Source organism: Chroicocephalus ridibundus, chromosome 8 (genome assembly GCF_963924245.1).
Source record: "Chroicocephalus ridibundus chromosome 8, bChrRid1.1, whole genome shotgun sequence".
Lineage (NCBI taxonomy): Eukaryota > Metazoa > Chordata > Aves > Charadriiformes > Laridae > Chroicocephalus > Chroicocephalus ridibundus.
In genome coordinates, this window is record NC_086291.1 from 19,093,383 (window position 1) to 19,335,069 (window position 241,687).

Genomic DNA, 241,687 nt, shown 5'->3' on the forward strand with positions numbered 1-241,687 from the left:
TTTTTATTCTATTCTATTCCCTCCTATTATTTTTTCTCCATCTGAATTGTTGTAATGCAATTAATGCATGTACATATTAGACATATTCCAAAATACGAATTCAGATACACTTTAGTGTTATAAATCAAGTATAACCACAACAAACCAGTTCTTACTCTCTAGTGCTGGGATCTCTAGCACTGAAACACAAATTCATTCATAGTGTACATGTATTCAAACCTCTTGTCAGCAAACGTCAGTGGGATCATTGATCCTCATTATAAAACTGCCTTATTATTTTATAATTGTATTTTAAAATAATTCCATTCTTAACTAACTCCCTGATTTTTGTATGCAGTCAGAGCAAGTGGCTCCACTGTGTTACACGAAACAGCTTCACAGTTTGTTGGTCCTGTCACAGCTCTCCAGAACACTGCAGACAGGATACCTCACACACCTGTTATTTTCCTTTAATTTGCTCCACATAAATTTAAAAATTCAGTAGTAGAAATATTTGACTTACTATCAAAAGTAGCATGGCATTTCCATACCCTTGCAGTGACGTGCAACTGTAACTCGGGTGCATTTAACCAACAGAAATTGGAGATCAGATGTGAATCCACTTCTTATTTGTCTGAAACAAAAAGAAGAGTTATCTTTAAATCACTAAAACGTCTAATTATTTCCAAGTGAGCCAGACAATTTGGTATTTAAACGTATCATTTTGAATATATAAATGAGGTCACTTTCTTCTATTTTAAAATGCTCTAAAGAGAGTTTAAAAAGGAAAAGCTTTTACTACAATCTCAGATTTTCAGTAAAAATACCAGTTTCAGTAAATAGGCATGAGTCTAGATTCACATACTGTGTGAAGAGCAGAGCTGGAAATCAATGCTCTTTTTCAGTACTTTTAATGACTCTCCAGCTCTTCTTTACCATATAAAAGAAGTACTGTTTCCTCTTATATGACAAAAAAAGAAGCTCCCACATTCTCAGTATTTTTCTTTCACTGAAAGTGGTGCCATTTCTTGCTTTCGCCTTTTTGTACCGTGTAACTTCTATATTTATAACATCATAGAAAACAATTTGGAGTATTCTGCCCCAGAAATAGCAGCAGAATTAGCTGTTCATTAAAAACACTCCCTCAATATTTTTTCCAATGCAAAAGTAGACTTATTACCATTCTTGTTTACTATACCCACTTGTTCTGCCTGATGCCCTTCCACATTTTTTGTCCTTTTAATCATCTGAAAATGCAACACCATCTACACTTGTACAGCAGCAGTCTCTCAGGCCAACACCAAAGTTTCTGGATGACTTTTATGGGGACACTTACAAGTAGATACGGCTTTCAGCAGCATCCCAGCAGAAGCCAGTCCCCATACGCTCCAGGGCAACACGGAGCAGCAGACGGGTGCTTCCTCGCTTTCCGCCAAGGCCTGAGTTATTTTCTTAGCAGTGATGTGCAATTCATTTGGGTGTTGGGAGCTTTTGTTTGCCGTCTCTTAATTCCTCAGACCTGTGGGGCAAGGTTGGTGAGGAGCAGCCATGGTTCCTCCTGAGGTCTGCAGGAAGAAGACGGAGGCCCCCGGAGAGTCCGCAGCCACCAGCCGTGCCTAGGATGGACCCACCCCGTCCTCTGCGGTGCTGCTTGATGCCGGAGGGCTCCAGGCCCAGCTGCCAGGCTGTCCTGGTGTAAGCGACGTAGGATTAATTTCTTTCAGTAATTTTACTTTTCAGCAAGATCTCTTCTAACGCTAGAGAAAACTGCACTCTCAGAAGACTCTAGTGTCTGAATTTGTGAAAATATTGACTTCAGAGCCAGCTATCATACGCGGGTTTCAAGGTCTCAGTGTTTTTGAGCCTTGCCAGGTGCGGGGATAAGGAGGAGTGAGACCCAGGCACTTGACCCACGCTGGCCCACAGGATTATTTCATACCACGAACATCACATTCAATATAAATTATAAAATTTGCTTAGGAGTTCTCTCTCTTCCTTGATGGCTGCGATCCAGAGAACTTCTTGCTGCTACCGGACCCCCGAGGCCTCCCCTTCCTCCCGAAGCCGCAGCGCTCGTTGTGGGCTCCTCACACCGCACCACAGGCTGAAAGACACGGCGGCACCGCCGGTGGCCGCCGGGCGGGAAGCGCGGGGCGGGCGCTCGCTGCCCGCCGCTGCCAGCGCCGCGGCTGCCCCGCCTTGCGGCCGGTCCTGCAAAGCCATCGGGATTTCACTGTAGCGCCTTCCCAGGTTTTTAAAATGAGGAGAAGACAGATTAAAATTTACATTGGGAACCAGCTGGCACGCGGGTTTGGCGGAGCCCAGCTCTCCCGCCTCCCCGGCGAGGCCAGCGGGCGCCTCAGGGACGTGAGGCGAGGCCCGGCCCGGCCCAGCCTCCTGCCCACCCCGCGCTCTTGCCAGGAAGCTTCAGTGTCCCCAGCTGCACCACATGAGCCTTACTGAAATAGAAACGCCTGCCAAGCTGGATATCCAGGAATATTTTCAGAAAAGTGAAAGGCAAACGTAGATGAAAAGAGCTAGTGCTCAGGCCTGCGGCATGGTGGGCTGCTCCGGGCTGGGCAGGAGGCCCAGGGCAGTCTTCCTAAAAGGATCTGAGTGTAAAAAGTGCACAGTGACAAGCGTGCCCTTTGAAAACAGGGCAAATGCTCTTTAGTCGTTTTAAGCACTTTTAGGAATGTTTTTCTGAAGTCATTTGTTCATTATGCTGCTCTGTTACGCCTCTCAGATGCAGATTCTTTAAAGCCATTTAGGCATCTAATTGCTATCTTAAATTAGTTCAGTTGTAGTGGGCACCTGTATACATTTTGGAGAATCGGGTAGTGCCCTGGGTTTTAATCAGATCTTTAATGGATCTGTGTGCCTTAAACATTTCACCTCTTTAATTGGCAGGTATTATTTGTCGTCTTTCCAAGCTTTTCAGAAGGTGGCAGCTGAGATTTCACTGCGGAGCCGTTAAAGCCTTGAAAAAAATGACAGCAAATGGTGGGCAGGAACAGTCAAGATGGATAACAACAGTTATTATGAGTGCGGCTCTGCAAGTACAATATCTCTTGTTAAGAGCAGTATCTGACTCATTAAGAAACACTGAAACAAGCATTTCCTGTATTCTATATCTAGAAATATTTTATGCAATGCCAATGAATATAGTCTTTTGAGGACAAAACAGTGACATTAGTCTGAAGTTGTTTCTACTATAGTCCTGTTCTTTTTGTGTGTGTGTGTGTGTGTGGTTTTTCCCCTAGCAACTTCTGTATCTATTTAGTATTCTTGCCACTTGCTATTCTGAGTTATACTGCTTTAGGATTGTCTTCCTGACTCATCATTTTTGCACTGCATTGATGCTGCTTTCAAATTAGCACTATGAATAATTCCATCAGAAATGTTTTTAATTTTCTGAGTGTCTCCCTGAACACTTTATTTTCTACTATACTGTATCAACATTGAGGTAGATTATTACTCAGTAAGTGTGCAATTTGTTTTAAAATACTGAGTTTTACAGATATTGATGTATATTTATATCGTTAATATCAGAAGCCTGGACTGTTCCTCAGTAAAGTGAAAGGGTATGTCAAGGAGCTGGTAGTTAGTTCTTGCAGCTGAGACCAATTTCATGCCAGCTGGAGAGAATTTAGAGGCAAGAGGGCTTTGATTCATAAGCAAGGGTATCTCCTGCTAGCTTGGCTGACAATGTTATCACCCCATCTCTGCTGTATAAATGGGTGAACAGGGTTGAAGTAATTCCTGAATCACCTCAGTTTAAAGCCTGTTCTTATTTGCCTGCTTGTCTTGGAATGGGACCTGTAAACTGTTCCAGTTTGGGAACTGCTTCAAGAGCAATTTAATCCATAATATGGTGAGAGGTATCGGAGGTCAGTGATCTCATCAGCTGTGCCAGCAAAACTCACTCCTACTAATAAGAGCCCCAGCTCTACTCAAAACTACTGCCGTTGGTACGGACACCCAGTGAGCAGAGATATGGAAACAGCTGAATACAAATCTAAGGTGGCTTTTCTGTTACAAAGGCATTGCTTTGTATCAATTTTGGTTATGAGCTTTCTCTGTTCCCTGTGCAGCTATCCTTTTCTTATAGCTGTTATTTATATTTGTGCATTAAATAATTCACTGTCAGCAGTGGCTTTGAAGCAGAGAATTTTTCCAAAATTGCATTTGTGCCTCATAAGCAGCTGTCATTGAGCGTTCCCTTTCCAGACCAATTGAAAGCATAACATTTCTGGTTACTGTCTCCTTCAGGGTTCACTTGCTATCCTGACTTTATTTTGTACTCTTCCACTAAATCATACTTCCCTATGTAGGCAAGTTGGCTACGTTTTAAGTGGGCAGGTTAAAGAACATGTTAGTAGCTAAAAAGGATTCAGTGATTTAATCTTTAAAATGTGTTTGAGCAGTTTCTGTAGAAATGCTGCAGAAAGGCTTTTTGCAGGCTGAAAAATATATCCAAACCCACTTCATTCTGTAGATGATTGCGTTGCCATGTTCTAATTTTCCTGAGTGAATTGCATTCTGTCAAAAAGCTTTAAATAAAATCATGTCCCACACAGATTTTCTGAACTATCTTCCAAATGAAATGCTGACATCTGTGAAAATAATGCAGTTTCATTAGCCAGAGTCACAAAAACACACTACTGTATGTTCTTCACTCCTGCAAATCCTCCTTTAGCACATCGTACAAAAATAGACTGTAAAATGTTTGAGCTTCTTTATGTATTATGCAAGAGTTTCCTGTGGCAAACTGAATGTATCCATACAAAATTGTCATTCAATGTTTGATAAATTCCAATGCAAATATTTCAAATTTCATTAACTCAAAAAGTTTAATTAACATTTTACTACTTCTTTATTGCAAGTGGAATAAAAAATATTTTTTAAACAACGATGCTAAAGTTCTATCTATAATGGTTAAGACAATGCTTTAAGAATATTTCTATCACCTAACTTGTTGGCCGAAAACATATTTTAAAAATAACTTTTAAAAATTTTTTTAGAATCACGAAATTTCTACAATTCTACAGAGGCAACAACACCGAGTTCGATATTCAGAATCAGTGGAAATTGGATCCGTGATTTTTTCTCTTTCTGGTACAGTACTTTGACGTTTACGTTTTTAAACGCATAAGCTGTAATGAGATACAAGATCAAGCCCTGTTGTAGGCTATGCTAAACTGAATAAAAGCTGCCTTGTTGTAAGGTCGTATAACGGTGGAAGGAGCTGTGCTGTGATTGCACGTAAATCTGAGGATGGAGCAGAGAACTTTGAGGATGACACATTTTCATCGGTTTTTACTTTTTTTTTTTAGCGTATTGTAGAACAGCTACATGAGATCTGGTGATCGTCAGCTGAACTGCTTAGTAACTTCTTGTTATAACTGAGCAACGTTATAACGTTGTTATAACATTGAGTGCCACTAACATGTAAGACAGCCACCAAGATTTTTAGTATTCATGGCTGTAAACACAAAAGCAAACCAAGACCCTTGGCTTTCATCTTCCAAGTTGAGTTTGCAGACCTGGTGGTAGCAGAGGGGTTAGGGAAAGCATTTGTGAGCAGGTTTGATTAGGAAGTCACTGAAACTGCAAACATGAAATATCTGTCCTTCCTTTTTAGAGCAGAAGATGCTTTAGACAGGTAGATGAGATCCTTAAGCTGAAGCATTCCTGAACTATAAGGATTAATGAGGCCTAGTCTTTTGTATCCTCCATTGTTAGACCTTCTGAACATCAGCCTTCTTAACTTTCCCTTTCAGAATAACTTAGTTGACAGGGTTATGATTTCATTTGTCATGGTAGACAGTTTTGCTTACTTTTAAGACGTTGCAGGTGTGTTTGTTTATCGCATTTAGAAAGGGGACTTGCTGAGCCTTTCAATCAGTCTTTGCATTTGCCCTAAATTCATTCCATTAGAGCAGTTGCTTGTTCCTGAAGCATGTGCTTTCAAAGGCACTCAGATGCCTGTACTTTGAGTGGATTGAACAGTTGCGTTTTTTTGATGTTATGGTCTAAAATAACCTCTGAGTTATTCATAGTTTTATCTTAAAAATACTAGTCATCACTGGCCAAAGCTCACGATTACATTTCACTGTCAAGATGTGTAAATTCATTCATGTGTTTTGTTCCATCGCCTTTTACACTAATGTTTGGATAAGAATTCTGCTTCCTGGTTTGTGGTGAGAATTTAATCGTGTTCCTGCCATCACATATACATTTATATCCATTTCTTCAATAGGTGTTGCATTTATACTGGCAGACACTCAAGACTTGCTTATGACAAGGGAAGAGTCGTTTTTCAAAAGAATTCAGAAGTTCATAAACATTCATCGGAACAGTTTTTTGGTTTTGTCAGCTGCTCTTCATGGACCAGAAGAATGGAATGTCATGTTTAGGATTCAGAGAAGGTATCATTTCAACATCAAACCAAAATTTTTATTGCTAGGAAGAAATGAACTAGCAATCTTAGATTTGGGAATGTTATTTTAGGAATTAGTTTCAGGAATATGAATTTTCTTTTGCTAACGCACTGAAAAATTATTTAAAGCCTATGTTTTTTAATGGCAAATGAAAAGTGAATCAATCTATCTGACACGCTTTTGTTAATCTTTTGTTACAAATAGGTAACAAAAGGGGACGTTCCTCAAAACATAGCAAACAACATCCCTTTCAATCACTTTAGGGTTATGTAATATAATTTTCTCTTGAACTGGAAAATTAGGCAGTTTTCTTAGCTCTGTCAGCATCTTTTCATGGTCATTTTGAAAACAGAACAGGCAAGTTTCCTTCATGAGAAAAGGCTTTGTTGTAAAGTACAGATTCTTTACCAGCTTTTAAAATCTGTTTACTTGGAACAGTGTCTATTATACAGAGCTAGAGCAACTGAAATAATCAATGTTATTTTACACCAAAAGGATGAAACTGGCCATCAAAACTGGTTTGTTTAAAACTTTATCTGTGATTTCTAATGAAGCCTGAAAATTTGCATGTTTCATTACATACCTGCTGACAACAGTTATCAGGTAATTTTCCTGATCCGGTATATTTTCCGGTAAGTACAGTAGGCCTAAATGCAGTTGATTTTTCACTCTTGACATCAAAGAAGTGACTATTCTAATGGAGTCTTTGATCTTTACCTCCATGAAACTTGCACCAGTTTCGTTAAATTCTGGGCACGCTGCCAAATGCTGATGAGTAGCAGAGTGTATGGGATGAAATGTAGGAAATCTATTACCCATTTATGAAAATTCCATAAATTTTCATGAGAGGTCGCAAAAGTTCTGCCACCATTCAGCAAGAACATGTTATTTAGCTGATGGCAATGCTAATTCTCAGTCTGCCTTGTGGTTATGCACAAGGGATTTTGTGTACGTGTTGATCACTAACAAATGTGATGTTTTGAAACTATATTCCATTTGCTAAGACAGTAATTTTATTAAAATAAAAATAATAGTTTTGTCATTGCAGGCCATACCAAGTTGATGTTGACAAAGCATGATTATATTTTAGATTCATGTGCTTTGTTACTACCTGGCAGCTTGGAGTTCTGCTATTGTATGTAAATCACTGACTGAGCTTTTGCATTGATGTGGTTGAAACTTGTGCCACGTTCTCTCAAACTACAAGTCACCTGTTGGATCTGTTAAAAAACAAAGTCCCCATATATTTTCAGGTCTTCCTGTATTAGTTTCTTCCTGCTTATCTATGGTTTTGTTGCAAGTGGGAAGGATTATTTTTTTTAATTATTAAGAATAATATTACAAGATTGCTGTTCAACACCATGAACGCTTTGGATAAGGTTGTGTATATCATGGGGGAAGGAGGAGAAAAGCAATCTTTATCATCACAGCTCAAAGGAGCATTCCACTAATATCCTCAGTAAATCCATATGCTAATTTTTAAACACCTTGGAGCAAAGACCAGCATTGTGTTCTAATGGCCAGTGTTCTGCCCATTGCCCAAATTAGTAAAATACAAACTAAATTTAGACTTTCTGTAATTGGAAGCAAAACTATTGATAGAAATAGATTTTCAGGGATCTAAATAAGTTCATGCAGTTGTTTCTTTGTTGCACTTCGTTCATTCACCCTTTGCTTAGGCCATTGCTAGTATTAACAAAGTTGCATCTATTTATTTCCCTAATCCCTAAACGTAAAACAAACCACAGTTTCTGCATCAGATTTTAGCAAAACTCAACAGTGATCCGAGTACCTAGTCTTAAGGAGGGGCACTGCCTATAACATTTATTTTTGCTAATTAGAAGAACAGGCAGCCAAGTTGAGATCAGGCATCTAACCAGCATGGGTCTTAATGTGAACGAGTCCAACTCATCCAACAGATTGCAGGGAAGAACAGGTGGTAGTCACAAGGGGAGGTCACAGGGGAGTACACAACTGAGCAGCTGGGCACCTTTTGTGGATTAAATCTTTGATTATTTAAAATTCCTCATTCTTTGTTGTTAAGTCCCCATCATGTTTTAGCTCCACAACAGAAAACAGCAGCGATGCTAACTTTGTTGTCATTGTTACAACACACTTAAGATACAAGTCTTAAGGAGAGGCTCTGTGCTTGCCTAAGCTTTCATCTCTCTCTCTCTTCTGTGACTGCACTGAACAACTGATGCTCATATTTTAAATCTTGATTCCATTCCCAAGAATTAATGCATATGAATAACATTATTTATAGAAAGAGAATGAATTTTAGTTTAAATTATTTGCATGAACAAGTCTTTACATGAAATTCTTAGCAGAATTGTCACATTATCTTAATCATCTCTGACGTACAGATTGCTATATTTAGATAGTATACACTACAAAGACTTAGTTCAAATTCTGAAGTATTTTTAGCACAGTGTTTTTAGATAATTTCCTGTGTTTTTCCAAAGCCATAAAAAAAAAAAACCCAAACATTTTTTTACTGGCACTGAGAACAGTCAGTCTTCAACAATATAGCAGAAGAGGGTTTAGTTCTCTCTGAATGTACACATGCTTAAGAAGTGTCGACTGACTGATTGTCAAAGAGCCCTAGAGAAACCAAAGAGTCTTTCCAAATCCCACCTAAACAAGTGGTGCAGACATGGGACAGATGGCTGTACAAACAGCATGAACTCTCCAGTTGCCTTTAAAGATAAAAGCAATCTTCCATGTACTTGTGGTGAAGACACGGTAAGAAGTTGTTTACATCATGTGAAAATGCTTTTTGAGTTTGTGGCATAACAAATTAAATGTGCATTCTAAAAGTAACCTTAACCTTTATTTTGATGTGCAGATTCCTGGGCAGTAATTTACGTATAATACCAGTTCATAATACTGCTGAAACTGTTAAGTTAATGCTAACTATAGCCAAGGTAAGTCTGGTTGCATATACTTTAAAAATTTAGTTCTTCGGAAGTATATTAGCCAGGAACTATAAAATACTTATTTTTCTTTAATGGATCATTTTGGGTCATATTGACCATAATCCATCTAATACTGTTACTCTGATGCTTTAGCCGAGTCTTTAAAATATTGTTGAAGTTAACTTGAAAAGCTCTTAATAGCATCTATGAAGAAAATTACATATGTAAGAACTAATTCCTCTGGAGTCCTCAGCACAAGACAGACATGGACCTCTTGAAGTGGGTCCAGAGGAGGGCCACAAAGATGATGAGAGGGCTGAAGCACCTCTGCTAGGAGGACAGGCTGAGAGAGTTGGGGTTGTTCAGCCTGGAGAAAAGAAGGCTCCACGGAGACCTCATAGCAGCCTCCCAGTACCTAAAGGGAGGCCTACAGGGAAGATGGGGACAAACTTTTTAGCAGGGCCTGTTGCAATAGAACAAGGGGTAACGGCTTCAAATTAAAAGAGGGAAGATTAAGACTAGCTATAAGGAAGAATTTTTTTTTACAGTGGTGTGGTGAAACAGTGGAACAGGTTGCCCAGAGAGGTGGTAGATGCTCCATCCCCAGAAACATTCAAGGTTGGGTCAGATGGGGCTCTGAGCAACCTGATCTAGTTGAAGATGTCCCTGCTTACTGCAGGGGGGTTGGACTAGATGACCTTTAAAGGTCCCTTTCCAACCCAAAATATTCTATGATTCTAATGTGGCTCTTTTTTATCACTTCACTTCATTTAGTAGCGCAGAACCAGCATTGGATCTAAATGTGTAATGACTTCTACTTAAAGTAAAAAAGCCAATGTGAAAACTCTAGTTACTTGTGGATTTTTAATGACGCACATACAGCTTAACGAGTGTAATTTATCTGTGTATCTGCAACATATTCTGTATGCATCGACACATTATTAATTAAATCTATTTACTGAACCTCTTTACAGAACGTTTTTTCTATGAAAATTCTAACTTAGATATTAACTATAACAGTACTAGCAGCATCCCACATACCAAAAATAAAAAGAGCAGGGTGAATGATATATTAGAAATAAAATCTAAATTTACGTTTTATCCTTTCCTGAAGGGGGCATCTCAAAATAATAAGCATTAACCTATTCCAAGTATTCATCATTTTGAAAGTGTGTAAGCTAGATCTCGCTTATTATATGGCAAAAGCTGTTAAATACTTACTACAATGTTGAACATTGTACTTAAACTTTTTATGGAATCTACTGATGTCTGGTCCAGTCTCCTAATACAGCATTAACCCAAAAAAACTTTTAAGATTACTGCTGATCCTATAAACTTGAATTTGCTTTTCTACTTGTTCAGAATGTTCACACCAAATTTCAACAGGAGAGCCCCATAAGAAGTGATGATAGTAAATACCACAAATCTGTCAGTTGCCATCACATTATTTCTTATTGATGCAGTGTAAACCCAGTTTAATGAGCTCATCTTTTGTCAGAGAATCCCTAACTGGTACAGGGCCTAAAAACCAACACTTTTTGCCCCAGTTAAACAGACACAGCCAAGGGTGCAATACATCCAACTAATCCTGAGCTACCCATACACAACACCTGTTGAAATACTACCCAGATAATCAGCTGCAATGCTGGCAGGACTCGTTATTTAAGGACTGGTCTTTGCACCTAAAAAGATACATCCCATCACCTCTTTGTCATCATTCCTGAATATCAGAAAACAATTCAAATTTCACTGCTGAATAATTTTACATTTGTACTATTTGAAAAATAAGATGTTGAATATTCTATTACCTAAGAATTACTGTGTCCGACTCATAATATTTTTTTTTCTCTAAGATAACTTCCAAGCCACGAGCAGATGATATTCGTAACCAAGTGGCAACGACAAAAGCCCAAATAGTAGAAAACAGTCCAGTTTGGAAGATGCTTCAGGAGTACCAGTTGCATTGCAATTAATTTAGTATTTGGGTTTTTATTCATAAATAGAATGGCTACATTTTAAATAAAGTACAGCACGTTTTTAAAAATATAATTACATTTCAAAAGACTGTATATACAACTTATGCATTTGGAATGAAAATTTGTATTAAATAACTATACAGTGAAAAATAGCATACATTATGCCAAATGTGCATTCTAAGAAAAAACCAAAAGCCATCCTTGTCTTAACTTGATTCTGAACTTAAAAGCTCATCTGTTTATAATAATTTCCCAAACTATTTAAAATATCTTAAGAAAAACTTTATCATTAAAGATAAGGATGATCAAAATAATGCCAAAATACAGGTTTCCCATGCATAAACAGGTGTAGGTATGAAATCTTACAGTGTGTTTTTTAAACATAAGTGTTATCTGCTGGTTTATTAACATCTTATTTGGCTCCAAGTTGATGTGTTTTTCTTTAAACCTGGTTTCATTTGCTATAGCGTTTCTACTATTTGCTATCTATAGCTTACAGTCCTGTCTGTTAATATAGAATCTTGTTTGTCAACATTAAAAAGTCCTAATAAAAAATACCTTGTGCTTAAATGGTTCTTTTTAATTAATGGTTCTCCAGTCACTTTATAAAAATCCTTGTAATTCACAACACCCATCAGCAACTATTATCTAACAAATTTTGAAGATGAACAGAAAAATAAATGCGGAACCCTACCTCCTTGCTACAGAAAAAAGAAAAACCTTACCCTTGGTTTTAATTTCTAAACTTAAGAAAAAGCATCAAATTCTGGAGAGGAGTACTTTAGCAAATAGGCCATCTCTGTGAATCGCACATAACAATAGCAAAAGAAAATAAAAAAAGAAGAGCAACAAGACATGAAGAGTAACATTTGCAATTCTAGAGGCCACTCTAAATCGCTCTTCTTTAAAGGCTCGTAGCCTCCTTTTCAACTAGACTCTCATAGTCAAAATGGTCTTACAAGAAGTGTATTAATTCAAATACTTCAGCTGACCTAACTATTTTCATCCATTCCACCTTTTATTTTCACTTCAATGAGTTCCTCTACTCGAGATAGAACACTTTCTATTAAATCAAATGTGAAGAGCGCTGAGTGTAAAACCTGAAATGACAAAAGAGATTAGTGTTATTTCTATTAGAAGAAATTTTTATTTTTTTCCCCCCCACTGTAAATGTACATTTGTCTCCAGATTGAAAAGAAAATTTCAATACTTCTGAATAACTCTGAAGGAAATGCAAACTCACCTGAAGCTGCATTTCAGTAGTCATTGCAGGCATCTTTTCCCCACTAACAGTTAGAGAGCAAACTGTGTTAGAACTGTGTGCCTCTGTAGAAGAAAATAACCAACCAGAGATCAGGCTGCTGTTTCACACAACTTTTAGAATGAAAATAATATTTAATCTATTAGCGTTTCTAGCCAGTAATTGTTAAAAACCGCAAACCTAGGGATTGACCAAACACAGGACAGAAGGTGCTGAACGTTAAGACGACAACAGTTTGAGCTGGATGCTATTGCCAGGCTTTCCATATCCCGTTATGACTACATTACTAAACAGGCAATATCTGCTACTCAAAAAAAAAATTTATATAGCTAAAATGCTCCTTAAAAGGAAAAAAATAATTATTAAATCTGATTGATTGATTTGTGATACATTTTTAATATTTCCACATCCAGAGAAATTGTAGAAGGTTCTTTAGCTTGACTTAATAAATCCAGACATGAAATACATATTTAATTAAGAAAAGGCTGCAGGCTTCTCTGTTTACTTGCAGCAGGCAAAACTACAAGGACAAGTCTGAAAACTAAGGGGAAAAACTCTTACATTCAGATCACATATTTGAAATTCAACATAATGCTTACAAAGATTATACACTGGGGAAAAAGGCTAAACCATTTACTATTACGAGTTAGATGTTGTCTCCTGAACTCAAATCTTTTTATGCTTTGTCAAAGGCTGGAGAAATATAAGAAGAACTTAAAGAAAAAGAGAAAGCTTCCCGATTCGTTTTAAAGGATGCCCTTTAGAAAGACATCCACAGGTTGCCTTTAGAAAAATTCGCCTTCTCTGCCTCATATAGTTTACAATAACAGAAGAGGATAAGACCAGGGGCCAAAAGCCACACTGACATTTTTGGTAGCAGAAGCAAGCTCCTTGGGCTGTCTTAATTATACTGGAGACCACAAAGGAGCAGAGGATCTGACATACACAGAGATGGCCTACAGCAGCTACAGCTCTTACGCCCTGTGGAATGTGTCTGTTTAACGCACAGCAGAATCTGATTCTGTGTGTCAGATTAAAAAAAATAAAAGTAAAATAATCAAGAATGTAATCCTTCAGGCTCTACGAGAGTACCTATTTGCTGTGTGAATTATTTCTTTTCTTGTCAACCTCCCCACACCTAGTATGAAACCCAAGGGCTATATATTCACAGAGAGATTCAGATGCTCCTATCTAACCTTAAAATCAAAAGTATAAATGCATAACAAGCTTTGAAGATCTTCATGTGACACTGTCATCAGGTTTCCATAAGGTTTACACACGTGATGAGAGATAAACAAGTTCAGATTTTTCTCACCAATTATGAAAATTATTAATATCAAATATAGCAACTACTGAATTATTATTTTAAATATGGAATAGTGTGAACAGTTAAATAAAACATGATCTATACAGCACTCACCAATTATTTGTTTCCAAAGTTTTTAAATATGAACAAAGCTAAGAAAAAACCCAAACAACTAACCTCTTCTGTTTTCTTTCTTATTCTTTATTTCTGCTTCATAGTGTGCTTTTGACATATTGAGTCCTACATGCAGTGGTTTTAAAAAATTTTGCTCAATCTTGGGAAGTATGGTCCACACACCGGTCTATTCAAACAGAACAGAGAAGGTTACAAATAAGTTTTGGTGGAGCATTGCAATGCTAAGTTTTTGAGCATAAGTTTTTTAGACTAGTCTTTGTAACATACATTTCTGTGCTGGGAGAAAAAAAGAATAAAAGACTCATCCATTTAAGCATGAATAGCAGCATGATGGACACGTACACTCCTCTCCCTCTCTCTTACATTTTCAACATTATTTGTTGAAAGTTGGCAGGATGAAGCAGTCAAAAACAAAACAAAACAAAACAAAATAAAGCAGGGTTTGGGGGCGAACTTAGTATGTAGGCTGATAACTACAGCAATGGAAACACACATTTTCAACTTGTCGTAAGCAAAGGTGAAGGGATCTTGGTGTGTTGGAGGGGGTGTACCAGCCACTTTCTCAGGCTGGAATCTCTACAGTGAGTAAACAGCACTTGTAGATTCCCTTAAGATATTCAGCAGCAAAATGGCACAACTATTTAAATTCAAGTTCCCAAATTAACACTGTATTGCAATGCCAAATGAAACCTCTGATAAATGTCACGCTCCCCATACATATAAGGGTCTTGTCTATATTGCATTCAATTTAAAAAGCACTGTAGGAATGTTACTGGATATGCTACTACCCCATCCCTAGGCACAGTAGCCCAAGTGACACATCAACTTCTCCCCAATTTGGCATAGGGTGAAAGGAGGAGTTTACAGTAATGGCACTCAGGAAGCAAGAAGTACAAGGAAAAGATGTTCAAAAGCAAGGTTGTTCAAGGTTACACCGCCCAAGAGGAAAACTTCTCTGCCTTGGCACCTTATAAGTTTGTAGTTACAAAACTGCTGTAGAAGGAAACAAATATAAATCAGTCTTTGTGTCTTCGGATATAGGAGCCATTTATATGACTCCTTTCTTCAGGCAGTGTCCTCAAAGGGCAGAGTACGGAAAAATAAGAATTCTCAATGTTAAATAGTATTGTTGATTACAGCAGAAAATTCACCAAATTTTGATGCTAAATGACACACAGTTAACTGGTCAAATAAGAAAACCGGTAATTACTTCCGCCAGAATGGGGCTAAAAATGAAGAAATCTTTCCAGAAAAATACTGGTTTTCAAACTTGATTAATGAAAGTGCTTGTTACACAGCAATCAAAAAATCTGAACTGACATGAAAGGAAGCATTTTCTTTCTGCCTCACTTGCATGATATGAAGGGATACAGGGAGGAAGTCAAGAACTGGCATGGCTTAAATATAAGGGAAAACTTCAGAAGACGTGATGCTATTTTCTCCTCAAACTGTACGGACATGTTTTATGCCAGGTACCAGACCAGCAATGTTACAGCAATTGTGTGCTACCATCTATAAAAGTTTTTAATAATAATCAAAGAGGAATACTCTCTTTTCTTGCAAAGCTATGCATTTACATGAAACTGAGTGGACCGTAATGAGCACTTGAATAGTAATCACTCTGGAAAACTGAGAAACGGATATAGTCTATCAATACTAACTAATTACATAAAAAGTAAAATAGAAATGCACCAACTGAAAACTATTTTTACTATTCATTTTCATTACAGTTTGGGTAATCAGTGCAAGCTATATTATTATTATTCTACTTAGACTAATAACATCATTAGGCACTTATAATACTTGTATTCATAGATCTCAATGTGCTCTAAAAGTAGATCAGAATTTTTTTGTGTATTTTAGCAAACAGAAAATGATATGCTGAAGTCTATTACTCCAAATCATAAAGTCAAGGAACTAGGGGAGAACAACAAAACACCTCACGATACTTATTGCAGGTTAGAATGTTCCTCTGGCCACGATACTGCGTATTCAAGTCAGGAAAGGCTTTACTGTACTTTGAAACTGACAAGCAATTTTTCTTTAAACTGTCACTAATTTAAACAAATATTTTAATGCAAAAATCAAAACATTTAGTACTAAGGAGAACAGTTTGGGTTGGAAGGGACCTTTAAAGGTCATCTAGTCCAAACCCCCTGCAATGAGCTGAGGCATCTTCAACTAGATCAGCTGATGCTTGTTCGCTACATGATACAGTGGATAAAAAGCTACAGAGTTGCATAAATTAGAGGAATGGTGGAACACAATGATTTGAAAGAGTCATCAGCTGCATTTACAATTAGAATAAGTAGCACTCGGTAGTGGAATGTAATTGGAAAACTAAACACAAATAATTCCACTGGCTCTTCCATACTGGAGTGGCACAATGCAAGTCAGAGCACTTCTAAATCAGCTGCTAGAATATGGAATCCATATATTGACCCCGCTGTGAAATTCAAACAAGTTTCCCCTTCAGTATTCAGGAACACACTTCCATCAACTGCAGGTGGACAGGACTGACTGTACACAAAACCAGCAGATCCATCATCATATACTACACTGAAAAGCCAAAGAGCAGTTGAGTAACAAATACAGTTTGCACTGATGTACCAGTAACAAGTGCTGCTGACTGCTTCAGACAGAAAAGAGCTAAGGAAAACAGAGAAGAAACAGGTGGGGATTATGACTAAAGCTATAAAATCCTGCTTTAAACTGAGGTAGCGTAATATTATATGGGTAAAATACATAAGGGCAGCTTCCATTTTTTAATATACTTCAAAGTTTAAATATTCATGGTGTTTCTGAAATAGCTCCATTCAAACATCCACACACAGAAGAAATGAAGGTAAAGAGGTATACCTGTAACAACGACCTAGGTAAGCTGCAGTGGTGGGCAGTTTAGGCTGGCAAATTTCCTTTGCGCATAAAACACTCTAAGCTATATCCAGTAAAGCAATGTAGCAGAAAATTGGATAGGCCTGGCCATTCCTTTTGTTACTTCAGCAGATGGATCTTACAGACAAGAATTTTTTTGATGCTGATACCTAGAGAAGCTTTTAACATGTACCTATCATGCAGCTGCACAGGTACTGCAAATATAGAATACCGTTTTGCACAGCTAAAAGCTATTTAAATACGATTATTAAATACTTTCTGAGAAATCTTAACACGATTAAGATTCTAGCGTGTCAGACAAAAAATATTTTGCCTAAGGATGAATAAAATGGATCTCAAACTGCAAAGGTTTGTATTATTAAGAAATCCACTTAGAGGCTTGAGGGATACCACCAAATAAATAAGCAACATTAACAAATATAACACATCACATATCTTCTGACATAGTTAATAAAAACATCACTTCTGGATTACTGACCATTGCAAAGAAAAATGCAAAAAACGTGTTTTTGAATCAAGGATAACAGTGTTCACATGAATCCATCTCTTATGTAATCAATCATTTTCAAATCAATTAGTACTTACTTGATTATCACTTTCACAGTCCTTAATGATTAAGTATCTCAGTAGATTTAGTGATGCCATAATCCTGTGAATTAAAAATACACTACTATTTAGAACACAGATTTATATTACAGGGATAATAATTTAAATAGTCCATTAGCCAGACATCCTAAAAACATCCATTTGTACAAAACGTGACCACTGATCTGTTGTGCGTTATAGCTCAGCCTAGAGCCCAGTCTGCAGTAACGTCCAGGTTACAATAGTTGACACTTTGCAAGTAAGATTACAACTGTCAGCAGATTGGAGACGGCTGGTGATTGTGAGGGAGAGAGTTCTCTGAAGAGATAGAACCTCATTACAGAATTTGTAATATGCGTCACTCGTGATCCAAAGTTGACAAGAAACTAGTGGGACAGTTTTCTTTATTACAGTATTGAATTTTTACTTTTGAGTACCTTTTAAAAATATGGGGTTTGCTTTTGTTTTACCATACTTTTTAGCAGAAACTCTTTATTGCTTTTTCCAGATAAACGGTACAATTACCTGGACACTATCACCTTACTGACTTAGAAGCCCAACCTTTACTCATCACACAGGAAGAGACTTGTCCTATACAGGAGACTTTCAGAGACATTTCCAGTAATTTTTGTATTACTTAATGCAAGTATTTGCTGTTCAAGTGGCTCTGTATTCCCACTCATGAGATACTGGATTCCCAGCAGCAATCTGCAGAAAGCTGACAAACCATACAGTCCTGAAGAAATAATGCTGTGCCAGTTATTTCTGTAATCTGATATCTGAGGCCTTATATCCTCAGGGAATGGAGGACGAATTCCTTTCTTGTTGTTAGAAATCAATGTAATAGCACTGTGACCTTCTATACAGTCAGTTGAATGGTTGAAATAAGTGCTCATTTCCATTTCTAGTTCCAAGAATTTAAAATACATTGACGCTGTCACCTCATTAATTATGTGACAGAATACCTCCCATTGTGGTAAGGTAATTTGAAGTCTTTTTTAAATGATTAAAAAAGGAGAAAAGCCTCTAACTGTGATTAAAACTCACCTATCTGAGTTTTGCAGAAGATCTGTCTCAGCACCTTCTGGAAGCAAAAGCACTAAATCCAGAAGGGAGATCAGGTGCTGTCCTGTAAACCAAGTGTTGTCACATGCCTTCTGAAAAAATAACACAAGAAGTATAGCTGAGTGCAAAATTTAAATCTTAAATAATTTAACAAATATTTGGGGAAAACAGAAAAGCAAAAAAAAATTAATCAAACACTAGAAGTATTTTTTAATTACTACATGTGATTGAAGTATACAAACTAGTCTTTTCATAATCCTCCCCACTTTGTCTCTTTATGCCAAGCTGTTCTTTTCAGTTTCATCAGAATAGATTCTCCACCTCTTCACCATACCACCATCAATATAGTTAATATTTATTTACATAAACTTTGCAAATCATACTAGGCACTCTTTATTTATACTGAGAGTATGGAACAATTAGCTATCTTTACCAGAGACTGCATTCATTTCATAGTAGTAATGTCACAATTTTTTTAAAATATGATCAGGTGTTTTAAGTTTTCTTTCCATATTTCTAAACCCACAACTCCTAGCAATGCTCGCAATTAAAGTACACCTTCACGTCTACGGTTCTTTGACCGTGGAAGGGCATTCAGTTACTTTCCTTTGAAAGAGGGAGGGCAGAGAGGACAGATGGGAGAACCATTTAAGCATAAGATGGAGAGTACTAGCTTTTGAAGCGGCAAAACATAGTTATTCTTATGCCCTCTGCATCACAGACAGACCACTCGCTATTTTCACAAAAATTCCCCTGAATTACAACAAATTATGAAGCGAGGAGGGACAAAACAACAAAAAACCCCACCTCTCACTTGCTTAGCGGAAGTTTTTTTTTAAAGCCTTGCAGCTAAGACCCCTGAAAATTCCCCATCATTCCCGAAGAGCAACCGACCACACTTCCCTCTGACAGTGTCACGGCCTCTTCAAAAGGCTATTTCACATCAGTACAACAAAGCTGGGAGCATGGAGTTGCAAAGATCCCATGTTGTCAAAATCCTTATCTCAGGTAAAGGTGTGGAAGGGAAGAGCTATCACACACAGGGCAGAAACTAGACAAGAGAGGAAACTGGGATAAAGCCAGAAATGGACTGGAAGGAATACTGATATTAGGTAAGCAGATAAGAAGGGTAACTGTATGTTCAAAGTCACCAGATGAGGGACCTGGAAAGGTTAAGACTAGCAGGGCGCAAAAACTAAGATGAAATAAATGGATAGTAATTGGAAATTGTTATCGTTATGTCTATAGCAGAATTCTTTGCAACAATCCCAGAATATTCAAATTCATACAATAAAATTTTAAAATTACTTGTCTTTTTGACAGCCAGGGAACTCTACACAGAAGAAGTGTGTACTAAGAGAATTCTGAAGCTACATAGTCAAAAAAATTAATTAGTAAGGAAATTTCAGAATATACTTTTACTTATTCAATTCTAAATAGTGCAAGCCCCTTTTGGAACAGTTTTCATATTATCATCTTCTTCATCCCTGCTGATTCAATATACAAGACAGACTATGATCTAATAAATAGTAATTAACTTTTTCAAACATAACTATGCTAGCATAAAATATGCTTAAATTTACTATATTGTCCTATTTGACAAAAGGCAGCATCCTTGAGAATCAAAATTTGGTTTGAAAAGGCCTTAAGCGGTTTAAAAAAAAAAAGAAAGAGAGAGAGAGAGGAAAAAGAAGACTAATTTATTTTTAATTAGTTTTTCCAACTTCCTGGTATAAGTGATTATAAAATATGAGATTTAAATGGCTTCGAGCTAGCTCAACCCTTTTTGATGAATTTAACGTTTGTGAAGCACTCATAATATAATGCTGACTGTCATAATAAAAACCTAGAAAAAACTAATAATTCTGTCTGGACAGTAGCATTTAAATTATATTCAAGAAATGAGGAACTATGAGGATAAAATAAAATAATAAATAGTTCCTCTTTAAGCAAGAAGCGTGTATTTTGAAGCACAGAAAAGGTAATAACAACTTCTTAGAAAAATACAATAAGATTCTGCAATTAAGAAATATGTTTGTAAAATTATAATGTAAAAATGCACATGCAGAAAAAAGCCAAATTAATATTTTTAATTACATAATTTCCCAATCTTATGTTTCTTTTCAAAGTGGATTTTTTCACTCAAAGCTTAAGCTGTACACATTTTTTCAACATAATACTAATAGAATTCTGAGATGGCAACTTGGTTTGTAGTGGTAATAGCCTCACCATTAACGACAAGTGAATCTGATCTTTTATATTTTTAATAACGTATCCTTCCACACCAGCATGGTTGCTTGTCTTCAGTAAACACCTTCAAACAACAAAAAAAAAGATATTATCTCTTCAAACCTGCCTATATAGTTAGGTCAAAACTTAGATGACATTATGGCCTTAGTCACTAATTGGGAGTTTTACCATAGAAAAATAAGATGACTATGTAACCTTTAAAGACTAGCTTACGTAAGACAGGTGATTTTATGTGAGACAATTGGAATTCATTATTTATCCAAAAACTAACATAGTAAAATTAATGTGGTTTACCAGATACTCTGTCAGAAATCATAGTATCTATGCAATTAAGCTGCAATAAGGCTGATATTACACAATCTGCAGTAATTTGGATGCATACCTGAATAACGTGTATTTTCCCTCTGCATCAAACTTGTCTATGAACAACTGCAAAATATTTAAACTCTTCTTTCTCTAAAGAAAAAGAAAGTTGTTATCAGATTAATTCTAATTAAATAAATTCATCACTTAACTGATTCTGTAGGTCCTATTACATACCAGATGCTCTATGGGACAAAGGGTCATAACTTTCACCAAAACCTGCAGTTGGACAACAAAGAAAACATAATTTCTAATTACATATATTACATCACACTGACTAAAATCTACGCAAGACATTCCGAAAAGAATCCCAACCAAAACCAAGAACCCACAAAATCACGCCAATGAGAAGATTCTCATCAGAGAAATTCACATTAGCTTCAGTGGTTGAAATCCCAGGGCTGATACACAAGACTTCTCATACTGTTGGGTCCAAATAAAAATGTAGCCAAGCAGCAGATTTGCAAGGAAGAGGCAAAAAATGAGCAAGCATCACCTTTCAGCTAAGATCAGTGCCCACCTGCCTCAGTGGCCTGTACATACACTACGTATATTTTAGTCGTCACTGAAACTTCATGCTGTAGCGGGTAGAAAAGACAATCAATTCTGTATAGCAAGACACTGAAGGTTTCAAGTTAATGACAAAAGTGCATCAAGGTGCAATAGTATGTCCTCTCTCAAACACCTAGAAGACAGCTAGATATTATTTATAATCAAATTTTGAAGACTTCTGTACATTGCTTCTTATTACCTGAGGTACATTAATAAAACCTTTGAATTCTAAATATTGATGGAGAAGGCTATTGTTTTCCATTCTCAATAAACAGCTCTCAAACAGATCCTGCAGGTGGAGAAACAAAAAAAAAAAAAAAAAGAAAAAAGCTGCCAACATTTTGCACATATATAAGACATTAATCTATATGCTTAACATTACTTGGCTAAAACCGCCTTCACTATAAAAGCTCTTTCGCATATCCAAAGTTCCTAGGAGGTACAAATGTAAGTGATAATGGCAATTTAAACATTTATGAATGTGTGTAAAGTTCAATAAATATAAGCGGTTTTAAGACTGAAGAATACCTAATTAAGCCTCAAAATATTTCTGCTACTATTATCTGAACTATTATTTGTACCTTTCTTAGAAAGGGAAAATAAAGTTCCACCACTACTTTAAACTGGAAAAAATAAACATTCTAACATTGGAAAATTGATTACAAGAAACTTACAAGTCCTTTAGATAACATAGATTCTTCTGTTCTAGAAAAAAAGAAACATTATCATATTTAAGTTCTTAATTAAAAACACAGTGTTGATAATTCAAAAGAAATACTAGGACAGAGATCAAAAAGAACTTTTCCTTCAACGATATTCATTCTATTTTTCAAATATAGTATTTTTGTCATTCTTCTCAAAGATTTTTTGGAATAAACTGGATGGTGAAAAGTTGAAAATTAGACTCCCCTCTTCAGGGTCAAAACCGGCTTTTTTTCCCCTCAATATTTATAAATGCTTAAAAGCAACATCTCGTATCTCACAGGTACCAAGACACTGATTAACAAAGAAAATTAAACTTTTCCCAGACGATTCCATTTGCATAGTTCTGCAAGCTTAAGAAAAACACAGCAGATCCTAAACTGAAGAGACCAGAAAGTCTTGTTTAAATTTTACCAGGAAATGGTAAGCAGTCATAAAGGGAAATTTCCCTTTTATAGCAGTGTTAGAAACTATTTGGTCAACACTGCTGCTCTTGGAAGGTGAGATAATCACAATATATAGAAAAGTCTGGTTTCCTTTAGAAAGCCTGACCTTTAATCAGAGTGCATATAGTACCAGAATACATTCAAATAAATACTATCACGATAGTCTTCTCTAGTAATAAACTAATTGTTACAGAAGTACAATATCCACTCTGATTATTCCGCATGTGTTTAAAAGACTTTAATTTTGCATTTTCAGAATAAAGTTTCTAAAAATGATATCACAATAGAAGCTGAAAACAATAAATAAATGTTTTAGACAACTTTTTATACTTCTTCGTAAAAGAAGCCATCCTGTTGTGGAACTTGCCATTTTAACTCTCAGGTTTAAAAATCTCCTCTGAACTTACCTGGTATATTCAAAATTTGATTCTATGAATGACTATAAAAGATCACACCTCCTATCTAGAACCCCAAATACCATAAACCCTACCTTATCAGTAGCACTTCAATATGTGTCATATTACATTGGAGAAGGTATGATGGACTAAAAGAGAAAAATTAGGTTTACATTAAACTGCATAAGCCACATACATTTACACATAGTTAATATAGGACAGGATTAGTCTTTTTAAAAAAAATTTTTTTAAAACGTCTTTATAAAACTAATTTTGAAACAGACACAAATTAGTAAGTCAAACTGCTGTTAATAACTCTTATGTGGAAACTGTCTATAAATATGCAATTGAAAATTTAATACATGTTAATTTTTGGCATGTAACTAATTCTACCAGTTTCTATAAAAGCACAGCTCATCTAAAATTAAACCATTCTAGAGTAAACTGTAGGAGGACTGGAGTATGTTCTCCTGTATGTAATATAAGCTACATAAAATATAAATGCATCAATGTTGACATAAAACAAATACTAGTGAAATACACAGTTTTCATTCATAACCATTCACACAGCTTTCTTCTGCTCAGAAAGAATCTTCAAAGTTCAGGCTTATGATAAGTGAGGAAGAATAGTTCTTACCTAAATACCATTGGAAAGCAATCAATACCAAAACGCTGAACAAACATCAGATATGACAGACATGCCAAAGACTCCGCAGAATTCTTTTGCTCTATGTCCGCAAACTCCTGATTCTCCCAGTGCGGACTTTTGCCTTTACGATGTAAAAACACTAATGGTATCAATTCTCTTATATTCCACAAAATGTCCTAAAAGAGAAAGATGGATATCCTATAGTTGCCTTTAAAAGATCTGTATACCAAGTAAGTTTCAAAGCTTTAATTAACAGTAAATTCTTGTACATAGCATATATATAAATTAATATAAATATTTTGTGAGTCTTTATGATATATACACATACACAAAAGAGACCCTGCAGGAAAAATAATTACTGTTAGAAGAATGTTACTAAGATAGCAGAGTCAAGCACTCAAAAGTTAGCAAAAGACTAAATAAAGCCACCCTGCAAAACCCTAGTTTGGCTCCCTTATCCACAATGCCATGAATAACGATAGCTTCATGATCACGTTGTGCCACAGGACCCCTGTGTTTTCAGATCAGAGAATACCCAGTATTTTGTTTTCTGCTCACTAATCAATATGCAACACAATGTTTATCTGCTAAGGACAAACCCTGCTTTGAAGTTAGCATTACCCTGTATGGCCTTTCTTTCCAGTGATGTACAACACAATGACACCAGAGTATTTCACAAATACTAGTGTGGTTCCCCCCCCCCGGCCCCACACACGCTCATGTGAATTGGGAGGTAGCGTAACTCCTATTGTACTATATGCACAATGTACTATTGTACCTATTGTTCCTATGAAGGAACAGCAAGACCAAGGTTAACTCACTATTCCAGACTTGTCCAAATTGAACATCTGGCGTCTCACTTTTTTGAAAATTAGGATTATACAAGATGTCATATAGTCAAAGTATGACTTTACTGACCTTAGCTGCAGCTCTCACTACCCAATTCCACAAACAGCAGAAGTGAATTTCTTGAGAAAGTGAAGAAAAAGGTAATTCATAATTAGCATAAAAAAATGTGCTTTCAGACTGTGCCCAACAGGAGAGGCAGGATAAAAAGCCAGCTTTTCAGAGCACACTTCAACTATCTTAACCATGAGATCATCTTCTGGTAATCCCTGCCTCCTTCACTGCACACCCTATAAGTCCTGCAATAAATGAAGTAAAGGTCTCAGAGACAAGATTCTCTTTCATTGCATGAACCTGACTGATCCCTTAATATTTGGATATAGAATTTTGTGTGCAAAAATACTTAAGATTTTTAAACACAAATTGGAGAAGAAACAGAGTTGCATCACATGGCAACTTCCAGACTCCCTCTGCATGCATGCACATTTGCACACGCTTATATATAGTATATCTCTGTGTGCTTTCCTCAACGCACCTGGCTCCAAGTCTCCCTTTTGAAACTTGTAAGTCTTGGTGTGCCATTCCCTCCACAAAAATGACACCTTCAGACAGTTTCTCTGCTCTTCTAGGACTAATTCCTCCACTGTATCATATAAAAAACTGTCTTTCTTCTAACTCCAGTTAGAATTCAATGTTACCCAACTAATGGCCCATTGGCTATCCTGAGGGATGACTCCATTTAGTACTGTGAATATTTTCTACCCTTATGTTACATTATAATATTTACCAGCCTGCTTCTGAATAAAGTGTTATAAAATAATTCAGCAGCTGGCTGTTAAGAAGATTCTTTCATTTCATCAGCACAACACAAATCACTGTATAACCACGCATGTGAAAATTAGAGACAACTGATATTTACAAATATTTTAAATTTGGGTCTGGCTGCCATGGAATTGATTTTCTTCATGGTGGCCTGTATGGTGCTATGTTTTAGATCTGTAACCAAAACAGTGTTGATAACAGAACAGCGTTTTAGCTATTGTTGAGCAGTGACTGCACAGCACCAAGGCCTTCTGTTTCTTCCTCTGCCCCTCAGTGCGTGCAGGCAGAGGGTGGGTGAGAAGCCAGGGGGGGACACAGCTGGGACGGCTGACCAGAACTGATCAGAGAGATACTCCATACCACGTAACATCATGTTCAGAGACAAACTGCGGGGTTGGGGACGTCATATTTTTCAGATTAACTTGTTCAGAGACTGGCCGGGCATTGGTCAGCTGGTAGGAGGTGGTGAGTGACCTCATCACTTATACGCATCAATTGTGGGGTTTTTTTCCTTCACTGATTAAATTGTCTTTTTCTCAACACATGAGTTTTTCTTGCTTTTGCCGTTCAAATTCTCTTCCCCATTCCGCTGGGGGAGGCTAAGTGAGTGACTGCGTGGGGGCTTAGCTGCCAGCTAGGGTCAAGGCACTACATTTGGATTTGTGCAAGAGAGGAAATATTCTTTACCACATTAAAAACACAAACAAAGCACAGCTCTACTTGCTGTAACTTTATTAATCACACCTAGTCCTATTTATGAAAACATACATTTATTGTGTGTTCCAACATACGCACGGACTGTAGTACCTGACTATCTCATTATAAGGCTTGGTTTTGCTGCAAATCTAAATAAAATTATCTATATTCACAATAATCTCGCTCTAATAAAACACAACTGCTATGTAAAACATCACCAGAGTAACTGCATTGGTAACATGGAGTGGACATGTTCCCACTGAATTTCTAGCATCAGCAGCAGTCAAGCACTAATTTATATTCTTTAACAGTCAGCTGGCACTACACTAGGCACATTAGAGATTTCTCTCTGTGCAACACTTTGACTAAAAGTAACATGTAGATTTTGCCTTGATGTAATACTGCAGCAAAGACAATCCTTTAGATATTCTAATAAATTCATACATCGCCAAGAAAAAGAAGAAGTTACAGCAAAGTAGCAGCTGCTGATTTACTGAGCAGTCCAAACTGGTTTATAAGGAGCAAATCTATGTCTGCGCAATTTGTAATTTCCAGAGATGGGACACGGAACCATTCTAGACCTTTATCTGCCTGCATTATCTTACAAGGCCTAGTAAGTCATCCCACTAACCAATAAAGGAAGCAAAATGAGCTCTAGAATGAATTATAGGTGATTCTGAAACAGACCACTGGTTTTGCAAACACTGTAATTAATTTTGACTGCACTTACTATAATTTCAGTTGCAAAACGGCGAAAGGGATGTTCTTCAATGCCTTCAAGTTGCTCAAGCTGAGCTGTCAATAATGGGTATTTCAGGCTTTTCATACAGCTGAAATAAAAACGAGTGAAACTAAATCACCAATAAGGTCACAAATATGTCACTGATGACCAACAATAAAGTCTATACTCTTATTAGCTGCTGCTATTCCTGATATTCCAAGGAGAACAAAAAAAAAAAACAAAAAACAACAAAACTGTAGAAGCATCACCTCCAGAATATGATTACCCTCACTGTTGTAAATTTTAGAAGAATACCAAAACAGCTCCACAGCACAGAGACTAATATTTCTTTACCATTTTCCTGTGCTAAAAAAATATAATTATTTTGACCTTTCTTTTCTCACTTCATAAATACATAAGGCATATTCAGGGTTTTTCTTCCTCAAAATATCACATTAGTTAAGTTGACAGCATTATAAAACACTAATAAGATGATTTATGTATTGCCTATGTCATAAATGCCTACTGTTCTTTTTGTTAAGTTATAGGAATATATAACACTGACATAAGACGCTCACAATTTTAATAATTCTTCTTTCAGCTCCATGTCATTGTATTCTGATGACTTTTCCATGTTTTTAACAACTTCACTCACAAAAGGTTTAGCAAAGTCCACCACTGCATTACAACATTGACAGAGACCAAGTTTATCTTCTTGTATTTGTTGTTTCGTATAAGGTACAGGTAAGGGAGTAAGCTGATTCATAATCATGGCCAAAGATAAACCCACTGAGTAGGCCTTCTTGTTCTGAAGTTTCAAAAGCACTGAGGGAAAGGAAAAAAGAGAGAGAGAAGATTTTGAGACAATGTTACTACTTACTTAGTAGAGGAAAATGTGAAGAAAAACAATATGACTACATATGAAAGCCTTTAGTTTCAGTGAAGGAGGGACTGATACCTGAAATCACATGAGCAAATCCAGGAAGACTAAACATCATCACCTAGCTTAATATGCTGTAGTTAAGATGACCGTATATTTGAATGACAAATATTAAAGCAGTCATGCATTTCGACACATTCTTCCTTTCTCTGTAGCACCATGATGAGGACTGAAAAACTGTCTGTCTAGAATTAGTCTAAGTGCAATAATATTCATTTATCTGATCTGGAGGACTGATTTATTCTCACTTTATTGCTTGGCAAAACCAGAGGCCCAACCTTTCTGCTGAGATCTGACTCTACCTAAAGCAGCTCAGAACTATTCTGTACTGCACAGCAGAACCAACAGAGGGGGCTCCCAGACTGAGAAAGTAGCACAAGTGGCTCTCCACTTAAACTGCATTCAGTGCAGGTTGACTCCGGATGGGCTATCCAAAAAAGCCACCTACTTCCAATTACCAAAATGCTTCTCTTGTTAAATTTTAACGTAATTCAATAACTCGCCTCAGAGAGTGCTACAATCAGTGCCTACGATACAAGGCACTTGATTTCATCTCACATATCAAAACAGAAACTACTGCTTTTTACCTACTTAGTGGGTGTCCAAACCCAACATTTTTAGATTTTATATGTAAGCCAGAAGAATGCTCCCACCCGCCCAATCAAGTATTTCAACCTGCTTCAAGCTGAAATAAAAGTTTCATACTACGAAAATATGGAATTGTATGTTTTAAATGTTAGATAATGAAGAATTTCACAAATCCATGCAATTCTCCATTTCTGTAACAGCTGTATGAATGGTTTACACCTCTAAATTTAACTGTCACAGGACCACATTCTTGTAAATGATGAAAAATAGCTTTTAGCTATTGCATAATATGAAAAATATTGCTTTTTCAACTGATGCTATTAATCCCATATAAAATCTTTTTCTAACAGGCCAATGTAAGCATGAAAATTATACCTTGTGTTACTTTGCAAATAGAGTAGACTGTAAAGCCTGTCAGGACAGACATATTCTGAAACTATTCCAGCAAAGGCTAAACTAATTTGCTAAATAAATGGGAAAATAATTTAATTCAGAAATCACACAAGAAAGTGCATCTTACCTGTCTGCAAAGGTTGAAGCAATAACATGACAGTTTGGCATACTTGCTCCCCAGAAGTCTGCTCAATCTGCTCAAGTAAACCCAAAAAAAGTTCCTTTGGATTGCATAGCTGCAGAAGAGGAACAATGCATAATTTTTTAATCGTCTTGGTCATAAGCTAAAAAATTCATCACTAGCAAACTTCAATACAGAAGTTCCTGAACGTGAAGAAAGCAGATCTGACCATCCAAGATAATACTTAAGAAAACAAATGTGAAACAATAAGTATTTCCCTACAATTAATGTCTTCTGTAGAGTATATATGTGTGTAGACTTTCATATAAGCTGAAAACATATCATAATAAATAATGACACTAAACTTGATTTCTGCAGTCTATAAAAAACTCACAGTACCTTAGGAAAGTAATCCTTAGGAGTAGAGAGAAAAGAAAAACTTCATTGTGAATGTAACTCAAGCTATAGAGTTTGCAAGGTGTTTTTTAAGTACATGAATGAAATGAAAATAGTTTCCTATAGATTAAAACTTTTTTCCCCCTACTGTTCCATCAGAATCATCAGGTATTCATTTTCATTCTGCATCTGCAGTAGACAAGAGGCGGTATTGCTGTGGCTGCTCTAACTGCAGCAGCTGGCTGTCAAAAACTTTATGAGTTCTGTATGCCTTTTTCTTCTGGGTAATGTCTCTTTGTTTTGCCCAGTTACTAACTTCACATGATTTGTAAAAGGTTAATTATCTCTAAGAACACTAAGCAGGTGTCTACTTCAGATGAAACTGGCCGATGAGGAGTTTAAAATTTTAAAAGGTATGGGAAATGGACAGAAGAACCCAGAAGTATTCATGCCTTGTTTCCTTTGGAAATCAGAGGAAAAATTAGGATCTCTCCCTTCCCTACAATTATTGTATTATAACCATATATTTCACAAACATACCTGTGCCAACTGATCTAGTATCTTCAGGCAGTGTTCTCGCTTATCATCTTCCTGTTTGTACATGAAAATACATCTAACAAGAGGAGAGATGAGATTCCAACCCATATTCTTGATGATAACCTAAAAAACAGATTTTTCAGAGAAGAAACCAAAGCGGGACATTTTCTAAACCCAGAAAGATTGTATACATGAAGGCCAAAAAAGACAACAGATCGATGTCCTGGTTGTAACCAAAACCATAATAATATAATTGAAAATTTAACATCTATTGCCATAAAGGTCTGTACTTGACGTACATTGTCTTCTCTCCCCATACCTATAAACACTTATTTTATACAGTTTTCTTCAATGTACTAATTCTAGCATGTCAACATATATTTCTAAGAGTTTATATGACAATACCTTTAAAACAAGACGGAGTAGAAGAGCTTTGCTGAAAGAAAGACTGCTTAGACAAATTATGTTTAACCTGAGGGGATCAAGAGCTTCAGTCCAAGCTCACAAAATTCAAAACCAGACTGTGACCCCCACGTAACATTGCCAAAACATTCTATCCTTCACTTTCTTTCTGAACTTATTTATCTTTGTACAATTTAGTATGTTCTCCCAGCTCCCCAAAGCACCTACAGACATTAGCATCAGCTGAGTTGGCTCCTATAATTTTGGCCAATATTATTATAACCATCTGTGGTGGGTTGACCCCAGACAGCAACTAAGCACCCACCAGTTGGTTGCTCGCTCTCCTCCCCCCGTGGGATGGGGGAGAGAATCAGAAAAGCAAACCAGAATAACTCGTGAGTTGATAAGGACAATTTAATAAGTGAGGACAAAAGGTGGGGGGGAATATGACAAAAAACAACTCCCACTAGCAAATCAATGGCAAGCCAGTCTTCAAGCAACAGCTACTTAGTAATGAGTCCCCCTATGTTTTTATTGCTGACCATGATGTTATATGGTATGGAATATCTCTTTCAGCAGTTCAGGTCAGCTGTCCCAGCTGATTCCCCTCCCAACTTCCCTTGTTACTGAGATGGCAGACTGAGAAACAGAGAAGGCCCCAACAGTGTACAAGCGCTGATCAGCAATAGCTGAAACACTGACATGTTATCAATGCTGTTTTGGTTACAAATCTAAAACACAGCACTGTACAGGCCGCTATAAAGAAAATGCCAGCCAGACCCAGTACACCATCTGAAATCCTGTCCTGCAAAAGAGGGACATTGACACTTTCTCTTAGTTATGGTTTTGTTGTCTCTTTTCTCTTTACTTAACTCACTGAAAAACAGTTACTATGGATTTTGTTAAGATTATCATGACTTGGTTTATGTGAGCTACCTAAAGTTACACAAGAATGTGCACCTGACACAGAGCAACTTATCTATTCATATGTACAGCCTTGCTCCACAGCAGAAATAGCTTTCCCTTTTTAACAAGCAGTTTTATCTACTTAACAGTGTGTTCATGCACAACTAATATATAGTGCAAACTTAAACTCACCTTATTTTTCTCATTTTGAATTACTTCTAATAACTGAGATGCATACCCATCTTCTAAACATTTCTGACCTGCTACCTGAAACAGATTAAAATCTTCTCCTTTGAAATCAGCTTCTTCCAGAACTTGCTAGAAAAAAAAATGCATGCTTAAATCTATACTTATGAAAGGCAAATAAAAAATAAGAAATTCCAAGCTGTCATTTCAAAATTAAATGTAATGTCATTGTAACTTATCTTTTCTTATATAACATCTTTCACATATTAAAAATGCAACCAAGAGCTACTACAGAAGACAAAGCAGTATTTCAATAGGACTTTCTAATCTAGATTACGGCATGTTGCTTGGAAGATGTATTTTCTACATTAATCTGATAGGCTTTTGTTACTTCAGACAGGTACTGTTGAGCACAAGAACACTTCTTTCTCCAAGATGCAGATGTTATCAAGCATCTCATCTTGGAATAAGCACCACAGAAAAGTCAATGAAACCTGGAGGCTGAACTTCGCTGCCCAGTGAGGAGTTCTGCTAACAACTATCTTGTGTTTTGGTGTCATTTTGGTTTTAATTATAATGTATGAAGAGAAATGCACACTGCTCACACATGTTACTTTTATGGAAAGAAAACTACTTACGCATCTTTGTATTATGGCCTGAAGTTCGTCAACCGCCATTATAGTTTGACTTTGTTCTTCTGGCATTGAAAACTATTATAAATTAAAGAGTGCAATATTAAAACACATGAAGTAAAACCAGAGACTGAAAAATAATCACATTACCAAAAAAATGCCAATAGAGGAATAAGAACAAGCTAAACAGACAGCTATTATGAAGACCACATGATAAAAAAACACAGAAAAATTCATTTTTAAGAAGTGTACACTGTATTATTCTACTCCCCATGCTTACAGGAGACAGTATTACAGACAGGAAACAACCTGCATTCTGTGAATAAGGAAGCAATTTTTCAAGTCGTATTGGGGTCATCTTAAGAAGACAGGAGGCCTCAGCTACTCTCTTGGGTACATACATTGAAAACTGCAGCTGATGCAAAGCAAGTCTGGACTCACTGTGTAGCAAGCACAGGTGCCCATGATACACTACATTTGCTGCAACTATTCTCACCAGAGGAGCTCCTGCTCAGCTGTTACCAGAACTCTCTAATCCAATCCCTGGGATATGCGGAGCTGATCCAACCACCATGCCCATTTATATCAACAGTCCCATCAAGATTAAGCACACAGTATAATTTATTTCTTACTAATGTCTAAGTTGGGCTGGTTCAGTAGCATTTTACCTCTGTAATTTAAAGCTTTCTTGCTAAAAACAATTAAGTTAAACATTTGAGTAATGTTAAGTACATACAAAGTTCTACATAGTCAGGACCATGAATTACAAATAAAATTAAGCTTAGTTATACATGTGATATATCACAGCAGCCGTCATAATCTTTATAACTTTAAGTAATTTCATGTGCCTAAACCTGGTTATATGACCACTATGAGTGTCAATTACTTCTATGCCCAGATAATTAGCTAACTATTCTTCAAAAGCCCAAGTTCCATATTTATACAGACATCTCAATGTAAAGCCCTCAATCTTTCCTCTAATGATTGACCTCAGCTACATCACACAATATCTAGACAATTAACCTATCTGGATATTTACAAAAAGCAGGCATCTCACAAAAGCTGAAAAAGCACCTATGTGTGAATTTTATTATTTAAAGAATAAACAACTCACTTCCTATTCTCAACGACCTATTTTAAGATACTTATGTCACTACAATCTAGCAGCGTACCTAGCCCGTCGTTTTGTCATTAACATATACTTTATTACCACACATTGTATTACTTGAGCTCTTAATTGTACTGGATGCTACTAATCCTCCCAAAGCAACTTAAATATACTTTTGAATGCTAATATTCTTGCATTTTTCAGCCCTCAGTAACTTTACAATGTACTTACAGCCTGGAAACATGCCCTGAGCAGCCACTGCTCCAAGGATTTACCAGCTGAGCTCGCAGACGGTCTCAGGCCTTAATACTTAATCCAGTTTCTTAATAAATCTTTATGGAGGTTTCAGCGGCAAGCAGAGACCACCCGAATCGTGTGAAACTTTCTATTTTTAGTACCCGCCAAACCCCCTCCTCTCTAATAAACACAAGCCTCAGCCCCTTCCCCAGGCGGGTCCAACGCGCAGGCCGGTACAAAGAGGCGGCCAAAGCCTTTAACTCGCGTCTCAATTTAAAAAAATCACAAGGCCACCCGCCCCTCACCTCAGCAGGCCGCCGGTGGAGCCGGGCCCTGCTCCGCTGCCCCTCAGCCCCAATCGGCCGTACCGCGCCGCTGCCGGTCCCGCGGCACGCCGCCACGGTGGCTCCGCCTCCCGGGTGAGAGGTCGGAGGGAGGGGACGGACCGGGCAGCCGCGATGATGGCGGCCGGGAAGCCGCAGGGCGGCGCGAAGGGGAAGTCCAGCCGGCGGCGCGCAGGTAGGCTCCACGCGCGGGTAGGCTCCGCGCGCCGCTCCCCCCGCTCGGCGCTGTGGGCTTTCCCTGTGCCCTGCGGCTGGCACAGCGGACTCGCCCAACTCGCTGTGCCTGGGGGGAGCGCCGGGACGGCCGCGGTCGGTGGTGCGCGCTCGGTGGGCCTCGGCCGGGCCAGGCCGGCTGCCCGGTCGGGGCCGGCGAGCGGCGTCTGTCGGCGGCGGCCGGGTCCGTCGCCTCTGGGCGGTGGCCCGGACGAGGCGGGGCCGGGCGCCCCGCCGTCCTCTCAGGCTGCGCGGGGGGTGCGCGCCTGGCTCCTGCCGTGCCGGCGGCCCGCCCCGCTCCAAACCTCAGGCTTGACAGCGATCGTGTAGCTGGTCGGAAAACTGCGTTGTAGTGTTCTAAGCATAACAGTGCGTTATTTTTCCTCCTGTTGCTTAAGGGACCCGCTGCCCGAGTGCTGCATGCTGGTAGCCGGGGCAGGGCGGGCAGGACCCCGGGGCAGCGCGGTGAGGAGAGCGGGAGGCGGGGGTGGCGGCAGAGGCCGCTCTGTGGTGAGCGGGGGTGCCGGCGTGCCGGGTCCTGCCCGGAGCAAACCCAGTGGTGGGAGCAGTTGGAAAGGACGGCGTTCCCCAGCAGTGGGGTGCAGGGGTGAAGCCGGGATGGAGAGCCAGGGTGAGCGTGGTTAGCACAAAGTTATTGTCAGAAGTATTTTTCCTTTAGCTTTCTGACTGTACAGAACACGATGAAAGAGAATATGAAGAGAGTTGGGCCTGTCTGCCCTCGCACTTACAAAAAGCATGTCTAACTAGTTGCTGAATGATTGCTAGCTTACTGAAGTCACTCTTGGCCACCAAAAGCAAGTTTCTAAGCAATTCTGTTGATTGTCCTTATAGTTTAGAGGTTTCACTATTTTTCAGGTTCCAGTATTGTTCACGTAAAGAAAGAAAGTACACTAATTTCTATATTTCTCCATTTGTATATTTGATTTCTAGGAAATAAACATTTAGCTGCTCAGAAGAATGAAGATGCTGCTCAAAGGTATAGTTTCTAACAAACAACATGTGACATTCATGTTTTTTTGCCTCACTTCGAAATCGCATTCTCTGCCTTGTGTGGTTTTTTTGCTTTCTCAGAGTACAGTGACTAACTTCAGGAGATTGCCAACATCAACATCATACAGGCTTGTTTGGAGTGATGCTGTGTAACTTCTAACAGCATGCACATATGTGCATTGTGTAATATGCTAGAAGTTTATGAATGTAACCTCCACAGTTGTATTTACATAGTCTGTAGTGCTTGCTTTTTGCCATCTTAACTTCTTTGCATACCTGCCATTTTTCTTTATTTACTTCAAAAAACAAACTTGAGAGGAAAGAACACTTTCTGCCACGGACAATTACCTAAATATTCATTTGACACAGTAGTAGACCTAGACTTCCAGGTGAATAGCGTAGACCTCTGTTGGTTAAGACAACAGAATCACTGTACGTTGACAACCTCTGTGGCAAGCACTGCCAAATGGAGATTAGAGACACCTAAATGGTTGCTCTGTGGGTATTTGCTGACAGTAGAATAGTGGCAAGACTCAGGAACACTCAGGAAATCTACTGTAGTGGTATTTTCTTGATTTATTCCTTCCTTTACTTTGTATTCTCACACTCAGTCTTGTCCCAGTCCTTTTTTCTTCCCGCTCTTCCGTGTCTCATCCAGCTCCCATTCTCCTAGCAACACTCCATAAATTGTTTGTCCAGGGCTCTTTGTCCAGCTGGTTCTGGGCTTCCCTCTCTTGCAAGTTGGGTAACCTTGTATGAAAGTATGGCAATGCAGTAAGAGTCAATACTTTTCCTGACTGGGGTGGAAACAGAGGAAACCAAGATTGGAAACTCCTCTGTAGTTATTACAGAATTACTAGTCCAGTTTACTTGTTGCTTTTTTTGGCCAACATAGTGTGATGCATAAAAATAGAAGCTACTTATTTCAGAAAATAGATAAAGATAAAATTGGAGAATTCTTTATGGAAATCTGCCCTGTGTGTCATTCAGTGTCTGTTCTGTTACAGAAAAGCAGCTCTGGAAGCTGCTATGAGAAAGAAGATTGAATTTGAGAAAAAAGCATTGTATATTGTTGAACAACTACTGGAAGAGAACATTACTGAAGACTTCCTTCTGAATTCTGTAGGTGTTGCAAGTTTTTACAGTATTTTGTATCTTAGTGTTCAACTTCTTTTTTTAAAGTTTTTGGAACAATTTGCTACGGTTTAAAGTAGACAAATGATTTATTCTCTCTCTCAGCAGCGCTGATGATGATTGCCTTATTGTCAAGGGTTCTGCAATGAAAACATGCCCTAGTTTTGCAGGACTGTATACATTTGGGAATCCTCACTTTATTACCACAGCCTTTGTTTATGCCTCTATGGTTCTGGACTGATAGGTGAAGTATAAAAATTTAGGTCCACATCACATCATCTGTGAATTTAGACAATGTCTCAGTAATGCCCCACAGTTTATCTATCAGTACAGTTTTGCTGGAACAGTATGATGATTGTTCCTGTTGAAGTTGTAAATAGGCTGGTAAATAGGTGTACAAAACATGTAAATAGAGGAAAATTATGAAAATAGGTGCATATAGGAGCAAAATTATGAGGCTTTTCTATATGTGAAAGGAAGTTGCCCATGTCTGTCATCTTTCCCTGTTTACCCTTTTACTGTTTTTACTCTGTAGGTTCTAAATGTTGTTTATTAAACTTATTAAATAACTGTTATCAAATTAAAAATATGTATTTATTTATGAGATGTTTTGAGTACAAAAAATGACAGATTTTCCAGTATCTGTTGTTGAACTGTTTTCTTGTCATTTTAGGGAAAATTTATTACTCCATCTCACTATAAAGACGTTGTTGATGAACGGTCTATCATCAAACTATGTGGTTATCCTCTATGTCAAAATAAACTGGAAAATGTAAGTTACTTTTTATTAATGCTGTTATCATAAGAATCTCTTCAAAATCTTGATTCTCTCACATTTTTAAACTTGCAATATTAAATATAGATTAAAATACTGCCAAGTAATGCGCCAGGCATCATATCATTCCGTTTCAGTATAATCCTTCTGAAGTAAAAGGTAAAATTTGCTCCATTGACAACCATTACTGTATGACAGAATTTGTTAGCGTCTACTTTGACCGTAATAAAGATGAATGAGGTATGGCGTTATGGCCTTCCTTTGTGCACGCGGAGATTTTCTGATGTTGTTCGTTCTTCAGTGTAACCATATATTTCTGAGAAGGATCGAAGTGAAAAAATAATACAGTGCAGGGATATCACTATGTGAATGTGTATACATCTGCTCTAAAAATGTATGTTGCCTGTGTCAAAATCGTAGTCACACTTATTTAAGTATGGTACGTCAGAATTTAAGCAGAACTCAGTTCAGTTGGATAACCTGTAATACTAGTTGTGGCACACCTGATTATCTGAAAAAAAAAAATCTACTCAAGTGCAAAAAGTTTTACTGTTTCAGACTTTATATATCCCCACAGAAATTAACTTGGAAACTGTAATATATTTTACATAAGTTCCTCTCTGGGTTTGTCTGGGTAGTGGTGGGCGTCCCTGACTGCACAGTCTCACGTGCATATAAGTAGATGCAGATTAAAGAAGGACCTGTCTGTAATTGCCCAACACTTACACATGAATAAAGCTTCTGCCATGGCAGCTCAATTGTTTTACATTCAGTGGTGGCTTTCTTGTGGATCTGAAGTGCGCTTCTACTGATAGTGAGATGTGAATGATTAGAGATAAATTGCCATTCTTACATCCGAGAAGGTACAATATCAAAAGAATTGAGAGAAAAGGCGGTTGTAGTATGCAATTCAGTTAGAACATATTACAGATATTAAAATACGTGAATTTAAAATCAAGTTTTCTGTCACGATGGAAGTAAGTTTTGCTGATGAAAGCATATTGTTTTAGGTGCCAAAACAGAAGTACAGGATTTCAACAAAAACAAACAGAGTTTATGATATCACTGAAAGAAAGGTATGGTAACAAGTCTATTTCTAAAATGTATTTAATATTGTCTCACCATCAGAAATGTATTTTGTAACAGCATTCATGAAGTGGCTTGATTCAGAGCCAATGCGTTTGGTTCTTACAAAAATAATTTTCCTGAACTGTTAGAATATGAAGTTTTTCCATGCATTTTAGTTTCTAGATGCTCTCTTTGGAAAGACAAAAACCTTCTTATTTTCTTTTCTAAATTTAAACATAACATGGAAAGTTTGGATAGCAGTTTGAATGTGGTACAGCTGATCTGTTAAAAGACATTTGTGAAGAAGTGTTCTGTTTTGCTCTGGTACAATCAATGAGCTTTAGTAGGCTCAAAGTGCACATCCTTTTCATTCATTGAAGTTTGTGGTAGCGTAATAGGAGTTGCATCTTATGCATTCCTTAGTGTGACTACCTTTAGGGTTCTTTTTTGAGGACTTTTCAATGTAAAAGCTGTCTCTTCCCAAAGTCTTTTTCTTTCTTTAAGCATATTCATGCATGTGGTTGAGTAAAAGTCATCTTTGCCTGCTCACAGGATACGCAATCACCTAGAGGTGCTTATACACTAAATTATAGGATAAATGTTTCTAGTTCCAGAACCACTGTTGCTAATATACATTCCTTTCTTCTGGTTACAACTCTGGGATACACAAAATTCTGGGAATTGCATTCTCAAGCTACTTAGCAAGACTCTGAGAAGTGGGATGTTTTGTCTTGTTCACTGATGTAAGCGTGCAAGATAATTTTTCAAAAATACTGCAGAATTTTAGGTGTTGTTCTGAGTATTGCAAAATATCCAAGTTCTGTTGCCAACCAAAATTTTTGTTATTAAAAACCTGAATTTTATTGCATGTCTTTATGACTGTCTTGTTGGATTAGGGATGGCTCTTTGAGCAGTTTTGGATTTTTTTTTTTAAATTACTGTTATGTAGAATCCAACACTGGTTTGCTTTTCGGTATGTAATCAAAGTGCAAAAAGCAGAAAAGTGGTGAAAAAAGAAGCAGCTTCAAGTGTCTTGTGGGGAATGGGATAGACCTATTTGATAGGTTTGGTTTCTCAGGTGAATTAGAAACCTGGTCATAGGCTTAAAAAGAAATATGAATTGGTACTTAAATTTTACAGGCATATATGCCTGTAAACAACTTCTAACAACTTTATATGAGTATTAAATTTGTCTTTAGTCATATTTTCTTGCTTTCTCTCTCATTTCCAGTGCTTTTGCAGCAACTTTTGCTATAGAGCATCTAAATATTTTGAAGCTCAGATTTCCAAGAGTCCAGTATGGATGCGAGAAGAAGAAAAGTAAGTATAACCTTATAAGCTCATTGCTCCTTTTGAGAATATAGTTTTCTCTGTCCAAGCCGCAATGCGAATTAATTAGCTGCAGTTCATCAAAATGATGAGGCTGACAGAGGGGTAACTGATGTTAACATGTTAGCTTAGCATGGTGTCAATTTTAAAAGTGTTGTTACAATATTTATCTCAATAATTAACATCACTCAGTACTACTCAGTAGACATGACCATGTTAGTTAGAGGGCAGACTAGTCATAAATAATAGTCAACTGCTATTAACTTTAAATGCACTTATTAGGATTGGATTTTTACAAACCATGTAGTGTTTTCACCACAGGATGAATTAATCTTATCCTGTTATAGGAGACTTTCTAGCACAGCACTTGGCATTGGTCTTAAGGTTAGACTGTGAATGCTTGCACCTGAAAGCAGACTATAACATGAAGAGGCTCTTCATCCTGGCTAAAACTCTAATTTCACATTGCCCATTTCCTGCTGTTACTGCAACACGCATTTTGGAATGGTGTGATGCAGTTCGTGTTCCTAGCTTGGGAAACGTAGGCTTGCAAATAATGAATTGAGCCAATGGGTGTCACTGTTTAACCATAAATACTTGCCTAGAGAACGTTTAGGTGAATTTATTCAGCTTTGGTTCTCCAAGACACTACTTTTCATAGTCTCCTGGTTTTCAACAAAAGAAACTAACTGAAATTACAGGTGTGAGCTTGGTTTCACAGTTCAGATCAGTCATATGAAATATCTGATCAACGAAAGAGGAGGTTTAGAGCAGCCTGATCTGATCTGAGGGATTCTATTAGGTGAAACTAGTCTCTTCATTAAATGTCTAAGTAAACTTACCAGTATTTTTGTGCTCTTGCTTTGCTGTCTTTAAAGAAAGTAGTTATAAAACCTCCCTTTATTCTTAATGTTGAAAGTGTATAGTTCTGATATACCTGACATAGTTAATTATTTATGCTGGGTGGTGGTGGGGAGGCGGTATTTTCAAAAAAAAAAACCCAAACAAACAAAACCCCAGATAGTTCATGGCTAGGTATGCCTGTTTGCACAACCACATACATGTGCACACACTGATAAACGCTTACACATTAGGATATCTGAAATTCTTTTGACAGAAATGCCTACAACCTCCACTTAAAACTCTGAAGAAGAGTTATGTGGAGTTAATAATTTAAATCGTTGTATGTTATCACCTTTAGTTTCCAAACTCAATTCATTCATATGAGCAGTGCAGCTCTCATCTTTTTAAACGTGGTGGGTTTTGTCTACTGTCTGAGAGGTGTTAGTGCATGCTTAAAAGGTTTTCTTTCATTCATAGCACAGGTGGGTGAGGATTTCAACATTTAGTGTTTAATAAAATGAATAGCATTGTGATGCTGCCTTATAACTGAATTGAAGTAGATTAACTGCAAGCAAAGCTTTGGAAAGAAACGCATCAGAATTTGTTTAGTTATGGTTCTTAGAGTTTCTGGAAACCTTCAAACTCCATTTTCTTAAAACAGTATAACTTGATAGCCTAATTTTTAACAAAGTAAAATTTTAAATAAATAAAGATAACCTAATGTTCATATTTTTTGCATTAATTTGGAGCATTTCTCTATAAATGGCCCAAGGTTGGTTTTACTATAGGAGCTTTGTGACCTGTGAGGATCTTGGCGTGTATACTTTGTTGAAGAGGAGACCAAAGGGTGATCTGAAAGCAGCCTACAACTGTTTGAAAAAAAGTTACAAAGATTACAGAGCCACCACACTACTCTTGATTGATGGCAGAAAACTTAACAAGGAGTGATGGCCACAAATTATTGCATGGATGGTTCAGTTTGGACATTGGGAAAAAAATTGCACTAAGGTTATGGTGGAGTGAAACAGGACAGTCATCAATGTTTTGAAATCTCCATGTTTGGAGGTTTTCAAGATTTAAACTTCATTGAATTTGTGGCTGACCTAATCTAGCGCTGGTGACAATTGCATTACAAGCAGGAGGCCAGACTAGGGATCTCCAGAGGTCCTTTCTGACTAACAGTTGTGTGACTTGCTGGTTCTGTTGAATGTTGTTCAACATAACAGCATCATGCTGCAGGCACGTGAGTCATGCACTGTGAACACGTATGTATAAACTTGCTCTCACTAACCCTGCATTGAACAGAGAGTGTTGGACTAGAAGATCCTCAGACATCCCTTCCAGCCTCAACTATGTATTTTATGTATTGATGTTTATTTCAAGAGCATTGATTTAGCAGGAAAATCTTCATTCTGAATCTTCTTTTTGCAGACCACCAGATATAGAGCTGCTGAAGGAGGGACAGAGGTACATAGAACAATAATTTTTTTTTCGTTATATGCACTTATAGTTAGACGTTTTAGCATCATATCAGGTGAAAGGGCAATCTGATTTCCTGTGTTACAGACAAAACCTTATTAGAACCTACACAAAGGATTATTTGTCTTGTTTAGCTTTTTCCTTTGTGATTCTAAACGAGCATGTTTGATCTGCGTGATTTAGTGTACAGCTGTTCTTGGCCTGTACGTCTTAATTGAGCCTGTTGAAACCTGAGACAAATACACTGTTTGTACTTCGCATGTTTTATAACATCTATTCTTTATAAAGAAAATAGTACCAATTATATGTGATGAAAGCTTCTGTACTTCTTAATCTAAAACATCTATATCAGCTAAAATGAAATGCTATTCTGTCATCTCTCTGTACCTTGCTGTGTATTGTGACTTTTTGTTTGTTTTCTTTTGCAACACGTGGCCATTAGGTGGCAAACTTACATATGCTAAAAACCAGCTCTGCTGTCCCCCTGATTTTAGGGTATTATATTCATATACATGTTAAGATGCCTGTCTTTGTTTTAAAATTGCACTATCCATCAGGCTAAGTCTGGCATTATTCTGCTGTCTTTAATAATACTTCGTTTACTATCCTTTTCTAACTTTCAGTAAGCAACTGAGAATTCATTTACCTAATAGTGTCTATACTTGTCATCTTGATTGGAGAACATTACAATTCTTTGAGTTCAATAAGACTTCTAGAAGAGCAGCCATGATTCTTAAAGCAAAAAAGCATATTTTATATGGGAATATTATAAGGGAATTATAAGGGAATTATAAGTTATAAGGGAAAAATGCTTTGTTTATCTTTCTTATACAAGAATGAAAAGCTATTACGAGTAACACCCATTTCTTATTACATTGATAGCTTGTGTTTTCTGTTACAGTGGACACTCTGGAGAAGAGGTGAAACTATGTGATGAAGTAATTAAAGCTTCTGACATTGAAAATCCTAGGATATCTTCAAATCCATGTGAATCTGGTTCTTATGACACAGCCAGTGACAGCAGTAGTGATACTGAACAAGAATTTGTTTCTTCTGTCCTACCAGGAAGTCAGTTAAGTTCAGCCAATTTTGCACAACGATTGCACAGGAACAGCATCCTCAAAAAGAAGCATGCTCAGAAAGTCTATTCCAGCCCTAAAACTGAAGACTCAGATGTGGTAGAAGCCACTGAACAGCTATCTAATTGTAAATTAGATGCTCCAGAAGAAACATATGCTCGCTCTGTTCATAATAAAATAACTGCAATGCCTTCAAAAAATACTACTCTAGGAAAATCAAGTGCTTCAGAAAACTATGAAAACACCTGTAGTGGTTCACAGATAGTTTTTCTAGGTGTGAGCAAAAGAGGGGCAGAACATCTTAAAAGAACACTAGCTAACTCAAAAGAACATAAAAAACCTGGACTGAGGGATCCAGTTGGTTCCAAAGGCAGTTTATTGGAAGTGCTTAAGCAAACACTTACAGAATGGAGAACTGAGGAAACTTTAAAATTTCTCTATGGCCCAAACTACACTTCTTTATGCTCATCAGAATGTGCGTCGTCTGCCAACCAGGAGAATGAAGAACTTGATGAGGATGACTTAGATGCAGCTGATGATCTTAACACTGCTGCTGTAGGAGAGTCTGAAAACAGTTTGAACTATTCTTTACCTTTCACGAGCCCAGATGGAATAGTTAAGCCTGTGCCTAGTTACGAGAAGTTAAAAGAAGAAACAGAGTTCCTAGAACTACGAGTAAAAGAGTTCTATAAAGGAAAGTGCATCTTGGCTGAGGAAGCGTTGACACATGCACAAGCAGAGGAACATCCAAACAAAGACAAAGTAAGTTTCCAGTGGAATAGTGTCAAGGCTGTATAAAGCCTGCCTTCAAAGAATCATTACAAGCTTTTTGCTTCTGTCATCCCAAGTGGATGTGGCCAAGGTAACATCAAGCTATTAATGTAAAATAGTAAAAGGAAGGTTGGATAGATTCACAACAGTCACATAAGGCTGAGGAATTGTATTTTAGGTTGGTAAGAATGAATTTGTATGACTGTTGGGGACACATTCAATTCTGTTAGCTCTCTTTCAGTTTGTGAAGCATAAAGGTAAGGAAGGTTTACTTAGGTGAAAATCTGTCGTAAGTCAAAGTAGGCTTTGGGTGAAGAGGGAACGTTTCGCGTATTTTTCTCTCCCCCTTTGATTCATTAAATAAAATTTTTATTTAATGATTTTTTGCCTTTTATTCATGACAGGGCATACTTGAGATTGGATTTCTTTCTCCTCTTGAGTAAAACTAGGTCTCTGGCATTAGTTAGTGTTAAAATTCTCTGAGTTGGAACATGCTGATTTGTTTGGAAAAGTTGCCACAATCTAGACAATTGGGAAAAAGACCTCTGGAGAATTTGCAGACTGCAAGAAACAGAGTGGTCTGAGGTTTTACCCCTTTCAGGTCAGGCTAAACCAGCTGACAGTGACTGGGTCTTCTTGCCACTACTGTAAAAACAGTATTGCTGACTAGGCTAGGTGGGTTGCATAGTTTGTAATGGCATGTGAAATTGCTTTTGCTTTTGAAGTTCAGGTGTGATGTTAGCATTAGAGGGTATAATTTTCATAATACTGCTTCTTGCAAAACAAAGCTATTACATTGCTTCTTGGAAAAAGTTTGCTCTGACTTAAGTTTTGAAGGAATTTACCATTAGTTGAATTAAAGTATCTCGCAGAGGGAAGGGGAAAAATAGGTTAGCTGCACACTGTATGTTGGGTCAGATTAAACAAACTTCTGTCCATTAAGAAATTACTGTGATCGTGGTTTTTTTCCTATTCAGAGATAAGAGTTTTCTTATGTTTAAACATTTATTGATAAGCTGTGACTATTTTGATGCATTTTTGATGCATGACTTTTTAAATTAAATACTAGATTATAGCTGTTTAAGTTTTTTGTCTAATACAGGATGATCAACAGGAAGATCTCACCTTCCCACTTGTTGATTCAAATGCACAAATGCAGATTAGAAAGCGAATCGTCCTTGAAAAACTGAGAAAAGCGTAAGTATACTTTTCTTTGGTAAATATTATGCTGAAGTTGGTGCTCATTCATCATCATTTTAAGAAACAAACACACTGTATAAGGACGTTCTGGGTTTTTCTAGGTGGCCTTAGTCAGAACTTAAAACCTGTTATTGCCCTAAAAAACTTATTTATCTCTGAGACAGTCATCTGCGGTACAGTTGCAGGTGTCGTTTTGCACAGCTTGCTGAGGTAGGTGTCAGAATCTCACTACTAAGGTGTTCTCTAGAAGAAACCTGTCCCTTCCTATAAGTATTGGAGCTTGTAGTTGACAGCATTTCAGGAAGTCAACGTAATTGTGTCATTACATTGAAAATTTCTGTGGTTTTTGGATCTAAGTGTTGGTATAACATATTGAGCTTAAAATGAGAACATGTTTCAAAAAAACAACCCACCAAATTCCACAGCAAGCCCTTTATTTATCATCCTTCTTTCCCTTGATTATCCAGAAATAATCTAAATTATTTAGATTCTTGTAGGTTGTTTAAAAGCAGAATCTGATTGACATAAAATATGAAATATTTAAATAGCTGTATGTACCAACTCTTCGAGTCTAAACTGAAAAACTTGATTGGGAGGAGTGCAAATATTTGTCCTGTACATTAAGCATCCTGTCACTGGTAAACAAATATATACAGAAAGAAGTGGTGTTTTCAAACCTCTTAATAGTTTAAGCAAAGGTCTTGCTAAAAGAGTTTCTAGTTGATGTTTGGATGGCTGGTATCAGTATGCCGCTAGCTGCAACCATTAAAGGCCCTCAGAGTTGAATCTTAAAACTTTCCAAACACCAGACCTTTTTCATATACATAAAAGGGCTTTGGAGTCCCAGAAAAGAGATTAAGGGATCTCTGCTATACCTGTTAAAATTATTAAATTGTCAAAGTTGAGAGGACCTCGAAAATACTCCTGTTGTCAATGCGATGCAGATAAATGAGTGTTTGAAAGCTGTGATTGTGGTGGTTTTGTTAGGGGTGTTTTGCTTTTCTATGGTTGTAGTTTGTGTTAGCTAGCCAAGCTAGATTTTGCAGAAGCATTTTTTTTAATCAAAAAAAAAAACACAACCAAAACTCCCCCCAAAACCCCAGAAAACTCCATTCTGTTTCTCTCTACCTGCAACAAGTATGGATAGGCTACAAACGTGGAGTCAAACCATGCTGCAAGAAAGGTGGCTGTCTCTGATCTTTCTGTAAGTGTCAATCTCGCATAGATTCCAAGGACTACCACTGTATGGTAAAGCAGTTTCTCTGCTTCTTCATATTTTTCCACAAGTTTGTCAGTCATTTTCAGCTTGTAGGAAAATTTCTGTTGAACTTAAAAGTCTGATGCTCCATGAATAGAGGGTAAGAAAGACAGAATGTGGGATTTTTTTCTTAGTTTCTTCAAAGGTTTTTTTTCATGAGGTGATGCAGTAGTCCTGTCACACTCAAGTAAGAGAGACAATTTTCATTGTGATAAAGCAATGATTTCTGGTGTGTTTAGATGAAGCTACTGGGAATATGAATATGCCCAGCATCATAAGAATCCTGTGTGCAGTTTTTGTACATGTAGTGATGTAAAGGAGAATAGAAATCTTGATTCTTCCAGCAATATTGATGCACCATGCGCATATAAATATAAATAACAGGATATTCAAATGCAAGAGGATAGTAACTATTAAACGGGTAAAAAAAGGCAAAAGTTGCATCCTAAATGTGAAAACCAATGCATGTTATTTCCAGCATGTGGGGATACTGACAGCTAGTTAAAACAGCATGTGTGGTTTGTTGTATGCTCTATCAGTTTTTATGCAGTGTCAAGTAGGGAGGCAATCTGTCTTTTTCTTTCGTTTGAAATTTTCTGGTTACAACTGATTCCAACTATCAGGCGTACAGTGGAATGTTATTTCTGTTGCATCTACCTGAGTCTGATGTTAGTAGATTTCTCTGTGCAGACCTCATTTAGACATGTAGTTTCCTTTTGTATTGTTATTTTTGAACCAAGCAAATATAAATATTTGAAACACTTATGAGGCCTGGAATTCTAATCCTCATAATGTAAACACTTTGATTTTTTGGTAAGAATGTCTTGTCAGAACTGAAATGTCAAGTGAATAAGAGTACGCATGTAAAACTATATTGAATTTCTTCTTCATGTTCACACTGAACTAGAGCTGCTTATTTTTAAAAACAAGCTGTTGTAAAGTGAAGGTGTTGCCCAAACACCACTCAGAGGACTCTGAAAAGTAAACTACAGGCCTGATCTGCTGCACAAAAGGCAATCTCTTTTTATTAACTTTCATGAGATCTGGTGGAAGTCCTACTTGAGAAGAAACGAGAAAGAGGAAAAGGTGTACTGACGGGTATCTTTTGCCTTCTAGATTACCTGCAGTTTTGGGCCCCCTTCAGATTACTCCAGGTGATGTTTACACGGAGCTAAAAAATCTTGTCAAAACTTTCAGGTCAGTATTAGTCTTTATTTAGAGATTCTTCTTGGTTGATTAATTAAACATGCTGTTCAATGATTTGCGGTTTGGGCACGGAGAGGGCCCCATTGCAGATTTGCGCTTTTCTAGCTGTGTGTTCATGTAGGTAATGTCACATTCCCTGTGGACTAACAAGTCAACCCCTTCCCTGCTCCTGACAGTGGCTAGGTCACCAGGAGTATTTGTAGATTTTTAAAAACTAGGCCAGTGGTCTCTGGAGGATGATGGTGAGTCTTTTAAAGGTTCTGCTACTTCGTCACCTCCTATTAAGCGTGGGTTTCTGAGATCTGTCGCTTTCCTTTGCTCTGGCTCCCTACAGCCAGGCTAAATGGTTTTAATGTGCTTAATATTGGTTACCACTAACTTCTAGAGCCAGGAAGAAGGTCCGCTTTGACCTGTCTTGTTTTTGATTTCAAGGGGAAGTAGATCTAGTGGACGCTTTATGACCACGGATCTAGTGGACACTTTATCACAGTCAGAAGCACTAATGACAGTATTTGGAAACACTGGGATAAATAATGGAGGGAGAACAGAATGGTGGTAACTTCTGTGAACATTTTAAGGTTTTCTTTGGGATGTGACTCTCATAACTTGGACCAACATCATGTCCTGCATCTTGAAGTGTTGTCAGGAAAAGGAGCAACAACAGTTGCTAACTCTGTGTACGTTGTCAATCTTGAAACTTCCCCCCCACATCCCCACCCTGTAGGAGGTTTACATGTACGTTTTCCAAAACTCATTCATGTGGCATTCTCCACAAGGAGTCTAGGCTTTGGGGAAGAGAAACACAACTCTACCTGATTCCCTGTGATTTATCTGACATCTGGAAGGACACCACTAAAACACAGATCTCTATATGCAGGTTTTCTTGCTACAGAAGTTATTCTTTTCCTTAATGGTGACTCTGTGCGTGATCTCTTTTATTAAAAAGAATTGTTAGTATTGGAACTTGATTCTGTAATTGCGGTCTTTTAACTTGTGATTAACCTTTTATTTTAACACCACCACTGAAACAGGGGGAGATATGTTTGGTTATATTGTAGCAGCCAATACCTGGCTCATGTAGCAATAATTCATCGTATTTTAAAATTCTCCCCTGATCTATTTCTGGTCGTCCTTTTTGTTAGGAAGTAAGTTGAAGGTAATGGCAGCAAGTTCTTGTGGTTCTCTTGCTGTGAAGATTCCAGGTAAATTGCTTAGAAATTCAGCATTTGGGGCAGGGGCTGGTTGAAGACACAAGAATGTGTAAGTGTCTTTATATAGATATATGTGATTTTTATTGTCACTGATAGTAAAATAATACAAAAATACAGGAAATAGGGAAGCAATAAAAACTTTTGGGCCCCTTCTCTTTCTTGCATATCTGATATGGAAGGGTCTGTTGATACACAAAAGCTAGCTCATGGATATTAAGATGAAGGGATAGGTTTGAATCTCCGATTCTGTATGTAGCTTTAAATTTGCTTAGTATGAGCGGTCTCTCTGACTTTAGGTTGAGTGCTTTGGCAGGGGGACCAGGCATAAATTTTAAACTGTATTTATGTTTGCAGCATATAGAAATTTAAACGTTACTCTCTTTGTTGATGTGGTTAAAATGCTTGATGACTATGGAGGGAGCAACGACAAATGCTAGTGCTCTTTCCTGCTTTTTGTACCGGAAATATTTCAAGCTGAAGAACTTGCCAAAGATGGTAGGAAATAAAACGCATGGCTGTAGCAGAGCTTAGCTGAAGAAGGGTAAAAGAGCATGTGGTGAACTAAGCAACAACAATTTTCTGCTCCATTGGTTTTTAAAGGAACACTTGCAGTTCAGCCTCCTTTGGGCAGCATTTTATTCAATCACCACTGCTGGGAAATGCACTAGAGGCATCTCAAGAGACATTTTAGAATGGTTAGAGCTCTTCCCAAATGAAGTCCCTCAGTGCCTGTAAGCTTTTGTTACGAAAACTGAGATGTCAAATTATTCTCCAGAGTGTGTAAGGGCACTTTGTTAAAAGATCAAGAGAAAATTAGCTATTTATATATAGATCGAGGCTAAATGATTGTATTTGTGAATGTGTGGTTGTTTTCTTTTTTTCAAGCATAATATTTCATATTGAAAATATAATTTTGTCCTTATCTTATGGTTGCAAGTATTTTAATTCCTTTTTTGGAGCTTATCATTGACATTGAACTTTGTCAATGAATACGATACAGTTGTTTCCTAAAGATGTGTTCAAGGCTTTTTACTACAGTTTTGTCTTATCTTGTTTACAGGACAATATTTTAGCTTTTAAATATGTATTGTGAGTGTATGTTATCTAGTGCATACACTCACTAATAGGCTTTTACCTATTACCCTTGTTAAGTGGAATTTTAGGTCAAGTCAATCAGCAATACTTTGTCATAGACAAGGTTCTGAATGTAAATGTGAAAGTACCAGAATATTAGTGACCTTTTCTCAACCGAACGGGCTTCTCTTGAAGACAGCCTAAAGTTACAATAGTAGCTCATTTTTGCTGGTTGTCATCAAACTAAATTATACTACAGTACGTAAATATGTTGCTCTTTTTCAGGGGATAGAGGAGCTGTCTTTTATAGTTAAATCGGTCTAGTTGAAGCCTAAAGAAAAACAATCTGTGCCTTAGTATTTGCCTGTGCTGACCTGGGTTAGTTAAACTTTGCTCATCTTAGTGCAAGTTTTGGAAAAGTTACAGATAGCTGAGGTCCCGTTAAGTTACAACTTTATGTCCTAATCCCACGAAGTCAGCTTGCTGCCTCACAGAATAAGTGAACTGCCAAACTAACAGGTCAGATTCTTGAACATCTGGGAATCTGGATGTGTGAACAAAAAGGCTGCTTCATTTGCAAAGATGATGATGACTTCACTTTGCAACAAAGATGAATTGTAAAATGAAAGAAAGAAAGAAAGAAAGAAAGAAAGAAAGAAAGAATCTTCTCCATTTGGGGCACATTTTTTTTTCTTTTCTCCCAGTGTAAGAACACAGGCATACTGGGTAAAACTGAAAGACAGCAAACATAGAACTGTTCAAAGAAATGTTTTTTCAACAAATGTACATTTAGTACTCATGGCTACTATCTATTAGGCAAATTTATAGTAACATGTTAAAAATTGAGTTCATAGATTCATAGATGACAAGTATATTCTCATTGTAAACAAACTTCTAGAAAAGGAAATAACACTCAAGACTATAATTTATAAACTGGTAGAAAGAAAAATATACTTTAAAAAGATTTTTTTTAATATTAACCAGCTACATTTTCTTGCATCTTGTTCATAGTACCTGATGCTAGAGGCCTGCTAGGGGATAACTATTTAGCGTAATAAGCCTGGTGTTCATCTGCCATTCCCCATTGGACAGTGTTCCTGTTACCAAATTGTTTCCTAGAAATCCCAGGAAATGTAATCCTGCTGAGGAAAGGGCGGTGAGCTCCTGCATTGCTAAGTTTCTTTCCTATAACTTCAAGTTTGTTGCAGTCCCTGTTAAGGTTCTTGCACAAGGTACTTAGCGATGTGCCTAAATCTGCTGCCGCTGTTTACAAATCAGGCCATCATTTGCTGATGGAGTACTGCTAGCAAAATTTGCAGCTGACAGTAATTAAATGGGAAGACAACTAAAGGAAAAGAGTAGAACCAACTGTGTATGCTCTTTTTCTGTCATTTTTGGGTTTACTTTTTTATTTATTCGTTACTTTAACCTTGGACTCCTCTGTATTCCTACAATTTCCATATCGGAGTTCACTTTCTTTTCAGGCTGGGCATTGGTTAATTATTGGGAGGTCACTTGGGATGGAATTTTTATGCATCTTACTCTTTAGTCCTTTATCCTGTCAGCCACTTGGATCCATCTGCTCAGTCTGAGCTTGTTCATAGAGTATTAAAACTGCTGCATGAGTCCTGCTGCCTACTGGATGGTGGAAGCAGTCAAGCCCAGCTGCAGTGCATCTTGCTGGGGTGAACCACAACACCCACAAACTAGCAACTAAGGAACCCACACAGCTATTTGGGATCATCCAACCTTCTTGGCTTATTTTTCCTGCCCTACAGAGGCTAGGAAAGTAGAGACATTCTGGTTTGAAAATTTGCATGTTGTTTTCTTTCTTTGGGTAGGTGAGGGAGAATTTAGCCAAACTCTAACGAAAATATTTCGCTGCAAAACTCAAATCATGTACACAAAGTTCTGTAGAGCTGTAACATTTCCACGTTTTGTTATTATGACAGAAATCTAGTGACCTCTCTTTCCTGGATTGTTCTGAAGTAACAGTTTTGGCTAAAGGCAAGACAAAGAATTAATGAACCACTTTTACAGAGGACTTGCACTTCCCTGTTTTCTGACAGCTTTGCTCTTCAGAGGCCTTGGTGTTGACACACTGCTTGTTTTTGAAAGTGACTGCCCTTCCACTGCTCCTTATTATTTAAGGCTTCACACCTGTAGGTTGCTAGCTTTAGTCTGATCTGCCTGAAATGTTTTTTTTTCAGCCGTACAAGTGCTTTAGGACAGGTGTTGTACTGAAAGGTTACTCATTGTGAAGCCTGACTTGACTGCTCATCCAGTCCAGTGACAGTAGTACATCAGCAGGTCCATACTGCCGTATCCTGCTGGTTATCTGTGTCTTTTGACTACCTCCTTCATAAATAACATATTGATGGCAATGACTAGTGTTCAGACCTTGCCAATCAATACTAACATTGAATAAGAGTTAATTGACACAAATAACTGCATCTCTCAGTTTGTGTACAAGAATGACACCTTCCTGTGCTCTAATCAATAATAACTCCTTGTAGAGCATTGAAATAAAGCTGCTTTCTCTATTTGACAGAGTTTTCCCAGGTGGCTTGGAGCTGTCTCTTCCATTGTGTGTCATCATAGCAGATTAACTGGAATGTTACATATGAATTGCTTGTCAAGATGATTCCATCAGGCATTTCTTGGTAGTGTTTATCACTGTCATCAGTATTGAGTCAAGACATTCAGGCTTTGTTTTGTCTCTTGTTCTATAGCCAGAAAAACGTAATCGTTTACCAGGTACAAGCTTTGTTGCTAGCTAACACCATTAGCTATTTCCAATAGTAACTGGGAAACATGAATCTTTTAATAACAAAAATAATCTGTATTTGCCAGATCTATTGGTTGTAGTTTGATGTGACAATTCCTATACACGTGGCACAAAACATTGCTTTTCCTTTCATCATTTAACAAAACTCAGGCTGTTGAGACACTACTTGAGTACTCGCTGCTTCAAAATCTTATTTTGCTTGGAAGACTTGAAGATTTAGGAGAAAAATATAATAATATTGCTTTAATCATTCCTATCCTTAAATAAAAATTTATTTTATTAATTTTTAATATCTTTCTGAAATAGGGAAATGCAAAATGATCCCATAAAACATCTTATTCATAACTGCATTTTTAATGACCATTTTGAATATAATTTTGAGGAATTAGTTAACAGAACTTGAATTTTAACAATGGCAAGTACAAATGCTTTTATTTTTCCATTTTTTACCGCTTTTTTGGGGGGTAGCTATATACTTGTGCAAAGAGATTAATATTTTTTTTAAAAAAAAAACCCAACTTACTGGGGAAGAAAACTCTGGATTTGAATTTGTTGCCAGATATTTCATTTTCAGCAACCTCCCATCTTCACCAGTGATGGCAGAAGTGGCTATGAATGACATGGTAGCTTCCTTCTGGGTTTGAATTTATACAAGGCTGCATAGAAGGAAGCTGAGAGCGAGAAGTAAGCAAATACAGGGAGGCACTCGCCCCTCGGTATTTCTGTTGGATGGCATCATCTGTCTGAATAAAATTAATTCTGCTAGCCTTTTTGGGTGCCCGCATAGCCACAGCTTTGTTTTTAGCTGTGGACTTTTGCGTGAAATTGCTTGTCTTGAACACCATGGGTCATGCCTAAATTCAGCCATAGCAATTCACATGTGATAATTTTTTTTTAAGTCAGATCAACATTTGACTTAAAGCAGATCTGTTTTGTTATGAAGTTCAGCCAAATGGGTCAGCAGGTATAAAATGCAGCAGCACTTCTGTTGAGCACCCATGTGGTTCTTGACTTACACCTCATTTTCTTGCTCTTATATCTGCACTGGGTCCCATTGCATAAGTTAGAATTCTGAGTTTCCATTTTAAAAACAAGAATCATCAGAGGATTGTCTCCAGTATCTTATAAAACCCAGTCTGTTTCCGCAACAGTAGCTTTTACAGCAAATCTGGATCTGAAGCCAACAGGGGGGAAACTAAGTGTAGGAAAGCCCGTCTTTTCAGAAACACGTGTGCAGTTCCTGAGAATTTCCCAGTGGGTATGAGTGCGAGCTGAGCCTGCAGAGCAGCCAGGCCTAATTCAAAGGATTAGCTTCTATTCAGTCTTCCCCATCCCACTTTCATGTAGAAAAAAGATACATATGTGGAATTGTGTAATTCTTCCATTGCAGGATAAGATGAGAGAGAAGCCTGGAAGTTGGTGAATTGCTCAGATACGGCTGTAATTGCTACATTGCAACTCAGTATTAAGTCTTTTAATGGTAGACTTACATCAAAATTCAGCAGTTAAAATCTGTTTACTTTCACTCTGAAATGTTCTGATTTTTTTTTTCAGGTTAACAAACAGAAATATTATTCACAAAATGCCTGAATGGACTCTAATTGCTATTGTTTTATTATCTGTGTAAGTACCCTTTAATGTCAAATATTCTTATACACAATGGTCTTAACTAACCTATTGAGACAAGATTTAATTTTCCAATAAATGGAGGGAAAGATTTCTTTAAATTAACTGGGGAATCAACCAGATTAATTTTTTCATGCAAATGAACTAAATTCTCTTGACAAAGCAGGATTGTCCCACTTGCAACAACATGTTAACAACTTAATGTTATGTTAAAAAAACAAAAGTTAAGCTTTAGGGATTTTTAAAGAGGGCTGGTGGGGTGAAGGAGGAGTATATTTCACTCTCTTCCATTTGCTGCTGACAGACATTCTTCCCCTCTTTGAGAGTAGGACAATATGTCATGTATTGCATTACTTGGATTTGGCAGAACTGTTACACTTTTCATTTCTCACTTTACTTCTGTTTTTTTTTTTTTTTAAATTCACTTTCACAATTAAAGTCAAATTATTTCTATAAAGATATGGTGTGCTTCTAATTATGCTTGTTTGAATATTCTAGCAAACTTCTTTGAGAGGGGAAAGCTTTTTTACCAACTCCTGAATTTCTGAAAGGAATACTGGGACCCAGTATTTTATTCTTATAAGGGTTAGCTTTACTGATTAAGATTATGATACTACAGTGCCTACAGTTCTCCTTAGCTTTGTTCTACTTACTGTAGAATTAAATTCTTTCTAAGGGCTTCCCTAATGGGAAACCTGATTTTATTATAGTGTCTTTCAGTAAACTTCTACACAGAGGCTTGATCTATAAAAGCTGTAGTCATATGCATCAAGAAACTTCCTTGATTTATATTTTCCAAATTCATGTACATTTCTGAAGTTAAAGATGCAAACTTTGCAGTGTGTAAAACAGACCGTTCTCTCACAAATTTATATTAAACATTTAACATTAGTTCACCTTTTAAGAAATCACTGGTGGTTTCACAGTGTCAGGCCCTGCCTTTCAGTAGGGTTAAACCATCAAGCAATCTTTGTATGTCCTTCAGCTTGAATTACAAGATTGCAAAAATCTTATTCCAGAGACTGTTTATTACCGCACTGCTGCTGCTTCTTTTGGGCTTCCTGGGTCACTGGAGCCCGTAGGACAGAGAAATTCTTACAGACATTCACAGGTCAAGAAGTGTTGTGGGCCAACCTTGTAGCATCCCCAGCACTGCACTTACTTTCCTTGATATTACCTCAGTCTGACACATTGTTCTGGCGTTGCTGTCCCAAGGAAGGCTATACCAGCAGGCATTAGAGTAAGCCTCAGCGAGCCTTACATCTGTGTCACCCAGCCAGATACCGCTCAAATGATTCATTAAATCAGAACACAGAAAGTAACTTTACTTGAATGCCTTGGCATAAATTTTTTATCAACTATAAGAACAAATCTTTTGTCATTTTTACTATATATTCTTATGGTTGAATTGGTAATTTGTGAAACAGATCTTATGAATTTTTCAAGTAGTTTCTGTACATTTAAGGAAATGGCGACTCGTTTGATCAGAAGTTAAAATATGTTGCTGCTCTCTCTGTGTATGATGAGCTCTGAATGTTTACATACTTAATGATTGTTTTACAGTTGCTTTAAAATGTTGTACAAGTAGCAGACAGTCTTGGTAGCAATCAGTAGAAGCAGAGAACCAAGTCTCTTTTTACTTTTGCTTTCTAACGGTCCACCCCCAAACAAATGAATTATATTTGATGCTAAAAAAGAGTAGATTTTATTTCTAATATTATTCTAGTGAAATCATGAATAAAATTTGTGTAGAGTTCAGCTTATTGTAAGGTTCTTGCAAGCTCGTGATCTTTAGATTTTGAACAATTTCTCTCAGCCCCCTCTTAGGAGAGGATGTGGAAGGATGTAGATGGGGCAGAATGAATGTTAGGATTGCTCTAAGATGATGATGAGTGTTGCATCATTTCCAGAAAGATTAAAACAGAACATTTAGTTGTTTGGGAATTATAATCAAACTTAACTATTTAGTGGAAGACAGAAGTGTGCAGGGAAAAGCTACTGAGGATCTGGGCAACCCTTCACAGACAGGTCCTCAGATTGTGGCCCTTTCTCACCTCCTGCAGTCTGCCAAGGAATCTTTCATATTGCTCATAAAAAGAATTACACTCTATTCTTAGCTATACTGAGAGGTGATGCATGTTGCAGCACACGTAATGTCATTTAGATTGCTGAGTTGTATGGGGCCTGAGTCAAAGTGGCTCTTTACTAGCTTCTGTCACTGAAAGAGGTGAACATTTTCACAATATGTATTCACGGGTCTTGACTTGATCCCAGACATAGGATGGACATTTTAGTCCTAATGCTAAACAGTGAAGTAGCATAAGCAACACCTCAGAAGAGGATAATACTTCCTTTTTCCAGGAGGATGAAAGTCCATATTACAGGTACCCTGAGGTGCAGGAGGTATAAGAACAGAGACTACAGAAGGCAGAGTGAGCATGGGATTTCAGGGTATACCTCAAAAGAAACTAGTTAGACCTCAAGTATTTTTTGGTTTGTTTGGAAGGGCACAGGGTTGTTTTGTTTAAAGTAGCAACTGTTGGACTTTGCTTGCACCCCATTTTGTGCATAGATATTGTGGCTCACCACTTCCTTCTCATACATGGCTAGCGTGTGCTAGGAGTCAGTATACTTAACTTCACAGTGCACTTTCAGAGTGCCCCAACCCTTTTTGTGATACACTACTACTGGGCAGAATGACTATTATCATTGCTGCTGTATTGAATTCAAGTGTCATCACTGCTTAATACTTTGTACTATGTTATGAAAATGCTATCCTCTCTTCATGGGAGTGTGCATATTAACTCTTTGTAGGATACAGCATGTTGGGTAGTCATAACACCTAATTTTGGTGCTTAAGTTGGACCTAGTCTCCCTTTATAGTCTGGTGGTCCTCAAGAAGCTATTAAAAGTACTTATGTGCCCTTGAGTCTACTGACTACTAAAGAAACCTGGGCTTCTAATTCATTGCTTTGAAATAAAGTGCCTGAAACTGGACAATGTGACTGTCTTTCTCAAAGTATAAAATATTAGGGATTGCAACAGTGGAGCATTGCCTGTTCCTAGTGAACAGCTGGATTTATTCAATCAAATTATCATATAAAATATGAACAGCCAGTCTCAGCCTTTATTGAAAATCTAGCCTGAGGCACTCCTATCTTTATGACCAGCCCATTCAGCAATGCTGTATCGACCTTCTTAGACTACACTTTCACAGCCAGAGAATTATGTTCAAATAATTGCATTCGTGCCTATCGTGGAATGGGTGACTCTTTAAAATGATCTGTAGGTCAAATTTCTTATTTATCTGTCACTTGTAATAATTTTGGCAGTGGTAGATTTCTGTGTCTTCCTGTTGCCATGTTTAGTATGTTAAGCAGAATATTTTTATAGTAATAGCTGCTTTATAATGTAATGTAAACTAGAATACAGAAGTTGCATCTTTTTCCCCCAAAGAACTTTGCAAGATACCAAATGAAGCAGATAAATAGATACAAATACAGTAGTGCAAGAAAGAATGGAGAAAGCAGGGGGAAGATTGGTTGCTATACAAGCATGGGCACTTGCTGTTTTTAGTGTATACCCCTGGTACAGTCTAATGGAAAGCTTTCAAGATATTTTCAGGAAATGTCTGCTTTCATCTTACTTATCTGAGCTGGCTGGTTCCAGTGAACTGTGGTCAGCTTCATCTACAAAGCCTATGCAAGAGGTTTCCCCACTAAAAGCTTTGAAGCATTTCAAAATGTTCTGGGATTAGTTTATAAGCATTTGGCTGCAGTATTTAAACAAACTCAAAATGACCATGATCACTAAACAAAAGCCATCATTATATGCGTGCAGCCACTTTAGATAAATGTGTCATGTGGAGATGTACTCTAGAGGTTTACTCTCTTGGAGATAACAGTTCAGGAACTGGAGAATCTTGGGTTCAAGTACGCGTTTTTACTTCTTTGTGCACAAGAGCACATCTATTGCTCAACACTGACATTTCTAAATTATTTTAAGAGGAATTCAGATGTTTGTGATATCACTACTGTGTTCTTGTCTGAAAATGTCTGAATGTTTGAAATGTACAAATGTAATAGACAAATACATATTGGATTTGAATCAGACTTGCAGAGTGACTCTTTTTCCTACAGAAACCACATGCAAGTCAGCTGGATGATCTTTTGTTTAGCAAGTCTGATGTTAGGAGATTGGTTTCAGCTGAGAAAAATCATTTATCATTAAGCTAGAAATATAATTATTTCCCATTTTGAAACAGAGTTTGCAGGACCAAAAATCAAAAAAATCTTTCTTTTTATAAAAGTGTTTGAATGTGGCCATAGTATTGTCTCTAGTCTTGATCTCTATCGGTAGAGTTATATTCTTGTGTGACATAGAGAAAAGGCAAGTTTGTCTTAACACATTAAAAAATTAAGAAGTATATTCTTCCCTTTTGCTCTCTTAATAATTTTATGTTGTCATTTGGTGAGTGTGAACTCAAATAGGTTTTCTGTTAAGCAGTTCTTACTTATCAGCACTTTCCAAACAAATCAAATCTGCTTATTTGGCATAATGTGGAGGAGATCAGTATTACTTTACTTCCTCCTAACATGTTCCAGTATTACTTAGGAAACATATATAGAACAGTATTTTGAGGAATTTGTAGTGTTGTTAATTGGGACATGAATCAGTGCCAGCTTTAAAATTAATTCAGTATCTTCATCATTCGTAAGGGAGAAGACAGAAGAAGAAGCCTTAGTTTCAAAGAAGGTATTTCTCCTTGCACAAAAAGCCCCCACTGTGTTGGGTAGTGCTGTTAGGCAGGAAAGCGACTACTGTGGATTTCAGTGCAGCACACCCAGATGCAGTCTTTTTACATTCTAGTATTTCTCATGGATGGCCTTCTGAACAGGAGATTTGGATGTGCTGTGTAACTTTCATGCATGCCCAGCACAAACTCCCCGAGATGAGTCCAGGGTAATTAGTTCCCCTTCGCAGTTCTGGTCCTTGACCTCATCAGCAGGAGCAGAGCCTCAGCACACGCTGTCTCCTGGACTTCTGTTGCATGGGACCGGGGGGGGGGTTGGCTCAGGAAGCTGTCTTCTCTGCACCTGCCAGTTTTGCTGCCTATTGCAAGGGAAGAGCAGGGTCATGGCTTTCTGCCAAGTGTCTTGGAAATCCCTCCAGGAGATAGAAATCTATGTGTTCTCAGCAGCTGTAGGTGTGGGCATTCAGACTGAAGTCATGCCCAACTGTGCAGAGCTGGTGTGCAAAGTGCATCACCAGCTATAAATTGTCCTTCATGGTGGTGGTGTTCTGACTAATTTTGGAGCTTCTGCTTTAGTCACCCTTGGGAATTTTATATTCCAAATGTACTTGTGAATTAAGAATATGGTAGTAGGGAAAGTACTTTCCTCTGCCACTTCATTTTTGCCTTTTGCGTGAGTAAACGAGATTTTTGTTGCAACTTCAGTTTCAACCCTCTGGAAGATAGCATGCTAGATTTCAGAAGACTGCTTTATCATGTCTCTTTGGGGAGCTAACTCGGTCAGTGAAGTTCATGTCCTGTTGAACTCTGTGCCACAACTATGTGCTGATCAAGCAGATGGAAAAATTGCCCAGAGAGAGAACTGTTTTAAATTTATATTTCTTGAAAAGGTATATATTTAGATTTCTTTTGTAGCGTCGTATTTTTCCTCTTGCCATAATTGCTGCAAACAGCTTTGCTTATTGGAAGTCATGTCATAGCGCAGAATAAGTTGTACAGTTACACGGTAATATAGACAGTTCTGAACTAATGCTGCGAGACATGAGTAATCCATACTGTTAACAGCTACCCTAAACTTAGTTTTAAACTAAATGTATTTTAACTTCCACTGAGTAAACGGAACTGTTAATTTTGCAACTGAATCCTGAAACTGTAGCTCTATCAAAATATACTTGCTTCCTTATTAATAATTAATCTTAATACAGTCAGTGCAAACATTTTTTTTATCATGAAACATTACCCATCTGTTAAAAGGAAAACATGACTTTGACACACACTTGCATCTCTTATATTCAGAGTTTTAACTTTATCTTAGTAAACTTTCTAAAGAACAGCCTACATTAATGGGGACATGACACAGAGGCAGTGGTTTTGACTTACAGTAAATTTCATCGTAAGATGGAAATCAGTGTTGATTTGGCTTGTTGTTTCTGAACCAAGAAAAATTTGAAGGTACTCATCATTGGAAAGGTTACGATGGCTTTCCAGCACGTGATCCCCAGGTATTTTGTGCCAGCAGAATTTTTAGCATGAGTTCTGGATTAATTTGTTTGGTTCTATGAATGGAGTCATAATAGTACCTCTACTAGGCTAAGTGGTGTGTCTTACTCTTCGTTAGCACTGAAATAAATTGTGCCCAAAGTACAAGTATTATATTCCTTATCTCTTCTGGAACCACTGTAACAGAAAAACTTTGTAGAAAATCCATGAAAGACCAGTATCTTTTGAAGATCTAATCATTCCTCTCCTTATGATGCTTGATGCAGATTATGGAATGTAAAACCTTATAATGCCAGACAGTAAAACAGACTGTCTAGAAAGACGGTACTTCATTCAGGAGAGTCTACCTGCCTTTGTCATATTGCTGTTGAAAGTGTCAGACCTGACACGGCAGACAATATTTTTGCTATGAAGTGTATAATGGTTTTTAAGGGGGAGGAATCCTGAAAGTGATTAAAAAGATCTTAAAAATCTCGCTTTATAAATGAATAATGTCTTAGGAAACAAAATCAGTTGACTAATTGAGTTGTTATAATGTGCTTGGATCAGAACGGTGGTCCACAGACCTACTTAAAGACCCGTGCGCCAAAGATCTATATCTAGGGGGAAATGGACATGGGCATTTGATTAGCTTTCAATATCAGTAATGTTATGTTGGAGAGTGTTGGTGTTCCTGTAATTTTCTACAGTGACTAGGGACAAACTAAATTACTCAGAGGCATGAAGAATTTGGAGGGGAGAGGGGAAGATTGCAACTAATTAATTCAGAGAAGACACAAATTGTTTTCTATGTAATAACTGGTAGTGAGCAGTACACTAATGAACTGGAGACTTGTTTTCATTTCCTAATGCTGTAGGAATTGAGTGCAAAGGAATTTTGGACTCAAACTCATTAGTTTTTTACTTCTTGAGATATAAAAATATTTTGACACCCAGTGATCTCATTCAGTCTGGCAATTAAGTTCTGATCCTCATGTGGGATGTTAACAGTAAAGGCAGAAAATGTACAGGAGGAAGGAAGGAAATACATGTCACTGACAAGAAGATGATGTATCTGTAGGCGATGGGCTATGATGAAGCCCTCAGAATTTATAGACGATCCAAGCTAGCACTTTTAGAATCAGGGTGCAAGTGTCTCTTTTGACACAAAGTGTGTAATTAAACTACATACTTGGGATAAGACAACAACCATCAGTTAACCAGGATGTTGTATAACTAAACATAAAATAACTATATAGTCATAAAATTATGCATGGCATAATACAAAGAAACTAGAAAAATCATGTCCATAACAGTAGATGTTCTTCTCTTCCCATTCCTTCCCAAAAGTAAAAGTGTGCTTTAATTGGCTGGTAGCAAAAGAGCTAACCAGTTTATGGGAGCTTAGTCCAGAAATTGCAAAGTGTAGATGTATAATTACATACCATTTGGTGCAGAACCAGTATTGGTGCAAAAACTGAGCAGATGCTTGGTTGTTTAGAGCCTTGGGATTTCAGTATGTTTCATTTCATTTTGATGTATACAACGCCTGTACCCTGTGTTCCACAGAAATGCATCTATCGCTCTATTTCTTCCGCCCTCTCTATCCATCTGAAAATTTTAAGATGACACTGAATAGATCCAACTAATTCATCATAAAACCGAGTATTTCTGAGATGAGATGTTCAGTTTTTTAGAATCATAAAGAATAGCTGAAATTCACGTGGCTCTTCATTTTTGTTTCAAACCTCATCATGTATTCTGGATTTTTTTAGGTATACGTTAAGGTCAGTGTACTTTCAGAAATGAGTGTTAATAGCATTCTTCTGTTATAGAGATGGTAAAATTGAGATTAAGAAACAAAAAGTGATTTACTGGAGATCATAAAGTCAGTAACAGATACTGAAATAAAACAATTAAACAGGGAAAGTGTTTGGGGCTTTTTTTGGTTTCCTTTTTTAAACGTACTGTGAGCTGGCGTGTCTGGGAAAAAGGTGCTTAAGAATCCTTAACTTTTGGGCATTTTTAAGAACCTCATTTTGAGAGGTCCAAAACTGCACTGGCATTTGTTTTCAAAACTGGGAACAGCAGGTAGAAAAATATTGAGGTCCTTATGTTTAACTTCTGAAGAAAAAAAATTTGAACACAGTGGAAGCAAGTCTATTCCTAGCATGTCTCTTATACCCAGCTGCGTTATTCCAGGTGTTTGATCTGTGTATTGGACTGAAAGGCAGATATTCAAGTTACAATGTTAGAAAGTTGTGAAACTAAACTATGACCAATTTTATGGTCATTGTTTCCATAGTAACTGAGTACTGGTGAGTACATTTTATGAAGTCAAGTATCGACAAATTATTTACCTAAGGGTATTGCATTATAGCTGTTTTAACTGTAAACCAGTATGTTTTATTTAATCTTTATTGAATTTTTTTTTTGCGTATCACTGAGATAATGAATTGATAGGAGTAGATTACCAGTATGTGGCAGCAAAAAAGTACAGCAATTGCAAAAATGGATGTATATGAAACAATGTTTAATTCATAAAAATGTACCAGGTTTGTATATAAAGGCATCTTTTAGGTATTAAATTCTCCTACTGTATGTGCACAATAATTTATACAACAGTGTATATTTTACAAGGTACTTACAGGGTTCAGACTCTAAAAAGCTTACATCTTAGCATTTTTTAATCTTACAGAGACTTATACCTGTGCTTAATTTCATGCAGCAAAGTAACCCAAAGACTTCAACGGCATAGATTCCAGTATTTGAGAGATGTCACAGGAAAACTTTGTGGAACATAAAAAGTAAGAAATAGAGGACTAAAAAGGATGAAAGGTTCAATTTTAAAATACATTTTAAATTTATTAAATCTAAAGTTTTGACTACATTGAAAAAGAAGGAAAAATGGGAACAAATGGTAGGACTGAGAAGTACCTTTGATCTGTCAGCTGGTTAGCAGGAAACAGGCTTCAGATAAAAGGAGCTCTTTAAATAAGGCCTGTCCTTGAAATGTGTACGTAAGAAACTTAGATTTGTTAGAGAGAAACAGCTGATAGTGATTTCTTCTGGGTTTATATTGTGAACTTTTTTTGCCTTGGTTTTATGCAGGTAAGTAAGCTAAATCAAAACCTTTTGGAACAAATCCCTGTACAAACGTAAGTGCTTTAAATGGCTACAATACAAATGTATTGTAGATGTTCTCATACTTCATGTTTGGGAACTAACGGTGTAGTAATAGCATGGAATATGGTAATGTAGAGGTGGGTACCATACAAATACCATTTGTTGGTTTGGTTTTTATTTCTTTTTTTAAACCATCCTGCAATCATATTTATTAATACAAAACGGTGAAATACAATCTCTGATCCTGCTAAACTTTGTATGAAGAGTACTGTGGATCAGAAACCATAGATGGCGTTTATCTGGTTTTGATGCTTCCTTAGTCGTCTTGTCTGGCTAGAGGTTTTTCCAAACCACTGTTAAAGAAACCTGGAAACTCTGTTTTGCATATGATTGCCCAAGTAATTGGGTTTTTTTTGCCAGACCTCTATGACATTTGTGTTGATGGCAGTCTTGGTAGCCATTTTAAAATAAATAAGTGTTTGAAAATAGAGTTCCTAAATATCACTATAACAGGAGGCAAACAGAACCATTACGAATTATTGCTATGGCTTTAAAGGAGTCACGGGTCCCTGAATTTTTGTCACTGGCATTGTAACATCAAAGCATTTCCAGGGTGTCTTTCTCATTAGACAGGCTAAGCCTCGGTTAAATCCAGTGATCCCCGAGTACTTAATGAAGGCAACTGCTTAGTATTACAGGATCAGCATAACGCTACTAAATGCTTGTAGTGAAGTGTGATGTCATTTTCCACCTGCTGAACGTTCTGAAATGTGTAGTTCCTTTCCTGGACAATTGCCGAGGGAACTGGCTTTATTTTATGTGTGCATATATAAGGTCAGGAAACGTGCTCAGAGAAACGTTATAGGAGTGATACTGTGTGAGAAGAAAGAGTGTTGGTGCTTGTATTGCAAAGGTGAAAATAATTGTATAAAACAATAGACTTGTAAATTTTCTGTCAGCTGAGTATAAATTGTCACTATCATGTTCATGTGCTCACAGGGAACTGAAATATGGGGACAGTGAGAAATGCTGTTTTCTCGTTACTTTCTGAGAAGAATTATATAATTAATTATGTTGTGCTAAAATAGTATGAGTTACATGAACTGAGAGTTTCAGATGATTATCTAATTTTTGAGGCATTTTAAATTTAATTTTTTCAGTTATTTGTATATACAGTGTACCTTCTAAGGCATGTCGTCTTCAAGTATACAATGTACAGAAGTGACACAAATAGCACTAAATGGCTATACTAAATTGTTATACCATTTGATGAAATGTCTCACTGTAGGTTCTTTGAACACTATGTATTTTCAGACTTATTTTGGGTGTTCCTTTGCATTAGAATTTTGGTTTGCCTGTAAAATTAATTACTGACCTAATGATGTAAATAGAATTTTTTTTATATATAAGAAAGTGTTTTACTTGTCCTTCATTAAAAGTCAAAGGTCTTCTATCTTACAGGGTTAATACTTTGAGGACAGCCTGAATTTACTTGAGATTTTTCCTTTTCTGTATCTTGTTTCAGTGCAACATTATTATAAAATCTTTTCACTGCAGGATCTTTGAAGTTATACAGCTGTCTAAGTAACAGCTGGCAGGTGTTGGAGTGATCCTTAACTTTCAGGGGAGAGGAAAAAACTGGCATAAACAATACATCCTGCTATTCATGTAAATAGTTTGTTTGTTAGGTTAAAAAAAAAATTACAAAGATCCAGAACGTCTGCATTTTATTAAATCCATTTGAAATAAACAGTTTCTGTACCTGATCAGGTAGCTATAGGTCTGTTTCCTCAACACGTCTCCCCTGCATAGTACAATTAAACATTGGAGTGCCTTTCAAAAAAATTCCCTAATGCAACTTAACAGAAAACAAAAAATGAACACTCATATGGTATGTTAGAGTAGAACCAGCAAAGTATTTTGCAAATGTTGGCTCGGCTCCAAAGCCAGTGTGAGGAGAGCATGATGTGACAGGGGGGAACTCTGCTGCGCAGCCTGGTCCCATGGGCCTGACCCGACTCCTTGACCACCATCCAAGAAGGCAGGGGGTTTGGAGCTGGCACAGCTTTAGGTGTGCCTCAGGATGAGTTCTGAATTGCCGGTTGCCTATTTGGATACAAATAACTGTTTGGGGGCAGGAGGGGAGAGGAAGAAAGCAAGGCGGGGTGGGGGGTGGGGGGGAAGGCAAATCTGTTGTCTCAGTTGTTAGTAAGCGCTTTTATCAAATAGTTAGATAAACCCTTGTTACTGTAGGTACACTTTCTTTTTACTGTTAGTTGTATCCATCCGGCTGCACCACAAGTAGATTTTGGCCCCGTTAAAAGGGAATGGAAGTTGACTTATGTCTGGACACCAACTATATGAAAAGTGTGTAGAAGGTGAACTTTAAAAGAAGAAAAATACATATTTTGTGTAAGTATATACATAAACATGTATCAAAGAACATTTTTTTGTGAACAGACTTGTAGAAGCTGCATAGGAAAAAATTAAGGCAGTGGAAATAATTAAGAAAGTTAACTTTTGAATGAACCTTAAGTTTTGCCACATACTTGGATTATGTAGGAATTCCAGTCGTTGATTTTGAATCAGTGTTTGTTGCATTGATTTAAATGCAGTGGACAAAAATTTTAAACTATGAATAATTTAGTTTCTGTTGCCATCAGAGGATTAAAGTGTCTGTGCTGGATTCTGTGGACAAGTCGGTACACAATAATGAAAGGAAGTTAAATAATAAATAAAATATAAGTTGCACTTTAGCTACAAAATTCTTGTCTTTATGATGAGAATAGGATCTTCAGGCTATATTACAACTAGACCAGAAGTAGCATTTTTCCTCAATAAGAAAATTGCCTGTTTATTTCTGTCAGTTGTTATCATTCAACCGTAGGCTTTAGAGTGTTTTATTTTTCATTAAGAAAATAGAATATAAGAATAAATTTGGGGAGATTAAAGAAAACTGCCCCTGAGTACTGACTTCTCTCTTTGACCAATGGGATATGCTAACAAAGGGCCCCAAATTAGAGGTTGCTTTAATTGCAGAGCTGCAAATAACATTGATCATAATTACTTTTTTTTCAGAACTAGTATAGTTTAATTTAAAAGAAGACTTAATTCCAGAGATATATTTAAATACTTCCACATCTTGTTTGCAAGTTAGGTGCTTCCAGTTCAAGATTGTCTGTCAAATATTAATGTGTTCTAATGGAAAATGTTCACTCTAGAGACAATCTTGCTTTTAAGGGCTTTTTTTAAATGTTGAGCTTTTTAAATCGTGCTCAAACTAAAGTTATAAGAAACAAGTGGGGTTTTTTTAACTGAAACTGTGAGCTAAATTACATAAGTTGAGGCTGTAAAGTGTTCTAATTTCTGGGTGTATGTTAAGATAGTATGATTGTGCAACCACTTAATCATACCAAAGATTATAATTTTTTTAAGCTCCCTGCTGTTGCATCTTTAACTTACAACTATGTTCACGTTGTGCTTCAGATCAGCTTCCTGTCTGATACTAACTGCTGCCTGCTGAATACATTATACGTTAAGGTCTGTGGAAATCCCTGCTGTGATTTAAGATACTTAACTAACAAAATCACTGTCCCTAGACAAGTGTGCTGTGTCCAGCGATACAGTGGTATGTGAGGGACTCTACCTCAAATTAAGCAAGCGGCCAATATATTGTGAAGAACATTCAGAATTGCAGCGATGCTTTGACTTACTCTGTCAAAATGTCCAAGCACCTTTCGGTAGGGGATCATGAAATGGATAAACACGGCAAGTGTTTCAGTTCACCCCCTCAACTGAAGCACTGTTATTAAGTGATTGATACATTGGCGACATTCCAGTTATATGTACTGGCAGACAGTCTACGGGCTGCAATGCACATCTATTTCAATGAGGTTTGTTGCTGATTTGTAACACTTGTTGTATTGACTCAGTCTAGCCATTTGTCTTAAAACAGTTACTTTTGTTTAATCAGTTGTGTTGGGCACTTCCTTCATAGGAGCATAATTAAAATGGAATCTAAGACTGCATTCTATAAAACTGCTATATTAAAAGAATGGCATTTCAGATTAATAATATTTTTATTGCATTGCTATTGCATTGCCCATCAAATCTGTAATATAACAGTAGTGCAAATATATTTGAAGTATTCAAAAAAAACAAAACAAAACAAAAAAAAAACACAAACATGAAACCAAAACACTCCAGTCGTTTGACACAACAGAACAAGTTATAATGGCATAGTAGTCCCCATCCACTCATTTAACATGGCTTTATCTGCTTCTAGAGGATTTTTAATATTAAATGAGGTGAACTGTTACTTAGAGTGACCTGGAGTATCATACTGATACTTAGTTTTTATAAATCTGCTCAAAAGTTTATTTAAATCTGTAGATGAGGTTTTGTGCTCTCTTCTACTTGCAGTGCAGGGAGTAGGAAATTTACTGTAGACAGCTGCTGAAGGAGTCTTGAGCTGTTGATGAAATTGAAGTACCTTGTATTACTGAAACAACCTTAGGGGGTCCTGCCCAAGTAATGGGGTCCTCTTTGGTACTGTCCTATAACCCGCCTTTGGTCCAAGAAGTGGTACAGTGTGCTCAGCTCGGCCGTCCACATGTCTAGTGCAGAAGGGCTTGTTCTGGGCTCCTCGGTGGCGCACCTTTTCACCAGTCTTCCACAGGATCAGTTTGAAAAACGATTCCTCTCCTACCACTTGCCAGCTGACATTGCTGCATACAGCTTGTTTTGATCCATGTGCTACCATTCCAGTCCTTTATACCTTGTAGAAGCAATCAGAGATGATTTCCCTCATGATTTTAGCTCAAAATGGTAGGTACAGAGCTGGGAAGAAGAGTATGTTACTACTCCTTGTAAATCTCAAAAGCAATTGATGTTTAGCTAATGCTGTCCCAGATGTTTACCAAAAAAAAAATATGTGGAGGGGGTAAAGGTGGAAATCTTGTATTTTTGTGGCCTTGTAACTTAATTCTTCTAAGTAGCAATTCATTATTCGTAAAGATGGGCTGTCCTATATTCACGACTTCATTTTTCCACGTCTGGAATTGACTTGTAGTAGTCTTGCAAGTGTGAGTTTTGAATGGAAATTTGACAGACTTCCAAATTAATTTCCATTATCTGTGACTCACATGATGGTGGTATTCCCTGCTTTTGAATTAAAGACTTAAACTTTTACAAGCTGCTCTGCTTTCAGAGCCATTTATCACACACACAAAAAGAGCACTGGATGGCTAACCACCAGTCCTTGCCAAATCCCAGCAACACACTTTGATGTAGAGTTTCCATTAATATTATTCAGTTGTCTGAATATCGGCAATACCCTGGAAGACTTTTAGTATAAAGTATTTTTCTGTTCAGGTAGGGTTGTGTTTAATGCTTTATTGTAGTAGTTGACAGGTAATGATCAATGTCACTTCTCTGAGTGTCTCCTGCACGGTTATGTTTCTTCATATTTTTTAGCATTGTTTCTCCTAAATCAGTCCTTGTTACCAATGTGACATGACTTTATGTCATAGCAATGGAGCAAATATGTTTTAGTGTAGTGCTGACGGCACGTCGCTGGAATGGCTGATTGATTTCTCAGAACCGTTAATGTTAAATCACCCAAACTGATGTTAGAGGCTTGTAAGCACTTTCACTCTTTGTTAAGTGTACATAGTGCGTGTTCCCAGACCTTCAGCTGAAACACTTGTGGGATGAGAGGACCAGACTTGCTCATAGCCGTGGTCCAATTTGAAGCTGTCCAAAACCAGCAAAAAACGCATTGGACTTCCTTGCAGGCAGGGACCCTTAACAAGAGTCTATTGATGGCACCTTGACCAGAGGCTCGCTGGCACCCTCCCTGTAGCACACATGCAGTAGTCTGTGTGGTTTTGTTGGGGAAGGGGAAAAAACAAGTGCTGCCTATAGTTGCTGCCAGCTCTTGCTTCGTTTCCACGTTCTGAAATGAGTGTTCAAGAAACTTTTGTGATCATTAGTGCAACTCTGTCATTCTGATAGAAGAATAGTTACCAGTCATCCTGGTTATGATGATCTTAAAAAATTAAGTCTTAAGTGCCTAAAACAAAAAGTGGAAAGAAACTGAGAGAATTAAAAAGAAATACTTCTGTGTTGTGATGATCATGTTAACAGTCTTATTCCCGGTGCTGAAATGCCTATAACTGGCAAAAATGTTTATATCCTATTTTTCAAAGCTTTCTATGGAAGGACAGGCAGTACTTGCCTGTTCTGTCATTCTGCTGTATAAAGAACTGAAATAATTGTGTTCAGATCCATGGCTTCTGCCACTATCAGTGGCTTTTATTTTTTTTTAAGCTTCTGCCATTAGAAAAAGTTAGGAAGAGTGGCAATACTTATCTTTTTCTAGGAGGAGCTTATTATTATTCTTTTCAGAATAAGCATATGGCTTTTTTTTCATGAGTATACAAGTGCTTTGCATGATATTGAGTAAATTTATGTGCACTCAAATTCTCAACACTTCATGTAATTTTAAGTGACCGATTTTGGGGAACGGAAAGGAACCCAGCTCTTAGGTGGTTGTGTTCTTAGCCCCGTTTTCAGGCATCTCTATTTCAGAGAGCTCTAACTGGCTGATACCACAGTGGTGGCATTGAAAATTTAACGTTTTTCAAAGGGGATCACAGAATTCAACTTAAACAAGAAGTCCAGAAAGGTTTCTTTGAGGTCCAGTATCCCAAGGGGAGGATGCTACTGTACAATTACTTTTTTTTCCTTTTTTTTTTTTTTTTTTTTTTAGAAGGGATATTCATACCTTTAGATAGGAAGTGCTGATTAGAGCTTTTAACTACATAAAAATATTACTCCACCATCATCTTTTCTGAATGGATTCAGCTGTCTTGGTTAAGGTATGCATAGATCTAAAAATTACTTGCACATGCTGCCATATCAAGTAATGAAATTTACTCCATATGATGTGACTGACTTGTAAAAATATTTTAATTTTGGCTAAACTCCTAAATATGCTTGTCAATTGTTTTTGTAAGGTGACTAATTCATAGAAAACTTGGGTCTTGAGTTGAAGCACTGAAACTATGTAAACATTTTGTGGTAGCCAGATGTCATTTAATAGCTTGATAATAATAGCTTGGTCTTAACATGAATTTCACTTTTTTTTTTTCTTGAACATGTAACATATGTGGAATAGCCAGCAAATACGAATTTTATCAATCAGATATAGTTTGACATTTTTAACACTTTTTAAACTTTACAAAAGACCTGTTTACCATATGGTGTAAGTGGGTGTGCAGGAAACGACACTGTTTCATGAAGTCTGATATATACTGTACTACTTTTCCATGAACTGAGCATGAATGTTTCCTTTTAACGGGTGTGCTGAAGGCAAGCCTTTGAAGCACAGGCGTATAATTTTGGAGAGTAACGTTTATGTTTGGGTGCTTCTGTAGCTGATAGTTATAAAATGTCTTCATCCTTTGGCTTTTCTTATTTTTATTTGACTTTATTCACAAAAGTTTCTTCCACACTGATGTTGCAACATGTGAAAGAAGTAACGGAAAAGCAAAATTTACATTTTTCTTGTTGCAGTAGCCAGTTGTTACTATTGTAGTCCCAAGTATCCTATTTCCTGTTTATATTCTGCATCTTTTGAAGGTGCTGCAGAGTTTTGAGGCAATTCCTTGATCCTTGAACTGAAATCCTGTATATCATGAAATTGAATTGTCATGATAGTTTCTTCAGAGATAAAGTCACTGCAGCTTTCAGTGACTTGAAGATATTGATTCCAAATACTGTTCTGGCTTATTTGCATACAATTATGGTTTAACTCAGTTAGCATTTCGTGCAACCATGAGAGCACAGCCCGTAATGGCCTGTTGTGCGGTACCTCAAACATTCATTGGACCTGCGTTACTTAGAGCATGGAATTTACCACTCAGTGCAAACTAGCAACTTGTGCTTACTGCTTTTGCAGACAAAAGCTGCTGCTTCTGTTCCAACGGACACTTGAAAGTAGAAAAATACTGGACAATAGTTGCTTTTCAAATAAACGAGTTAAAGCATCATTTAAATGCCAAAATGACAGTTTTCCAAGATTAAAGTGTTTGTGTATATATTCATAAATGTTTAACACGTCCCATCTAGCTGCAATTTTTAACTAATTGCTAGGAACTTACACAGGCCTCTCTGAAATTACTTTTTTATTTAGTCTCCTGCTTATCAGATAATTAGGAGCCTAATTAGTTTTTAAACAAAGTTCAGATAAGGGAAAAAAAAATTGATCCACAGCTAAAACATAATGTTTTCATGAACTTTGAATGAGTTTTCATAAAACTATGTAATATCACAGACTGCAGTTCCAAAAAAAAAAAAAAATTTAAAAAAAAATAGACTGCTTAGCACGTGAGCTTCATGGCGTAAAGATTTCAGTTTTAGAATATTACTTAAAACTGCACAAGTTTTCTGCTCTTTTTGAAAAATAATGTCTTTATTAACATCCTCTTAAGGCTTACGCAGAAGGAAGAATTTCAGCTAAAAATGCATGTAAATCTCCAACATTGTGAAGAGTGTTTTGCAATGTTACAGCCGCCTGGCACCAGCACTCAGGAAGTCATGACTGTTTTTGTGCCACCAGCCACTTTTCATATATAATCTACTTAATCCTGAGAAGGCGAATTGAAGACTAGTAATAATGCATCTCCAGGTCTTTCTGCCACTATCCTTGTCTCCAGACTAACGCTCTGAAATGGTCACTCTGATCTTCTATCAGCACTTCCTCTGCTCCCCTGCTGATAAAGCGTCGTAATGCAAAAACCAACCGCCAGATTGTCAGCCCCGGGCAGAGGCACTCTGTTTTACAGGTTTAAATAGTAACCACTATACTTCTCACCAGTAAAGAAACAACTCAGTCCTGTCTGTCACGACATACGTTACAAAACCTAGTGGCCTCAGTCCAAAAATCACAAATCCAACTGTGAATACCTCTCTCTGGCAGGAGGGTTTATATAGCAGAGTTTGTGCATAAGTCTGTTCCTTTCCACACCATGTCCTTACTTTGAGCATCTCTTAAAGTCCTCCTCACCAAGTGTCAGTGCTTGACAGCTGAAATATTTAGCTACATGTACATACTGAAATGGAATCCTGGATGGGGCTGTGAGCAGCCTGGTCTAGTGGGAGGTGTCCCTGCCCAGGGCAGGGGGGTTGGAACAAGATGATCTTTAAGGTCCCTTCTAACTGGAACCATTCTATGATTCTAAGAAATGGAAAGTAATTTAACTCATTAAAAGTCTATTTATCTAAATCAAATATCCATTTATCATCTACATCAAATTTATTTTGTAAATTTCTTTTTTTTTTTTTTTTTAAGGGACTCTATTTACTCTGTCTTGGAAGATGCTTTGTATTCTATCACTATTTTTGCTTAATTTAAAAGAAAGTTCTTTTATATGCAGCTTTCTTTAAGTGGAGATGGTCTTAAGACCAATGACTGCAGGGGGATCGCCCTCAGTTGTTACTCGCTTAAAGGCTCTCTGAGCTGTGAAGATTTTAGGAAGCTGTAGACTACCTTGAGTTGATTTTCTTACTAAAAGTATATAATTTCATTATTAAAAGTATATCATTTCACAAACATATTCTGAAATAACTTTCCTATGTGGTGTCAACAGCACTATTTATCTAAATACCGTATTTGAGATGAGTAACTGTTGCTGGGATACGAGTTCTTGTTAAGTGATCTTGTCAGTAATGTTTGGTGTTGAAGTTACTTAACATTCAGTATAAGCTTTAATACTTGATTTTGTTCATTAAAGATTTTTTTAAAAAATATTTGTGCTTAGGAAGTAGATTCAGATATTACTATATTGCAAAAAATATATTGCTGTATTATTATATTGCAGTATTTTGCAATAGAATTATGAGAAAACAAAAAACTTTAGGATAAAAACAGATTCAGAGAAAATTAAAGCACAAATGAAAACCAACAGCTCAACGTTTCACTTATCTCCCTACAGATACTATGTGTGTAGATGGCGTGTGTGGTGATAGCTCCTTCCAAACGGAGGAATGTGTTTTAGCAGCACTATGTGTGTTTGGGTTTGGATCCTTTGAAGATGATGCCTTCTGTTGCTGTTATTGTTGATTCTGGAACTCAGTGCAATATACAGTAATGCGTGCCTTGCAATTTCCATGATTTCAGAGGACGAGTAACACTCTCTTTGGGGATGTGCACTAATGCCCTATTTATTTCCATTGTCTGTTCTCATGCAAATACTTTATTCTCTTGGTTGGCAACTACTTTCAGCTTCCAGTAATTGTAATTCTTAAAATTGGTGGAAACTAGATGAACTCCATCTAGTCACTTCAGAAAATCAGGACGAAATGAAAGATCTGTAAAATGTTGCTAAACATTAAATTTTGAAAAGCCAGGTACTGTTTGAATTTTAAAACTAAACTTCATGAGCTGAATTCAGAACTATAATTTCCTCCTCCCTCGCCCTGCTTTTGATTCTCTTATTTTTCTGAAGCACTCTGACTGCAGGCACTTTGAGACTTTAAGCACTTAATTTTGCTACCAAAACAGAAAACAGTTTCACTTTAGCAAATCTTAGCGTATAGTATCAGCTTTAAAACTGAAGTTTAGTATCCCATATTAAAAGTTTTCAAGATTAAATTAGCTTTGTTCTTGTGTTGTCTGGCCTTCTTAAAGCCTATTTGTTAAACAGTTCACTGTGTAAGAAGTATAATTTGAACTGCTTTAACGTATAGACTGTCAAAACTAAGGAATCACCTCGCTCTGATTACTCACATTGTGCCTCAGTTTGAGAATTTAATTGGTGTCACATGTGTCCATGTGCGTCAAGTAAAATTAATAATAAAATTAATAAAAATGCCTCTATGAGAGGCTTCTACGTGTTTGAAGAATTCTCAGCTTAAAGCAAAACGCATTTGCTGTTTTGACCTACTGTGGGTTTTATGGCACACAGAACTGGGGGGAGAGTCATCCAAGTGACCCTCTTGAATGTCTTTATGAAGTTTGGCAGCGTGTGACTTGCCAGAAGCACTGTTAATAATTTGTAGTTAAAATATTCTTCTTGGTTACGTTAAGATAGAATTTTATAGCTCTCATGGTTTACTCATACAAAGAACTGGACAACTTTTACAGTATGAATGTTTAGGAGCTTTTTGATAAAGAAGAAAATAATGACTGATATCTTTCCTTTTTTATGTATAATTATATAACATTTTGTTCTGAATTTTGTTGTCTACATTATACAACATCAATATACAACTGATTAGAGGCATACAAACTACTAGCCCATTTTTTTTTAATTAGATTTTTTTTAGTTTCACTACATCTGAATAAAAATTCGTATTTCAGTACAGGTCATATTATATATAATACATACAATCTTGTATACTGTAATGAATCAAGTGTAATGAATCAAGTGTGACATTATAATCTGACTTTCAGTACAGTTGTTCAAACTCACAAGCTTTGCTTTTTTACATCTGATGCTGAAAAGTTTCTTTTCTGTATCAAATATGTTTGGGTTGGGTTTTTTTTTCCAGATTGTCAGAAACTACTCCACTTTTCAAGAATACTCAGACAAGCCCAATGTATACACAGTTCCTGACTACGTTGCTGGAAGAACTGCATTTCAAAAATGAAGATCTAGAAAGTTTAACAAAAATATTTGGAATGAACTGCATATTTGAATGGTCAGTCAATTTTAAGCTATTTTGCACGTCATAAAACTAAGCCAGTTAACAACGGTTTTAATTTTCAGCATTTTGTAAGTATGCACAGCAACTACAGATTGTATCAGGCAGAGTAGAAAATGTGTAAAGTACATTTTAAAGTAAAGAAATATATATGGTATGGAAATGAGTGTCATCATTTTTTCACTTACAGTAAATGCCAGCTGCTTACTTATCACTTTAATCTTTTGAGAATATATGGTTGGTTCATATATAGTTGGTTTACTGCAGTTTTGGTAGGAATTTTTACTCAAGTTCTACTACAATTTGTAAAAAATATATATCTATGTGGCTAAGTCTCAGCAGAGTTTTTTTATTATTAAAATTAAATTGTTATGTTCAATCTTTGTGATATAAAACTGAGCTAAAAGCCATGTATTTTTTTGCATGATACTGAGATTACATTTTGCATTCTGGGTAGGCTGAAAAATTTAAGAGCAAATACCTTAATTGTGCTGATGATATTCAACTGATCCGATATATAGCGTTATAGTATTTAATTAAGTAATTAGTGTATTAACATCACTGATCATACTTCTTTGTTCCCCACAGAATAAGGTGATCATCTTAACATCTACTATCTGAAGTAGTGGCACAGAGAACAAAAGAACACCTTCAATTGTTGGAACTTTTTTTTTAAATGAAAAATGAAATTTAGTATTCATTGTACTACTTGCACTTCTGCCTTTTCATTTCCTTCCAATGAATAAGAATTACGGAGAAGCTGACTATAGTAGCAGTTGTTCAAGGTATGCATGAAGACTACTTAAAATGTGGATTATCTGAAAGCTGTCTATTTAAAAGCAGTAGAAAGACATTTGGATTGGTTTTGGTTTTTTCTTGCTTTGGAAATTTTCAGCCTAAATTTGTCTACAGGAATTGGGGAATGAGAGGGGAAACAAAAAAAGCGTATTAGCCTGGAGTGTTAAGAACACTGCTACTGATATTTTTCCAGTTGACCCACTGCATGGAGCAGTACCCATTAAGAATGATGACGACAGTACACAAAGATGTGTGATCTATAGCCTGTTTATCTTGCTACTTCTAAGAAAAGGGGGGGTGTCTTTGAACTTGTGTAAAAGTTATTTTTAAACAGCTTTTCATTGTTACTAATTTGGACTTCTAAATGTATTTTAATAACTAAAAAATTAAATTTTGGCTTTTAGTAGTAATTTCATTTAAGAGAGTTGTGTTGTTTAGACTGAGTGTGTTTAGACTTGCTTTTGTCACCAACTGATTATAAAATGCTATTTAAAACTAATCCACTAGTAATTCTTAATGATTCCATAATATGGTTTATTGCATAGTTCTCAGGTCATAGGACACTGTCCTTTGAGAAATTTGAGAAGAAAGTTGTAACTGACGGTGCTTAGTCTGCAGCAAGTGCCAGCACTAGTTAAGGCTGAAGCAAAACTTACCAGGGCTGCTATGTAGCAATTACATTTAAACAACAGAGTTATTCCTTTGTCTTGTTTCTGTAATTGGACACCAAAAGGAAACTCTGCACTTAATTAGTTTATTGCTGTGTAGTTCCTTCATGGTAATCAGGATAAATATGTTGATTGCCCCCGACACACAGAAGCTCGTGCAGCTTTTCCCTGGAAGCATCATTGTGTGGTAGAGTTTATTTAGGTTGATGCTTGACTTTTCCTGCCTTACCTTGTAATGGGAAGTTACGTTCAGTATAACTTGTAAAAGCAACAATTTCAAATGAGGAAAACCTTTAATGCAGAGTTAAAGCTATGCATTTTTCTAAGTGTGCAATAGGAAAAAAATACCCATCGCAATCAGACAGTGTCTCGTGTCAAATTCATAAGAATGCATGATGTAATCTGGATAGGAAGTGCATTGGTTTTGTACCATGATGGAAAACTTTTTATGTGATAACTATGCAAAGAAGGGACAAGACCTCACCAAAAGATAAGTTTATAAAAGACTGATACTCTGAGCAAAACTTAAACCTTGAATTTATATTGATCCACTTCTGACTTTGGAAGTTAAATATATTTTTATTTTTAGGTAGTACTTCACTGTAGATTCTGAGCGAGAGACCTTTTTCTGTTCCATGTACGTTTACCTTGGGACGTAAATGTTACAGCTACCCCATAACAATGCTGCTATGCTGAGTATGCTTAGAAGGCGTTACCAATGTACATCATACCAGGAATATGACTGTTTCATCAGGTTCGATGGCTCTCATTTGCAAAGTTTTTATACTTCCTGTCAGTTTAGTGGTGTGATTTTGTTAGTTATTTTTAGGCTTGGTCTTCAGCACTTACTGTGTATGAAACGTAGAATTTGTAATAAGAGTGAATAGGTCACAGGCCCGCAGACCTCTTTATCAGGGTTCACTGTAGCTGCTTTTACTGTCTGCCTTAGCAGCTCAAAAAAGTATGTTTTGAGGATTTTTACATCTCGTCCTTGGCTGCTGTGCAGTAAGCTCACTCATTCTTTTCCTTGCCTTAAAAATAACCTTTGTCCTTCCATGACCATCTTCACCAGTCCAGAAGAGAGACTTCTGTAATGGTTTGGAAATGCCCTGAAGGGATATTCTTCACTTACCATTAATGATTTAATTTCCCTTAGATGTGAGTAAAGCACACATCAATAAATGCAGAAAGTATACATATACCCATTACCTTTGAGTAGGAGAAAGGCCGTAGACTCATCTCAAAAGGATCTTTCATACTACCAGCCTTAACTGGTTGTACAAAGAGCAGAACTCAGGTACCAAAAATTAAGTTCATTTATGTAGTTTTCTTATGAGCATGCTTTGTAACAGCTTAACTGCTTAGAAATGTTCAAACTAGACCTCATTTATGGGCTTAAAGCTAATTTCTGCCACAATTATCTGTCCTTTAACAGAGTACTCAGCTCACTTTTCCGCCCCCCCCCCCTTCTCATTTTGGTTGTGTTTGCAGGCAGATTGTTGCCTTGTGGCCTTGCTGTTGTGCTTACTGTTTTTCCTTCCTATGTTATTTAAGTAGATGAGAACAGTTGACACTCGGTTCAGTGGTGGGTTTAAGCCTTAACTCAAGTATGCTAAAATTTAGTGACTTAGTCATGAGCTGCAGGCCTGTAAGGTCATTATAGATCTGGGGCTTAGGGTAGGTGGTACATAAGCCTCTGTGTCTGAACAGCGCCATGAAAGGGGCATGAGCTTGGTAAAGCCATCAGCTGCTTGGATCATAAAATCATAGAAGTCCACTCCTTTGACAGTGTAAAGCGGCCAAGCCTGTCTGGCAGTGGACATGTAGCAGGGCAAATATGGTATGATGTGTTTCTTTTAATAGCAGGGGGGCAGGAGGGAAACTAGACTTCTACAGTGATATTCTTTATTTCTGACTTATATAACTGATACAGTAAAGAAAAGAAGAACACTTTAGTTTAAAGCTTAAAGCAAAGCCTGCTTCATGGTGCTGCAGCTTCTCAACATCAAAGGAGGAATGTGTGATATATACCTGCATAGTGCCGATATGGATTTCTTACGGAGTTTTCTATAGATGTAATAAAGTAATCTCAGGAAGAGAACAGTGTTAATAAAACCACATATATAGAGAAAGTCAAATTGTTCAAAGTTATTCAAAGCAGTCTTTGTGCTGGCCAAAGAGGATGAAGGAAAAGCTTTTGTGTCTGTTTTCACACCAAAGTTCAGTTCACTGTCCTGTAAATACTGTCAGTGTAAGCACTGCACTCTCTAATGCTGAATTTCCTAGTGCAGGGCCATTCACTGCTGCGGTTCAATTCTTTGTGCCCATTGAGCAAGCTTGCTGATTTTTCTTGGGTTTTGGAGGGAAGAAGGGGATTCAGAGTGGTTCTCTTGATAGTTACTATTTCAGGAAAGTGGGCAGGTCATAACATAACCTCTAAATTATCAGGTAGTCAAAGAGATTACCCTGCATTTTTGTAAAGTTTGCAAATCATGTTGTGCTTGTATATGGTAATGCAAAATTCTACATTAAAACAAGCAGAAGAGAGCTTGATTTATTTCATTGAAGACTATGAAAACAAAGTGCCTTAGTAAGTCTAGAGCAGTGTAACTGACATGGCTGTGCTGCTGGCTAAACCCAAGACTAGAAAGTTACATCTGCCCTGTCTTTAAAGAGTGATGCACGGAGCAACATAGAGCGTTGTACATACATGAGATACATCTGAGGCCTCAAAGGCTGTGTCCACAGAACACATAGAAGTTTGACCTGTATTTTTGCTGTTCAGTCTCAGTGAGTAGTTTAAGTGAGGCATCTGTTGTGGTTTTGGGGAGGAAATACCAGTCCTGTGAATCTTGGTGTTGAACCTGCATGTCCTGCCCTTCTCTCCCTACTCTGAGAGAAACTGGACTCTACAAAATGCAAGAGGGGATGCACAGCTCAGCTGGACATTAAGTCTCAGCTGACCTTTAACTGCTGGAGAGAAAAGGACTAACGCATCAGTGAGAAGAAAAAGGAAGAGAGAAGGGGAAAGCGGTATTCACACCTTCTAAATTTAGGCATCCAACCTTAAGTACCTGCATGTCTCCATTTACTTCAGAGAGAACTGATGCTCTTAAATGTAGGTTTTCCAAATCATATCTTAGTGCAGTGTTTGAAGTGGGTGGTGTTAATGCCTCTGCCCTTGCTCCCTGGTGGCAGAAAGCAAGCAGATAACTTTGGGCTGAGAACTTTGACCATAGTAGACTGGCTCTCCCTGGAGCAATTTATTTAGTAATAAAGTGTGTCACAAAACTGAATGGGGACCTGCCCCTGCAAAGTGGGAAGTTTCTTAGCAATCTGATCCTATTATTGGTTATTTTGATGGCTACTACTTCACACTGAATTTTTTGTTAACCTCTAAGAGTTAAACCAAAAGAATTAAAGTGAGTGGCAGTCTTTAGGAAAAAAAATGTCAATATGTTGAAAGTACATCCAGGAGGTTACACTCCAATTCTACAATTTGCCTCTAAGCTTTCCATACCTACTGTTTGTTTGTGCAATTGCTTATGAACATGCAGTACTGTGGGTGGGGTTTAGCTTGATCTCACTGGAGTAGCAGGTAGTGCTGGACCGTCATTTCCAATGAGCATTAAATATTGAAAACACAGAATCAGCCTCTCTTTGGCAAGTCTTACGTTTGCAGAAGCAGCAGATGGTATACAAGGCAGGGCTAGGGACCTATAAAGACCTCTGTTTCTCAACTGCATATCTCTGCCACCTGACAGCCAGTTGTCTGATTAGAGTCAGAGGAAGTGGGTGTGCCTTCCATTAGCAAAGACAGAAAGTAATACTGATAGAGACTTTTCCTCTTATGAGCTTTCTTTTTGTGACTCTTCGTCTTAGAACCACTTCTCTGCAAAGACTGCAGGCAGTGCTTTGGGAGATAGGCTGCCTGAACGACACAATAGAACGTGAACTGTGGCATTTGTGGTGCTAAACAGGATTTGGTGAGGTGGGGGAAGAGAGCTGGAAACCTATGTCTTCAAGTAGCTCTCATTTGAGCACTGTGGTTTCAAAAAGCAAGTGAAAGCATATGTTGCCTCAGTGGCTGATCTGGACATGTGTGATAAATGTTAGTCGTTCACCCTTTGTTACTTGCAGCTGTAGAGCAAGGAGCAAGGCAACCTTGAGATCTGAAAAAATAGACAAGACTAGCCAAAAAGAGTAATAATTAGCAAGAGGAAAGGTGAGAAACAAGCAGAAGCCTTTTTAAGCTGTTCTTGCCCTGGAAAATGGGCAATATGGTGAGATACCTTTTGGGCATCCTACTCAAAATAGTCTCCTCAGTACAGCATCAAATTTGGGGCCACATTAACAGTATTATCAGGGCTGGAAAGGCCAGGAAGAAAGGCCACCAACTTTCTGACCAGAGTTTCTGACATCTGTGAGCCAGGTTTATCTTCCCACTGACTTTGCCACCATAGTTGAATGTGCAGACTTAAGTCCTAGACTTAAGAAGGCTTATCAATCAGAATAATGCAGTAAGTGTGGCCCCTGTAGCACTTCAGATGTCCATCTGTGTTGGTTTTACTGTGTTATCCTGCAGTAACCCCAAGACAGCAGCTCCCTAAGGAGTCCCTTCTCCAAGAACAGACTAGAGCTGACACATTGGTGATTGTAAGGCAGTCGTATCTTGCCACTATGAAAACTCCCCCATAGAAGTCAGTCCCCAGGATGCTTTTGGTAGCCTATACTTTAAAGACAAAGTTTTTACTACATTTTTGCACGCTGTGATTACCTGCAGGAGCTGCATACAAAGATCAAAGAAAGCCAGTGGGGCTACTGACTGTGGTACATCCTGCATCATTGCAAGCCACATCAAATCAATGCCATTTCTGACACTTCTCAGCCTCTTATATTTTGTGGGGTATGAAACTGAATTGAACGCATAGTGGGAAAGTGGCAGCTTCCTGGAGAGTCCTGAAATTTGGTTAGAATTAGTCGTCACTACAGGGAGTTTGAAGGACTTCGGATACAGCTTTAATAAGCTGCAAACACTTAGATCAGGATTTACATCATAAATCTTTGCTTTTTGTCTACTCAAATGGGAGTGTCTACAAAACAGGTTAATAAAATTTAACAGTACAGTAGTTAAGTAACAAAAACATCATAACTGGTAGTATTATCTAAGAAGCCAGAACAACCCTGCTTACAGGTGCCAGCTAAGATCTGACTCATCTAAGGTATTTTATAGCAAGCATATGTTAGGCACGTCTATCTCACCTATTAGGCAAAAAAAGGATAACGTTTCCTAATCAGGATTTGCCACTGAGCAGGATTTTCCGCAAACATCTCAGTATTGCAAGTGCTATCCACGGTTAGGAGAAAGCCTTTTGCAGACACTTCTGATTTGTTAATTTAACAAATAGAATAAATGGCTACAAATCTGTGGCTAATACCGATTCAGCAAAGCTGGCTGTAGTTCAACGTATGGCTATGTTACTTTGGCAGTTGACATGTTAAAACATCACTTAGGAATTCTGTGTTAGAAGGTAACTTAAGAATACCTGCAGTTCTTGTGCAAAAAAAAAAAAAAACCCTGGGTGTTTCAGATTGAAGACGGGGTCTCAAAGCAGGAACTCGCATGCAATACATTAAAAATACTTCACTGAGACAGCGCAAGCAAAGTTGTATTGGTGTAGTGTATTTACCTGCATAGCCAGAAGAGAGAGGATGAATTCATGTTAGTGCAGGAGAGAAAGATGAAAAATTAAGTTTGAAAATATTAAGGTCTTTGAGAACAATGCAGTTGGTTAAGCTAGAATAATCATTGTGTTTTCACAAAGGCAGACACAGCTGTAAAGCCCATTGCCTGTTGATTTTTGAGCAAGTTTTACATTCAGTTCACTTTTACGCAGAAACATGCCTAAGCCTACGCCTCTCTGCAGTCTGACTTCAGTCCTTCTTGCACAAAGACCGGTTAAATGTCCATCTGCCTTAACTATTCCTGGGCTTTTGCTGCAGTATCCAAGTAGTCTAAAGAAATAATATGGGGGATGAAGCTGCAGTACCGACACTCCCTTCTGTTCTCAAAAGGGCAGTATTTTTATTTCTTAAAGCTCTGATGACAAAGCTCCTGTTGATGCAAATGAGAGCAAACTGTTGTCTTGGTAATTTTACACCTTCTTTAGGAATCACAATCTCTCATTTTTTTAAGAGAAGCCCTTCACTTAAAAAGCTTTTTTGAATACATTTTTTTTTTCCTGAACTGTGGGCTCTCACTAAATTAAAAACAAAAGTAAAGTAGATATTTTTGCTGCTTAAGATCTTTGGCTTATTATAAAATTTCACAACTAAAGATGTACTTAAAGTGTTTCTTTCTTATTTAGATAATTTCTCCAGAGGGCATTTGAAAACTTGGAAAATAAGTGATTTTACAGATACTACATTAGTCCTCAACAGCTCTGGGTCAAATACGTGTCATCTCTGCTAACTATTCATTTCTAAGATCCTCCCAAGCTCTGCTTTTTTATACACTGAACATCTGATGCTTCTTGTTTTTCTTCTATAACCACAGATGTGCCCTCTTCAAAAAACTCACAATCTCAAAATACTAAACTGACAAGCTGAGTGTCAAACCACACACCCCAAGCAGCAAGCAGTGCTGAAGAAAAACAGAATCACGCTTGAAGAAAAACAGAAGAAATCACACAAATTGTTTCCAAAGAATGAATCGGAAACGTTTTCAACTTGGTGCAGGCATTTCTTCTTAAGAATGCAAATGCCATTTCAAGCTTTTAGTTTTTATGCTTGCTTACTGTATAAGCAGAGGCTGCTCTCAGAAAGAAGAGATTAATTTGAACAACAGTTTATATTTTCTTGTTACGATGAGTTTTATCTCTCTTTGAGGTGAACTGGAGCCTTGCTATGGGACCAAGATTGTCTGCCGAAAAGCAGCACGGGTGTTCCTGTGCTAGTCGAGTTACACACTAGGGTAAGCGAGGCCTCTTCACTGGGAACATGTGTGGTTTGCGTGCGCTGCGGAGGCTCTCTGTGTCGGAGCCCCCATGTGTTGGTTGCTGAGAGCACACCAGAGAGCTGGACAGGAGCCGAGCAAAGCTCCCACCGTGAGCGAGCAGGCCCACAGCTACCAGTTTGCTGTAGCTGGTCCCTACATCACAGAAGGCTATTTGAGCACAGGGGAGTAAAGTGATTTGTCCAGATCTTCATGGACAAGCTCTTTCAGCTGTAGTGCCTATCTGCAGGCCATTACTTCTACTGCAGGAGCTGACGTGAGAAAAGATTTGGTCCACAATGCTCTGGTGCTAAGGTGCCAAATACTTACAATTCAGCTTGGCAGTAATGCTATGAGTTATCTAAAAGGCCTCGTGATACTGTCCTGCAGAGAATGACATGTAGAAGCAGTAGAAGGGGTCATTTTCTTGCTGAAAAAATATGTGAGACTAGCTAGCTGGTTTCTTAATTAAACCGTCAAGCACACTTCACACTGCAGCATGCATCTCTGCAGTTCAAAATTTGTCATAGCATTAAAAAAAGTTAAAATTTAAAAGCATAGCTACAAAAATGTATTTAACTGCCTTGAAGGTTCTCTGTCAATATGCAACTGTAAGATAATGCTGTTTTGTGCAGGTTTCACTAAAAGAAACATCCTTTTTTAAATCCGGTGATTCAAAGGTAAAACACTGACCTGCAGTTTTGGTACATGACTGCTAATCTTCTGTAGAGATCTCTGTAAGAGTAATGCTGGATTCTGTGTTACGTCATTTAATCGTTTGAGTCAAAAGCTGGATTATTTTTTTTTTCCCTAGTTCATCTCTATCTGATAACCTTGAATACAAGAGAGATGATGCCTGAGGCAAAGCTGATAAAGTCACCAGTACTAAGAAGCATGTGTGTTGGGGGGAAGCACAACAGCATAGATACATATCTTCACATCCCTATTTCCTTCATAAACGGAGGAAGGAAGTTCCCTGCAGGTTAGCCTGAGAGTATCTGCTCTTACAGCCTGAGAGCCAGCAAAGTACAATTTCCAAGGGCTACAGGCTTTTTAAAATATTGACCTCAGCATTTCACACATAATACTCTATCAAGTTTTTTCTATACCTAGTGCTACTGACAACCTTTTACTAAAAATTCACAACTGGGTATCGCAACCACCAGAGTTACAGCCACCCCACCCTCTTTCCTCTCTCTGCTCTGTTGCTGTCTCTTCCCTCTTCTTCAAATCTTTCCTATTCTTCCCATCCCAGTGCCTAGCCGTTCCTTTCCACTTTACCCCTTCACTAATTCCAACAGCCAGTGCGCATCCTCCTGCCTGCTCCCTGTCCACCACCTGTAAAGATCCCACCCAACAGCCAGTTTCCACGGCAGGAGAGCCCTGGGCTTCCCACCCCTCGCGCTGGCTCCCTGCATCCCACAAGGGGAAGGAACAGCACTGCCTGGCAAGGGCTACCTTGTGCCTCCCACCCTCCTGTCCACACACCAGCCTACTGCAGTGAACCTGCTGCAGGGCTCATTTGTTCAGCACAGGATGGTGAACTGGCCATCTCTCCCCTTGCTCCTTGAAAGGGGCTCAAGCATGATTTGGTTTGGCACCCAGTTACTCAGGTGGCCTCTCTAAAGTGGGGAGGACACTGCCCCGGGGCCATACGACTGTTGCTGAAAGGACAAAGATACTCATATTATGATTCTTATAACAGCATCTATAGATTATTATGAAACTTGTCTCTAAAACAGATATGAATCACCCAACAGCTACAGCAGTGCTCCTGTGCAGAGATGATTAAGAATTTTTATGCAACTTCTTTAATCAGAAGAGGCCTACTTGGTTGAAAATGAAACCTCTTCAGGAAAAGGTTGGTTTTGATTAATTTCTCAACTTGAAAAAGTGTCCAAATTTTCAATGTGTTTCACTTCAACATTTCTGAACACAGAGAAAAAGGGGGAGGGGGAACATAATCAAGTTTAAAGTCACTTTTCATTTTAAGATGGGTTAAATTTCATTATGATCAACTGGTATCCTGCCATTTTAACACACTTTACACCATTAATTTTTTGTTTGCAAAAATTTACATTTTCACTTGTCTTCCCAAATTGTTTGTTGTAGGTTAGACAATGTGTACACTCAAATGTATTTTGCCTTAGTAGAAGTACAGTATTTATTTTTAAAACTAATGTGATGAGGAGCAGTAACTGCTTTGGTCAGAATTTCTTGCTGTGTTGGAATCCCCAAATAATAGTCCCTGTATCTCTATAGGCTGTTACCTATCAAAAGCCATTATCGTTCATAATGCAACCTCAGGGAAGACTTTATTGCTGAAAGAAGAGATGCATTCCTACTTTTAACTAATTGTTGTAAGAAATTGTCTAGTTTCAGAACTTTGACCAAGATTACAAATTCACCACTGAAGATGGATCAAACTGATCCATTACACAGGATTGTGCTTATTTTTAATTGCTAATTTTTTGGACTGAGCTAATGGTCTTCTTATGTCACATTTAAATATATTGAGGTGGGCTTTGTACCATTTGAGGACTCTTAAGAGGATTATCTATTAGCACTTTTGTCATCAATTTAAAAGCATTTTCTAAAGGTAGGTAAGCCCTTTTCACAGAAAAGGAAAGTGAAAGGGGAGCAAAAAGTGACTCATCCAGGCACGTGGACTATGTCAGATGCAGAGCCAGAAATAGACTCTGAGCTCCTGGTACCCACACTCATGGCCTGGGGACTAATGTGGCTTCCGCCAAAATTGTTAGCTGTAATCCCACCATTCTGCAAAAGAACATCCCTTTCTGGTAGAACATGCATTTGAAATTCAAAATATATTCGCTTTCTTCTTGGCGATACATGCTGTAATACCTCCCTTACTCTTTTGCCTAACCCTACCCAGAGCTGAAAGAAAAAAGTTCATTGAGCGTATTTTTCTGTATCAGTTGCTTTGCCTTGATGTTGCTGATACTATAAGCTTGGCTCCAAACCAAACAGAAATGCTACAGCTGAACTGGGTCAGATTTTCATAAGTATTCACCATCAGATTTGGATCATATCTGTAGATATACCCACTGCAACCTTTAGACTCCATTTTGACCATGGTGAAGTATGCTGAGACCAGTTGCTTTAAAATAAAAAGAGACTAAAAGCAGGCCATTTGCTCTGGCCTCAATTGTGAGTGCTGAGGTCTTTGAGGAATCTGGGCCACTTTGTCTATCTTCTTGTCTATTTATAACCTTCCTGCCCATTGAAGAAGACAAGATGGGGCTACAGATGTAAGGGGGAGCGCATGATTGGGACAGAGATACATGGGAGATGTTTGGATAGCATGGGAGAGGAGAGCTGAGGGGATGGAGAGTTCGAGATCTTTTGGCTCAGCGTTGCTCATTGCAGACGAACAATGAACTCAGTGGGTTTGCCCAGGAGCTTGAAACTGACCTCGGGGAGAAGATAACGTGGTCAGTCTGGTACAGTGGACTATTCTAGGCTATATGAGAAAGAAACCAGACAGATGTTGTCCTTTCCTGTGACACTGGATGGAATACACCAACTAATGTTAGTTTTAATTTAAGAGTCTTGTCAGATAGGAGTACGTTTGAAAGCAGCAATGAACTTCAGTATGTTTCCAGTAGTAAAACATGAAAGAGGATATGAAAGACGGTCCAAGTAAGCTTAAGCCAAGCAGTCCAACCTATAGTTCTGGGTTAATTTGGGACCGCAAAGGAAGAAATAGATGCACGGGGGTTGGATGTGAGTGGAAACTGTTCTTACAAATTAGTAAGATTGCAAATCTTGAGTTTCTTCTACAAGGTATACTTATTAAAAATAAACCCTTCTATTAGAGAGAAAAAAATCAGATACGCATTAAGTGTATCGAAAACCAGCTGGCTGGTGAATCTCAGAGTGGTATCCAGTAGTAAATGGGTCTGACTATTAACAAAGATTGTAAGTACTAGTTCTTGGTGAAAATGCTTCTCGGTAGGTTGGTTTGGGGGGGTTGTCAGGGGGTTTTTAATTTTTCTTTTTTTTTAAATCCAGACCATCAGTGTGGAGGCATTTTTCATCCAGGCAAGGTACATGCAGTGAGTGACAGCAGACCAACAGCTTTTGCTGAACTTGCCAGCTTAAAGCCCCTTACTAGCACTTACTCAGAGAGAGGGATAAGGAAGTGCCAGCACCAGGTGCTGTGTGGAAGCTGCAGCAGCACCAGCATAAGAGGGGAGAAAACATCAGCAGAGCTTTAGGGAAGAGAAGGAAGATGACAACAGAGGTTTGGTAGGCAAGGAGGGAGCAGCAGATGAGCTCACAGTGAGGAGAAGAAAGGGGTGTGGGGAGCAAGCTGCAATGCTTGAAATCTGTAACAGTAGAACTGTCAGAGAACATTAGAGCATGTGGAGCCGTAGGGTGATGAGAAGAGTAGGTCAATGTAACAGCGTGATCTGAATCGCACAGTCACAAAATGTGTTTTAACACAACCAGATGCAAAAGAACCCACCTGGGAGAAAAGAAAGCAAGCTCCTGTGGTAGGATGAGAATCGACCTCTGAAAGCAGCAATGGATCCTAGGGTATGAAGTCAGCCTGGACAACTAAATCCTCAGCACAAAAGCCTAATTATTTTTTTAGCATCTGCATCTATGTATCAATGTTATGTACTACTTATCTCCATACATATGTTTCTTTAAGTATAGTTGTAATTATAAACAGGAGAACCACCACAAAATCAGCACAAGCGTCATAGACCTGTGAAACCATCGCAGAGCTAAGCAATGTTGCAGGTGGTGACATACACTGTTGTGTGGGAGTTGACTATTTCCACATTAACATTATTCAATCACAGTGGCCCATTTTCACATAGCTTGCTGAACTTCAGAAAGTTTGCACAAAGGTTAAGGTTTGACATTTTGAGACAGAATAGCTTAGTCCTCTATCCTCTAGTGAGAACTACAATAAATAATCAAGAACAGAAGAGAAACACAGACTCTTACTTCATCCCTTTCCAGGGCAGAAGCACTGAAAACATGCTGTTTTTGACACAAATGCTTATTCTGAGGTCTTCATTACCAGGATTTCCAGTAAAATAGCCATAGGCAAGAAAGCACTTAATCTGACTGTTACATTAGGCTTCCCGAAACCACATGTAGGTGCAATTGTGAGCGCAGGCGTAAGAAAATGTCCTCAAACTTCTCACGGACTAACAGAATGATATTTCTATCAATATGTAAGAATGTGATGAGGTCCTACATAAAGGGTAGTCATTTAGTGCTTTAGGATTTCTTTTATTTTTTAAGTGGTGTGACTTCTGTGTTAGTTTATGCAAAGCATGTGTCTAAGAATGAAACAGATTGAGACAGGGCATAACGCCTTGTTCACAACAGCATAATTCATGACTGCACTCAGAAATCACTTCTCTGTAGATTTAGGTATTAGTTCAGAAATGCTTACTTCTAGAAAACGGTACTCTCTCTGAAACAGTTCTACAGATCGCTAATCATGCGTTTAGCTAATTTACTGCTGCTGGACATCCGTTATTTCTGCAGTACAGGGTAGATGCAGCACATCATCTCCCATGTTACTACCATCACAGAAACACCATATGTGTAGGTGTTTGCACCACTTCTTAATCAGAACTTTCCAGTTCTAACAGTTCTGGTGCAATAATTCACTCCTAACACTTAAAATATACATCCTTCAACTGGAAAATTTTCCCACCAAAAGCTATGCATCCTTCATCAAAATATGCTTAGAAGTAAACTGTTGTCTTCTGAAATGGTTTCCACCACATTTCACTGCAAGTTTTTGTGTCCTCGCTTAATGCTCACAACCCATTGGGTGTCACGTATCTGGCTGTTAGGGATATTCTCAGTTTTCAGAGCTGGGGGCACAGAGCACACATTGCCCATAGCGGCGACACCGTCAGTCTGTGACAGAGCAGAAGTCCAGCCTGACCACAACAAAACACACAGTCCCTCCGAACCCAGAGTCAGACCAGGCTCTGCATCACACCAGCTGCTATGAAGCCTCCATGACTTGGCGCTGCTCATTAGCAGTTTGACTGCTACTTAAGCCTCCCACTGCGCACGTGAAGGAAGTGGTACCCTGTAAAGTTTCCTACCTTTCCCACTTACATACCCATCAGCCTTTGCAGCCAATGGGACAGGGATCATACAGAAACCACCTTCTTTGTTATCCAGTCTCGAGTCTTCCCAAAGCAGGTCAGCCCAGAGTGTATCCTCTGGATAGAGACCAGCCTGTTGTCCTGCAGTCAGAGCTCATACAGTGATGGGTGTGCACAAGCATCACTGAAAATGATGGCATTTCCACAAGACACCTGCCTTTGCAACCATAAGAATTTTCATTTATTAAGTGTTGGCTGAATTTTGCTTGGGGGGAAACCCCAAAGCCCATTAGTAGAAAAGCTACTGTGTGGCAATGAGGCTTCTCTTACAGCATGATTGTAGCTTCCAAGCTCCAGCTCCCTCAGTCGTGCGCACGTCCTGTCCCTTCTCATTTCCAATTCTGGGGTCCTTGTCCCAGATTTCAGTCTCCTCATTTTAACTTGTCCTCACTCCCCTATGTTTCAGGAGTCCTCCACCTTAGGTAATTTGTCCTACCCTTCTCACCCTGGCGCTCGGTGTCCTGAGGCTGTGGGAGGAGGGGAACTCTGGAGGTAGCCTGCCTGCTCTCACCTCTGCCTCCTGGATGCAAGAAACCATCTTAAGGAAATTTAGCTGCAGAGACCTTGAAAGCCTCCACCAAACCTGTATGAACTGTGGGTTCACAGCTTGCAGTAGGTCGTGCAGGTTGTACAGAGGTAGAACCCTGGTACCAAACCCAAGGTCTTTGCTACAGCCTTGATGTCAGTGTCCTGGAGCAACGAAAGAGCAGCAGAGGTACCAAACTGTTACCAATCACCAACACAGCAGGAGTCAAAACACCTCTGGTCTGTGTGCCAGTGTCAAGTCAGTAGCCGAAGCCAGCTGCACAGCAATCCCCTGGTACATAGCTGAGAGTCACTCCTTTGCTCTAGGAGGGGACTGCAGCAAACCCAGTGATGTCATCCAGACACCACTCACAGGCATGCAGGTACAAGCATGACATAGAGATAATTGGCAGGGTCATTAAGGAAAGTCCATACTCCCTAGTTTCCCTAGGTATAGGTGCCATTTCCCTGTCACACACCTTGAGGTGAAGGAATAAAGTGCCCAGCTCAGAACAGCAGCTTGAGAGGGATGAACTCTTTCAGGTCCTTTTCCCCCCTCAGGACAACGGAGTTCTGCGGGGACCCTCCAAACAGGAGCGGGGAGAGAAGGGAAGACATCCCACCCAGTGTGCCACGAGAGGGAACCGCAGCTTCATAAAGAGAAGGGCACAGAGCCAGAGTGACATTTCCCAAAGATCTCGTTCTCAGAGATCGCTGAACCACCGTGACTGCCTGTAACCCAAGCAAACAGCAACATAAAAAGTTCAAGCACTGACATGACAGAGTTCAACCTACTTTGTTAGTCTGACAATTATAGGCAAATGAGAACGGGGACCATAACAACAACTGTTAGGCAGCTTTTAAACACGTGGTGTTTCCTATAGTCAGAAAATACAGCAATCACCAGGAATAACTTTTCTTGGCATGTAATGACTGCTAAACCACCCGCAAGAAAAAAAAGAACAGCACTGAACAATTCTGCTATTTTAAATGCAACGAAGAGATCCAAACAAGGCATTTGAAATAAAAACCTGCTACAAAATAGGAGAGGACTTACCAAGCCCTGCTCTGTGCATTCTGCTAATTGGACCAACCCACAGCCCAAACCATGGAGCATTTAGGCAGAGTGTAATACCACAGCAAGGAGGCTCCTGTCACACAGTAACCTCCCCCCTCCGCTGAGGTCTGTTTCTGACCAGGAGTGGGTTCATCCTTTGGCCTGGTTTCTGGGGACTAACTGTTTTGTGAAAGCATTGGATATGCCACTTCCAGTTTAATGCAATCAGTTTCAGGCTGACCGCAGTCTGGTGCACAGCTACTGAGTGCAAGTTCTTTCTCCAGGAAGGTTTGAGAGTAGCCCTTAGTGTTATGTTAGTTCCCAGCCTTGAGGAAGAGCAGAGTGAAAAACAGATGCTGCCATAAGCACAAACCTAAAATGTGCTGAGACACGCAGAATTGCAGCGGAAGTACTGGAGATAAGAGTAACGTCTACTGACCTGGCACTTCCAATAGTCAGCAGTGACCAGGAAACAACCGTTTTCCCCCCAGTAGACCAACCATTTCCGAGTTTAGCCTGCAGAAACACCCCACCAGCACCAGTGAGACTCTTACTGTATCATTGAGATGCAGTCCATATATTATATTGACAGTGTTATGGAGCTACAAACAGGTTCAGTTCAGTTCAGTTTACAGCACAGACCACTGAGATTTGCCCTAAATATGCAGATTAGATGTAGGTCATCCTACAGTCAGGTTCTTGCTCTTGATTTCAGTTAAACTAAGATAAATCTGTGAAATGTGAGTCAGCTCCTAAATGTTCTTGGGGCAATGGGAGTCTGCCTATATAAAGACTATGTACATACCAAAAAAGAAACTAAAGATTTGACCTTTATTTACCCAAGCGAGTCTCAATTGACCAAAAGGCAAGTCAGATTTTAATACCATTTCTAGGATTGATTCAGCTCTGAATTAGGCCAACTTCCACAAGTCAACTGCAAGTACAGCACATCTCTTGGCTGGAAGCCTACACAGAGACTGCAGTGGCACCAGAAACCCTCAAGTCACACAAAATATACAGTTTGGTGCAAAAGTCTGGAACAGGAGCACAACCAGCACGACAGATTGCACTGATTTATTCACCACCTTCGCTCCAGCAAGGAGCCCTCTGCTGCAAATGTCTCCAGCAGGTCTGGCTGTCCCAGGGGAACACCCAGCAGGTCAGAGAAGGTGCACCAGCAGTACCAGCGATGAGTCAGGCTCTGTCTGCACAAGCCATCAAGGACGCCATCTGAAACTATCACTAGCAGCAGCAGTGCATGACCGGCGGTGTCAGAGATGCCCTGTTGCAAAGCTCTGGGTCCCTTTGCCCACATGTAAATCCAAGATCAATCCTCAATGAGGGCACTTTTCCCTTTAGTCAGAACTTCATGACCATCTTTGTTATACCTTGGGCAAATATTGACTTGGATTCAACAAACTGAAAATATTTGGTTTGCACCAGATGTGATGCGTATATATCTTTGAAACATTAGCTAAAGGAGTGATTTGGGAAAATAAAAATTCTAGGTGGATGTGTTTACTTTGCAAGGTTGTTTGCCTTGTGCTCAGATCCCAAGAAGTGTGCGTGAAGGTTTTAACCACAGGAAGAAAGCCAGCTGTAAGTGCCGCAACGCACAGTAAAACTGTGTGCATGCACGTGCATCTGCAACTCACCCACATGATAGTGAAGGGCTGAGGATCACTGGTGAGTACGTTAACGAGTCCGTACATTCCTGCCCTGAAGAGACCTGAGGAGGTCTGTCAGGTGAAGAAGAAATTACTGAGCTTATTGTTTCAGGACAGGTCCTCTGCAGTACTTGGCATCTAATGCTGGCCCTGCTTTTTCCAAGAATTTGGGCACCATTTCCCTGGCTCCCAGCTGACAGCAGCTTTTGGAAACGCTGACACGGTTTCAAGGGAAGGGAAGGTAACTGCCCCTCCTCTCCCATTTCTCTTGCCCCTGCGGATTAGAAAGAATTCTAGTAAAAAGCACATATCTAAGCAGAGAAACAGCTTTTGTCAGAAGGCTGAAAGAAACAGAGAGGTAGTTTGAGTGGTTCAAGTTGCTTCAGTTTCCCCATGTGTGTCTACTTTCTCCAGCCAAAAATCATCAGTCAGGTGTGGCTTTGGCAGTTGCAGAGCTTGAGTTATGGGAACCAGGGAAGGGAGGGAAAGCAACATGGGAATTAGAGCAAAAGCACTTCAGCACCATTCAGTAACCTATGGATATTCCTTTTGTCCAATAGTTTCAATTTGGGAGTCAATGGGCATTCATTTTAGGGGCCTTTCAGAAGGAACAGGAATGTGAAAAGAGGTGCTTTTCCACATTTACCAAATAAGCATAGAAGAAAATAAAAACCCTAGACTTATGTTCAGTATATTCACAGAAAGAATTCTAGTAAATATTTGTCTTCTGGACAATTTAGGGCCAAACTCAATAAGTAGAAGTTTGTACATAACAGAATTATTGTTTGGGACTGGTGGACTGTAAATTTATAGCAAAGCTCTTTGACCACCTCTCTTAAAATAACCCTCTTTAAGTCTGCAACACATCCCAGGCAGCACTGAGAAGCACAACATTTTGCTGAGACTTTTTCCACAAGTGAATCTCTTCATCAGATATGCAACACCTGACACCTGGGGCTCTCGTCCCCTCTGAACAGTCAACAGATATTGCCCAGAGCAACAAAAATGTGCAAGCCACACGCTGATCTGCATGTACACCTACCTCTAATGAACTGCCTCCCCACCCCATTGGGAATTCAGGGGTGTTGGATCTTTCCTGGTCATGAAAGCCAACCCATCCCTCCAGACAGCTTACCTACAGGCTCGCTCTGAATCCCTGCAGGAAACTAACCCTGAAAACTTTACTCAGCCACTAAGCTTGCATTGAAATCAGATAACACTTGGGAGTTGCAGGAACATCGCACCCCCCAAAAGGGGAGTTACAGATTGGTTTCAACATGAGAATCGGTTAAACCAGCACTAGAGAAGAGACTGAAACTTTGGCCATATGTTTCCTTGAAAATATTCCCTTGTGCCACAAGTTGACTATCAGAGGCCAGGACTCTTCACAGTAATATACCACGGGTTCAGGAATAAAGATTATTTTAGAGGAGCCCCTAGAAAGACAGTTTTCTGTACTCATGGTAAGGTAGTTAAGCTGAGGCCACAGTGTCACAGCAGCACGCAGAGCCTTCTAACGCAGCTGTAAATCTATAAAGGCCACTTTGAGGTTTCCCCCTGCCAAGGAAACTCTTTAGATATCTTACAGTCAATATGCCTCATACCTGGAGATTTCTGAGCCATCATCCCCACCAGCAAGGCTTTCCACACACCCCTCCCCAGCTAATAATTGATGGTCCAGCACGCTCTTATCTCTGTGTGGCAGAGTGAGTTCAGCTAGGTTTTCCTTCCTCAGGATTGCAGAATGGATTGGAGTACTCCATCTCCCAAGTTCAGGTCATATTCCCCTTTCAAGGTATATGAGGCATTCCGGTGAAGGAATCAAATCGCTCCAGCACCACCTCACAAATCCTTAGCCTGACCTTTCTGGCTACAGCTGCCCACAGCCTGGACATGCCGGAGGCACTTGCCGCACACACATTTTCTCTCAAGTATTGTGGTGGAGTTTCCTCCACCTCTTTGTCAACCACTGTTACAACATACAACCGAGCACCACCGTTAGCAAGATGTGCAATTACCCTATTTGAAATTTCTCTTTCAAATTTATAGGACTGCAAGCGCACAAGGAGTCCTTAGCAGGTCTCTGTTGCTGTGGATGGGTAGAGCTAAACACGATCTCCCCTGGCCCACAGCTTTTTCCTACTGATGGCATCTTCCCGACTCCCCCTGCTCCTCTGCCCTGACCAGCCTTTACACAAAGCGGCATTTTAGTTTTGTTTCGTCTGAGTGAAGAAGTCCTCAGGGCATCATATAAAGCTGTTAAGTCAGATTCTCAGTCACACGAAGACAGCTTTGTACAGATCTTTGAAAAGCCCTTTTACTGCTGGACAAGGAATCAGGCCCATTTCACACTTGTTTAAATTGACAAAATACTTTGTTATGCTGTGAACAACATGAAACCTCCCAGAAGCATGGCTGGGGCAGCTGCGGTGTCAATGCGATCTGAGATTATGCCATGTCCCCTGCTGGGGACCGTACTTTAGCTCCTTTAGCCCATATATACCCGATCTCAGTCACCACCCTTTAGTCACAATAAACTTAAGAGCACCTCTTCAGAGTAAAGGGACTGAAAGAATAGGAACAGAGCACCCCAAACACGGGCCAGATGTGTGGCACGGCAGGAGCAGGGCTGTGCGGTCACAGACCTGTCCCTGCCATACACTGGGCTGGCTTGAAGCTGACGTGTGGGAGCCAGCTCTTGGCAAGGGCACTTGCCACCAGCTCTCACATAGATGTGACCCCCGTCTCTCACAGCGTGGAGGGTCAGGGAACACAGCATTGAATCACCCCACAGCAGCAGCAGAGAACAGGCACAGCAACGTTCTCAGCCCACCTAGGAGAACAATAAGAAGCAGTTTTTTGGGTAGGAAGCAAGGCCCGGTATTTGTTGGCTTCTACAGCATGCAGGAAAATAAAGCACAAGGAAACAAGGGTTTATTTTGTTGTTGGAATTTTTTTACCTTTTATCCCCCCCTGCAAAACAAAGCCCACCAGACCTCCAGCATTGCCAGGCCACTCTGGTCAAGAGGCAGTGGTACCACCATCGGTGACTTGATTCACCCACCAATACTTGTGCCCTCAGGGAGCTTCACTGATTATCAGCTGAATTCCCACCACGCAGCTAACCAGGAGAGGGATCGGACAGAGGGCAATAACATTTCCCCGGGAGACTCTCACTACCAGCAACGACAGAGACCCTCACTGTAACAAATGCTACACATCTAGTCATGCTGCTTAATTGTAGCATTTCCCCCAGTTTGGAAAAACAGCGGCAGAACCCAACCCAGCCGGTGCAGTTGTCCCTCTGTGTTACTCTTTACTGTATGGGATCCCTAGGATCCAATACACTTTCTGGGTTGAGAGACATGTCTTCTTATGCCTGCATTTTGCAGAGAGCTCCTTGGCTCTCCAACCACTACTGAGATCTAAAACAACAGCAAAGAGAATGAGATCCTTAACCTTGCCAGAGCATCAGTACAAAGGCTGCAGCAGTCTTCTCCATCATGCGGAGCCCACAGAAAAAATTGCTCAAACATGAGATTTCAGCAATCCAACATGCAGCGGAACAAAACGGACATCCAAATGGCAAGTGGAAAGAGCCACAGTTAAAACCAAACCACAACAGTCTCAAAAGAGAGAAGTAACAGTCAAATATCTCCCCCTCTGAAATTATTTGATGCAGTTTGAGGCACTTCACACTTAGGCAGGCACGTGCTCCTCCATGGCCCCACATCTGGCTGGAGTCTCAGTGTGAGCAACGTGAAAGGCTTCAGACAGAGGTATTTAGAATTTAGGGAGGAGTAAGAGAGGACACTGCTCACTCCACTTGCATAAAACCCCTTCCTTCCATCAGTGCAACCGTTCTTTTCCATCCCTGCAAGGGTCTGTGACGCAACTGGGGCTGGGGAAACCAGGACGGAAGCGCCCGCTGGAACATCGCCCCCCTGGCCTGGAATGAAGGGAGAGGTGTCAAACAGCCTTGCCACCTCAACTGGCCACAGAAATCAGTCCAGAGATTGCCAAACCCCTGTAGGAAACAACGGCAGCAAGCCCTGCCAGAGCCAGGTCCGGCTTGACAAACACGGGAGGAGCGAGGTTCCCCAGCTCCTGGGGCAGTGGAGCTCACAAGCAAAACACCTCAGCTGTGGTGGAAATATCACACAGGAAGGAATCTCTTCTCGATTGCCATTAATGTTAATTTACAGTACTGAAAACACAAATAATTCCAAAACTGACCGACAGCAGATACATAAGAGTACGCGGCAGGGCTGAGCAAAGGTCAGGCCCCTGCAGTGAGCTCAAAGCCCAGCACAGACGCACAGGAAGACCCAGCTCTTTGCTCTCAGAGCTTGGGGCGCCAGCGCCCTGACTCACACCTGCTGTTACTCAGTGCGAGCAAGAGAATCCTGGTCCAGTGGGTCTGAGCTACCTGACTGCCAGGTGTGCAATATAAGGGATGTCTGCACCCACAACCACTGCTCCTGCAGCAGCTCAAAGAGATGGAAGGAACATCTACCTAAAGATGATCAAGACCATTTTTTACCTATTCCCTTTCAGGAGCTCTCGCCCTCCTGCCCGCCTGTCCGTGTTGCCGTGTTTCAGAGAGGCAAAAGGCAACAGTAGAGGCAGAGCTGACAGTTTGTGAAATTGGGAATTTAGTAGGTTTAACAGATAACAAGATCCCTTGGCTTAAATCAGGGTAAATTAATCACTAGGTGTGGCCGCTGCAAGCAATTTAGACCAGGTAAATGTCTAATCTCTTCTGGCTGATCACTTAATGAAATACAATTAATTTGTTTTGGCTCTTCACTGCGATACTTAAACTTTCCTACACAAAACACTGAAAACATCTGTTTTGCCCCTTTCCTTGTCAGATGAGTGTACTCTTTTGAAGTCCGAGAGTTCAGCTTCCTGTCTCTTGCACTGATACCTCTTTTTCCCCTTTGAACTCACCTGTTGAGTCTATCAGTGAGTTTTGGGAATGTATTATTCATAGGGAAAAAAAGAAAGAAAGAAATTGTAAAACATAGGCAGTATATCATACTGAACTGTCTTTCACCTTAGAGGATTACAATTTCCCTTTAATGCTAGCTGGCTACATTACAGTAACTAAATCAATGGAATATATTGGCCATTTTAAACGCGTGCCTGCCAGTGCCCTTGGCTGACAAGCCACCTCCGTCCCCTACGCTAGGGAGGGAGCTGGCGGGATGAGCCAGTGGCCGAGGTAGCTTCTGGGCTGCTTGAGCAGAGGATTCCAGCGTTGCTGCAGCTGCTGCTGCCTTGGCAAGCTGGGCCTGGGCGAGCTGGGGGTGGACGTGCCCCATGCACGGTAGTATCCGGCTGGCTGGGAGATCACACACATGTCAGCAAGTTGGCCAGATGGTATTAGAAGGTGGAAACAATTTCATTAGCTGTCACATTATTTTCTTTCTAGGTTTGTCTTATTCAGTACTCTTTTGTTATGTCATCCCTACTGAAAAAAAAAAAAAATCCAGATGAGAAGCAGCATGTTGGAACAAGCACACAAAAGTGGTTTGCTTTCATCTTATTTGAAAGATTTATCACATGCTGCAGGTTAATCCGTTAGGCAACATTATTCTAACAAGGTGTGTCCAGCATTTTTATAATGTATGAAACATTTTCTTCCAGATTTACGTGCTCCCTCTATTTATAGTCCATATGTTGTGTATATTACAAACTGATGTGAGAAAGACTCAAGAAATTTTCTGAGACTCATGTGTTGGGTTTTGTTGGGTTTTTTTCTTCCCCCAGTAGGGAAGTCCAAGACACAAGGAGATACCCGTACCCAATGCATATTCAGACGTGTCTGCAGCTTTAGTTGCGCAAATATCTTCTCAAATCTGGTTCCATCACTTTGCATGCCTTATAATGCATTACAGACGTTTACATGCCTTAAATATATTTAGATTGCTTCATCACTCAGAGGAAAAAATACTGGAAACCACTACTATCCTACTGACAGTTAAAAAAAAAAAAAAGAAAGAATTACCCTTAGCATTCTCAGCAGGTGAAAACAGACAGACAGACAGAATGTGGCCTGGCAATCGAGTAAGCTCTAGGATTCAGCAGGGAAAATCTCTGGAATTTTAACTCTGAGCAGGCATCTCATAAGATCCCTGCTAGAGAAGCACTTCATTGACTTACATGCATATTTCAGTGGTTTTCTAAATCAGAATTCCCTCAAAGGGCTGTATGCTGAGCTATATTTCACTATTAAGTTTAGAGTAAGCCCCAAATCATAAATAAAGGCAAAATCCATTCCTGATGTGAACTGGAGTTATGCTGGAGATGACTTTGACACAACTGACCTGTTTGATTTTTCTCTCTTAAGGAAGGAAAATGCAGAGACTTGAGGAGCACTCCTTTGTCAACGCGCAACAGCAGCACAGCTTGCAAATACAGTTGCATGAGTCTTGCAATCTTTCACCCAGGGCTTATTCTAGAAACCTCTTCCTCCCTCCCCCCCATCAACTGCAACAAAAGTTTTGCTTGAGGAAGGAGCAAGACCAGAAAGAGCTGCTCTCTCCCTTGTGTTGCAATATTCAATCTGAGTGTTACTGTCACCTTTTGGAAACTGACTATAGAAAACACAGATGATGTTTGCATATTTTAATTTTAAACATCTCTGCTCGGCATAAGGATGGAACCTAATAAGTTGCTTTGTTTCTGCCTCATGAATTAATTCACGCTGCTAACTGGTTTGGATAAGGCATTTTGATTCCAACTAATAAATTTGTTTTCTGCACAGGCAAAACAACTTTTGGAGGCAAAGTAACAAGTTCATTAGCTTGCCAGGAGAAGTGCTTCTATAATATCTATAAGGTATAGACTCTTTCTTTTTTTAACCCACTTGTTCCACCCATGTCTTGAATCAATCAGATAAATTCACCTTGTTTTTCAATGCCCTGAATCCTGATAGCTCTGCACACCTGATAGGTAATTTAATCATCATTGGTGTGGATGAACACAAGCTCAAATTAGCTTCTGAAAGACTTAGTCGTCCTGTAGATAGCTCTGCCTTTCCACTTTTATGCAGGAACTGAGCTTCACCAACTGGTTAGCTAGAGGTGTCATTAAAAATTTACAGAAAGAAACAAAGGTGTGCTCCAGCGTCTCTCCTTACCCTTTCTACAGTTACTCTGGCAGACAAAAGGTATGGAACCTGCTTCATGAATAATGAGTCATGTAATATGCATAATGCATTTTTAATGGCACACAGTAATAACACTGAGAGAGATATTTCCAATCTTCAGACTTGCACCGCGGCCTCTCAGTAGCCTGTTCTGATTCTCCCCAGATAGATCTTCTTTTCCTCCTCTTCATTTCAAATTCTCCACCTTAAAGCCAAGAGTTTTTTCCCAGAGGTAGCCGGATTTCACCCAAATCCGCAGCTGAGCTGGCAGGGCTGGCAAGGCAGAGAACACCCTCTTGTGCAGCCACGCACCGCCATTTTAAAGGGGTTCAGGCCTCAGCAATGGCTCAACACCAGTGCTCTGAGGGTATATCAGTAAGTTGCGAGACAATCTGGGCGAAGATGTGCTTAAACCAATAAAAACACCTGCAGAGTCTCTTCCCTTGAAGAACAGTCTCGCCACCCAGGCTGTGTCCATGCTGGGGAGCCCTTGACCCCCACCACGAGCTGCCTCCCCCGGCTGCCCAACCCCAGCCAGCAGGGCAGCACTGGGCTCCCACCACACCAGTTGTCCTGTTTGAAAATAAGACACTCTGCGGGGGCAGGCGTATGTTGATTATTGTATTTTTAAAGGTAAATGCCAGTAACTGAGCCCGCTCATGGCCTGCTGGGGTAAGGCCTGCCTGCAGGGAGGGAGGCCAAGGCCGTGCCCAGCAGGAAATAGCCCTCCTGAGGGGAGAGGGGCTGGGGACGGCTGCTGCGCCCTGGCCACCCCGTGTCCAGTACCCCCGGCCAGCACTCGCTCCGTCCACAACAGCGGCTTCCCTGTGCAGTAAATATTGAGGATCACCCCAGGGACAGCCCCAAGCTGTGCCACTGGCTGAGCTGCTCCTCGGAGCCTCCCCTGGCCTGGGCAAGGCCTTCCCTGTTACCTCTTAGTCTCCTACTGACTTCTGCATTAATTAACCCAGCATAATGGGCCTAATGTGGTCTTCAGAGCACCTGGCAGATCCTGTGGTGCCTATGCTGCAGCCTCTTACCCTGACTGCTGTCGTTGCATGCCATGCTTGTGTTTAATAAAAGCCCCATCTGTGAAGTCTTGGTGTGGGCAACTGTGTGTGGAAGAGCTGATGTGCTGGGTTAGTCCTGCAGAGATACACCCCAGCCCCAGCCTGCAAGGGCAGCCCCGCGAGGATGGGGCTGCAGATGAAGTTCTTGGAGGTGGCTGAAAGCAGAAGTATAGAGGGACCTGGGTGGCACCATGGCAGGTGGAGTGCCATGGCCCTCAGGTGGGCAGGGTGCCCTGAGAGATGAGCCAGCCCAGCAGGGGCCTCTCCTCACTGGTTTCATCCAGAATAAAAGTACAAAGCTGGAAACAAGAGTATATATCCACACAAGGCTATGTGCACATGTAAAAGCCCAGGCTGCCATGCTGTGCCCTGCTGGGAAAAGAACAAGGGTCCCCTCTGTCATCCTCCTGCTTCCCTTTTGTATGGGCTGCAACTGCCAGATGGAGCAAGCCCCGCTGACAAGGCAGGTAAAAGGCACTTCTCTGAGTCCCAACAGGCTTAAGTATAAACGATGCACCTGCTGCTCAGGTGTCCCTGCAAACTCCCAGGCACAGACATTTAATCTTGGGGGAGGACATACAAGTTCCTCCTGGGCTGAGCAGAGACTTCTGGCAGTCTACGTTTCCAAAGCAGACACTTAAAACTTCTGTTTCCTCTCTAAACCCTTTTATGGTGGTAGTCCCAAGCACAGTATACCCCAGTCTTCAGAAGTGTGAACTGTTTAACTGAAATCAGTGGGAGTTGGACAGATAAATATGGCAGTGGTGTTCTTTAATCACCAGAGACCTCGTGCAAATTCTGCTGTGCCTACATTACCTCCTCCAATGCCATAGCCCTGACAATCACCATGCTGTACCATTGTAACAGCTGACGTTCTGAAGATGTGTGAAGATTTAAATCAAAATCACTCTGGACCATTCTCAATACTTTATTAACTTAAAACATTGTTCCAATAAATATGTACCAATAAACATAAGACACTCCATAAAATCTAAATAAGAACATTTACAAACCTGTCAACAAAGTAAAAACAACGTTTTTCTAACTGAGGTACATGCAGGGTCATTTAAGGCAAATTCAGTCAATTATACTTTTATAATGATTCCTGCCCACCTCAGCTGAGTTTCCCTTTAAAAAATAAAAAAAAACAAAAACAAATATACAAATGATGCTATTGAGTAGCTATTTTCCAGTTACTAGAACAAGCCCAGAGTGCATAAGCCAGTAATGGTTCTGGACAGAAAGTCTGTGCTCCTGCCCTCCTCAGTCACTTGTTGGACAGGTTTCTAGTTATAAGGCGTAACTCTGTGCTTTGGCTTTTCCTCTTGTCCTTCACAAGCTTCCTTCTCCCCAGCGGATGTAGCAAGAAGTAACCCCCCCATGCCTCGATCACACACGCACACAGCCAGGCCTTGCACAGACAGAGAGATGGCTCTGGGAGGATAAAAAGGGCCTTTCTATAACTGGTGATGCAGTTCCCGATTTGCACCAGAACAAGCGAGAGCAGGATCAGGCCCAAGCTGGTACCTTTGCTTAAAAAACAGCAAGATGTCAAACTGCACAGCTCAGTCATGACCCTCCAGGTTTTCCTGAGAGGAAACCAAGAGTGAAGCCATTCAGCACTGAAACTCAACCAAGGCAAGCACTCCCTACACCACATGCTGATGGCTCTCTGTCATTACCATGTAAACACCATTATACCCATGTTTCCCTGCAAGGTGACTCAAGCTACTGAAAACTTCAGGGGGTTCATCTTGGCCATGGGAGAAATATTTTCCAGCTTAGAGATATTTGGTAGCTTATCCATCTTTGGAGTATCAGGCTTCGTATCTAAAAGGCTTATTTTCCAGTGTTATTTCAGAAACAGAGAGGGGAAGAGAAAGAGAGAAACCCCAGCCTTTAATTTCCGCTTTCACAGTCATTCAGGTTGAGCTGTCAATGTATGGCCCTGTCCTCCTCTTTCCTCTCCAAGCTCCTGGTCAGAAAGGTAACACCAGGGTCTGTGCTCAGGACAGGGCTTGGGTTCAGCGGGGAAGCCAAGGGAGTCTGTTCTCATAGTGTTGTAGATGCTTTCCGTATTGCAGCTGGGACTCATTTCAGGCCGTGCTGTGTCTCCCGGTGTCTCCGTAAATCCACTTTCCGTTGGAAGCCTTTGCCACAGAGATCGCAGCCAAAGGGCTTGAAGCCTGTGTGCTTCCGACTGTGGGTGATGAGGTTGGAGCTCTGACTAAAGGCTTTTCCACACACCTGGCACTTGTGAGGCTTCTCACCTGCAAGCAGAAGGTGGGAGAGAAAGAGTGTGAAAGAGGCAACATGCTGCTTGCGCAGGACCAGAGCAAACAGGAAATGCACACCAGGCCTTAGAGCTACTCAAAGGGATTCCTGTGAGATTACCAAAGAAGTCATTCTTATAAAAAACATGCAATTTGGAACCCTGAAGCATTAGCTGAGCCTGCACTGCAGCTGAGCAGGCCTGGACTTGGCTGCACCTCCATCAGTCCAGTTATAGTCCTGGGAGCAGCCTGAAGCACAGAACGCTCTCAGGAACCCATAATTTGTGAATACATTTGGTTGCGTGAGGTCTGTGTGATTTAAACTCGCTTTGTGTCCTGGAAACATCAGGAACTCCTGGAAAGACCACCAGGTCATGCTGAACGTCTGACATCAATTATTATAGCATCAGCATGGGGGCAGGTAGAATACATAGATGGAGCCAAACCCAGTGAGCTGTAGTCTGTCCCCAAAGGAGGTATGAGGGCCCTTAAGTGAACCCTGAAGGACAAGGTTCATCCAGAGATTTGCTCTTCTCTCCATTCCCCACACTGAAATGCTAGCAGTCCCCTTGAGCCAACCCTGAAGTTCTCCTGCGGGCAAAAGGCATAAATGGGAATAAATCCAGTCTCCAGAACTTCTCCTGTGGAAGGGTCAGTGGCAAAACTCCATTGGCCTCCATGGGAGCAGGATCTCAGTGCATTTTCCGCATTATCAAATAACGGATAAAACCAAGAACCCAACCACAAAACCAAGCTTGATTTTCAGAATGGCTTTGCACCTGCAGAGCCCACTGACTTCAGCTGGAGCAACAAACTCTTTGCACGTTTGAAGACCAGATTCTTCAAAACATAAAATAATACAAAACCTGTTGGAGGCTCGGTTCACAACTGTATGCTGCATATGAAAGGGATCCCTGATTCTGTTAAGGACCGGTTTTTATATTAGCAACTTAAAAGCCCAGGCAGTTTCTTATCTCACAACAAAATAATGGTTTTGACTGACTCAGAATTTGTCTGAAGTTCTACTTAATCAAGACTTATTTGAAAAAATTACTATGGAAATACTTTTTGTATTACTTCCTAAATAGTTCATTTTCATCCAGTAAACATCTGGTGGAAAATCTTTATAAGTAACATTTATTGTTCACTGTTTGTCACCTAGAAAAGTCACAACCAAGCAGCACTACATATAATGCCATCTTTCTACACATTCGCCATTTTTAGCCCTCACCCTCGATACCTGCTAGTGGTCACTATCAAGAAACAGGATTTTGGTCATCTGAACCTTGGGTTTGGCCAGTACAGCTGTTAATTCGTGTCTACAACTGCTTCTGTATCTCACACGTAATTTATTTCCCTCTAATTAAATGAATGGTGCAGGTCTGAAAGGCAAGCTTTTCTGTTCTGATAAACCTGCCTTCTCACTGCATGATATGTTAAAAACAAGTTCCTTCAGTGATTCACCTGCACTTTATTAGTTTCCATGTTTATTACTAACAGTGAAACTTGAGAACTCTGCACCTCTCCTTCCATTCTGTACCAAACTGCAGACATTTCTCAGAAAGTCCAGGTGGAAGTGCAGACAACCTCTGAACAAATATTTAGACTAAGAGCTGGACCCTAGGCCCTCCAGCTTAGTGTTTGATCTAGAGGAGGAGACGACTCCTGCTGTTCCTATTGTAAATTGGTAGATGCTGCAAAAAGAAATGCTGCAATCAAATTCACCTGTCATTTTCCAGGGAACTCAGCTGTAAATCAAGGTTACACGAATATAATACTCTACAAATCATCTTACACAAAAGCCCTTTGAATAAACATTGGTGGATCCTATTAAGGGAACACCGATTGGATTGTGAGGATTTGGGTTATTTTGCAGCTGCTGTTCATGAAACCACATTCAAATCACCCTCCTTTGCACGAGTAGAGCTCAGATAGCATGAAGAGCAGCAGGGCAGTGAGAAGCACGGGGAGGTGCATGTACTGTCACAGCATGGACTGCTGCAGAGAGACCCCTTCAGCAAGCTGCCCCCGCAGTTGTAGCTAACACCAGCAGCTCCAGGGCTGACCTGTGTGAATGAAGGTGTGTTTCTTCATATCAGATTTCTGGTGGAACCGCTTCCCACAGTACTGGCACGGATAGGGCCGGGTGTCCGAGTGGATGAGCAGGTGGGTGGACAGAGTAGAAGACCTCTTAAAACTCTTGCCGCAAATCTTACAATCAAAGCTGCGTTCCTGCAGAGAGAGGAGCCCAAACACACAAATGTTATATCACAGCAGTGATCGCACCAGCAACAAACTGCCCAGCAGCATATCAGTGTTGCCCTTTCTGCCTTAGCAAGCACTTCCACTTCTCCAGAGAGCTGGGCTGGCCTGAGGAGACACTAACACTGGCATGATAGTGCCACATGATAAAAAAAGATAATGCACCCTCTCCCAGTACTGTGCACTGCTCCTCACAAAAATGTAATTGAACAGCAGGAAGGGGCAGGTGGGAGCAGCCCCGACCAACCAGACAGAGTCTGCCTGTACATTGCAAGCGGGGCCCAAGACATGATCACTCCACTGGGAAGCCCAACAGCTGCAGTGCTATTCAGAGGCCAGCTCTCCACTGTACACAGAAAGTGGGTGCTGAGGTCTGCTGGGGTCTCCTGGGAAATCTCTGTGGCAGGCTGACTTCTGCTGGCAGGGTAACAACTAACTGCTTATTTGTAGTTCCATTAAAATTCAAGCGGAAGGTACCTAGAGCACCTGGGGAAAACAGCTTTTTGGCTTACTAGTTTAACATATCAAAATAAATGCATGAAGACCTTGCTGTCTCCTCTCCTTCACAGACTTCTCTCCACCACAAATCATCTCTTCTTTTCATCCCTTAACTACCATCACACCTTCCTCTTCCCGATATGTTTTCATACAACCACCTTAGTTTATTGGGCTTTTAATGCACCCTCCCTAAAATGTTGTTCCCTCCATGGACACAATATGCAGTGCTGCTCTTTTCGTCATTATTTAATGGGTGATGAGATATTTCCCCTCATTGTGTGCTTTGCTGTTGCACACTCATGAAATTGTAAATAAAACAGCTAGAAAGGAAAAACCATTGCTGTAACTCTATCCTCCAAAAGCCAATCTGAAGAAGGAAGATTCGCCAGGTCAAGTGGGTGGGTGAAGGGGAAATGTGGCACAATATCAGCAGGTGGAAAATGTTACAAGTCCTCCTACCAAAATTAACTACCATATTCTTTTGGTGTGTGACTCAGAGTGTGTCGAGACGGGTGAAGTCTGTGTTCTATACCTGACTGGTCGTTCAGATGTTCCCTGCATAGACACAATGACTACAAACAAGGGAAGACTCACTTCTTTGGGGGAGGGGAGGAGAAAGAATGAGGAGAGCTGCATCGAAAGAAAGCACAGTGAGTTGCTTAAGCTGTTAAAAAAGGTCGACATCCGCATTACAATTTCCATCTCTGAGCGTGAAAATTTATTATTTATTATCTGTTACTTCTGGAGTGCCAAAAGTGCCCTTTGCTTAATAGAGATGCACGCAGGGTCTGGGGAATGGAAACAAAGCCTGTGTTCTTGAATTTGTTTATATGCTCCTTTGCTCACTAAGCTGCCCACCCCTTCCTCTGCCTGCCACCATATTCTTCACCCACAACTGCCCACTGCAGCCCTACCATGTTCTCTTCCTCTCCTCAGTTTAGATGCCCACCTACTGCCTGTGATTGCCTTCACGGCCTCCCCAGAGTCATCTGAAGCAAGCAGCTGGCCCTGGCCCTCAGACCTTCATCCTGGCAGTCTGCCCCGCTCTCACCTGCGAGTGCACGGCCTTGTGCTGCTCCAGGCTGACTGCATGGCCGAAGGTCTTGCCACACATGTCACAGGCAAAGGGCCTCGTGCCACTGTGTGAGCGGCGCACGTGTACCTCAAGGCCATGTGGCGTAGAGAAGACCTGAGGGGAGAGAGCACACAGGGTCAGGCTTGCCAGTGAGAAGGGGCCGGGGAAGAGTCATAGCCAGTGTGGAAGAAGGGATCCCTACCTTGCTGCACTTGACACACTTGTAAGAGCCAGTGCTGATGAGCAAAGGGCGGCACAAGAGGTCCGACTCCACTTTGATGCCACCTGGCCCCTTCTCTTGCTGCAGCCCAGGTGGCGTCTCAGCATAGAGTCCAGGTGCTGCTGCCGGTGGCCGCTCAAACAGCCCTGGGCCCGGGGAGCCGAAGTCACTGTAAAGTCCAAGGGAAGAGCTACACTCTGCACCATAGAGGGCAGGCTCGGAGCTTCGCTCGCAGAAGAGCCCCAGGGCTGAGGTTCGCTCCAGTGTCGGGCAGGGCCTGTAGCTTTGCACAAGGTGCCTCAGCTCGGAGCGACCCACGCTGTTCCACATGTATGGTTTGAAGGGCACCGAGAAGGGGGATGCTTCGTCTAGGGACGGACACACAGATCGCTCTGAGGCTGCAGAAACACAAGGGCATGGGAATTAGTGCACTTCACTATCATGTGTGCCTCCGCGCTATCATGGGCCAGAATCGTCTCAACACCCAGATTTGTGCCCAGAGCCAGACCCCTGTACTGCACATTAAGGCTGCCCTTTCATCTCTAGTGGGAGGACATTTCATATTGCATAGTAGGGATTGAGCATGCAGTACTACCTACTTACCTGCTCTCCCAGGCAAATCATTTCAAGAAGCCACCAATTCTGCCTACGTCCATCTCTGGGTGCCCAGGTGTGTACACATTGATCTGACTATGGAGACACTGAACAACTCAGTCTGCAATTTCCTTTGGTTTTATCTGCAGCTTCTCCGAAAAGTATATCTACTATGTCCCAAGATGGGCATCAGAGCTGACAGTCCACATATTTAAGCTGTGATGTAGATCCCACACATCCATATAGCAAATATGACATTACGGAGGTGCCAGAAGGCACAAGTCTGCCGAGATTTACCTGTTCAGCAAACTAAAAACTGCTTGTTGCACAATTTAATGCCCAAATATAGTGTCTCAACTTCATGCCACAACTCTCCATAACTATATTACAGCATAATTGAAATAAAGAACAGCTTCTGAGGTGGTTGCATGTCATGCCTCACTTTTTCAGAAAAAAATAAACTAAAATCAGTCCTCATCTGAAATAAAATCGTGGTTGTTTCAAATTGGTCTGAGTTTCTCCAAGTAAAGAAACTGAGTCCATCCAACACATAGAGCTTCACAAAATCATCACCTTTGGCAATAGCATCTGACCAAGGCAGTGTGCACCAGAAGATGAATCACACTTGGAGGGCTCATAGCAATCTGATGCAATGGCACGAACACAACCTTTGAGATCGGTGTCTAAAGGCACAAATTCTCAGGGAGCCTTGCATAGAGGAAAGCAGAGTTGGGCAGGGAAGATGAGGCAGCAGACCCCAACTGTGTGCCACAGATGTTGATTAATGCCCAAGGTGCTCAGCTTTCACTCTTCACCACAACAGGCAGCAGCACTGGGAGAGTCAAATCTCCCCACTGGACAAATGTTTTAGTGAACCAAGGAAAAGATTAATCAATTAACTGATGAACTGCTAATGCCTTCACAGAAACACTGGCATCCCTTACAACTTAGGCTTCCAGAATAACCTGCCTTACTCAAAAATTTGTCCACCCACAATTGCCCTCTTGCTTTTTGTCATTCCTGTCAGCTTCACAGCTCCCATGGCTTTCTCAACCTTCAACAAACCAAGAGAGCCCGGGGTGGGCTAGGGAAGGAGGGCATGATGTGTTAGTCTATCCATTTGGATAGGCTGATGGTCACTGAGGATTACAGAGGGGAGTGGGAAATGAGGTGGAGATAGAGCTTTGAATTACCTGACTGTTTGCTACCTTTTACATAATTTCAGATGTTAACAGTCTCAAATTCTTCCATTCAAATTAGCAGTCTTTTGGTTGGAAATATATGCGCACATACCAACTGGGACATTTGAACATAGCGATGAAATCAAATTAGCTGACATGGTGCTGAGCATGATTTTTCCTGTTCTGCACTGACTGCAAAGTTGTGGTCAGTGTCACATCATCTATCTTGTGTCTCTGCAACCAGTTTCAGTGTTGCCATCTCTCACGATTTTATCACAAGATTCAAAACTATCTTAAAGCCCCAGCTCCTGAAACTGCATGATTTCATCAGGCCCTCAGCTTTCCTTTTGTTTGCTTGTTCTTGTTTTAACTTTTTTTTTCCTCTTAAAGTCAACTTCTAGCCCAGACTGTAAAGAAAAGCAAGAAAACATAAACCCTCAATATTTCAACACTAGAACTGAATATCCATAAGGTATTACTTACAATCTTGATTTCTAAGCCAGTTCATGGAGAGGGAAAGCTGACCTGATTTTTGAGCCCTTGGAATTGGCAACACAGGACACGGAAAACACTGCACCACAGATCAGTTTGCGTGCAATGTTCCTTCCATCGCCTCACATGCATTGGAGACCTCTCAAGCACAAGTGCAGGGGAGCCACTCACGCTATACTTCTCAGGGGCAAGCTCAAGCCACCTAAGACATGTACCCAAAGCGACCTGCAAACCCTGTTCTGCCACACTGCAGGGCACTTCTGTGCCTGCCTGTCCTCCACTCCACAGCATCCAGGCCTCCGAGGGGTGAACAGGAAGGGACAGATTCTCCCTCTTCTTCCTAGCAATTCTGTGCAGCCTTTGTATATACCAGTTCTGAGAGACAAAAACATTAATACTCTTTTTTGAAGGCAAGGCAAATTCAACCCGAAATGGTTGGGAACAGATTGATATGCACAGCAAAGATTCAAGTGTCCTCCTCTAAAGACCACAAAATACCACGCTCTCTGCATAACTCCATTATACCCAGTAAAAGCCTCCCTCCAAGACTGCAGCTTCAACAGGCTCATCAGGACATACTAATATTCTGCTATCAGGCACCTTCTGTATATGCAAACACATGTGATTACAGACACACTTAGAAAGTGAGGTTAAATAACAAAGTGATTTGCACTGATGGAGTCAACAATGTATTAGAGCGTTAACAGGTATTGTGTCTGTGCAAGCCCACCTGGCTCGGCAGCACAGCACTCGAACACAAACCTGAAATCTGGCTTTCACTGCCTATTGAAGTGCAACCTGCACCTATGTTCACTTCTAGGGATAAGGGGTTGATAGTGCTACTCACTGCACCTGCCCTGAGCATGATTTAGAAACATCATTTCTCCTCTGCCCTGCCTGTCAAAGCACAGAAACTGTGCCCCACCCAGACAAACACAATCACAGAAATCCAGTCTCTGGCCAGTGTGTCTTGCAGAAGTGACCTAGGCACAAATTCCAGCTTCACGCTTAATCTGACAAAGCAGCTGGAAGGCAGAGGGGCTGGAGGGAGCTGCTGCAGGAGGAAGCCCGACTATCTAATCTTGCTGACACTGCCTTCATCATTAACGTAAGAGCACCTTTCTCGATGCACTGAGGTTCATTTAGTAAAGCACTTTCCTTACAGTACTTGGGAGTCCCTTTACCTTCCCGTTCATCCTGTGAATGGGATGGAAAGTGGGGGTGGGGTGGGTGGGAGATGGAATCAGCCCTCCCCCACTGTCCCCGAAAAATCTTGATCTGGAGATGTCACCCTCATTTTGCAAAGACACCTCCCCTTAGTAGCTGGATGGTTGGCTGGGAGCTAATGAATTCCACAACGGGGGAAGAAATGAGTGGGGAGGAGGAAAAGGCAGAGCAGCCCTGGTAAATACCTGCTCCATTTTACATCTGTCTTTTAGACACCTCGTGAAAACAGTCTGTTTCCCCTGCAGAAATTGTAATTACTTGGGGAAGGAGGAACAGGACAAATTCGTTAGAACAAAAATTACACACGTTGCTACACTTTGTGCAGAAATATTAGCAAAAAACAGACTGCTGCATTTGGTCCGGTCTGTCATTTTCAGGCTGAAACTGTCCCGTGGCTGGCTGTGATGATACTGCGCAGCATTTTGAATGTCTCCTCAAAGGGCTTTAAGACTCTTAAAAGAGGGGGAGGCTTTAAAAATGCAAACCCACATCATTACAATCAGCCATTGATATGCAAGGACACTATAAAGACGCAGTGGGAAAATCGGTGGGGAAAGGGGACTGTGTATTCATTTGCTGGCGCCTGCTGTCAGTTGGTAAAGCTGAGACAATTTTTCCTTCCGTAAGACAGAAATTGGTTGTTTTTTTTTTCCAGCTGTCACTTTTTAACCGAGGCAATAAAAAGTGTTTTTTATATATCCATATTTTTGTTATAAAATGACACCATTGTATTTTTAAACGAGATAAGTATTCGCGCCAGGCTGGGGACAGCATCTCCCACTGCTCCAACCACATCAAAGGCAGGACGAGGGAGCTAGAGACAGGCGCTGCAGCCATAAGTGTGAGTTTCCTGGATTTGGGGTGTTTAAATCTGACCGTCATTATTTTCATCTGGTTTTTACGAATGCGTTTTTAGAAAAGCAAAACAACAAAAAGAGAGAGAAGGGGGGGAGGGAGGGAGAGGGAGAGATCCTTTTTATAGGCAAGAGGCAAGAAATAACCTGAAAGGGAGTTAGGGAAAATGTCTAGCAGGTAGTACAAAACACAAAGTCAACGCAGTTTACCACAGGTATATAGATAGCCTAGTAGACGTTTTTACTGTCTTAAAAAACATCTAAACTCCGGGTAGCACGACCCTGTAGGATAATGCCGGGACCTTTAAAACATAACTAGCTTGCCTCTAGCAATTAATCAGAAACCAAAAAATCACACCCGATGGCAACACAACTTTCCTACAGCCTGTCACTCACTGCTCTCTCAGCAGTGGTAGACGGGCTGCAAAAGCAACCCGAAAGAGATAACCCGAAAACGAGTGGAAGGGACAGATTTGCCTTTTCCCACACGGTGGGAAAAGGCAAATCTGTCCCTTCCACTCGTTTTAGACGGCGGCACCCAGCCGTGAGATACTGCCCCACGGCACCGACACAGACACGCAGCCGGCGATGGTCGCCCCGGTCCTACCTGGCGAGACGGAGGGTGAGGGAGGTCTCCAGAAATCCTCAAACTCGGACACCCTGTCGCAGACGCTGCCCTCGCAGCTGGGCGCTGACTCGGAGGTGCCATCGGCAGCCTCGGTAAGGTGGGATTCCGGGGAGAAGCGCCCCTGGGAAGGCTCCGGATCGGGCAGGACGGTGCGGCACAGCCCCGTGTCCTCGGGGATCTTGCTGTCTGCAGGGCAAAGGGAGCGAGGGGGGCTCCTCAGTGCGGGTCCTTGGTGTGAGCCAGCCACCTCCCGCGGCGGCCCAGCTCCCACCAGGGTTTGCTGGCGGACTCTCTCCGACCCCGCATCAGCCCCTCCGGCGTCCCGCGGGGGCTGCGATGCCGTGGGGGGCTGCACAGCTACCGGCCGCTGCTGGTGTCGCCGGCAGCGGGGTGATGCGGGGCGGGGGGGCTGTGTCCGCCGCAAGCGAGGCTGGGACCGAAGATCTCCTACCTGCACAGATCTGGGCTAGCACCGTCTCCAGCCGCAGGCTGTAGTCCTCGTCGGCGGAGCGGGGCTGGTGGTAGCTGTGCGCTTTCTTGCTCTTCACTAGGAAGGACCTCGGCATGGTGGGGTGCTGCCACGGCCGACGCGGCCGCACTCCCTCTCCAAACGCCGGGCACGGCGGCGGCGAGCGTCACCCCCGAGTCTCCCGCGGGGCGGCGGCGGGGAGGCAACCTGCGGGGAGGCGCCGAGCCCGCCGGTGAGGGCCGGGGGCGCCGTCCGGGAGGGGCCGCTCGCCGGGGGCGGCGCGCCAGGTGGCGGCGCGCAGGTGGCTCCGGCCGCCGCCCCCGGCCTCGCTTGCCTCCCCCCCCCCTTCCCGGAGCGCACCTACTCAGCCCTCCGTCCCCCTCCCTGGTGCCCTTGGGGCCACCCTGGCCGCGCTCCGACGGCACGACGGCAAACGGTGCCCGGCCCGTCGGAGGAGGGATGCCGGCCCAACGGCGGCAGCCGGATCGCGGGGAACAGGCGGGCCGGACGAGCGGGAGCTGAGGGGGCTGGGGGCGGCGGGGGGGGGCGGTCATGTGCAGCCCTGTCCCTCCGCGGGAGCGCGGCCGCGCTGGGCGGAGTGGGCGCACCGCGCTTCCACGTTTGCGTTCGCGCCGGCAGCCGCGGCGCCAACAAAACGCACCCCCGAAATGGCTCACCGGTCCCCGCCACCCAGAACGGGCCGGACGGCGCAGGGCTGCTGCCGCGGCGGGCGGGAGAGTCGTTATAAACCCGACAGCCTAAACCCGGCGCCTGAGAGGCTGTTGCTGTCGGAGGGACTGATTCACCCAGCCAGCGCGAACCACGATAACGCGAAAACGAACAAAACGGAATCTCTCCGGCAGCCCGCAGCTGTTGGCGCCGCGGCACCTTGCAGCTGCGGGCACCGAAAGCCGGGGCGGGGAGAGAGAGACGAGGTGGGAAACCTCCTGGGGGGGCCTTGCGGGGAGTCGGGGGCTCGAGGGGGACAGGTTAGCCAGGGCTGCCCCGAGCCCGCTCCTCGGGGGAAGGCGGGAAAGGTTCACGGCAACCTGTCCAGCGCCGGGCCGCCTCTGTCGTTACACTTGACGCGGCGCAAAAAAAAGGGAGTTCAAAGCACGTTTATGTGGGTCTTTTGGGGACATCGGGGAGTTGCTGCCTTTTTCCCCCCCACCTTCCCGTCAGTGGCCTCAGATTTGCAAACGGGGAGAGGAGGGAAGGGGCCCGGCGCCGCACGGAGTTCGTCGACGGGGCCGCGGGAGCTGTCCCTCAAGTGGCAACCTTGTCCGTGCCGCGAAGCACCGGCCTCTCCGCGTCCGGCGGGGGCAGGGCCGCTCCCCGCCGCCGGGCAGGCACCGCCCCCGGGCACAGCGCCGGACGGGCGGGTGGGAGCGCTGCTGCCCAGGCCCACCTGCGCCTGACTTCATCCTTGAGCGGGGACTGGCAGCGAGCGGGCCGGCGCGGAGGAGGGAGGTGGGGGCCCGAGAAATCAAAGCGGTCCGATAACGCGTCGCCCTCCCCGACAGCAACGGACAGCCGCAGCCGTTGGGGGGCTGCGGGCGCCGTTTCTGCCGCGTGTTTTCCTCCAAAAGCCACGCCGCCGAGGCGCCGCCGGCCTCCCCCGCCCCGCCGCCGGCCTCCCCCGCCCCGCCGCCCAAGGCCGGTGGCTGCCAGGCTAGGTCTAGGCCTGTGGGAAGGCGAGTCCCGCACCCACCTGGCCGCCGCTCCGCTGCGGGCACCGGCCCCCGCGCTCTGACACCCCCCGACACCTCCCGCTAGCCGTTGGCCCGAGGGCCGCGCGGGCGGCCGCTGCTGGCGCCTGGCGGCACGCGGGGCCCGCGCGCCCGCCAACGGCCGCCGCTGTGGGGGCGCGAGGCCGGCGCCTCCTCGAGCCGGCAGGGGTGAGGGAGAGCCGGAGCCGTGAAGAGAGGAGCGGTGAGGTGAGGTGAGGAGAAGGGTCGGTACCACCCCGGCCCGCCCGCCCGCCGGCAGCTGCCCACGCGAGGCGAGAGAAGCGAGAGCTCTTACCCATTTGGAGGGGCGAAGGAAGCTGGGCTGCAGACGGGATTTGCGCCGCAGCCTTGCTAGTTTGGGTGACTTTAAATTTAGCCTCCCTTTAAGGAGCAATGGTGCTTGAGTTGGCCTTTTTTTTTTTTTTTTTTCTTGTCTCTCTCAACTCCTTCAGAGCTCGGCCCCCTAAACCACAAATTCCACTTCCTGAGCGTTAGGAGCTTCTGCAAAAAAGAAAAAAAGCTTTTAAAAAAAAAAGCTAAAGCCTCACAAAATCAGCCCTGTTCCCCCTCCTCTCTTTCTCTCTCATTTTTCCTTAAATGAAAATGTCTTACCGTATTCCACCTCACAGGGCTCGCTGAAGTGACATCAAAGTGTCATTCTGGAATCGGGCGTTTCATTTCTCTCGGGGTTCTGCTCTAGAAATTACACACATCTATCTGAACTATTCTTGGATCCCCTTCAACTTCCGCAACGAGAACAAGTCACAGATTCAAAACACAGATTGACGCGAGGCGGGCAGAGGCTGAGGGCAGGGGACGGAGGAGCCGGCGCCGGCTCCTCGCCGCATCCCTGCCCCCGGCCCGGGAACGGGGGGGGGCCCGCAGCCATCGAGCCGTGCGCGGCCTTGTTAATCGGGGCTAAGGCAGGGCCCTGGGCGACGGAGACCTCCCCTAGACTAGAAATAACTTGTTGTGGAAAACTCTTTTGGGATAAATACGCCCAACGGCGCTGAAAATACCTTAAGACCCAAGCCTAGAGGTTTGCTCATTTCCCTTCGGATTTAGGTAATGGTTAAATATGGAAGAGGTAGGCGAGATCCCCCACCCCCCCTCCTCCCCGGCGCACGGTGGCTAGTGTAGCTTGAGAGCAATTCGAACACGAAGGCGAAAGAGGAGCGCAGCCAGGCGAGAGGGAAGCGGTTGCCTTCCTCGCCTGTGTGCCGGTGGTCAGGCTGCTAATTACGGGAAGATCGGTGGGGCAGGCACCGGCGGCGAGTACGGTAGCAGGGGTCCGCGGCAGGCAGCGCCCCGCACCGCTCTGCACCTGCGGGGACTCCCGCGCTGCGCAGCCGGGAAGCCTGCTCCCTTCTGCAAAGAGGAAAAGGCTGGCCTCTTTTACACACGCTCCCCGACCCCAAAACACAGTTTTCCAGGTCTAGCCTCGGATTCCTGATGCAGCCGGGAAATCCGGCACGGGGCTTCGGCATCTTGCTGAGGTGGTTCTGGGCTTCGCTCTCACGCATCCCAGGCCACCAGCAACTTCGTTTCGATGACTGGAAGGGCTCTGAAGTGAGCGAATCGAGGTCTAATACCATTTCCCTTGCGGTAAAGACCTGTCGGATAAGGCAGGAGCAAACTTCAGCCTCCCTCACGCCTAGGAGCAGGATGGCTTTGAGGAATAGGTGTTTTTTCCTTCCCCCCCCCCCCCCCCCCCCCCCCGAAGTATTCACAGAAAAATTAGTCACTACGCGCCTGTGAGCGCGTGTGGAACACAGGATTAACCCGATTTCCCAAAATCTAAGCAAGCAAATATCACCACCAGAAAAACTGTCCAACCTTTTGCGTGATTCTTTAGTAGTGACACAAAAGGAAGTTGAAGAACACGACTGACACATCGCCCTTAACACCTTCGTTATTGCCGGAAAGTTCCTGGTGCTGGGCACAGCAGTTTTACTTACGGCATCCGTGTACCGTGATCTCCTTGCTGCGCCTTTGGTTGATTACTCTGAAAATCATTCACGCCGTCAGCTTCAAAAATAACGGAATCAGTAGAAATGGAATCAGTAGAAATTACCAGATCAGGCCAGCTCGGAGTAATTTCATGTATGCGTCTTCGTTGACTCACTGTGACTTTTTGCAAAACAATCTTTCTCGTTTGCCTCTGAAACGGGACGGTAAACTAACAACCTTTCGGTTGCTGTGCCCAACAGCGCTTCGACTGCGTGTAGCGAAAGCAACAGAAAACATTAAATTACCATTAGCGCTCATGAACAATTATGACCTGGTCACAATAAAATACACGTACGTCTTTATACATCTAAGTGCAAAATGTGTACGGGTGCTTGTGCGCGTTTTGAAGCGCGGCCACTGCCGCGCGGAGGACGCTCTCCGCGGCACGCACCGGCAACAGACACAGGAGTCGCGGGGCGTCAGCTCTCCCAAACGACTACAGGAGAAAGTGTAGGAAAACGGATTTGTTTCGTAATTTCCAAAACCCGCTCGCGCCTGCAACGCACGCTGTCCCCCCAGGTTTTCGTCAGACGGACGGTTTGCTTCACGCCGCCGGTGGAGACGGGGCAAGCGGAAGGCGAGCGCTGCCCGCCGAGTCGTGCCCAGGGCGGCCCGCCGCTCCCGCAGGAGCCTTGTGCCGGCTCCGCTCTGTTTTCGCAGGGTGCGCGGCCGGCAGCCTCCCGCCGCCCCCGGCAAGCTGCGGGTGTTGAGCGCAGGCTGCCGTTACCGGCAGCTCCGCGCCGCTGCGCCACGTGCCAGCGGGCGGCGGCGCGAGGCCGGGCGAGGCGGGAAGCGGCCCCTCATCTCTCGCCCCGCTGAGGGGAGCCGTCGGGGCAGCCCGGCGGCCCGCGGAGGCTCTTTGCCGGCTGCTCCCCACAACGCGAGTGCCTCGGCGCGGGGAGCTGGCGGGCGGTGCCGCCTCCTCTCCCGCGTTCCCGGGGCTTTGCCGGCCCCGGCTTACGCTGTAACGCATGAGGGTTTTTTTCATCTCGTGGACTTCCAGCTCTTTTTATCTGGAAATCGGCCCTCACGCATTTTACCTTGCAGCCCAGAAATATCGCTGGGTTGCTATCTCTGTGGAACAAGGGACAGAAAGACAAGTGCTGCAGCTCCTACAATCTGTAGGTAGGCCCTGAAGCTGGTTTCCACTCCTTTGCTTCCAACAGCCATCGTCCCAGGGCTCTTTCCACCCCAAGAGGAGCTTGCTATCTGTAGTAACAGCATGCAGAACAGAGGTGAAGGGACTAAGCTCTTATTTGTGGTTTATGGTGTGACCTGTGTGCCGCAGTTCAGTAACCTTTAAGATGGTCTTGTGTATGCAGTAGTTATCATGCGACACTGCAAGAGCGGTGTGACAATACCAAATATTCTGTGTCCTGGTGTGAAAAAGCCAAAAGCCAACGGTCCTGAGTTGGCAGAGGGATGTAATTCATGTGAAGTGTAGGTGATAGGAGCTGGAGATGGGTTTTAACAGAGCTGCTCTAATGCCTCCCCCAGAGGGAGTGTGATATTCAAAGTGAAACATAAAAACTTGGTAAGTTACAGTTGAATGCAATGGTAAGTACATGATCATTACCCCATAGTGTCAAAAGAGGGGAAGAAATAAATAAAAGGACAGGTTTAAAGGATGGGATTATGTTATAGTCGTGCTTAAGACTGAAGAACTACTCAATGTCATTTACTGCACTATTCACAGCAGCTGCCTGATGTCACCATTAGAGCTAAGAAGACACCAGATAAGGCAGCAAAGGCAATGGGATGCAGATGAAATCTTCACGTTCAGAAGTGATGAGACACTTTATAACAGGAGGAAGGATTTGAAGACCAGGATTTGACAGGTTAGCTGCTTGGTACATAGGGGAGGAGAAGCAACTGTTTACTCATGGAAGTCAGGATTGGGAAAAGGCAGCGAAGAGGGTGATTCTGTGGGGGACTTGTGTAACATACACACTTTAAAGTAATAAAACCCAAGATCACAGTTATCCGGAACACTTTCACTATGAGAAGCTACTAGAACTTGTAGCATTGTGCGTTCTGTTGGGAAATATGTCTTTATTGTTTTAATAACTTTTTTGTAAATATTTAATTATTTTTAACATGTCCTGCTTATTGTTTATTTTTTCCCACACTGTCTTGTCACTACCTTCTTTATGTTTCTCCTTGTGGCATAAACATGTGCCGTAAATATGCGAGACTGATTTTTGACAGCAATTTTTTGGATCACTGAGGAAACCAAAGTAAATTCTGCTGCACTCAGAGCAAATTAGAAAATTGCGCTCAGCGCAAACTAGAGAGGTGACAGTAGGCTGTGGTGTTTAAGGCTGGGATGAAAAGAGGGCTTCCAGCTTTGGGAAGCAAGGCGTTTGACACGGTCTCCCACAGCATCCTCATAGGGAAGCTTAGGAAGTGTGGGTTAGATGAATGGACAGTGGGGTGGATAGAAAACTGGTTGAAAGATAGAGCTCAGAGGGTTGTGATTAGGGGCACAGAGTCTAGTTGGAGACCAGTGACGAGTGGTGTTCCCCAGGGGTCAGTACTGGGTCCAGTCCTGTTCAACATATTCATCAATGACCTGGATGAGGGGATAGAGTGCACCCTCAGCAAGTTTGCTGATGACACCAAGCTGGGTGGGGTGGCTGACACACTGGAAGGCTGTGCCGCCATACAGAGAGACCTGGACAGGTTGGAGATCTGGGCAGAGAGAAACCTTATGAAGTTCAACAAGGGCAAGTGTAGGGTGCTGCACCTGGGGAGGAACAACCCCATGCACCAGTACAGGTTGGGGCTGACCTGCTGGAGAGCAGCTCTGTGGAAAGAGACCTGGGAGTCCTGGTGGACAACAGGATGACCGTGAGCCAGCAATGTGCCCTTGTGGCCAAGAAGGCCAATGGCATCCTGGGGTGCATCAAGAGGAGCGTGGCCAGCAGGTCAAGGGAGGTCATCCTCCCCCTCTCCTCTGCCTTGGTGAGGCCGCACCTGGAGTACTGTGTCCAGTTCTGGGCTCCCCGGTTCAAGAGGGACAGGGAACTGCTGGAAAGGGTGCAGCGGAGGGCTACGAGGATGATTAGGGGACTGGAACACCTCTCTTATGAGGAAAGGCTGAGGGATTTGGGTCTCTTCAGTCTGGAAAAAAGACGTCTGAGGGGTGACCTTATCAACGCTTATAAATACTTAAAGGGTGGGTGTCAGGACGATGGGGCGAGGCTCTTTTCAGTGGTGCCCGGGGACAGGACAAGAGGCAATGGGCACAAACTGGAACATAGGAAGTTCCACCTAAACATGAGGAGGAACTTCTTTACCCTGAGGGTGGCAGAGCACTGGAACAGGCTGCCCAGAGAGGTGGTGGAGTCTCCATCTCTAGAGACATTCAAAACCCACCTGGACGTGTTCCTGTGTAACCTGCTCTAGGTGACCCTGCTCTGGCAGGGGGGTTGGACTAGATGATCTCCAGAGGTCCCTTCCAACCCTATGATTCTATGATGATTCTAAGGAGTGGACCCAGAACCTTGCCTCTGCTGTGAATAGAAGAAAGTTGAATCAATGGGTTACAAAATGTAGACTATGCAAAATGGACACAGGAATTTTAGTTCTCATAGTGGGACGCTAGAAATTTCAGTCATGCAACATCCTAAGAGTATGCCACATTGCTTTTGTTTTTCGTAATTGTGCAATGAAGTATTATTCCTGGAAAGGGAGAGTGTTAAGGTGTTGTATCTTGGATCTAGCAGTTGTATCTTAGTCAATCCATGTCCGTATGTTTAGGCGTGCATACGTTAGCACGTTTTCTCCACTCTGAAGCTGAAACTTCGTTGTATATAGAGGTTATTTTTAAAGTCAATTTACCATGTACTTTTCATTCCATCATTCAGAATCTCTGGTTCTACGGGCTACTACGTAAATGTATTTCACTGATTTTTCATATGTCTTGAGCTAGTTTGTAAAAAAAAACCCCAAAGCAACCAATCAAAACCCTCAGAGAATTACAAAAAATGTATTACACTGATAAAAGTATTTCACAAAACAAAAATTAACTTCATTAAATCCAGAAATCCATTTGTTGATACACAGCTTTCCTCTTCCCACTCAATACACATAGAGTCAGTAGCTGGTGCATAATTAAATATAACACTGTAGTTTCCACTTAGGTTGTACTAACCCTTATTTTATAGGTTGTTTTTTTATTTTAGTTCCTATGACTAGCCTAATGCCTTTCCTAGTGAGTTACATTATTTGGAGCCTCTACAGGTAGGGGAATTAGCAGCACATAGACTCTAAAATACAGATATTTTTATGCTAACATATCTTTACATCATTCTAGCTTAAAATATAAATGTTGTATGAGCATCAAGTTTCACTAAGTCACTAGCACAGTCTCTGATATAAAACACTGATTACATTAAAAACCCTAGAGAAACACGCTATTCCTTCTGTGTTGCAGTTCCACAAAAGGGCCAAGTATTGATTAAGTTCAACAGTATGAGATATACAAAGTGGTTTTGTTAAATTTATGCAACCCCCTATGTGGGTACTTCGTTTAATCACTTTCATAGCAATTTATTTTGGTTAAAATAATATAGGAAATTTCACATACAGTTGAAAACTGATTTCAGTGGAAAATACTTTGTGAATGTGTGTGTAAGTGAGGCCTGCATTTTGCCAAAAAACACGACCAACATGAACAAATAGTTGTTGAGCTGTGAACATAACACATGCTTCTTAACTTCACAGATGTACTTTTTCCCAACTGGTCACGTTCATGATTTTTCACAAATGTTAAAAATTTCTAATACGTGAAATGAAAGGACTTAAGTAAAAAGAGGTCTAGTCATAAATGCTATTAGGACCTAAAATACTAATTTCCTTAGCCTGGAAAAAGAAGAAAATTTGAGGCTTCAATAAGAAAATAAGAAAAATTGAGGCTTCTCTAGCTAGTGAAGACATTTGATTAGCAGATAGGGAAAGCAGAACCATTTTCACTACCAAACATAAAGTGTAATTTACCCGGAAACTCTGTGTATAGAAGGGCACCCTGCTTCCCAATTTCACCTGTCTTCTCAGTGCAGCACTTCCACATTCAAGAATTTTAAGTTTTCATGTTTACGTGCTTTTTTTACCGTATGCTTTTAGCATTCACATTGAGCTCTGACAGCCTGCACGTAAAACAAATCTAAGAGAAGGGCAATATTTGTTAGGTCATGCAAGCAAAGGCACAGTGTGTAGCATAATTAGTCTGCTTTATTTATTGACATGTTAGTAAGTATATTATCTATACTGTTGATGATTTGACATTATTCTAGTGCATGTTCAAATGATAATACACGTAAGTAAAGAGATTAGTGTAATTTTTTCGGCAGAACAGTTGCAGAAAAAGCAGGATCTTCCTTGCATATTCTGTGCGTAACTAAGTCTTCTAAAATTGCAGCATGTCCAGTGATTCGCCTTCATGACTAGAAGAGATACAGTTAGTTGGATAAGGACTTTTGGTCTTCCCTTAATATTTTTATTTATGCTGTTATTCAGTATCAGTATTTATTCTATTAGTATACTTTAAACCCACAAAAGTTGAGGAAATAACCCTTGCCAGCTAATCTCATTTGCTATCACTTGAACAGTAAGGCAGTTATTGCAAAATCATAACACTTCACTGTTCAAACAGACAGGATTTTTATGGCTCTCCAACTGAATTTTCCTCCTGCCGCTTACTACAGAACATTACCTTTAAGAGAGACTTGCAGCTGGTATTGATGACAGGCAACAAGACATTTGTCACCTATCCTCTTGGGCAACAATTATCCAGGTGCAAACACAAGTTACCAGGTGCTCATTGGGAGGAAAAAGGCAACTGTTACTTCTAGTGAACAAAAGTGCTTCTGATTTGGTTTTGCATCAAAATCAGGTTTTTGGGATCAAAATCAGGCAGCTCATCTACCTCAGAGATAGCAATTTCCACAGGCTATACTAGGATCTATGTATTCAGTGGTAGGATGTGGGTAAATTTTGCAGAAATACAAAAGCAAGTTAGGAGCTGTAGAAATTAGCAAATTGGCAATTATCACCCACCTGCTTTAAGATTTAAATTAGATTGCACCTGTGCAAATGATACTGTTGAGAGGCCCAGAACATGCTCCTTCCACGCAACTTTCCCTATCATTCTTTGAACATTTGTTATCTCCTGAGTTGTGCTGTTTCTTTCTGAGGATACATTCAAAATAACAGTAAAGGAAATGCCTAACAGGACTAGCAGATGCATTCAGTAGTATGCTTCCACACTTTCACAATTTTAAACAGCTACACTGTTTCTCATGGATAGGTAGTTAACACCTGTGCTGATTATGAGTACCAACTTGTGCATGGCTTTTTTTTTTCTTTATTAATAGTTGCAAACATTGGTAGAAAGGAAGTCTTAAAGGTTGTTTAATTATTTAAGATGGCAATAATAGCTGCCCTTAAGAATAATCTTGACTAGAATGCGTCTGAGAGGGCAAGTGAGTGTTCATCTGACAACAGTAGAATAATATCTTGTTCTGTTCAAGAAGCTAGGGCCATCTTACTGGATCTCAGTTTTCAAGAGTGTGAAAGTAGAATGCTTAGCTCATCTCTTACTGCTTTGGTGAATCACAGCTATTTGGTGACAGGACCAATAGCTTATTTCCTAGATAAAACTGTAAGAAAAACCAACTTATGTATTTTTACTACACTGACTATACCTTCATTAGAACTAACTGCAAGACATGAATAATTTTTCACCTTATTTGAACTACCACTGTAGTCTAGAGCCAGCAAGTAACTGTGTGGTAACCAAGGACTGTAGCTTAGAAGTGACTAAACAGTAAATGCTGCAACCTTGTTAAATCATGAAAAATTTATTTTCATTACATATATATGAAGGTAAAAGATTTCAGTCAATAGTGTTTTGAACAAGCATTTCCAACATGAACCTGTTAGCGTAGCTACGCTGAAACTTAATGTAGAGTTAGTGTTTTGCCTTTATTTAGTAATTCATTGCTAGTGTGTATATACAGAATTCATTTTCCTGTTAGAATACCAGAGACAGTAATATTGCAACATTTACATTCCTCATATAAAATGGTGTAATGTACATTTTCAGCTTGGTGTAGATACATAAATATGTACAAAATAAACATTATTGTAATTAACATATTCAGACCAGGTATTATTTAGCAACATCAAAAGCAGACGCACATAGATTTAAGTGAATATGGTGAAAAACACTTTTATGACATTAGTGACCATTATTTGCATATATGAAGTAGTACAGATAAAGGCTCCTCTCTCAAGCTTTCTGTGGGCATCCAATAACTTTAGTAAAAACAAAAGTAATGGAGAAATATAAGATAATTTTTTATATATATATATATAAAATGTGTCGTGATCAGATGGTTTACTAGGGTCCATCTTGATCACAAACGGATAACAATGTAAAACATACATGTTTGTTCAGAGCATAAAATATTGCACAAGAGCAATTTCTTTTGAGGAAAATAATTCCTGTGCTTGTGAACAGCAAAAATGGTTCTTAGGCATCAAAGAAATGATATATTTGCAGTTTCTAAACCAAGGAACATCCAGTAATACTGTCAGAACTGTCATCCATCAGCTTCTTCCCAGCCTGTTTTATGGCAAAGGTATGTCATTAGCAAGATTTGGCAAAGAGAGAAGGCAGATAGACAGTACACGTATGTATTTTCACAGGCCAGACCAGATCCAATAGTTACCTAAACCAACTGCTGGACAGTTTCAGTTATCTGACAATTTCACCCTTAAAGAAATATGAAAGTCTTCAATGCTAGTCAAAGTGATAATCACACAGTAGTAGAATAAGATTCCATTCTTCTCTGCTTGGAAACCATCTTGTCTGAATTCCCACTCTGAAGGGCACTTTCCTCAGTATCACTGTCACTGCTGTCTACAACTGTGTGATCTAAAGCCATCTGACCAGTTCTCCTGTGTAGATGAAAGTTCACCCCACTCTCCTGTATGGAGTTAGTTATAAAATCTTCATCAGAAGAATGAAATGATTCATCGTCTCCTGTGAAATGGTTGACAATGTGAATCCCATCAAAAGTGGGTTGGTCTGAGAAGTCTCTCTGGCCTTTTAGACATTTGATCTGTTAGAAAAAGCAGAAGTTAACAGTTAATCAGAGCTGAAGAGTCCAGCAAGTAAAAATAAACCAAAAAACCAAAGCCACCACATTTCCAAGAAGTGTCTCATTGAACTCTTACTGGATTATTAAATTAAATACTAGATCTAGAAGTAGCGTATTTGATGATCACTTTGAAACTCAGATGGAATCAGAGTGAAGTGACTTCTCACTTCTGTCTGCCCAAGCAGAGACCTTGAAAGACTATCTTAAATAACACTTGGAATTTTTCAAAATTCTCCTTCTATCCCCAGAGCATTTCAGTTTTAAGGCTTAATAATCAAGGTACCTAGAATCACTAATGACAGCTTCCTCCAGGCTATTTACTGCATCTTTAATATCCCCACGAGGATGGTTTATAGTTAGTTTTCTAGTGGCCTGTTTGTTTTGACAGCACTTTTGGCCTTCACATCTTACTTTTATAGCTCCATTCTTTCCCTTAATCACCTAACTTCTCACTTGAGCAAAGCCCTCCTCCAGTCCCAAAGAGCAGGGTCCCAAGTGAATATTGCCAGTTTCACACACCCACAGGAAAAAAAAAAAAAGAAAAAACCCAGAAAATATATTTATTTCTGTCTATACTGCAAGATTGGGTGTCTTTTCATTATCTAGTTCAGACTCAATGAAATTTCAGATCAAGAAATACAAGAGAAACTTCTCTTTGTATTGCATTAATAGATTGTAGTTTCAATTTTAAGAGAATATCAAACATGACAAAAATCATTGTCAGACCATGGACAGATATGATAACATTTAAATTCAAAATGCACTGTGGAGTATTACAATTATTACAACCATGGATTCAAGCTATTCAAAAGCAAAACCTAAAGCTCTGAAGCTTGGTAAGTCCCCTGTTAATTTAGTGAAAATAACTGCAACTCATGGAAGTCATTCCTGAGGTTATTTTTTCTGGAATTTAATTGTTAGCTTTCAGTAGCAACTACCTCAGGGTCAGTTTGACAGTCTAAGAGTATTAAGATAAAAAAATCCTAAGGATACAAAACAAGCATTAAAAATGCATTACAGAAACTTCCTAATGTCACTCTGGAAGCTTAAAAAGGAAGATGCACGAAGTGCTATTTTGTAAGCAACTTTTCACAGTAACAGAGACCTGGAAAATAGGAAGAAGAAAAAGCCTGAAGAGCTTCTTTACACAAATCTATTTTATGTTTCAGAAATCTGATGCAATATTCACTTTGATAAATAAAAAGTGCATGTAGGTCCTTGCTACTGACACTAATAGAAGATTTTACCTGTCCATTTGGGGAACCAGGAATATCTGTACTTACCATGGGCTTGTGCAAAAGATGAGAATAAAAAAGGGGTTGAAAAAAAGATCACAAGAGTCATAATCATGCTAGAAGCCATCAAATTGTACGTTAACAGCATGTAAAAGCTCCAGCTTTTAACAGGTATCAAAACATCCCTGTTAGGAATATGGGTACGTGCTGTAGATCTAAACCTTGCTTGTAACTACATGTACTAGTATTAGTTTTTTGCATTTTCTTCATGTACATATAGGCTGCAATTGTCTCATAAGGAACTTGCTTGTGTAAAGGCAAGCAACACAGAGTTCCACACTTGTACAGCATAATTCATGATGTAAGCAAAATCAGCTTATGTCAAATATTAGGTACTGGACAGTAACATGTATCTGGAATAATGTTTACTAGCTTATATACAGAAAACCTGATACAGAGATTCTTGTGTTATTTAGAAATATTATCCCTAAAAATATCCTGCAGTACGATCAGATTAGCTGCCACATGAAGTTTCCAAAACAGCTATCAATTTTAGTCACTAAGAAAATAAAAACACAGAAAAACAAAACGAAACCCAACAATTTCTCTCCACCCTCACCACAGAAAAAAAGCCCCGCTGTACAAGTGACTACGAATTTTATATTAGAGTAAGAAATTATATGCTTTTAGGTCTGCACAATTAAGCCATTGGTTCACCTGAAATTATAAAGCTGATATGCAATGTCAGTTGTTTTGAACATTCAGAAAGCCAAGCCAATGACCTCAACTGTTTTCCTGAAGACTTCAACACATGATACCTTTAGATGAATATATTTAGGTAACATGACAAAATCATGGCTTCATGGTTTTAGGCAGCTGCCTTTCCAAACACCAAGTGAGAGTCTGTGGAAAATGCTGCTGGTGAAAAAAAATCATGAAGAGACACAGCCTTTGCCAATTCCTAAAGTGAGTCTGGGAAAACAGTGTGTTGTTATCTTTTGTTATTCTAATGAAAGGATGCACAATCTCTGACCTTCCAGAAATACTTCTTTTCACCTGCAGCTTTACACTTGCTTGCCCTTTTTCTCAAGTACTTCTCACATCCAAGGAGAATCAGACTGCTAGGCAGAAACATGAACGTACTGTAGAGAATATATGCAACAAGTCTATCTGTGGTCATATAGTTCCAAAAGTTCTCTGCTTGAAAAATGGCCATCTCAGCCAGAAGCACAGACAAACACTGTAGCATAAAATTTGTTTGTATTATGGGGATCTACAGGCTGGATAACAACACTGCTGAAGACGACATGGGTGTTCCGACATACAGGATGCTGAACAGGGATCAGCAGTGTCCCTGAGCAGGGACAAAGGCTAACAGCATACAAGGCTTTGTTGATAAGGGCATAGCCAGTACATCATGGTAACCAGTTCTTATTAGCACTTGTTAGACTGCATCTGTCCTATTCTGCACTTGCTACCTCACTCAGTAAAAGACATTCATGAGTAGATTCAGTGGGGAGGCACCAAGACAGTCAAGGGGCAGGAGCTTATGCCTTAAGATAACTAACTGGTTCTTTACTGAAATGCATGGTGGGAGAAGAGATACTGATCATAACACAAAACACAAGGTTGTCTTTGAACATGAAGGGAAAGTAATTGCTACAAGGCTAGTTAAGAATTAGAACAGGTTATTCAGAGGCTGTGGACTCTCCATCCTCAGTGAGCTTTAAGACCCAACTGACAAAGCCCTAAGGAACCTGCTTTGAATTCAGTGTCGATCCTGTTTTGAGCAGGCAGTTGGACTAGAGGCCTCCCAGGGTCCCTTCCAACCTGAAAGATAGATTACAAGTCAGTGAGATGCCTGAAAAGCATGGGGGATGCATATTACTGTTCTTATGGCAGCCATTTTGAGTTTGAGAAATTGAAATACTTCATACCTGCCAAAATTATTGCACTTAAGAATGTAAATGCTGTCATTTGAACCCAAATGTATCAGTTAACACATTTTTGTTACATTAAGTGTCAGTACATGAACTTATCACAAAACCTAGTCTGCAATAGAATGTTACTTTTATTTTACAATTAGAAATATGTCACTTTAATCTTGAAAATACTTAAAACGAGTTGGTTTTCAGTGGAAGGTAGAACGTGGTTTGCATCTTATTTTTTTTTTTAATGTGAATGTTGATGAAAGCAACTAACCTTCAAGAAATTAAAAATACCTAACAGAATAGGTTGTGAAGAGCTGCGCACTATTTTCAGTTTTGTGTAGTTTCAGAGTTGAAGATGCTTCAGGGGCACCTCACTCTAACATTTGTTCAGGAGCATTTCTGAAGGAGCCTAATTATCTGCAATTTCTGTTGTAGCAGAAAAGCTTTGTAAAGCCTCTCAAAGCATTTGGAACAACTCATAGACAGCATGCACTCCAATGCAATTAGATACCAGTGGCTATACCACCTTAAGGCTTTAAAATAAAAACAGTTTCTTAAAATGAAAGGTTTTGTACTCTCTCATAACTTTGCAATCTAGCAAGTGAGGCTCTGCACTTCTTAGAGAAAAAGCATAATCTTTTTTCAAGATGGGAATGTAAGAAGTGTCCTACTGGCTCAGGGCAATAGTCCATCAGCCTAATAGTCTGTCTCCAACAGTGACAACAGCACTTTCATATTGTTTTGTTTTTAAGGGAAAGTATGTAAATATAAACAAATTTTTGCAATCCATTCCCTTCATATTCCCAAGCCCCCACTCACTTGTCCAGAAACTGTTATAGCAGATATGAGAGTGCATCTCTTCCTAGTTGTTTCAGCATTCATTTATAGACCAGTTGCCCATGACTGATATTTTTTTTTTTATTATTTGCTGTCCACCTCCACAGCTTCCTGTGGCAGTAAGTTCCAGAAATTCTGTTGTTTTAACCTACTCTTACTTGTCTCAGGAATTGCCTCTGAATTCTAGTAATGCAGGAACAAGTGGTGAAAAGCAGGTCCCAGTCATGATTCTGAAACTTACATCGTAATGCCTCCCTCAGCCTTCTCTCTAAAACAGAAGAGTCCCAAGCCTTTTTAGCCTCTCACAACAGGTAGTGCTCAAGATCACTGATCATTTTAGTTGCCCTTTAACTTCGCTACAGACGTTTTTTAAACTCTCTACATCCATCCTGAGGTACAGAGACCAGCCCGGCATCGAGGTTTTGTAGTGGCAATATAAACCCCTTTATTTTCTTTTAAAAATACTTTCTACTGATGCCCAACATTGTCTTGGCTGCTGCTGCACACTGAGCCAATGATGTCAGAGGACTCTCAGCAGCAACTCAAATATCTTCCCTGATTTGTAACTACCAATTCTGTGTTTGCCATTGTGTAGATATGTCTTAGATTTTGCAACTGATGAATTACCTTATTCACATTGAAGCTCATCTGTCACCTTTTTAAGAGAGATTTCTTGAGATTCTTGCTATCAGTGTTTTATTTTAACATAGAAAAAGAGCTTTAAGTAGGAAGTAAAGCATTACACCAAGATCTTGTCGTTTGTGTAGCCAAGCATATCAAGATAATGGGAAATCCAACTAAGGACTTGGGGGAGAAGGTGGGGGTGGCAACAACCCAACCCAAACACCATACCACCACCAACTCCCCCCAAACCCTAGTTTTACTCTATCCTTATCATTCTACCTGAAGGAAAAAGAACAGCCCTTTTTCTTGCAGCAATGTTGAAGAGTATGGACTTCTATCCCAACGTCCATCAATTCTGTTCTCTTTTGTACAAAGAGCCAATATTGGTTAAAGCCTCTCAGTTTTGCGTCTGGCCCTCCATCATGTGAAGAGAATTAGACCTCTGTCACCCCAACAAGTGACATTCAAATGAACCTTGGCTGTTTCTTACTGCTTCAGTTTCGCAAGAATGTCAATCTGATCACATCTGTAAAAAAAACAGGTCTGGTAAACCCACATGTTTTGCTTTTAAGCCTCAAATCCAGGTCGTATTGTCTAGATGACTGCAGCTTCAACCCAGTTTTCACTACTGCACATTCACGTGATCTTTAGGACATTTCAAAGGGTTAATAACATTACGCGACCAAAATGTATATCATTATCCCTTCAAAACCCAGCCAAATCAAGAACAGAATCTTAATAATACTTGCACTTATATATCTTCTTGTGCCTAAAGAGTTCAGCATTTTAAAGACAAACTGTATGTCCTACTGGTCAACATATGAAAAGACTTTAATTGTACATACTCTTAGCAGGGAACAGTATACTTTCACAAACTCAGTAGAGCTGAAAAAAGGATAACAATCAGATCCTAGAACCTCAGAAGAAACCTTCTTACCTGATGCTGACTGCCTCATCAAGCCAGGCATGAAGGAGAGACAGTAAAGAGAAATTTAGAAGTTTTAGTACAATTCAAAAGTTTTTCCTTGTTAAATCATAGAATAATTTCAAAGGTGCTAGTCTGTTGCAAGCAAGTTATATTTCTAAGCCCCTTTGTTTTTTAAAATAGAGAACATACGTCAAATTTTCAAGTGGGACTTTTTCATATATGAAAGAGTTCTACTTAAGCTCTGGGTGACATTTTTATGTTGTAACCTGTGAGGTTTTTGTAAAGCTAGGAATTCAGTGGTGGAAAGAAGTCAAATTGAAAAGTTACTTTCTGCTCCCTTTAAAAGGCCTCAGTAACTAATTCTTGAAACTTACTTGATTATGAAGTAGTAAAGAAGAGTTTTAACATAGCTTGCCAATAAATATTCAATCTACCCACAGTAGGATAAGTAAGTGAGATCAGAATATGGTAAAAATATGACCACTGCCTTGGGTGAATTAAATTGTTTTTGGCAGAAGGCAGCATGTTAAAATTTTATTTAAAGAATAAAGGTACTGAATTCTTAGTGGTTTTACTTAGAGCAAGAGGAATCTAAAAATCAGAGTTCCCTCTTTATTTGTCTCCACCTTAGTAACAGTAGGAAGTCTTAGTAGGATTTCCTGCTTAAAAACCAAACATGATTCAAAAGAAAACTAGAATGTTGCTGAAAGCATGATCTAACCACGTTTAGCTGAAGAGAAACAAGCCATAAGCATTTTCAAATACCTCTCCTGTAATTCAGAAAAAGCATTGTCAATTTGGCAACATAAAAAGAGAGATTTAAAAGTAAAAATCTAATTACAAGCCAATTTAAAATATCAGTTACAATCTATTAAATTACAATCACATTTAACACGAATAAAAGCAATTTAATTTGAGTTCTTAAAATTTTCTAGGATTAATGGTCCACAGCATCTAATGGGATCCCTTATAATACTTAACATCTGACTGCTACTTACTGCTGACCCTTTCCCACTGTGATGAGATCACTCCAGTTTAAGGCATACACTACCACTTCTTTAAGAAAACTACCAGTAACTTCTTTTGGAAAAGTCCTTATCTCATAAAATAAAGCAGCTGCAGCATCTCAGACTGAATTCATGGAAAAATACATTGTCATTTGGGAGACAAATATCAGCCCAGACAAATACTATGTCCAGTAGGTACTGCAATGCAGAAGCATTTCTGCATATGCACACAAAAAGAGCGAACAACATTAGGGCTGGAGGCCTTTTTGTGCTACTTTTTCAATTCCATGAACACAAGCAACTCCTTAAATATCTGAAGCTCTCTGAAGCCCATTTTTAAATATACAGTTATACTTCCACAGTGAGCCACACTCATACTGAAACCATCACAGCATGAACACTGCACAAATGCAGACATGAGCTAAACGAATAGTTGCAGAAACTAATATTAGCAATCCATCATCTAAAACAATTCTTCGCAAGTGTAATGACTGTAGAGCTACAATGCAAATAGGGTTTCTAGACTTCCCCAATAGAATCAGCTTCCTTATATGAAAGAGACTGCTAGGCATGCATTGTGACAGAACTGTATCAGAGCATTTTAATGAAAGCCATTGCTTATTCATCTTTGAAAAGTCTGAGATTTAAAAAAGCTTAAGTATGGTTTAATAGATCCTGCAATAAGGAAAAAGTTTAATGCAAAACCAAACCAACTTTAAAGATATTCTTAATTTTCCGCAAGCATGAGACAGTTTTTACCCAAACATGTGGATCATATGCAGAGGATAGTCTTTTGAGAGCTTCCTCACAACTTGTATAGCTCTCAAGATCATGTGTAAAATAAGTCAACACCACATATTGCACATAATACAACAATGTTCTTTGTTTCAAAACAGCGACACATTCTCTAACAAATTTAAAAATATGCTAAATTAGAAGTGTGTTATCATTGTAACTGTATTAGGACAAAGCTCAAAGTTGTGGCTTTTTTTTTACAGTGTCAGTGAATTTCCCATTTCACTTCAGTTAACATTAAAGTTCTTTTTTTAAAGCCATAGCTATAAATGCAGCCATAATTAGGATCATGAACTTGTAAATAACCACCATGAGCAATGCCAGACAAGGGTCATTCTTGGAAATTACTGATGATTCAAGAAGCCTAAACCAGCCAGACCAAACAGATACTGAATCCAGGAATTCACGTTTACTCTGCTTGCTCCCATTACCCAGTCACTGTTGTGCCTTCTGAGGAAGAGGCCCCTAATACCACGGACTCACTGTTTGAAAGATAACAGCTAAGAGGGACTGTATGGGCTTCTCGTCTCTGAAATCCATATGAAAAGCTGCATAGATGGCCACCCCCACATCTTTTACTGAAGCCATTTTGGATTCTCCAATGCCCTATCTACCTCTAGGGATTTAAAAACTGAATTAGAATACCTTTTGTAGACCTATGAAGGTATGCAAGGAATATGTAAAAAAAAAAAAAAAGAAAGGAAACAATTAATCATCTTTTCCTTTCACCATGAGGCAGACATGGAAAATATCTTCAACCAGAGGTATCCTTCAGGAAATAGGTTACATCTTCATTTATTGATTCCATGCAGTTGTTTTTTTTTTTCTTTTTAATTTAAAATATTAAGATTAAAACTCTTCCAGAACAACTTTGAGTTTTCTCAGATTTCCTAAAGGTGTTCTGCTTCAGCTTAATATCTAACTAATTTTGAAATTGATAAAATAGACCATTACATTCTCAAACAGGAAGTGCTCTTTACTGCTTTCCTTTCCCCAAGATCTAATTTTGTGTCAAAATTTAAAAAAAAAATCTCAGAAAAATTAGCTACATTTTGTTGAAATCAAGTTGTTTAACACATTCTAATAGGGTGTTGAAGACTCATGGACATAAGGAAGAAAGCGAATACTTTCTGTGATTCTGTGAAGAGTGCATTAAAACACTCTGGAAAACTATTTTAGAGAAGTTTTACTACAACACTAACATTGAAAAAAAATATTACTTTTTCTCCCTTGTAGTTCGCCTAAACTACAAATATTAAAGTTAGCCTGAAGTGTTCAGGGTGGGGGCTTAACATGAATTTGTAGTTTAGCAGATTGGAATCACCATTACATAGCTTTATGACTTGTCTTTGCTTTTGCCTTACCTCCCACCCCCAAAAGTGATGTTTGTAAGGTAGCACTCAAGATACTAATCGGAGTCTAATTTAACAAATTTCACTAGTTAAGCAAAGTCAAGCAAACTGAAATTGCTGGTACTGTGACTTAAGAAAGCAGGAAATGTCTTGATCATGCTTACAAATAACATGCACCGAGAGCATTTCAAGATCTGTTTGCAAAATTGCTTCCTTTGCTTAGTAGTTAATAAATCACTATTAAACATTTCATTTATCATGGAGGCTTTTTTTCCCCCCCTAAGATACAGTTTTGTCTTTGATATCCTTTAAATGTGGAAATTCATTTCCTCATCTAAAAGTTTTCACCCAGCAGAAGTTTCAGTCAGATAAACAAAATACTGGTTTCTAGGGTCTAGCAATGACCTTTGAAATGAAGTTGTTAGCCAGTCCCTGTAGGAAGAGCCAAGCTGCACTGCAGCATACTCAAGACTGTCTGGAATCCACCTGAGGATGTTTGGCCATTTATTTGGGACTGAGTTTTAGCATGACTATAACAGGAAACCTGCACAATCATCAACAAACCCTGATAAGAGTTAATGATTCTAGAACAGTGCAAGTTCAATTGTTCCTGTAAAACAGTATTTCTAAAGAATATAAATTATAAAATAGTTTCCTAAAGAAAATTACCTCTGCTTTGTATGGATGAAATCTATGAAATAGCTGTCCTGCTATTTATTTCACATTGCTCTGAATTTATTGTTACATTTCCTGACCTAAGTTTTTATAAAAAGTGTCTTTTCAACATTATCAGTTAAAGAGCACTTGAGCCAAAAGGAAATATGATGTTAAATGTATGTTGTATATCAGTTTTGCCATAGATGAGTCTGCTGTATTGTAAACGTGACAAAGACTAAAACTAGCAACAAGTGTTCAGACCAGAAGGTTTCCAGTGAATCAGAACAGGAAACCAATAAAGCGATCAATGGGAGGTCATGACTTTTTGATCACTGAACTATATGGTTAAAGAATCTGGTTTTGATCTAGTGTCATGTAATCAAATTAAACTTTGAAGTTCTGTATCAAATATGCAATTGAAATAGCAACAGTGTTAAGGAAGTACACAACTTTTAAACTATTTTCAAAAGAAATCAGTCTTTGGTAACTAAGTCAGATTTTATCTATTAAGGGAATTTTTCAAAGATCTGAGAAGTTTGTCCTTGTGAGATTGTATGCAATTCCAAAAAAAAGTTCTGAGCTGACTTAGCCCTGAGAAGTTTCTATAAATAGCTAGTTGGTAGATGGAAGGGTAGTTCCCAGAAACTCTCCCTACAAGAAGTTCTAATGAAAGTGTTCATTTGGAGTGAGGACATGGCAACAAAAATATTTTAAAAGAGCAGCATGATCACACTGAATGTACTACAATTACTATGTCCAAGAATTACCTAAATCTCCATGCTCCTCCTCCCTAGAGCATGCATCTATAAATACAGAAGTTACTGAAACCTTAAGCATTAACTAGAATGTACTGGCTGATACAGAGACTGAAAAAACCCATTAAGGGCAACAGTTACAGGAAATGATCATTTTGCACTTTTACTCTGTCCTTTTAAAGCAGGAGTTAAACTCAGCATTTTTAAATGGACTAAGTAACATTTATTTTTGCCTCTGATTGCAGAAATTACTTCCACCTGTGCTAGCTGCCATTCTGAGAGTGATAAAAGAATTTTAGGAGGGGTTTCCACCACATCTCCACTGTTTGCCCTGCTTATATTCAGATAAATTTACAGAGACATATTAGAAGCATATTAGGTAGCATTCCTCTTCTGAGCTTTTTTCCTCATACAGCAACCATACACAGGTGCCATCTACACAAAATTTTTTTGCAAGGAACAACTACTCGGATAAATTCAAACCAGTAGAACCTCAATCCCTCCAACTTTTCAATTCCCAAAACTTGACTTATAGGCAGAAACATAGGATAGACCCTGAGATAGCTCTAATGAGTACAGCAGACAGGTCATGCAGCTTCAACACTCATGAGAAGAGCATTATTGCCACGATAATGAAATAACTTTATCTATAATCAGATTACTTGCTTTGGCAATCCAGACAAACTCTAAACAGGGACTTAGTATAGTTAAGTATAGCTAGCTATATTAATCCAGTGCTGCAATCAAGAACTAGTATATTGCTCAGCAAGACAGATCTGGAGCTTTGATGCAGTAGGATAGTTAGGAAAAAAAAAACGGGGGGCAGGGAGTGTTTGTAAAGAGAACAATCACCAATCTTCATTTATTTTTATCACTGAATCTAATCTGTCAGTCGTGGCAGTGAAACAGTTAAGATTCATACCTAAAACTGTTGCCCTCATCAAAATGAACAAAGTCATATCTATTCCGTTTGAGGACAGACTACATCACTGTCCTGGTTAGACTGTTCACATTTAGAGGTTTCCTTCATTCTCAAGAGAGACGGAAGATATTTTGTTGATGGTGGTGTTACTGGGGGGAAGGGAGAGGAATCGACCTTACCTGATGCAAAGATGGAGTTTGTGGCCAAAGACTTGTGGAATGGAGTATCATCATTATGGAATCAACTGTACCTTTTTGGGCAAGTGTAGTATTGTCTGTGTTAATTACAGTATCAACACCCATTCAAATTTAATTGAATTGAACAACTGATGTTCATAAAATATACTGTGATTCCACTGTGCAATAATGCTTCTGCCTGTTGATTGCTTAGTTAAGCCAGTTTCTAAGCTTAGTTGTTTTATTAAGGGCAGGGTAACTAAATTGGAGAAAGTTATTGGAGAATTAAGACTCCCAATCTGTTCAGCCTCACACTTCTCTAACAATCTTGGTATTAAAGCCAGTAGAACATCTCTTGACTCTCAAGGACAAGCTGAATTAAAGGAATAAAGCAATTCACTTTTCTAAAGCATACAGTATATATTTAACTACCCTGTTGTAGACAAAAGCTGCTACATTAGATTGGGTGTTTGCAAACCACATGACCTCACAAACGCTATCTTATCACATCACAGGTTCCTCAGACTGACCACAACCACTTAAATCAGGCTCTGGCAGCACAGAGGCTCTGTACCTTTGACACGTACTAGTAAAGCAACTACATTTTTAGCTGTCCAGCAGCCTTGCAAGAACTTTACTTGTGGGGAGGGAAAAATCTGATGGTCTCTTGTCCAACTGTGCTTGCAAGATACGGTAAAAGAAAAGCACATGATTTATTGTGCTATAAACTTCCACCACAAGTTGAAATACTTACTTTGTAAATCTGAGGGCTAACATATTTCCTTTCAGGGACAACACTTCTTATCAAGTAAGAAAACATTTATAGAGCACCGCATATTTTGAAAGCATTTGTCTAGTAAAATTATTAGAAGGCGTTAATGTGATTCTAGTCAGTATTGAGAAACAAGTGCTTTGCAAGAGTTAATACAATACCTTTAACAAACATTACAGTTTTAGTGATAACTATGAAGTGAGAACAATGTAAAAATTGATTTAAATAAATCCCACAAAGATTAGTTGGTTTTATGACAGCAAGTAAGTAAAATGACAATTGCGCAGAGACAAATATACATCTGCCTATGCTACACAGAAAGCAAATAGTGCACTCCTTCCAGAAGAAAGAGGGAAAAATAAGTTGGCAATTGATTGAGTGGAAGAACATCATACCTAATTATAAATTTTACAGGAAGAGTACTAGGTCTTTTTGGACTTGCTGTTCTCTCCTTAGTTCTGATGAAAGAAACGTTACCTGTTTCTGTTTCCAAGATATCTAAATGTTGATAAATCTGATCTTCTTTCATTCTCATTTGCCCATATTATCTGATCCGCTGCTAGGCGTCACCCTATAAATATGTCTTCTGAGGAGAACTTTGAAAAAAGTTATAGTAGGTTGAACTTTAAATAGAATTCAATTTCCCCAGTTAATTTGCCTATCTTCATTATGCAGCAAAGCTACGTACAACTCATTCACAGCTTTAAAAGTTACTTAAAGATGTACCCACACTGCAGTCTTGACTGCAACACAGCACAGGCACATCCAAACCAAATAGGTGGACAACAGCTCAGTTATTTACCCTGCTTGTGAATGTAGTCTAGTGGTGTTTCATATAAGAGGACATGTGATTTGGTAAGCATTAAATTTGACTCAGAGGAAGCCTAGTAACAAAATTAACAGAGGAATGGAATAACGCTTCCTGCCTGTAACCAACTATCATGCCCAGATGCTATAATTGTGAGAGAAAGAGGAGTGAGGAATGCTGCTAGAAGCAGCCAATCTGTCTTGTGCTAGTCCAGTGGGCCACAAGCAGTGTCATCATTTTGTGCTCATCTATGTCTGATGCAAGAGTCATCATTTAGCTGCTTGTAAAGATACTCCCTCATCTCCTCAGGGGACAGCCTGGACTAAACTCTGCTGGGGACCAGAACCACCCACTGTACCGTAATGATTTAAGATTATTAAATAATAATAAAAAAACAAACAAAAGAGGAAATAACTTGACAGCTTTTAAACACAGCTCACCTACCATAACCAGTTTATGGTATTTAAGACCAAAGGAAATGTTAACATGGTTTAAACTTTCCTCCTGTATACTATAGTGCATTGAATTTTATTTAGGCGTTGTATTATGTGGCCTATATAGGTGGGTTGTTTGTGGGTTTTTTTTGATCCTTCACACTTGATGGCTACAATTTACTTTCCCTTCTCCGTTTTAGTTTCAGCAGTGAAAGCCTAGAAAGCTAACCTAGGTTGAAAAATGTATCTTTAATTCAACCATATTATCAATTACTCCTTTGGTCATAACTTATGCATTATTTATCCTCAAGGTAATTACTTAAAGTGTCTTGAATTTTATTTACACAAGCAAAATCTTTTAAAAGCATAGTATTTAATCTCTAACTTTTATATCTCTTCTCATTAAGCCAATCTTAAAATGTTAGTACACCAGGAGCAAGATCAGACCATGAGATAACACCTATATCAGAATCTTACTGACTGCATTAGGTTCTTAAAACATAATATCAGGTCCACCCCTAGATAAACTATATGTATGTGGGAATGGAAGAGTTGTAATCTAGTGGCCACTACTTCTTTGAATAGCCATCAAGTTTTCAGATACTGAAAATGGGAGATACTTAAAAAATCCCCTCTTCTGCATTGTCAATAAGAATTCAATCACCATAATTTCACTTGAAGTTACTATTATAGCCTTTTAAAAGCCTCCAAAAATTATTTCTGTGAAATAATAATGCCCCAGTCGTCTGTCATCTTGTTCTTTTCCATCAGCCATGCTGAAATATTGTTAACATAGGCAGTTTGCAGAGGGTTTTCTATCGGTTGAAACAGTGTGCCACACTAACATCAGGATTTTATTTTCATTCAAATACCAAAACCAATCTCGTTAGCAAACAGTCTCATCCTTGCTTACTTCTCAGAGTATTTCAAGTAATTATTTAAGAGTATATCTCATTACAGAGGAATAGCTAGGAGAAAACTAGCTTCGTATTCTGTCCCTGACATTGGTCAATGCCTGAGAAGGAATGTAACAATAGGCAAATATGTAGTTGTACTTTCCCAGAATGTTGTTCTCAAACTCCAGCAAGTAGCCCATTTTTAACTATATGTGCGATATCTGTGCATCTCCAGGTTGTGGGTTGTTTTTTTTCCCCCATGAATTTAGGCAGTTATTTTTTCCAATCTGTATTAACATGGATTTTAGTATGTGGAACAATTTTGGATCTAAAGGAATTTAATCTCTTAAATTTGCAAAATTCATATCCTCTAGTGCTTTTTCAATATACCTCCAGTTTCATTTGAAGATTCTAATTCTTGCACTGGAAGAGACGTGAACAAACTTCTTCATCCCACTTACAGTTTGAATATTTTATATCCCACTCCCCCCCCTTTCAAAATTCTTTGTATAAAAAAAACCCACAACCATTTCAATTTACTAATGTTATTAGACACCAAGAAGTAGGTGAGTAGGAATTAGGTGATCCTCCTCTTTTAGGGACACAAATTGCACTGGCTGCTGAAGGTGACTAGACAACAGTTAGAACAGTACGAGAAGCAAAAGCAAAGGCACAAAGAAACAAGTCTGTTTATTTCAAAAGTTGCTATTTTGCTTCTTTATCTTCCTTGGTCACTTTATGTTTATTATGCTTTTAGCATTAGTTCAGTCAAGTCCTAATTCAGTCAGTTTTTTGTATCTCCTGGGAATGGCAAGAGATAGGAAAGAAACATCACAGTATCTTTTGAAAGCTCTACTCAAATCTAAGACAAAAATTGCAGACAAATTCCCAGAAACCACCTTCTCTCCTCCACAAATCTCCTTGATTCTACAGAGTCCATTCTTATATCTGGATTATTTTTTTTTAAATCTAAGAATATAGATCAAGACCAAGAGGTGCCAGAATTATAAGGAATAATGTATATGTCAAAAACACCAAATAATTAGTTAAAAAAAAAAAGACATCACTAACCTCTGAGAACTACTGAATCCCTCAGGTATAGGAAAGCATTGTTAAAAATGGATTTTAAAGAGCTATCTTCAACATCCATATTCCTGCTTTCTAAGGAAAAAATACATGCTAAGTGAAGGAAGCACTAAGTTTCTGCATGTTGCTTCTCCCCGTCATAAAGCCGTCCCCTAATGCAGACAGCCAATACACAGTAGAATCATAGCCTTATGGAATAACGCTCCGCAATCCCAAATTGTGGAGGCTACTTGTTTTTGTGGACTTGAATGCATATTAGGCAGAATTTAGCTTTTAGTATGAAAGTTGTCAAGATTACAACAAACCTACATTTGAAATGCTGTAGTAATATACATAAGAACCTGCAATTTAACAGCAAACCAAACTCATTAAAGCATTCCAAGAGACACAAAAATCAGCTACCAGTACAACAAAGACAAACTTTACAATGTTTCATTTGAAATACAATTTAAACTTAAGCACTTCAGTCCTAAATCACAAAGTCTGTAAGACTAGAAACCACTTGCTTTTGTCTCCAAAGGTGTCTTGTGGTCTGCCAGTGTAGTTTGTGGGTAAGCATGTCAATTCTAATCTTTTGTACCACTCCTGTAATCTAGGTAACACATACAAGCCTTGCAACATCCAACAGGAAGCAGAGACAGCTGCTGTGTAATATATATAAAGTGATTGCATGTACAGTGGGGTAGTGCATGAAATGCAGAACTTAGCAGTTTATAAATCATTTAATTCCATTCAGTTTGAATTAAAAGTAAAGAGTGGCAAGCTACAAAGAACCTCCTTCTTTTTTCCCCAGCATGTGATTTATGTTGAAATGAGTAACTAGTTCAAGATTTATCTTAGTCAGTTTTTCTTAAACCTTCAACTTTACTTAATGGGAAATTGTAACAGTCCAAACCTTCTACATACTCTTTTCCAAATGCAAAAACTGTTTTACTTCAGGACCATCTCCTGACACGGGATACTCTCTTGAATAGTAAAAATGTTTCACAAAAATTGCTTTCATTTCACACTTCAGTGTGTAGTCAAAGGCAACTTCCATGAAGTACTAGCACTCCTTGTGCAGCCTGAGCGGTATGTAACCCACACTACAAATCTTGCAGTGCCTGTACACTCATGCCATTTATGTTAACAGCAGTTAAAGTACATTAACTGTAAGGTCAAGTGACAGAGTGCAGTGCTCACCAGACCTTATTTCTCTCGTGCCAGACGCAGGACAACCAAGCTTGTGTACCTACTGACAAGAGAAACAGAAGTTGCTGCACAAAAGCTGCAGCCTGTCGGGGCTGCACAACTGAAAAGCATTTTAGGTTAAATTCCTACTAAGCTAGAAGTTAAGAATGTGGTAGAGATAGCTTTAAGAATGGAAGGAAAATGGTGGAAGAAAGATAGGTGGAAAGATTTCAATTAATTAAAAGAACAAATGGTCATGGGACACATATTTCTGAAGAGGCAAGCGAGTGCCTAGGTCCAGTGCATATTAAAAGCTCTGAAAGTTTACGTCATGACTTCCTGTTTGAATCTGTGACAATCCTCAAAATTACAGGTTTTCACACTAGTTTCAGACTTCAACAGTAAAGCCATAAGCACCTAACAACTCTGCACCCAATAAAGCAACTCAGCCAATAAGGCCAATCACAGGATTAGCTATTGGCTAACTAGAAATACTGCAGTCTGAGTCTCCCCTTCTTTACATGCCAGCTGTTCTTCAAATGTTGATAGGTTGTGTAAAAGATTAAAGGATAACTGTCTAACTTTCTAGGGAATGACCATAAAAATGACTGACATATTTACTAAAGTTAAAACTGCAAGTTAATAATAATTGATTTAGATGTATGTGAACTCTGAGTGAAGTTATGGCTAGCACTGAGGAATTTAAGTATGAATTCAGCATTTTACGTAATAATGTAAATTATGTTAAATATTCTGATTTTAAGTGATATTTTGCTACTCAAGTCTGTGCACAGAGCTGCATGCTAGTAGATCTAAAATGGTGTGCACAGAGCAGAAGTCTACAACACAAGTCTTGTCACCGTGTTCTTAAAGTTCCAGCTTTTGTCTGTTTGCTCTCCTGAAGTGTTAATCAAAATACAAGTTTAAGACCTACTGTGAAGTAGTCAATATACAATTCAGCTTATCATACTACAGAAATCCACTGGTTAGGTATTAGAAGAATCAGGCAGGTATCTTATTAGAACAGGCCAAAAATCCAGTATAGTAATTCCATTTATAGTTATTTTACTTCATTTGAAAGGTAAGAAAAAAGGCATAATCTTTTTCTATGTAATTTGCCTTGTAATTTTATAGCAATGTGCCTAATTGGTTCAGTTCTGGATGCCATACTACCGGTTCCCAGTACATGCAGTTTTACTCAGTAACAGGAACACAACAACTTGGATTTACTATGAATAAGCCTTCTTATAATATGATTTGAAGGCTGACTGTAACATTACTGTTCCCAAATGAGTAATAAAGCAGCTGAATTTTATCCTTTAGGCTGCAAGCTGCACCGTTTCTAAGATGCATGCAAAATCTGAGCTCAGAAAAGGCAGATCAAAATTAATTAATGGACTCAGATTACAACAAAGGGCAATTGGCTGGAAGTTCTTAAGAGTACAAACAAAACTTCTTAAAAATAAAATTCATCATCTTAAGTTATATGCATAGTTCTAAGTATCTGAAATCTGAGTGTCAAACCTGCCTCCACTACAAAGTCAAGAGGTGTCACAGCAGCAGCCTGTGTCACAGTAACCGCCTTTTAGTGGAAAGGATTCAGTTTTAGACCTCGAGCAGCAACAGTGACCTCTCTTTGCGTTCTCTGGTGTTCCTGGTTTACCCTGTCCCTGGCTATTTGCCTGGCTTGCAAACACTGATGGAACAGATCTTTCACTGGAACTCTGCAATTAGGATGGATTGTGCTGTTGCCACATCTTGGTACCATCACCATATGATGGATCATATCACACCATAGAATTAAAGTCTCTAGCTCCTCCAGGTTCCACTGATACAGAAACCCATGCATTCAGATTGCTGGCCAAACACATGAAATAGTGTTTATCAGAAGGCCAGAATAAGGACTTAGTTTGCAGTTACTTATATTCAGTATAGGATTGACTTATTATTTTGTTCCATCCTTCAGATGGCGAACCTGCAATTCTTTTGATGTAAACTTGTGTAAAAAAGTAGTACTGGAGACCAAAAAAAAGTTCAATAAGCAGAATCAACATTGATAGCCATGCAAAGACATTTAATCATGTTTCACACACACCCATCCCACCCCTACCTTAAACTGTAACTTCTGCATTAATTTATGTCCAGTTTAAAGTTCTGTAGTTACAATTTACTAGATGGCAACCATGCAGTCACACCAAGAACTCTGTTCCTTTACCAGTGACTTTTACATGTTAACCAGTTGGGAGGTTGTGGTCAGCATGTCACAGACACCAGCACACTATCTTCAGGAAGATGAATTTGCAAATTGTAACGTTTCTTTTAACTTTTGCAGAAGTTGACTCAAAAAGCAGCTAGCCAAAAAGCAAAGAGCATGGTCATTAATGGATCTACACAAGACACTTCAGTGAAGATGTAAAAATTTGGTTTATTTAATTGGTATTGACTGAAGTATATTAATCCTAACATTTATCAGTTGAGGGCAAACATTTATGCCTGTTGCCATTTTATTCAGATTTTGCTGTTTCGTGGAACACTGGAAGCAGAGTTCTTTACTTCACAGCTATGTTAATCCAAGACTTTTTTATTAGCACCAACTTACCTATAAATAGTACATACATTTCAAACTTAACCTTACATTATCTCAAAATCAGCCCAGTGGGTTACGCTCAAAATAAAGGATTGTGCATGAAGTATTACTTTACCTCCAAAGTTTATTTAAAAACTAGACATATAGATACATAACAATAAAGAGAAAAAAAGTCATTAGCAATCAAGGATTTAAGAAACTCTGTGTAAGGAATCATTCAGAAATGCTGCCAAGGTAGAATTTATCTACTACATACAGACTTTATTCCTACTGGTTCTATCTATCCTAGAATGAGATACTTTGTTCCTATAGTGTTTACCTAGTTTAGAAATTAAACATTAACCTACAAAGCAGCACACATCTGGAAGAGGAGTGCTTTTCTACGTGGAATTACACAAACTCTACTGTTGTTGAAATTCATGTTCTTCCTAGCTGATATTTTCTTTCAGTGAAATTGAAATGCTAGTAAAGATTTGTCCAGACTTAACTGTTAGGAATCACTGGTATTACTCAGAATTACCATTGTTCTGTGAGCTACCGAACCTCATTTTCATTCAAACCTTTTCAAATACACTTATATACATTAAACACATACACAATTGCATGCCCTCATGACAACTGAGTTGCTCAGTCAGGCATATGACAAATGCTTGTATAGAGAAAATTATGCAACAGCTTTCCAACAGTAATTCTACTTTTCCTCCAAAGCAGTGTTTTTTTAGCTTTTAAACCTACACTCAGCAGAGGAAAAAGTCAGTACAGTGCCTTATTTATTCATAATGCAAAATATGTGAATTCTACAAGCCACTTACTTTCTCATAAGGAACAAAGCAAGCTAGTTTTTGTCCTCTAATGGGAATTGCCAGGTTATTGATTTTTATACTTAAGTGAGCTTAATGATTGGTAAAGGTGCTGGACTGTTGGCCCTAGAGACTACCCTCAATCTATAGCGTAGACAGCAATCCAAGATCCTCCACTATGTTATAATAACTCTCAAGGGATTGATCCTAGAAGGTTTAATCCACTAAGATTGTTATGAAAACACTACCTACGCTTAAATAAAGGATGTGTTCATTTAACAAAAGCAAAAAGTCAACAAACAAATAATTAGGTTGTATTGCTCTATGATACTACACTTCTAAGCAACGCTATCAGAGCTGTGTATTAGAACGTGTATGGAAACAGAAGCAGAGTACAATGCAAAGATGACTGAGCATTTTGCACACAGTGTAGTATTAGGTAAAGATATTTCTTCACAATGCAGGATGAACTGAAATGAGCCAGTGAGCACAGAAGTTACATAAGCCATTTTGATTTCAGGACCTTCTATCTTTTTAACTAACAGAAAGTTACTACAACTATTAGACCAAGGAAGTTTGAAGACAGAAATTTCATAGGTTGAAGGTTTTGGCAGTTTAAAACTTAAAAATCTGTTAACTGATATTAAGCAAGCATCCTTTTTCTTTTTAAGCAATCTCAGTATACTGCCACGTAAAATTCATCCTCACAGCGGCAAGAAGCAAAAAAAAAAAATCTACACACTGACTCTTAGACTTGTACAAATGCAGTTTAGTTTCTAACTAAAATAGCCTTAAAAGTAGTACCAAATAAAGACATAAAGGGGCTTATTTTCATGCACACAGCTCCAAATGCATTAAATGCACCACAGTGAAATACGATCAACTCGTAAAATTAAGGAAAAAACAAGATGGAAAAGAAATGCTTATCTCATTTAACATCAAATCATGTAACTAAGTAATTTTTTGTTCTTTTACATCGCAGGATAAGGGCAAGATTAATGTATAGGAGTTAGTTGTATTGCATCCATTTAAAGTAACGTATGTTGGCAAAATCAGGTACTGAAGCCATAATAGCTACACAAAACCTGCTGCAAATGAAAGATAGGACAAAAGGTGCAAGTGATCAAAGACAGTAGTATTTTATCACTTACCTCATGATGCAGCTCAGCTATCTGATCTTTCAGTTCTCTGATGTACTGGTTAGAATCAGATTTATTAAGCTGCCCTTGAATTTTTCCTTCTTCTTTCTGTTTTGGTTAAAAAGAGAATCTTACTCAAATTATTAATGGATATACTATATTAAAAAAATATTTTAAGTGTCTGCATATTTTTGTTGTGAACAGAAGCTATTTACAGGCACCACCCAGCACTTATCATCTGACTGAAGTTACAGCAGGTATCTAGGGGCATCAGTAGCTCAGACCAAGCTGACCCTCTCAATACTAACCATAATACAGGCAGGATTCTGTGCAGCAGCATGAAAAATTAACAAAGCTTCACAGGTGGAATTCGCATCCAATGTACATGAGGTTGCATATGCAATTTAGTAAAGCATCCCTACAGAATACTATAAATATATGTAACATATTTTAGTATACATTATTTTCACCAATGTAAAGTTTTCATTTAGTAACAAGGAATTTCACTTTGTCTTCAAGTGACAAGTAAACAAGATGTTTTCCTTGCATCGTAGAACATGCACTGGGAAACAGTACATATGACAAGCTTTTCCTCCCCTAAAAAGAAGAAACTGTAACACCTAAAATATTGTGGAATTTATTGTATGGAAGTTCCAGAGACCATAAGTGAAGAGAGGTATGTCCCCTAGCACCAATACTGTGAGAGGTACAGAGAAAAACTGGCAAGTAAAAAAAGCCAGAGATGAAGAGGAACGTGAGATTTCCCTCACAACCAAATGCAGCTCCTAAATTTCAAAATGCTCAAGAAGGTGTCATCTGCACTTGAACGCCTGCTACACTAACTTTCAGCTTGTCTCTAAAGGGAATCCTAGTGTGACTGAACATAATTTGGCAGATCTGAGATAAATAACTACCCTTGATGGAGAAGGTAGCCCACATCTTCAGTTTGGTACTAGTAAGTCAAGAGCAGTGTTGGGTTTTTTTTGTTTTGGTTTTTGTTTGTTTGTTTTTTTCACAGCTGAGTAATTTCTGAAGCAGCCACCAGATTTAGAGGACAGAGCACCTTGATTTTATATAAATCTTTACCTTGACTGTAAGTCACATACAACCAATGTATTACAGAAATACTAATATAATGGGAATATCTGTTTTTAATACCTGTAGCTCATTTTGCAGAAGTTTTACTTATACTTGAAGAAAGCAAACAGTTAATGTCAACAACAGGCAAGTTCAAAGTCATTTGCAAACTGAATTTAAATACCTTTTAGAATGAAAGGTGTTAACTATTCCTCAAAATACAAGACAAAAAGCTTTACCAGAGAGGTTCTTTTAAAACACTGGGGGGAGGGACAATATACCACCTTCCAAACACTTTTGCTGCATGAAGAGAACAACCTTGAGCACTGTCAAGTGTTGGCAATCTCAAAGCAATTTCTCTAATTTCAGACTTTGTTTTTCTTGCAGCAAGATATGCATTACAATATTACTCGAAAAATAACTTTGACATATTCACTATTAATTCACAGAATCTGCAACATGAGCAGCACAAGATCCTTTAGTGCATAATTCTATATTGAACCTAGTTTCCAAGGCAACCTATGGCTGAAATTAACACAAAATTAACAACATTACTAGTTGTTCCTGTCCTAAATAGGTTAAACTGCCCCCCCAGCCATCATCTCTCTTTACAAGGATGACTGTTGGTATTGGAGAAGCCAAAACAGAAGCAACATAACCTGAAGACCAAAAATAATGCTGTCTATATCTGCATATAAAAAAAACTTAATTGCTGTAAGAACCTACGATTCCAGACAATGAGAATGACCCGATCTCTTGTGGTAGCAGGAATATATGTTAGAAATGCTTGTCTATGTCCTTTCCCTTTGTTTGAAACCCTGACTTTTCCATTTAAGTCTCTTGTTCTATGCACTCCAAATTACTGTGTAATCATACACTATAGTATCAAAAACAAGAGTAAGGCAAGGTTTTACTATAAATGGAAGATAAGTGCTATATCCCTTTTGAAATGAAAGTGTAATAAATATCTGAGCTTACATTCAAACTGGGTGCACAAGATGACACAAAACAGGCATTCCCACGTTAAGTCAGTAAAAACGAACAGCAGAAGCAGTAACATTTGCTAGCTTAAGTTTGGCACTGCACAAATAGCTGAAAGCTGTTAGCGTATACCATACAGAGTATACCATATTGGGAGTTACGCACTATCATTATATTTAAGTGTTTTTATTGATTTTTTTATTCCATAAATAACACTGGAAAGTTAATGCACAGAATGATTTGACATTTAAATTTACTCATGAAGAACTGATTTGAGCTCCAACAAGCTGGAGCTGACTGTAAAGCATAAGCCTGGCTTGTAAGATCCTCATTATTAGTAAAGAACAAATAGATTTCAGTTTTCCTTCCAGAACTAACAGATTTTGCAAAGCTAAAAATTCACAAAAAATGCATTTAGCACAAAAAAGGAACCCTGCAATGTCATTTTCTACAAACATACTTTTCAAAGAAAAATCATGCTGTAACTTCCTCTTGCAACACACAAAACACTAGAGCAAACTAGAGCAAAACACAAGCTGATCCTTTTAACTGGCTGCAACAGAAATCAAATATTTCTAGCTAACTAAATAAGCCCATGTTCTATAAGCTACAAAGTCTGTCTACAGTGGGTATTGGAAGGATGACATCAGAGAAATTTTAGGACAAGGTATCAGCCTTCTTCATAGCTGCTGTTCATCTCTGAGTGACAGCAAAGATATATTCTACTTTTTTTTTTTTTAGTAAGCTAAGTTGATTGTGACATTAATTTAGTTATTTAAAAGACACTCATGCAGGTGCAGTAGCAAACCACTGGAAAATATGCAGGTGTCAGACACTATAGCATTAAAATATTTTTTAATTCTTAGCAAAATCATCTAATTTCTAGAATAAATATGTATACATCTAAAAGTTTATATTTTTCAAATGAACAAAAACATTTTATAAAAAGTAGTTTTATCTGCCAGGATATGATCTTTAAGTTGCCCAACATTCTTTAAAACTGTGAGAAGATATTGATATTTCTCATGAATACGTATATTTATTTTCATACAAGTACAAAATAATACCATGATCTGCAAAAGTGTTTCATTTTCCAGTCACATTCTGTATTTGCATCAAGTTCAGATTACTTTCTAGCCATTTCCCGCTTCTGAGAAGCATTTGTTAATCAAAGGCGAATTTTAATGTAAGCATGTTAAATTTGTTAATAGTATTCTTTAACACTAGTTTTTCTTTAGGGCAGCTGGACAGAAGTCAAAAAGAAAAATTGTTGACAGGAAAAACTTCGACATGGCAGTTCCTTTTACTGTTACAGGAATCAATATAAACAGCTTTCCCTACTATCTGTTGGTATTTTCTCCAAAAAAATTCTGTAGTTCTAGATTTGCTTCTCAATCTACACTAGATTGTATGACACATTAGCTATTACTTCCTGATTACCATAAAAACCTATTTCTTACTGTTTTTATCAAGTGATCTTAATATGATCCTAGGGTCTCTTTTAAGGAGTAGTGTCAGTGTGTGTGTGTGCACGTATCTTGAGATGGTGAAAACGTCCATCACTGCAAAATAAACCCTATATTCTGCCCCCATGCAGGTTAGATTCCCACTTGCACATCATAATTCTAGATTACATTAATCTGTGCTTTGGCACTAATCTGTATGCCTCAGAGACAGCAAGCACACTCATGCTCCAAACATTTATCGACACACATGGAAACCGCACAAAATATTTTATGTTCATGTTTCATTTAGTAGCTTAGTTAAGAAAGCTTGAGCAGCTTCAGCTTGAATGTTTCAGTTTCAAATATAATACCATGTTATATAGATATAATTTCTAACTCTTGAGGCTGACCTAGTCATGAGGCAACTGAGATTGTTATCAGAGTTACCATTTGTTCTTAGTTCAGCATCTGAATTAAACTTGGCCAAGAAAGAGGGACAGGGAATTAGCTAGATTGCGAGTGACATGGAAGTGGGGCAGAAATTGAAAAATGAAGATAGAAGAGGTACTGAATAGAACTGAAACAAAAGGTAAAGACCTTAGACAATAACACTGATGGATTCTTGCAGATTTCATCTTCAGCCCACTATCTGCAGGATATGGCTGTTGCATTTATTTAGTTAGTTGATGTACTGCAAGGCAATTGAAGATGATAATCTTCCAGGAATAACTACTAGCCCTCCATCATTCATTTTCTTCTCTGGGGATGCATGTTTTTCATTCTTCCTGTTCTACTGCTGCCATCCTTCATTTTGCTTCCAGGTATCATGACCCTCTAAAGAACAGATTAATTCATTTCTCCTCCTGAGTGTCCAACAGTATATATTGAAAAGGTTTCTAGGCTCAGGCAGGAAGAAATCACTATTGTATGGATTAAGTCTCGTCGGCCTCAGACACCTCAGCCTAAGAACAAGCTAGGGCAGATGGAAGCTCAAGTACTGAGATTAAGGTTTCTACTTCCATTATATTACATTTTTACATGCTCTGGCTGCAAACTGCTCTAGCTTCCTCATAAGTTACTAGACAGCCCCACTGACATAACAAAAAATTAAATTACTTTAATATAGCTTGAGTTAATTTATTGAATGCTTTCTATTGTAGCATTTACTTCAGTAGGAACTGGGCATTTCACTCTGCATTGGTTTTATACTATGCTTGAATAGTTTTGTACTACTGTGCTTGAGTAGTTTTGTACTTCTGAAGAAAACACTCAGATCAACTGTACTGGTTCAAAAGTCAATGTTAAGACTCCACTTATAATTTAAAAGTCTTTAAGGTATGAACATCACATCTTTTAAAAGGAATAGCATAAGCAAGTATTAATCTCTCTTCATGTTGTTTGTTTTTTTTTTTTTAAATCTAAGATTATATACATAGGATGTGGGTTGTTGGTTTGGTTTTTTTTTGAGGGGGAGCACTATTACAGAAAATCTGTGGTATTGGGGGAGGTCACGACACAAAGAATAGCTCATCTCTAGGCAAATACTAGCTTTAAGTTTAAAATAAATATACAGTGAAAAAGCCAGATAACATATCAATAAGCAAAGCGTGAGTATGAATCAGAACAGCAAAATAATGAAAGCTAGCCAAATTATGAAATCTAGGAATTTTTTTTTTTAAAAAAACAGCACCAAAAACAACTCGCAGTCATATGTGAATGAATCTCTACATCAGTTTCCCTGGGGTACTGCTTCTGCATATTGGCACCACTGCAGTACCTACCTCCTGTTCCCAGAAGGGTTTTTAGAAGAATAATGTCAGTTGGTGTTACATTGTAATTAAAGAGCCATCCTCTTGATTTTGCTGCTGTTGAAGATTAATAACTTCCCCCCAGTCTTATTGTCTCTTCCAAGAGACCAGCTCCATCAGCACTAACAGGGTTAGAAAACCCTGTATCAGGGAAACAAACACCCTGCCAGGCAGGTATCACCTCTGCTCAAGGAAAAGGTACTTTTGACAACAGTGTAAGCAGCCGGTTCGCAATCCAACCTCCTACCTCCGAGGTTATGTATAGAGAGGGAGTAGCACAGGCAGTGAAGCAGGAAATGAGCCCTACAGATCAAAAAATCAGCTGCTAAAACAGAACTCACTTAGGCTCCTTCAGTTTGGGAAGCTCTCATCTCTCTCGTCCTGCTCTAAAGTACTAGAGTGACTATACTTGCATGCATACTACACTGAGTGCACCTGAGAAGAAAAATCTGTTCCCCAAAAATTTGCTTCTTAGAATAAGGAAACATTCTGCCCACCAAAAAGTATCAGTTGAGATTCATGGTTGTAATATCATACTTAAATCCTCCTCTGTTTGGCTTTCTAAGAGAAAAAAAAACTCTTCTCTGTACCTTCCAAAGAAGGAGCAGCCAGTCTCAAGAAACACACCCGATGCCTACTGAGAACTGCTGAGCACGTGGAGACCTCCCAAACTCAATCAGCATAGGACCAGGATGCACAGCTGGTAACACAAGAGTGCAGGAACAGACTGCTTCAAAGAATGCTGATCTTAAATACCTGAAAGCATTACTGTATCTTAAACTGCACACCCCCACACCCCCCCCCCCCAAAAAAATTCAAATGTATAGTCATGATAAAACCACGTTTAAATAATAAATAAATCACTGGAAACCACCTGGAACACACTGGAGGCCTGAAGCCTGCTTTTGCTGCTCAACCAAGAAAGGTCTAAGACACAGAAGATCCATGTAATCAAATTTGAGTTGCAGGTGTTTCATCCCAAGAGAAGCACAAGCAAAGTTTTCTGAAACACTCTTGATGATCACATCAGAGTAGGAAAAGAAACACATGTCAACAAGAAAATAGGCCATTTTAAATAATAAGAAAGCATCTAGGGTTGTCTTCACTTTAATAACTGCAAAATTAAAAACACAGAAAACCAAAACCTATGGTTTTGCTGTTCCTCAGATAACAGCATATCATCTCTACTAGAAACATCTAGAGGGTAGGACATTTCCCTAACACCCTTAGTTGATTTCTTCTGACTTAGAAATATTTACTTGGTAACAATCTGTCTCAGCCTCTTTTCAGGGGAGGCTTTTAAATTCTTACTCTGTGGCAAAAGACACTGCATTAAAAATGTAAATGAAGTTTATTCAGAAGGGTAAATGTGGTAACTAGTGTCCTTTCAGTGACTTTACAGTGACTCATTCTAGACTTTCAAAAAACACATCACTAACATCACACACCACTATTGATAAGAGTAAAAAAAAGTTTCCTGTAATTTGAAAAGATGGAAACAATTTCTTTACTTAACAGTCAGTACTTGGAAAAGTTATTAAACAGAGGTCATAGAAAGGCTTCATTCTAACGAAACAGTGCTAAAAGTTTAAACTGTGGGGGAGAGAACTAGCACAATCATGGATTTCCTTTACAGTTGTTCTCAAAGCAGTTTTGACATGGTTAGAGATAGGGTAAATGTGACAAAATTCTCGGAATCTGCCAGGAAACACATCAAAAGGAAGTGATGTTACCCCCCATCCAGATCAACCTAACGAAGAATTAATTCTTATAGATAGGTTGAGTAAGTTTAAAGCAAAAACTAAGAACAGTTTTCTACATTACAAGCACACTCAACCCCAACTCAAACCAGACACAGATAATTTTAAGAGGATGCTACAAGTCACCAGCCTGAACAGAAATGGAGGGCGAGGGATTAACCTGGAAACCAAAACAAAACAAAACGAAACACCACCAAGGGACCAACAGATTTGCTCATATGCCATTAGAAGGAGCTCTTGCTATTAGGCTAGAAGTGTAGTGAAGCTTGGTAGACTTTTCTTGGCAGCTTTAGGAAAGCACACACAAGCTAAAAGCAATAGGGTTTTAAAGGCTTATATTAAGAAGTTAAAAGCATTTGCTTGTTGCAGTTTGAAGCTATCAGACCAGTTCAGCTAAAACAAGAAAGACTGATTCCCTGAGGAAACAAACCCAAGGTTTTGCTGATTGACTATAGACATAACGAGAGACAATATCCATTCCTTAGTCCTGGCCTGCTATATCTTACAAAACAATGGGACAAAAGGGGTCAGACTGTGCATGTTGATTGGCCAAAACAAGTCATTTAGTTATAGCATGCGAACCTCTAGCCTTTGTGAGAAAGTAGAATGTATCATATTGAAGAGAACAGCTTCTCCCCAGCGTGGAGCTACAAAAAAATAGAAGCCCAGCCATCCAAAATCCATCCTTCATTTTTTAGTAATTTGATCAAATGTCCTGCTCAAAGCCCAGAAGCCTGCTAAATACTTCCAAGCCATGTTCACTTCTCAAGGGTTTTATAAGCTGAACTGGCAAGTGAGAGAAAAATAAGAAGATAGAAGAGGAAGAGAAAGCTGACAAAACTAAACCTTTGTTTATACATGACTTCATGATTTTTCTTTGTCACTTCTGGGGCTTCGGTATATGCACCGTAAGTTAAACTTCAGTTACACTTCAGTTTAGTGTTATTTTTGGTAAGGAACAGACTCATACATTTCTTTTGTTTAAGAATATCCATCATGTATTCGACTATTCTTTGTACTTCAATATGCTTACACAAAAGTTAAAAAGCTTAGCATCAGGAACTGAATGCCTGACCAAGATAAGATGGCATTCAGAATATATAAAAAAAACTTCCTATCACCATAATACAATGACATCTTGCTGCAGAATTACATCTACTATTAAATGATAGAACTATCTTCTCCTCCTCCCTCTCTGTCATTACTAACCAAAACTAAGAGTGACCCAGAAACCGTGATTTAAATCTAGCATTTGTGCGTGCAACGTCAGAGCAGTTCTTATGTGGGAGTAGTGATACTCTGCGTTACAAATTTAACAACAGTGTCTTGCACCTACACCTACACGAACATTTAAAAGAAAACTGCACAATTTAGGTTAAGCATTGCTATGGACCATGTGGACCTAGCACTGAATCCCTAGAGCTTCTTAGAAAAGCACCATGCCCCTCAAAAAAAGGAAGGTTATGTGGTAAGTTAACTTCCTCCCTTCATCTTTATCAGCTTTGAAACAGTATGACAAGCAGACCTATTTGTGATGCTCTGTGTTAATAGCACAATTACTTTGAGACTGACACCTACGCTCCAAGACTGGCTAAGTGTATTTATCATAAATATTGCATTTCAAGTCATGAAGGCAAGTCCAGATTAAAAGGCACTCTGCTCCCCACATCAGGTCACAGCAATTCCTGTGACAAGCTGAATGGAACAGAATAGGAAGCAGCTCTTTCTCCAATGAGGAAGAAGTTATATAGTTTTAAAATTTCCTTAAAAAGTGGCTTTTGTTTAAGCTCTATTATCAGTTGCATGTTTTATAGTTTACAGGCTTTGGGAGTTAAGGCTTTCCGACTCCATTATTACTTTTTTTTGGTGCAGGTGTTTCAGAGGCCTTTGAGCATGAGTACCCAAAAAGGAAGTTTTGATCGTAAGTTTCATATTTGCTGGCAAAACACACTGGTCAAAAATATCTGTTTGCTTACAAAAATCTTACAAAAAATAAATCTGTCACAGTCCAATAAAAGCATTTTAAGTCAGATCTAGCGTGTCAAAAATAAGTAAATTGACATTAGAGGTACTTATTTCTATTAAATCACTTTTGTTTAGATGTCTTTATACAGTTAACGCTCAAAACCTGTATGTCACAACTGAAGAAGTTGTATTTCAGGCTAGCGTAAGTTTGAGATCAATAGTTCAGCAAAAGCCTAACAGGCAAACACATTAAATTAGAAACATGAAACACAGCCACAGAATGACTTCAGACTGTATACAAAGAAAGTACAGCCATTCTCATTTGTGCAGAAAAATCAAGAATCTTACTAAGAGACTACAGATCAAGAAGTCATTAACAGGTGATCATCTGAGAACACCAAAAGGATTGGAACTTGAAATGCAGTTTATTAGGAAACAAGAAACAAGGCCACCTAGCACATGAGAAAAACGGAAAAACATAACTAAAGATTGCATCATGCAAAGTAGTAATTGTGAAAAGGAAGGAGAGATGATGTGGATAAACAACCAAACATAAGACAGTGCAATACATGACAAAACAGGGACAGAGTAATTTTTGGTGGTATTAGCCAGAGTCATGAAACAGATTACCTTCCTGCACTTAACTTTTTACCTATCTCATGACAAGGTAGCACAAAAATCTTCATGCAATTCTGGCACCCATAGCTTAAGCAGAAATATGGAAAGGGAACAGGAGATCACTATAAAATGATTGAGCACTGATGATTTGATCAGTCAAGCAACAGAAAACCAACTCAGATGTATTTACATTAAAAATGAACACAGTTCTAACTGGGTGAAAGCTATCAGAAAAAAAACCTGATCATTATGGGATTCACCATTTCTTCATTTCATAAAATCAAGACCGGAGCACTTTTTAGAGACCCCTATCAGTCAATCAATTATGGCATTTAAAGTCTGTGCTAAAGTAAAAATAATGCAAAATGAGTACTGGCTCCTAACGTACAAAAATCACATTGTTTGAAGTAACCCTTAAAATATTACAATTTTTTTTAGTAAAACGCTAACGCACGAGTTGAAGATTGACCTAAACTCAGCTATTCTATTATTATCTTACTAGATAAACAATTCATATGCAATGCTTACTGTACTTATCTAAGTATTTCTGATGTACTGATCACAGCATTATCTAAGCATTACATTATTAAAAGAAATGATTGCTTTATCTTTTAATAAATTTAGTGCCTGCTGCACTAGAGGAAAAATATTCAAAATGAAAATTCTTTATGCAAGCTCCATTGAATTTATTTGTACATTCCATATACGAAGAGATTAAAAAGATGCAAGTAGTTGAGAAATCATAGGGAAAAGAAGGCTTTGACACAATACAGTAAAGTCATCACCTTGAAGGAAAGATTTCAGAGGGAAGACAGACACTAGCAATACCAGTTTAAAAGGGAAAAAAGGTAAACTAGAGAAATCACTAGCCTGTAACTTAGCAGTAATAATCAAGAAAGTCTTTGCAGATGGGCGCAGCAGAATTCAGACTGGACAACAGTATATGAGTATAGGAAGGACAGACTACAGTAAGACATCGTGATTTCTCAAAGCCAAGCAAATATAAAGAACAGTCATTTATGGTTCTCTCAAAGGAGTAGTGAGTTCATGAGACAGTGAAAGCTCTAAAAGGAACTGAGAGCATAAGGAACAACACAAAGGCCAAAGGATGCATTTTCAGATCCTACAGTCACATGGTAGCAGTAAATAACATTTATGTTTTCAAGATTTACGTGAAGGGAGTAAGAGTTTTACGACAAATCCTCCAATACTGGTCATAGCAGAAGAGTAAGCACAGACAAGAATGGGTGCTGGAATCAAAATGTGTGCATTTTTTCTGGACAGAGGATGTTTTCAATCTTACCTATTAATTGGCAATTTTTACTAATTACAAGACAAAAAATAAATACAAAAGGCAGAGTTTAGAAGAGTGTTGCCTGTAGCATGGTTATTGTACAAAAGCAATTATTTACAGCTCTGTACAGAAGCAGTTATTTACAGCTCCTAAGTATGCCCATAATATAGATTTAAGGCCTTTGCTTATAGAGGAGGCATGTACAGCCATATAGCATTATCCCACTTTCCAAAGCAGTGCCTTGTAGTCACAATAGGTTAATAAGGAAAGGACGTGGAGGAAAAGAAAAAAAACAAACACAAAGTACAAAGAGTAATCAGTATCAAGTTACACATTTAATGCCATCACTTGTTACCTGGATTTCTAATTCAGCAATATGCTGTTGGAGTTCAGCTACAGCTGCAATGCGGTCTGCCTCGCGGAGCCGTACTGCCATCACTTCTTCTTTACTCTGAAAAAAGTAACAGATTGAAGCTAAGAAATAATGTTTCAGTTGATTAAAGACTATGAATTGCTTTTACCCAAAATCATGTAAGTAAGGAAAAGTTAATACACTGCTGTGTGAAATATACCTATTGATAAGGCATATTCTACAGAACACAAATTTAATTTTAACCCATAGAATTGTGGAATCATCTAATATAAATTCTTAACTATAATAATCTAAAAAAACCAACTGTGTAGTTTTGAAAATGTGCTGTTATCAATTTCCATGTCCAGAAAACAGCTGTCTTGTATTCCAAAAGTGTTATATTATAAACTAAGAAAAAGTATCAACGTAACAAAAAAACAGCTCGTGCTTCAACTTTTGACTTTGTATATAAACAGCAAAGCTACACAAGGGTTAATTATTTCACCATTCTGTCTAAAAAAAATAAATTTAAAACCACAAAAGCACAGATATTCTCAACCTCATTTAAGTCTAGCTATTTTAGTCACAGTACACAACAAAAATTTGCAAGACAGTTTAAAATAAAATTCTAATGCCCGTAACCTACAATCAGATTCCTGGTGTAAGTTTAACCTTTAAGTTTGCCTATAAATGATAGACAATTTGAGTCTGGAGAAGAAATAAGGACATTTCCCTATTTTTGTTTCATGAGGCAAGTCCTCAAGACTTCAGGGAACAAAATATATTGTCAGCAGCTTGGTACAACCACAGAGAGAAAACAGTGACAGATATTGAGTGAGCAATACTTTCAGATGGAGTACAAATAGTTCTGGGGAAGAGACAGACTGGGCTCAGGTACACCTACTTTTATGGTAGACTGATGTAACACTGCAAACTGTAGTTACTGTAAATCAGTTTCAATATTTCAGTTATTTTAATATGTACTTCAAACTAACATTATTTAACCATCCTTCATTAGACAGTTCAGTTGAGACTGACTTGAACATGCCAAAGCTCATCTACAGTAGCTACTTGAAAACATGCTGTTTGTTTTTAAAAATGATTCTTGTAATGAAGGTACATCATCTACAGGATCCAATTAACAGCATCTATAATCAGTGGAGTCCATTTCAGAGGAAGCCATCATGTGGCAGCCAAAGTTTAGCCATAATTGCTAAATTCTGCCGCACAATTGCTCGAATGAAGCCAAACCCACAGGATTACATGTATTTAACTGAAAGCTAAGGACAAACTGGCTTCGTTTGACTTTGGTATCTGAGATGAGTCAATAGTGTCGCTGTAGATGGCACTGATGCTTTACCTCTGAAACAGACCATGTTCTCAATAATTACCACAGAAGCCAATATGGTAGGAAAGACGTGACTGGGGTGGGGGCACAAATCTTATGTTGTAAGTTCTTTAGCAAAACTGATTAGAAAGATCAGTGCTGTGTTTCAAGAAACAATTTTAAATTAAATCCTTGCTGCAGAAGCAGTAGTCACATAAAATAAGGAAAAAACGTAATGGTAACGCACCAGTGACGGAAAACAGTTGCCATATAGGTGATAAGAGATGCAACTTGCTACAAAAATTTTAATTTCTGCTTACGTACTTTAAGCTAACCTTCACAGAAAAATACAAGCTCCAGAAATAATGTACCAGTTCTTTCTGCATAGAAAAAAAAAATAATCGGGGAGTTGAAAATCCAAATACTTTTTTTTTTTATACACCTCTTCAAGTAGAAATATTGCTACCTCGCCAGATGCAGTAACAGAAATAAAACTAGAGCATGATTTCAGTTTTCAGGAAGAAGAAAAAAAACCAACAAAAAACCAAACATCAGTTTCTAATGGAATCCCGAACAACAAACTTGCGAGATTTAAGGAGACGCAAGGTGGAATTTTTAGAAGTATTTAGCGCTAGAAAAACTTTACATTTGTCTGTATTGCTCCATGACATTACCTGAAAGATTACTGAAAAATTTTCTTCATCAGTTTTGAATACAAAGTTGTTATATCAGTAACATCTTAAATAGCTTTATTTCATGTATTTACACAGCAGTACTGTCTTTTCAATTCAACCTACCTGCTCTTATCTGCATTTCAAGCCAAATCTAAGTTGGTAGCACCCCTATATAGTAAAATTAGATACTGAACCTACTTCTAGAAGGACTGTAGGTATGCCAAGTCTGCTGCTCTGCTGGAGGCTAGCCCTTCACACTTGTAACATATGCCTTACATAGTAATCATAGGACACCCTGGTTTCTTGTACACCCAGTTAGTATTAAAAAAAAAAGCCAGTAACATTGCAAGGTTTTGGCTTAACAAGCATAACAATGTTTCTCTTTCTACTTTAAATTTTTATTTTCTTTCAATTCACTTTAAAATTAAAATATCGTTTTTCTTACACAATGAAATAACCTTAAAGAATCTCAAGCAGGAATTTCCTTCATTTATTGCCCTACAGAGGTGGGGAGACAAGAACCTAAAACAGTCTCTTCTATAACAAGAAAAAGTGAAAGCATTTGGCATGAATCTTAGATTAAGCTAAAAATCATGCTTCCTGTAGTTTGAATGTGGAGAGCAAGGGACAGGAAACTAAATGACAATCCGTACAAATCAACTATCAATGGAAAATGGCTTTTTATTTCCTCTCATTTTTCACTTAACTGTATATTATCATATAGTTAGAGTTTGAAATTGAACGTTTTTCATAAGTTTGAAACAGCAATAGGAAGCTCAATACCAAGTTATGTCCCATTTAAGGAGTGGGAGAACACTGAAACTTGCATATATTTTTTACTCTTTTTATAGTCAACATAAAAACTTCAGAGTATTGACTACACCCTCTGAGTCTCCTCAGGATTAATGAGGACATTCAGTATCAAAAAACAATCAAACAAACCAGTTATGGGTTATATGAAAAGACATGCCACCAAGATAGTGAATATTTAGAAAAAAAAATCAATAAGAATAATCTCAGCATTAAAAAAATAGCACTTAGGAAACCAGTGATTATGGTAAACAAAAACTAGTCAGTAGAAGCAATTTCTTCTAGTTAAAATTCAGTGGCTTGTTTTCTAAAAGCTTGTGATGGACTTTGATGAGTCAATGGAAGTTGTCTTTACAGTGCTTTAGGTTCAGGTTCCATTGGAAACAAATGGAACTGGCAAGACAGCAAGAAAAATGAAAATCTGAAAATACCCCAGGTATTTCATGGGTTATCTCGGTTATTTGAAGTTCTTAAGTTTCTTTAAAAACCAACAACAAAAATCAGTTTTGTTTTGCAGAAAGAACTGTAACTAAAGCAAAACTAGCAAGAAACTGCCAATTACAAATTACCATTATGGCTTTGAGTAATGAACACAAGATCAGAGTTTACTACACAAGTAAATTGCCTAGATTTATGCATTACTTTGGGGGAAAAAAAAGAAATTACAAGAAGAAATGAAAATCTGTAAAACTGAGAATTGTGATATTATAGCAAAAGTATGCGTATTAATAAGGATGTCATCTAATCTCCAGGCTAAGTGAGAATGATAAACCACTCAGACTACACTCTTGATTCATACTGTCTACAGAATCCTTTGATGAAATTGCAGCTAATGCAGTCTTCAGGGTATGTTACAAACAAAATGTATGTATATTGGATAAAATTGAAAAACAAACACTCAACCAGTAACAGTGTTCTGCATGAATGAGAACAGAAACAAGTCGTGCACATAAAAAAGGTTCAGCTACATTAAAGGCAAAACGAAGATGTGATCACGAACAACAAATTATATAACACCATCTGCTCTCAGGTTTCCAATTCACAGCCACAGTTTAAGAAATAGTATTCTGATTATTCATCTCATATTACAGTACTATTTTTAACATACTAAGTATCCTATTTAGAAATTACTGACTGTTCAGCACTAGCTGATTTCATTAAAGAGTATTCATACATCTTTTGGACACAAGATTTTAAGTAAAAAGTTGTTTTCATGTCTGTCAAATAATATCTTAACTATAGCAGTTTGTCAACTAATACCACCCTTTTTTGAAGTAAATAGCAGTAGCAATTTCAGGAAAGTTTTAATCCAGTTGAAGAGAAAAAAGCTTGTAAGACTTATCCTTTATTTCTTATCCATATTATGCGCGCACAAATTAAAGACATAAGTTATTAGTAAATGGTTATGGAGTTAGTTACAAAATTAACTAATTAAATCTGAGATTCAAACATCTGATTGGGCTCTCTTGTACATTGACAGTAATAAAAATTACTCTTTTGCCCAATGCTTTCGGGCTGTCCCCTTAAAGTCTGGTTACTATTAGGCAATGACTACTGTAATGCTCCCTTCTGTAGGCCTCCATTCAAATGCTACTTTTACTCCCTTTTTTTGAACCTAAACTAATTCTGCAGTAACAGTGAGTGTCAAAGTAATGAACCTCTTCTATCACTAAAGACAGTCAGAGTACACAGTGATCAGGATCTGTTGTGTAAGAGTGTCTTTTTATATTACACACAGACACTTTTCTGAGTGGAACCACATTTTAAAGTAAAAGTTTGTCTTTGTGGGACCACAAAGAAGCAGCTCTATCAAAACCTGAAGTGATTTTTGTGAAACGGTAAATTCAAGATGATATTGTCAAATCAGTAAAAGAAAGTTTTAGTTTTGTGATTTCTGCTTCTCAATGATGACACAATTCTATGCAACAATAGCGGACAAGACTAAGAAGTACACATATGTTAGCACACGAGTAGTCTATGCACCATGCATACCTTGCATTCAATTTCTGCTTGTCTACGCTTTGCTTCATTCAACTGAGCAAGAAGTCCTTTGTTCTGTGCAGAAAGATACTGTACCTTCCCCTGCAAGTTGGTAACCTCTTGCTCTGCCCTTCGTAAATGGTTATAATTGATCTGATTCTGAAGTTTATGAAAAAAAAGAAAAAAGAAAATGCATGTTAAGGAAAGATCTTTGATATTAATTTAACTCCCCAAAGCGTGACAAGAAACACTTGTAGATCATTTACTATAAAAACTTTTGATGAAAAAGCATTCAGAATTTTGCAAGTTTAATCAGAAAAGTTTGCATGACATTTGGTTTACAACCAGGATATTCAAATTGTTCTTAAACAACAGATGACTCATTTTAAGAATATTATTGCAAAGTTCCTGTACATCTGTTTTTCCCAATCTTTTGCTTAGGTAAGGCAAGGATCTTAAGAACTTGTATACCAACAACAGCAACAAGCTGATGCATCCAAGAAACATCAGGTATGTCAGAAATATTATGTGTACATTTCTGTCCAGTGAATTCCTGAAAGGAACATGGGACCTTAATTAAGATCAGTGCATTAGTTCAAGTCACACCATTTTTATATGAAGCTGTACATAGACTAGTACATAACACAAGAACAACTGCATTTCTGTCAAATGATAGCTAAACAGCATAAGCATATTAAAAAAATCCATGCGTGACACTGAAGCGACTACCTAAAGGTCTTGTGATCTGTAATCCAGACAGCAGGATACCTATGCCCCCTACTGACTAAAATAAATACACAGATGGGGAAAAAGCAACAAAACAAAAGCATATGTTAATTGTAGTGAAACAGCGTTAATACTTCAATGAACAGTTGAAAAGTTATGGCAAGAGGAAGCTTTTATTCAGTTGGTATAAAAAAGTGGTGCCTCTGTCAGCAAAAAGCCATGTGCCTTGCAGTTAGCTCATCTCTCTTCAGTAGCACATCCTTATGCGCTCTCCTGGTTTCTGGGATTGCTGAAGCTTGTCAAGTAGAGCGTTTGTTTGTTTAGCCTTCTGGATGCACAGGTCTCCTTCAAGTAACAGTTACAATTAGCGGGTATTTCATGGGAAGATTTCTCAACTTACAAATCCTTCTCAATCAACAGCACATTGTGCTTATTGATTCAGTCAAGAGTTCACTAATATATGAACTCACCAACTTTAGTGCACTTTCATTTCAGATCTGTTTGCTCAATAACAACTTATTCCCTAGTTACACAAAAAAGATCTTGGCAGTTATTTTTGTCTTTTCTGCACTAATCTCAGCAATGGTGAATCATGGATTTCTTTTCTGACACATGAAACTTAAAGCTTTTGCTAAAAAAACCAAAAACCAACACCCTGACAACATGAAGCTGTTTTGCTGAGAGTCCAGTTTAGTAACGAGTTCATGACCTCAGTAGATAACCTAGTATAGGCAATTTCACCAGAAGAAAGAATTAGAATTATTACCAGAATCATCAATAAGGGTTGTGAAATTTAAAACACCTTAAATGTATTTTTGTTGTTACACGAGTTACAGTTTAATGAATTAAGTGTCACACACATTCACAGAGTCTACCAATTAGTCCAAATGAGAAATTCAGAAAGCTTAGTCCTGGAAAAGACTAAAGAAGAGACGTTAAAGTAAGTTGGACTATATGCACTACATTCTCCTAGTCTAACAGCATTTAAAAAGCACATTTTGGAACTAAAGTCATGCCTGTAGATGGTAAAGATCATCATCGGATATCTACCATTTGACATCAGTTTGCCAGCATTCAGCTCAATTCACACGTGCTAGTGTTCAGTAACATACCTGTGTTTCCATCTCCATCATTCTTTGTTTGGTCTCCTTCAGTTCAGCCTGAGTTTCTGCTTCTCTCAATCGCACTGTCATCAGCTCATCCTGTAGTTCATTCACTGTGTTTTTTCTGGGAGGATCTTTCCATCTTCCACTAGTACGAGCTAAGTGACGCTAAAAAAATAGCATGCCATTGCTGATAATACCTGATCTTTCCTGCTGTTCTCTTATTTCATTTAAGGTCTCAGAGTTATACGGAGACAAGTTGCTATAGTGCTCCTATTTGTCCTAAAAACTAGAAACCCATGCAAACTTACTAGTTTTAGCAACAGCCAATTAAAAAGCTGAAGACAGTCATTCCCAACTACAGTAAGTTAGTGAACTGCAAGCGAGACTTTTGCCTATTTCTAGCCCTTGTTAACATTTAGTGAAGTAGGACTGATCAGGTACTTCCTTTCTATCAGAATGGCTAGTTAGTAGCACAGGCTCTGTCATCTATAACAACTAGGGACCAATTTTTAACATACTTTTGAAGTAAAGTTTCTTGTGACAGCTGCATTTAAAGATTTTCTCACCTCAGCAGCTTGATCTACCATCACTAGTTTTTACTTGATCTCTACATCTCAAAATTTTGTAGTCTCTTGCTTTATCATCGTTCATTGAAAATATAAATGGTTAAGTGTATTGTTTCCCATACCTGCCAGTGTTCCTCCAGATCTTTGACTTGCTGCCTTAGTTCTTTGAGACCCATCAGAGCTTCTGCTTCTCTTAATTTTACTGCAATCAGTTCTTCTTGTAGTCTAGCAACATTTTCCTCATCAGGGAGAGAGCTGTTCCTCTGCAACAAGGACCATCCTCTTAAATATGTATTTGAATAAAATTGTGCTTAGAGAGACCCACTCCAAGAATATAAGCACAGAATGATAACTCTTATTACTAACCAGACTTTCTTAATTACACATCCCTTGCAAAATAAAGTGATGCAAAAAACCTAAATTCCTGGATATAGCGAGTATAAATAAAGTATCTTCCAACTGCGAACTACCAAAAAAATTGACAAGGTAGTTTTGGGTATTCTGACTTCCAGATTTCCCTGGATGGTATCCCTAACAAAGCATTATTTACACTATTTTGCACACATCATCAAAAATATCGACAGAAGTCTGAGAGATTTTGAGCTAGTTGATAGAATTAAAGCAAATGAGGAACTGAAATTACACCTTTAGAGTTATAACTTACAGGAAAAATAATAAATGGAAAATTATTTTTTGGGAAGTAGGTCATCTACCTTCGAAAAGGAGAAAAGATAAATCGGCAAAAGGAACCACCATTAATATTTATAAACAACCACCAATCAATAACAGGTCTTCCAGATGAAAGTGCATGGGTGTTTACAAAAACACATGAGGAAAAAGTAGAAAGACTAGAGAAAGCTAAACAGAAAACAGGAAAACACATGGGAGGAGTGACCTGGGGAAAGTGAAACAGTGATGAAAGCAGAATAATGGAAGTCTGGGAAGAAAACAGAGGGGAAGAAAAAGAATATAGTCTGCCTAACTACAATATCCCTAAATCAAATCACTGGTCATCGAATACTCTAAGTCAAACTGTCCTTCATCACTTCCTACTGTATTTCTCAGTAAAATTGAGTATTTCTGTAGATGTGTAGTACTGTGACAGCTGTCAGTTTTTCTTGAGTCAAGATTGAAGTAATTAACTAACTACAGAACACAGCACAATTAACTAACAGAACAGAGCACAACATCCATTTATTAGCATCTCAGTGTTTCAGAATCATGGTATCTGAGTATTGGCAAATATATAAAGCGATAGGGTGTGTTTCTGAATGTTTACATCACTGTCAGTATAGCCATGCAAGTCTTGGGTTACTGAGCAGAATCTTCCCAGATTACATGACACATCACTAATTAACAGCAGTAAAGAACTGTATTTGTAGGAATTTGAGGGAATTAACTTCAGTCGCTTTCTCACGTGCCTAAGTTCATTATGACAGACTGAAACACTACTATACATCTGAGTTGTCTGGTACACTCAACTTTCTCCCACTGCTCCAGTTTTTCTTCACATTTAAGTTTTCAGTGTATGCTATCTTCATGCTGATGAAGGTTAAGTAGTAGTCTCTTTTTGAACCTTGAAAAATACCATGCTGAATTCTTACCCATGTTCAGTACAGTAAAAACTACCACACTACTTGCCTGTCAGACTCCCATGAAGCCCCTCAGACAACTAAAAAAATGAAAATCTTAACTCTAGTGGTTTAATCCAATTAGCTAGCAAGTTCTGTCAGCATTGCTGAGTGTATAGCTCTTTAAAATTTCCATGAGGAAACAATTTCCAAAGCCAATACACCAGGATCAGAAAAGCATGCTTTATATTAGGTCAACTAGTAGGGCTTTTTTCTTTCCTTTTTAAAATTTTATTTTGCAGTTAAGTTTTTCTTCAAAGAAAGGTAAACTTTTGACAGTTGGTTTGAATACAGCTCGAACTGTGGCATCAGTAAGTTACAAGTTGGGATGGCACCCAAAAAAGCAGTAGAGATTTTGATACTCAACAGTGGAAGTATTCTTTCCCTGCCCATAATGGGATGAAGTGGGAGACACTCAAGAACTCAAGACCTGGGAATGGTAACATTGAACTCTTTCCTCCTCCCCTCCCAACCTATTTACTTTCACATCACCTCAACGCTCACCCTAAGCTGACTGCTCTTGTTGCAGGATATCATTTGGAAACAATTCACATTCACTGTAAAGACCACCAGATTCCAAGTTTTCCACTGCAGTGGGTGTCAGGAACAGGAGAAAAGTGATCCGTTCTTCACAAACCTTTCCCAGTGCAAAAAGCTCTTAGGGTTTTTTTTGCTATATTAACCACAGGTTTCTGTAGGATATAAAGATTGCAAGAAGTGAAAACAGAAGAGAAGGTTCTAGAGCACAGTTATGCAAAGAATTACAGGGACCTGTAGTCTGTTTCTACTGCTATTTTATACAGAGGGTCCTGGTTTGATTTACCTTTTCCATCTCTAGAACTTTATCTTGCATCTCCTTCAGGGCACAATGGGATTCTGCTTCACTCAGCCTGGCTTGGACCAGCTCTTTTTCCAGCTGTAGCACAAAGTCTTCACTGTATCGTGAACTGCATTTATGCTACAAAGTTTGCAGAAATATGTTTAGTATGAAGCACAGACGGTTTGAAAGGGGTTTTATATGCCAGATTTGGAGTGCAAAGTGCATTCAAATGCTTAACATTAGGAATACTAGCTTAGGATCGACAGAAGCGCATACCTCACACAAGTCTACTAACATGTCCATCCAGACTGCTAACAATAAGAACCCTAACACTACACACCTTGAACACCGCCACAAGCCAAATGCGTAAGACCAAACTGAGACCCCTACTAGTACTGATGAGCAACAACTCAGTTTTCTCTAATTGTTACCTACACCAAAAAATTCTCAAAGGATCTGTGATTATTTTGTGATATGCTGAAAGAGATGCTTAGGAAAGACTAGCTTATTACTAGATTAACAGAACTATCTCTCTTGATCCCTACTCACTTAAAGTCTGATTCAACAGAAGCATTCGATAATCTTGGATTTATGAGAAAAAGCCAGGTACAAGTAGCAGTACAGCCCCTTCTAGACAGACAGCACAGGCCCAAGCTACAAAGAAATTTGGTTCTTTCTATATAGGACTTACTCCAAGACTACTCCCAGCCAGTTTTGCACACTGAAGCACATTCCCTCAGTAACAGAACAGCAGTTCAAAATTTAAGGTCACCCTTTCCAAACTTCACAGCGGAGGGGGAAGGGGGGAGACCCCCACGGTTCTGCTCAAGTAAGGTAATTCACCATTAATTTAGTTCTTGACTGTTGATTACCTGGAATTAAAAGTGAGATAATCCTTTCACTTGCTAAAGCACAATTTCATGAAACTGCATCTGTCAACAGATACATCCAACTGAAGTCATAGTAAGCATTTGTATTCAGAAGCCCTACTTAATTTCTCCCTCCAGCTAAGAGTTACAAAATACATTATATTTCTTTCTTGGGTCACTTCAAAATTACTTGAAATTCATCAGGGATAGTGAGACTTGCTTGACAGGCCATGCCATTCCAAATCAACATTCAAATTTCTGGTTTAGGAAAAAAATGGTTGTTGAAATCCCCAAAGTATAGCTGCCTAGTTACTGGGTATGCTTAGCTACCCTGAAAATTAAATATAAAGGGAAGTCATTTAATCCATCTTTGGTGCCATTAACTACATTGTGAAGAATAAATACTATACTTGGATTCATAGATGAAGTTTTATTCAATTAACAATGCAACTTTAAAATCCATAGAGTATTCGTTATACTAGAGATACAACTATTTCTTCCTTTATTTTATGTTTGCATCAAACAATTTAGTTTTCTGCATCTCAAAACAGTTGACAAAATTCACAGAAAAGTCTTCAGTTCCATTTGCTTCTGTATGACATTCTGTGACCTTTAATGCACAAACCAAAGGCAAGCAGGACTAAACAAGGATTTACAACATCTAACTACATGGTAAAGAAATGGGTTTTCATTTATTTTTATACTTCTGCATGCCAATTAAGCCTTTCATCGTGATTTACAGCACAATCCAAATTCAAAATCTACAGTAACCTTAGTGTTACAGTTTATTGTATTTCTTATAAATACGTGTCTACAGGGAGCTATAATGGAAGACATATACGCAAAGCATTAAAAGGCAAATACAGCTCACACAGGTAGTCTTTAGTGTCACGGAGACTATGCATTTAAGTGCTCATCCTACCTAACTGTACAGCTGAAGACAAATGTACAAAGATTATAGTATATTTAATATTAATTTTCCCTTATACAATACTAATTAAATTCATATTCTTTTCAACCCACATAGCGTCTTTGCCTCAGCAAGCAGTGGAGTGTACACCCTGATGCAAGTGTAAGGAGAGACTGGGTGGACAACACTGACGCATTTCTACAATTGCTTTACCTGATATGGGAGCACAAGCAGCATACATACATAACAACATGCAGACACTGAGGATAGGCAACAGCTCTTTCTTACTCCCTGGCTGTTTGTACACGTTCATCAGATGATATAGATACTTAAATGGTCTCTACGTTTCTTGTTCCAGATTCTGTTTATGATACATATGGAAAAAGAATGAATGCACTGTGCTTTCCTCAAGTAAGAAGGCCTCTTGTACTTTCCAGGAAATTGAGAAAAAACAGCAGATTTGAAGAGCTGAATATATCCTGATTTTGCAACAATATGTAAGTGTACCCTAAATAGTTTTCGACTACAAAAATCTAACTGATGTTTGTCAAATAAGTAATGGAGAGTGTAAAAAAAAAAAGTTACTTTATTCAGTTTCAGGCACAAGTCATGCCACCTTTAAATCTGTCTTTAGATTTCACCTGCCTAAGGAATACGTTAGGAGTACTTCTCTATTTACCCACAATAAACTTTACATCAAGTCTTGACAGGCTGGCAAAAAAACCACAGCCAAGATCAAAACAGATTTTAAAAACAATATTCACAAGTTCAAAATTGTGATTTTTTTTTTTCCTTAAAAAACCAACACACAATTTCAATAATGTAGAATATAAAGGTAGCACAAGTTTATAGTCAAAACAATGTTTGAAGACTACTTTAAGACTGACTTCTTTAACAAAAAAACTGCTTTTATATATTTGCCTTGAGCCCTAGAATTTATGACAAAAAACACAATGTGAATACACATTTCCAGGCACCAGCCAAATGTTTTAACCACAGTAACACTGTTTTTCTTGGCTGTGTTTAAAATATGTTTGTAATATAAAGCACTAAAAATGTAATTCTATAACCATTTATGTCTGGAAGAAACAAGTCCTTGCTTGGCTTCACAAAACTGTATTTCTTTTCCCCAAACTTTTCTTAAAATCTCAGAAATAGTAAAATCTCAGAGACTGACACAACCATTCCTAATATTATTTCGGCTGATGACAGGATCATTACAGATTATTATCTATACTGAAGGGCAACTAACAGATTGTCCAGCAGGTACCCAGTTAACTTTGGTTACGCATTTAAGCACTAACTGTAGTAAAGTGTTTTGGTTTTTTTTTTTTAATTTCTGCTTTTTGGTTGCAAATCAGAACATATCATAAAAAAAGTATATTGTAAAATAAAGTTCCATAAGGTTGCAACACTCATTTACATGCATACGTTCCCTATATCAGTTATTACGCTTTTAATTATTATCAGTCATTTTAGCATGAGCTCCTGAACAGAAACTATCCATTATGGAGTTGCTGTAACAATAACCAAATACATGGCTATAAATTACTTTGCAAAACACACATGCTTCTATCTGAATGTTTAGTCAATTAAAATTCTATCTTCACGTAATACACTTGAAGAGCCTTCTTAAAAATAAGATGTGAAGCAATTCTAGCTTGAACTGCCTCTCATTTCTCAGATTCGTTTTTCAAGCGTTCAGACTGATGAACTGGGTAACCATTGAAAGTTAAGAGTATCACTGGGAAAGACTGAGGTTTGTGTTCTGGAGGTGTATTAAATGGAGTTAATTCTGGAGGTGTATTTCTGAAGGCAGAAATTGTTAGATTATCATTTTTATACATGCTGCGGAACCTACCTTTTTCATTTAGAAACAATAGGAGAAAGAGAACAGAGAAAAAAACCTTCAGCACATGATTATCATCAGTAGGTGAGAATAGGCTGATTACCCTCACCCCTAACTCCTCAAATACCATCACTCTTAGTATGCCTCAAGAGAAAACCTCCTGTATTCTGTTGAAGTCAGGCACAACTTCCTCCACGCAGCTCTTGATTTAGTGTCAGTATGAAGAAGAAACCACCTTCCTCTTAATCTTTTGGTTACCCACCACATCTAGAAGCCTTTGGCAAGTTTCTGTATTTAAAGATCAGACACGCCAAAGACAGATTAGTAGCATTCTCTTCGAAACCATTCGGGTAAATGTTTAGGTAGCTGAAGCACCTAAATATAAAGAATGTACAGGTCATAACACTGTTTTTAAAAACCTTACACTGACAGAGCTGCTCTCTACTAAGATGTAAAAGTTTGCATCTAAAGTAAAATTAAGCACAAAGACTCCATCTCAAGTCTTATTATTTTCCACTTCCTTTTCCCCTTCCAAATGACTTCAAATACAATCAGAAATATGTGGAATACATTTGATGACACTTAATATATGATTTATTATATGATCACTAGTATTATTTTCATGTTGTCTGGGAGAAGCACTAAAGCAGAACTTCCCTTCCTTTCACTAAGAAACAATGGTAAGAACAACCTCTCTAAGTAGATGCAACACTTTGTAATAAAGTCATTCTAGTTTAATTAAAAACTCCCTATAAATACTTCAGCACAAGAAAAATTAAAGTTGCATGTAATTCGGTCTTCTAGTGTTGGACTTAAGTCAAAAGAATACTCCTCTCCCCATCTCTGTATTCAGCCTTACAAAGAAGTGCTGCAAGAGAATTTCTTCATATACACACACGTCCTGTAGGCACCTTCAATACTTACCCTTTCAGCCACCCCAACTTGTGCTATCAAGTCTCACAGAACGAACCCTAGATTATACTTAAATACAAATGCATAACCTTTTTACAAAGGTTATGTTATCCTTCTTAAATACTGTTGTTTAGATAATATTTTTGCTACCAACAAAACAGAAAAAGAAGCCCAGTCTTATTTCTCCTGCCTCATGATTTACAAGTGGGTTGTGTTTTGCTTTCTTTTTTTTAAATCCCATAGCATTGTTCAGAAGAGGCAAACACGAGTATCCTCAGGCAGTTCTTTTCATACATTCCTATTCAGAAATTCACACCTGAACTGTACAGTTTCTATCATGCTGAAACAGACAACTCAACTTTGGAAAAGATGTAGACTATAAAATATGTAGGATAGATGCTATACCTTTAAATAACTACAGATAAACTATGTAGCCATTTATAAGTACACTGTGCAATCCTTTTTGCTAATCATAAACAAAACTGAAATAATTGGAAGAAAAAAACCCAACGACATTGAAGCAAATATTCATAAGACAATACTGAAGAGAAGCATTGCCAAGAGCAGAGCTACTGGCACTAGGAAGCAGCAAAAAAATGTATCAGTGTACTCTACTTAAAATGCCAGAATTCAAAAGAAATTGATGGATTTCCACTAGGTGGTGCCCTCAGTGCATGCAGCTGTTTACCTTTGTTGCTCCTATTTCCGTGCTTGCAAACAAAATTAGAAGCCCGTTCAATTACAAATGTTACTAATGCAGCAGAATCTAGGGAACTACTAATTGAAACCATCTTCACACTTTCAGCACGTTGTCTAAGTTAATTCAGACAGCCCTCAAAGCCACAATACTATTCCTTACGCTTCAAAATTAGTCAGCTACTAGGCACAAATCCCCCTATAACCACATGGCTTTAGAGCCTCAGTTCCAAGCACAGTCAAACTATTTCCTATCGTTGCAGTTACACATAAGTGTAGGAAAAGGCGGCTGCAAGCATGCAGGGTAGGAAGTGTGGCTCTTAAATTAACTGTCCATCCTCACATTTTACTTGCTCTCCACCCCTGCAGTACCTGTCCAATCTCCTGCCCCCACAGCTCAAATCAAATCAATTTTGCAATCCAGTTATCTATAGCTCTGCTCAGGACCTCCATCCTTGCCCAGCCAACCTGCCAGGCTTCCCTACCATTGCTACTTAATAAGGTCCCCAGCATATTTAAAAGCGTTAGCTTTAAAATTCATATTACCCATCAATTAAGAAATAGATAAATACAGCATTTTAGTATCTTTTAGTAACTTTTAATTGAATACAGGTATGTGACATGAATGCCTCCAAAAACACATTCCAAAAGCATCTGTACTATTGTAATCAGACAGCAAACATCTGGCTAATCAAGTCTATAAACATTTCCCATTTCATTTCCACTTGAAAGATTACAACAATACTTAAAATTTTGGTAAGCATTGCTAGAACATCCCTATCTTCCCAATTATAATTTCTTCATTTTTTTCCCCTAAAGAAATTGCTGAATTAAATGAAAAAACAGCATTACACATTGCAGAGTAACAGCTCAATAATTCCTTGCAACTATTCTAAAATATGTACCTTTTTTTACACTTAAATGCATTAAACAGACATAATAAACTATTTATGTAATGTTGCATTTAAGTTCTGATTTCTTTTCAGTCTAACGGTAAGTCTCATCTCCACCTTCCAAGAAGAGATCCAAGTATTTCCAGAGCTTTGGTGGAAGATGTATAAAACAAACTCGGTTTTTGCCTGTAAGGGATCTGGTAAGTAGCTGCAGTTCTAAAAAAGTTGTATTTCGTACACCTGAAAACACCCAGGGCTTCAGATAAGTACTTGGATACCACTTACTTAAAAAACAATATGAGCATATTCACATCAATACTGCTAGTGCACAATTTATTCAGCATGTGAAGACTCCTGAAAATGCTTCCCTCCCTCTCAAGAGAGGACACTGAGCACTTTGTAAATGGCTTGGAGAAAGTAACTTCAGTCTCACAGTAAGAGTCTGAAGTCTTGCGCGTTATACTACCCAAAACACATAGTACATACAAACACAGTACTACATAGAGCTGCTAGTTATTTTTCTGCTCTATCTGCACATAAACCAACACCTTTAGTAAAGCCCTGCAGCCCTAAACTCAGCGACAATACCCTTGTATTTTTGCAAGCAGCAAATTTAAGCATGCCAGGAAAAAAAAAAAAAGGTACACAGGAGAAACAATATGGAAAGAATTGACTTAAATAAGAAGCTAGATAAAGGCATTATGAATCAACTCTCAAATCTGAGTATTCAGAGTGACACAATATGCAATGGCTAGATTCAGATCACTAGGAACTACCAAAGGTTTTGTGGGTGGTTTTTTGTTAGTATTTCTTTGGTGGTGATGGCTTTTTTTGCTGTTGTTGGGGTTTTGGCTTGGTACATTTTATTATGGTTTTTTGTTTGGGGTTTTTTTTGTGTTTTTTTTTTTTTTGTTTCTCTAAACTAATAACTTGCATCTATCCAGGGTTATGGATCTCATCTATCAGTAAGAACAGACCAAAATATCACTTAGTCCAGTTTGTGTAATTTTAAGAATGCAAATCACAATGAACAAGCATTTACAAGGACAGCACAGAGACCATGTCGTGATGAGGTAAAACAAACACGAGTGAAAAAGATGAGATGATGTGCTGCCAGGCTCCTTACCCATTGCTGCTGCTGTTGGAGCTCCCTGATGGTATTCTCAGCTTGCTCCAGTTTAGTATTGGCCTCATCACTCTGCTGTTTGATGGTGGCCAGCTCCCGTTTTATGAGGTAGTTTTCCTCAGCCTCCTGAGCCCTTGTCACTTGTCCCTTAGGACATAATTTATTTTTTTTAAGCAATTGAGGACAAATCCAAGAAAGATTGTCTTTGTGATGCTTAGCTGCTTATTTCATCAGATTGGTTTTGCATACAGCATAGAGTACAATTGGTAGAAGTTTTAGGACAAGGTAGTACTGAACAGCTGCTTTAGTACTTTATTACTAAGTTCAGCATACGTGTAGCAAGCACAATTGCGTACTTGCATTCAATAAAATTCCTCCCATGCAGTATTACTCAGTTGTACATGCACAGATTTAAGCTCGCAATATTCAATTTCAGTGTTAATAGTGTCATAGAATCCATTCGTCGTAGGAATTTGTACCAAAAATTACATTAGACTATGAAAAATATTATAGCGTGCAGGTATTGGGTTTAGACATTTTTAGTAAACAAAATTAAACAAGCATCTAGCAAGATATTAGCTCTATATTTATTACAAATCAGCAAGGCAGGGATAGAGTACAGCATGCTAATATGCATGCATTAAAGCAGTTTGGGGGTTTTATGAGAGTAGGAAGAGAGTCATACAGAAAAAGACTAAAAAGACTATACCTGTATCAATCTATCTGCCAAGGAAGCACTTTCCTACAAAGGAAAAATTCAGATAGGAATAAGGAAAAGAAAAAACAAAACACAAAGGGGTGATAATAGTTACAAAAAAGACAAGAGCTGAGAGAAAGAAAATGCCCAAATTCTACCCATTTTCTGTACAAATTCGTTTTGCAAAGTTAACAACTCTTCATATAAATTAAGACAACTCAGCCTGAAAGTCCCAGGAAGCAGCCTCCTCTGCAGTAGATTTGACACAGTCTGTGACACAAGAAGATCTCAAAGCCAGATTTCTGTAACACTTAAAATTCGCCTACAGGAGACTGGATATTTTTTTATCTGAATGGCTTGCTTCCTTAATTAACAAGAGTTACTGGTACATTATCTGATATGATCTAGTAGATAGATGCAAGATGTGGTCTATGGTCTATCCACAACATCAAAGGAAGGCACAATTTGAGCACAAAGGGAACTCCACTAAGCACCAAGGCATTCATGCAGAACTAAAGCTTCCAAAAAGATGAAGCAGGAAAGTTAAATGGTGCAAACTGACAGACACAAGTAGAAAAATTAAACTATGACAGGTAGTATTTTATTTTACTGAACTCTTGCAGTAAACCCAATTGAGCAGTTCGTAGATTCTCTTTCCTTGCCAAAGTTTTGCAAGAAAGAAATTTTCATTTATGTACACTGACAAGCACTACATTTCCCCCCACCCAAGTTGCACATTTAATTAATTTCTCCTCTATCACCCTTGAAAGTACTCAATTCTTGCAGATTCTACAACAGAGAACACATCTATTCGCAGACCATCTTTGTCCTTGGAACTTTTAATAAAATTAAAGTTTCAAACTGGTTGATAATAGCTATGACTCAGAAGTTAAGGCCAGATGTTTATCATTGAGGTACACTAAGGAAATCGCAACTAAATCATATAGGTTAGGATGAAAAAAATACTTTAAAATAAAAATAGATTTCCAACACAATGTGTTTGTTCACACTTTATGATCTGTTTCAGATGCTGTGATGGATCTTCAGAAATTCTTATTAGTAGATAATATTTTCCCATTTTGAAATGTTCTAATTCCAGTCAGAATAGGATACTCTGAAAGTGAATTCTGAAGTTTTAAGTATAGAATTTGCAAAAGCAGTAGCATCTGGCGCTTCATCATGGAATTCCTAATAATAAAAATAATAATCTGATTTCAAACCTCTGCAAGTTAAGTATAAAACAGGGATATTTACTATTAGAAATTTGCCAACAGCATTGAAGTGATTCACTACAGCTTCAAACTTCTTGTAAAGAGTCTGCTCTTTTCAGTTAATTTTATCAGCACTTCAGCGTTAGAAACAAAGATGTTTATAAAATTGTATTTTTGGTAACAACTTTCACAATATGTCCTCATTATGTGCATTTTTCCAAACTAAATTCAGAAATCAATTCAAATTTGACATAGATTGACCGTTTTTCCAAGAAACTGTAATGGATTTAACATCTGAAGTGTGATATCTTTCAATTTTGTGACTCTAAGTTGAATCTTTACCATTTTCTTCCCCGTGAAACAAGAACAACTGTTTGCAACAGCAAACAGCATTCGATTTCATTTGTTGAAAGACAGTTGCTGTTTGTGGTTAAGATGGACAAGAATGTTCATTCTAGAGCAGACAAGCTCAGATGCAATCCATCACAGGAAACATGATACCAGAATATAGGAGAGGCCATTGGAGAACATTGTCCATGGGTTGGCAATGTATCAACAACAGCTATAATGCATACTTTTAAAATTACATCCAGTTACAAAGAAGCCTAACAAAACTCTATTCCAGATTAAATCTGTGATAAGTAAGTCTTAAAAGTTATTCTCCCCCCCACATACCCATAATTGCTACAAATATTCAAAACATATTAATGGCAGCAGACTTTCTGTACTGAATGCGAATGCTGCAGCAACACCCCTCTACTGCTGTATTCGCTACCAATGGAATAATCTGCTTTCATCTTCATCTCCCTCTGGTCATTGGTAGGTCTGTCATTTTGCTCCTACATAAAAACACCCAGCAACTTCAGATTTTCAAAACTGAGGATTCTCTCACAACAACCTCTTTTCCACCCAAGCAGTCCACTATTTCATGTAGTCTTCTGGACTTTGAACATATGCTTCTAATTTAGAAAGAAAACAGTACAACAAAAGTTGTGTATGTCAAAATGCTTGATTTCATATTCACCAAGAGCCAGACATAACAATCTTAAACATTTGCAAGCACCAACCCTAATTGCTTTGTCATTGCCATGCTATTTGGCTAAGGAATGTTAGTAAACACCACAGATCAACAGGAAAAACAGTAAGCTATAATTCTGAGATTCCCATTTCATATAGTACAATTGCTGTCAATTTAAGTATAAATTAACACAGATTAAATCTAATCACCAACATACTTACTTTTTCTAATGTTTCAATGCGCTGTTTTAGGAGTCTATTCTCAGTCCGTAACCTCTGAAAGGTAAATGGTTCAGAATTGTATTTCTCAAGTTATGAATTGAAAGTCTGATAAAAGCCAAGCAAACTAACGTTTTTATCTCATCACATCTATGAAAATCAATATAAATACAAAAATAATTAGTGACCTTTTTAACATCTTTTTATATTATGTACTAACCCAGAAGATGAGTTTAAACAGCTTGATACAGCAAAGATGAGAAGAAGCCTCGTGTTATACAAAAGCATCTGTGTTGCATTAGATGAAAAGCAGCATGTCTGCAGGTCAACCACAGGGCTTAACCACGCATTAGACTTGACAGTCTCCTCCTCAAACAGAGACAGACACAGTCTTCATGGTTAAGGGACATGAAAGTACACTCCCTGCGCTAGGACAGGTTAATGAGATAGCTGCAAGGTTTCCTTCCTTTTTTCCCCCCAATAATTTACATTAAAATATAGAATAATATTTTTTTAATCTGTAAGGTTATACTGAGTTATTTACCTCAGATACCCCAGAAGTGAGAAAGAGTTGTACTGAATTGCATATTTTACCTGCATTTCCTATAAATTTTAGCAGTCAGCATTCAGATAGAAGAGATCTGTATCCATAAGAATAGGGCCATGGATATCAGTTCAGTAATGCTTTATTCTGCCAAGGCTAAGAGACAGACTCCGTGTGCTTGTTTTCCATCTCCCTGAAACAGCAGAGCTTCTTAGCAGAAGCAAGTATGTTAGAAGTGGTTTATATAAGGTCCCAAAGCAGGGCCTAGAAACAGACAGCTTTGGGTTGCTGGGTTTGGTTGGTTGGGGGTTTTTTGTTGGATTTTTTTGTTTGTTTGTTTGATTTTGTTAGGGTGTTGGTTTTTTGGGGGAGGGAAGGGGGAGCAGGGAAGGATTTGGAGTTAAAATACTAAAATCTAAAATTATAGTTGTCTTTCAAATGATTTTATTCTGTCCTATTCTGTAGAGAGCTGTCATTTGAGTCCTGCAAATTTTCTCATTTGAGATGCCATTACAGCAGTTCCTAATGCTGCTGCCTGCCTCGCTGCCTGTTACAACAATTACAAATGGCCTGAAAAAGCTCAGAGCACCTTTGTGCTCCCGGAATTTTTCTGAAGAGCCAATGCCTTAGAAACTGATACTGAAAGGCAAAACGACTAGCAGTGGAACAGGAAGAAGGGAGGCTGTCCTCACTCCCTCTACTAAGCTTTATATCCTACACTTGCCCATCATTTCTCCCATTGGCTTTTCTCATGGAACTGGCTAAAAACATGGCACAAGGAAGCAAATCCATATCAAACACCATGCTGTGAAAAAAATGCAAAAAGGGAAAAAAACAGCAAAAGCCTACTTATGTCACAAAAGCAAAGAGATACAGTGATTAAGTACATACAGGAAGTAGGTCAGTTAATGAAAGGGAAACAAACTGCACTCGCAGGGTGGTTTTTTTCCCTCATTATGTATCAATTGCAGAAGCTCCAAAAGAAAAAGTGACTGCAGACAGAAAACCCTCAATCTTGGGTCCAATGCATAAGAAAAATCAAGAACTCAAAATCAATGATAAACTACTCAAACACATTCTGACAAACTCTATCTTAACACGTGTCTCACAAACCTCCTGTCTGGGACACCTACATCTAAACCGACACACTTGGAACCTCTGGTAAATAAGGCCATATGTAATCAAGCTTTAGTCAGCAGAAAATAATGAAAACTAAGTACAGCAGGCGTCCAAAGATTTTTCTTTAGATGTCCACCAGAAGTCTCAATAATTTCACCGTAAGTGTCCTTTATGAACAGACAGCTCAAATACAAATGCTGAAAGAAAAGAATTTGGGGACCTCAGTTATGTGTCCTGATACACATACAGATCAAATACATAACCCCACGCCTAGGAATTAAACTGATCCATAAATATATCTGTTGAGGCTCTCTTACTTTAATTTCAACTTGTTCTTCCATTTCTTTTGTCTTTATAGTAGTGTATTCCTTTTCTAACCTAAAAATTAGAAATAGTAAGTTATGATTAGAAAAATTGCAGATAACTTACTTGTTGGTGTAACACCTAACAAACAACCGTAGAATAGAGATACAGATTACTGATATTTCCTCTAAGTGGCCACTTGAAATGCACTCCTGTAAATATTTAGACTGGACATGAAATTTAAACACACAGACTTTTGTAGGTATGAACCTGCACTCTGAAGTGCAGGTTCTTGCTTGTATACATTTACAGTGGCAATGATTTGGACCTATTCTGTAGTAACCACTCAATGTAATTATACAATAATCAATTCAATAGATTCAGCCGAAAGAAAACACAGCTTGTAAAGCCTGGAAGACAAAAGATGCAAAGAGATTTCAGACAAAGATCTGAAACATATAAAACAATTTTGTCCCCTCTCCAGCATGCTACAAAATTGTCCCAATTGAAAAAGCTGGCAACAAGAAAAAAAACAAGCAGAGATAAACAATGCCTCTGCAGAAGGCAACCAAGGAAGTTTAGACGCGGAATGCTAGGATTTTAAACTACATATGCTTTTATGGGCTTTCAGAGAAAATGTTTTTCCTGAAAGCTTTGTTACTACTTGTTTTAGAGAAGACTGCTCACTTTACAGCATTCGTCACAGGCTGCTGACAGAAGGGTCAACAAATGCAAACTGAAAGACCCTAGCACAATCTACAAGAACAGCGGAAGTACAATACATTACAACCAATTGGAGAATCTCTGAACTTAATCCTGGAGAAGCACAATACGTGCAGCTTGGCTTATCAAAACATAATTTACCAAAGGCAGAAAAGAGAAGACATACAACTAATGTTTAAAAAAAAAAGTAGCATTATGCTTGGGATTTCAAAAGTTATTTTACAATTACTAATGGTCTTAAAGTTTCATCAATTTATATTTTGAACAGCACTAGTCTTGACCATACACATACTCTTTAGCACTGTGAATACTTTTCTAGTTTCTGAGAACTAAAGTCTTAAGAATTTAGGCCAGATCATAAAGTTTAATCTCCTTTACCTGCTTCACCCTCCCTCAAAAAAAAAAAAAATCAAAACAATCCCTCCCCCCCGCCCAAAGCTACTCCCCCCATACACACTGAATTTTCTATTCAGATCCTGTTTACGGAAGTGTTGTGATTCCCCATAACTTGCAGGTTTCTTTAAAAGCTTTTCAGGTTATTTTTATAAATGAGATATAGCTTTATTCTAGTTAAGAAAAAACTGCAAATACTGCTTCAGAAGAATTTTCTTGCAGACAGAACTTCAGTTTTAACTGTTTATAGTATAAAACAACAAAAAATTTAAATATGGAAAAATCAAAATGAAATACCAAATAACTAGTTTTAAAGATAAACAAACAGTAGCTCTCAGCAACAGTATAATCCATTTTCTCAAAATATGTTATACCTACTTTTTCATCTTTTTTGCATTGTATTTGACTTGGTAAGATGCTTGGATTAATTTGTCTGGACCACTGTCAAACTGATGTGGAATGACCTTTTGAAAGTGCTAAAAGCAATCAGAGCACAAGATTACATATAATTAATAGCTGCAAAGAAATACACATACACACACACTACACATTTCAGACATCTGTTACAATTATTATAACCTTAATTTACCTGTAACATTCCTTCCATGTCAAGTTGCAGTAATTCTGCTTGGTTCATCTGAAGTACTGCTAAACCTACTCGAAATACTATTTCTAAACCCTGAAAACAGAAGTTAAGAAATAGCCAATAATTATTTATGGCATTGTCAACAGTACAGAATGATTCTGCTATTTACTAATAATGGAAATCTCACCCTAGTTTCTCAAAGAAACAAAAAGTTTCTGAAAAACCTCTTGACAAATTGATTCTGGGTTTCTTATTTTGTCCCAGGACAAGTGGTCCGGCTATTTGTCCTGATGCCAGACCCCCTCCTCAGAGAGACTAGGGCTGAGGTAAAAAAAGTCTTGAGTGACAGGTGTTTCCTATGTCAGCTTTATCAAACATTTTAAATATATCTCATTCAAAAAACCCCAGGTACATCTCAAAAAAAGCCATTTTAATTTCAGACATGGTAAAATGCAGTTAAACTATTTAAACAGACAGAAGGGAATGTCTCACTCAGCATATACTATCTCAGACATTCTTGAGTGTAAGCTGAAAGGATCCACCTTTGACTTACTATTTTCCAAGAGATGACTGCAGAGAAAAAGCATAAATGGACCATAAGATTTGGTTTGTTACCAGTTACAATCCCACACAGCTCTAATTCTAAACACAACTGAGGCGTCTTCATGATAGCGACCCTGAATAATTCCATAAATTTCTTTGGCTACTGTTCATCATCTGGACAATAAAAGTAGCAACACTCCCTCCTCTTGGCCTGCATATCCCCATAGACCTTCAACTTTGCCTGAAAGCAGCATTACTTTCCACCCCAAACTTATTATAATACTGAGAAACTGATGTCCCTGTTGTATGCAATGCTTTTGCATTGCGTCCAGAACTGACAGATTTGGTAACTCTTCAACAGGCTTAGAGTACAAAGTTGCATACAGCGTCTACATGCAAAGATGTAGTTGCTCTTCCTTGACAAACTACATACACAGACATCTTCCCCTACAAAATAATCTGAAAAGCGTAAGGACTAAAGAGCAAGACTATTTGAGATTTGCCCATCATAATGGGATTTATACCACTACCTAAATAACTGCTTTTAACAGCTACTCTTGAAATGGATCATATGAGTATTGAGTAGTTACCTCAGACATAAAGATATCAAATATTCTTGTTGCAACTGGTAGTGGAAAAGTTGTAAGGAATATAGTTAAAAACCATGACGATGCATACATAGAAGTGTGGAAACTCTGAGACTGAAAGTGCACATAAAGCTCCGGAAGATGCTCCTGGAAAATAAGAGGAAGGGAAAAAATAGATTAAGCTTCTGCTAGTAATTTTAGTGTGTCCATGTTTTGGACAAATTTTGCATAAAAAAATAATTGATATTTAGTACAGACAGCAGCTTCGTAACGCAGGACTAGGGAAGATATTGCCCATCATTATCAAGAACCATGCAACAGAAGTCCCAGTACAGAAAGCCCTATGCCACTACTACCCTGCAACGCACAGATTACAAAAACACTTCCTGATCCCAGTAGGAAGTCACAAGTTTGTAAATCCCCAAATCAAATCTAGAGTGGGCTTATTAATAGTTACTGAAGAGAAAGTTGATAGATTTTGTGTGTACCTGTATCATGCATTCAAACTGGTACATACAAAGGCCCAGTTCAGCCATGCTTGGTTTAAAGAGTTCTCGTAGTCTGTAATCTTGCATTAATTTAACAAACACACAGAATGCCTCTTCTTCTGGCATCTATATTAAAAATAAAAAAGCACAGTGAAACCTCCAGACAAACGTACGGATAGATCAGAGTAAGTGCCTGGGAAGGTTTGGGGGTTTCTTCTGCATGCGTGTGTGCGTGTAGTAGGGGTGTTTTGGGTTTTTTTGGTTGGTTGGTTTTGTTGGGTTTTGGTTGGTTTGTTGGGTTTTTTTAAACAGGATTTATAACCAATTACTGTAAAAAACTTCTGTATATGGGGAATTCTATCAAGTGATTTCTAAACTGAAATGGAGGTCTGCTTTGTCATAAAACAAAAGGCAATAATACAAAGGCAGCTTTAAGATTATCAAATTAACTGTGAAGTTCCATTTGAACTCTGAGGAGATTCAGTGCAATAGAATTTAAACAAGAAGTTCGTTAATAGTTGAAACAACATTCACCAAAATAGCTTGCAAGTCTGCAATCCTATCTTTGCTCTGAGACATAAATGTATTCTCCCACTCAAAGACAGTATCTTCTTGGCAAATAGAAGCACAGAGAGTAAGTCTCATTTGATTTGCAGAGTAAACAGGTGCCCTTGACAATTCCATTGTAACAAAATGACGAAGGAAAACCTTTATAGAAATTCCCAATAAACCACCATGATATATTATGCATTCTAGCAGGTATTTTAAAGGTTCACATATTTTTAACATCATGTTTACCTGCATAAGCAGTAATCCAACAATAAAAGCACTTCCTTGACAGTATCCAACCTCACGATCCACCAAAGAATAAGCCTGGGAAATAAAGTTTTAAGACTCTCAACAATTAAAGCCTCATTAGCCATAAAAAGTAATCATAGTTCATGCCATTATTTTGATAATAACTTACTCTTCCTCTCTCAAATCCAGTGAGGACAGACATTCTATTCAGAAGTTTTAGTCAGATAATCTAGTTGCTACCTGCTGCTACAAAGTGGTATGAACTCTGCTCTCTGTTAGCCTACAAAGCTAAAACTAAGCATACGAAAAAAAATACGTGCACTTTTCAACTACAGGAATTTGACAAAAGATAAGAGAGACAGCTGGCATACAAACTGCACAAGGTCACTACTTTTATAGGAGACAAACCAGACAAAGAAACAACAGTTCTTTTCAGAAAAATTATATGCTGCAGGTTTATTTACAGGTGGAGGAAGTGCAGTGATCCCCATGCATATTACATCTTCATTTTAGAGTTATGGAAGTTACTGTGATTTGGAAGCCTGACAACTTAGTGTTGAAACTACATTGTATGGAAAAGACTGTCTTTGAAAATTTAAGCTCTAATAAAATGAAGACAAAATAATGCAAAACTTAATTTTATGGTGGGATTCTAATTTTCTGCTTGGGTACTGTAACAACTGCACATCAGCTTCTACCTGCCATTTGCTGCTACCTCTTGCAGGTTCAGAAACACTTGAAAACTGAATGGAGTTCTGATTTATAGTGTTCTTGCCTTGGTCAGCATTGTTTTGTTTACTTCATGGCACACTTTATTCCATTATACTACCAGCATTGAGCATGTGACTGTTTTAATGCAAACTTACTAAGTTTTTTTTAATCTCTTATGAAGTAAAACCATCAACTATAGGAATACCACATTTGAAAGCTGTATCTGTAACTGGAGTGTAATTTGTTAAACCATTTGTGTCAAGTGGAGTAAGTTTAAAAAAAACTTGAACACATGAAACTGATGCAAGTTCACCATATACAAGGCAAATTATTTTCCAAAATTTTTTGCACATTCTTCCTAATGTATTTTCAAGGTCTGAAATACTGACTTACCTTCATTACATTGAACAAGACCTCCTGTCCAAGGCTGTCTTTTTCTTTAAAAAAATCGTGTTCAGGGTATGTCCTAGCAATGTCCCTTCTTATTAATTTCTCACAAGGAGATGTCATTTTCAAAAGCTCTGAATACTGATCCTTAATTGGCATGCTTTGAGCACTGCACAAGAGTTGCCACACAATTGCTCTGAAATGATGAGGTATCCCTTTTCGAACAAGCTCCTGAAGCACAAAGAGACACAAATTCATCTTATTTCCTGAAATTATAAAAATAAGCCTAGAGAATAAAACGCTTCAACATATTAAAGTTCCTCACAACTTCAGAGAATGTTTACATCATGTCACAAACCAATCATATAGTTTATGATGTGTAAACCTCAGTTTTAGTCTAATAGATTGTCAGCTAACAAAAGCAAGAAGAATCAGAATCATTTTTAGTGGCTAAATTAGCTAATGAAAGTAGACCCCTATTCATAGTAAGCTACTCAAAACCAGAATATTCAAGTAATTTTAAACAAGAACTCCCATGAGCCAGATTTTAATACAGTTATTTTTATATTCACAAAAGATTACCTGAAGATAACACCCTTAATTATATTTGTAGTGACGGAGATATAAGAAATCACCAATTAAAAATTGTTTCCAAGACAGGCAAATGATAAGAAGTGAAACTAACTGCAGCACAGACAACTGGAACAAAAAGTACTGCACAGTACTACTATCAGAAGTCATCTGACAAACTTGACAAGTTGTGTCTAATTTCTCTGGTGTGCCAGTATTTCCCAGTTCTCTTTTAAAAAAGTATTTAAATGTAGTTTCAGACACTGGATGAAGAAAACCTTAAGTTTACATCTACTGAATTAACTAAATTTACTTTATCTTCCCTAATAAAAAAATAAAAGAGATCAGCTAGGTATTACACAATTCAAACCTTTCCAGATCAATAGATCTAAGAATCTGGTACTTTTCAGAAAGCACAAGCAGAAAGTAGCCTTGTTGCTTGATCTGAAAAGTGAGAAAAAAAGCACGAGTCAGGAAGTACACAGATTGTCTTAGTGGTACTTTCTGCAATTAGGATCAGTCTGACCTAGAAGATTGTCACTTCAAGGCAAGAGAGTTCCTTTAATAATTTTTGTGCCTTAAGAACTGTTATCAAGTATTCTGTCTCCTAAAGGATAGCTTCTTTCACTAGTATTTATTCTGAAGCCAGAGGTATCTCCTATTTTGCAAAGCTTCCTCTTTTTCCTGCTTGCTCCAAATATTTCTCCTACTTCTCCAAACTAAGATTAATTAATGCAACAGTTACAACTTCTAAACAGACTCCTGCTTTCAAGTTTTGTTTTTGTTAAGCTTGAACTCTACTGCAGGAGTTTTGCATCACTGACCTCAATTTTCTCATATCCCTAAGATCTCCAGCCTTCTTCAGGATCATGCTAGTAATGCCACCCCAACTATTTGTCCTGTCTATAACACAACCATGACACCTGTGTTATTCCCTAAAAGATTTCCAACTCTGACAACCACCCCAACACATCAGCTTTCCACATCTGTCTCTAGATGAGCTATCATTTGTCAACAACACACTACCAGACTGCACATCAGTCATCCTAAAGCCTCCATGGCTACTAACAACATTGGCAAGTGGTTTCTTGCTTAAAGATACCACGCATTTGCTTGACAAAATAACAAGGTTAATGCCTCCAAGAATCCTGAAGGAACAGCAGGAAAACACACCTTAGCAGCACTACAATGGTGCTATTCTACACAATATTATGCACACTGGAAAGCGGGACTTACGTCATCCTTCAGAATCCCTCCATAACCAGGAAGGATGTTCTGAAGTGTATCAAAAGACATAAGGATGAAGCATATCACCTATGCAGGAAGGTATATACACCTAGGTCTAAAACTTAAAAAACTTACTAGGTATCTAATAACTTAAGACCAGCTTTTACAGCCAAGACAAAAAGATACCTATGCTGCCAAAGTCATACCTCCTGGCACAGGCAGGAAATAGGTACGCATGTTCTGGTATTCCATCGTAAATGCAGAATGACAGTTTAGGCTGACTTTCCACAAACAAAACAAAAACAAACAAAAAAATTGAGGATTACTTAACCAGCAAAGGAAAACTCACTAGCAATATAATTAAATATTTACTGAAAGTTAGCCAAATACTCCCCAAATTATACTTGGCCAGCTGTAAAAACAAGTGATACTCATGATGTTTAAAATATTCAAATACTGGCAGTTCAAATGAACTCTGTCTACTTATTACCATCTCACTTCTGCTTTCTCTTGCCAGGTTCACGTGGCCTTCTTTTCACAGCCTTTTGGGAACACCTTTCCAAAAACTGTTTTCCCTATGCAAGCAGGAAGTCTTGAATTCATTTTCTTCCCTTGTTTCCTCTCTCAAGTCATGTTCTCTTCACAACTGCTTCACATAAAAGATACTTTACTTTACCCCATTGTTCTGCCTTCCCACAACCTATTCATACACGCACATTTCAAACTTGCTCAAAAGACCCTGAAATTTGTATTCTGCACATAAAACTACAGACTAGAGTCAATAAAGAACCAAAGCAGAACAGACTTGCCTACAAAAAAAATCCCACGCTGCTGTACTTGCTGGCTCTGAAACATGGCAAATGCCATGTTCAAATGCCCTAGATACTTTTTAGTTTGAATTTAAAGTGTAATTGAATTCCACTTCTGTACACGCCCACGGCTAACCCAGACTGGATACACACTAGTCAAAGTCTGTCCCATCAACTCCGAATTTAGAAAGTACGTGTTCTTCTGCTTAAGGTCATCCCTGGGGTCAGCACACTTGGCATGCACAAAAAAACTAAACTCATCAGAGCCTCATACAGTCGAATTATTAGCTCTTCTAATAAGAATGCTTTAAAGAGACAGCTGCTCAGTGGGAAAGAATCATAGCATCCAGCTATCAGATGGCCTTAAATGGGTTTTCGGTAATTCCATTTTGGAATCGTGAAGCAAGTGTTCCCTATATTTGTGGGAATCTCTCACTAGAGGTAGACTGAAAGCTTTAGTATTCAAGATACAATAAATGCATCTTGTTTTCAATAAGAGACTTCCTGGGCAAAACCATTACCAGAGTCTGGTAACAGATACATAGAAAGCACTAAGACTTAAGGATGGAAGCAGATTCAACTGGAAGCTTCTGTTGCATATTTATCTTAAAAAAAAACCAAGACCAACAGGAAGATAAAACAGTATCACTTATATCACATTACAAATATATCCTAAAAAATAGTGTCCAACTACTACCTTAACTTGCTTTTCTTTCTTTTTCCGTACATCTTCCCATTCATTCACAATCCTCCCCCACAGAATCCATGAGTCTTCTTCAAGATGGCTGAGATTGCTAGAAGCTGATGAACTAGATACAAGAGAAGATCCACTATTTCTTCTTGACCCATTTACTGATCGCAAGGATTTGCTATCTGTTTCCAAGAGTCTGCAAAGAAAGCACACAAAAAACAAATTCAAGTTCTTCTAATCACGGGACCACACTATTAATTGTTTGTTTAGAAATCAGTTCTTCCAACCTCTTTACAAAGAATGCACCCAAAGGTTCAGTGGAACGGTTTCCAACATCCATTTGTACTAAATTTGAAAAGAAAAACTGGTCTACTTTACTGTTTCTTCTTAAGATCTCAAGTGATTCTGCAGACAAAAGAACAGCTCACATTGCAGCCTTTTAAGAAACAGATAAAAATGCCACATCATGCATCAACAGCATTAAGAAATGTAAGATACAAGTGTTTTATGGTCTCATGATTTTAGTAGCAAAAAAACCCCACAGCTGGTGTGCATCAGCCTGACAGAGAACATAAGAAAGTTAAAATATTCTCAATTACAGTACTGCAAAAGAGACAGTAATTTTAAAGAAAAGACAAAGAATTAGCCTCCTTAAAGATGACCTGATTGCACTTTTTTTTTTAAATTGAAAGTGTAAATACAGACAGAATAATTATAACCTGGAGCAATTTTAAAACACCTGACATTTGCTGACAACTACTCACAAATCAGCATGGTGTTTTTTAAATGCACGAGAAAAATCTCAGACCTAAGAAATAAGGACCAGGCAACAAAAATGGTTAGTATAGCTAATGAATGTGTAATTAAAGCCTGGTGGTCAGATGTGACAACTTTGGGGGTTATCAGGGAACAACGTATACATAAAGATGTACCAAGTGCTGGGCAAGTCGCTGACGAGACCTCCCTGTTAGCTGGTTGCTATGGCCATCAATATTGCAAGCAGCTGAGAATTCTGGGCAAGAAGGCATGATTTGTTTATCATCAACAAATACTGAGCCTCACAAGCAGGGGGAAATTTTTTTTAGACCACATGTTAGGTAAGACCAAGAATTAAGACTAACTTGAAAAAGTGTTTTGCCGTATTAAGAGTTTCATTTGTGTTTTAACTTGCAAGAATTCCAACATCAGAGTGACCTAGTTGAATAATTTCTCAATGCACCTGCACAAAAGCCAACACCCCCCCCAGCATCTCAGCAAGGTCAGGTTCAGTTTTAGATATTTAGTAAATTATAACCTGAGTTATATTGTTCCTGAGATTGTACACGAATCTCAGCATACCGACAATTTTTAAGATGTCTGCTACGATAGAGATATTTATACTAGCTTCCCCTATTCCCAGCTTTCACCTACTGGTGCTTATGGAAGTTAGGGGGGAAAAAAAGAAATTTAACTCACGAAAACAAGAACAGGCTCTGAAGCAGTATTTTGTTTGGAAAAGGGTTAAATAGTAGTGCTTTTGAAAAAGAAAAGCAGCTTTTCCAAGACCAGTTTTAATTTAGTCCATATTAAGGGAATGAAGAAAATCTTGCTTTGAGGAAAAAATTTTAAAAAAAGATCATTTTTAATGTTTAGAAACCTAGCCTATACTGATCCATAATGAAAATTCATGGTTTCGAACTCCTCCTCTCAATCTGAGACAGTGCCTAAAGATCAAATTCAAAGTAAACAAGCACAGAATAAACATTACAATTATAAAAAAAAAGGCTCTAACTAGTCACTTTCCATTTTCACAGCTTTCTATAGAAGCTATGCTAAGTTTCTGTAATTTGACCTTACCTGAATAAACTCATTGTCCTTAGATTTGAAAACGGGAAGTTCTTTTTACAGTAAGTAGCAAGTTCTGTGGCATTTGGTCACTGTTTTCTTTCACCTAAAACTTTAATAAATGATTTACTAATGCCAAACAGCTCCACCAGGACTCTGGACCAAGCTGCCTTGTTATTCTGAGGGGACTTCCAGTATAATTGGATTACAGAATGCTACAAGACATAGCTTGATACAAATTGAGTTCTTTCTACTTCTAGCTGTTTAACTAATTCATATTCTCCTTAAGATAAAAGCCAGCAATGAAAAGGAAACCTTTAAAAACATCCATCACCAGCAATTCTTCCAGCAAGCAGAAAGAAGAACAGTTCCCTGTGTTCAGAATACAATTCCTTGTCAACAAAGTGCCACTGTGCTAAAATGCAGATTCAAACTGTTCTGAAACTACAGCGCACCCAGAGCATCAAATTTCTGTATTAAAGTGTAGTATCTCATGAGAAAAGGTAGACTCGATAAGATAGCCTCTAATTAGAATTCACACAGAAGACTACTGTGGGATTGAGAAACAGGTCTGGCTAAAACTAAAGCCAGACAGGATTTGCTAACTTATTTACTAAACGAAGAAAGCTGACTCGAAAAAGAAAGGCTAGCAAGCCCAAGCTCACATTCTTCCTTCAACAAGTAAACTAGTCTAACTGCGGGGCTTAGTGAGATCACTCTAGCCGTAAAGACGTTGCACTCCAACACAGATAAGCAGTCCAAAGAACAGCTATTACTGCTTTTCAAATAAAAGCTAGTCATTTAGTCATGAACAGAGCAGAATGCCTCAGATTAAATGCAAATTAACTTTCTTAAAAGCATTCTCTTTTTTTTCTTCTTTTGATAAATTTAGATTTGCTACTAGCACAGCAAAAATTAAATATATAATTAATCTTTGAAGGAGAGACAATTCCATAAACCAGAAGGAAAAGAGGATGAGGTGGTTCTAGAAGCTGCCTTCCATTCTTGGTCAAGAACCAGACTAACAAATTCCCTGTAAGTTGTTTTGCTGTCAGGCTGTAGAATACAAACACAAGACATGCCAGGTGACACAATGGCATTAGCCCCACCTCCTCCCAGTGACTCTTCTCTACTGAAAGTTCCTACCCCCATAACTAAATCAGCAGGGTAAAAAAGCCCCGAGTACCTCAACTGCCTCAGTGCAAAGTCCAGCACGCTAGCAGAAGCTGGAACAGAAGCTAGTTTGAGCTAAACAATCAAACTCTGCACTTCGCTACCGCACAAGGGACTGCCATCTTCAGCAGGCAAAGCCCTGCAGCTATCTGCTAAGTCTAAAACCTATTTGGAGCTCAAGTTCTCCTTTGCAGTCTGAAACAGCCTTGTCAAATACAACCAAATTCTGCAAGAAGTCCTGCCTCAAGACTGCAAGTAACTATAGGTTCTGGAAATTCAACATTAAGAAATCATACAGTCCAATTTTATTTCTTAGTAACACTGTTGCAATCACTGTGCACATCAAGAGCAACGGATCCAACTGAAAGTTTCATCCTGAATGGTAGATGGAACAGATAAATTTATACTCATGGAAAGGCTGCCAAGAAAACGGTTGCTCACTGTATTAAAAAAAACACAAACAAACAGGATTAACAGAAAAGACTAATTAGGAATTTACTTTTCATTAAATTAAGACATTATGTATCAGCCACCTTGCAGTAACAGCAGGATGCATCTACTATTTCTTGCAAATAAAGATTGGTGAACACTGTTCCATCTCTAAACAGAGCAGGTTATAGAGCAGAAAGACAGACCTTAGTAAAAGTGGGGAATGGAATTCAGAAATCTTTAACATTTCAAATAGCTAATGGAAATAACAATTTTGATGTAAGAACGTAAGGTTATATGAAAGTTTGTTCCCTGAGATTCTCTATTTTAAATACGGTTGGACTCAATGATCTTGGTCTTTTCCAACCTGAACAATTCTATGAAATTGGACACTGAAAACCACATGGCTGCAGTGTACATTCTTAGGATTAGAGGCAGCTATAAACAATCCTGTAAAAGCAGGAGAGAAACACATCTTTTACAGTTCCACAAAAAAAAAAAATCTTTTAAAAACACAGAACAAGAACACAGGTTCTTAAGCCTTGGAGCCTTGAAATTGAAATGTTGTGCCATGAAGTTTTACCTAACCCTCCTCTAAGAGCCTCTATGGTGAAATTGCAATAAACCAATTCTAGTCTCATTACTATACTTTGAAGACCAAAAACTTTTCCATTCACCTGTTCTGTTCCTCAAGTTTAGCAAGTAATTCTAAGTCGTCAGGACTCAGCTGTGTTGGTGAGGACGGTGATAACGCGGGTGTAGACAGAGTGGTAGAGGAGGATGTAGTGTGTAATGAGGCAGATGGACTTGCCACCTGACTGGCCATTTGACTGACGGTGTGCGATACAGTGTTCTTCACCCATGAGAGAGTAGAGCTCAGCTTTCCTGCAACCTTGTCTGTCGCCACCTGTGATGACAAAAAGAAGAGGATGCAATAATTATCTTTTTTTAATAACTTTTCTTCCAGTAAACCTGCTGCACTGAACAAAGGAGAAAAAAAATATACAATATGCATATAAACGACATTGAGATTATTTATTTCTCCAGAACACCCAAAGTTGTCAGAAGCAACACAAGCATCAACAGCTAAACAATATTATAAAAGAAGTAACATGCAAGTATTCTGCTAATTCACAAAGACAGACATGGAGAAATTCCTGATGTATACTCACAGAGCTCATTTCTGCAGTACAGAAATACCACAGGATCCAGGATCAGCTCAGACTCCCCATTACAAAAATAAATAGAAGTAAAAGCTTATTTTAAAACATCTTGATAAACTAATAATGGCACACAAGCTATAGAAAAATAGATGTAGAAACAGTCAACTACTTGACTGATGGACACTGGAGCAGTACATCAATGTAAACACTCCAGACCATCCACTGCTCACTTTCATTAATCCCTGTGGTGACAGGACAGAGGAGCAGGGGTACCACATTTCTAATCTACACCAAAGCAAAAGATCCTCTAATATCTGCCAGCATGCAGAAAACTGCCACAAAGAATTTACACCTGTGAATTTACAACAGGTCCTGAACATCTTACATTAAATGCCTCATGCTGCCAACTCTTCTGTCCCTTTCTCTTCTGGTCACTCCTACACCAAGTGTCCTTCACCCCTGATCCCACCACCAGTGCCTGGGGTTGAGAGGCATCCTGGAGGAAAAGCAAGAGATCCTACTAGAGCAGAAGGGACCTCTGAGCAGAGTTGGGGAAATGGTGGGTCCAGGAACGAGGAGGTTAACTGGGACCGATCATAAACTGCCACTGCTTCTTGACCAGCGTTACGGGGTAATCCAGCCTAACAGATTCACGGATCACTAGAGAAGAACGAACAGCAGCCCCTGGAGGTATTTTCTAATGAACCCCTCACAAGAGCTTCCTTCAGCAAATGAAAATGTAAGAGGCTTTGACCTACAGTAATTCACAGAGTTCAATTCTTCCCTGGCCCAACTCAGGGAAAATGCACCTTAAAGGAAGAGATAGCTGCCCAGCAAAACCAAGGTTGAAGAGGAACTCGCTTTGAAGCGGTGCTGCTGGCAACTATTTATTTTCACCTTTGCTGACTTCCTCAAAACACTGAATTGCTCAATGGTTGTCACAAACAATTCTGCAGTACAGTGTATACAATAATTGCTATGATACTAAAGACACTGAGCTACAGGAAAAAAATCCCTTCCCAAGATCCTCTAATAGAATCTAAATAAGCACAATTTCAACTGGAAAAAGTAACTCCATTTCAGCACACCATGCAATTACTTGAAGCACAGTATATAGACTGAATAACTGGTTCCTAAAGCAGAAGCTTTTATTTACATACAATGCTACAATGAACTTCTTTGCGAATCAAATCCAGCAGTATTTTATTTTCATGTCTCATCGAAAGGAATACACACTGAATGCCTTCAGAAAACAAGAGGAAAGGCCAAACAGAACAGTGGCACCCCATTTCCCCACTTCCTCTCCACCAGCAACGTGACACAAGAGTTCTCCTAGAGGACTGCAAAGAGGTTTCTGATGTCCATATGCTTAACATTCATTCTGAAAACGGTAACAGATATTGCTAGAAAACCTCAGATGCAGGGATACAAGCCACAGGTGGGAACAGTAAGGTCCCAACACAAGCATCAGAAAGGTTCCAGTTGGTTCTTATGTCACTGTTGGACAGGAAAGCTCAGGTGTATCAATACAGTTCTTTTAAAAAATACACAACACGTGATCTTTTAAAGATGATCTTTGAAAAAAATCACTTCCAATACTAACATTTGACATCATCTTTTATACAAGAAAGGAATAAAAATCACTAGAGGTTTCAAAATCTTAAGATTAATACATGCATTAATATTTCACTCAGTCAATATCCTTTATTCTCTGTTGCTATGAAAGAACAAGTTATTGCTGTTTCACTTTGAATAAAATAGCATCAGGATAGAGGTAACTCATACATCTCACTTAAGACCGATTATTTTCTCAAAGGCTTTAAACTGCTTAAAAATATGACATGTAATGCAACTATTGCAAAGATAAATGTTGACAGAAACAGGGCCAATCTGAACACCACATCAAACATGACTGCCATACACAGCAGATTTTAAGTCATCCACCTTCTAAGAATCTCACATATAATGTTAGAAAAGCAGCGATTTTAAGTATTACCCTGTGTAACAGAAACAGGAAGAGAAAGTTTACAATCAATTTTTCTCTCTTGACAAAGTAAAGCAACTAGGAAGACTTAAGGTGAAAAAGTAAATCCAAGCTGAGTCTGGCTTATACATTATGAGGCTCACACTCCACATGAAAACAGCTGAAGCAGGTGGTGGGGGACAGAAGTCAAGAATCTTACTAACATTTGTTCACCAACACATCACTCAGCATTAAAAAAAATAATTGGTTTCTACAAACCTTTCCATTATGTGAAGAATACTAAGAAAAAGTATGGTCAAGAAAGCCATGCAAGACAGCAGTTAAGTGAGAATGTTTCTAATAACACTCCTGTCTCTAAAAGTAGTTCAGAGTTTCATTAGAATGTATTTAGAGAATTAGTACCAAAAAAATTCCTAGTCTGAAAGCATACATATAACAAGCAAAATATGCACAGTTGCAAAAAGCAAATGTTTGAAGATCAAAAGGCTCACAGTGAAGTTTGTATCAAAAACACATGAAGAATTTGTTTGGAGAAAACAGCTATGGCAGTCACCCAGGGACAAGCTAAACTAAGAAAAAAATATTCTCGTCTAATAGCTAACTAGTTGAGCCTACTTCCCTTTTGCCAGGCTTTTCCAGGGTTTCCTAAAAATCTAAAGCCAGTTCTCAAATTGTCAGCATCAACATAGACTCACGGACCTAAACATGAAGGTATTTACTATCAGCTTTGTTATCCCTTTCCCTAAATAGGATGGCGTAACAGGATTTTCATATTTCATCATTTCAACTATGTTAATTTCATAATTTCTATTCAGTGACAGATTTCATAGAGTTATTCTTTGACAAGTGACTTAAGGCCTTCCAGAAACCAGGTCACTGGAATTTGAAAATAAGAAAGCCTTTCTTGGAGCAACACACCAGTATTCCTACAAACACGCACACAGGGCTCCTACACTTGCCCTTCCAACTCTTCATCCTTCTCTTAACAGAAAATGAAAATCCCTGCTACGTGTCTTAAGCTTTTCAACCCTATGTAGACCGCTGCATCTAACAGGGTAGCTGCATTTAGCTGCCGCTAAACGACAGACCACTGCTACTTTCCACCTTTCCACTGATAATCCCTGCAACAAGAAATCTGCGTCCCACTACTAAGACGATATATACATATAGTACAGAAATTAATCCTACTGACTCATTATCATTAAACCTTTCATCTTTTCTTTGTATTTGTGTCTTCTCAAGGCTTTCTTAAACAGTGTTTCTTTTCAAAAATGGTTATTATTTAACCAGTGATATTTCTGCAGGCCTACAGCAGTGTTTCCCTTTTGGCTACAACAATGCTCTGCAGTCATGAAGTGTCCTTCCCTTTCCTACTCTTCATTATGGTGGAAAAGAGATCATAGCCATGTGCTCAGCTGTTTGTAGCAGTAACAAGGACAGCCAGATACACCACAGTGCTCATTCCAAAATCTTAGCTAGGTCACAGCGACAAATCTAACTACACATGAGATAGGACTTTTGCCTTTGCCATCATCCTCCCACTAAGCGTATCCACCTCTGCTACTTCCACGCTGTTCTGCCTTATCTCACCGCTGAAGCGCTCACACTTGCAAAGCTGCTCTACTTGGCGCCCTCCTGCGCTACACCGTGTATCGCAGACACCTCAGCCCCAGACTCTGCCTTGGAAGTCCCAGCGCTCACCAGATCTATGCAAGACCCCATCCCCTCAGCTAACCAGCTCAGGCCAGAAACCCTCAGTTAACAGCATTCTTTGCTCACCTCACCTCAGCCAGTTTTCAACTATGCAAAGAGAACTGGTTTCCTTTTTATTCCCAGCATTTTTCAGATGCTGAAATTCAAGTTACATTTGAAGAGTATAAAAGGTAACCTACATTGCCTGGGAAGCATGCCAACTCATCAAAAGCATCATCAGGATGATCAAGCCATTATTAATTATTATTAATGCGTGATCAAAAACAGAGTCAACCCATTTCAAAAAACATGCTTTTCCCCCAGAGGGGTCTCACTCAAGAACCTGCCAATTCATCAGACTTTGAACACAAATGCTGCTCCTGGCCCATTCCCAGGGACACCAACACTTTCCACTGAAGATAGCCACATCTGGGGACAAGCAGGCAGGGGTACGCCTTCTTTACCCTTTGCAGGAGGACACAGGGGAACTGGGCAGGCTCAGTCCCAAACCAGGTGTATTCACTCAGGCTCCAAGCCGTATTAACAGCTTCACTGTTCCCAGTTTGCCAACAGACCAAGAGCACTGGCAGAGTTCATTTGCATCTGCCTGCCATGTAGATACCTCCTAAATAAATGTGTGAATTTTGAGTCTGAAAATATTGATCTTTAAAAAGATATGGGGGAGAACACTTAACTACTAATGACTTTCTACTCCGCTGCAGTTTCCAGTGAGCAAAACAGAACTACCAGCAATTTTCACCCATCTGGTCAGTCATCAGGCAAGGCACAGACCTGTCTGCTACGCACTTTAAGCTACTGCAAAAAATAATGAATGCTTATATTGATATTATACATAGATATATATGATGTGCAGTTTATATATGCCAATTAAAATACATAAAATTCAGTATCTCAACTTTGTTTAGTATCTTTAATTAGCTGCTGATTACAGCGCTTTATTACCAAAAGGAAGTACAACACTGTGTTTTGATTTTTGAGTTACTCAAAGGAATACTGCAGCAGAGCAGCATAAGAAATACTATAAGTAAGGCAAGCTGAAGGTAGACTGCAGCATCCCACATTACATACCATTATATAAATCCCTTGCCCTGAGAATCCCAAGGTTTTGTGCAGCACCTTACAGTAAGCCCAAAAAGGTTACCACCACATATTTTTGCATTTGCCAGACTGACAATATTTGTTTTTCTAAAAAAGTCTGTTTAGATTTCTTTAAAAAAAGAAAAAGGTATTTCCCTATATGCATTGAATTAGCTTAATACCTATATTCTGCATTTTCCTGAGGAAAATCTGTAATAAAGTTACAGGTATGCTGATTACCTGAAATACTGTCTCAGCTATTCTTGTCATATGACAAAGTAAAAATAACTGCAAGCCTTACACAGACACTACTCTATATATTTATGCTCTCTTTTTTCTCTTCCTGAAAAGAGAAAGAAATGGGAACTTCCAGCATACAAGAAGTAATTCTCATACTATTCTACATATAAAAAGAAGTCTCACATAATTGGTGCTGAAATTGTTGTCATGGTTTCAGTTGGGATAGAGTTAACTTTTTTTACTAGCAGCTGGTGTAGTGCTATGTTTTGGATTTGGGATAAGAAACTGTGATGATGGCGCACTAATGTTTTCGGTTGTTGCTAAGCACTCAAGGCCTTTTCTGCTCCTCACACCGCCCTGCCAGCGAGGGCTGGGGGTGCACAAGAAGCTGTGAGGGGACACAGCTGAGACAGCTGATCCCAACTGGATATTCCATGACATGTGAAGTCATGCTCAGTACATAAAGCTGGGGGAAGAAGGAGGAAGGGAAGGACATTCAGAGTGATGGTGTTTTGTCTTCCCAAGTAACCATTACACACGATGGAGCCCTGCTTTCCTGGAGATGGCTGAACACCTGCCTGCTAGTGGGAAGCAGTGAATTAATTTCTGGTTTTGCTTGTGTGCGCAGCTTTTGCTCTACCTATTAAACTGCCTCTATCTCAACCCATGATTTTTTCCTCACTTTTACTCTTCCGATTCTCTCCCCAATTACGGTGGAGGGGAGGGAGTGAGCAAGCAGTTGCATGGTTCTAGCTGCTGGCTGGGGTTAAATGACAATTGTATATATGGTTTTCAAGCCAGTTATAAAGCATTCATGGACCCAGTCCCCTGCTCGCTTCAAAAAAGCAAATAGCATTCTAATATCTGAAGAATAAATTAAACTGACTCAGTCAATGACATATGCAGGAGAGGTAGCTGGTGAATCAGCCTGTTATCATGCTTCCTGACAAGCTAAAATCCTAATTTAGGGCTCAAACATGGTTTCACTATAAGGTTCAGCCACATTTTTTGCACTAACCAATTTCTGCTGAAGTCTGAAGAAAAAGCCCTGATTTACTCTCATATTTGTGATTTTTCTTGTAATAGCACCTAACAATTGTCAGGAATACCCTAGTTAGGATTCACCAGCTTCCATTTCACTTGATATTCACTAGCTCTCTAAGCCTTTCTGATATAAAGAATAAAGCAGTCTAACATTTTATATTGTGTAAAAGTTAAGCAATCAGAAAGCCTTCTGTAGTATCATTTAGTAAATACAAGTTCTTTAAAAGTCATCTTCAGACTCTAACAGGGTGGGGTTTTCATGGTCCTAAAGTATCTAAAAGGAAGCTTGAAGCTCCAAGTTCACACACACAACATAGCAATCTAGTACATAAGGTGTTTTAATGAGGTACTTCATTAGAAATGCTGTAGTGATCCACTAGAGGTTGAAACCATTGCTCAAAGTCACGTTAATAGCATTTCAACCATTGACCAAATTGCACTGAATTCTGTTTATTTCCAAGAACAATTCCAGGTTTCTAATTACCTCTGAAGTCCAGTGAGATGTACAATCTATTAAGCATTGCCCTGTCCGTCTAAAAGTGATCCTCTATCAAACAAGTTTCCTGTCTGATACCGGTATGTGACAACCTTCAGAATACCATAGACACGTTCTTTCAAGGGGAAAAGAACCACATATAGTGCTTTTGTACAAAAGATGGCTGAGAGCTCCTCAGAGCTACAAGAGAAAATACTGAAGGACTACAGCGAAAGCCTTTAACAGGGAAAATTCCTTTGTTTCTTTGTTGTCTTAGACCTCGCTTTGGAAAACGTCTTTCTATTGGAGGCTCGGCATGCCAAGTTACACACACAGATACTTGGAGGACTAAAAAAAAAAAGGCTAAAAAAAGAAAAGGAAGAATCAGATTTATCAGCTAAAATAAAGAACAACTCCTGCAAAGTCAGTTTGTTTATGAACTAGATTGGAAGATTTTTTTTCTTTTTCAATAAAATGGAACTCAATCTGTTTCACTGAAGTTCAAGTAAGTATTATCAGGCATTTACCAAAAAGTAACACACACTGAAGGACACACATGTTTATCATTAAAGTTCCTTCCTACCAATTTTACTTTCCTATTCCTTCCCGAAAGCCTGGCTTCCTTAATGTTGCTTTTAGCCAGCTTCCTCCTGGAAAGAAGCCAGGACTAGCATCTAAAATACATTAGAAAAAAAATAAACAAACAAAAGTATATAAATGCAGTTAAATTTACTAAAAGCCTTAGGTCTATATTTTGGAAGTGAGAAACAACTAAGTCATATTTTTAAATGTTCACTGAGCCTTAATTAAAATCATTGTCTTTAACACAACTCTTCATTAAAAACGTATACAAAATTTGCAAGGAGTTAAATTGGTAAGTTTAAAAGGATCCAGTATATAACAACATAAAAACATACCATTTCATACAACATTTGCGTTACGTACTGGTAGCCCAAGTATCTTCTGGGTGTAATTCTCCTTTTTTATAGGGATTAGATAAACTCATGCCACAATCTACAGGCTAGAACAAAAATGCTTATCTCCTGTTTACCAAGTTGCATGTGGTCCCTTTCCAGAGAGTTATATGAAAAGAGACTTGATGGAGAAACAGAAGACCATAATCATGGCCTTATGGAATATGGTAACACTTGAAACTTTATTACTTACTAGAATTTTAACAAATCAGGGGACAGAGGTTGGTGATACCCTGCCTTCAGGACATTACTCTTCTTTCCTTTAAACGATCAGCTAGAAGGTCAACTTTCTATCACTTACACTCAAATGCAAAAGAGTAAACCAGTTTCTAAATGACTGACTGATAACCATCTTTACTTGTGAGCTACAAATTCAATACAGCCCACAGATGCTGACAGAGAACAAGAAATAAAAAGTTTTAAAAGTGAGAAGTGTAACCAATTTAGTAATTTCCACATAGGAAAGTTGTCTAAATCTGCTACATTTACTGAATAGCTTAGACACAGGTGCATACTTCAACAGTCAATTCTTTTAACATAGTCCACACCAACACCTGTGGTCTTACAGTAATATTTAATTTTACCCACCAATTTACTTAGTATATCCATGACTCGTCTTCACAAGCACTTACAGTGTAAGTTGAAGTAAGTACATTTTTGTGGCTATAGAAGGGTCTTCCTCCATGCTACTGAAGTCTGTAACAGTGCTCCTACAGCCTTTTCTGAGCACAGCACTTAGAAAAAGCTAATTTTCCTCAGCTATTGACTAAAGAAAAGGGAGAGGCTCTTCAGAGAAATTACATAACTACTCATCAAATGAAATCAGTTATTTTCCAATTATTTGACTACTGAGTTTTACACTTTCATTTGGAAAGAAGGGCCTATTGACTTCTTTCAAAAAGGCCCACTAGTGGAAAAATGCAAGGAAGATCAATGAAACACAGGCAATTTTTAGTGCCAGTCTGACACCAAAAAGATTATGTAAGAATCCCAAGCCCATTCTATCATGGTCTGCAAGTGTCTTATTATGGAATTCAAACTTGCCTTTGTCATTTTGTCTTTGGAAAGACCAATCACAATTCTTTTTCCAAAGGGCTGAGAAATACTAAAGCTTCAGCCAAACCCATAAAGTTCCACCACTTACACGTTCCAAGGCGGAAGCAGGGGGGAATCACTTTGCTTAATGAATATTGGGTTTTAGCTCTGCTGTGTCAGAGAGCATGGAACTGGAATTTCTTTTTACTATGCCTGAAGGTAGTTCACTGTTTGAACTATACACAATCAAGAAGAACACCTGAAAAACAAGAGATGTAAAACTAACTTCTTCTATACAATGTCACTCTATATAGTGGTGTGGGCAGTACATGTCCAAAACATTAGGTTTTGGGTAGCTACTAGTTTTTAACACTCATTTTAAGCCACATTTGATAGTTCTACCCTTCTATAACAAAAGTAACAGTAAGCTTTTCTCCTAACATCCTCTTAGTTAGAAGTGCATGGTCAACTTGTGGCAACAACAATCTACTACTAAAAGACTGGCCCCATCCGCCAGTCTGATGAAACCAAAGAAAAAAATGCATAGTTAATACAGTGTAAGATACTGGTGAGTCAGAATTCAGTATCATCACAACATAATTTACTTTTTTAATTTAAAAAAGGATCAAGAACATGTTATGGTGTCATCAAGCAGGTATTTAATGCTATGCTAAGAATCACTAAGATTTTGTCCTGACAATAGGGCATAAGAAAACTCAGGAGTTTGAGAAGTTCAATAGCTTACCAAGTAGCAGAACACACTATAAGAACTTATTACCAAAACATAAGTTTGGGTTGGTTCGTTTGTTTTTTTTAAAGGATTCAACTATGGAAGTAAAAATAAATCAGAAGTTACTTAGAAAACAATACAGATCAGACAAGATGACAGATTTTGGTAACAAAAACCACGAGAGACCGGTAAAATTTGTTCAGACAGAAGAAAATAAAGGTATTTGGTGGTGGCTTTTAGCTGCTTCCCAAGTTGGAAAATAGTACAAAAAGGTTATGTGTCCACAGTCATTCTATCACAACACCTTACTTTTTGTCCAGAATAAAGCCCAACCCTCGTATTGTACTTCAACCCCAAATATACAATAACTGCCTCCCTGTGACTCAGAAGGATTACTTTTACACACAATTAGCAAACAAAGTTGCCAGTTACACAGCCTGAAATAACAGGACGGCCACAGCGTGATCCCTGTCAGCACAACCAAAAGGAGATCCCATTCCTCGTTGCCTGAATCCTACAGCAGGCTCCACAATCCCTAGGCTCTCCCCAAAACACCACTTCTTCACGGCTAACTGAATAGTTTCCAGAAGTCACAGGAAGGTAAACAACATTAAGAGTAATTAAAGAAAAGCTATGATTCACTAAATCGCATCTACCACTACCTTGTGAGAATATAGTTTTCTGTGTACGTGCATACAGCAAAAACACATCACAACTGCAAATAAAATGAGCAAAGCAGGACAAGAACACCTGCACCACTAATAAGCTACCATCCGTTTATTCCAACCGCCACTTGCTGGAGAAGGAAAGGACACACCTCAACTACAGATGCTTAAGCAGACAAGACTACAGTGAAAGCAAGGCAGTATTCCCAATTTAAAGGAATAAAAAACTTGCCAACAGATGATGTTGGTTGTTACAAATACAGAAGACGCATGGCTTTAATTGAGCATGCTATCTACAAACTTAAGTGACATATTCAAGAGCTTCAGAAAGCATATCTAACAACTCAAAATTACATACTCCTAGAATATTTATTATTTGCCTTTTTTTTTTTAATGATAACTATTTTAACAGGGTCTTGGAAAAAGAGTGAATCAAGGCAATTATAGGTTGTTTGAGAAAACAGCATTCATAAAGTGAGGATTTGTTTTCTTTATTGTTCCTCTTCTCAGGCTACCAGAAAAGATTTTTCTTTTAAACTATGCATTTGACACTTAAAACAATACCTAAAGTATTAAATTCTACTAGGTCTCCTCCTTAAGCATTAGAAATATATTTTTTTTCCTTCTACAAGTTCAGAAAACAAACCAGGAGGAGTAAGAAAATGTAAACATAATGTTAAGTATGCATACCCCAACTTAGCTGCTTTCCCCCCTTCTAAATCATGACATTGGAACCTTGAATTAGCAAGGTAAACAATTTTATTTTTGAAAATTCACTGAGAAAGGACTACTCTTCCAGTTTTTATTACTTCTCCATTTCTTGCTCTTATCAATCCTACCCAGAGAACAAACTGACAGTTTGTCAGGCGAGGCACTGCCCCCACCCCTTCTCTCGTAAATTTCAAAATGCTTTTCTCCCATCTCTTCCTTTCTATGAACCCCATTTCAACCATTCCACTCTCCAGCCATCTCCCTGCTTACTTGTTCAAAAACAATAACACAAGTCCACAGAAGACAAACATATGGAGAGCAATACAAAAAAAACAAAACCCAAAAATTCCAAGCCACCAGGCTATAGCTCAGGAAATCCCTAAACCTCAGCCTGTGGGAGGTTAGGAAGAGATACCGGGAGGAAGTCAGGCTGTTCTGCTGAAGCTTTCTTCCCCAAACATCTGCTGCTCTCAGAGGTACTGTTGAACTGGACAGACATTCAGTGACAGTCACTACAGCTGCGCTCATCCCAGTTTATCAAATTCAGGCAGTGCTGATTCATAATGCTGATTCCTCTTGATCATGCCCCTCTTCTTCACTGGCCATCTCTATTTTTTCTCCTAATTCTTACTTGAAAAACAATTCATATCTATGTATTTAAAAATAAGCCTTAAATCCTTGTAAATGTAAATATAGAGCTGTACAATCATGAGCAAAGCAGAAACTGCACACTGAAAGAAGGGAAGAGAAATAAACAGGCACATTTATGCAAAGCACTTTTTAATACCGTCTACCAGGAAAAAAAAAAGATCCAGTTACCTCCTCCTTTAGGCACATGAAGTAAAACAAATAAAAAAAAAAGGAAAAAAGTTTTGAATTTTTTGACAAATATTTTTGGAGAGAAGTAAAACATATTGAATATTGTCAGATCTTCCCTGTACGAAGCTGACTCCTCTCTACATCTCTTGTATGCTATCTTTAACAAAAAAAAAAAAAATTGTCCCAGGGTGACGTGAAACACTGTTTTGATACAGTCAGTGTTAATGCTAGCTCATACTGGAAATCCAAAGTGGTATGCCAACTTCATGTTTGCTATAAAATTGCTCAGATCAGCAATGCTGAAAATTAGCAGGAGTTACATGGAACTACAGAAAAACGACACTAGGAATTAAAGCTGGGATATATAACAAGTAGCCAGAACCTTAACATCGACTTTTTACCCTCATTATGTAAGCACGCCTATGCAGATGCGGCAGGAGGTGCCAGCAAAGGAGATCTCCGAAACACCATTTGAGAATTATCCCTCTCTGACGAACGACCGACCCATAGGTTCCTGGTTTAGCGTTACTTCCATAAAGCCGAGGAAGACATCACCCTCTGCAGACAGACCCTCTGCAGCCCCCCGGGGCCCGGAGCCCCCCGCCGCCACCCCCAGGCGCTTCCATCACTGAGCTGCCAACTGCCCACCCGCGTCCCCGCCGCCTGAGGCGCTGAGGAACGCCGGCCCCGCAGCCCCCGAGCCGGCGGCAGGGCCGCACACCGCGGCCTCCCCTCACCCCCGCCCCGCCGCCGGGGAGCGGGCTTTCCTTTGCCCGGCAGCAACGTGACGCCCTCCGCTCCACCGCGGCGGCAGGGCCGCGGGTGCTGGGCGGGGGCGGCCGGCAGTGCCCGCGGGGGGGCGACGCCCCGCCGCTGCCCGGCCCGACGGGAGGGGGACGAGACGAGCGCGGCCGGGGTCGCCGCGCCCCACCTAGGCCCGGCCGCGCACTGCCCCCGGCCCCCCTCAGCGGCGGTGGCGCGGGCCCGGCCGCGCCTCACCTTGGAAGCGTTGCCCGCGGCCGGGAGGTGCGAGCATCGGCGTCCCCCGCAGCGCCGCCGAGCTCCCCCCCTCCCCAGCGCCTCGCCGCCCTCCGCCGGCCCCGGCAGCCGGGCCACGTCCCTGCCCGCGCCGCGCGCAGGCGCACTCCGCGCGCAGCCGCCGCCGCGAGGGGCAGCTCCGCACCCGCCACCGCCTCGAGACCCGTGCGGGGGCGCGGGCGGCCGCCAGTAACGGGCCCGGTAGGTGGGGGCCGGGCCGGCCGGCGGGAGAGCCGCGCCTCCCCAGGCTCCTGGGGGGGTCCCGGGCGCGGTGTCGGACAGCCGGGCGGCGAGCCGCCCAGCCGGGACGCTTCCCTGCGCCCTCCTGGCTGGGCCCCGTGTTGTGCCGTTGCCGCCGTAGCGGTGACAAACACCCCACAGCCGCGAATAAGGCCCCACCGTGCCGCGAGCCACCCCCAGCCCGGCCCTCCCCAGCCACAGAGAAGCTGCTGCATCGCCTCGACGTAAAGCCGAGATGCATCGCATTTGCTCTACCAGGAACATGGGGTTTGGGGTTTTTTTTTTTGCCTGCCTATGAATTTCCCTAATGCCATCTGTGTTTGGGAGTAGCCCATAACAAGCAGCTGGACGGGCCTTTCCTCGCCAGCATTTTTTGGATACATTTTGGCCGGACGCAGATGAGGTCACACAGACAAGCTGAGACTGCGCCCTGAAGGGCTCCCCATCGCACCATCAGCCCATCTGCCATCAAGCGTCTGCAATGGGGAATAGGGACTCCTCTACAAAACCATTCAGAACTTCTCATTTGTAAGGATTCTAAGAAAAGCTTTATTTAAAAAAAAATATATCCAACACTACCAGGACACATATACTATTCTATGTACTGCTTTACAGACAAACATGCAAAGAATATCCTCTTAAAAACAAGTAAGTAGCAATAGGCTATAGGTAGGCCTCCAGCATAACATTTTTTTGCTTCACTAAGGCTATTTGTTACAAACAACAGCAGAAAAAGCACAGTTGCTACGGATGACCGCGTAGGTCACTCCAGTCCCAACCAGCAGCCTCATCACCCTGGGTCCTCCCCAGACAAAGCGGGAGACGGGCCTCTCTCACAGGAGCGGTTTCACCAGCCTAAGAGTTGTTTTCCAAATACAAGACACTGCTCTAAGAGACATCTCCCAAGCACAAGATGCTGCTCTAGAAGACCTGTGCAATGCCTTGCTCACCAGAAAATACACAAGCAAAACCACCATGTATAATACAACAGAAATTGGGAAATAGCCTCAAAGGAAAAAACATGGAAATATACTTTGTTTCCCACCAATAAGTGTTATCGCTAAAAAGTATTTCATTAAAGCATTGAAAATCTTAGCTTTTACCTCAACAATTCCAGCACCCCTGTGAATAGCAGTCACCCTTTTAACAAACATTGTTGCTAAAGAAGAAAGGGGAGATTTGCCCTGAATTTGTAAGTGATCCCGGGGTGGGGCTGATAAGCTCAGCTGGAGCCTCCCCGTTTTGCAGAGTGACAACAAGCAAGAAAGCAGGTGGAGGTGCGATGGGATAACGGTCTGATTTGGACTTGGGTACGATCAATACGGCTTCACCAAGGGCAAATCATGCCTGACAAACCCGGAGGCCTTCTATGAGAAGGTCACAACATCAATAGACAAGGGGAGAGCAACTGACATCATTTACCTGGACCTGAGCAAAGCCTTTGACACTGTCCTGCATGACATCCTGGTCTCCAAGCTGATAAAATACGGGTTTGATGGACTGACAATTCAGTGGATAAAGAACTGGCTTGATGGCCGCACCCAAAGAGTGGCTGTCAATGGGTCCATGTCCAAGTAGAGGCCAGTGACAAGTGGAGTCCCTCAAGGATCAGTACTGGGACCAGTCTTGTTTAACATCTTCATCAGTGACATGGACAGTGGCATAGAGCGCACCCTCAGCAAGTTTGCCAACAACACCAAGCTGTGTGGGGCGGCTGACATGCTGGAGGGAAGGGATGCCATCCAGAGGGACCTTGACAGGCTGGAGAGGTGGGCCCGTGCCAACCTCATGAAGTTCAACAAGGCCAAGTGCAAGGTCCTCCATCTGGGTCGGGGCAATCCCAAGCACCGATAGAGGCTGGGCAGCGACTGGCTTGAGAGCAGCCCTGAAGAAAAGGACTTGGGGGTGCTGGTGGATGAGAGGCTCAACATGAGCCGTCAGTGTGCACTAGCAGCCCAGAAAGCCCATCGTGTCCTGGGCTGCATCAGGAGAAGCGTGGCCAGCAGGTCGAGGGAGGTGATTCTCCCCCTCTACTCCACTCTCGTGAGACCCCACCAGGAGTATCGCGTCCAATTCTGGAGCCCCTACTACAAGACAGATATGGACATGCTGGAACATGTCCAGAGAAGGGCCATGAGAATGATGAGAGGGCTGGAGCACCTCTCCTGTGAGGACAGACTGAGAGAGTTGGGGTTGTTCAGCCTGGAGAAGAGAAGGCTCTGAAGAGACCTTATAGTGGCCTACCAGTATCTTAAGGGGGCCTACAAGAAAGCTGATGAGGGACTTTTTAGGATGTCAGGTAATGGTAGGACTAGAAGGAATAGATTAAAACTAGAGATGGGACGATTCAGACTGGACGTTAGGAAGAAGTTCTTCACCATGAGGGTGGTGAGACACTGGAACAGGTTGCCCAGAGGGGTGGTGGAAGCTCCATCCCTGGAAGTTTTTAAGGCCAGGCTGGATGGGGCTCTGAGAAACCTGGTCTAGTGGGAGGTGTCCCTGCCCATGGCAGAGGGGTTGGAACTAGATGATCTTTAAGGTCCCTTCCAACTCTAACAATTCTACGATTCTATGATTTTTGTGATGGTGAGCTAGTTTAGGAGCAAGAAGTCTTCTTACCGAGCAGAACAATAAATTGATTTATTTTTCCTCTTGTTTAACAACAAGACTAATGGAGCCTTGCTTATGATACCATTGATGGTGAGGTGTTTCTCATCAAAGTGAGTAATTGCTCAGCAGTTGCCAGCAGACCCTTATTAGAGAGCGTGCATTCTTACGTTAAGGAAGCAGCTAAGACAATGTGCCCCCCTAGAACTACTTTATGTAAAAATTGAAAAGCATGTAGAATTCTGAACTTTCTAAAATTCCGACTTAGTTAAATAATTTCTGAAGCTAGCAGGTACCCACCTACTAGAAACTACACTGGTACTTGCCTGATGTAGGAAATGTTTGTAATTTCCTTCATTATTTATTTCAAATTAATAGCTTTTTAATTATTGGACTATGTATAACAATTAGTGTGGTGGTTTGGTTTTTTGTTGTTGGGTTTTTTTTATGTAAATCAAATGAGGATAACCAGATAAATACATCAGGAACCTTTAAACATGGTGGCTTTCTGCCCTTTCCTCTGATGTCAAGAAATCTGATGCCACTTGACCTGTTTGTCCCAGTTATGTGTATATATATATGCAAGTATATATTCTTGCTTTATTTCATTAGATATCGGTTATGCTAAGCATCTATAATTTAAGAACAGCATTCGATTGGGTTTTGGTTGGCGTAATGTTTCAATTATTTGCTGTTCAATCCACCATGAGAATTTTCCCTAGAAAATGAAAGGGGCTAAAATCCTATAACATTTCCATAATTGGTGATTTTTAAGACCAAAACTATAGATTTTTCTGCTGTAAGAATCCCTTTGCTGTGACCTACCCCTCGCTAACAACCGCTTAGGCAGTTAATGAAGGAAGAGGGGGAAGCGACGACACGCGTAACGCTTGGGCGTTAGACGAACGCGGCCTGTGTCGCTCCGCCGGGCCGCCAGGGGGCAGCAGGGCGGGCGGCGGCGACAGTCTGTCCGGCGGCGCCCCGCCTCGCCGGCCAGGCGAGGAACTGCGGCTGCGCAGTGGGCGCGGCCTTTTCCCCCCTGCTGCCGAGCGCAGTCGTTGTGCGGAGCGGGCCCCGGCCTAGGCCTAGACCGGACAGTACCTGGCACGATGGTCAGTACCGGCACCCGCGGGACCCGCCCGGCGGGGGGAGGCTCTGCCCGACGCTCCGCGCCCGCCGCGCTGCTCTGTCCGCCCGGATGGAGCCCGATTGGCGCCGGCCCGCGGCCGGCAGCGGCGGCTCCAGCGTGGCAATGGCTGCCATTAGCGCCGGGGCCGCGCCGCTGGGTGGTTCGGGACGGCTCGGCGGTGGCCCCAGCGGGGCCCGACGCGTCCCCGCTACTGTCGGTGCTGCTGCCCTGGGCCGTGGCCTACCGGGCCGGTGCGGCGGCGGGCTGGGCCGGGGCCGGGCCGCAGACGCGTGGCGGCGGGAGCGGGTGTGAGAGCCCCTCGTGCTCGCTGGCGGGGCAGGGAGGGCGGGGGACCGACGGGCCGCCCGCCGTTTTGCGGCGGGGCTGCGCCTCGTAAAGGCTGGCGGGTGTCGGTGGGCGCCGGCGTCGGCGCTGAGCGGCGGCGGCTGCGGGAGAGGCCGGCCCCGGGGCGGAACTCGCCGGAGAGATGACTGGCCGCGGGGGAGCGAGTGGACATGAGCACGGTCACTGCTGCGGTCTGTGCAAACAGGCGGTCAAAGCAGACAAATAGAAGAAATAAAACTTACGGTTTTCTCCTAAAACTGTGTAAAGTTCTGGAGAGAAGAGTGCATTAGTTCCTGTCGGAAGGATGGAGATGCTGGGGTCTGGGTGGGGCCTTTTTTTCCATTTTATTGTGCATTTTTTTTAAATCTAAATGCATAAGTTTAAACCTGTTATTTTATTCCTGACTTCACCGCGGTTTTATTTATAGCAGGTGTAATATAGTTAGAATGGTCTTGGCTTACATGGTTATATGTTAATAACACCTAGTTGTACTTCTTATTCAAGGGGTTTGTGAAAGTTGTCAAGAATAAGGCGTACTTCAAGAGATATCAAGTGAAATTCAGGAGAAGGAGAGGTACAGTTAAATTTCCTGAAACATACAACTAAATGTCATTGGTGAATATTCCTACTTCTTTCCACGTGTGTTTTCCACACTATAACTGTTGTTTTTCAGAGGGAAAAACTGATTACTATGCTCGCAAGCGTCTGGTAATTCAAGATAAAAACAAGTACAACACCCCTAAATACAGGATGATTGTGCGTGTTACCAACAGAGACATCATTTGCCAGGTAGGGTCTGTGGTGTTTCCTATTTACTTCCCAGTCTTCGCAGAGTAAAATGAGCAGAAAGGGGGATAGTTGAAGCAGCTCGGCTTTTTTAGGCTCGATCTGAGCAGGTTCTATATTCTAAAATAGTTTCTTAGAGGAGAACAATCTTTAACGTTGACACAACTTCAGTAATAAACTGTATTTGTGATTAAAAAATAAGTTCTAGTGGTGTTAATGTTCTTCAGCAAGGTCCTTCATAAAATAAGATTGTACTGTTTTAATTATGCTGAGATAAATAGATTTTAGGGACAGGGAAGATTTCTGCTGTATTTAAAATGCTTTGAGAAGAGGGCCTTTTTTGCTTGACAGAAGACAAGCAGGTTGACAGGTCATGTAGTCAACTTTGATTATTGCACAGTATCTAAAGGTGCCTTTCTCTTTTGAGAGTTTTCTTTTTGATGATGATGAGTGGATCATACGCAGCAGGTAGGCCTCATGATGGCTTTCCTGTGAGATTAAAGGAGACTGGCAACTATGAACAGTAGGCATTTTTTCATGCTTACTAAGTATGCAGTTGTGTGTTGCATCATATGCAGCTTCACTGTGGTTCACTTTCTTATTTCATTTTCTGAATGTTTTGACTAATTTTGAATTAAAAACTTTTTTTTTTCTATCATAAATACATGTTGTTAAGCTCGAAAAAAACTAGAAAAGTTTAACTGTCGTTTCTTCATAGAAAAATTATCTGTTGAGAAGAGTGGAAAGTGCTATTTTTACAGTCAGTTCAGATGAAACCACATGACCTTGATGAGGTTATTTTATCTTTGAAGCTCAAAACAAAAATCAGTGGTGGTGGGTGCTTACATCAGACTGATAGTGCCTCTCCAGCATGTAGGAATCCTGCAAAAAGGGGACAGCTTTTGGATGTAGAAAGGAGGATGTAGAAAGGGAGTCAAAAGGAGAAGGTTCTGTATGTGAAAGGAACAGTAGAAACATACCTGATGATAGTACTGCTGACTCACAGGAGACCCCTGAGATTATGAAAATCTCAGACCCTTTAATAAAATCATTCCATAAGGTGAGTAACAATGTTATCACAAACTCTGTATCAGATGCTTTTACGTTTTTCTGAGGTGTGTTATATGAGCACTACATGCAGAAAGTGGGACAGAATCCATCCACGTCTATAATTGTTCTTTGAAAGGCTGCTTTTTTTAGGCAGTTTCCTGGTGTCTTGATGCATGTGAAGAAGTAAATAAAAGTTGTCGCTGACATACGCTTTCTCTGGCCTAATACAGATTTTAATTCTTTGTGTCTCTGTACCTGAGGAGTTAATTATGCCTCTAAAAAAAAGAAAAACGCAACCCATTAAGCTTGCCTGCAAAGGTTGGCAGTTTGCTGGACGCTTCTGTACAGAGTTCCTGTTGGCTTAAGTTGATGTCAAAGAAACAACAAATCTAGCCCAGAATTATTGTGAGAACACTAACAGTTGTTTTGTTTGTTGTCAGATTGCCTATGCCAGAATTGAAGGTGACATGATTGTCTGTGCTGCTTATGCCCATGAGCTGCCGAAGTACGGTGTGAAGGTTGGCCTGACCAATTACGCGGCAGCGTACTGTACAGGTCTGCTCTTGGCACGCAGGGTAGGTATCTGCCACGTTCTCTGGAAGCTGCTGCTCTATTTTTTTTCTGGTTTCCTTACAAAAGGGAAAGCCCAATTTCTTAAGTGGCATGCTAGTATAGATGCCTAACTCCATGGTCTTCTCTAAATACTAACTTTTGCTCTTTACCATATAGATTTGATGGTCTCTTGTGACAGTCAAATCACAGTGAGAAGTATGACAGCATGCAGTTTCAGCTCCAGCAGCCTACTTTTAAGTATCAGCAGTTAAGTTTGATGGAGGGAGGGAGTCAGGATAAAAATGTAAGAAATGTACCTCCAAGAGTTTGAAAACATGTAAACAGCATCCATCCATCCATTTTCCATACGAGCTCATGAATAAGTCTTAAGTTCACTGGTATACCTGTTGGAACAAAAAGTTGAAACTTGACAGACATGCTTACCGTGGTGGTTGTTAAAAGCTTTGTTATTAGTATGCGGTGCATAATTTTAGTAAAGGAAGTTGTTAAAAACATGAAGATTTTACTGCAAATTTGTGTTTTAAAGTGGTGGTGATTCTTCATTTTGCCATTAAATGGAAAGAATTTCAGAAGTGTGCTTTTTTTTTTTTCCCCCCTTCTTCACAGCTTCTGAATAAATTTGGTCTTGATAAAATCTATGAAGGCCAAGTTGAAGTGACTGGTGATGAATACAATGTGGAAAGCGTGGATGGAAAGCCTGGTGCTTTCACATGCTACCTAGATGCAGGTCTTGCCAGAACTACCACTGGAAACAAAGTCTTCGGTGCTCTGAAGGGTGCAGTGGATGGTGGTCTGTCAATCCCTCATAGGTAACCTAATGTGTTTGGAATAATTCCTTTAGAATTAACCTGAGATGCTTCTGTATGTGACAGTCTACTCATACTGTCACTTTATGTTGAAATAATCTTGTTATGACCTGGTAATGATTATGTAGCCTCGGTTGTGGGGTGGAGGATTTTTTGCTTCGTTTGTTTGTTGTTTTTTAATCCAGGAGTGCAATTCTGATGGGGCTGCTGGGAATCTTGCAACTATCAAGAGTTGCTATTGAATGTTTAGAAACTAAAGAGGCATCTTGTTGCTTTTACTTGAAATCATCAATTAGTATTCTGTTGTTTTACATCTTTAGCAAATTGTGTATGTGTTAATTTCACTGTGAAAAGCTGTACCTACCAGGTACAAAACCGTTGACATTTACTACAACTGTCAATACAATAGTAGGTCTGAGCAGTCCACCTGCACTTAAAATTTCCACACGGAAGTTTTGAGAATTCCTGTCATAGGCTACAAATGGCTGAATCAAGATTTTTGGCAGAGTTATCTAATACTGGTATTATGGTTCACTGCTGCTTTTTGCTAGCAGTAGCGGGGGGGGGAAATCTGAGATCTGTTTGGTATTTTCCTACCCTCTTCCATGCTGTCCTAGTCATTCTTGACTAATTGTCCAGTTTTTCTGACTTGGCTGCTACATGATGATACTCCCAATGACTGAACACTCTGTAGTTGGTCCATGGTGTGTATATGATGAACTGCAGTGTTTCAAGACGGGACTGATGGCAGCTGAGATGAACTTAACTTCTATTTCTTAATGTTCTGTACCCCTTAATAATGTTCTGTGCCTCTTAATTTTTAGAGGGTCCTGTCCCTTAGTTGTCTGTAGGAAAATGTGATGTATCAATCACTTCTTTGTGGAATCTAACCTCTGAACTAGAGGATTTGGCAATATGTCTTAACCTGACTGTAACTGCTGTTTCACAGTACCAAACGTTTCCCTGGTTATGACTCGGAAAGTAAAGAATTCAATGCAGAAGTTCACCGCAAGCATATCATGGGCCAAAATGTTGCAGATTATATGCGTTACCTGATGGAGGAGGATGAAGATGCTTACAAAAAACAGTTCTCCCAATATATAAAGAACAATGTAACACCTGATGGGGTAAGATTTATCTGGCTGGTTCTTCTCTTCTGCATTAATAGAGATGATGACAAGTTTTGTGTAGGGCCTTCTCTAGTAATGCAGGTAAGCTTGATATGTAAAATAATGTGATTCACGTTTTATGTTACCCATGCAAAGGAAATTTTTTTTTCCTTCATTAAGTGCTTTGTAGTGTATTGTAGATCTTCTGAGATAGAGATCTTTTTTTCCCCTTTTTAAATCTAAGCTTACAGGACTGCATTCTAAGATAGACCACTTTTTTTTTTTTTTTTTTTCTGATACAGAAATTAACTTGAAGTTTCTATACATGCTACTCACTCATTCCTAATCCTGCACCACAGCTTGTCATTTCTGAAGCTGTGATGGTTGCAACTGTGAGGAAGAGCTCTAGGTCAAATCTGCCTTATGATTTGTGTGACCCTGTAGGTAGTTCTAGGTCCCAGGTGAATACGGAATAGCCCAAGCTAGCTCTGTTGTAGAAGGCAGTGTCTCATGGAACTAGAGAGTGTGTAATACATCTTATTTTAGTACTACTTTAAATTTTAGAATATTTAGTACAAAACACTGGAAGATATGTAAGATTACCAAGATGCTTCTTTCAAGTGTAACTTAGTTTTTACTAAAAAATAAGTAATGTTGTATCGTAAATACCAACTTCATTTATGTTACTAAATAAAAATATTTATAGCTTGTATTGCAATGAAGTGGGTCCAGGACTTAAGTCAATAGCTAGATAGTTGTTCTTTGTACCTCTAGAAGATTTGTCACAGCTGGAGTCTGTTGGTTTTAATTAACCACCAGCAAAGGTATTCTTAAAACTGGTGCCATTATGGAGTCATAGTTCTCTTTAGGACATAGCAGCAGAGAGATGGGGATCCTCTGGTACCTTCTGCTATTGATCTATGTAGCTGAACAGATCACTTCCATTTTCCTGTCTTGCATGTTAAAAGAATAGTCACTCAAGTACAATGATGCGCTATATGAGCCATCAGAAATTGCTGTTTGGGTGTAGCCTCTGCTAATGTATTTCTGCATCCTTCGGGATGATGCAGGGACTGTCAGGGTTCTTGCAAGATTTGTTAATCTGTAGCTGCTTTCACAGCAACTTCTACTCTCTCCCTCTTAATAAGCAGCTTTGTAATGTGTACTACGGTAGAGTCTGGAAAGTGGTAAGATTACATGTCTGATGACAGTTTTTGTGGAGTAATTTTGGTTTAATAAGTAAACATGAAGTATTTTATTCTAGGCAGAAGTAGAGTAACGTTCTAGACTCTTTTAATTTAAATGTAGGGAAGCTATGGCACTGAAAGTAGTCTTCAGAGGAAAACGTATTTCAACTGCAAGATGCTAGCCTGTATTTATGAAACTTGTAAATAGTCTGTAGTTACTCTATGTCCTTGGTTCCCTAACTGCAAAGTAAGGATAAAATTACTTCCTCCCTTCTGTGTCTAAATTGTGGGTTTGGATATTTAAATTATATTGCAGTGATAGTAGGAATTTCAGTATGCTGCAGCAGTGATCTTCTGTTTGGAGGAAGCGTTTTAAAAGCAACCACACAAATTACAAGCTGTATTGTGATGAAACCTGTTTCTAGTGCACGTTTGGTAAGGGTATCTTGGATTTTTGATGTGATCCCACAACTGGACTACTATGGAGAACTTAACCTTTTTTCTTTTTAAGATGGAAGAAATGTACAAAAAAGCCCATGCTGCTATACGGGATAATCCAGTCCATGAAAAGAAACCCAAGAGAGAGGTTAAGAAAAAGAGGTAAAATTTCCATCCTCTTTAACACGAGCGTGACTTCTCTGTTGAAGATATTTTAGTTACATTAAAACAAGTAATGCAGTTCATGTTGCAGTTGTGTCAGAACTGTGTCAGATTAACATGCAAATATTTCTGCATAACTTTGTCAGGAGTTAAGATTAGCAGTAGAAATTTAAAATTTAAGAGCCCTCAACTATGTTAAAAATATTTAAAAGTGGAGCATACTTGTGGCCTGAGTAGCTGGAACTCTTAAAGTGTGTGTGTGTGTGTGTTCAGGTCTTAGTGTTTTCAGTGTCAAAGCTGCTTCTCTTCAGGAGGGGGTAGGCTGACTAATTTGTCAGTACTAAACTATTTTGATTTTTTGGGTGTCTGGGAGAAAAGAAATAAAGGCACAGCTATTGCATTGGGCTTGATACTCTCTGTGTTCTAATCATAAGAGTGCTGAGCTTACCTCTTGAGGAATTAAACTGCTGCAGTCTAACACTAACTTTTTGTGGTGCCCTAACTACAGCCCTAAATTATTATGAGGAAATAAAGCGTGTTACAGTAGTGAGAATACATTCTAGTATAGCACTCTTACTCATAGTTCTCATGCATTGCAGCTTTCTTAACCATGTTTTTGCTTATGTCTGCCTTTGTTATATCATATACTGTGCTTACATTGCAGATGGAACTGTCCCAAGATGTCCCTCGCCCAGAAGAAAGATCGTGTTGCTCAGAAGAAGGCTAGCTTTCTTAGGGCCCAGGAGCGTGCAGCTGATAGTTAAGACAACTTCCACAATTTTCTATGAAGCTTTGGAGAAAGTGGCAATAAATTTATTGAGTAAGCAACTGTGTAAGACTGGCTTATTAATATATCTTCAAAAAAATTTCTGCATCTTTATATGATTCAGATATTCTGTAGCCTTAAGGGGTTTTTTTTCCCCCTTCAAAGTACTGTATGAATTGAACTCCTTCACAGGGGAGAAGACTTCAAAACTAAGGCTGCCACATTAGAATTATTCCTGCAAGAAGGGGAAATCAATTTGATTAATGTTTGGCATGACTAGTATCAAAGACTAGATATAAGAACTCGCTGCTTCTAACTACAAAAATATTTTAAATTTTTAAAAAGGGCTTTACATGTCCTTCACCATTTTTCTTCCAGCATACTTAATGTTATGGGGGAAGCTGTAGCTTAAGAAAAAAGCAGGAGTAGTCACAGTAGGTTCTAAAGCCTCTGCCCAAAGGCAGCCTTAGGCTTTCAGGAACACAAATAGCAACACTTTCACTACTGTGACTTAACTGTAGCTGATACAGGAATATGTGTCTAATTGAAGTATTTCAGCTTTCTCCAGTAACTGAAGTAAGCACTTCCACACACTTACCTCCAGTTCTGGCTGCTACCGAAACAGGTACTGTGTTAAGCTAAATATTTCACATTACTTAGTGATTAGAAAAGAGAATTCACTTTTAAGTTGCATATACATGCTTAGTTACACAGGCCTTGACTTGCCCCTAGCCCTTATTTTCTCCTACATCCCAGTTTCTTTCTCCTACATCCCAGTTTCATAGACACTTTGTATTTAGACTTACTGAAGTTGCTTGCACAGTTAAAACATGAGTGAAGTAGGCTACAGACATGAGCGTTTTGCTTTAAGATACTGATAGATACGTACTGCTATTGAAAGAGAGAGACCTGTGATTTATTGTAAACAAAAGCATTTTTTTCCCAATGAAAGCGCCAACTTGATGCAACATCAGTGAAACTGAAGGTTCTGTACAACAAACTGCACTATTAAACATGTTTTCCAGTTGTTTAAAATACCCAACATCATTTTGGATTCAATAATCTTCTCTGCCCAAAACCTAGTAGCAATTACAGTCAGATTTTTCCACCAAGAACATGACCACTTTATATTTGAGTGTAATAGCTTATAATTGGAGGACATTATCAACTTAGAGATAATAATTACCGTAGTAATTTTTAAACTAAAAAGCTGATGTTTACAAAACAGTGCACTCTTAACCCAAGCTGCATACTATTACATATGGTATGGAGAAATTACTGTCTTTGTCCTGTACTTCGGTTTAATCATTCAAGGAATGCATTTAATACAGCATACTTAAAGCAGTTAACAACCTTTCAAATATTTAAATAAAGCTTGTCCTTTTTGCCTATGTTGAAAATGAATTAAGGGACCAGGACAAGGGGGATGCAGATTAAAGGTGCTACAGTGGTCATGCCCTGTGGAGTGCCAGGATCAGATGGTGCTTATTTTAAAGATGTAACAATGATTCATAGATGCTACTAGAAAAAAGGAATACTAACAGTACAGCTCACTTACGTTCTACTTTGTTACTAGCTGTCACTATCTCAGCGGCTCTGATATAAGCAATATTCCATGATCCTGAACAATCCAGCTTCCGTCCTACAGTTCTGGTCTAGCTCTGGCTAACATACTTCCTGCAATAGTTCAAGAGGATTTACGTACAAGGCTAAATTTGGAGGGACAGTAAAGAGTTAAGACTTTATCCACAATAAGTTGTTTCACTTGTCATACAGCAGATGCCTACACTATGCAAGGGGTTTTTTTGTTTTGTTTTTTTACTGTTAGCACATTTCTGCTATCAGTATTTTTAAAAATTAACTTAAGTTCTCATAAAATAGCTTAGTCCATAACCTCCTTACTTTTCAATATTTGCAACAGCTTAATTTGGGTTAAAGGTTTCAACTGAAGTACAATAATCTACGGGTTTTGAAACAAATGGTGATATTGCTGCTAGACTATATGCATGATTCTAAGAAGTAGCATATTCTAAAGTTCTTGGCTCCCAACATGGTTCACTGTATAAGGACTTCATTAAAAAATGTTGAACTACTTAAACATTCAAGATGTAAGCATGAGGTAACAAGGTATAAACAATCTGATTTAAGTCTCATATTACAACCTGTCAGTTCTACAGTAAAATTCTAATTTTTCCACAGTTTAAAAACTATTAATGTGCAAATTCTGCCATGCCAAGGTATTAGTAAACTTCAACCTCACAGTTCAGTTTATTCACAACAGCAGCTTGGACTCAGACACATCATTTGCAGTAGTGGTGGTTCATCATAAAACTACTTAGGATAAAAATCTTTTGCAGGTATTTCACATGTGAGCAATGATTTTCACGGAATTGTAAGATGTTCCATCAGTTGATGTGGTGGCACAGTGAATACTTTCATCCTGGTCAAGATCTGACAAAGTGCACAGAACAGTCAAGCATGCAGGGTTTTTTGTTTCCATAACACAGCACTGGAACACCAGAAGTGCTTCTGGCCTCTGCCCGATCACCCAGTGGCATGTTCATTCTTTGCAAAGGCCCGTCACTGAAGGGCAAGAGTTAAAGAGCCATTCATAAAATCTGAGTAAAGAAACGTCTTTAAAAAATGCTGCAGATAATCTTTAACAAATGTGGTAGGCCACCTCTAGTGGCAGGCATCAATATTATCTTCTGCTGGTGGAGAAGCTAAGAATCATTTGTATGGGAAATCTTCTTCCACAGTAAAGTTTTCAAGTTATTGAGTATTAAAGAATGCTCCATTTCCATCTGATTTGCTGTGACTTTAAGGGCAATACACAAGTACAGTTGTTTTTCTAGTTCTTCATGGATATCAGAAGGAGCACCACGAAGCAGATAGTCTTTAAGTAGCTGACAGGCTTTTGCCAAGTTTGGCTGAATTACTTCTGTGGTACATCTCATTTTGCTTTGGTCACACAGAGTTCTACAGTCTGTACCATAAATACAGTCCGAATCTGATTCACATTGACGATCTTTAATTATTTCCTTCAAATTCATTTCTGGCACAATTTTTTTCATGTCCATCATTTTCAAATCATATTTATCATTATATCCCAAGTTTTTGGCACTTGTATCACACATCAGAAAGTTTCCATAAGGTCCATGGAAAATATCTTCCACAAATTCTAAAAGCCCTATAGCTATTTTTGCCTTTCTTGGCCATGATGGAGTAAACCATTGGTCCATGCTCCTTCTGAAGCCAGAGGGAATGAAAAGTTCTATAATCCATGGAAGGCTGATTCCATAGAGAGAGGTATATTCAACTCTTTCGGTCACATAGAGATCACCACAAAATCCCATCAACTTGGGAGTATGTTCTTTATCCTGCAAGATCACCATTAACAGAAACTCTTCTAGCTGCAGAAGTGCCCATGCAGATTTCGCCTCTGGCAAAGAAACTCTACCATCTTTGTTTCCATCAGCAAAAGACAGGATGAGATTAACCAGTTCTGAAAGATTTCCTTGTTCACCCAATTTTGCCTAAAAACAACAAATGAAAAAGATTAAGTATGATTCCATTAACTACCACCAATCCACTACCACCATGGATAGTATGGTTAGGGTATGTTATGTTCTAGCTTTCATTGGTTATAGATGTCACAGGGCTTGCTACCAGATGCCTGAAGAGCTTCCTTTTTATTCTGTTTTCAAAGGCACCAAGTATAAAATATTCTGAAAGTACTAGTATGTAGAATTCAAATGTTTAGATCAGGTTTAGTTTTCATCTGATTAAACCTTACAGGTGCAGAGAAATTACAGTATCAACTACATTTTGGCCAACTATAAAAAGTACCAAGACACTGGGTACAAATCCCATACAGTAAGTGTACTGAAATACTTAATTTTGTTATTTGATACAACAGCCTCCACTGTATCAATACAGGAAAAAAGCCTTTGCTGGAATTTGAACTGTTGCATTTTCAACTACCACCAACACACACAGAAAGTCACATAAACTTTTCCCAAATTCTCCTAAAAACTACTCTAAAACACCTGCTGCTCACCCATTCCTAGAGACAAAGCTATTGTAATGCATGACAACCATCATCAGCTTTACATAATTATGTTATATGTGTGCACATATGCTCACTCAGCTAGACCAGAATTGTTTCTATCACTAGAGACACAGGAGCTATGACAATATCAAGAAAATTTTAAGAAAGAAAACTCAAAAAATCAGTATTGACACAGCATTGAAGTGACGACTCTATATTATGAAAACTCTGGGAGAGCATTAAAGCAACAGAAATAAGTATCACATTAATATAACACAGAAAGAACTGGGAGAAGTATGGCTGGTCATTCTAGTTAGAGAGATTCCTGCTGCTCAGTTAACATAGTAACTCTTCCCAAGCATGAAGTTTCCAAATTGTGCTTCAGTCCTTGTACCTGGTTACAATAACCCCAGCAAAAAACAACAACAACAAAAAGTATTTTTACCATATTTTCTATACAAATACAAGTGAAAGCTGTAGACATGCAAGATGCATACTAGCTGGCATCTGTTAAAAAGCAAGGAAAAGTCCTGATAATTAGTTACTTAAAACTTTGAGATAAGCACCTCTGAGAAAAACTATGTGTTTTTCTAACATGCGCTTGAACAATGCTCATACAATAGGACATTCTCTCCAGCTGCAGGAAAATAAGCCTTTCTATCAAAGTAGAATAAATAAGCGTATACTTACTTTAAAAAGACCATATACCATTTCTTTGAATTTCTCAACAGTGGTTCCTCTTGTTGGTTTATCAAATAGGACTATTTCCTTCCTTGGTTCTGGGTCAGTACCAAAATCAGGTTGGGCGGCTTCTTCCATCTGGCATTTTATAACACCTTGCAGATTTCCCCAGATTCCTAAATACATCTATGCAGGAAAAGAGGGGGAAAAGGTAAAAAACACTAGAAGTCCATCAGCTAAAGACCACCTGTACTCCAACCACTGCTTCAAGAGTCAAGTAACAACACAGATTAGAAAACAGTCCTACGTACAGACAATGCACAGAGCACATTCAAACAATGGCAACTTCAAATACAATATACTACTGCAGGTACTTAAGAGACACTACACTGTCAAAATACAAAGATGGCTTGATAAACAGTATATTGGCATTACTACCATCTTCGCATAGGTTGTTAAGAGGCTGCTGCTTCTGTTTGGGAAGCAGGACAGCAGAGAAGTATGCTGTACAAAAGTATAGGTATTCTGTCAAAATGTGGAAGGATTGGTATATTTTATATATATGTTTACAAAATATATGTATTATAAAATAGTAATGTACCCCTCTGCATAGAGGAATAATATATAATATTATATACAGGTATATTATATATAGGTGCCTATTGTATATAGTATACTTAGATATTCTCTCTATGTAGGTATATTATATACATATATAGACATGCTCTGCATGTCACAGCAAATAGTTGGAAATAATCCATATCAAACAGATACAGCTTACTGACACTAAAGTCTACTTGATGTTCTAGACAATGACATTTCAGTGGGAAACAATAAAACTAGGTTGGATGAGTAAAGCCTTACCTGGTTATTTGGCTTTGTTGACAAACATTTTCCAAAATACAATGTTTCTTTAGCACAAAGACTGCTACATGCTGACCCATCAATAACTCCAGTCTTGTATTTATCACACTGAAACAAACAGGGAGAAAAATATTTAATAAATTTCCCAAGAAAGGAGGCAACAACTGTATCTCTCCCAACACCTGACCCTTGAAAGAAAAATGCAAGAAAACAATTTTAATAACTCTATACCAAAACAATGTTTAGAAACATATATGGTTTTGTCTGTAATTGAAGATGTAATCTTACTTCAACATGATGGAATACCAGAATTTGATTAATTTACATGTGGCACTGACTGAACTGGCTGTGGAATTAGTCAGGACAAACACTTAAGAAAGTTATGCTAAATATACTTACTATTATTTTCCTACATTCATGTCCTCTGCATAGTTCTGTGTAGGTGGAGTACTGAACATACATAACCCAGCTGCCAATAAATACTACTAACCAAGAGATGAAGAGATACTTCATCCGCATATATGAGAAACGTACCTAAAGGAAACAAAGAGAAAATATTCTCTGTAATTCATTCAGCAGGAGTCAGAATGATAGAAACAAACATGATTTACTATTTCCCCTTTAAGAATTTGACTTCCACAGTGATAAAATAAGCAGACTGCATTACACAGAACATTCACTTCCTTCAGTGAGCAAAACTGACAGGGGAGGTCAGTTTGACTTATGTATGTGGAAGGAAAGTTAAAATATAAATAAATAAAATAAACCAAAACATGACAAACCCTCATAGGGCAAGCCAGATTGCAAGAACCTATTTGATCAAAATCATAAACTGTCAGAACTCAACTACTTCCATTTTTCTCTAAAACCAGTTACTTATGTTCCACTCCTGCTAAACCAAATCCAACAGACCAGGAATCTGGTCAAAAAATAATCTATGTTGATGTAAAAATATGCAAGACAGATACACAATGAGCAGGGTGGGTATCAGGGACAGGTTCCATGTGCTGAAGTCTTCCACTCCTTCCTTGAAATGACACCATTTAATTATGCAAGTAAAATTCCTTTCTACTAGCCTCAGTGATCTCTCTCATAACTGCATGCAAGGCTTTCCTGTTGATTCTGTGGCCTTACATTTACATTTTTCACTAGGACAGAGGAATAAAGCATTTATAAATTAAGAATTAAGGGAGAGCAAAGTGCCTTGTAAGGGAGGAGGCACATTTTGATCTTTTTCTTTTTTCCCCTCCTCTGAGTCTGGTGTGCTAACGGTTTGATTTTCATGCTCACATCGGGATTAGAAAAGAATTAGAAAGTCAGAATCAGCCTTAGCAACAGGATATAAGGAAAGTGCATGACAGCAGCTATATTGGCTCAGTATAAGATCCATTTCTGCTAGTATCCTGATCTTCAGCAATAGCTATAAATAGATGCCATCGAAGAGTGAGAACATATAATATATATCCCAAATGTGCTCCCATTTTCCTCTAGAAGAACCTGCTAAGCCAGATGTGATTTTCTATATTTAGTAAATCTCCAACCATTTATCCTTCATGAACTCACCCAGACTCCTTAAAATCCACATAAGCTTTTAGCATCCAGAACACTCTTTAGAAATTAATTCCACAGGCCTACTATCCACTGTACTGGGGTCAGGGACTGGACTTAATTTTGCTTAAATCTGGTTCATATTAGCTTTGTTTGAGATCCCCTCGTTCATGTATTGGAAGAGATGAGTTACCAATTTCTGTCCACTCTCTCCACATCTGTCATGATTTGGTGAGCTTCCATCACATGCCTCCCTACCATGTCATCTGTTTTCCAGATTAACAGGTAATAATTTAGCTGTTCCTCCTAGAGAAACCATTCCATGTGTTTGGAAACGGTTCCAAGAAAGGCAGTAATGATGAGCAGTTTTGCCATCATGTATATATAGGCATACCACGTTAACTAACCCATCTCACACATACTAGTTTCAGATGGCTCTGTCTGCATGGGAGAAAAAGCACTGAAATAATTCCAAATTACTACAATTTGATAGTAGTTATCTTAAATCACACTAAATTGAATAAGGCTTCATCTTTTAAGTATTTTATATTTTAGAAAAAAATAATGTTACTAAAGAAAATAACCTTCCGCAAATATAGGAAGATCTTCAAAGATGCATTTCCCTTTCTAAATACGTAATTTATTTATTTTTAAGGAAAGTAAGATTAAAGAAAAAGTTCTGATCAGTTGAATGGTAGCTTGGTTTAACACCTATAACAAGAAGTGACTTTTTCAGACCTCAACAAAAGAAGTGTAATCCCTAGGTATAGAAGTCCTACTCTCCATCTAGCATGGTTCCGACCCTTCCACCATAACTCAATTCATGCTTCAGGGTATAAGTTTCACACAGGCACTGACTTCATCCAAAGACTAAAGAGGAAGCGTATCTTGACCCCATATAGTTCTGTAAGGAACATAAAGTCTCAAAGAGAAGCAGGAATCCAAGAAACAACACAGAAAAATTGCTAGGAAAGATGATGCTATATGGCTCAGCCCTTAATTTTATATCCTATTATCATTCCATTTTATAGCATAACAATTTTTTAAAAATGGGTAATTGTGAATCAAGGGAAAGGTACATGCAAAGTGTTTTAACACTTTCAAATGTAGAAGAGCAGTCACAAATTCATGTGACTCATTCTATGAGAAAGACTGAGAGCCTTTCGGATATATTTTGAGAGAACTGAGTAGACACCCCTTATGCCCAAATGACCATGAGATACAATGCTGCCAAAGTCAAAGGCCTCAGCACAAGGAAATCTTAATCCCCAACCTCCTCACCGCCCCCTACACTCCCCAACCAAAAAGCCAAACTGAATAATGCAAGAAGTTAACCCAACAGAAAAGCAGGAGCATGCTGGTATGGCCTTTGAACAGTTATAGCATCAATATTTCTCATGATGCTTTATGTCCCTTAAAAACATATAGTACCGTGAAATTCCGCATCAAAATACTGTTTGTGGTTCCAAGATGTTCATAAATATGTATCCACAATCTCTGCAAGAATGAAAATTTAGATACAAAATGGGTGAACACTTCTCCTGAGGACAAGCAGAAACAGATCAACCCACCCAAAGCCTCACAGGTGATGACTCACACCTAAATCTAGATCTCAAAAGTCACAGTCCACTGCTCTAACCACAATTGCATATTTCTCACCTTCTACAGTAGAACATAAATGTTTTAATGTTGTCTTTATGTGATCTACTGAAGCTTCTTCAAATTTGCACATTCTTCACTTTGCTCAGCACAAGAATTCAAAGCTTCAGTAAAAAATTAGCAGCATTACTAAAGTATATTTGGGAACAACCTTAAGCTCAGACATCTTATTGAAGTAACTGAGAGTTGTAACATGCTTGTATACAAGTCTAACACAGGAGGCCTGACATGAAAGTGGATGTTTTCTTTCCATAGGATCATATACGCACACTTGTCCACTTTATCATCTCAAAATTTCTTTCCTTGCTTCAAGACCAGTTCCTCTGCCTTTGAGTAAATACTGTAGTTAGAGTGCAGCATCTGGAGATTGAAGAAAGTGATTTCTATTTTCTTTAATACACTAAGCTATCATTTTCTGTATTTCAGCTGAAATACCACAAGATGATCTGGTCATAACAGCCACAGGAACTTCACTGGTAAGTAAATAGTTACAGTCAAAAAATCTTTAGTGTCATATTCTAAGTTTTTATGCTTTTGAAAATAAGAACTGAAACAGAACAATCACACCTGTGGACTTGCGTAGACTGCAGTTTTACTATATAAATTGTTCAGGGCAGTACAAATTGCTTTGCCCCTGCTTCTTTGCACCTCTACACTGAAGCCCATTTTTTTCGTAATTATACCCAAAGAACTGTTTGTGAGTCTATACCACAGATGAAATCAGGGAGTTCATCTGATTTACAGCACAAGCCTGCAAATCGCTGTGTCAGCAGAACTGCAGGATAGTGCACCTTGGCAAAACCACTAGAAATATTACGAAGTAATTTTACTAACAACATTTTAAACCTATTTGCCTCATTTTTAGGTTTTGTTCCTCCACTGCCAGTGCTGCAAGTTAAACCAGTTTAAAGAAGACCATGTACTACAAGCATTTATTTTTTTAAAATCATTCATGTTTTAGATTGTGAAGAGAGCAAAATGAATATTCCTTTCTGTAATACACATAACATGTTCATGTACCAAAAAGTCACTTAAAAACCAAATCACTGCACCCACCCACAGTAAACCCTGTTTATAGAATCCTTAGTCTTCTCTAAACATCCACAAGACTAAATATTAAGGTTTATCATTAAATAACGTAAAGGTTTTGTTTACACTGTTTAAGAAGTATTATCAGAATTTTGAAAGGTTGATTGTGGCAGGGTAGATGTCTAATAGTTGAATGAAACTACACATCTTAGATATAAATATAGGTTAAGAGAAACATGGAATACAAATACGTAAACCCACACTTACTAAAATAAAAATTACTTTGAAAGATTTGGGCCACTTTAATAAAGGAAGTGCTTGAGTACCCTCTTACCTATCTGTAGCGAGAGAAGGAAAGGTAGGAGAGAGCTGTACAGGAACACAGGATTGTCATGCTAGACTATATCAGTGGTCCACCAATAAAGATGCTTTGAAGAAAATGACAAAAAAGAAAAACCCATGAAGGAATTATCAATGCAAATCTAGAAACCAAATAATCAAATACTTCATCATAAGTTGTTGATTCAGATCGTGTTTTCTTCAAAGGTATAAAAACTTTCATTATTTTACTGCTAGAAGTCTCTGACAGACTCACCTAAGAGAAGTGAACTTTCTGTAACCAGGAGCTTGAAATGCCTCATACCCTTGGTCCCTCCAAATCAGGGTTGAGGTTATCAAGGGGCCAGTGCTAAATAGATAAATAAATAAATTTGTATCTGATCTACGTTTAAGCAAAGCACAGCTAACTCCTCAACTGATTAAAAATTTCAAACTGTTTTTAAACTTTTATGAAACTAAGCAAATGTTTTATTTTGAAAAATCAAGAATTAATCTGATTTAAAAAAAAAAAAGAAAAAAAAGAAAAAAGGAAAACCTGATACTGCTTCAAAGTGAACTCTCAGCCATGAGCTAAAAGCTTGGAAAGCTTACAGAGGGGGACCTGGGAGGGGTGAGAGGAAGCGGGTTCCAGAAGATGACAAGAGGATGAACAGTATTACCTGGCTTTAAAATGGAGGGAAAACACAGAACTGCAGCAGATATAAATAAGTCAAGTGTTCGGTGTTTTTATTTTAACCAGAAAGACTACAATAATTTATGAGTACTTATAAAAATATGATGAACAACCAGCATGCATTATATCCTTTCCTCTTGGAAGAAATAATCTGAGAAAGGTCAGTTCCAAAAGACTCAAAGGTGATTCCAATCCATACAGCTGTGGTCCTGCCGCATGCCTCAGCTGTGCATCCCTATTCCTTCACTCCTTCACACACGCTCAATTGACTTGATCTTAAAACTACGTAATTAAAAGAAGAGATAGATATAACTAACCACTTTTATTCTGGTGATAAATCCTGACCAGATAGTTCCTTCAACAAGTTTTTCTTTTAAGATATTTTATTGGGAGTGTTGTAAAAATGGGAATAATCTCTGCTATTTTCCTCAGAGCCACAAAGACTTTAGCTGGAGTAACATGTAATTTCCTCCAAAGCATGGTAGCCACAATATGGATACAAACTGGACAGAGTACAAAAGAAGAAGAACAATAATGCTGTGTGGTTTACAGTACATTTAGAAAGAGCTTAGAAAAATGTATGAGGAAGCTGGGGATAGGGCAGCACAGCCAAGAAAACAAAACTGACATCAAGGGGCTGGGGAGCATCAAAAAAAGAAATACCATGCATGAGCCTTTCCCATTGAAAGAACACTACTAAAATGACAGAATTGCAAGATTTTTAGTGCAATTTGCCAGCTTAAAAGAATAAAAAAAAAGACAAAATACCACACCTACATGCTTACAACATGAAGAATCACAAACTTTCTTGCAAACCCTGCTGCTTGAACAGACTGATGAAAAGCAGCAGAAGTCATCCTACATGTGAAGCAGCAATAACTGAGAACTGATACTTCACCAATGGGTTCAGAAACACTTCCCCACCACCACCCCCTACAGAAGAGAAATGAAATCTTAGTTCAAGCTCAGGTGGACTCAACCTCATCTATTTGTTCTTTCAGACCATTTTCTGTATTTAGTCATTTACAGTTTTCACTTATTAGTTTTTTCTTTCCAGTGCCCATCTCAAGCTGTTTGCTTAGCCAGTCATAGTGTCCCTCTTCTTGAACCACACATTATCTGCTATTTTTTCTTCCATTTATTTCCAGTCTACTTCCATCTGGTTCTGCAACACTGGCCTCACTTCCAGTCTTTCATTCTCAAGTAAGTTTCCAGCACTACTCAGTGCCTCATACACTTTCAGTTTCTCCAGCACAATTTTTCTACTTCAGAATCCTTGTCCTGAACTACCACCCATGTGTCAAATGCACTTATCATCCACGAGCATCCTTCTTTCGCAGCTCTGGGAAGCCAGCAGAGGTGCTATGGCAAAGCACTAGGAGGGTGTCTCTCTCCCTGTTCTCACTTCCAGAACCAAAGGAAAGCTGTAAGCAGGGCAGATGGATTCTTTGCATAGTTTAGTTCTTACACCCACACTACACAAAATAAACCAAAACAAAACCAAAGAGATCTATTCTACCCCAGCAGATCTGTCCCAGGAAACCCAGGTTACCAGCCCTGAAGCAGCCCTCCAGCAGAGGTCTCTTGAAACACAGTTTTGAGCTGAGCGGTGAACCAAACCAGTCGATCAAAAACATTTAAGGTTCAGGGTTGAGGGATCACCTGATCTAGATCAGTTGCAAGCATACAAACAGATTTTTCTCAGTCCATCTAGAGAACACAATGTGCTTTTTCTTTGCTACCTTCACACTTTCTGCTCGTTAAAGGACAGATGATATATAACAGTTTTAGCACTTACAAATAAGAACTACTATAGTACAGTCATGCAGGTTCAATGTCTTCTGTAATAATTTAGTTACTTTTATTTGTTCTTACACGACCTAAAAACTCGAGGTTTCATAACTTAGAATTTAGGGGTTTTTTTGCTCATTTCAACATCACAATAATACCAATGAGTTCTCTGTAGTACAGTTCCTGAAATTATCTAACTAGGTGAGTCATTCATCTATTTTTACTTTGGCCTAACGTTTCTGTAACTAGGTACAGTATCAAATAGAAAGAATTACCTTCTTTGCCTTTGCAAGCACAATGAGATACAGCAGCATCACGAGAAGTACAAAAGCTATTTGTAATTAAAGCACGATATTTTGATAGAATTGTATCATGTTCAGTTATTGATAATTACGCAATGAAGACATGTTCATTAGTTTTTTATACTTATCTTTTCATTGGGATTGACTTCTAGTCAACTGAGCAAACAGCTACCCATTATTCCCACTTCCACTCCCTTGCCCAAATCCTCTGCCAAACAAACACACCTTTGTCTCATACTCTGAGAATCATCCTCTTCATAAAAACACCAAACATTTTCACTGGAAGTTTCCAGTAGTCAAACAAATAACGAGCTGGAGTAGCTATGGTATGGGCACATGCTCACTCTGCCACTTTAATTGCACATATAGTAAACTAATGGAGCATGAGGTCAGAGGAGCATCTTGGACAACACTCCACAGAGCTCAGAGGTTAGCCCCCTTACAGTTAAGATGTGCTGAACTGAAATTAGAATTGCTGCACTGGCAAAGGCTGACTCAAACCATCCTTAACTTCTTGCATACACACCATCACAGAGCTAACTTAAGAAATTTTATTTTCTATCTAAATATATACCACCTGTGTAGTGTTGTGAACCTAACTCAGACAAAGTTTCATCAGGTATTTCATAAAATAAATAAAGTCCCAAACACAACCATCACACACACAGAGAATTACAGCAACAAAACTCTTGAGCATCCAATCTGAAAAGGATTTACATTTTTAAACAGATTATGATGTTCCACCTAAATTTGCTGCCAGCAAAAAAAAAAAAAAAAAAAATCTTGTTTGTCATTTCAAGTAAGTCCTCTTCCTTCCTACCCAACCTCCCACGCTCCATACCCAGCCTAGAGCTCCTGAGAGACACTATATAGAGCAAGAAAGAATGGTAGTCTCCTGCTCTCCATCCAGCACTTGGCCTACAGCAGCTGGAAGAGCTGACAGGTGACATCCCTATACATAAAAGCTTCCTCCAGAAACGTGGAGGTTCTTTGCGTTTTAGTTTCTTTCTTTTTTCTTTTTTTTAAGTAAACAGCACTATAGTACAGTCATAATTTAAGAATTCAGTAGCGAAGCTGTGTGCTTTCTCTATCATCTCATGTACTTTAATTTCAAATGTTGTCCATGTATGCAGTTTAATTATGTTTCTTCAAATTAACTTTTTTGAATCCTACCAGAAGTCACCTCACATCCTGACATAACCTCTGCACATTCTTGAAGGAAACACTTTCCCTGTAAGTCCCATTCTTCAGATAAGTCTAGGTACTATTTCTTTCAGACAGTAAATAAAAGCACCAGTTAAAACTAAGCTAAAAAAAATGTTTCAAATACAAGCAGCATAATTAAATTAATTTAAAACATTTAAGTTCATGGCTTTCTCCTTTTAGCCACAAAAGGGCAGGCTGCAACACAAGGCCAGGTTCGACTGTGCAAATCAGAGGTGTGGGGAATGTCAGGTTAACACAAAGTGTATTCAGTTACAGCATTTCCTACTTTTTTCTTCTTCAAAACTGCTATCTATAAACAAACTGCATCCAGAATATCTATTCTTACAATCTAAAAGAACCTACATCTGAGCAATGCTAAAATTCTGTTCCAAAGAAACACATGCATGAATGTCAACACTTAAAATCACGCTGATAAAGGTTCAATGTTAGATTTACTTAGCTTCTTTGGGAGAGGATATAGGGGACCTAGTCATATGGTTCAAGCCCCAGTTTACCCCATATTGCATTCTACAAAGCATTCCAAGTCTTTTCTTTAAGTTCTGTTATCCAAGTTGGAAGATAAGGAACGTAAGAGGAAATATTTTTTTTGCTATAAAGTGGATATTGCCCCAAAATAAAGTAATCAAATCAAGGCAGAAGCTATAGCAAGACACCTCCTTTCTTCTGATAAGCACCAAGCCTTCTGGGAACTTTAAGTGCTTTTCTTACATGCAATTTTTAGTTTTATTTCTCCAAAGAGAAGTATGATTTGCCAAAAGCTACCACAATTTGAAATACATTCCACATATTGATACCCAACAACACGCATAAAAACAATCCATGACAAAAACTGCACCAGTACAGAGTTTCTGGGTATGTTTAGTTCAACACACCACTATGTCTTACAAGGCTTTCTAGCTCACAAAAGCCAAATCTGTATCTCTAACTTCATCACACATGCTTTCAGAGATTCAAAGTAACATGAGAACTTCTTTTATTATGTGAAATTCTACCGATAAACAAGAAAGGATACCAAACAATGGCAGGCAGTTTTCAGTGATTCAAGCAACATCTGTATGAGACAGAAGCTCATAAAACTTTAAAAACAAAAAAAACCCAAAAAAAACAGCAACATGGGTTGCAGATTATTATGAACAAGCAACCACAAGAAGGACACAAATGTCATATTCTAAATGCAAATATATGAACGATTAGTGTTCCACAGCTGCAGTCAGTCTGGAAAATAAGTCTGCAGAGAACAGGATGCTTGAATAGGAAAGATAAAAAAAAGTGTTTGCTCTTTTTCAATTTGATTTTTGTTTTTAGAAGTGAACCTTTTATAACTATTTAATTACCCAGTCCTTTAATAAAATATTGCAGAACACCTACAGGGAGAACTAAATATTCTTTTATGACATCCTCATTTCTACAGACAATTCTGACGGTGTTCTTCCTAAAGCCCATCACAAGACTCTTCTCTACAAAATATCTTCTATTAATAAGATTACCGAAAATTCTAATAAATTAACTTTCTTCAGTATTTCCCCACACATACATAAGCAGAAGCTCCTATGAATCAGGAATTACAGCAAATAAGTGCTAATGATTATCTTTCATCTATTTGAAAGATAAGATATGGTGATTTCCTTTAGAGACAGGTTTTTTTGTTGTGTGTTGGGTTTTTTTTAACTGTTTCTAATAACACTAATACTGTAGAGCATAAATAACAAAGCACACAAAACTACTGGTAAAATCTGAGAAAGATCAACAGAAATAAATCTGACAATTTTAGGCAAAGCTGTTTCCATGTGTAAAAACTGCTTAGGAACCAAAGCTTCTGGGACAACAAACCCTCTTCATTCCTCAAAGTTTCTTGCTGACTCCTTCCATGAACCTTTCTAATACTAAACTTTAAACCAATTTGTTATTTAATGCTATTTTGTATTAAATGCATACTGTTTAGTACAGTCTCAAAGACCAGCAGTGGTCTGCAGGCCTCGGGACCACTGCAGAGTATTGACCATATTCACAGTACAGGAGGGAATACCGTATATATGGTCTTATCCAAATTTGTCCTCCTTCTCAGGCAGAAAGAAAATGCGTTTGGGACAGAAAATCCTCCCCAGATGCCATCTGACTACATCATATACTTGGCAGGAAGTTCCAGAGAAGCTAGATTTATTTTGGTCTCAGCACTGTGCCAATGCAGTCACATAGCTTTTGACTTGCAAGAGACTTACGCCCTGCCAGGTCAGAGTATGGACAAGAGCATATGTCTGCTTACAGAAGACCATCAGGTTCCACTCTTTGATTCAAAAGAAATTAAGGACCTCCTTACCACATTCAGCAAAAGGCCCAATCATTATTTTGTTTCTTGCCATACATCCCCCATATCAAATTTCCATTTCCTCCCCAGAATCAGTCTGTGAGTGTAGACACACTTAGTCCACTTCATCTCGGAAGTGTCAGAACTGATGTGTGTGTGCTGTATTAATGTAGCAGACACATGGACTTACTGAGCCCGGTTAGTTCACATGTGCACTAATGCACCCTGAATACAGTGGACTTACTGCACATATGCTATGTAGGTCATTTGAATACATTTCTGAGCAAGAAGTCCCATACAGAGATTAGGGGGCAATACATACAGAGATTAGGGGGCAATACATACAGAGATTAGGGGGCAATACATACAGAGATTAGGGGGCAATACATGTAGACAGACTGTATTTGGAATAATGACAGACTGCTATGAAACATTTTTAATAACCACATATTCAGGGTGACAGAAGGACTGAGAGTTCCAAAATTATCAAAAAAGGAAGAGAGCATTCAAAACCAGAAAACACAATTTCTCCTTTCTGTTCCACTCTTCCATCAAGACTTTTAAATATGAGCCAGGGAATGCAAGAATGAAGGAAAGCACTTGTAATGCTTAAAAGGATATTACAGAGTCGACTTCTTCCATCACTTGTATATTCTACTAAGTCATGTGCATTGAATAATAATTAGACATTCATCCCCTGGAAAGAATTGGAAAACCACTTTTGGCAAAACTCAAGCTTGGATCCACTCCAAAGCATATGGAGAGTGGAGGATCAAAATGCAAGACAACTTGCCAGTTTTTTTGTAAGTGTACTTTTTATTTAAAACATTTTTATGGTTAAAGAGTATGAAAGTGTTTCTTTGTTTAATAGTACAGAGAGCTTAATTCTGCAAAGTATTCCACATAACCATCGTGCGCTAATCTTCTCCAAGTCTGAGTTGCTCGCTCCATTTGTTTTACGTATTAGCAATAGGAAAGAACAGATTAAAAAAAAAAAAGAGTAGGCTGATCATGTTAGAAATCCCATTTTGTTCTCTGTTCAAGTTGTTTTATGGAGCACTGGATGCATTTCAGGTAGGCTGACATGATGCCCGAGAATATTATCCCATGCTGTCTTGGATGCCATGTACTGGACACATTCATATTTTTAAGAGCAGGCAGTACATGCTTAAGACGATGCTAGTGTCTTGAATTATTTGTATCCCAAGTAATCAAACTGAGTAAACAACATTGGAGATATCTTTTGAAATAAAATAATGACCAAGATAGAAAACTGGATGTTTCCCCTTAAAAGGTTAAGCAGAAAAAAAAAAAATTAAAATCTTAGAGGAAAGAGATGATATAGGAAGTTTCTGTTATGCAGGGCTTTAAAACTTTTCTATTCTTTTGCCCCTTAAAGACAGTCTCTTATACATTACTGAAATTCATGGGACGTCTCTAAAGAGTCTGTCAACTTAGTCCAGAATCTCTAGGGACCAGAAGGCTTCCAAGCATGCAGGTGTTCTTTACATGATTATTGTCACACACAATCCTGCTGGCTTGCCCTCAGCCTCATGATAAATTGCTAACTACAGCTATCAGGAAGAACTTCAGGACGCCTCCCAAATTTGGGACACTAATCTCTCCTTGTAAAACACGTATCAAATCCTAACAGTGTTAATCACCCAACTGTAAAATCCTGTAAATACAACTAGATTTTTTTTTTTGTGGTATTTAGTAGTATTTAAAATTTGTCAGGTTTGAAGGGGTTTTTTTGTTGTTTAATTTGGTTTACTAGCATTACATGATTTGCAGTCTAAGCAAAGGGAAAATTTTGTATTTCAGAGTTACTGTTCTGTGACAAAACCGTAACATTGTCTCCATGGGTCCCTAACTCACTAGGTTTTGGGCTGAGGTAAGATATCTAAGAGTTTGCCCTGCTCCTTTTACATGCGCTGATACTTAGCAGCACAGCCTTCTTAGCCAGAAAGATCATCAACTGATCACCTATGGATCTAGCATTCTACATAAAACCTAAAGAGCACGTAAAATAATAATAGAACATTTGCTGTACAGTACCAGTTGCAAACCAACTCATAGCATCCTGCTCCTATTACAGCAGGAAAGCTAAAGCAGGTATTAAGCTCTGCCTCACAGAACCTGATGTTCTATCAATTCACTTCACAACATAGTTTTCAGAAAGTCTGGGACACCAGCCAAAAAGATTCAGAAGTCACTTAGCAATACCTTCCATTGCACAACTATCTCCCCTGGTGTGCTACTTGAAATATTGCATAGCAATACTACACAAATCTTTCTGTCTTGCTCATAGCTATATCTCAGCAAGTTAAGGTCTAGTATTTACTTAGAGAGCACCGGCTTCTTTGAAGACAAATCTCAGTAAAGCACTCCGGAATTACTAGAGTTAAACCATGACTACAGTTGTCATGTACCAACAGTAACATGCAGTAACAAGAAAAGTCAATATATCGACAGCTTGCTGCCATTCTATGGATGGATCAAATATCAACATACATTCACTGTCTAACACAGAAAAATATGTTAATGTTCACAAAGCTACTATTAGGTCTCCTAAAACAAATCTGTAGAATATTCAAATGCAGCTTCCAATATAAGAAAGCACAAACAGAAATGTGTTTTGGGGTTTTTTTCAATCTGTTATAGAAAAAAATGTTTAACTTCTTTGGCTTTTCTAATAAATGATCTTGCTGTCTTCCTGTTTCTCAGATTTTAAAACACCATATTTTGGTTGAAAGGCCTTAAAAGTAAATGTTGAGAAGAAGAATAAAGAAAAATGTTATCATGCCTCATAATGATCAGAGAGAGACTTATCATCAAGGCAAATGAGGAAAACAGTTTGGAAAATCCTAATTTGAAAGGTAGCATATAGATTATTAATTCACTTTCATTTGTATTAGAGGCTTTCTCTTATGGGAATCCAAATGCTATACAAGTGTCTACTTCAGTAAATAGATTAAGAGCAATCTTTTCTGGTCTAAAAATCAAGTGATACTGACCCAGATTTGTAGATACATACCATAAAACAAATATTAAAGAGGGTAAGATTATACCCCTATCTGTACACTTCTTCTTAAATGTTACATCCTGTCTCAGGTAGTTCCAAAAAGAGAGTGAGGCCAAAAAAGCTCCAGACCAGGAGGAATTAAAACATTTGAAACTTAAAAATGCATCAAGATGAAGTTTACATTTTTAAATCCAACAATCACAAAGCATTTAATAAGGTATCAACAGATGATGAACATAAGTAGTATATATAAGAAAAAGAAATATTATAGCTATCCCCTCCAACTCAACAATTGCCCATTTTAGTTACAATTTAATTAAAATATAATGCAACAAATAAAAAGGAAGCCCAGAGAATAACCCTCAATGTACCACTAGGTCATAACTGACTAACATTTCACAGTAGAACTTCCTGCTACGTGACAGCTACAATGCTTTGAACCAACATATCCTTACACAGATAGCTTTAGTAGTACTAACATGTATATGTAAATAGCAAACTGTGTCTATGAACGCATACACAAATCCACGGAGCAAACAGCTTCTGAACAGCCTAAAAGCGCCCGACATTAATTCTTTTAGGACACGTGGAAAAATGAGCCTCCTCATGCATGCCCTAGTCCATCCTCGGATAGGACGGATCCCCACAGCACCGGCGATAGGCGTAAAGGAAGGACATGTGGAGAAAAGCATGAGGGTTCCTCAGGGCCCTGGCAATGCCGCGGGTGTAGCTGCCCAACTCAAAGCCTCTTGTGAGCCGGCGGGGGCCAGAGAGCCGGCGGGCGGGCTGCCGCGTAACAGGTCCTGCCGGAGAGCAGCGCGGGCCGCTCAGGGAGGGCGCTCGGAGGCAGCAAGAGAGGCCCGATCCGATCGGCGGCAGAGGCGGCAACAGGCACCGCGGCCCCTCAGGCCGCCCGGCACCTGCTCCCCTGCCCCAAAGACCCGCCGTCGCGGGGCCCACCGGCCGCAGCGAGCGCCTCAGCCCCGGCGCCGCGACCTCCCGCCGGGCAGCATCCGCCGCCAGGCGCCGGCGGGAAGGAACGACGGCCGCACCCGCGCCGGCCCAGGAGAAGCGTCGAGCCCTGCGGGGGGCGCCCGCTCCTGAGGTAACTTTGCCGGGGAGGGGGAGAGAGCGGAGAGGGAAGGGTGCTGGCACCGGCCTGCCCGTCCCGACCCGCCCGCCGCGGGGGACGGCCCGCTGCCGGCCTACCTGCGCGTAGTGGGGTTTCCTGAGCCAGGCCCCCGGGAAGAACAGCCTCGCCATGGCAATCACACATCCCCGCAAGCGGGAGGCGATGGCGGAGGCGGAGCGGCGAGAAGCGCTTCCCCGCCTGCCGCTACTGCAGCCGCGCCGCCGGCTGGGCACGGCAGGGCGAGGGCAGGAGGGAGCGCGGCGGCCGCCTTCCCTCAGGCACCGGCGACCGCGCTCTCCTCAGGCAGCCGCCGAGCGACAGCAGCTGTCAGCGGGCGGAGAAGGGCGGGCAGCGGCCGTCACCTGAGACGCTCGCCCGCTTCGCCACCCTTTGCTTAAAGCGAGGGGATCGCTGTGAGGGAGCGGGGCGGGGCTGAGAGGGAGGGGGCGGGGCCAGGAGAAGCCCCGCCCGGGCGGGGGCCGGAGGGGCGGGGCTTCTTCTGGTCCCGCCCATTCCCCCCTCAGCCGTCGAGGGGGGCTGTCGCCGTTCCCGTCTGGGGACAATTATGAAGGAGGTAGTTAATAAATAACGTGTCTCATTGATTGCGAACAGGCTCCCATCATTGAACTGGACACGGTATTAAAAACAGCTGTGGGCCTGTTGCAGTCTTTAAAAAAAAAAAAAAAGTGTATTTCCTCCAAAATAAGGATGGAGTGCTTGGCTGGGCCTTATTAACACAGATTAGGGACATCGGTCTTATTAAGGGAGGAAAAAATTATCAATGGCTCCTTCACCAGAGGATCTTCTCAATGCTTCCTGCACTGTGAGAATTCCCATCCCATTTGAAATTCTAACTTCAAGTAAAATCATCCTTCCTTAGGTAAAGTTTTATTTTTGTTCTTCCTTCTTATGTTTATGACTTGATCGTGACTTCAATTAATGCAATGTGTTTAGCAGAGTCAGAGTCAGAAGCTGGGAGCCTCCCATTGAGATGCTTTTTTGGCTGTGAGGCTTTAGGCAAAAAGATTATGCCATGGTATGGCGATAAAAATAATGAGGCGATGAACGTAGCATATTATGGCTTTTCATGTTCAGTACACTTACCAAAGAAGCCTTCTTTGATGAAAAGATGGGTCACAAATATACTACTGTAAGAACAAGTTACATATTTTTGGCAGGGCTTACTCTTAAGGAAAGATGTGTATCTGGAAACCAAATGTTAGGAGCTCACAAAGTACTAAAAGTTTGCAGAATTTAAAGAGACTTGTGCTTTAAGATTCAAGAACAGTCTGCGACTGCTTTTTGAATGATATAATCACTGCCAGAGCCACTCTGAAGTATAAATCTGAAAATTAATTAGTAAGATTTGGCACTCCCGTAAAAGCAATCCTGGCTTTAATAACAGCCAGCAACTCTCACAGTAAGGGTGTTTTCTTCTCTTCCTATTCAGGCAGGCCCAGATGGCCGCGCTTTCTGCATCACCTCCCTCTACAGTTCAGTGGTTTGCACAAGTTTAGCTAGATTACGGGCAAGCAACGGAAAGGCAACACAAGAGGAGACTGCAGAGCAAATATTTAAAGGTTTTGCTGAATAATCTCAAGCCATTACTTCATCCAGTGTTCTATGCCAAGCCTTGGAATGACAGGCTGGGAGTAATCGTGAAATGTGGGTCTCCCATATGGCAGACAAGGATCTAAATGTTTTATTCCTGTTACGTCTGGATCCAAACAGTTCCTGGCATGTGTTCATTAGGGGATATATTTTTCACTTAGTACACGAGATCTTAGTCATCTGCAAGAGCAGGTGCTTTATTCCAGCACCAAAGTGTTTAGTTCAAGTACTCTTTGTGTCCAGGCTTTGAAAAATGCTAAAAAGTGCAGCCATTTCAGCCTTTTTCAGCTGTTAAACACAGAATTCCCAGTTAAGCCTCAGTAGAGGCAACTTCCTTGAAAAATTAGGCCAGGTAAGCCAAAAGAGTAACAGAAAAGGTGTAGCGTGCACTGACTTGGCATTCAGTGGGTGTGCAAAACCAAAGCAATATTCTGAAGACCAGAAGCAGATGCAGAAAAGCAACTGAGATACAACATAAATCTACTGATGTGTTATTTAGGGTACAGCCTTTCCATTCACACATGCCTTTCCACTCTGCAGTTCACACATTATCCATTTTTGTATGCCAATGCCAAAACTTTGGTATATCTTAATGCCCAAGCAGTAAAAGTTATGCTGATTTATTGCTACTTGTTAATACTTCAGGTTCCTATCCAGCTATATCAACACTGAGTGTTGTTGTTCTAGCGATGCAGGTTTTGTGTGTAAGATGGAAATCAACTGCTGATTATACAAGTACAGTGTTTGTTACTCACGGTGTCAAAAGGTAAATGTGGTTTTAAAATACCTTCTTACCTTCACCTTCAGTTCTATGACACCTTGGAGCTTATTACATACTAAGAATAACTCAGAAAAACCTAAAAGTGGTTACATGTGCTGAAGTGTACAGGAATTCTGGACATACAATGAATGAAAATATGAGACTAATGAGGAGAAAGGAAAACTACAGAGAAGAATCTGAATTCTTCAAGATACTCAATATAATGTGCACCTTTATAAATATAATAAAGAATTTCATCCAATTTCTTTTGAAGGAAAGTCTGTTGCTTAAATGAGTAATACAGGTTTTAACATTAAACAAAAACTAAACATTAGCCTATTGCAATGGTGCTGGATTTGCTTCTTACACAGTTATATGAAGCAGCTGCACCCACATAGTGATTTAACTTGAATGCTATCATAAGAGACTCCATGGGAAATCCTCAGGGTTCACACACTCTCCCCACCATCATATTATATGCAGGGAGCCTCTGGCTAATTTTAATAATCACAAGACTTCTAGTACTAATAATCACAAGACTTCTCTTCTTCACAGCGGCATTACTAATTTTCAGTCTGCCAAGCATGGCTTCCTGGATTAGTGCTCTTGTTCTTTGGATATGCCTAAGAGATATTCTGTGATCCCGGGCAGTACCACAGTTTTAAAATATTACAGCACCAGTAGGGATGGAATGCCTTTATATTTGCCACTTACCTTGGTTTGTAATTACTTTTAATAAAGGCATTTACACAATATACAGCATGACAATGATTTAAAATAAAACCACCTGCATTTCCTAAAATAAAATCTACAGAAATTTAGAGGTTTCTCTCTCTTCACATTACCCAGCTGTCACGGTGTTTGCTCAGCGATCTGTCTGGGAGTTTGGTTTTATAGAGACCCTACTTCCTTAGGCTTGCCTTTGTGGAAGAGAATGAAGACCTGGGGACACATCCAACCTTTAGACCTAAACTTTCTCTCGTGTTCCCTTCAGAGTGAGATTCTGTTTCCTTCCCCTCCTGCAAATTTCTGTGAACTCTGAGTTAATCAGTCTGTTAACTTTAATTTTGTCATATTCAAATTCTTAAAAATATTAATGCTTCTTGTGCATGAATAGGTGGAGCCATCTCTTACCCAGAAAGCAGACAAAGCCTGTTAAGGATTCCCTTGTGGCTTAACTTGTTATAAACAAGTCATTAATCTATTTGAGGAAACAGACTATTCTAGCCAGCAGGCTTAATTTCTAAGGCTGTATTTATACGGTCACTTTAATGTTGCTCAAATCCACCCTGCTGCAGAAGCTGATGGTGTCACCTTCTTCTCTTGCTCTTGCTGCTGGTGCCTACCTTCTACCTTGGGTTGGCACAACCATTTCTGTTGTTGTGTAGAGAACTAGATCAATGATCCAAACTAAAACCTAATCTTAACTAATTTTTCCTCTGAGTTAGGTTAGAGGCAGTCCAATTCCTTTCATCAGTAGCTTGGATTTATGCAGGAATAAAGTAGTTGTTTGTAAGCACTGAAACTTTTATTATGTTATTTAAACATTCCTATGTCAAAAATAATGTTTTAATACAGTCAGATAAATGACATAAATGTATGTGACTCATTTCTAGCTCTTGACTGAGATTAGATCCAACTATTATTAAATATTCAGAGATGCTGATTAATTTGGGGTACAAGTGTTTGCTTTGAGAGACAAAATGTCTACTGGTTTTTCTGGTATATTTTTTAAAATTCAAAATATACTAGAAAATATTTGAGTTAATAAGTCTTAATTTAGAGTAAATAGGTCTTTATCAATTCAGAATAGAAAGCTTTATATATTACAGTCCTTTATACATTAGAGGACTGAGGAAACTCCAAAAATACTCTGTTCAGAATAAAAGATTTGAAGGTAGTTATTAGCTCATTAATGGTCAATTGTACGCAAATGCTAAACAACAGGTCGCATTTGTGTTCTCATCGTTTCAAAGTCTACAAAGACAACACAGTTCAGAATCAATCAACCACTAAAATTAAGTTTCCTTTGTACGTACTTGTCCTTTCAAGTCTATTTCCTCTATTAATTGCTGGAGTTATGAGGTTCAAGAATTTTACTCAAGATTAATTGAGGTTATATGTTAAAATGCGTGGTCAGAATACACTTGCTAGCATTAATCTATTTCTCATTTGGCAATCATTTTACCATTTTCAGGCAACTTATTTTTGCCTAATGATTTTTAAAATGTACCTGGCTTTCAACATGGTTATTTTGCTTAATTATTCAGGCTGTTTCCATCTCTGAATAAGTCACAAAATAAAGTTGTAATCTACTATGAACTTCTGTTCACACTACTTGAAGTAAAATACTTGTTTGTTCTGTTTATCTTACACTCATGGTAGTCATCTGTTAAAAAAAAATATATATATAATTGGAATGTTAGAGTCTTAATTCCTATTTATAGACTTTCCCAAAAAGATAAACAGTCTAGCTGGCATTTTCTTAATGCCCTGCTGCCATTTTGCAAAACTTTTTACCCTGAATTAACACTTCCACTTTCTTCCTTACTTTATAAGGCAGCTCAGAGAGCTAGGAAACATCCAAGTTCTGGACCACGCTCTTTCAAAAATCCTACTTAGGTTCCAAATACTGAATTCCATTACTGAAGCTAGTAGACGCTGACGTAAGAAGGTCAATGATGAGAAGGAGATGTCAGCAGAATTCAATTCAGAATGAATTTAATTTTTAAATCCTAAGGAAGTTTAGTATGGGAACAAACTACCTAGCAGGGTAGTACATTTTTCAATACGTGGTGTACTTAATTGAGCTCTTACTTAAGTGCAATGAGGAAAACAGCTGCAGTGGTTTAATGCATTGCTACCCCCAGCTGTCCTGCCATCCTCTCTGCTGGAGGACATTTCCACAACAGAACCGTTTCAGTTCACAGTCTAACATATTTACTTTAATTGC

The 241,687-nt window shown here is 39.3% G+C and overlaps 7 protein-coding genes and 1 non-coding gene across 19 annotated transcripts; 4 read left to right on the forward strand and 4 right to left on the reverse strand.

The window, feature by feature from the left end:
• The first annotated feature begins 2,969 nt into the window (after positions 1 to 2,969).
• Positions 2,970 to 11,313, forward strand: C8H1orf146 (chromosome 8 C1orf146 homolog). The gene is made up of 5 exons (XM_063343357.1): positions 2,970 to 3,038; positions 5,004 to 5,097; positions 6,242 to 6,410; positions 9,271 to 9,349; positions 11,194 to 11,313. Exons 1-5 carry the CDS (start codon positions 2,970 to 2,972, stop codon positions 11,311 to 11,313), a joined length of 531 nt encoding a protein of 176 aa, XP_063199427.1.
• On the reverse strand, positions 11,292 to 33,888 carry GLMN (glomulin, FKBP associated protein). 4 transcript variants are annotated; one of them, XM_063343355.1, is made up of 19 exons: positions 33,757 to 33,888; positions 32,113 to 32,184; positions 31,481 to 31,606; positions 29,984 to 30,103; positions 29,054 to 29,162; positions 27,584 to 27,830; positions 27,015 to 27,114; positions 23,909 to 24,096; positions 23,367 to 23,420; positions 22,403 to 22,433; positions 21,928 to 22,017; positions 21,354 to 21,395; positions 21,196 to 21,269; positions 20,793 to 20,877; positions 18,546 to 18,652; positions 17,499 to 17,562; positions 14,061 to 14,184; positions 12,560 to 12,642; positions 11,292 to 12,416 (listed from the first exon to the last, which is right to left on the reverse strand). In XM_063343355.1, exons 2-19 carry the CDS (start codon positions 32,176 to 32,178, stop codon positions 12,309 to 12,311), a joined length of 1,818 nt encoding a protein of 605 aa, XP_063199425.1. In that variant the 5' UTR covers positions 32,179 to 32,184; positions 33,757 to 33,888; the 3' UTR covers positions 11,292 to 12,308. The 4 variants fall into 4 exon arrangements, with proteins under 4 accessions (XP_063199425.1, XP_063199426.1, XP_063199423.1 ...); XM_063343356.1 differs by having other exon boundaries at positions 18,546 to 18,655; positions 31,481 to 31,602; positions 33,757 to 33,815; XM_063343353.1 differs by having other exon boundaries at positions 11,293 to 12,416; positions 18,546 to 18,655.
• Positions 33,832 to 78,769, forward strand: RPAP2 (RNA polymerase II associated protein 2). Its single transcript, XM_063343352.1, has 13 exons — positions 33,832 to 33,970; positions 34,960 to 35,005; positions 36,027 to 36,141; positions 36,827 to 36,925; positions 37,939 to 38,004; positions 39,228 to 39,316; positions 41,600 to 41,635; positions 42,549 to 43,488; positions 44,600 to 44,694; positions 47,072 to 47,152; positions 53,789 to 53,857; positions 74,775 to 74,924; positions 75,516 to 78,769. Coding segments are annotated over exons 1-13 (1,848 nt in total). The 5' UTR covers positions 33,832 to 33,909; the 3' UTR covers positions 75,517 to 78,769.
• A 23,256-nt stretch (positions 78,770 to 102,025) lies between these two features.
• GFI1 (growth factor independent 1 transcriptional repressor) lies at positions 102,026 to 115,225 on the reverse strand. The gene is made up of 8 exons (XM_063343988.1): positions 115,151 to 115,225; positions 114,834 to 115,039; positions 112,791 to 113,015; positions 112,319 to 112,525; positions 107,346 to 107,761; positions 107,120 to 107,257; positions 105,375 to 105,540; positions 102,026 to 103,305 (listed from the first exon to the last, which is right to left on the reverse strand). The coding sequence occupies exons 3-8, from the start codon at positions 112,903 to 112,905 to the stop codon at positions 103,127 to 103,129; spliced, it is 1,221 nt and encodes a 406-aa protein (XP_063200058.1). The 5' UTR covers positions 112,906 to 113,015; positions 114,834 to 115,039; positions 115,151 to 115,225; the 3' UTR covers positions 102,026 to 103,126.
• A 5,411-nt stretch (positions 115,226 to 120,636) lies between these two features.
• On the reverse strand, positions 120,637 to 204,951 carry EVI5 (ecotropic viral integration site 5). Of its 7 annotated transcripts, XR_010072310.1 has the most exons (21): positions 204,501 to 204,951; positions 191,549 to 191,778; positions 187,452 to 187,641; positions 184,155 to 184,379; positions 183,051 to 183,125; positions 182,253 to 182,378; positions 181,768 to 181,911; positions 180,638 to 180,727; positions 180,427 to 180,524; positions 178,947 to 179,007; positions 176,970 to 177,023; positions 174,532 to 174,564; positions 173,823 to 173,969; positions 166,571 to 166,705; positions 164,239 to 164,379; positions 163,557 to 163,715; positions 161,731 to 161,877; positions 156,931 to 157,026; positions 145,640 to 145,735; positions 127,709 to 130,290; positions 124,595 to 124,677 (listed from the first exon to the last, which is right to left on the reverse strand). XR_010072310.1 is itself a non-coding variant. In XM_063344473.1 (20 exons), exons 2-20 carry the CDS (start codon positions 191,695 to 191,697, stop codon positions 124,372 to 124,374), a joined length of 2,472 nt encoding a protein of 823 aa, XP_063200543.1. In that variant the 5' UTR covers positions 191,698 to 191,778; positions 204,501 to 204,731; the 3' UTR covers positions 120,638 to 124,371. The 7 variants fall into 7 exon arrangements, 6 of the variants coding, with proteins under 6 accessions (XP_063200548.1, XP_063200546.1, XP_063200543.1 ...); XM_063344473.1 differs by lacking the exon at positions 127,709 to 130,290 and having other exon boundaries at positions 120,638 to 124,677; positions 204,501 to 204,731; XM_063344477.1 differs by lacking the exons at positions 127,709 to 130,290; positions 204,501 to 204,951 and adding an exon at positions 192,044 to 192,062 and having other exon boundaries at positions 120,638 to 124,677.
• Positions 204,952 to 208,379: 3,428 nt separating this feature from the next.
• RPL5 (ribosomal protein L5) lies at positions 208,380 to 215,795 on the forward strand. Its single transcript, XM_063344483.1, has 8 exons — positions 208,380 to 208,498; positions 209,365 to 209,434; positions 209,534 to 209,649; positions 211,137 to 211,271; positions 211,876 to 212,078; positions 213,025 to 213,202; positions 214,883 to 214,971; positions 215,636 to 215,795. The coding sequence occupies exons 1-8, from the start codon at positions 208,496 to 208,498 to the stop codon at positions 215,733 to 215,735; spliced, it is 894 nt and encodes a 297-aa protein (XP_063200553.1). The 5' UTR covers positions 208,380 to 208,495; the 3' UTR covers positions 215,736 to 215,795.
• Positions 212,731 to 212,827, forward strand: LOC134520238 (small nucleolar RNA SNORD21). Its single transcript, XR_010072383.1, has one exon. It is a non-coding gene; the product is annotated as a small nucleolar RNA SNORD21 (small nucleolar RNA).
• Positions 215,796 to 216,629: 834 nt separating the features above from the next.
• Positions 216,630 to 236,787, reverse strand: DIPK1A (divergent protein kinase domain 1A). Of its 3 annotated transcripts, XM_063344480.1 has the most exons (6): positions 236,441 to 236,787; positions 225,904 to 225,997; positions 221,733 to 221,867; positions 221,334 to 221,441; positions 220,479 to 220,655; positions 216,630 to 219,273 (listed from the first exon to the last, which is right to left on the reverse strand). In XM_063344480.1, exons 3-6 carry the CDS (start codon positions 221,850 to 221,852, stop codon positions 218,461 to 218,463), a joined length of 1,218 nt encoding a protein of 405 aa, XP_063200550.1. In that variant the 5' UTR covers positions 221,853 to 221,867; positions 225,904 to 225,997; positions 236,441 to 236,787; the 3' UTR covers positions 216,630 to 218,460. The 3 variants fall into 3 exon arrangements, with proteins under 3 accessions (XP_063200550.1, XP_063200549.1, XP_063200552.1); XM_063344479.1 differs by lacking the exon at positions 225,904 to 225,997; XM_063344482.1 differs by lacking the exons at positions 221,733 to 221,867; positions 225,904 to 225,997.
• Between the last annotated feature and the right edge of the window lie 4,900 nt (positions 236,788 to 241,687).

What these genes read in the sequence shown, in the direction of transcription:
- C8H1orf146 (XM_063343357.1), top strand. Translation starts at nt 2,970, where the DNA reads ATGACAGCAAATGGTGGGCAGGAACAGTCAAGATGGATAACAACAGTT. An exon ending in CGTGATTTTTTCTCTTTCTG is followed by an intron (nt 5,098 to 6,241) that starts GTACAGTACTTT and finishes TTTCTTCAATAG; the next exon opens with GTGTTGCATTTATACTGGCA. An exon ending in ATGTTTAGGATTCAGAGAAG is followed by an intron (nt 6,411 to 9,270) that starts GTATCATTTCAA and finishes TTTGATGTGCAG; the next exon opens with ATTCCTGGGCAGTAATTTAC.
- GLMN (XM_063343353.1), bottom strand. Translation starts at nt 32,178, where the DNA reads ATGCCAGAAGAACAAAGTCAAACTATAATGGCGGTTGACGAACTTCAG. An exon ending in GTTTTGCAACTGAAATTATA is followed by an intron (nt 24,097 to 27,014) that starts GTAAGTGCAGTC and finishes TTTCTCTTTTAG; the next exon opens with GACATTTTGTGGAATATAAG. An exon ending in TGCTTTCCAATGGTATTTAG is followed by an intron (nt 23,421 to 23,908) that starts GTAAGAACTATT and finishes TTTCTCTTTTAG; the next exon opens with TCCATCATACCTTCTCCAAT.
- RPAP2 (XM_063343352.1), top strand. Translation starts at nt 33,910, where the DNA reads ATGATGGCGGCCGGGAAGCCGCAGGGCGGCGCGAAGGGGAAGTCCAGC. An exon ending in GTCCAGCCGGCGGCGCGCAG is followed by an intron (nt 33,971 to 34,959) that starts GTAGGCTCCACG and finishes TTTGATTTCTAG; the next exon opens with GAAATAAACATTTAGCTGCT. An exon ending in GTCAAAATAAACTGGAAAAT is followed by an intron (nt 36,926 to 37,938) that starts GTAAGTTACTTT and finishes ATATTGTTTTAG; the next exon opens with GTGCCAAAACAGAAGTACAG.
- GFI1 (XM_063343988.1), bottom strand. Translation starts at nt 112,905, where the DNA reads ATGCCGAGGTCCTTCCTAGTGAAGAGCAAGAAAGCGCACAGCTACCAC. An exon ending in CTCACCCTCCGTCTCGCCAG is followed by an intron (nt 107,762 to 112,318) that starts GTAGGACCGGGG and finishes GTGTTTCTGCAG; the next exon opens with CCTCAGAGCGATCTGTGTGT. An exon ending in AGTGTGTCAAGTGCAGCAAG is followed by an intron (nt 107,258 to 107,345) that starts GTAGGGATCCCT and finishes CTCTCCCCTCAG; the next exon opens with GTCTTCTCTACGCCACATGG.
- EVI5 (XM_063344477.1), bottom strand. An exon ending in TTGGATTACTGCTTATGCAG is followed by an intron (nt 182,379 to 183,050) that starts GTAAACATGATG and finishes TTTTTAATATAG; the next exon opens with ATGCCAGAAGAAGAGGCATT. An exon ending in AAGCAGAAATTGAATGCAAG is followed by an intron (nt 157,027 to 161,730) that starts GTATGCATGGTG and finishes TACTTTTTTCAG; the next exon opens with AGTAAAGAAGAAGTGATGGC.
- RPL5 (XM_063344483.1), top strand. An exon ending in GAAATTCAGGAGAAGGAGAG is followed by an intron (nt 209,435 to 209,533) that starts GTACAGTTAAAT and finishes GTTGTTTTTCAG; the next exon opens with AGGGAAAAACTGATTACTAT. An exon ending in ACAGAGACATCATTTGCCAG is followed by an intron (nt 209,650 to 211,136) that starts GTAGGGTCTGTG and finishes GTTTGTTGTCAG; the next exon opens with ATTGCCTATGCCAGAATTGA.
- DIPK1A (XM_063344479.1), bottom strand. Translation starts at nt 236,494, where the DNA reads ATGGCGAGGCTGTTCTTCCCGGGGGCCTGGCTCAGGAAACCCCACTAC. An exon ending in GGAAACCCCACTACGCGCAG is followed by an intron (nt 221,868 to 236,440) that starts GTAGGCCGGCAG and finishes TGTTTCCTTTAG; the next exon opens with GTACGTTTCTCATATATGCG. An exon ending in TGGTATATGGTCTTTTTAAA is followed by an intron (nt 219,274 to 220,478) that starts GTAAGTATACGC and finishes TGTTGTTTTTAG; the next exon opens with GCAAAATTGGGTGAACAAGG.